Consider the following 219,545-nt stretch of genomic DNA (forward strand, 5'->3'; position numbering starts at 1 on the left):
CATTTGTTGTCATTTGTAATCATCAAAATTAAACGAAATAAACATTTGAAATATATGAGTTTGTATGTAATGTATGAATATAATATACAAGTTTCACTTTTTAAATGGAATTACTGAAATCAATCTACTTTTTCATGATATTCTAGTTTTATGACCAGCACCTGTATATGCACACATAGTACCAATACCACAAATGTGTCAGGCAATGGCATGCAGCTAAATATATGTGCATGTTGTGCATGTACTTTCTTGTCAACGAATAAGAAAAACAAAAAAATAGAAAAAAAAAGAAAGAATAGATGCTATTCTCAGTATTGGCAACACTACACTGAGTGGTAATGATAAATGTAAGGAAAAGTTTCCATAAGACAGCGACTGTCAAAACTTATGCTGCTCTCAAGTGTTAATTTTACATCTAATCAGATGTATTTGTGTCACGGGAAATACTTCCTGCTGTGCACATTAAAGATGTCAGCACCATTTTAAGTTTCCCCGTCCAACACAACTCTTGATTGTTGGCTGCACTTTCAAAGTTCTTTAGCCGTCAGTGTCCAGCGTAAAACTAATAATAGCTGACAGATAATATCAGCTGCAAAGTATTGCATTTATTCAGCTTCCCTCAGCCTGTTGCTCAGCTCAGCAGGGACAAAACCCCTCAGCCTCCTGCAGATATGAAAACAGGCTGATAGAGAAAATAAACTTGTATCTGAGCTAGACAAAGAATTCTCTTATTCACAATATAAAAACATTAAGAAGCATACATATAATTACAATCCGGCTATGAGAAAAACAGAAAGACTAATTTGTTTTGGTAAACTTGCAATTTGGAGGTGAATAATGATGTTCAAACTGTAGAGGTGTCTGCCTTACATTTTCTATATCCTGCTGATTCACACGTCTCATATATAATAAAAAAAAAAACGTGTGAAGGTTCAATTCTTTCTTTTTAAAAATACTGTTACCTGGGAATAGATCACCCAGTGGGCACATACCAGTTCAAAAAGTTTCAGATGTATTTTGGGAACAAGGCTATTTAAGACAAGACCTATAAAGTGACCTGTAGTACTTCAAATTTAATGTGAAATCTAACAGAATTTGTGCCACAATGTTTAGCAAAGGCAGAAACCTTGAATCCATTTTGTTGCACATGTGTGGAGCAGCACTCTGGGAAATCAGAGGAGACAGAAAACCCCAAGAGTCTGACACACTGCCAGCCTGAGTCGAAGACAGGTTGTCTGAACATGGCTACTGTACATCCAAATCAACACGGTGTCTCATATGTTGCCTGTCTCTCAGGAGATTCGCACATCCCTCTGGATACCACACATGTTCAGACGTTGTCACTGCAAATTGAACAAGCGTCCATGCCATTCTTATGTATTTGTTTTGAAATATTAAAGCTGGAGATTATCCAGGTTCCAGCATGTCCCAGATGCAAGACGTTGCCCTGTGGATCATAAATCTGTGCAACCTGATTTAATGATCAGCGATTTTAATCCCCTTCCATGTGTGCACAAAAGGTCTCACAATACCATTTTAAACTGCATGTTCTTTCTCAACAAACTAGCTTTCTCTCTGTACATATTTTTGATGGCTTGCTCAGATTAATACACTGTAAGGCTTGCTGGATTTTCTATTTTCCCTGAACTCAAGTGAAGAAAACAGACACTGAACCAGAGTGAATGATTACACAAGTAGTGTCAGTGCTTTAGCTCTTCCAGCCCCCAATGTTTTCACATCAGTTTTTATCCCTTAAACACTGGTTTATACCTTACTGCATGACTTATGGCAATTTTTTACATACATCATCATCATCATGTCCCTTAGCCTATTCCCACTGGGGCAGTACAAACATCATTCACCAGCAACCTCCACCTGCCCTCACCTGTTCTCAGCAAGACGGGTGAGGGCACAGAAAGGGAGTCTAATTCATGTATGGATTTCATCTGTCCATTGACAAGAGGGACGCCTCCTTTTACAGGTTCCTTCAGCTTTTTCTTGGAGGATCACGTTTGATAGAGTTGCCTTGGGCCTCACTACGTGGGCAAAACCACTTCAGTTTCTTCTTCTTGATCTGCGTTAGAAAGAAGTCATGCTCTCCAGTGAGGACATGCTACGTATGAATGTGACTGCAATTATATGACAGCTGAATTCAGATTCTCAGCAGACAGGTTGTATATATAGAAGTACCATCACTGTTTGGGGCTGCATAATGGAACAGCTGGTTAGCACTGTTACCTTGCAGCAAGAAGGTTGCAGGTTTGATTCCCTGCTGGGGCCTGTCTGCGTGGTGTTTGCATGTTCTCCCTGTGCATGTGTGGACTGGATGGATGGATGACTCTGTTCTTTAAATGCCACATATTCATATTTTCGGATGAACATAAGTGTTCCGTTAAAAATGAGGTTGTGGACAATGTGCATGCATCCCTGTCTCTTCTTCAGAAGAAAAACAATTCAAAGCCATATTTTTTTCATGGTTTATAGGCTGACATTTAGAGGGGTTCTTTGATCAGTGCTAATTTTGATTACATGACAAAGATATGTTATATTCTTGTTTAAGGAGGTAACAGATCTTCAAGCTAACAAATATCACCAGCTAGGAATTTTAAATCTAAATTAATAATTCTTCATTTATGACAGGGAACACGTGTGCATTTAATGAGTTTATTCACCCCTCAAAAAAGAAGGAACTCACCAATAAAAGACTAAATCATGCATGTATTTATTTAGTCAGCAGTTAAACATTGAGAGCTTCTCTGTATTATACTTTATGACTTTCTGTGTTGCCTTTGACTATTACATAATGACATTTCCACAGTAAATCTTTGCAGAAAAGTTGCAAATTTGTAAGCAGTAAAACAGAACTCAGCCATAATGCAGGAAATTATGCTTTAGGTTTGTGGAGGACTCCCATAATCCTCTCTAACTGTGTGTGTAACACTCAGATAGAACCTTCACCTGTCTGGGTTGGACTCTGTCTGCTTTGCCTCACATTTATCCAGTTTCATAACCATTTCTCTTTGTGCTGCCCCTCATTCTCTTTCTCTGCGTTGTCCCTGCCTCCTTTTTTGTGCTTCCTTTTACCTGCGTGAGTGCAACCTCTCTGCCTCCTTTCTATTATTCCCTTCTCTCCCCTGCTAATGCATCTCACTCTTTATTCAATTCCACTCCTTTACCAGCCACATATGAGGTAATAAGGTTTTGTCAGAAAAAAAACGCAGACATTTGTGGGCTGAAATGCATTGAGGCAGCACGTTGCCCAGACAGATGCCTGCAGTGTCTGCAGATGATTTAGCAACTCAGAGGTCACACAAAGGATATAGGAGTCATGAATATGTATAAAATATAATTTGCTTTCAAACAAGGGCTTGTCAGGCTAAATACCTCAGCTGAGTACAGATAAGAGTGCAGAAAGTAACAAGGACTTCTTTCCATCTCATTGCAGTCACTCAGATATATTCTGTGCATGCTAACTTTCCAGAAAAAAAAAAAAAAAAAAATTCAACCGCCATCGTCTTTCTGCTGATGTTACTGCTTTACAGTGTTCTTGTTCTCCATTCAGAGGCCAACAGTATTTGGACAAGAGGGCATGGATCAATTGTTCGAAATGTTCAAGGTAACTTTCAAATGTCTTACGTTTCTGTTTTTGAGCTGTAAGAAAAGGCTCCTTCTTCAGCAGTTTGACTTTGAATAACTTTAGGAGTGACGCAAAAGACAGATGTGGTAAAATAAAATAAAAAAAATCAGTTGGCAGTGCATGTTGTCAAAATGATTCATTTCAATCATGGCCTGAATGTTCGCAGAAGCCCGAAGGCACTTTTTAAATGTCTGCGGGTCGTTTCCTTGAAACGAACCCACCGTTGAGTCACGACGACGACCTTACACAGCATATAGACTCTGCAGTCCCAGTGTGCCAAAGAGGCAAGAGGAGAATATGATACATCAGGGACATTATAGTCCTGTGGCTGCAACTCTATCAACTTACAACACCATTAAACCAAGGACAAAGTGGGCATCCTCCTCAGTAAAGTTCATTCACAGATCATATAAATGGATATATGGTGTGTGTAATGGGGTTTGATAAGCCCTTTAAAATGATCATTGCTGGCCTACTGTGGCCTTGTTGGCATAATACTGGGTAGGACTGCGCAGACAAACTTTGATTTAACACCGGGTTTCAGTTTTGAAGTAAATAATAGATCATGTCACATGTAGTGTGTAAACTGTGGCTTCAGTCTTGAAAAAATAATCTTAAACCTTTTTATTACTGCTGTACCGGTGACAGTTGTTTAAAATACAATTAGGGCAAATATGAAATCTAAAATATTTTAAAGCATGTTAAGAATCCATCCATTTTCTTTACCCACTTCTCCTTTCCAGGTCGCGGGGAGCTGGTGCCCATCTCCAGCAGTCACTGTGCGAGAGGCGGGGGACACCCTGGACAGGTTGCAAGTCCATCACAGGGACACATAGAGACAAATGAGACAAACAACCTTTCCCCGCTCTCATTCACACCTAGGGACAATTTTTATAGTTACCAATTAAACTAACATGCATGTTTTTGGTCTGTGGGAGGAAACCGGAGTACCCGGAATAAAACCCACATGCGCACAGGGAGAACATGTAAACTCCACCCAGAAAGGCCGAGGTCAGGAAGCAGACCTGCAACCTTCTTGCTGGGAGGAGACAGCTCTATGTTAAGAATCCTCTAAGCAAATGTTGGGTAAAATAATAATGACACAAAAGAATCAGTTATCTTGATGAACACAAATGGTGCTTTTTTGTGTGAAATTTATTATGAATATCTTAATAACATAAAAGGTGAGGCGCTCCATCATCCAGGGAGTGCTATGTTTGAGCATCTGATTAGGATGCCTCTTGGACGCCTTTCTCTGGAGGTCACTAGGAGGAGACCACAGAGCAGACCCAGAAGATAATAGAGGGATTGTGTATCCCTCTGGCCTGGGAATGCTTTGAGATCTCCCAGGAGGAACTGGAGAGGGATGTCTGGGTTTCCCTCCTCAAACTGTGGCCTCCACGACCTAACTATGGCTAAGAGGTAAAAAATGGATGAATAGGTTGTTTCTTTTGTGTCGGTTCAACATTTGCGTGAGTGAAAAGTAAAGTAAAGTTAAGTTTAAAACTTAAGTAAATGTAGAAAGCATTGGGTGATATAGGAGATAAACTTGAATCCTCTGGTTAACTGCAGGCACAATTACACTAAAACTTTAATATGAACTTTTCCACCTTGTGATCCCTTCTGTCACGGCAGTTTCAAAATGCATTTTATGCATAGTCACTTTCATGTGCATGAAAAATAAAATAGATTTACTTTTTGTATTAACAAATTGCATTTTAGAATTTTTTTTCTGAAACTTGTGAGAGAATATGTTGAACTGAAAGGCAGTGATGCAAACAGTGTTTGCACCGCTATGACATCTTTTGAGACTGGAGTTGTTTTAAGACAGCAGCAATTCACTTTGGTCTTGGCCACCGTTGTACTAGCCTTTAGCTTGTCAGTCCTGTCATGATGCTACTTCTTTCCAAGCTGGAGCCATTCAAAGCCCCATCTGCAACAGGTACGCTATCAATTATTCATATTCTTCCTGCAGACTTTCAAAAGATTTGGACTATCCCTGTAAAGTTTGTTCTATCGCTCTTACAGTCCCAACATAATTGAAACTTGCTGTCAGACCACAAAGGAACATTGCAAGCAACACAACCCAGGGAAGTCTCGAAACCAGCAGCCTTTTGCTCAAATAAGAACTGGAAGTCTTTCAACTCATGACAAAATGTTGTGAAATCTCCCAAAGTGACTGCCACTCAGTGCTGACATGCAGGTGCCCAAACCTCCGCTTCATTTCTTTTCCCCCTCCTTTTGGGACGTTCAAACTTTTGCTTAAGTGTTTCCTAAACTTTTCCTGCCCACAGATGTCATCCTTTAAGAACTCCCCGACACAGAGATCTACCTAGACTGGAGAGGAGAGATGGGAGGAGAGCAGGAGGGATAAACTTTGAGAATACCAGAGCGAGGGGTGTACGGGAAGAATATAGAAGCAATATTTGAAATTATAATTTGGTTCTCTCCACTCATGGAGCAGTGTGGAGCCCGGTGCTCAGTGCCGCTTACAGTTTACTATTTGTTATTTTCTTCTCTGTCTCTGTCTTATTACAGGGCTCTTGTGATAAATCCTGAAGGTAAATCCTTTCCAAAGCTTCAAACGCTCCTCATAAAACTGTGAGTGTGTACATGTCATGCTGATGTGTATGAGTTGGATTTACACAATGTGCGCATGTACTATATTTATAATAAATTTGTGCCTGTGTGTGTGCTGCTGCAAACTCTCCGAGCCAAGTTTATTTTCTCCACACTATCACTAGGGGCTAGACAATTTTGATACAAGGCATACATTTTATTTGTTGGTTTAATTTTAGATTATGTGCGATGTTTGTGGGGGGTGGAGTGAATGATCCCTGACAAGTTGAAAACTACTTGTGGGGGGTGTTTTTTAACTGAGGAGGGGGAAAAAAAACTCCCTAAGTGGATTAAAAGCTTACGAAGGAGGAGAGAGGCAGGCAAAATTAATACATTTAAGAATCTGCCTGGCTTTGGCTTTCTCGTGCAGAGTTATTGGTTTGGGAAACAAATTTTGCCTCATTTTCCAACTTTTAAACCTTCTTTGGCTGTGGTGCGTCATACAGGAATATCTCAGATTTATGTCGAGGTGCTGCCCAGGGCTAAGTATTAACTGAAGCACATCTGTCACAGAGTAAGAAATCATGGGCCTTTCTGCAGAAAATGTGAAGAAAATGTCAAAGATGAAGCATAAGTAAAAGATGGAAGCAGAAAATGAAAGAAGACGCCTCCCCTGCATTACATCCCATTATCTTTAAGAGAGGTTCACTCTCATTCACACACACACACACACACACCTACCGTTACTTTGGTCGCCATGTTTCTGGAGCCGAACACAAAGATTGATGGGCTCTTTTTTAAATTCAAGGGGAGCTGCCTGGGGCATGTAGGGCACATGTTCTCTTTCTGCATCTCTGCCACATGCACACTCCAGCTCCAGCAGCTCCATTACCTAAATGGTGATACAGCAGGGTCGGTGTGGGGGGGAGCAGTTGGGGGAACAGGAAGACAGTGAGGAGCAAAACAAAGAGAAGTGGTCCCTGGCACATTTAAAATGAGGAAACGCAAGGTCAGCGCTAACCATTTTATTTCATGATCCTTTGGTCACTTTCGGAGGGTTTAATGATCCTTTCAGCACTTCAGGTCATCCATGTAAGTGGCTGACTTGTTGTACATGGAGCCAACGTGACCCTTCATCCTAAAGCGTTCAGGATGAGGGAGTACTATATGTGCAGTCAGTCTGCTGCAGCCTGCAGACATACTTTCAGCCTAACGATGAAAAGACTGTGTGAACATCTAGAGTCTGTACCTTACGTTTAAACTTTATAGCTTCTATTCTCATGTGAAACTTGTGTTATTTTCCTTTTAGTTTTATTGTTCCATTATTTTTCTGTGTTTTTATTTCCATACAGGAAACATCTTTGTGAAAACCTCCATGGCGTCTCCCACATATTAGTTTTAATTTTTTCCTGTGCTGATAAACTCTGACATTTACGTGTCAATAAAACCGTAAACAAACAAATAACATTCACTAAAACCTGCTTTGTCTCAGTTTATTTATTTTCCTGTTTTCAATGTGGGCAAATGAAACTGCAGAATAATAAGTATACAATTAGTAAAGAAAGACAATAGCAAAGGTTGCACAACTTTTTACCAGAATAGAAGGAAATAATTTGTAAATTTCTCAATTGAAAGATTACAAGAGTAAAACATTGCGTTCAGTCTGATTAGAAATACAGCTGCAAGCAGGAAAACGGGGGACAAGAAATTCAACAGGTCTGTTGTTGGCAGTTTAATCAAATAATTTAAAAAACATGGGTGCAATTACTCACAATTTTGCTGATTATAATGGTACACAAGTTATTGGTTTTATTGGCTGTAACAGATTGTTACAGTCAATAAAAGGCTGACATTTCCAGTGCTGCTGTCTGTAACTTTTAAAAAAAAACAGTCTATTTACAATGATGGAAGATATGTCTGAGTGAATTTCTACAGCAGTCCTTTGTGCTAATTTATAAAGATTCTGAAAAAAACTGGTCTGTAACAACTTCTATCACCTTTTTTTATAAAATGCAATTTAGAGAGAAATGTAATTTGATATTACTGAGTGTTAAATTTGGCATCATCTAAGGAGTCTAATTATCCCAATTAAATAAACAAAATCAGTCAGTTACAGTTTAAATAAAGGTAGCTCCCAACATGATCCAGTGGTGTCAGAGCTTTTAAGGTGTAGACATCTTATTTGTTAAAGAAAACTACAAAACAACTTTTCCCTTTGCCAGCCTGTCGTATAGTTTAAAAACACAAGAACAAGGATGAGGAGCAACAGAGGTGAGGGACCAAATGAGTCTCTGTCCAGATTTGTATGGAGACAGGCAGGTTAAAGTTCTGCAGGTGCCGTGTGATAATCCAAACCAAAATAAATCTGAGCTGACAGGCAAAACAACAGGGACTGCAGCAGGAGCAACGTTCATTAAAGCAGCACTGAGCTAAAAGCTTACTGTCATGAATGAGTTATACAGTCGTGTATATGAAACACGATCTAAGTGTATAAGGGAACTGTAAAATCCTCAAATATTATATGCAATTCAAACACTTTGACTATTTGCTTTGTTGTGAGCAACTTTTGTCAAAACGTCTTTTTTTTGTGCAGCACAAACCTACAAGAGATGAAGACATCAGTGAAGCCTAAAAACTATAAAAACCATCAGTGGCAGAATGTTAAAGAGCCAGGGACATGCAGAGAAAAATCCTCTCTCTTCAGGCTGCTGTTTGTTCCACAGGAAGTTGATTACTGTCCCATTGGCTACATAGCAGATCAATAGCTATCTGGAATCACATGTCTCCGAGCGTGTGTGTGTGTGTGCGTGACTAAATGAAATCCTGCTCGTGTGTGTAATAAAACGTGGTGGAGAAAGAAAGAGAGAGAGAGAGAGGGCATGTGTTACGGTTTGACTTTAGCCGTCACACCGCTCAGAGCCGTCCTTGCGTACCTGAGACAGACGGGAACATGAGTGACAGCAGGGAGGAGAGGGATTTGCGTTTGTGATCAGAGCTTTGACATCAGTGAATTTAATTAATGCAGGGGCCCGTTTTTTTTTGTGTCAGTGTGTGTGTTCCCCTTTTTGGCTGCCTGTGGGCAGAGTGCTGCCACTGTCAATAGTTTGTCCTTCATCAGGCGGCACAAGGTTGACCAATAACCACTGTACCACACACACACACGTTACCATTTCCTCTCTTTCTTCTTCTTATTCTCATTTGTCTCAATTTTTTACACATCTGAAAACCATTTCTTTCCACCCATTTTTTTTTTTTTTTTACACATTTGCAGCAGTTATTTCATTCCTTTTATGATATACTGTTATAATGACATCGCTCCATCTTGATTACAGGTTGTCAAAGTCCTCGCTGGACCCATAGTGGGCTCTCTGAATATCTATCTTAAAGCCTTCTGGCACCATTTACAGCCAGATCTGTCATTCAGTATTAGATATAATAAGTGCATTTTCAGTTTGAATGTTTCCCGCAGCAGCCATTTGCACAGTCTGTTCTTGTGATTGACTGATCATTATTTTAATGCTAGCATGAGTCATACCAAGGTCCTTTTGTAGTAAATGGGCTAAACTAATGGGGCAAAATGGGCTCACATTATACTCATTTTAAGTTTATTCACAAGTGACTGCAAAAATGGTCCAAATGTTTTAAGCAGCTGTTTGCAGATCCTTTTAAAGCTGTTTTGACGCACATAAACATCTATTTAGGGCATTGTTGCCTGTTGAGACAATACGATTTGCAGTAGTTCCATAAAATGACAATCTATTCATCCGTTTGGGTCAAGACCTCTTCTGTCAGATGGAAAACTAATCATTTAAGTGCCTCTCCTCCTCCTGATGCTCCCAAATGAACCTTATGTCTGCAAAAGATCAATAGTAGAGATGCATTAAGTAATATGACAACAACAGTATGGGACAACAACATATGCACTTTAATTTATATAAAAGAATCATTAATAGATTTCAAAAATAACTCTAGTGGAGTGTATGTGCTAAGCACACTGAATTTATGTCACTTTTCAACGACAACACACAGACATGAACAAATATCTTGTTTGTAACAAGAATCACATTCATCTCTGTGGTACTTCGCTGTCATAAATTGAAGTAAAGCAGCTAAAACTCCTTATCCTTGCTCTGAACTTGGTTGTATTTGTAAAATAAACAACACCAGCAAGTCAAAATCAAAATCTACAATGGACTGTTTCAAGAAATGTGTAAAAAAAAAAAAAAACAGCTTTCTTTCATGATTAAGCGCTTACAGTAATTTAACATGTCTAGATCTTCTAGGTTCATTACTTAGTTTTTCGTTACTAGGGCTGGGTCTGATTCATTATTACCTGCTACAATGAAAAGTGGGCGATCATGCAATTGTCTGTGTGGTTGGAAGTCTGTTAGCAAAATGTCTCATTAACCAGGACACAGACTTTAATGAAACTTTCAGATAATAATCACTGAATGTTTGTCTACAACTGATTAAGCTTGTTAGTCAGTTCCATTAATGATGGCTGCCTGGGCTAAGCAACCTCAGCAAACACAGAAATGGCTAACTCAGTGAACTATTTGGATATTGAGCTAAAATTTGTTGTAGTAGTACTTGAGAGTCATTCCCGACACATACTCTGAGTATTAACAGATCACCCAGTATATTTGTTTCATATTTTGACATACAAAGTGTTGAGTGTTATGCATTCCTTCAAGAACTGTTACTTTTTATTTTTTCAAGAAACAGCCACTCATCCAGTTATTTTAAAGTGTTTAGTTATACATTCAACCTAAAACCAATATATTTTTGTTACAAGAGATTAATTCAGCTATGTGCCTTGGCTCTTTATTGAGTGTATATAGAACTTTAATGAACAACAACAAAACCAGCATACAGGACAACATCCCCCCCAAAAAAAATTCACTATACTTTTTGGAAAATGCAGAAAACTGTCCTAAACAAGAACAGCAAGATTTCTAACTGCCAGCAATATAGTTGACAAGACCAATAATTGCTTAAGGGGTTGTTTTAATGAGTTTTATTATTGGGTGCTGATTATGCAATGTTTATTTAAAGACAGCAATAGATATGAATAATAGAAAAATCAAATTCAAAAATCCTTTCTAACTTTAAGACTAAATCAGATCATTTATTCAACTGCTTTTCTGTTCAGAGAATCATAAATTTCAATAACGTGTGCCAAAACATTTGCATGCCACCATGAAAATCCACTGAATCAGAGCTCAGGCATTTTGCAGCTGCGACTCTCAGAAATCCACGGTTGACATCAAGAACCGATGTGTGGAAATTGTGAATGGCGGTGGAGCGTGGTCCTTATTTAAAATCTTGCCTTGGACAGAGGAAGCCCCCTGAGGGGCCACAGGTGAGAGGTTCTGCTCTTTGATGGTCTGCATGAAAGCAGCTTCAAAGTAGCCTAGTGAAAAAAAAAATATATAAAAAGGGGTGAAACTCTTTAGCGGCGTGCTGCCAAAACGCTCCCCTCAGTGGCTGAAAATTGATAAAGAGAAACTGTGACAAGTGAGTTTACTTTAAGAAAGAAACAAAAAAGTTAAGCGGCGACAACACAGATTAAAAGAAAAAAACCCTGGAATTAAATGCCTAGCATTTCATGAAGGAATGCATGTCGCCCGCCGCCTTTCATGCTAGAGTTTAAGATCGTCTTATGATGAGGAGGGATGGTATGGACTTATAGCCATTTTGGTCAAATTTGTAAAATATATTAAGCGGGATCTAATGCGATATAGCAGATGTGTTCGCTCTTGGAGTATGTGTTGAAGATGACTCTTAGCTACTGTCAAACCAAATTTAGCTAAATTTAGCTGATTAAGAGCTAGTTTTGCATTTGATAAGGTTGATTCACTGTGATGGCCATCTTGAACTGGGTTGACTCCAATACTAAATGAGTTGTAGATTCACTAAAATCTGTCCCGTGGTTCACAAAATATTTTGCTAACTGATAGACAGCATTGATTCCTGATAGTTTCTGCTAAAGTTTTGAGCAAACATTTTTTTTATAATGCATAGTGCTTAGAGTAAGTACTGCGAATGACTCTTAGCTTCTACCACACCAAATTTTAGTTCAGTATCTGTAAAACTGTCTGAGGTATCGCCATTTTTGTGTTTTTAAGGTCAGTTCGCTGCGACATCCATCTTGAATTGGGTTGACTCTAAACGTTCATCAGTTGTAGATGGACACCCAATAATTACTTTCTGAAAATATCATTGTGGTTTGTGAGACATTTTGATAACAGACACCAGACAGACTCCAATAGTTAATGACAGCTTTAATTTGGTCGAATCCAAAAGATAATCAGTTAATGATTATTTTCTGAGAGTTTCATTAACACCCGTCCATTGGTTCATAAGATATTCTGCGAATGCTACAGATGTGAAATATGATAGTAGTAGGAGTTTTGTTAAAGAGTTTGCTCCCCTTGTAACCCTCCACCTGTTTTAGTGTCTTTCGGCTCATTGTTTTTGATTTACAGCTTTCCCATCTTTGCTGTTTTGGTATGCAGGCAGCTGCCCGCAACAGAAAAGCTGCTCTGGTGAATCATGGCATCAATCATCATCAGCGGCCCGCAGACAGACGAGGGGAGCAGCTATGACAGAAGTGTAACCTATGACAGCTTAGGGACCAGATGTTCCTGTGAGTGGTGGGTGTAAAGGAGAAAAAAGAAAAAGAAAAAGGAGCTTCAACAAGGATGGGTATCAGACTTTCATGAGTTAGTTGACCAAAGCGCACAATGCTGCATGAATGCTAATCTTATTCCGCTTGCTGGACGGAGTCCCATCAGTGCGCTCGTTTCCCCTTTACTGCAACTCGGCTGCTCGCGGTCAAGCAGGTCAGGTGGAATGTGAGCCGCTTTTATTCACATTAACCCACACGACATGACTGCGTGGAAGTTAGATGTGTGAAGGAGTAGTTACAAATCCAGGAGGTGTCTTTGTTTTTATCCACTGTGCCCTGCGTGGCGTGTAGGCTGCAGTCTACAGCCCCCTGCGGCCCTCAAAAGGCATAAATGTATTTTTAATAAGCACGCTTTAAATTCAGACTGCAGACCTGCAAAGATCAATGACATCTTACACAAAAAAGGGGAAACTTTTTTTTGTTGTTGTTGTTGTCAAAAATGATCACGTTGAATAACTTATTGTAAAATATTCACTCGGAAGTTGTTTTGAATAATTAAAACAAACACTTGACAACTTTGAATTATGCACGTGCAGCTCTGACACTAATCCAAACGGCCACCTCAAGGGCAGCATACAGTAAAAGGGCGTGGATGTGTCACGGCTGATAAAAGGCACCTGCACGCACACACACACACACTCATATGAGCGTTATTGCTGATGCCACCCAGCAGCCAAGTGTCCAGATTAATTACAGCGATTCCACGTGAGAACAGAGCAGCTGGCACGGGCCTTGACTGCTGCTCCTCCCCTCCACTCAGCTCCTCATCTCTCCTCCGTCTATCCTGGCAAACGCTTCGCTGCCGGAGTGCAGGAAACATTTTTAATCACTTCTTTTCTCTGCTCCTCTGAAAAATGACACTTTCATCCCAAGTTAAATTTTCCACTTTTTTTTTTTTTTTTTTTTAAGCACTTAGACCCGCCATTAAGAGTGCAAATTTGCAGCTTTTTATGCTGTTCTGATTCCGACAAGTTAGTTTTTCCTTTCCATTGCTTCATTTTGGCCCCGCTCCATTCTGACTCAGAGCCATTTGTATAGCAGATTATACTCAGACATGTTTAGATAGACTCTAATAATGTTTCTCACTTAACCCTAATGTGTTTTGAAGAGGTGCTTGTGTCGATTCAGTCCAGTGCCAGAAGTGCACTATTAGTCTGCTAATTTCATGAATGTGAAGAAAAAAAGAGCCCTTTAATTTCTTTATTAACAGCTCCTTTAACCCCTCAAGCTAATTTCTCTTTTCCCACTATCTGCAGTGATGATCTGGCTGCTAAAGACAACTTTTTGTGAGCAAAACAGCTAAACCTATTCACCGTTTTGCGGATGCAAAGTTGACTACAGTTTACATTCATTGCTATTAATTGCCTGGTATTCAGAAATCCCTTCAATTCTTGCCATGACAGGATCTTTTCAAACAACACAGGCTGTCCTATTTATCACCTGATTGTAATCCCTGTGATTGAAAACATCAAAAATTACATTCAAATTTTTGAGGTTCACATATTTGCCTTCTTGCAAATGCATAATAATTAATTACCAAGAATTAGTGTCATTATTTTTTGCCTAATTTCTTTAACTGTGTTTTCTTTTGTGGCACGTGTTCCAGTGCGGCCAGGGGATGTTTTATGCAATATTTGTACACAAATAAAGAACATTTGAAAGGCTTCACAAACTTCACAAGCACCATTTTACTTTTTTTTTGAATCTCATTAAAAAGCTCAAATAATTATTAAAAAAAAAACAACAACAAAAAACACATAGACCATAATTCCCAAAGGAAAAAAAAGCTGTAGCATCTTGATGCGCTGTTTTCTTATTTTCATATGTCGCCATAAAAGCTGCCAAAGTTACTCATTTAGTCATAAACAACTACAGGTGAGGATTACAATTAGCTATTTTAAGGATAGCAGCTAAATTCAATTGGGATAAATAGAGAACCAGTTCAATAAATTAGCTGGTAACTGAGGAAATGTTCCATTCGGCATCAAAAATGACTTTAAATGTTTGAGTTCTGGACCATGGGATCCAGAAAGTTAACTAAATGAAACAAAATGGTGGGCTATCTTCGTTCCAGATGTTATGAGAAAGGTCTCTTCTCGTCTCAAACTTTAAAAACAGATGCAGCAAAAAACAATATAACCCTTACATATCATGTGATGTGTTTACATCTGAGTTTTTACAGATGAAAAAGAAAAAAAAAAGTCTAGACGTTATGTGATGTAGGTTTACAGCAAAAGAGTTTCGCCACCTTTGCTCATCTCGCCACCAAGAGTTAGACTCAAAACCACCGCAAGTCACTGTGAAAAAGCAGCAAGACTTTATTCCGTTTGGCACACTAATCCTTTCAAGTTTGCCTCACAAGGGCAGACAAGATTAGCAACCTGTGGAAATAGATTAAAGTTAAACATAAAATGTAAGAAAAAGAGTGTTTGCCCTGAAAGTGTAGTTGTTTTGAAAGAAGCGCATGGAGCCTATCTACATGATCAGCTGCTGCTGAGAGGAAAAGCCCTCGGGTGTCACATGAAGCCAGCTGGAATCCTTTCTGTTTACGTCAATAAACTGCTATAGAGCCTACATATTTAAATGTTTAACGTTTAACATTGTTATGGACATTTATAGTTGACAGTGATTGTTATTAACCAGGAGAACAAACTCCTATGCACTAAGTTTATATTTGCTGAGCCCATTAATTCTCATTATTGTGTCCACAGCATACGTCCCTGCAGACGGTGGACTGCTGCTCGTTAGTCGGTGCCGAGTTTGAAACAAAGTCCTGAGGTCTGTTCCATAAAAATAAACCACCTTCAGATTTTGACTTCTGCCTTCAACTGATTGCTTATCTGATTTTGAGAAAAAGGCCAGAAAAGCAGGTTCGATCTATCAAGTTTTCAAATCCTTCTGCATATTTCCTCTAATTAGACAAAGAGACAAATTACAGCAATCTCAGGAGATGAATCTGCAGTCAGCACTTCAGCACAAATGCAAATCGTGCCAGGCTGGCTCCGTTTTGCTGCGAAGATTGTACTTTTTTTTTCTTTTCTCGTCGCTTGCCGACTGTGAAGAGTGTGTTTTTTCTTGGGCACAAATCAAAATGACTTAATATTAAATATGTGTGGTCGGGTGATGTTCAAGTTGAAACCTCTCAAGCAATGAAGATATGGATGCAACAGAACTCAGAAAAAAATGCTTGATTTAGCACCATAGACTCGGAATGATGTGTTATTGTTTCTTCCTGATTGTTATTCATAAGTAGCGTACACTTTGAAAATGAAGTTAGTTTAGTATCCTGAAAAGGACACTTTAACCATGACTGTTGTGAAGTTTTTTTAATTAAAAAAAAAAAAATCTCAGCACAGATGAGAAACAGAAATTCTAACAAAAATACTTGACTACCAATGCCACACCAGTAAGAGAAGGTAACTTTATAATTAAAAAACATCAGAAATAGAAAGGAGGAATATTTTGAGCATGATTACGGGGCCATCCACATGGTGGGAAACATGGGAAGGTTTTCTTGGGAATTCACGAAAGCTTTGTAATTGTTTCACTCTTGCGTTCATGAGGTTTTGCAGCTCCAAAATTGTATTTTTAATAAATTTTGAAATGTCACTTTTGCTTTGTAAAAATCTGAGGTTTTCTTGTTGAAAGCAACCTTTTTTTTAAATATCCATATTAGTGTGGACATTAAATCTACAAGCAGCGTGCTACAAACAGATCAGAACATACAAACCACTGACAGATTAAAAGGCATTAAAAATTCTGTATAATGCAACATATTCATACTGATGTGACCACATATCATAACATTTGTGAAGCTCTAACACACACCGTATGGCAGAGATCATCAACTATCAGATCCTGGGACATATCCGGACCATTAAAGAATCCCTGCCGGCTCGCAAAAGATTTGAATTATTAATAAGTTACCCGCGATCCGTTGAAGGAGTCGGCTATAACTCAGCTGAGAAAGTGTAAATGACGGCCATGCTTTGGCCAATCAGAGGGCTCGCTCACAGCTATGTAAGACACAGGGATGGACAAACATGCTGCTGAGTACTTAATCTTACTGAAAGTGAGTGAAAAGATAATGAACATGACACTTGTAGGTGTTAGGCTACATTAATACGTTCATAAAGGAGTAGGAATATTAGCGTCAGTGAGATGAGCAGTGATTAGCTGGGGTATGTTGCAGTTTACAGGGAGTTTTCTATATTTATGTTGAAATTGGTGCAGAGTGCACTGCAGATGTTTGAAATTTCTTCATGTTGGTGCCAAATGGAGCCAACACCAAGAGAAAGTAAAATAAACCACATCTTTAAACAATACACTGCTTTTGTTGCTTTCTATTTGTGTTAATACTGTCAAATTCATTACTCTTATATTACTTTTTTGTATTTATTTGATCAAACATTTTGACCAAAAATGTCTCAATTTAAAACTAAATCAGAAACTAATTTCACATCTTTTGGGAGATAAAAAAAGCTATGCCATCTATGTGGGACAATAGAAATTTAAATAAATGAAATTTAAAGGCCATATTTACCAGAATCATGGTTTGTGTTTGTCGGGTCCCTGGATGGTCATGGATCCTACCTTATCGTTACAGCTCTATATAAAAGTAGAGACCTCTTTACCAAAGCACTATGTTCTGACCCACGAGACGTGCTACCAACCTGGTCAATGAAAAAGGAGTGACGGACAATAGAAAATGAGATGGCAGCGGTGTTTAACCTAAAAATGTACCGTTTCAGCATCTGCCTCGGCTTGGAAGGTCTCATCTCTGCTCGCTAACCCAACACGTTTCCAGCTCTGAGTTTTACAACTTCACCATTAATCTGGACCCTATCAGTCTTATTCTTGGTGATAAAGCAGATAAAATGATTCACAAAATGCTCAACAGTAAAACGCACAGAGCGGTTTTATTTAATACTATACATTATGGTACTATTTTTCTTTTTAAATCTCAAAGCAGAACTTGTGGGTATAATGATGTGATGATCTGACCTAAATGCAGATTTAATAACCAGAAAATACCCGGTAACTCGTCTTCCTTAAGCAGTCGCACAGAACATTAAGGAGGCAGAGTTTGTTTGTCCAAACATGAAACGAGGAAGTAATCTGAATAAAACTCTTGTGAAACTCCTCTCTGGGAAAATATGCAAACTAGCATGTGTGCATTTTAATTAACTCGCAACTAGTTGAAGGTCCCACATTAGTGCTTGCGTTCTCATTAGCTCATGCGTTAGCCTCCAGAGCCACCCACATCATTGGTCTTTGTCAGATTTTAAAGTGCAATTCCGATCATTTGTAGATTTCTCTAAACCTTCCCCACAGACTACAAGCTTGGTTCAAACATTTACACTTTAACACAAAAAACAACAAAACCATTCATTAATAGATTTGACTGTGGACGTTTTCTTTACACTTTTTTTCTACCTCCTTACAGACTTAAACGTCTGAGCTAATTACAGTCAAATTATCTTTTCTGTCAGGCACTTCTCCATAACCGTGTGTCTAATCTGCAGAAACCTGCTGCTTCTTCCTCACCGTGTGTTCCTGTGCAGCAGCTCCTCTTTATTCTGAGAAACGATATGCTAATCCCTTTGAAAAACAAAGTGTCTGTGTGTGCGCACACACCTTGTGTCTGACACCACCACATGCGTGTCTGTCATTACAGAAAGTGAGAAAGTTCGCGTGTCATTTATATGCAATATTTTCTGCTGAGCCCTCTGTGTGATAAATGGAAGAAACTAATTGCCTGATAATAGTGAAGAAAAATGAAACAGTCTCTGCTGGAGCTTCGTGACACAGATTCTTCTCTTGTCATTTTTCATGAATATATTTCTGGGAGAAATCTACTTTGTTAATTCTATAGATGAAAAGAGCTTGATGCCTTTGTGTTGAAATAATTAAGCATTTAGAGACTTGTTTGCGTTTAAATGGTGTCTGTTTGCTTCTGCAGGTCATCCTATTTGTTTGTGAGTCAGCCAAAGCATATTTTAGATTATTTGCCAATTTGCCATTTGCCATATCAGCATCTAATAAATCTATTCATCTTAAGTAATCAACAAACTCATTGTAAGTACAGAAAGCTATCTGGAAGCCTCTTTGAGCACTAAAATCACTCTCTGTAAGGAGATTTATTATATAATGGTTGCAAAATACTAAAAGCAAAAAATGACCCTATTTTATTTTTTATTTAGAATGCATAAATTGGTGTTTATTTTAAGTGCATCACCAAACAGTGCATTTATTTCTGATTAATTAGGACAAAGAAACAACCATTAGTGATGGTAATTTTTATAAATACCCACAAAAAATGCAAGCAAATGGTATTAATTTGGTACAGAAATGACTAAAATTTTGGTGATTTATTCCCACTGATTGCCTTTGTGTTGTGTGAAAAACTCTGCACAAGTTAACAAGTTACTTCCTACTGCTCTAATTTGAATTTTTTCATGAGCAGGGCAATGAGATTATTGCCATAAATCTTATACTTATACATTGTTTTTGCTTTAATGGCTAAGCCAACACATTAACTGGTGTTTTATTGCACATGTAAGAGATGGATAGTTAAAGCTTGTGGTTATATGAAATATTGCGATTCCATATTTGTTTTCAAACTGAATGTGGTTCAAACAGATTCTTTTTTTTTACCTTGAATATACGAGATGAACTGAAACCAGTTGAAAGTTAAAGTGTAGTGCTAAAACCCCTGAAAACTAAAGATATGTGCACAGATCTTTAGAGAAAAGCTCTGAACAACCAAGTCATTATTTAAGTGGCAAATTACTGAATGTGTGCAGTTTTATAAATATCTTGGGAAGATTGTTGACAGTAAATTAAACATTGCAGCTTCTTGTGAAGCTGTGTGCAAAATGGGTCAGTTTACACGGTTTAAGAAAACCTATAAAACCTTCACATCTATCAAACCGTAATAACCATGTTTTGCCAGGAAAAATAGACAGATTTCAAAACAAATATTTATTTGGTTTGCTAAGTATCTCCTTAAATCAGTTTAGTTTTCCACAATTTACTGAATTTTTTTCTGTCTCACACTTTTTGTAGGAGTTAAAGAGTATGTCTTCTGTAAACCTTCCACATTTTTCTGAAAACTTTCCAAATGCAGCAACTATTTTTAAGTAATATTTAGAACTACCAGTTACTTTAGTATTGTTCCCGGTGGCTCACTGCTTCTGGCAAACCTAAATGGAGAGAAGCTATTTTCACATCATTACCGGCACTTTTTATTTTCCAGCTCTGACGATTTAGCAGTATTTTTTGAAAAAGACAAAACAAAACAAAACAAAACAACCCAAAAAAACCCTGATGCTTGTTTTGTTTAGATTTACTGCGGGGCCTCTAATTTCTCTCTGCCACTTTGCATCATTTATCTTCTTTATCTGGTAAGCTGTATGAAAGGCTTTGTATGTTGCAAGGTCTTACATTCGTTTTTAAAATCTTTTTAGGCTCACTTTTCTACACACAAAGTCTATTTTAATCATGCACTCCATTCACCAAAAGTTGTTTTGAGCAGTTTAAATCCATCTTTCCTCGCGGCCCTGGCTCCCCTTTGTCCTCCAGCTGTTTCAGGAGCTATTTACATAAAATTTGCATTATTCATAGACACCTATTTCGACTAGCTGGAAGTGTGGCCGCAGGTTCACCTTATGCCAATCGGAATAAGACCAAATGAATAATGCAAATGTTCTTATTTACCATGAATAATGGCTGCATGAGGAGATGTAAGAGCCCAGAATAGGAACCTGATTCGGAATGAAGAAGAGGAATAACCTGCCGCTGTTTGCTTGAGACTTCAGTGTGATGTTTAAAGATGATGTTTTACAGAGAGGCATTTGGGAAACATACTGTACCTGTAGGTTTGTAGTCTTTTTTAATAATCTTGGCTGACAGTCAGACCTATTTGAACAACAGTATACACTGACCTGTATACCACCTTTAAAAAGAGCCTCATTGCATGTTTGACCATGGTTGCCACCTAAAAAACATTCAATCCCAGAGAGGCAATTGCAGAATTTCAAGTAACTTGGATGCACATAGAGGAAGCTTTGGGGAATTCTAGTACTCAGACATAAACTGGTTTCACAACAGGATAAAACCCAAACTGAGTGATGTGGACTACACACAGTCCACTGCAGCAAGGAGTGTTCAGACCTTTACAAAGAGGAAACTAAACAAGCACATTACGAGAACATGGTGCAGCACAGAAGAGCCGGCTGTCCATCTGAAAGATGAGGGACCATCGTTTTTTCGGACAGTAATGTGAACAGGTAAGGCAAATAGTGTTAGACTGTGAGCAATAGAGGAAAGCATTTATGTTAAATTGGAAAAGCAGCATTAAAAAGGCGGTGGCTTGGCTCTTCTCCCCTGGTGCTTTTTAAACCGTTTATACTTTAAAACACGTGACCACAACACTTCACATGTTGGTTGAGGTCAACAACTCAGTTTGTGATGACCTACAGGACGAGTGGGTCAACGACTCTTAAGGGACTTTAACAACTCTCCAAGTATAATTGTTCCACTCGTTATGACTTATAAGTCTGAAACGTCCATCGGTGGGAACTCAAGAAGCATTTGTAATAAAAGGGTAAACTCTTCAAAATAAGTACTTTAGTTACACTCAAAGATGTGGGCTTACCAAGACCTGGATAAGTATTTATCTACACTAACAATAAGAACGAAAAAATAGAATTTGATCAGATAGTAGTTTGGGCTAAAATGCACAAAAAGTTGTATGTTTTGCATCCATTATTCATTTTCTTTGTGACTGGACTGGAAAAACACACAGAAAAGACTATATCCTAAAGAAAAAGTCTTTTTTTCCCCGTCTCAGTGATTAAAGCAGCCTCTTCCTTTGACCCAAAGTGTCATCCAGTTTTTCTACAGCAGAGATTCTTGTATATTTGGTCAACGGAGCTGAGGGGAATATTAGATTTGAAAGTGATAAAAAACAGTTTTATGTTACTTGTAATTTTCTATTTAGTTGCTGATGCTCACTAAAGTATATTACAGTTTTCATGCAGCTACAGTTGAATACTCACAATGTTGCACTTCTTTACAACAAGGAATCTTACAAAGAAAGATAAAAAAAGAGTCAGTCCATGCATTTTGTTACTTTACAGTATTTTTTTCATCCCGTCATGTAATAACATTAGGTAGATTACTTTCATAATGAAGACTAAACGATTATCAGTGTCAAACCATCAGTCAGTTTGATGCAATACCTGTGAGAAAAATAAAACAGTCCATCAAATCTTTATATGAGAAAATAAAGGTCCGTTTTGAATATTGGAAACCATATGACTTGAGTCTTAATTTAGGGTTCTTACTAAAGCTAAATACTTGTTCCTTCAAAGAATATTTTAAATCCTCTTTATTCTAGCCTTCTACAAGTCAATTAGTCACCTCCAGCTTATCCAAAATGCTGCTGTGAGGCTTTTATCTTTTTTTAGCAGGCATAACACCAATCACACCCACAGCTGCCTCCCTCAGAGTTAGTTTGGCCAACGTGTTCAAGACTTCTTGTTTCAAACTCTTGCTGAGGTCCGTTGCAGTTTGCTCATTAAATTCGATCTGACTTGCTTAACTGTGACTCTATAACGTAATATCCTCAATATATAATTGTTCACAACACCGCCATAAATATAAGGGATAACAATGTACCCTACATATTTAAAGCTTCAGAGTCAGAAAGAGTTTCTGCCTTTTCGACATCAGAATCTGTGGGAGAAAAATATTTTTATCTGCAAGAGTCTTTACTGCTGGCAGTATCTTGACTCTAAATCCACCTCAGTTTGCCTGGCCTTTGATGAGATTGAGAACTATTTGTTTTTGTCATCTGCATGCAGACACACTTGTTTACAGTTGCCGGCGCTGGGAGAGAGTATTTGGGAATCTCAAAGCGAGCGAAGCTGCACTAACAGCTGTTGTTTGGGCATCTTTTCACTGCTCAGAAAACTGGAAAAAGAAAAAGAAAAAAAAAAATAGTCTCAGTCGTTTTTCACCCAAATAGTGAGAAAGTAATGACGAATGTTTTTAATACCTCTCAATACGGGAGTGATCGAAGATTTGCTGGAGCTGAAACAGAAAAGTCATCTCTTGTCCGTTTTAAATGAAAAATAACGAGAGCAATAAATGCCAAACAGAGTTATTGTTTTCCAATTTAAACATTTCCAATAAGAAGCATTTCTCAGCCTCGTTTTTTTGACCTATTTCGTTTGTGCAGCTTGTACATTTAGTGCAGGTGTTCTTTTTTTGGGTAAAAAACCTGACAACAGAGACTGCAGCACGGGGGCACTGCTAAACACTGAAAGACAAAGTGCTGTAATCTCCTCTGGGATAACTGAGAGACTTTAATTATTCATAGATTAATAGACTGTAAAAATGTGTGTGTCCCTAGATGACCACTTTGTGTTTTATAACTCTAACCAGCTATTTTTCTTCAGCCGCACGCCGGAAAATATTCTTTTTATGAGAAGATTTATTGGCTGCCACGTAAACTTCCACAAGATTTTTTGCATTAATATTCATTTCATGTCTTTTATATCTACAAAAGAGCTGGACTTGACTGAAGACAGAGATCTGAAAATCAGGAAAAGAAACATCATTAGGCTCCTTATGTACTAAAACTGCACCCAAACACTCCAAAGGTGAAACAAAGAATGTTTGGCAGCTTCATCTTAAGATGCTTATCAAAGAGTTTAACCGTGGAACAGCTGACATTTTATATTTGATTCTTGCGTCAAGGTTCTTTAATGTGAGAAGGGTGGTGAAAGTTTCCCTTGCTGCAGAAAAATGGGAGACAACTTTAAGCTTTTAAAGACGTTTTTGTTTTTAGCATTTTTAGCACACTTTATTTTTTGACAGAAACGAAACAATCGTTTAACGAAAGTCTGGGCACATCAGAAGATTGTCCACATAAGTTTTGCTGACGCATATTGAAGGCCTTTCATTCTTTGAAGGGATGCATATTTCCGTCATGAGATTTTTGGACTATCGTGTTGAGAAGTGGCAGAGTCGTAGCTGTTCTAGTCAAACCTTGAAAATAACTTTCTGCACAATCTCATGCAATATTGTGAAACGTAAGGCTTGGAGCAGGTGTTGGGTATGGCTCTCAGCTACTACTACACCATATTTTAGCTCAATATGTACACTACTGACTGACATATAGTCATTTTTGTGTTGGCTAATGTTGATTACCTGTTGTGGCCATCTTGAACTAAACTGACTCCAAGGAATAATCAGTTGTAGATGTGCAGTCAATCATTGCTTTCAGAAAGTTTCAATAAAATCCATCCTGTGGTTCCTGAGATATTTTGCTAACAGACAAACAGGATTAACTCCAACAGTTAATGCCAAAGTTTTAAGCTAAGACCTTGTACAGTAAGTAACACTTAGAGTATGTGTTGTGACTCATCTACTACCACACCATATTTTAGCTAAATATTTGTTAAATTAACTGAATTATAAACATTTTCGAATTCATTAAGGTCAGTTGGCTGTGGCGGCCATCTTAAACTGGGTTTATCATCAGATAATTTTTTTCCCCTAAAGATTTCATGGCTTCAAATACTGTGGCTGGTTTAGTGGGAAAATTTTGAACAAAGATTTGTTGCAATCTGTTAGTGCTCAAAATATGAGTTGGGGATCAGTCTCAGCTGCTACCACACTGAAATCTAGATCAATATATGCAAAACTGACCAAATTATAACAGTATTTGTTTCTGAAGGTCAGTTGGATTTGGTAGCCATCTTAAATTGTGTTGGCTCCATAAGTTAATCAGATGTAGATGTAAGTTTAATGATTAATTTCTGAGGTTTGCTTTACATTTTGGTGACACAAACACATCCACACACACACACACGCTCATTAATTTGTTAAGACTCAAAATGCCAGAAGCGATTAAGTGGCTGCCTAACTCTGAAAAGTAAAAAAATAATAATACCCACAGTGGAGAAGCATATATAGATGTGGTGTCACACAAGGAACTGTGCAGTTAAAGTGAGAAAGACCTTGAACATTTTGCAGGGTTCTCAGACAAATAAATCAAAGTTTCAGTTTGATTCCATGAAAACGTCCAACTCCACACTGTTGATGTTCTGTTTTATACACTTTTATAAATATGGCGTGCTCAGAAAAAAAAAAAAATCATCAGAAGAAAATCTTTCCACCATTGTTATTACAAAAATCTGCACCAGAAGCTTAAAAAGAATGACACATTTTACAAATTGAGTCCAGTGGACTGTTGAATAACTTTGTGCTGGTGATAATAGCTCAATAAGTTATCATATTTACAAAAATCCCTGAATTGTGAAGTCAAGAAAAAGCTGAAACAAGCTTTTATTAAATGCCTGAAAGTGAAGCAGCAACTGTTTTCCATTTTCTGTTTCGATGACAGAAAAGATAATGAAAAATTTTTGTAGCAAAAACATAAAAAGCATCTTAATCCATCTTCTTGCAAATCAAAGTTCTCTTCAGTCATGCATTTCATAAATAAAATTTACCCGTAAATGGATGCTTTGACTAGAAGGGCTGACTTTTTTTTCTTCGAGGCAGATGTTGCAGTGGTTGGCAATCTTCATCACAGGCATCATTATGGCAGTCAGCGCAGAAGTCCTCAGTGCATACTAATTCATTGTATCGCCGCACGGCTCGCTCTCAAAGTAAATACCAGGTGCTGATGAGACTATAACACCTCACTGTAATGAATCAGTCATCAGATCTGAGGACTACACGTTTGAGCTGAAAGACATAAAAACAGACACAAGAATCAGCTGAGTTTGCAGCTCACGCATGACTTTTTCACCCATTTCTGATGATCCGGCTTCCCTATCTGTGTAGTCTCTATAGTAGTCTTATAAATGTCAAACTAATTTTACAGAGATATACGATAAAATAATTGATGCATTAAACCATAGGATAAACCTAAACTTGCAATTTCTACAAAAAAGGCGAAGTGATTGCTGAAATTGATGAATAAGCTAAAACGGAGTCGTTAACGTTATAATGAGCAGAAGAAACACAAAACAAAAGAACAAATGGTAAAAGCAGCCACAACACAACTGAAAGATAAAAGCAGCAGAACGGTAGCTAAGATTAGCTGAACAGATGCTAACATGAGCAAAACTGTAGCTTAAAGGAGCAATACAGACGCTAAAGTTAAATTTAGGAGAACAAATGCTAAAACTGCAATCAGCAAAATATTAGCTAAAAATTAGCAAGACTTTAGCTAAAAGCTAAAAGGTGCAGACTGGTTGCTAAAAGCCAAAAGCAAAAGAACAGCTATAACACAAATAAATTAACTCAATTTTATTTTTATATTTGAAAAAAAAAACCCACTATATGTGTTTTTCAAACAATAGTGAAACCCAACAAGCTTAACAAAGCAATACAAAGACATAAAACAATAGTTTCAAAATATTAGGAAGTAAATATCATTAAATTCTATGTTTTTTGGAGTGTTTTCAGGTTTATCTTTTTTTGTGAAATAAATCTAAGTAATCAAGTAGATCATTTAAACATTACTGTACACTCTGTTTGGGAAGTCCTTTCGACAATTTTTTTGTTGTAAGGAGAACAGAATGCTTTCCTCTTGGCAGAAAAAAATAAAGTGCAGCTTTTAAAAGCAGTCAGTGTTTTCACATGGGAGTTTTTCATCCATTGAAGAGCTACACGCTGTCTCTATTCACCGACTCTCCTCGTTTCTACTGAGAGATGAAATAAACCAGGACGGATGATCAGTCTGCCCACTCTGTTTGCATAAAACACCAAATTATCTCGCATAACTACATTAAAGCGCGGTACATTTGTTTGTTCAGGGCAATTATTTTTTTTCAGCAGAAACCATTATATCGTCACAAACACACTTTCAGGCCCATCTGAAATCAGCATCTCCCGAGCCTGTCAGCCCAGTTTGAAGAGCTAATGATGAGTAAGTTTAAGGATTCTGCACAGCTGCCTCGCATCGATCTGCCGAGACTCTTAAAGGATAGAAATGGTTTACGGTCTCATGACGCCGTTAACATTTTCTTTTACAAACAATTACCACGGGGCTATTGGTGTCTCTGAAATGATAATGTAAGGTCAACAATTAAGTGAGGCAAGGATCAAAATTCACAGCCTCAAGTAGCAGAATTAATAGCAGATTTTGAAATTTAAATTTACTGTTGCCCTAAGGTTTTACAGTACTGTATGTTGTACAGTAGCTGTAGCTTTCTTTCAGGCCTGTTTAACTGTGTTTTACTGATTGTGATTACCATAGAATCATTTGGTATTGCATTTTTTTTAAAACTAATAACAAAACTGGATGTCAGGAAAAGGTGAAGCTCTGCCCAGAGGACTTGCATTTTCTTTTATTTGTCTAGCCAAAATACAGTGCTTTAACAAGTTTTCATTTTTGCCTAGGGGCTTGCCGGCAGGTATATATAACATTAACATAGTTTTTACAAAGATGCAAAAGAAGAAGAAGAAGAAGAAAAGATACTGGTACACCAGGGACCAACTAAAAACAAGTATAAGCAATCTTTACTGACCAAGAACACTGACGTGCATTTGCAGTCCTGACAGTTAAATATGGAGCTCATTGTTGAGCTGTATGGGAATTATAAATACTGAAGCACTGCATGACAAGAAGACCTAAAGCTTAGCAGGAGGGAAATAAATGAAGAATGGGTCAAAGTACACAAAAAAGCCCCTCCAGCAAAGAGCATGTATGTATAAAAAAACTGTTCTTAAAGGAGGATCAAACATAAATATGAGTTTTACTGATAAAGGCTGTGTTAAATTTAAGGTCTAGCATTCCTTGAAGGGAAGTAAATCACCCACCACCTTTAATTGCTTAAACTAAAGTGATCTCATAATTAGAAAGGATGGATTGATAGCCGTCATGGTCCAACCTTGTATCACAAGCAATCACGTGAGAACTTGCGAGATGTGACAGCGTTCCCTTTGAGCTACTACCACATCAAAATTCAATTCAATATCTGTAGAACTGACTGAGTTAGACAGTTTTTTTGTTAACTAAGGCCAATTGTGAATGAGTTTTAGATGTACAGCCATTGAAATTTGTGAAAATCCATCTAGTGGCTCATGAGCTATTTTGCTACCAGATCGACAGCGCTGACTAACAGTTAATTTTGAAACTTTAGGAAAAAAACGCTGTGCAATGTGTAATATGATTAGTAATTACTTTCTATCACTTGTCTCTAAACTCAGAACGCACTGTTGCAAATTAAAAGTGTGGGTGCATGTCAGCTAATTTAAGTCAATTTTCTGGGAATGATCTGACCAACTTAGCATGAAATTTGGCAAGTTGTTACAATTTCAAATGAGCCAGTTTGACAGAAAAAAAAAAAAGTGAAACAAATTTTTACACTTTCTGACATCTATCCCAACTTTTTAATAAGATAATGAGAGCTTAGCAGAGATGAAACCTGTTTTCAATTAGTTTTATTTTCTAACATTTGCAAATTTGTGAGCTCTCTTTGATGTCTATCTGTCTTATAATTATGAGCCTCTTGTTTATTCTGTGTAAGAAAAGCTGTGAGGATTTATTAACACTTTGAGCTTGATTTCTAAGGTTTTATCAACGGCAGTATCAACAAGACAAAAAGCAAAAAAAAAAAAAAAGTGACAAAAATGCCATTTTCTTTTTTTTAGTTGAAAACCCTGCTCCCATCTGATAAGAATGTTTAACTGTAGCAATGTGAGTAAATTTACACAGCAGATCTCACCTTACAGTGATTTTCAGCCTGAGGTCAAAGTTCAGTGATGTTCGATGATTTCATCTTTTGCCTCTGAGCCAGCTGCTTATTGTTTGCCATCAGCACTCTGGTCATGCTCGGCACAGTTCACTGCTCCTCATACAGACGTCTTGTGCAGCTCAGTCCTGTGTGACCTCAGACTGGCTGATGTTATTCACTCCCCCCCCGCCCTTCACCCTCACACTCAGTCTGGTTGATCCAACTCTTAATTGGTTTCTCAATATGTGTCGATTACCTTCTTATCTTCACTCCACTGAATTTAGGGCCTAGCACGCCTTGAAGGAATGCATAGTGCCTGCTGCCTCGTGAAGTCGAGAAAGCTGTCACAGATCTGTGTTTTCATGGGACAAAGCTGAAAAACAGCGACAAATCACGCTAATCTTTGAGCATTCAAGAGGTTCTGTCCTAAAAAACAAAAAAAAATTAAAGGCCTGGCATTTCTTGAAGGAATGCACATCACCTGCTGCATTTCATGCCAAACGTTTATATTATCATCCGTCATGATTTTAGGCAGGGATTTAGCCCACATGCAGAACACACTCAGGAGCCAGGAGATAGGAGTATAAAGATTTATTGAATGCAGTGAATAGTAAACTGGAAGCCAGGAACAAAGATACTGGAGCAGCAACTGTGATGGGGAGGTGGAGGATTAGTTGGTGGTCTGTTGATCTTATTAGCAGCAGTAATGCTTACTGGAAGTTTGATGATGACTTTCCTGGAGGAGTCCAATGTACACGTCTGAGTCCTGTTGTGGTGGAGTCCAGTTGGGTCTGAGATCCGGTGGTGTTGGAGGGTGAGCAGGGTTTGGTCAGGGAAGGCACTTGGTCTATGTAGATCAAAAAAATCTCTGAACTATGGAAACCTGGAAACAAAACAAGACTGGATGAAGCAAAGTCCATGAAGTTTAGTAGGTCTAGAGGGTACTCACATACCAAACAGGTAAACACTCTGACAGTGAAGTGTTGGCTGCAGAGTCCTTTTAAGCCTCCCTTGATGAGCTGATTATTGGAACCACCTGCTGGTAGCTCCTCCTGATGACAGGCGCCCTCTGCTGGATCTCAGGTGGAAATAGCAGGCAAAAACAAAAACTCCAGACTCCTGACATCATCATGTTATGTTGAGATATGATCGAGTTAGTTTTGGTCTAAACTTATAAAATAAACGTCATGATCTCATTCAATATTGTGAGATGTCACTGTCAGAGTGGGTGAAATGAATGAATGACTCTCAGCCACGACCACATCCAGTTTTAGCTCAATATCTTTAAAACTGACTGAGTTGTAGCCATTTTTGTGTTTGCTAAGGTCGATGAGCTGTGGTGTCCATCCTGAAATGGACTGAAGGTTACTCAGTTGTAGATGTACATCTAATGGTTACTTTGTGGAAGTTTCATTAAAAAACTTTCACTGGTTCAGAAGATATTTTGCGAATAAAAAAATAGGGTTTACTCCAACAGGTAAAAATAAAGTTTTAATCAATGGACTGGAACAGTAGTGCTTGGAATATGTGTTGTGATTGACTTTTAGCTACCATATCAGATTTTAGCACAATACTTGCAGATTTGACAGAGTTATAGCCATTTATGTGTGGTTTTCTATGGTTGGTAGGCTTTGGCAGCCACCTTGAATTGGACTGACTCCAAAAGTTAACCAGTTGTTGGTTTAGATCAATCTCTGCAAGTTTCATTAAAATTCATCGAGCGTTTCATGAGATGTTTTGGAAACAGACAGACGCGGGCAAAAACATGAATGTCCGCCTTCACCTTTCTGCGGCGGATCTGCTGGCGTTTGTGTGAGTGGGTGTCTGGTTGCATGTGAAACAGAAACTTCAAAAGCATCTCACAGCAAATGGTTGAGAGCCATCATGGTAGAAGATGTTTTTTCTTCTTCTTCTGCTGCTGCTGCTGTCAACATCGTGGACTCTGAGGGTAAAACAGCAGGAGAGCCCAGAGGAAGCACTTTAATTAGACAGGCAGAGATTTTCAGTTTGCATAGACACACATGCAGGCAGGAACAAACACACACACACACACACATGCATTTTCATGAGCTCATCATAAATGTTGTCACTTCAGTGGAGCAGATGAATCCTCATGCTTCTTGATTATTGCAGACTTACAGATCTAAATACTCAGACTTTCATCTCTTTTTCTGAATTAAGAACTTTTCCCTTGTCTCAGATATAAAACAACTTTTGATTTGACAGTTGGTGCACAAAGGTAACTTTCATGGGCCATTGCTATTTCTGCAAATGTCCAAATAAGCAAAAAAATGAAGAGTGGCTGAAATTTTTTTTACTTGGCTGTTGGAATTTTTGCATGTTGGTATTATTAATCTAGTGCTGTCACTTCCATAAAACCAGTCGTGCATGCCAACATATAGTGAACGAATCTCTCAAAAATGCATCAATCAGTTTTTAAACCTGTTTGGTTCAGTTCAGGGTCATCGAGGAGCTCGATTTGCTCCCAGCTGTCATCAGGTGAAAGGCGGGGTAGGGCCTGGGCAGGTCGCCAGTCAATCACTGGGCCAACACAAGGACACACATGACCGACATGCACCCCTCCACCACCACACACACACACACCCTCTGGTAATCATAATGCACTTTTTGCAGCTGTAAGAATTTCACTTCTCGTTTTAGAATTTAGAAAATTTTGTTTTTTTCATTCAGTATCAGTGAATCAAAGATTTTCAGGTCAGGGGTACTGTATTTTTATTTTTTAGAAAGTAAAATATTCCACATATGCCTCAACTAGGAATCTACTAAACCTTTAGACACTGTTTTTTTTAAGTTTTTACTTACAAGTTTAAGCTTACAGCCTAATCTTCTCCTGTTCATTATTAACAATCATCATAGAGGGCATCTGTGTCTGTCCGTGTGTGTGAGTGTTAGGCTGTAGTGTTAGCTAAATATCTCATAAATTAGTGAACAAACTGTAGTGAAATTCACAGAAAGTAGTCCCTGAATATAAATCTTGAAAAATAAATCACTGATTTTGCAGTTGCAGTGAACATAACTGTTTAGTTCTCTAAAAACAAAAAAACTAGATGTGCAGAATTTGCTGTAAAGGTCTCTTCTCGAGGAGGTGATGCAGAGTCTGTTGCTGTTCTGGCTGCCAGCTCTCACTCATCTGGCAGAACCTGAACTGCCTCTGTGTCACATAGATTCCTTTGCTTCTCTTAAATTTATGCGACAACATAAGGAAATGACTTCTTGCATTTTGGTGAAAATCAAACCCACTGTCACTATTCTCCAAAACAAACATCTCACATCTGCCAGCCTGTTACAGTGTTTTCACTGCTGCAAGACAACTCTACTGTGATTTTAAAGGTCTGGTGCATATATGCTCTACATGGGTCTCTAAGAAATCATTTTCTTTCTGGTTTATTTCTTAGAATTCCTGTTTTGTGATTTTATGATATAGCTGGTGAGTAAATATGAATGTTTTTATTCTTATGTAAGAAATAGGAAGCAGTACAGGAAAGCAAGGATTTATTTTCATGTTGCATTTTTCTTCCTGAGCCTGCATTCACTAATTCATTTACACATGTAAATTAGCTTTGCTATTGTGACAGTGTGGAAACCTAAATAACATTATGGTTTCATTACAATATTGCTCCATATTTATCTCCTGTGATCGCCTACAATTTGTTTATGTATCTGCTGCATCTTTTGCTGACTTAGGCAACTCGTGTGACTCTATCCTCTGAGAGAAAATAGCAACTCGACCTTCTGGTCTTTTTTTTTTTTCTTTTTTCTTTGTTTTTTAAACTGGACTGAACCTCTAACTTATATTTATTTTTTGTCCGCACAGCTTCAGACCAGAGCTGAAATGGATGTCTTATGAATGTTTTATGTGTAAGTAACTATTAATTTATGAATGCAAAATAACTAATAAACTCTCCATATTTAAATAAGACTACACCATTACATGTATTTATGGTATTCAGGGTAGTCACCGGGATAAAGTGCATTGAGAAGTGTGGTTGTTTCCATTTTCTTCCTTGCTTTTTTCAATTAGCCTGTCCCGCAAAGTGTAAACGCCCCGTGCAACAGTTGCATGTAAGCGTGCCCTTCCGTGTTTACCTAAATTGACAAGTGAAAAAAAAAAAACTGCTTGGAAGTGAGAAGCAGAGAGGAGCAGGTCACACGCAGGACATGTGCAGCACGCTCCCGAATATGATGCACAATAGTAGAGATAAGAGAAAATGAAATATAGGTGGATATTCTCCATATACTTGGATTACACCACGCATATTTTTTAACTTATCCAAATGCAGCTTGAAGGAAACCATAGCTTCTGATAAATGTCTCAAAACTTTCTTACTGATAAAAACATACATACACAAAACTACATTAAAGGCCTAGCATTCCTTGCAAAGAGCTTATCTCCTACTGCCTTTTATGCCAGAGTTTCAGACCAAGATCACGTTATGATGAAAAATAACAGAGATGATGTGTGATTACATGCGATATTGGGAGACCTTCTGTTATCAGCTAGTGCTTGGAGTATGTGTTGTGAATGACTTTCACCTGTTATGACAACAAATTTTGCCTCAATATTTGTAAAATCCACTAAGTTATTGTTATTTTGAAGTTGGTTAGTTGTGGAAGCCATCTTGAATTGGATTGATGCACAAGGTTAATCAGTTGTAGATATACATCCAGTGATGAATATCTGAGAGTTTAATAAAAATCTATTTGGTGGTTCATGGTATATTTTGCTAATGCTACAGAAAAACAAACACACATAATTGCCTTTGGCAGCCAGCAATGATTAAAGCACAAGTGGTATTTTTTTCTTTTATCAGTTACACTTTAAAAAAACTCTGACTTGTTTTTGTTTTCAGCCTAATTATTTGGTAATTGGCCTCACCTCAGCCTGATTAGTTGTACTTAATCTCTGTTCCATTTATTATTATCTCTCCATTCCTGCTATTTGCGCTTTTGGTTTAATCAAATTGTTCCTCCCCTCGCTGATAAATACTCCCTGACAGACTGTTTTCAGTTCTCACACAGCGGTGAAAAAAAGAGGCGTAATGAAGAGTGGAGAGACGCTCAGACACCTGAGATTACTTCTGCTGGCCAGCTCAGTACATCTTTAATTAGAGGACAGAAAGAATGTTTTCATGTATAATTAATTAAAGAAGTAGAGGCTTCCTCATTCATTCATTCAGAGAAAAGGCTGGATGTTATCCCTTGGACATTAAATTTCTGTGACAGATGTTTCACAAGGTTTCCTGGGCTTTTGGTGCAGCTAGTAAATATCTAAATAACAGATGGACCTCCAGGCAAAGACTTACTGTTCTGTGTGCCACATAATGGCAAATAAATAAAAAAAAAGCTGATTAAAATCTAACGCCTTAAACAGTGCCGCTTATTATATTCAATATAAAGTTACGTCTTTTCTTTGCACATTTTACTGACTGTAGATGTCTACATTTAGTGAAAATGTTGGGGAGGAGGAGGAAAAAGTAACGATTCTGCTGGTTTTACTCATATGGAGAGCAAAAGCTAAGCTGTAGGGACAGAGTATGAGACAGTGGCTGGTTTAAAGAGGGTGACTACAGTTCAACAGGGACCTCTGCAGAGCGCAGACTTAAACTATCAAAAAAGGAACAGTTTAAGTCTAAGATCATCTTAAGTTGAGAAATGACAGAGTTCTGTTTTGGACTTTGAAAAACATATCAGGCGTTGTCACAGCCACAGTGGGTTGTGAATGACTCAGTTTTGCTCAATATTTATATATTATAATATATTATATACTATTTTTATGCTGGTTGATGTTGATTAGCTGTGGCAGCCATCTTGAACTGGATTGATCACTTGAATGTAGGACAGGGGTGAGAAGGTGTGAGCACGTTACACCAGAACTGGCCTCACTCCACAGTTGCAGGATAGATTTTTACGATTCTATCGCTGTTTTTTAAAGGTCTACGTGGACAGGCTCTGGATTATTTGAAGGATCTATATTAGATTACCATACTCCAGCAGGAGGACTCTAGTCCAGTAATCAGAGGCTTTTGGATGTCCCACAGACCAAACTCAGGAGCAGAGGTGATCACAGTTTTACAGTGGCTGGTCCCACTCTGTGGAACAACTTACTGATTCATGTAAGGATTTCTCAGACCTTAAAAATTTTAAATGTCTGCTGAAAACTCACCATTTTCACTGGCATTTGAGTCTAGTAGAGCTTGACATGTAGTTTTTTTTGTGTTTGTCTTGTGGTTTAAATGAAATGTTACCTTTTTATCGTTTTACTTTTCTTTTTAGATTGTTTTACTGACTTTTATTCTATCTGTTTTGTTTTCGTGTTACTGAAATGACATGTTTTTATCATTTTTGGTATTTTTTGTGCAGCACTCGGGTCAAGCTTGTTTGGTTTTTAAATGTGCTTTATAAATAAACCGACAATGACACTGACTCCCAAACTTTATCGGCTGTAGGTGTACATCCAATGATTGCTTTCTGAAAGTTTCATTAAAAAGTGAAGTGGTTCATGAGATATTTTGGTAACGGACTAACAGGGTCGACACCAGCAGCTAAAGAGCTTATCCCAGAAGTCAAAGGGTGAGAAGTGGGGTAAACACAGATCATCTGTCCATCACTGGGCCAACATGGAGATCCGTGAGACAAACAACCGAACACGTACACTCATTCCTTAGGTTCAAATGTGAAAGTGTTATTGATTAAAGTGGGGCTTTAGCACAACTCAGCGTCCCTAGTCCTCCAGAACAGTAACGGCACGCGCCAACATATCTGAACTCAAAGGATCCGAACTGAAGGCTGTTTCTTTTGTGTTAGTCTTGTCTGCGCTTTTTGATAATAAAATAGGGTTTCTGAACAATACAGGCTTATAGCTTTGGCTGCAGAAATGTTGTGTCCTGAATCCTGTGGAAGGTTTGCATAGAAAACGTCTCGGGCTGTATAAAATAAGAAAAACAAGCATGGGCTGCCCGATAAGAAAAAGTAGACACTCTAATAATGTTTTTTTATTTTTTGTGTGTGTAGTATCTTACAATCCCTCTGGTTTTAGCTCTAGTGGAAAAAAATATTGGTTTTGTTCAATGCAGTTATTTAGTGAAGGAATCAGATGCAAAATCTTGCATAAAAACAGAATGCCAAAACATCTCATCAGCTTTTTCCTGGTTTAAACCAGTGAAGATTTCACAATGATAATATAAGACTGGGTTTTATATAACATAGATTGCAAACTGATCTTTTAACCCAGTTGTCAATTTTAGGCTGCAAAGCAAATGGTTCTCTAAAAAAAATGTAATAACAGACTAATTCTGTATTACCTCTAGTCTGGTCCCGAGTAAATACAGAGTGTTGTGTGAGGCTTTGCTTGACAAAATGTACAACAACATAAAAAAAGAAAGCTATTTGACCACACAGAAGCAAGAAGAATATTGGGAGCAGCTGAGAGCTCCGCGAAAATAGGCTGAGGTTGGATGAGTGATTGAAATAATTTCTTACCACCAAATATTCTGAAATAGTCCTCTTTCTGAGGCCCATAAATGACAATGATGCAATGAATGGCTGAGCAAAATGAGATATGTGACTGGCATTACATCCAAGAGCACTTTGTGCAAGAGGTAAATAAATCGGGAGCTCGCTGGAGCAGCAGTGGGTGCCGAATTTTGCACAGTGCAGCTTGTTTTTACTGTGTTCTGCATAGAAATGGCTGTTTAGAATAATCAGCATTTCAGTTTGGACATCGTGGCTTTTGCAGCCCTGAAGGAGAGAACATTAAACTCCTTGTTTTACAGTCGTACAGCAGGTCTTATCCCACTGATGAAACTCTACAAACGAGATCCTTCTTTCTGTCCATAAAGTGTCTCTCATTCTGTTAAGAAAACTGATGGTTTTATTCTCAGAGGGTTTACTGTAAATTCTTTGTGCTACAATGTAAGAAGATAAAATGATGTTAGAAAATAAAATCACAATGAAGGGCTTGAACTGAGATTAGCTTCTTACTGAATATCAAACACCACGAGGCAAAAACGTTCACAAGCAGAACTATGCATATACTAAAGAACAGAAAGTAACTAGTAATCAAATAGTAGCACGAACATATTTGATATGTTTGAACCAATGCAGTTTGTGAACTTTTTTCAAAGTAAAAAGTAATCAGTATTTCTTTAATTCTTCATATTCATTTAGAAATCATGGCAGTAGTTACACAGAAATTAAGCTCAATAGTGTGTTGAATGGAAAAGGTCATTAAAATGGAGTTAAAACTTAATCAGGCTACGTGTAAAATCAAAGGAGAAATGTCAAATAAAACGACATGCTGTTCTTTCGGCTGCTCTCTTCTGCAGGGGTTGCCACAGCAAAACAGTACCGGCCCCCACTGCACCTATGACTATACCATTTTATTAAAGTATGAACACAAAACATGTTTTTAAAAGAACATTTAGAACGGGTCTAGATAGTATATTCTTGTACTTACCCAAAATTATTTGAATCAGTTCTTTAATTCTTTTATTCTTTTAGAACAGTATTTTCTTGTGGGGGTGGAACAGCGGTTTGCGTTTTCTCCTTGTGCACACGTGGGCTTTCTCCTGGAACGCCAGTTTCCTCCCACAGATCAAAAAACATGCATATTAGGTGACCTTTTAATTCAAGCACTGAAGCTTTGAATAAGATCTGCCATTCTGCCAACATCTTCTGTCGTACACAAACTCTCAGTTAACGTCCATTCTGTTTGTTAGAAATGCTGGAGAACCTTTGGTTGATTTCCTGCTGTCTTCCTGATTTATAAATTGGAAGCTTAATGCAAACACATATCAGTGACTTACCAGCTATCAGCATGGCTGCTGGCTTTTTATTTTACCTTTTATAACCAACCAAATCAACAGCATTAACACAAACATTGTGTTGCACTTTTCTTTTGCTCTTTGACATCAGTTATAGAAGATAATAGTAATCTACTACAGATCTCACACAACAGACTGAGAAACAACTTTTTCCTAAGGACTGTGGTCCCTATTACACCTCTCTAATTCAGAAACTCTTTCAGCCTGCAATATGACAATGCATAGCCAGTATGCTTCTATTATTTCTATTATTTGCCTTGTTTTATCTATTTTTTCATTTCTGCTGTACATGGGAAATTGATACCAGAATCTTGTTGCACAAAAGTGTAATGAAAATAAACTTACCTTATCTTACTCAAGCAACATAAGTTTAACTTCTGTTTTTTTAGGCTTTCAAGCACATGCTAAACTCACGCCCCCTCCCTTTACACATGCACAAATCTCAGTCTTGACATATGATGTCATATTTCACCTAAATTGCACTCCCTCAATGCAGAATTTCAGATCAAGAATGCATCCTTCAGTAGTTAGATTCAATTCCCCTTTGAGCTTTAAATATTTGTATGTTTGTCTTTTTGTTTTTCTGTGAAAGATTCAGTGCCCCTCAGTATGTTTGACACCAGAGATATTCTGCCATGTTTTGTAAATGTGGCTTTTCAGCAGCTCCTTGCAGAAGAGAATTTATTTATTCTCTGCTACCGTCCCAAGGCAGTTAAGTCAGGGGCCAGCTTGACCAGTCAATATGTTTTCGCTATTTTTCACTTGTTTGAGAGTTGCAGTGTGTCTGCCAAGCTTCTTCAGAGTGGGAGTCATCTTTTCATACGTTATTTGGTGCAATATGTGTGCATTTTTGTTCTCATGTGACCCCTCAACTGAACAAGAATGATTTTGACAGATTAAAAAAAAAACCCGTATTGATAAATTGACAAATTTAAATGTTGCAGTTCTGACCCGCTAGAGTAACCCTTTAAGTAGCCCATCAGTCATAAAAATAAAGGGAATATGAATAAATGACTAAGTATGACAGTGTGTTCTCTTTTGGCTTTATTAAAAGTTGACTGAAGACATGAAATAAAGCAAGGATTTGGATTTTTTTTAAATTGCTAAAAAAATTAAACAACATTTAAATGAAAGACACTAAAATGTATTTTATGAAAAGTAAACTTTTTCTGCATTAGTTCGTACCAGCTGTAAAAAGGTCATGTGTGTTCTGACTGTGCTGCAGTAACTTTTCCAGCCACAGAGGGCAGCACTGAGCCAAAGAGCAACACGATGACGTCAAATACGTCACCGTAACTCAACAAAGGTAGATCTAGATGTGAAGATTTTTACTTTTTTTCGCTCATTATTGCATTAACTGATAATTAATACATCCTTGTTTTTACATCGGCCGAGCGTTGCTATTTATTTATTTATTTGTTTGTTTGTTTACTGGAAGATGGCTGAAACGCTCATTTTGGTGAGTTTTCAAACCCATCAATCGAGGAGTGACTGAACCAGGTAACCTTAATTTTTTTTATTTGTAGATAATTTATGTTACTTCCAAACCACATAAATTCACAATATTGTATCCAGATAGGCAGTATAATACTGTCAAAACATATAGTTTGATTACTTATTTGTTCATTATTTTTTAAAGAACATATTAACTTTGCGAACTCAATGTCAGCCAATTAAGGGCAATTTAACTTCAAAGACGTTCTGAGAATAGTCAATTTCGTGTTCTTTACCGCCTGTTTATTAGTTACATAATACTTCTTTAAAAAGTATTTACAATATTTGTTTTAAATGTAAGTAATTGATGGATATCAACATGAAATACTAATTTTAGCAATTAAAAAAACATAAAAGTGTTCATCTTAGCTTTTGGATTTTGGCTACCAAAGACTTAGCATAATAATAATAATAATAATAATAATAATAATAATAACAATAATAATAATAATAATAAAAGGTTTTATTTAAAAGCGCCTTTTTGAAACTCTTGAATGTGGTTGACTTTACAGTTAATCAGTTGTAGATGTAAATCTAATGACTATTTTCTGAGAGTTTCATTGAAATCCATCCAGTAGTTCATAAGGTATTTTGCTAACAGACACAGTTGACTTTAATAGGTAATGACAAAGTTTCAAAGACAAATCTCATACCATCAGTTAGTGCTCAAAGTATGTTTTGTGTAAGGCTCTCAGGTACCACCACACCAAATCTTACCTCAGTATCTGTAAAACTGTATGGGTTGTAGTTATGTTTGGGTTTCATAGGGTCTCTTTGCTGTGGCGGCCATCTTTATTAGGGTTGACTCAAAGTAATAATTGGTTATAGATGTGCATTCAATAATTACTTTGTGATAGTTTCATTAAAATCTGTCCAGGAGTTTATGAGGTATTTTGCTAACATTACAAACACACACGCACACACAGACACGGGCAAGTAATTTCCTTTCCTCTTTGGTGGAGGACAAGAAATATGTGATTAGGGCAAAATAATTCATAAATAGTATAAAAACATCTGTGTTATTTCAGTGTGAATGGTATCTGTGGGTGTTAAATCAATACCCGGTGTCAGGTGTGAAGTCAGTTTAGAAGTTCTTATATAGGTAAAGGGTTCAAGTCTTTGGTTTGAATAGACTCACATTTTAAAAGCATCAACCTCTCTTATGAAATACATTTCCCACAGGGCAGCGTGGGGTCATTACTTACATTCTCTAGTTTTGTTCAGTGTGCTTAGGTTTATTTTAAAATAACACCACAATCGAATAGTTGCATGACTCCCCGGCTCGACCTTCTTTTTAAACTTTAAACACATCTGATTCCAAAAACAAAACATGGTGCTGATGATTAAAAACTGGAGGTTTCATGAACCAGCAGGTGACATCATGACGGCTTCTGCTCACTCCAGTCGTGCCAGTGGGTTAGTTCATTGCCTTTTGTACATGTGAGTCATATCATCTTCAGTCATTATCTTGCCTTTGCCTCAGGCTGTCATTTTTTAAATGAAATTTTAATTTATTTGCTGTGAAAATAACAGTGTTCACCCAGCTGTTTTCATAAAAATGATTGAAGACTATTACAATTATGATGCAACACGATCATAATTGTGTTAATTATACAATTAATTTTTTAGTTATGACTGACATACTTGTAACCTATTCTTCTGCTACTTTTATGTAATTCAAATGATTTTCCTCTTGTGTTTTTGGCTTCAGTGAACTTACCTTCTTATTACATTGTTTTTCCCCAGGAGGCGCAGTGCAGCTTTATGCTAGAATTTGATGTAAATTTATTATTAAAGTTAATGACTGCTAAATCATGCAAATGGAAGTGGCATTTGCTTTTGCTCAACAGGCATAAAGTAAAATTTGATGGGTTACTTCCGGAGAAAACGGTTTTTTAATGGCTGCGGTGAGAAGATCTGCTGCCTCCGTTATGGAGTATGAGCCGTTTACCCGTTTGGGTCCACCACAAACCCAAATGTTACCTTCTCTTGACGTTAGTGTTTGTCTTTGAGATGACAAAGCGGTGGTCACTGAATGGTTTAAATAGAAATGAAAAATGGTGAATATAAATGAAAAACTATGAATATAAATGGAAAATGATGAATCATGCTTTCTGCTTCACTGTTGTCAACCCAGCTGAACATGTGTGGAAGATATGTGAGTCATATCTAGACAGATCTTTGCACCATCAATTTCAGGGAATACCTTTTGGAAAAAAGCACAGTGCAGAACTTTAAGTGAATTTAAAAGCAATGATGAAGTGCATGGAAGTTTTTCAGAGTTTGTGTTAATTTGTCTGAATTTCGTTTGACATGAATAAAACATGAGAAACAATTTTATAGTGAAATAGTCCAACGTTTGTTACTTTTATGAGGTCATTCGTTAGCTTTTACTGTGTGAAAAAAGGCTGCTTTTTATCACCCGCTGCCAAAGTTGAAAGGACAATAATGTTTTTGCTGGTATCTGTGTGTGTGTGTGTGTGTGTGTGTGTGTGTGTGTGTGTGTGTGTGCTAGTTTGCCTGTCTTTTAGCAAAGTATCTCATGAACCACAGGACAGATCTGAATGGAAATCTCAGAAAGTAAGCATCAGATGTACATCTATAACCTCTTAAAGTTGACTTCAGTCAAGATGGCTGCCACGGTCGAGTCACCTTTGGAATCACAAAAGTGACCACAAATCAGCCGGTTTTAATGATACTGAGCTAAAATTTGGAATGATAGTAGCTGAGACCCATCCCTAACTGTTACTCCGAGGACTAACTTTGTCTCTACCTTTTGGTGTCAATTTATTAGCAAAATAGCTCATAAACTACAGGACAGATTTTAATGAAACATACAGAAGGTAATCATTAGATGTGCATCTACAGCTGATTCATTTTTGGCATCAGCACAATTCAAGATGGCTGCCACAACTAATTGACATTGACCAACACAAAAAGAGCTACAATTTAGTCAAATGTACAGATACTCAGCTAAGGTCTGTTATAGTGGAAGCGGAGTGTCATCCTTATGCCCAACGAGGTCTCGCAGTGTTGCATAAGATCATGCATGTTTTTTTTTAATATGGTTTGACCAACTCTGTTCTCTTTCATTAGAAAATTATCTTAGTTTAAAAATCTGGCATGGAAAGTGGCGAGTGAAATGCATTCCTTCAAGGAATACTAGGCTTTTAATTGTTACTGTAATTATGCTGTTAATATGATTTGTTTTTAATCTAGAATAAATAATTCGCATCCAGTAGTATAGGACTGACATTTTTCTTTGTTTTTTTCTCAGCAAAATTTCCTAGAGTTCAAGGCAAACGCATTATAAAGTATTTGCAAAAATAATCTTGATGTTGACAGAAAATAAAAGTTATTAGCCACAGCCTTGGTCACATGTATTGGTCTTATTGTATTTCTCCCCTGTTTCTAGCTGACGTTGCTGCCTGCTGAAATCCTGGAGCGAATTCACAGCCCAGCTTTATGTTCTGTGCTGGAAAAAAAAAAAAAAAAAGTAATTCCGACTGTCTGAGCAACACGGCCACTAGAGGCTGCACAAGCAAAGACACATATTTATAGATCAATACTGAGAGAGAGAAAGCCAGAGGAATCAATTGAGAAACAGGGAAAAGAAGATGGTGAGATAGCATGCAGTTCAGCTCTGCAAAAAAAAAAAAAAAAAAAAAAAGAGTGACAGAGTGAAGGGATAGCAGGAGCGAGCATCCGAGTGACTGGCAGCAGAGCGAGAGCATCTCATTTTGAGGGAGAGAGGGAGGGAAAGGAGAGAAAGTGGAGCGCCACGCTGCCCATCCTCATATTTCCCTCTGCAGCTGTGTGAGACAGTGAGAGTGCTGGAGAAGAGAGAGAGCACGTTCGAGCCCGGTGGAAGCAGCGGGGACACATTCCACTTGGCAGAGAGATCCATGCACTTACGTGGAGCCACACGGGAAGCTTGAGCAGCCCCGCAGAAAGTGCGTGCACCACCACAGAGAGATTTAATAGAACAAGAGGGAAGAAGACTGCCCGAGTCCAATCAGAAGCTTTCAGCTGGCTTCCCGGAGCAGGTGAGTTAACTTGTGCTTGTGTGGAGCGGAGTCTGATGTTCGGCACATGTGTCCTGCTTGTGACAAGTGTGTGTGAGTCTTATATCTGCGCTCATGCACACTTGCACGTTTATATGCCTCTGAGTTTGGGATGCCTGGGTCCTGCATTTGCCTCATTTTTAATTTGTGCATCACTTGCCAGACGCCGTGCATTGTTGTCACCCAACCAGGTGATTAACTAGAGAACCCCAGCATCAATCAAGCTGTTATCACGCTGAGCAGAGAAGATCACAACAATAGTTGCTTAACGACCCTCTCTTGTTGGTTTGTGTGTGATTATGTTGTGTGTCTATGTGATTGGAGTGGCTGTCAAAGCTTTCTTTTTTTTTTTTTTTTTTTTTATCAAACCAGGTAAAAAGTGCCTGAACACAAGCCACTTACTCACTTTAGTAAGGGTCATTAGAAAAGCTTGCTTTGAGAAAATGTTTTGCAGTATTTGATGCCAGTTAGTCATTATGTTGTGTGTCTATGTGATTGGAGTGGCTGTCAAAAGCTTTTTTTTTTTTTTTTTTTTTTTTATCAAACCAGGTAAAAAGTGCCTGAACACAAGCCACTTACTCACTTTAGTAAGGGTCATTAGAAAAGCTTGCTTTGAGAAAATGTTTTGCAGTATTTGATGCCAGTTAGTCACTTTTTTCATTGAAAAGATATTCATTCAAAGCCGCTGTTCACCCTTTGATGGACATTTTATTTTGTAGGTGCAAGATAAGTCCTACATAGTTGCTGATTGTATTTGTTAATTATATGGTACAAGAATTTACCCTGTTTATCAAAAACATGCTGACTGTGACAAGGAAGAAATAGTAAGTTTTTGCCTCTATTATTATCAGAAAAAACAGATTTTGCCTGCATACAGATTTAAATAATCCTTAAAAACTTAAGCGGAGATCAGCAATACTATTTTCGTAAAGCTAGATGCAATGCTGTTATGAGGTGTCCTCTTCTAATGAATAGGTTTAAACATAAAAAAAGAAAAAGTTAATTCTGTTTACCCAACCATCTGTCAAATGTCTCTTGTGCTGCTCCGTTTCTTAACAGTTGTTATAAAACTGGACTATTGTTTCCAGAAAGTAATTAACTGTCTTTCCTGCTCACATAATTTAGTGTGTGTCAGCTACACTGACTCTGTGACATTTAGAGAGTTGGTCTATATGTACATAACGTTGACTTGGGGTTGGAAATACCATGCTCTGCTCAATATATCCCACCATCCATCTGTGTGTGTGTGTGTGTGTCTCCATTCCTCTTTCAGTCTCTGTTCCTCTCCCTTTTCTCACCCTCCCAAACCTTGTGTTATGCTGTGAAGGTTATTGCCATATATCGAAATGGTTTAATTTGTCAAAGTCCGACAGACATATTGTCTATGGTCAGAACAGTAGGACAAGTTGGGAGATTCGATTCAGTTAGATAAAAGCACAACATTGAAAGTGGAGGGAGGAGATGAACGCCGTGCTGGAGCTGACCAGAGAAGGACAGACTGACTGAGAGGAAAGGAACAAATAGGAACAGAGGCAAAGAGAAAACTATCATTTAATGTAAACACAGAGGCTAAAAGGTTGATTTCCGAGGTTCTTTTCAATGACTCTGTCTTGGTTGAGGTTATCTGTTTCTGGATTCATCATTTCTCACACAAAGCTTTGCTCTCCCTGTCTCTCCCATGTGGGACCAGTGCCATTAAGCTGAGACACCAAAATGTGAGAGATCACTCTGCTTCTTTCCCCGCTTTTCTTTTCATGTTTGCACTGGGCTCTTTTTCTGTCCTCTCTTTACCTTCTGCTTGTTCTTCATCTGTTCATTATTCACTCTGTCATTCGTTGCCACACATAGATTTAATTAAGGAGGAGTCATCTGTATATATTAAAATTCATATGTGAAAACTGGTGCCCACATACTGTAACCTCTCTACCTTACAGGATAAAGAATAAGATTTCATAGAAATTCTGTTGCTGAAGCTCAAATTAAAAACAGATTATAATACATTGGTGTAGTAGAAAACTTAGCTTGACTTTATGCCAGATTCATATAAACAATATGCTGGTGACATTTTACTAAGTAGAACAAATGCAAAACCATACAAATGTTTGCACGTTCATCGCTCCCACACTCTAGTTTGCATTTGTTGAGGGTCCGTTTGGATTAGAGGCTGTGTTTAGTCGTTAAATTGCAAATGGCTTCTATAAATTGCCGAAGGAGCAGGTGGTATTTGTTAAAAATTCCTCTCACTCCCTCCTTGTCAAGGCTATCTTCACCATTTTTCTTTCTCTGTTCCCAGCTCATTCACATTTATCTGGGTGCCAATGGGCAGCCGAACAAGACTGCAATTGTCTGTGTTGTAATTAATTATTTACATAATACTTTATTTTGATGGGAATTCTATTTTCCCCTGCGCCAATGGTAATTGTAATCACTGGGCTACCGTCATTACTTATGGTTAGAAAGACAATAAAATGTGGACATAACCAGCTCCTATTATCGACCGTTTCGTTCATCAGATAATCCGCAGATTTAAACACAGGAGTTGAGAAAAAAAAAACAGAGTCACCAATATGTAACTATTTCTCAGTTGTAATTTAAGCAGTAATATTTACTATATAACACATGTCAGGTTTTTTTTGTTAATTTACCAAAAGCATTAGTGCTGCGGGAACAGGAACCTGGAACTGGTTATATTAACACAAAAACATTTCTTGCAGTATTTTAAGGTAATCAGCCTTTTTTTGTGGTTCATGTTTGTGAGAATCCCATCAGTAGCCTCCTTCACTATTATGCCTGCTTTTGTGAGGAATGCTTTGATATATGTTGTCAAGGTAGAGGCGCAAGAAACAGTCATCTGTCTGAACAAATGTGAACTTTCACTTTTCTGTCTTTTTCATTCAGCTCATTTGTTCTCTGCTGCTTGTCTTTTCTCCTTCGCTAACCGTTATGAGATTAGTGGGGGCTTTTACTTTTTGACTCTCTGATAATCCGGCTCATGCGAGATGTGCATGTGGATGTCTAACAAATTTTCACGCCATATTATTGTGCTCATCACCATATCATTGCAGTATTTGTCAGTGTTTTGTGAAATAATTTAATCATCTTTGCCTAGGATTTTATGTACGCCATCAGTTTGCTAGTTGGTTACCTGTAAAATGATAGCGATTTGAGTGAGCTTTTTTGTGTGGTAGTGGAATAAAAAACATGCACTCTAAAGCCGCTTGTAATGCTCACAATATCTTGAAGGTCTCGATTAGCCTCTTTTTCTATGTGTCATGATCACTACACATGAACGGGCTCAACTGAACCTGTTCGTGCACGGTTTTGTTTGACATGCGTGCATTCTTTGTTGTTCAAAATAATGCTGACGACAAGATAGATGACGGTTGATTTTTGTGCCCTAATCTAGACCGGAGGCTTTAGAATCTATTCAGATCTACTTTTGGCTGTACAGAGGTGTTTCTTTTCTTTGACAAACACATTTTTTTGCACATAAACACAGGGTTGCTGAGGGCTCACATATCCGATAGCAACAAACTTTTGTGTTGCTCAGCAAGCCACTTATTGATTTAAAGTTAATTACCAGCAGTTATGTTCCTCATAAGTGGAAAAAGCTTTCACTACAAATGAGAAACTTCAATCTAAATGTTTTATGCCCTGCTCATTGCAAACAAGGGATTCAGTGGCGCAAGAGTTCCCATTTTTTGTCAACTTAAATCCTTCAAAACATTTTGCAGCCAGGTTCATCCTGAAAAACAAACAGGCTTTTTTTTGGCATGTAGAAATGTCTGATATATGAATGAAAACGGTGAGTGATATGCGATTTGCGAGGGTCATGATCATGTCCTTGCCTCCAGTCCACCAGGGAAGGCGTTGTGATGGAGCTGTGTAAAAAGGAGCTGCAGTCAATAAAAGTGCAAAAGATGTGGAAAAGACGTGCCGAAAAGAAAACCCTGAAAGAAGAATGCACCAAACATAAATACAACAAAGAGCAGGATGAAGAGAGTTTGATCGGATTGGGTTCAGGATACAAATTTTGCAATATCAAGTCAGTCTTAAGAGAAAGAAGGCGTTGGGAGAAGCCACTGTTTCTCTGCAGCAACCATGAGAGCAAAACGGACTCAATCACAAGGAGCTACTTCTGTAAGTGCTTTACAATAATGACAAGAGAGAAACCTGTCTGCATGAAAGCCGTTGCTGCCAGATAAAAATGAGACAAGTCAGGTGTTTGTGACCCTGTACCACTCACAAATGCCTTAGTGTTTAAAGGAGAGACCATATTTAATCCTTAACATTTAATCGGGTGAAGAAAGTGATCACTTCATAATTCAGTTATCTTTTAGTTTCATCTAGTCGAGCAGGAGTACTTTTATACACACGGCACACTGTCAACATATGAAAACATCATGCTCTTCTTAAATACTGCAGCCATCTTTGTACACCACTGCCTGATGAAAGCACAGTAAGTGGAGAAAAGGTTCAAAAGTTTAGCATGAGTCAGTACTCAGCCTGAGAAGATCCAACTGCTGTCCTCAATGATAACAGGTCATACTAACACACTTTATCCTCCCTGCCCGTGCGCTAAGTGGTCCTGCAACTAGTCTATTCATCTGCTCCATCAAGATTCACTCTCAGGTCATCTGCCTATAAAATCTGCGCCTTCTTGGTTCTTTGTGCAGTCTTAAAGCTTCAATTTGTGGATCTTATTCAGTAAAGACTCAGATCTTTTTTATCTTGTCTTGTCTCTGAAACCTTGATACTACTTTACATATACATTGTACAGTTTGGATATTTGATAATATAGTATGAAATATGATTAATAGGCTTCTAGTGGTGTCATCATAGTTTTTTTTCACAAGTTTTGGTGTTTATTGTCATCAAGAAACATTTATCTGTTGGTCAAATTTCAAAGTTAAGATTTTTCAAGAGTGCTGCTTTTTTCTGGAAGGAATTCCACAATATTTGACTTTTCAATATGAGCTAAAATCTCTTTTTTTTGCACATATTATAGGATAAAAATATATGGGATGAGTCTGTACACCTCAATACAAAGTTTTGCACCTTCATAAAGCAGAGATATTTTACAAAACCATTCGATCCTTGAACGGTTTAAGTGGATTTAGTTTGGAGTCCGAAAGTGTTCCCAGAAATAAGGATCTGATCAGAGTTCTCACTTCCAAATTGATTGTGCTCTCAGAATATTTATAATAAAGAATGTTGAAGGTGTTCTAATAAACAGACATGACAATACAAGATTAAGCTTCCCATCTTTTCACTGTTGCTCTCTCAGCCGTGCAGCACTTTAAAGAGGACCGATTCACTAACAGGTGATGAGATGATGGTACCAATTATGCCCATCTTATCAAGACACTTGTCTGACTGACTGTGCTGTTTTAGAGAGAAGGCAGTCTGTGAGCATCTCTTCAAATAAAACAACAAACAGAATATAGACAGACGGGCTGATAGAACAGCAAGTTTGCAGTATTTGCTGGAGGGGGAGGCCTGATCGAGCGAGATGTTGTAAATTTCCCAAATGCAGCTGGTGAACAGTTTAGAGTGACAGTGCTGAGTGTGGTTAAAGCACGAATCGATTTAAGGACAGCCAAGGCAGCAGCTCTATGCTATATTCTGGAACACCAACGTCGGACATTTTATAACTCAAACTATTTTGACGCCTTCTGATTTAACCACTCAATTGACTGTGCTGTTAAACTTGTTGGAAGTGCTTCGGAAAAAATTGCATTGTATAGCCCAAAGGATTTATAGAAGCAGGACAGAAGCAAGGATTGGTTTTTAAAGGCTCGTGGTAGTTTTTGTTTTACTGTGTGTTAAACAGCGAGTGAAGAGAGCGAAAATGGCAAAGCTGATAGGATCATAAAATGTGGGGAGAAATGTGAACTGCCCACTTGAAATAATGTGCGCAAGATGGAGAGCTTTACAGTCGAATGGAGTGGAGATCTTTTCCCTCTTCTTCACATTCTGTACCTGAAAGGTGAGTTTCCCCACTTGGGACGACACAGCTGAACTGATAAGCTTCTGATTTATATTAAAGAGACACGCTTACCTTGGTCTTTACTTTCAGTCTGTGAAATCGCAGACACATAAACTGCTTCTTTTTCTGCTGTGCTCCATACAAGGATCCGCAGAGTTCAGAGTTCAACCGAGTGTTCTTGTTGGGTAAATTTGCTGTTTCCAAGATCTATGGGAAGTGGTGTTGGATTATGAATTACCTTCTGCAGCCAGCATGTGCCATATCGTTTTTATTTTTTTATATTTTCTTTACAAGTGCCTGACTTATAAATCTTGTTGGAATATGCTTGAGCGGCTTTATTTTTATCCTTGCGTCTTCCAGTTCTCCCCAGCATTTCGAGTAGCTGGGGAGGCCACGTTAATGATCCTCATTAGCCAAACTGCTTGAATCCAAACTGGAATTCTTCCACTTCAACTGCTACTTAGCAGTTGGTGTTTTTCTCCCTCCCCTGTCTGTCTTTCTCACTCTTCTTCTCTGTGTCACTTTCTTTCTTCACGTCCCCTCTCCTTGTGCGGTCAGCATCATCGCTTTCTCCTTCATCATCTCCCTCTTTGTCTCTCGCTGTTCTCCTTCTTCCTATCTCACCTTGTGTACAGGAAAATAATCTTTAAAGGTCCTCCATCTCTTTCAACCTTTTCTTCAAACCTATTTTTAAAGATATTTACCACCCCGTGTGGTCCCGGTTTGAGTTAGCTATAAGCACATTGTGCAGCATGCATATCCTGAGAGAGAAGGAGGTGTTCTAAATGACCTCTGGTACTAGTTGCTTTCGCTCCCGTACTGTGAAGTAAAAAGCTTAAAGTTCAGGTGTGAGCCCCCTCCAGGCAGCCTGTGAAGGATGTTCAGATATACTAACATTGCAGCTCAAGAGACACTTTTAGCTGAAGGGTAAAAAAAAAAAAAATGGCTATGTTTGTACAGTAAATGTGCTGCAGGAAGAAGCAGATTATTGATACTGCTGTTTGCTGCCTGTGCATGTACAGTTAAACATTGACTTATTATCGACAGCTGCCCAAAGGCAAAAGGCAGACGATCATGTTTTTCCCTGTGATCATTTGTCTGTTGTATTAGCAAAACATCTCATGAGCCACTGGACACATTTTAATGAAATAAACCTTATTCAATCTGGCCACCACAGCTATTCAACCCTAGCAAACACAAAAATGGCTATAACTGAGTCAATTTTACAGATACTGAGCTAAATTGGGTCTGGGTGTCATTGAGAGTCATCTCCAACGTATGTTCTGAGTGATAACTGATTGCTTGAGATCTTGTAATATTTTATGAGACTGTCATGGCCCTGAGATTTTTTGTGTTTTTAGATTTGAGATACTTGTTATTGTGTTTAGCTCTTTGATCACACATTGTTTTAATTTGAGATTCCTTGTGTTTATTGTGTTTTTTTTGGTTTCCCTTTCTGTATTACTTGTATTATTTCCTCCGTCAGTCCTACTTCCAGCACCTCATTACTCACCTGTCCTTCATTTGGTAATCAGCCCAGCTGCATTCATTTGTTCCTCATTCCTCCCAGTACTTATACTCCTTACATTTACTCATTGTCAGATTCTACTGTTTGTTCCCTGGTTTACCAATTTGGGTTTCCATGTTGCATGTTTTGTGATCGCTCCTTATAGTGTTGCTGTTTTCTGGGTATTTGTGCTGCCTTTTATTTATTTTTTATTAAAGATTTTAGTTTTTACTGAGTTTCTCTGCCTCAGTGTCCACACTTTGGGTCTTTACACTGCCTCCAGTCGTGACAGCGATTGTGCTTGACATTTTTTTTCAAGGTTTGATAAAAAACATCTATATGATGTTATTTCTCAACATAAGTGCAAAACTCTGCTGTGGAAGCCAGTGGGAAATATGCCATCTTTCAAAGAATTCTAGACTTTTTAATTAAAAGAAAAAAAAAACTTTTTAATGTGCTGCTTTTATGTAAGTCATACTGTTAAACTAAGGGGAAAAAATGTCCCCTAAAATCTGACCTGAATACATGAATTATTCTGTTCTGCAGGTTTGTGTCTTCTGTGGAGTGCTGAATTAGCATTTTTAGAGGTGTTACTAATTGCAGTATCCATATCAAAGAAATAAATGGTTAAATAATTAGATTTTTGATAGATATTATGCCAGTTGTTTAGCATTTGACTCTGAGTTGCCATTTACACAAAGTCAGTCTATGCACCTCGTCTGAAATACTTAATCTGAAAGGAAGAGTTTTAGACAAAAAAATATAAAGATTTGTACGGACTAACTCCAGATTATAACCATAAATATATCTATATTTACTAATATTTTTGCTTAGATCTTCTCTCGTTTCCTCCAAATTATCTTGTCAAAATGGCAATCTGAACACAAACTGCTAATAAACTGTCAAGCCAAGGTAAAAATATCTTCCAAACTTATCGTGGAAGAAAACCTGGCATTTTATTTTCAGCGAGTGAGGCAGAGGCAAAGTCTGGATGGAGTGAGTAAAGATGTCTTTTTGATGTTTCAAGTACATCATCCAGTTTGTCAGCGTGCAGAGAGGAGAGAAGAGCATACATAGTGTGGAAAGCCCTGCAGCCAAAGATCCTTTTAAATCTTTTGGGGAATGTCCAGCTTGAGTATAAAAATTCGTTTGAGAAGTTTGTTTTTTTTAAAGCTTCCTAAGCAAACTGTAGCTGGGCTACGGAGTTTGAATATTTTACTTTCAGAGCTGTCAAAAGGTATTAGTTTAACAGCTAAGTTTAAAAGTCAACAGTAGTCTGATAAATGAAGGGGTTGTTTGCATGAACCTGTTTTTTCAATGAGACTGTGACATTTATGACGCAGTTCTGCAGTTTGTTTACACAACAGCAGCAGTTGGATTCTCTGACACTGAAATTTTTTGTACACAGGTGTCAGAGTGGAACTTTACGGACACTCCGGTTTGCATTTCAAAGAAATCCACAACATATGAAATTGCACATGCGCATCACAGACGGCTGCAGAAATTTGCTGTTCTGCCCATGCATGCCCATGTAACCGTTTACGTGCTCCAGACTGCATGCCCATCTCGTTTAAAGCTAGGTATCAATGTTGCCAGATATACGATAACTACTGTTTTTAAATAATAGTTTTAGGGTCAAGTCCCTCTTTTAGATGAACTTTTGTTGATTTTTTTCTTTATTTCTTCAGAACAACAATAGATTTGTATGAAAAGACCTTTGGAAAGAAAATAAGGCTCCCACCCACCAGTTTCACCACCTTCATACGCCATTTAATTGCACGCGTGATTAAAAACTAAAACAGCCATTTGTCTCTGTGAACTATCCAACTGTCTGGCATTTAGTAGAATGGTGTCATTACCTTAATATTCTCCATAGCTCAGAGGAAGAGCTATTCTCATTCTTAGTGCACTCTGAGCAGTTATTACTGCTTCACTTGTTCACATATTTTCTTGAAAGATTATATTTTCCACCTAAAATGCAAAACACAGCTGTTTTAGGTTGGTATGCACATAGTCTCTTTTATAATTGGTGTGACAGGGCAGAAGTTTTTCTACATACAAGAGTTCAGCAAAGCATCTAGTGGTGTCTCTGTTGTTACAATTAACCAATCTAAACTCACTGTGTGAAGAGTTTACCAAGTGTTGAGCATAAAAGGCAGAGATTTCTGAAAGATTTCAAAAAGAATTTTATCGGGATTATTATTTTTTTTTTTATGTTTTGTAGTTCAGAGTTTGACATATGACGATGACTCACACATGACGGGTTAGGTACAGACAAATCAATGACCTGGTTTTGCAGAAATCTATGCAGCGTTTTGTTACACTTGAATAAACAACCCCTGCATTTCAAAAATAGACGGACCTTTATTCTAACTTTGGTGGCAGCTGGTGATTTTTTTTTCAATTGGTGCTGACTGAAGCTTCTTATGGAAAGACCAAAATATTAATAATAATAATAAACTGGCTGTGCAAAAAAGCTTATTATATTTCTATATCATGTCAGAGTCACACATGGGAAGGAACACTCACACATTGCAGTATTTGTCACAGGTTGAAGCAGAAACCATGCTGTGCAAAGTGATGGTGGCACACAGTCAGTATCAATGCAGGTAGTTATTTTTTGCTACTAATTAACTCCTTTCACTTTTAAATGAGAAAGTAGGCTGTCATTCTCACAAACTTTCTAATTTTCTTCATTTTCAACTTGCATTTTTTTTTATAACAGTAAATCTTACAGTTATCTTAAAATAAATCTTTAAATAATTTTGTTAGAGAAAAATACAGTTACTTGGCAAAGTAAGGTAAATGAGGGTATTTGGAACAACATCAACAAAAAAAATATCAGGACATTTCTATTTTCTTCGTTCAGAATCATCATGTTTTTAATTTTTTTTTTAAATAAACAAAAGTTTGAATTTGAACATGTTTTCCGTACATTCATGTTCTTTGTGATGCGTAAGCTAAAAAAACAAGTTTTGATATATTAATTTGTGAGATAAAATAAGTGCTGTGAGATTAAAGTATATTATTTTTAACTTTAGAAGCTGGCAGTCATCTCCTGTTGTGCTTTATGCTAAGCTAAGTTAATCATCTCCTCAGGCTTGCAGTTCAACTTCTTATCCAGCTCCCTGCATGAAGGCAGACCAACTATTTCAGACTTTAAACGAAAGATCAAACTAAAACTTGAGACTGTAGAAATGTTTAATTAATCTTAAACTGTATTCAAAGTGAGAAATTCTTAAGTTTCTCTTATTAATGCCAACTTATGTGTCTCCTGAGGTTGGACAGCAATTTTTTTTAATGGTTTAAAATGGGCATGTAGAAACCATGTCAGAAAGCAGAGCAGCAATTATAAAGCTCTGAACTGTTCCTGATGCTGAATAAATGTGCTGTGGGGACATTTACTGTAGATTCATGAAAATTCACGAAGGTACTTTGTTTGTTTTCATCTTAAACATCAGCATTGAATTTTTACCTATATGATGTTTCAGCCCCAGATCTGTATCTTAAAAGTAGCAACAAAACTCAAGTAAATTCAGTAGCTTGACACTAATTTCCACATAGTTAAAGACAATAATAATCTGCTAACCACTTCAGGATGCACAATTCCTACATTTATGTTGTATCAAAGTTACTTTGAGTGAAGTGGAAAAATAAGCATCATTTTAACAATTTAAAGCAGTTATAGGAGGACAAAATACTGAAGACATGGCAAAACCATTTCAAAACATTCTAATCCTGATAATTTAAGCACAAAGTTCAGCAGACTCCACTTATTAAGGTCCTAATCTTCAGACACTAATTCAGAGAGGATGTATCAGTGTACTAAAATGTATGTGTAGCTTTTTTTTAACTCCTTTTCCCCTCAAAAACAATTATGGTGAGTGGTGGTAGTCAAATACCTGTGCATGAATAGCTGAGGCCAGAGCCCCCACAATGCAGTGCCAGTTTTCCTCTTACTTCTACATCTCTGGAGCAATTAAATAGTTGTAGCCTTAATTATAGTGGTGATATTCGAACACTAAATGCTAGAAACCAGATGACTTCCTGACAACTACAGGGTCACAAGGCAGTATGTACTGCTGTGCCTCTGATTAAATTCACCCAATAATTAAGCAGACATCATTGATTCCCTGTGGAGAAACGAAGTGAGTGTGTGTGTGAGAGTGACTCTCCAGTGCTTCCTGTAGCCCCTGCAGCGTTGGGCCAGTCAGATATGTGTAATTTGGGAAATGAGCAGAAGTCAATTCCACTTAAACAGACAGTGGTGGTTGGACACATCGATGTTCCATGGGTTGTTGCCTCCCATCATTTTCCTCCTCTCTGACTTCCTCCGTGTAATCACCACAGCCATCGAAGGGCATGGGAATGCATGTCGCACATTATGATTCAGTTAGAGTTTATTTTAGCGTGTAAGAAGTTAAAACAAAACTTTGAAATAAAAGGCAGTCAGTATAAGATGTGTTTGTGTGAACCAGACAGTGCATTTAGTGTCTTTAGGCACTAAAACTAGTACAAAAAGGCATTTGTTAATAAATGTAGAGACTGGATAAGTTATTGTGAATTTAATAATGCTCACATTGGTCCCTGTCAGTTTTTTTGTCAGTGTTCTGCACGTTTCTGTTGCCAAACATTATCCACACCACTCATTACTGTCACACACATCAGAGAGCAGCAAAAGATGTTTTCGCTCATGGTAGTAGTTATGCTGCCAGGGATCCCAGAGTTTGCACATGTGTCAGTTCAAGTCAGTTTCCTTGCAAAGAGTAACTGTAAAATCGATAGCAGGAAAACAAATATATGTGGCAGATTGCCCCAGTCGTGAATTACTGTCAAGTTGCTCCTCAAACTGCCCAAGCAGCCGCGGAGTGGAAAATAGTTGTTCTTGACATTTAGGCCCACATTAAATGTGGAGAGCTTAAAGACTGGCATTTTGTGCAGTAAGTGCACAAAATGCCAGTCATTTAAAATTAAACCATTAAAGGTCCAAAGAAAATTTAATGGTTTAATTATCAGTACAAATTAAGAGCAACTGGTTGAAACTATTTAGATTCTTGCTGAACATTTTTTATCCACCTATTATTTCTTTATATTTTGCTTCCAAGAGACCAGATTTATTTATTTTAATTCTTTTAAAACTGTATCAAGCAAACATTTTCCTGTTTTTCTGAAGTTCTTGCAAAGTTCCTTTAGACTTTGGCTCCTTTTTTTAAACTTATTTCCCTGGTCATTTATCAGACAGATTTGTATTGGTTAAGCTTTCTAACTATGACCCACGAATCATTCAAGCTTAAATAAGACAACTAAACTCACAGGAAGAATCAATGTTGTGTTTACTTAAGACAGCTTAGCAACAATCCAATTTAAAAGTAAAATCTCACTGAGCTGTAACTGCTGGAGAGTAATTGGTGACTCAAAATTGTGAGAAAATAGGCAAATTTCCTGTTGCAGTCTGACTGAATTCTGATTGTTTGCAACCAGCAATCCACTTGGCTGCATTTTGAGCGACCGATTTCTGAAAAATCATGATCTTTTTTAATGTGTACAGCTTGCAAAATTGTATTCAATGCTGTATACATTAATTTTATTCCCCACAATGTACCTGTCTTGGTCTGCTTTATACCCACCTTGGCAGCCACCCCCATGTTTATGATATAATCTACTGAAGTGCACTTATAAAATGAAAACAGGCAGATTTCAATAACTTTTGATCATCAGCGTGGATTTTAGATCTGGACTTTAGCTTCAGATGTTTTTTTTATTTTTTTTATCAGCTCTAGCACTCTTGAGATAGGTTGGAGATGCCTGCAGCAACAGTGAAAAGGTTCGAGATAACAAATATGTACTATTACAAATGAAAATTTGTCAAATGTTTTTTTTTTTTTTTTTTTCACATGTTCAAAAATAAATAAAAAAAACACTAAAAACAACCTACAAGAGATTATTTTTTTCAGCTGATTCATCTACTGCATGTCGTAAAGCTTAAAGAAAAACAAAAATGTTACGGCACCAAAGGCAGAGGACGTGATTTTAAACATTCATGAACATCAGTTTGAGTTGTCTCGATAATGGCTCTGCCTCTGTTGACTTTGCCAATAATCAAAACCAAGTGAGCTGAAAAATCTTGCTACAGCAGCAAAATTCCAAGCAGGTATGGCCGCACTGTCCTGGGAGTGCTGATAGTGGGATGGCCGGCTTGGTTTGAATAATACACATTTGCTGGCTACTGGAGGCTAATCTTGGTTTGCTTTAAGCTCTTTTTTTGAAAAACCTTGCTGAGAACTAGGAGACAATTGGAGTGTGGTTTGATGTTTTTTTTAGTTTGTAGTACTTGTTGATTTATTGACTTGGATGTAGGTCTCATGTGATGTGTAAATTTATTAATGTGTTTTGTAATGATTGCTGCTTGTCTTTTGGCAATTTTAAGAGTATTAGTCCTGGCTGAATTGAGATGTAGAAAAAACATTTTTTCTTCACATTTCTGTATAGTTTAATGGTCTTACAATTTTGTTTTGGAGAAAAGTGCTTCATTTACTAACACACATAGAGCAGTGAAAATTAAAAAAAAAAAAAACAGAGATGAATGTTTGAATGTTGTTTTTTTGCCTAGAAACTTCACAACTACTCATGTGGAGTTGATGCTGTATTGAATTAGAGTATTTTTCCAGGTAAAATGACTGATCTATCTTTCAGTGGTAGCCACTAAAGTGTGAACACATTCTTTCTGTGCTCTGCCATACTTATAAAAGGCCATTGATTGCTTGGTTGAATTGTAAGGACACTCTTTTGTTTGTGATAATGATTTATTAGTAAAAGTCAGTTAGTAAATGTCTGGCAATGGTAATATTTCTCATTATAAAAACTGTCCGCCCAGAGAGACTGCACACAATGAGCTATTCTTCTCTCATCCTTGCTCCCAGGATGTTTGTTGGTCCGTCACACTTTCATATTTTTCCCCTTCTTTTCTTTCTTTGTGACATTTACCAGTTTTTTTCCCCCTACATGCCAAAACTGGAAAAGATCTTTCTTCTAATCAGGCTTGTTGGACACTGTTCAGAACAGCTCACCGAAAACTGTGTCACAGGTTTGTTATGGTTGGGATGACAAGCGATGCACAATTACAAAATAAATTAAAAGCCTAAAGCTTTCTTTGAAAGAATACATATTGCCCTCCCCATTTCAGGCGAGATATTTAAACAAAAATGATCTTAAGATGAGAAGAGATGGAATTATAGCCACTTTGGTCAAACCTTGTAATTGACGTTATACTTATTCTTATTGTGAGATGTGAGAGCCCTTAAAGAATGTGTTGAGGATGACTCTCAGCTACTACCACATCAGAGTTTAGCTCAGTATTTATAAAACTAACTGAATTATAGTCATTTTCTGTCCACTAAGATTGCTTAGCTGTGGGGCAATCTTTAATTTGGGTGGCTTCCAAAGTTAATCACATGTAGATGTTCATCTACCGTTTACTTTCTATGAGTTTCACTAAAATCTGTGTAATGGTTCATGAGATATTGTGCTAACAGAGAAACAGGGTTCACACCCACATTCTTGTTTTAAGCAAAAATATTGTGCAGTGCTCAAAGCACTTGTTCATTCTCAGTTACTACCTCAGGCATGTTTTTAGCTTGATATCTGTAAAATTTGTTAAATCCATTTTATGTTTAATATGCTGTGGTGGACATCTTGATCTGGGTAGACTTCAAATGTTAATCAGTTGTAGATGCTCAACCAGTGATTACCTTTTCAGAATTTCATTAAAAAAAACACCCATTGCTTCAGAGGATATTTGGCTAATGCTAATGCAGTGGGCAATTAAAAATGTGTTTTTTATTGATTTGTTGTATTATAAATAAAATAACTATCAAAGCACATTTTATTTATGCATTTTCAGTTTTTTAGAGTCCACACTTGGCAAATGTAATTCATGAGACACAAAAACGGAAACACACACTTGTCTATAAAGTCTCACAGATAATCATGAACCCCAGAGTGAAACCCAGGCCAGGAGATTAAACAAACTGTTTGCAGATCTTCCAGATTGGACTGCGTCAAATGGAGAAGGTCCAAGAGCACAGTTGACTCAATGTTTCTAAAACGAACGAAGCTTGAAATCATCAACGACGTTCCACAACTAGTTTGAAAAGTCATCAGATTGCATAATTTTTAGTTTTACAATCACAGCACAAGGAAAAAATACTTCTAAATGAACGTACAAAGTCATTTTTAAGTTAATTGCAGCCATTTTCTAAATTTCTTTCAAATATCCAACCACAGATAATGTTTAATGTTTAATATTCAAGTCATAAAACGGTATAGTTTAGTAAATTGGATTTGAAACATTCCTGAATATCTTCAACTTTAAACCCTGCCAAGTTCTTTCCCACAAGATCAAACTCTTCTCTAACACTGTCAAATGTTGACTCCAACTTTCAGTAAAACATTCTCACATTGACCTTTTTGTAGGTGAAATGAAGTGGAAGGAATAGCGTTAAATATAATTTCTGCATCACATTTTTTTCAAATGCTAGAGGATTTTTAAACTACCTGCTTGTAAACAAAAAAAAAAGGTAAAAAGTTCAAATATATAATATTCAAAACTGGGGGAAGGTGCAAGCTAAAACAAAAACACATGATTTTTGAATTCATATTTCAGACAACTGAATGCTTTTAAAATTGCGTTAAATTAGTTCTTCACATCAAATTGGATTTTTTTTTGTTGAAAGAAATTTTCAGTTGCAACAAAACAGCTTAAACATATCTGTTTTTCTAACAGTTTTTGCTTTGTTAACATAAAATTTACCCTGCAACCTCTACAGAGTTGATTATCAGTGACCCAGTATAAATGCTTATATTTATCCAAGAGCAATTTTTTTTCCCCTCCTTCACTAAATGAAAAATGCAACATCAACTGGAGATAAACAGCAAAAAAGAAAAAGGTTTTTTTTCTCCAGATAAGACAGAACCACCACACCAAACATGCTCTGCCATTTTTCTGTTTTTTCTCACTTTTGTATTCTTTCATTTTGATGAATTTATGATTGGGAGAGGATGCACACGAAAACAAAACAAAGAATGAAACAAAATCATGGAGCACTGTATGGTGTGGAAGAGAAATACTCCCTTCCAAACATTGGGACAAGGCGGGTAATTATCTGGTTCATTTCTAATTAGCAACATGAGCAGTGTAGGGAACGTAGCAGATTATAGAGAGCTGCTATTGTTGGCTGGATGGATTTTATGTTTTGCTGCGTGTTGCTGTTGAGATAGGCCCTGTGCCTGGAACCAGCAGTGGTTTTACATAAGCAGCACCATCCCTGGTCAATCTGGGGGATGGATTGCCAGAGAAATGAAAAATAGATGGGTGTTTTGTTGGCACAGAGAAGTGCTATTCTTAGAGAGGGGTGAACAACACACCAAAGGGGTCTGAAAGCTTTACTGCGGTCAGTTTACCTGCTTGATACATTAGTGCAGACCACCTGATGTCTAAGGCTTACAGCAAATGCAAAAAAATCCTTGCTATAACACAAAAACAACACACTGTTGAGTTTTTCATATTGGAGTAGTGTTTAATTTTTGACAGACAAATCCGAAGATACAACATTCCCAACATTATTTGACCATGTCATGCAGCACTGGCCTTTAAATATGTTTTCAGAAGTGGACCGAATATTCCTGTTTCTTACAGCCTGCCCTCACATTTGAAACCCAGACTACTCCAGCAGGTTGCCACAGGCGAGTGCGAGATGAGGGCATGGAGGCAAGAAGCCATGAAACAAATTGGATAAATGTTATTTCTGGAGGAATGTTTAAATGGGATGCAGGAATCTTATTGAGCCAGCCATGCTTGAAATTGGGTGAAATCACACACTATCAGAAAATGGGAGATTCCACACTCACCTTTTGTGAAATCAGGTGCTCGTGCTTTTGTCTTTTGTGCCGTTTTTTGTAGGGTTTGAGGTCGTTTGATCTTTGATAGATGAACAGGCAGATCTTTTATTTTCTACCATGATTGTAAATACAGCTATTAAACCGGTGCAATCATAGATTATTAAAACCCACAGCAGTGTAGAGGCCTTAGCCGCATGGAAAACCTGGACGTCAACAATAAGTGTAAATGAGCAGGAACCTGCTGTTTGAACTTTTATTGGTAGCAAAACCTTTTTGTTGCAATCCCCCATAGGGCAGAATTGTGTTAGACTACCTCTTTAGAGACAATTTGGATTTATTTGTTTGTTTAAGGCAACAAAGTCGAGCACTCAGAGATGCCATCCAGAAAATTGCTCACTTTGTTCTTGAGGGGGTCCTAAACTTGATTTTAGACCTTGTTTCACATTTTCCTTTATATTAAGCATTCAGACAGGAGGCCTCAGGTTAACTTTAGAGTTAAAATGTGGCTTGCCAACTGGAAAAGCTATAAACCAAAACAAAATTACGCAACTACTTTGTCATGCGTTCTTAGTTTTGTTTCTTTTTACAAAACTAGGAATTTCTTTTAATATGCTTATCTTTATTTTTGATCTCCAGTGTAGTATGTTTTAAATTATCATAAGGCAGTCGTGGATTAAGAGGTGTTTCTCTGTTCTGTATCTTTTTTAACTTGCACGTGCTTGCTCCACCCCTGACCCGTCAGTTCAAAGCTGTAATTCACACATCTTTGTTTATCTTTAATCATTGCCTTTTCCCTGTGATTCCCAATACCTTTTCTTTTTCGCTTTTCCCTCACTCTCAAAATCTAGTTTTTTTATGTCTCTGCCAAAGTGTAGTCATAATAATTACTTTGTGGTATTTTCAGTTTTAGAAATTCGTTTAAACACTTGATTATATACTACACCAGTACTCCATATGCTACAACAGAGCAGGTTTTTAGTTGTTTTATGCCCACTGTCTGCACAGCTCTGGGGATCTCGTGAAGGCTATATTACACGTTAGCTGATAGCCATTACATTTATCAGGGCTTTTACCTTTAGGCAGGAAAGCTTTCTTTATTGAAGAACAAAAGAAAATAAAATTGACTGTGATCCCATTATGTGAGGTAATGGAAAAAATCGGGAAAAAAAGGTAATTACTTTGAACTGTAAAAGTGTTAGACTAAAAACAAGTTAAAATAAAATTAAATACATCATTTCCTCATGTTTTGCTTTAAACTAGCTTGTTTAAACACAACCTTAAACAACTTGTACAAACCGGTGACTGTAAATACTATGCCCTTGGTTTTGCTGTTAAAAACTTGGGAATAGTTACAGACTCAGTCCTAATTGTTTATAAAGCCTTTTTGTCCGCAATGAATCCTAAATTTCCTGCCTTCCTTTCTCTCCCCACTTCTCTCGTGCCTTTCATCACACCGAGTATCACAATGAGTTCTCTGCCCAGACAGCCTGGCAGTCGGACTCGTCCAGCTACCATCCAACAACCCGAGACGCCTCCTCCAGACAACCAAAGTTATTTGGTTCCACTTTTCGCAGAGACCAATTGCGTCATTCAGCAATTGTGTGCTTTTTTTTAATTTCATGGCTTTGTTCGACCAACGTACCTCTTGTGCTGTCACTTGCAGACCTGGGGAGGGAGTTCACGCAGTTCAATCCTTTCCGTCTCGCTCTTTTCTAGTTGACTCTTTCCCTTCTTCCCCGGTCTTTCTTTCTCAGACACACACACTGTATTTCTCACCAGAGACTCGGTTGTCCAGCACCAGACATAATTCAAAAACAGACAAGAACTCCTTGTTCACTGTTCCATATAAGTCAATTACTCTGTCTGTATTTATGTGTGAGCTCACACATATATTTTTTTATTTATTCACTTTTTTTTATTTTGGGGTGGGGGAATTGTCACTCTTTGTGAAAGTGTGTAAATGTGCCAGAATGATGGGCAGTGTGGTGAATGTGTTATTCCTGCCTGTGCTAACTAACAAATCATCAGTGTCCTAATTTTTATGTTGCTTACAGGCTTGTTTCCAGTCTATAGACAAATTTGACAGTGATCAATAAGCTACTGTCTCTGTGTGGGTAATAGTGTGTTTGTGTTTTGCTGTGTTTGCATGCGCGGATGTGTCCGTGTGTTTGTGGATCATTAAGCTCCTCTGGGGATGACACAGCTCTGTTTTCATTTGGCAGACATCAGGGAACAGGGTAGTCATGTCATCGAAACAACTGAGTCTTCTCATGATAGATAATCGAAACGTACTGCAGAGCCTGTTAGGCAGCGTGACATTACATGGCAGCTCTCTGAAGTGGGCTGACAGGTTTCTTTTCTTTTTCGGGTTCTCGCTGGAACGGTAATGATGAATCATTAATTAGCTCAGCTTTTTTGTTGAGCACTTTGTTTAAGCCTTCATAATGTCTTCTCCTCTGTGACGTTTTCCTCTTAATCGAAGTCATTCTCAGGCATTTTTCTTTTTGGGGATTTCACCTCACCCCAGCTCAAATCTTTGTGTACCTGAGAAGAAATGTATTTCAATAATATATTTATCCCAAAGTCTTTTTTTAAAATCAGATATAGGAGCTGATGAGCAAGCAGTTTTAGCAGCAGCAGAGGTAACTAACATTTAACTACTTTTATTTTGGATAACACAGAAAGTGAAAAATGTAGATCTGTCATTTTGGTGTAATGAAATGTTTTATGGTTAGCAATTCTGCAGTTCATCATGTAAATTAAGAATGTGTGTTTAGACGTCACAAATCTAATTTAAATTTGAGTTTTCTCTATAAATGATGGATTGAGGAAAAAGGAACAAAATTAACTGAAACGTACAAAGAAGATACAGTTACAAAATAAGACAAAATAAGACAGGATAACAAGTTATCGAGCATAAGAACATGAAAACTCTGAAAGAAATTAACACAACACATCTAAAGTAAAATAAAATTATATCAGTAAAGCCAAAACTAATTTAAATAAATTGGCTCATTTTAGTCGAACATGATAAACAAACAAGACAGGATCCAAACCAGAACAGAAAAAAAAACATGTTTTGTTTGCAAAGAAAACAAACAAAAAAAAGCTTTAATAAATGCATTTAACACCTTTAGAATACGTATATGAAGAGGTTGCATAAACTTACTGCAGTGCACATACTGTTAAATCATAAAATCAAGAGTTATTGTAGCTTTATTTTCTTAGATATATGCAAATTGTACAAAGATAAAATTAGTTCTGCAGCTTCACATGATAAGTTGGACTGAAGTCCAAAACAAGAAAGAAAGGGCAAATCCCCTCTGTCATTAATCAGGACTGCAGCTTTGGGTATCACTTTAAATAATTGTGCTACAACAGTTTCTTCTGCCTTTTAAAGTTTAGTTTCATAATTTTAAAACAAAGCTCCCTATTTTATGATGAAATAAACATATACACTTTTATCCATCCATCCACCCATCTATTTTCTTTACCTGCATTTCCATTCAGGATCACGGGGAGCTGGTGTCTAACTCCAGCAGTCATTGTTTGAGAGGTGGAGTACACCCTGGACAGGTCGCATGTTATACGCTTTTATGCTATAACATTATCATAATCAACAGTATCATAATTCTGATAAGGCTACTGATTAAATAAAATTGTTATTTTATCAAATATCTAAATTGCAACCTGAAAATTACAAAAAACATGCTGCATATTTTAGGTATGGATGTGCATCTTTTATTCCTTATTTCTTTAAATATCTAAAGAAGTACTTTAAACCAAAGCTTGTTGTAGAATCTCTGGTTAACTCAAACACTTGCTTTCCCTAAAGACAGGATCTGTCAAACATTAAATGTAATTATTTGAAGCATCTTATCAAAGAAATGAGCAACTATGACAGATAACTTCATCAGTGACTGTCCTGCAGGTTAAGGCTGTGATGCCAGTTCATAATTTAGAGCGGAAAGCTGCAAAAACTGGAGATTTCTAAGTCTAGAAAACATGTAAGAAATCTTTAAATAGCTGGAAATAGAACTTGTAAATGTTATGTAAAATGATTTTTATATAACATTACAGCAGAAAAAAAGGAATATGTGTGGCAGATTGCTCCAGTCGTGAATTAATGTCAAGTTGGTCCTCAAACTGCCCAAGCAGCTGAAGAGTGGAAAATAGTTGTTCTGATTACAGAAATGTTAAAGTAATTTACCCATAATAATTTAGAGAGGATGTAAATGTACAAATGTACAAATCTGACAAAAGAGCATGCCCCTCTCCTTTTCTTTATTAGAGTAAATGGGATTCATTCTTTTTGTTCAACTTTTCCTTTAAGCCAAGGATTTTTAATTATTCCACAACTAAATATTTTCATTTATTATTTTTGTTATTGAAAAATGTATAGCAATAAACCATGCCCAGGGATTTTCTACAAAAAGCAATTACACTTTGTTGTCAAAATTATTCATTTGCATTGAGAAAAAAGGACCTTTCGTACAAATGTGAGCAGCGTTTCATCTACTTGACAAAGCAAACACAAACCAGAATTCACCCTCCACTTATTCCCTTCTTAGAGCCAAAACAGCGTGAACGTAGTGAGACAGTCAGATTCAGAAATAACCTAATCAGCAGAGTTTAGTCGAGCAGCAGGTCCCCCGGCTCAGACACATGGGCAGGTGGCTGTCTGACAGTCATTGGCATTCTCTCCAGCAAATTGTGTGACTCAGATCAACTCAGCAGTATACCTCAGGGAGCAGGATTAAGCTGGGTTAGCTAAGGGCAAAACACCCTTTCCTTGTTGAGAGAAAGTCACACTTTTATTGACACATGCCTAACCAACTCCAGATTTATGCTGCACACTTTGCATATCACACGAGACAGAGCTGGCTTCTGCTGTCCTGGTTGTCATTGCAGGGTGGGGATTGATGTATGCTGTTGTAGGCAAACAACCGCGTCTGCATTTTACCCTTTTCTTTTAAATGTTGACAACAATGTGTCTCCTCACCTGCTTGTAGGAAAAAAAAAACCTGTTCTTTAGCTCTGAAAATCTGTTTTATTTTGTTATCAGAATATTAATTGAAAAAATAAATAAAGTAGCACAGCTTCAATTTTCTCTTTCTCATTTCTTATTATTTTGAAAAATGGGCTCTTGTAGAGAAGCTGTGCTTTGGCCAAAACATCCAAAAGCTTATTATGTGAATGCATTCATATAGTAATGTCCATCTTTACTAATCCACCAATTCATTTCAATAAGTCAAGTTCCGGTTTAATTAACCCTGAATATTATTTTTCTCCTGTACTACATTACTCATGCTTAGTTGATATATTTTTGAATTTATGGCACATGGGTTTAAATACCACTAAAAAATAGCAAATTTTAATTTGTTGTGTTAAAAAACTATTTAAATTGTTTGGTATAATTTTATTCATAAATGTTTGCCCATTCCCTTTGAGTTAAAGCGCTAATTTACACTTCTATTAATGCTTGCATGTAGATATTTATGTTTAAACTTTTTCCATTCTTGACACTGACCTAATGAACAAAAGGCAAATGACAGAACCTGTTAACACGATCAGAATGAGGGAATTGATAATTAAAAATGTTCAGAGATGCAAAGGCTCAAAAGTGAGATAGAGCTCTAAATGTCAGGACTCGTTCAAAGAGAAGAGAGAGGCAAACACAGAGAGAGAGAGAGACTTTCTGACCCTGGTTCGTCCCCTATTGATAGTGTTGCCATGGGAACGGGTGTCAGAGCTCAGATGAAGGGCGATGGAGGTTGAAAAGTGTGCGTGCGTGTGTGTGTGTGTGTGTGAATGACAGTGACTGGTCAGTCAGGGTATTTGTCATCGACAGTGTGAACAAAACTCAGTACATAAATCAAAAGTGCATCAGGTTTTCCCACATATGTTACAGAAGCAGGTCAGCAAGTATGTTAACAACTGAACGTGTATCTGTATTTATTGATTTCCAAATTGATTATTGATTTCCATTTCAAAATACAAAATGAAAACTAAAGCGAGAGGTGCCTGGACTCAGCAGTGAGTTGGATTTGCTTGAACAACTGTAAAGGCTAACTTAGCATCATTTTATTTGTTTTAAATGACAGCTTCTAAACAGACGATACAATTAAGTAATGTTAAGTTTAAAATTGAAAATGATTTTTTAAATTTTAAATTTGCTAATAGAGACTTCTTGAATCCTCTGTAGACTGAAATGTTTATAAATTTACAGGTGCATTAACAGATACAACGAGTTAAGTAAATATATGGACCAGGAGGAATGCTCCCTTTGGGTCAGGGATGAGTTTCTGCCTATAGCAAAGGAGTTAAGTAGTTGGAAGCCTTGTTCACAAATGATGTTAGGATGGAGCAGCAGATGGATCCACAAAAAGAGGTTTTCTCCACAGTAATGAGGGTATTGCTCCAGTTTGTTGTGGTGAAGAAGGAACTGGGCCAAAAGCCAAAGTTCTCGATTCACTGTTTTGTCTACTTTCCAACCCTCACCTATGGCCACGAGGTATAGATCATGACCAAAAAAATGACATCCCACATACAAGCTGCTGAAATGAGCTTCCTCTCTAGGGTGGCCAGGCTCAGCCTCAGAAATAAGGTGTGGAGCTCAGGGTAGAAAGGAGCTGAACGGAGTCAGCTGAGGTGGCTCAGGCACCTGATCAGGATGCCTCCTGGGCGCCTCCCACTGGAGGTTTGTAGGCACATCCCATCGAGAAAAAGCAAAATGAACTTTTTTTAATTTAATTTTGAACCATGCTTCAGAAAAAAAAGATGAAAAAAGAGACACTCATAAATTAAAAAAATAAAAGGCACTGGTGCAGAAATGTTAGCCAAATCATTGTCAATTCATCTCAACAGATCTAACTGGATGTTTCTTAAGCCTAAGCTCTGTGACACCAACTGTGTCTCTGGTTCTGTTTCTCCTGCCTTCTGTCTCTCCTGAGGCTGAGACTGAAGCTGGGAAGAAACTTCACTGCACACTGGTTTTTGTTGCAGGTCCAAGGAGAGGCAATTTAGTTTACCCCGTGGTCGTAAACTGTATCACAAGAGGAAGGTTAAGTGAAAAGGTTGAAGCACATGAAGAAGAACACAGCTTAGTGAGCAAGACTGCAGTTAGGAGTTAGCTTACTGCCGTTGAACCGTCTGTATAAAACTCAAAACTTCACAAATGTAGAAAATTTACAAGTACTAGAACGTAAACTTAGACAAAGTAGTCTGAGTTTCACTTTCTGAGCCAGCAATACTTAAAAGTCAAAACCTGACAAAGATAGCTTTTTTTTAAAAAAAAGATTGAATCAATGAACTGAACATTTCAGTAAAGAATCTGAATCCACCGGTGAAATAAGCTCTAACATAATGTCAAATAGTGAAGAAACTTCAGCAGTATACTCTTTGTACTGAAAGCCTTTTTTACATTTGCTGAACACATGTCTGAATGGTTCAGACCAGAAAATGTCTGCTTTACTAGATAGAGACGCTCACACTTGCTGATGAGTTATTCACATGTATCTGATTCACAGCAGCATGCCGTTACTCAGCCTCTACATTCTATATTTTCACATGTTTCTGCTTGATGGATTTATTTTTGTTAAATAAATAATGGCATTTGTTGTTATTCAACCAGAGTGGTCTATTTTCAAGACTTTATAAGGAACTACATCTGTAGTGGTAAAACCTTGTATTTAAAGAAGGCTTTGCTTTTTCAGCTATGAATGTACATGTAGGGTTAACTCAATAAAAAAGCAGTTTTTGCTCTGAGGAGCTTGGCCTGACCCCTTTATGACTCTTTGGATGATGGTGTCAGCCTCCAGTGAAACATGGTTGCTCTGAAAACTGCATCTTCGTGTTTAACAGGTAAATCATCCCACCTGAGCAGTACCGATTTGTAATTCTGCCTGATGGTGGTGTTTAATATGAAGACGGAAGCCAAAAATTGGTGTGTTTGTCTGTGTGGGCGCAGCCGCGAGTGTTTGTGTGAAGTTTTATTACCTTTTAGGATAAGGGAGTTTAAATCTCTGAGCCTGGAGCTTTGTGACAATGAGTTCAGTTCGGGTTTGTTACTGGTGATAAAATGTGTATGTTTGGCTTTGAAAGAGCAGAGTGAATCACACTAATGTGCAAGCAACATTTAACAAGAAGCTTTATTACAGTGGTTGTAAAATCTATTAAACCGATGTGCCACCTGGCTATTTTTGTCACCTGCTGTTTGCCTGATATGAGGAATAGGCTAGATATTCTCCATCCATCTAGGCTTTATGAGCTCAGCAGCTCTGAGGTCTCAAATAAGTTCACATGCTCAGAAATGCACAGATAATGTATGCTGTGAAAAGACATTTACATTTCAATCATAATTGAAGAACAGTCGTTATTATTTAGTCCTCCTCCTGTTTTATTGCCTCCGTTCTATGAATTTATGAACATTAGAGACATACTGGTGATTATTTTGCTGTGTTGGAAAATGCATCACAGCCCCGCTTTATGCCAGTGCAGATGAGTTGGTGCAAAAGGGCAGAAAATGAGCTCATTCAGTGGGCTACAGTTCTCATTTTGGAAAGCTACAATCCGTTCCTTTCGGTGCCCGCCAGACCCTTCTGTACTGCCAAGCAGCTGAATGTTTTGCGGAGTCATGGGCAGAATGGCAGGGCTTCGTTGGAGGGGGTGAAGCCAAGTCTTTTCAACCCCAGCCAAAAGCTGCAACCATAATAAAGTTAGGCCTTGATCATGTTGTTGTGATCTACAAAGCCCACTACAGAGAGACAGAGGGAAGAACGTAGGCAGACAACTCATCTCCATCTCCCCACCTCTGCATCTCTCTCTTCATTCTTTCATTTTGCTGGCACTATTTCCACCTTTTTCTGTACTTTTCCATCTCACTGCCTTTTTGCACTCTTTTGTATCCCTCTATTGTACAGTATCTCTTAGCAAACTATCTTGGAAACAGTTTTCCAGCCTTTCCTCGTGGGTAACCACTCACAAACTCTATCTCTTGCTCAAGTACTCACAGCCCTAATATATATATATATGAGCAAATTCATCCCCTGACAGGCCAAAAAGTCTGGCCTATGTGTTCAGTCCAAAAGGGGCCACTTCATTACTTTGACTTGCTAGCGGGAACAACAAATGAGTATAAGCTAACAATATGTGTGGATTTAGACATAGACACATTATATAGCTGCACAAGAAGATTCATAAACCCAAATCTCAACATGAACTATTTGGGGAAAGACGTGCTTTAATTTATGGGAGTACCTGCAAAAGCACCTGTAAAGGGATAAAATCTCATGTGGGGTGGACTTCCAATAACAAAAAGGACTTTGCACCGAATAAAATCTATAAAAATTGCTCAGAGTTGAGCTGGAAAGTGAACTGAAGCAAACTCATTCACACAGTTAGGTCTTATTATAACTGAATCCTCACTGTTTCAGTCTTTGGTGTCCGACTTACTGAACCAGTGAATTGTAAATTGCCCGAAAGCAGTGAAATGCTTGACAGTTTGTCAATATATGGAGGTTTTATTCTAACAGTTTGCCATATTAGAAAGATTTTGACCCTCAGGACAAGAAATGTTTGTTATTATGGTGGTTTTGTTCATAAAAAGAAAAAAGATTTACTGTCTACAAAATAAACAACATCTGCTCTTTCCTTTTAAATAAGAAACTCTTGTAATGCAACTTTGAAATGGGCCAAGCTGTGTTAAAATATATTGCAGTCAGTCTGTGGCTGGAGGGTGAATATAAGTCCCTACATGCATGCCAAACATTGGGTTTAAATGAGATAAGTTTATTAAATTTCAACTACACTTTTAGTGTTCATGTGGGATTTTTTTTAGCATTGTTAGAAAATACAGTAAATTGAGTCTCACCTGTTGCAACTTTTTAAATAAACTCAGTTTAATGGAAGAGAGTTTATTAAGCCAAGATTGTTCAACAACATATATTTGTTCGTAACCTTTCCATAGAACCCAGCCCCCCATCAGAAGATCTGAACTATTCCTTTAAAGTATTAGAACTTACCACATGATTGTTGTACATGTATTCCTGAATAGACTACCGAGTTCAGCACGGCAGAGATGTGAGTAATATGGAAATAACTGAAAGGAGTGCTGTGATTGAAAAAAAAACAAAACAAAACAAAAAAAACAGTGGCAATATGTACAGTGAGCCCCACCTGACAGATTTGTGATTTTTTTTTTATGAGCAATAATTGTTAATCAAAGAATGACATTTTACTTAAACGTCTGACTCGGTAACTCAGCTTTGTGAGCATTACTGTTCATCAAATCAGAGTGTTGAATTGCAGAGTCCCTCTGTCAGTGCTACATATTTATCAGTGACTGGTGTTGCTTCACTGATTATAAATTCCTCTAATGCATCAGATTGTGCATGAATATATTTTCTTGTGGCTGAATTACGACTCTGCTATAAACCTGTGCTACATTTCTGTATTTTCTTATTTATTTATTTGCGTTGCTAAAATAAATCTCTGGCGATGGCTAAATAAACCTGAATCTCTCTCTCTCTGTTTAGTGGCCTCTTGAATAATGGGGTTTGAGAGCACCTATTAAACTAGTAAGCGTTAAAAGCAGAGGCGGAAAATTTGTTCTTTTCACTAGTTTCTAGGGCCTGAGATAACAGCAAATTGTTCCACCAATATTCATAATTTTATTGGTAAACGGAAAAATCGAATAAGAGTCTCTGTTTCATGTTGCTGAATGTTAGATAGAAAGTTTATAATATGCAAACCTCTGGGATTTGAGCTGTATTTTAACAGGTTTATTTAGCCACAGTCTTAAATATTCTAGCCCAAAACAAACAAATCTCATAAATCTGTGTCTGAGTCATATAAAAAGAAAGGTTGGAGTGTTGTCATAATATTTCATTTTTACTTGGATAGTGTGGAGGATTAAATTACAGTACAGAGTAAGTTGTTTTCATGTACTTTTGCAGCAGGTGTACTGCAAACAGATAAAAATGCACGTTAAAAAAAACACAAAACTCTTTTTTGTTAACGATACAAAGAAGACTATTTAGCTGCTTGCATCCTATAAAAGACAATGAACAAGGAAGAAATAATACCAGATGGATCAGAGAGATACATCGTAGACAGACTGTGAAACTGTGAAAATAAAAGTTATAATTTCCTACCAAAGAACCTAGAATAACTGATGTAAGTTAATACTCTTTAAAGTGTTTGTGTCACGTGTGAAATACTCCCCTTGTTGTTGTTTTTTTTTTACTTTGTTGCAACAGAAAATAGACTACATAAAACCAAGTAACTCTACAGTATGTCTCACTTGAAACATGTCACAATTGTAAATTTCTGCCACCACAATTTATGCTGTTTTATCCAAAAACTGTGTGCTTTGCACACTAATATGTAATGTTATAGTGATATGACACAATGTGGGAAAACTGTGACTGTAAGCATTTCTGGAGGCTTGTCTGAATGAAGAGTAAGGAACATCAAGGGAAAAAGTGTTCGGTGTGTAAAAGACTTTATGCCATCACTTTAAACTGTTTGATCAAACTACCAGCGCAAGCTTTTACGTGGAAAAAAAGCTGTTTTTAACAGAAAATATTTTGTTGATGAAAACTGTTTTCTCAGGTTTGTACAGAACGTTTCGCTTTATTCTGATTGTTTATAAAGTGGAATGAGTTTACTGTCAGCTCTGTGTGGTTTGTTTCTCATAATTCTTCACAGAGGAGTTTCTGATGCAAGACAGCCATGATGAACTGACATGTGCAGTGCAAAGTGACTTTGTCACCTTATTAATTGGTACTGCGTCACGCTGTCACTGTGCTCATCTTCTTCTATTTCAGTCTCCTCTCTGGACTTTCTTTTGGATTGGCTCCATTTATCTTGGGGTGTATTCCCAGCAGGTTGTCTCCTCTAAACTGTTGTGAATCATTTTAAGCATTTCAAGTGTGTTTTTTTTATTAGATCATTTCTAGACATGCAGCAGACTGCACTTCTGTAGATAAGGGTTAGCTTTTCGACCACTTTTAGAACTGTATCACACCATCCCAGTGTTTCCTTGCGACAGCAACACTTTAGTTTTCATGTCATTCATGTCACTTTGTATAAGATGGGTTTGATAACATGTTGGTCTCAATCTCTGTCAAACTACATATATTTTTTAAAGCATGTCAGATTGTCGGCTTGATGTTTGGTGAGACGTAGTGAAGAAGAAGACAACAAAGACACACCATTAGTTTGTGTCTTCTATGTGTGCTCCTGTTTTATTTTAAAAATACAGCTCAGCAAGGTTTCATCTTCATCTTTTTGCCTCACTTGTTTTTTTAGCACAGTTCATTTTCTTCTAAGATTTATTTTATAATGACATCTTTTGACATGTTGGGCTCCCCGGTCTATTCTGCATGATTTCATATCACGCTGTGATAGTTTGGCTTGTAAATGCTTTTGCTGCAGGATATTGCTGGTTTCCAAAGCACAAAATTAACCATTAGTGGGTGTGTCTTAAAGTGCATCCAATGATTGTCAAATTTAGCCTAATCAAAAACAAACACAATGCTCTCACATCAATGTTCATATTAATCAACAAGATACCCACATTGTGAGCACACATCATGAAGTAAAATAAAAAAAACAACTGCAAATCTTCATCTTTTCTTATGTCTTCCTGGTTGTCATTTTTAACTTATGCCTTAAAAAAGCTTTGGTTATTAAAATGTCAACCACCAAACTGTGGACAAATTTGACTTTTAAGAACCTAATAGAAGGTCCTAAAAGTCCTATACAATAATCAAATTACTAAAATTTAGTTTGACATGAATGTTTATTTTCCTACTACTCAAGAAATGCCTTATTCTTTGAAGTCAGCAACAGTTTAAGTTAAAGGAGATAAAAACAAGACAGGAATGACAGAAGGGTTATTTCATATGAGAAAGATGCACCAATTCAGGGAGAGCAAACAAATGAAGAAAGAAAACTAGGTTAGGTCAATATTTTACCAAAGGCTTATGATTTCATCCATTGGATTATCTCAGAACATGACACCCATCTGTGGAAACAAACAAAATGGTGCTTAATATCCGACTCTGTTGCACTCTTCGGTTTAAGGTGATAAACTCTTGATCTTTGAGATTTATCATCTCTTTATCAATGCCATCTCAAAGCACAGTGGTGTGTTGGTGTTTACTCTAAATTTCCCCGTGTAGTAATTTCTTAGGGGCTTTAAATTGCTTTCCTACACACTCCCCTTTGCCTCCACCTCCCACCCTCTGCTATACATTTTCCAACTTCCCTGCATCCTACTGATTAATTACAAGGTCAGTATAAACAAAAAAAAGAGCAGTTGTTCCCATGTTCTTCTGTATCATTGGCTAAGGCTGTGTTCATACTTGGGCCGTTCATTTATCACCACTCGACCCTGGTGTGACTGGAGCCATTGGGTGCCCTGGTGAGGGCGAGTCCAATTAGTATAATGGACTTATGTACTGATGCTTTTCTTAGCGCTCTCAATAATGCAGTCATTTATATGCTGATTTACCATTTTTCAGCGTTGCACGCAGTTGGACGCAACTCATAAATCCAAAAAGTGCCTCTGCAGGGCATAACTCATCAAGGACATGTTTTGTCTAAAATCAAAACAACACCTAGGGTTTTCACATTAAAGATTCAGCCCAAGTGAACTGTGGTGGCCTTGTGCATAATGACAAGTTCAGCATCAGTTGGGGGGGAGATTGCTTGTCTCAGCAGTATCATTAGCCAAATTCACAAATTATCATTATTGTGAATCTTCAGCAGGAGTCTGAAGCAGTAGATAAAATGCAGACAGTGAGAAGGATTGATACCTTGTTCTCTTAAACTGGCTAAAGTAATCTAGTAAAAGCAGCAGATTAGCAGTATTATGGGTTCTGAACCTGACTAGTAGTGTGTGTGGGGACACTGGAAAACAACCATTTCTAAGGCCTGTTGTCAAAGAAAATAAACTCAAATAGCTTTTGAAGCTCACTACAAGACTCTTATTTATCTTTAAAGAAAGCTTGTTCTTTGATGTTATTATTGATATCTCTAATTGGCTTAATCATTTTAAATTAAATATTCGGAGCAGAGAAATATAATATGTATGCTATAGCAGTCAGAAGGCTGCAGACATTCTCACAATAAACACCTTGATTTTACTTTCTTCTTCTCTTTTTATACTGCTGATACAATATGCTGTTTATCTCAGTTTTTCAGAGATGAATCCTCTCACACTTTGGTTTCAGTCAGTACGCATAGCAATATACTAAAGGGTAAATATACACTGTACTATGCTGTACATTTTATGAACAACTATATTCTTAATAATTTGACCAAAAAAGTTGCATTCATTTACTTATTAAAGCTGATGACAAAGTAAATAGTTTTGCAGCTCACAGTTATTTACTCATAGTAAATACCATTACAGAAAAACAACAACAACAAAAAACCATGAACTTAGAAGTGGAAAACACACTTTCACATGTTTAAACATATAAAACACATGAGAAATATTTTGTTTTGGAAAATTTTCAATATGTTTTGATCACATGTTCTGACCACATGTGAAAAATAGTAAATCAATGTGGTTTTTATGTAAGGGTAGGCAGACTTCCCTTGCTGAAAATGTCAGAATGAAATAAAATATAGAGAAAATACAGGCCCACAGTCTTTAAATGACTCGCAATTGTTCCACCACACCAGTTACCTCAAGAAACAGCTGATTGCTCCTGAGAGAAGCTATCTTCCAAACAACCAGCAAAGCCACAAACATCCTTCTATATGGCTGCTGAATGGCTTTTAGCTGTGACAACAGTGAGTCATGTTGTCTTTTAAAAAGGTTTCTGTGGATGTTCATAGAACCCTCAAGTGTGTTTTTCTTCACTTAATTAAGTATGATAGGCTTTTATCTGAGAAAAAGTTCCCTTTTTTCCTAATTGGCTTTAAAAATACTTTGATTTTAACATTGGGTCCAATCCACTGATTTGATAGGCTGAAATAGATGGTGATGAACAGATGGCTCATCCATTTCCTTGCAAAGTATCTATTTCAACAACCCTACAATTTTCCAAATAGCTTAAACAATGGTTTCATGTGGTCTTGTGGGAAAAGAAAACAGTCTTTTGTGTCATGTTACTGATCTGACACTACTTCTCAAACAGAGAATAGGGTTCGTAATGGATAGCTGGAAGCTCAGTTTGACCACCCAAGTGTAATGATGTTGGATTATTATTTTAGGCCAACTTATTTTTATGCAAATTTATCTTTTTAGCCTCTTTTACAAAAACAGGATTACATAATGTAAGTGTGGTAAATAAGGACAAAAAAATGGATTACCCAGAGGCTACATAAATGAAGTAGGACAATTGTTTATCTAGACCAAGGTCAATCTTATGTCTTGAGAATTGTTCAGTGTTTTTAGTGCGAACCTTTGCGTGCGTGTGTTTTCACATGCATAAGGGTGTCGACAAACACAGTTGTATTGTACTCGTTCTGTATTGTTAACCTTCAGTAATCAAGCGTGCAGAGACAATGAAAACTCATGCACACATGGGTATAGAAAGATGGAGGGACGTGGGACCTGCACAAGGTCAGTGTCACTGAGCCATGACAAAGATCCAGTGTTGTAAATAATGAGAGCTCTGACCTTTCACAGGAGCAAGATGAGCCATTTATCAGCTCCCCCAACCCACTGTTCAATGTCTTCATCTTGGCTCTGTAATAGTGAGTGCAAGCAATAAATGAGCAATAATGGCTGTATTTATTACATTATTTTATCATGTGTGATGCTTATCATGAATAGGAAACCCCACCAACAACCACTCTGTGTACTCCATGTTTTATTTTTAAACAATAGCTTTAGTGTTGCTAAAGTCAGCCATTTTGGCTTGGTCACACTTGAATAACGTTCTTTAACCCCAACTAGGATCTTTAAAAAGCATTATTCATGTATTTATGCACACACAGCACTTTCTAAGATATATTTACACTTTATTGTGTTCTCAGTGTCACACCAGTAAGCATATTAGAGGCAACAGGGAATTCAGTGTCTTGCCCAAGGACATCTTGACTCATGTAAGGGCGGGACATCAAATGCCCCCTATCTTCTGGTTGGAGCTTCACCACTCCCTCAAAGAAAAAACCCAATCTGAAAAGAACTTATTTCACCAGGCTCCAAATGTATCTATTGTAGCCAATCCACAGTAGTGTTGCTGTGATGGTGTTACTGTAAACTGGCATTTACTGATGGGTTAAGCTTTAAAGATAATCAACAGTAGTGGATTTTAAAAGGTAGACTTTCTTGCAATCCATTTCCAGAGCAATCAGTCCTATTTTCCTTCCAGAAAAAAGTGACTAATAGTGTGATTCCCTCGACAATGGGTTGTTAAAAGCAACATCACACCTTTTTGCTTGTTGCAAGAATGTTGTCTTTTTAACAGGTTTGTAGTATTGAACTGAATAAAGAATGCATCTGTTTGTTTTGCTTGTTTGAATGCAGCAGCCCAAGACCTCTTTAAAGAATCTTCTTTGAACCATATTTTGTCACTGTATCAGCTTGAAGGTCAATGTGCTTGTTGAAAGTCAATGAATCCTCATTTTTAAGGTACAAAGTGTCAAAATCTAGCACTCATAATTCCTTTCATAAGAGTGTGACAGTATTATTGACATACGACTAAGTTTCTTCCTATGTTCTTCTCATGTGCTGAATAAATTCAAGTAAAAATGTTACCTGAGCAACACTAGTTTTGATTACATTAGTGCAATGAAAATCTATAATTTTAGTGGCCCCTTTAGAGAGTTGGGATCCACAGTTTTAGCTCTATTAGTACATATCACTTTGGAGTTGTAAAATACAATGCACAGCTCCGCCTGCTGTGTGTACTGTTCTCTGTACACCATCCATTTAGCAGACTCAGTTTTATTTGTTATTTAGGTGGTTTTGTCTGTAGGTGCTGAGCTGGCGAGTGTGTTTGTTTGTTTGCTTGTTTTTCTGAACTATTGGTTTTATGGAAGAAAGGTAATTTACTTTTACCTCTGACCTTTAATGTCTTTATTTAATGTTGGGTACCTTTCTTTTGGGTACCTTCTAAAAAAAACGGATACATTTTTTTGTCACCCTTCAGTGGGATTGTGTTAATAAAGGGTGATAACAAATGTAAACAAAGATATAAAAGAAGGAAATGCATAAAGTAAATGTAGACACACATTGAGGTTTTGTTGTTGCCAAAAAATAAATAAGTAAATATGATGTTGGAAATAAAAACTGCTCAGTGCACACAATTAAACAGCATGACTAAATTCAGCTTGGCTCTTTCTGAGTCCTTACAATGTATTTACCTCTAAAAGCTATTTAGAAAATTAAAAGCCCTCTCTGCATCCAGCAACACACTTTCCACCAAGTCCTTCATGGCTTGTTGTTGCATTACTTTAGTGGCATCTTTATTTAATGGTGAATAAAAGGGAGAGAGAAGATGAATGGCAAAACGGAGATATTTTATGCAACACAGCTGAGACCTGCACTTATTTTAAAGCATCAGTAATATTATGGCCTGTGTTTGTGCCAGCAAAACACAGCAGTAGGTCTCTGAAGGCTTTCCATTAAATTGATGGGTAAGACATATCTCTCCTGTATTACTCATCGATAAAGACATTGCTCTCTGGGAAACCGACAAGAGAATGGCCTAATAAAAATACGCCATAAGTAAAGTTTACAGCCTTATAATAAATCCCAATAATTTCATTATAAATGTCCTCATAAGATCTAAAACATTTGATTACATACCACATATTACATATAAGGGGTTAAAGTAATAAAAATTAAAGAATAAAACTGAAGGTCATAGAAATGCATGCAAATTAACAAATGACTGCACTGTTATGAAATTGAAATAAATCAAAAAAATGTATTATTAATAATAATAAATTACTAAGTAATTTGATTATTTAATGTTGATTTCAATGAAAATATCAAATTTTATCATATTTAATTTTTGACAGGCAGTGCATTGATTTTTTTTTGGTAAAGTTTCCAAATCTGTAATCAGTTGGTATTACTTCTTGATATATTTTTTAGTTTGCAGACTTTTCATGACTTTATTACTGTATAACGATATTTAGGAATTGAATTATTTTTAATGATAAAGTTATTTCCATCCTCATTGCGTTTTTTTTAACCTTCTGTAACTAGTTTCTCACGTACTAGTTGCTAATGGAAGTGGAATGTGTTTTTTGAAAGAACAAAACAGTTTCTCTTTTTAACCAGTATGTTTTTTTTTTCTTTCCCTAAAGCTGCAAGAAAAGGCAATTACAATAAAACTTTATAAAGACAAGTACATCTTCTAAAAATACATTTCTCCAACCTATTGCAAGTTGATTTTATTTTTAGATATAGTACAATGTTCACATTTATGACTGGAAACCTTTTTCCAGGTTAGTTTTTTTTAATGAACTAATGAATGATTTGTTGATCACTGTGTTTCAGTTTGTAGAAGAATAACTATGCTTTAAAAATCTGAAGTTGTAAAAATTTGTTCCCCTCAGCTGAAGAACCGTTACTCACAGATTCTGAATATCATTGGTGTTTATGAGCTGTGTGTTGTGCTTAGCTTTAGTTTTGGTTTGAATGGGGAAACAGAAGCAAACACAACACCAAATGTGAAACATGGGATAAGGAATCGTCTACAAATTGCAACATTTGTCTATAATTGTTAATATCTTATGTCTTGGTTTTAGTTTTCCAGAGTTGCTTTAGATTATAACATTGCAACAGTTTTCTTTTGAAGGGCTTAGGCTGTTTTTTTTTATTTTTCCACTATATTGTATTATTTTTTTATCTGGCAGTGTCTAGAAATGGAGCATTATATGAACTTTACACTTGACATAGCCTTTTTATAATCTGCTTGTCGAGGACCTTTTCACTGTGACCTTGACATTTCCTGTGTTGTTAATAGGTTCTGCTTGATCGGTCTTACTGCATGAGTGTTGCTGTAAGCAGAATCTGTGAAATATTATTAATTTTAATAATGTTCCAGCTAGAGCATGCATATAATGTGCACAAATGTGCATATATATTGTGTATAGTGTAAAGTGGTAAATAAGTAACTAAATAAACAAATGGTGGTTCATGAAGTTGGTGTTGTCATTTTGGCTTTGATTAGTTAGCTTGTTAGAAAAGTTTGTAGTTTATTTATATTATAGACTAACTGTTTCTGCCAACAACATAAAAATGTGTGAAACAACTCCATTAACTTCCATTGTCCAAAATTAAAGCTAAATGTCCTTTTTACACGAGCTGCCAGGTTGTATTTTTAGAGAGGGCGCTAGGGCTGTAAGGCTGCACCCTTGATACAAAAGTACAAAATTATAATTACATTTACACTGTAAATCACAGTGTAACGTGACACTTTTTTTAAAGCCTGAAATAACTAATTAAAACTAACTGTAATAAAAAAATGCACATTAATATTCATAAGGTAAGAACTACGTGAATAAACAAAAATCAACACCTGTAAAAAATAAATAGATAAATAAATAGCCAGAATGTATTTTTATTTTTTAGTCAGGCAAATGTCGCATTTGTTTTACATGTTTGTGGAGACGTGTATTTAAACAACAAATTTAAATAGCTTCCAGTCAGAAGTCTACAGTAGATGTGTACCTCTATACTGTTTTTGATTTGTACTACACTGCAGCCAGTGATAGTCAGAACCACAAGCCTATGTAAGCATTTTTGTTATCTGAAGCTTAAAGGTTTAGGAATCACTCATCTAGTAAAACTACTTCATCCATTTCCTAAGGAAATTTTAAATTGATCAGCGTGGTACTCTTGAGCTCCACCAGTCAGTATGTTCAGTGTGGGTTCACTGAATCAGATCCCCCGATCGACTGGGAACTGGCAGGACTCTAAAAGAGTTTGGAGAGGCTTGAGGGAAACTGCGAACATCTGTATTCCTTCAGACCAAAAAAGGTGTAGAGGTTTTGTAATGTGATGCCAACAGATGAAGGTGTCCTCCCACCACTCCTGGTTTATTTATGCCACTTGCTGTTTAGTCATTTTTGCTGGTATTTTGGCCCTTCCACCAACCATCTGCTTCATTCCTTGTTTTGGATATACAAGTTTGTCTACAATGTTTGTGTTTTCATCACTTCCTCTGCATCTTTTGGTCTCAATTTTCCATATATACTGTATGTTTGTATATATATCTGTTCTGATTGCTTTATTTCTACTTTCTGCTCTTTTTCTACTTTCTGCTCTTTTTCTACCATTTTGTCTTAAAAAAAGAAGAAGAAATGTTCTAACTTTTTAGCTGCATAATTTGCCCAGCACACATACTTGCAGGCGCATACCCTGAAAATGTTGAATTAATTCCTTCACTGTCCTTGCTCGCTGTTGGTGGTCTTTTATCTCTGGAGGTTGTGAAAAGGTGACTAGATGACTTCCTATCATTAAAACCTCATCATCTAAGATGACACAGTCTACTGTTATTGACTTTCACTTTCCCCCACAAAGGCTGTGCCCATAAAATCTTACTGGCAGATGACTGTTCAACCGTGATTTCATTAAAGGATTCTTACACAGATGAACCTATATATGCACAGATGAATACAGAATAATACATACCCCTGCATAAAATCTAAGAACTTTCGCAGCCATTTTATTGCATAATCTTTTTTTGTTCTCTAAAAATGCACATTAGTGGATGATGAGTTCCCTAATATTAAGGGAGAACAAAGCAGAGATGGCAAAAGAAAAACACATGTCGGACTGGATCATTTTAGTGGAAGCAATGTCCGTTCATTCCTGAACAGAAGCATCCCTAAAGGTCACATCAATAATTTTCCTGTGTCTCCAGCTGGTCATTAATCATTTGGCAGTACGTCTGTCATCATACGGGGCTAATGAGATCTACATAGATTATTTTTTCCCTCAGCCAAGAGGACAACCCAGCTGAGGTGGAAAAGAAATAGTGTTTTCATTGATTTGTTTTTGCTTCCACAGGATCACCGTGTGACCCGAGTCCATGTTGTGCTGCTTCTTTTCTCTTTGGTGGGGGGTTTTGGGTTTGATACATGTGGCTGCTTTGATGGAACTTTTCAAGTCATATAGCATGAGTTTTGTAAGCCAGGGTGACAATATAGTGCCCCAATGTAACTAAAACTTGCTGTTAAATCTGCTCAAAAATGCACTTTTATTTTCTAGATTTTAATCTTGATCAACTTAATAAATGAAGAAACTGCCTGGCAAAAACGACTAGAAGTGAACTAAATTTTGTAACATTCTGTAGAACTGTGCATTGTTCCAGCACGGACCTTGATATTGGCAATAAAAATAACCTACTATTACCATGTCAATGAAAATTGCCCCTAACGCAGGCAGCGGAAAAGCTTCAGGTCATCTAATAGTTGGCTTCCAAGATAAGAGCATGGCGCTAAAGTGAAGTAACAATGTCTTTGATTGAAATTGCATGTTGCAACTTTTTCTGACCAAATGACTGATTGCATCATACATTTTGAGTGTTTTTTTCCCCCACATGATTTGCTCACACTATTTATGGCAAAGCTTTAATAACAAAAGCCAATTTCTGCTCAAAAATGCCAGAAATGTTTCTTTGTCGTTTCTTGAAATTAGTAACTTGTGATGGAGGTTTTTTGAAACACATGATTATTGAAATACCATACTTCTTAATAAACTTTTAAGTCAATAAATCTACAGTTTCAATCAAAGAAACTCATTACTCATTCAAAATAATCATCAAAAAAGTGCTAACGTATATTTAAATTTATTGTGCATGTAGTATCATTCAAAACGCCTGAAGGAAAGAACGATACAGAGGAGAAGGTGACTCACACTTTATCAAAGAGAAATGTAAAGGCTCCAAAGTTTTATACAAGTTGCCCTTCAGTACATTTAAATCAACATTTAACAGAGCTTGTTGATATTTTAGTTCAATAAAGTCAATATTTGGATACCTCTTTATTTTTGAGTATTTTTCTTGATTTGGTTCCAAAGTTTTAAAATTTTGAAATGATTAATGTTCTGAATGTTTTCACTCAGGAAGATTTAAAGTAATATCCTGTTTAATTTTGATTAATAATTATTATCGTTTCTGTGCTGATGGCATACTGCCACAAGGAGTAACATTAGGTGTTTTGTTTTAAAAGCTTATGCCAATATATTCCATGTGCCCTTTTAATATTCCATTCTTTTGGTCTGAAACTGCATTATTTAACTAGGGTTTAAAGTTGCAAGAAACATTTATGTCTCCGCAGGCTTGAACCTTGGTCTCTCACTTGGCTAATGTAAAACATTATTGGCAATTTTTTACTTTAAACTTTTCATTTTGCCTTTGGTCATTAAATGTATTTATAGTGTTGAATTTCTGAATTATTGTAAGGAATTGAAGCTTTCAGGTTGCGAAAAGCCTCCAAGCCATAATGCATTTTTTACCATGCTTCACGGAATATGTTTTTGTGTCTATACAATATGTTTTGATGATTTTTTTTTCTACACTCATGCAGTAAAATTGCACATTTTTATTTAATATTCAATAGAAAAGTGTAGCCGAAGTTTTACAAAAATAACCAGGTGGTCTTTTACAACCTTATTTTTAAATATGCCAATTTAATTCAAAAAATTCTTGGACAATTTTCTATGTGGCTTAAAGGCTGAGTTGTGAGTATTGACCAGGAATGAGACCAAAAATCTTGGCCTGACAAAAATTATGAGTTGCGCAAAGAAATTAATATAAAGTTCTGTGCAGCCTGTCACATCATAAACATAAATACACTCTTCTTGTTGCTGCAGTGCTTCTGTATATCTATCTAAAACACCAGAAACCTATTCAAAAACTCAAACAGCCCAGCTAGATATGTTTTCTAGGCAGCAATTCAACATTTGAGCTTGGAGTTGATAAGTGAGACAGCACCTCTGCAGTCATGGCAGGCTCAGCGTGACAGTGCATTTCATGTGAATATAAGTGTGTGTGTATGTCTCCATGTTGGACATTTTTGGGCATGTTTGTCAGGACACTAGGTAGATAAATGTGTCATTTGTTATGCTTTTCAGGCAAATCCAATATCTAGTTCCTGGTGCTGTGATTAATAAACTGTCACACCATCAAAATAGAAATTCTGTGTACACAAAGATTTACATGATGACTGTGTTTGTAATTTTGAGTTGTGACAAGTAATGCATTAGTCCACTATGTGACTTTTGTTTTATTGACCTGTTTGCATTCATTTCATGTTTCCTATGATCATAGTTAATGCATCAACATACTCAAGGCTTTTCTGTTAAATGAGTTCTAGGCCCTGTTTCCTTTCAAAGAGTTTCAGATTTTCCATTTCAGCTCTCCCCTTTTTTCCCCCACTACACTTTCATGTTGGCTCATTGTAGTCCTGGCCTAATCTTTCCTCTAACATGGAGAAATAAAAGCTTATTTTGATTCACAAACAGATCTTTGTGCAGAAGATGAATCAAATAGCTTTGAGTCATACTGTGCCAAGCAGGCCGTAACTTGCGTTTATTATCCAGACATCCATTTTCTGTACTCAATATACACTATATTGCCAAAAGTATTCACTCACCCATCCAAATCAGTGAATTTAGGTGTTCCAATCCCTTCCATAGCCACAGGTGTTTAAAATTAAACACCTAGGCATGCAGATTGCTTCTACAAACGTTTGTGAAATAATGGGTGAGTTTTAGGAGTTCAGTGAATCTGAGCATGGTACTATGATCGAATGCCAGCTGCTCAATAAGTCTACTAAATATTCAACAGTCAACTGTTAGTGGAAGCGATTGGGAACAACAGCAACTTAGCCATGAAGCGGTAGGTAAAATCACAGAGCGGGCTCAGTAGACGCTGAGGTTCATAGTGCACAGAGATACCCAACATTCTGCAGAGTCAATAGCTACAGACCTCCAAACTTCATGTGGCCTTCAGATCAGCACAAGAACAGAGTGTAGGGAGCTTTGTGGAATGGGTTTCCATGGCCAAGCAGCTACATGCTCCCAACTTTTTGTGAACAGTTTGTGGCCCCTTTCTGTTCGAACAGAACTGCACACCAGTGCACAAAGCAAGGTCCATAAAGATATGGATGAGCGAGTCTGGTGTTGGAGAACTTGACTGGCTTGCACAGAGTCCTGACCTCAACCCAATAAAACACCTTTGGGACGAATTAGAATAGAGACTGTGAGCCAAGCCTTCTCGTCTTACATCATCTAACCTCACAAATACTCTTCTGAAAGAATGTTAAAAAACTCCTATAAATGCACTCCTAAACCCATGGAAAGCCTTCCCAGAAGTGTTTAAGCTGCTATAGCTGCAAAGGGTGGGCCAACATCATATTAAACCCTGTGGATTAAAAATGCAATGTCACTCAAGTTCATATGCATGTGAAGGGAGATGAGCAAATACTTTTGGCAATATAGTGCATGTTGTTCAGGGTCGCGGGTGGAGCTTGAGCCTATCAGAGCAGTCAACAAGTGAAAAGCGTGGTACACCCCGGACAGTTCATCACAACGCCAACACAGAAACAAACAGCTCATCCACACCCACACTCAGTGCTTAGGTTATTTAGAATTGCAAATTTACCTTCACATGCATATTTTTGGACTGCAAACGCTTGGATTTCTTGGGAAGAAAAATGTATAGATGGGAAAAACAAGCAAACTGCTCACAGAAAGACTCCAATTGATGTTTGAACCATTTTGCTCTGGGGCAACATTGTTAACCACCCGTCCATTGTGGAGCTTTTGTCTTCATTATTCTACAAGAAAGAAGAGAAATAAAAGTTATCTTTCCATCTTAAGAAATAACTCCATAGAGGCAGCTCTTGGTTCAGTTTGGATAAGAAATAAGGGTTGATATTGCTTGACATTACAAAGCAAATAAAGATATATTCATCCATTTTATTTGCCTGTTCCTGTTCAGGGTCATGCAGAGCTGGTGCCTTTCTCCAGCGGTCATTGGGTGAAAGGCGGGGTACACTCTTGACAGGTTGCCAGTCCATCACAAGGACACAAATGATCAAGAAAAGAATGAGACCAACAATCATTCACACACCTAGTGACAGTTTAGAGACATGCATGTTAATGGATCTGTGGGAGGAAACTGGAGTACCTGGAAAAACCTACACATGCAAAGAAACCTGAGTGGTAGTTGAACCTGCAACCTTTGTTTGCTGAAAGGCAACAGTGTTAACCACTGTGCAACCATGAAAGGTATATACAGTACTTTATAAATTGTTTGGTTTTACAGAAGTATTTCATATTAAACATGATATATTCAGTTTTATTCACTGGAAACTTTTAAACAAGTAATCAACATAAATTTGAGGAACAAGGAACAGAAAAAAAGATCAAAAGCATCAGTAAAGTATTAAACATGTATGACTGTTTTTATTTTGTAAAAAATAAACAAAAAAGAACTTTTATATTTTGAAAATGTATCCTTTGTTTTCATGGTTTTAGATAACAGAAGCACTTGGTGTATTTTTTAAAAATGATCATAGTTTGTGTTAGATCATTTAAGGTTGTAACTCAGACATAACTGATTAGCTAAACAAGCAAACACATCTGGGGTTAGACTGAGGAACAGCACAATTTGTACACCTTGTTGATTTAAAATGTGACACTGATGTTGTCGCAGACTGGTGTGAGTTTTACAGGCTTTAGTGTGAAACTAGGGTGAAATAAAAAGTGAATACATGAAATGTTAAATGGTTTATTATCACTTGCATTTGTTAACAAACAGAATAAGTTAATTATAGACAATACAGTCAGAAGATCTGCCCCCATAAACATTTGTTTAAATCGTGTAGTGGACCTTTTAATCACTATTTATTGTCTGCAGTTGGAGGAAATGAAGAAAGTATAGAAGCTCATCTTCCCCAGCTCTCTGAGTGATGCCACAAAGTCACAACACGATTTATTCTCTTCCCCTTAGACATATCCAAGAATTATGCCTCATTTAAAAAAAAAAAGATTCCCTGGAGGTGTTTATTCATATTCTCCATATGATTGGAGCATCAATACTGAGGGTAAGTGAAGGTCAGTCTGACAGTTTAATGGGTTGGCAGGTCTGCCTTTCTTCCTGCTGTTGCTTCTTAAAGCTCCATATAGCTGTTATTTTTATTTATTTTTTCAAAATAGCTGATCTCATTCTGTCATGACAGACAGCCAGTTTAAAAGATAACAAATACAATCAAAGATGCATTAGTCTAAATGTGACCTCCTTTCTTTCATTCTGATTGGCTGTTGATTGTACAAAGTAGCTTTCCAAACTCCTAAAAGCTTTTCCTCGGAAGCTCTATATGTCCAAGTGTCTTGAAGATAGAAGTGATTTGAAACTACTCTCGTCTGTCAGTGTGACCTGTGTGTCACTGAATGTAAATAGATTAACGTGCTCTGTGAGATCTCAGTGAAATCAGAAACTGGCTTCAGAAAGCATTACGCCTCTAGCTGACAAGTTTTTCCAACTGTCAAAACCAGTAACAGTAAAAGAAAAAGAGCAAAGGCTTTACGATAGTTTCACATCTATTACCATCTATTACAAACACTAGAAATATCCACTGACTCATTCATAGCCTGGAAAACAAAACAGCACATCTTTGGACCTCGCTTTCTGAACTATTAGATGAATATTTTATATTTTTCCACAGCCATGTTTGATATTAATGAACTTTCAGTCTGTGCCTACGCTGCCTGCTTGCTAAGATGACATATCTGCCAGCCCACCTGTTATGAATATTTATAACCTGCAAGTGGACAAAGGTTAAAGAGGCACATTTTGCTGTTGGCGCATGTTCTGCTTCTCGGCTAGTCAAGCGGAGCTGCTGTCTGTCGTGCCGAAGTTGTGATCTGGTTTTTCTAAAAGATGGCGGTCTTTTCTGTGTTCCCCTCTTGGTTTGATCCTGGAATATTTAATCCTGTCAGCTTCTTGGGTTGGCGCAGTAGCTGACGACATAAGTGTGATTGCCGAAGTAATGGCTTGTTCAGCAGCTGAATGACCGGTGTGACCCCCACTACCTTTCCCACAAAAAGAGGAATTAGTGAATACATTAGAAAGAAAGAGAAAATATAAAAGCCTTTTTTTTTTACCATGACCTGCAATTTAAAGGTTGCTATAAGTCTTTTGTTGAGGTCTTAAATAGCAGCTTGTGAATAAATGTACAATGTACTTCTACCCTAAATGGTACCGAATGGCGTTTTAATCCTCTTTGTCTTTTTATTAACACCCCTACCCACATTCTTCTTTTTAACCCCTTTAAAACTGAACTGAAAGCCTACAGGAACACAAGGGTCATAAGTTTGGCTTTGCATGCTGAAACTATTTCACCCCATCAAGTGCAGAAAAGACAAGTGGAAGTACAAGTAAAATGGACTGTGTTTATATAGCACCTTTCTAGACTCATTGACCAGTCAGACTGCCTTTACACTAAAAGCCACATTCATCATTCTCACACACATTCTTGCTTCTTAGTATATACAGTCAATTACACTTTTTTTTTTTGCAAACACACATTGATCAACAGATCGGGACACTGTGGGGTTCAGTGTCTTGCCCGAGGACATGCAGAGTGGGGGAGTACAAATCAAACCTCCAGCCTTTCAAATCAGCAGACAACAGCACTTCCTCCTTACCCACAGCTGCCCAATGAGTAAATTATGTCATCGATTAAACTAACAGTCCTGTGTTTGGTGGCCTGACTTGTCTGAAAGCACACCAAGGCGGGCGTCATAAAGGCTGCTTTTAAGGCTAGTTGACACTAGTTCTCCTTGTCATCTTTTAGTAATAAGGGCCAGGCGCAGACCAGTGCAAGCATTTCACCCGCTGGTCAGAAGACAGACAGCCTCTTTGAATAAGACAAGTAGGGAATGAAGAGAAAAGATTGAGAGAAAGGAGGAGGGGGAAGCACAGTGCTGATAATGAATCTGGTGCCTAATTTATAAAAGGGAATAAAAAACAGAAGAGACTGAAGAACACCAAGGCAGAGAAAAGAGCTAAGTTTAGACAAAGAAATGAAGAAAGAAAGGAGGATTGTAAATGGAGACATGCAATCAGTACTTGTTCACTGCTTCTTTGGTACATATGACAGAGGCGGTTTTTGGGTCCTTTATAGAAAACGCACAGAGATGCTCTCTGTGAGCATCAATTGCTTCAAAATTATTTTAGAACCTTTTGAGAATTCAAATTTTGATGATCATTTAAATGAGACGTACTTTTTTTATTAAGTTAACTCAGTTTCCTAATATGTTTTAGTTAAAATACAACAGGATTAGATTACCAATGCTTTCTTATATCTTATTTTATGGGGCAAAGTGAGACATTGCATGCTGCATTTACCGTACCGACTTCTCTGCTAAAGAAAATGCAGCACAATGTAGAATTATATTTAGGAGGAAACAATAAAATAATACTGTTCATTTTTATTTTATTTTTTATTCTGAGTCATAATGTAAATCTGAATAATTCTCTAAAAATATATATATTTTCAAATTTAGAGGGTTGAAAACAGAATGACAGGGTTTTGCTTTTCCAAAATATTTAAGTTGGTAGTCTCTCAGAAATTTGTCTACTTTAAAGTGTTACTTATTGCAGCCACTCCTGTTGCTGACAAATTGTCTTGGAATAAATACACTGTGCTATTGTTTTGTACACCCATCTGCAAATCCAACTTCAGAACAAACTAAATATTACTACAATATAGCTTTTTACAATAATTTTTAACCTTTTTCAAAATGATGTTCTTTAAAATTGTTAGACTTAAAAAGGTCTATCTCTCCTTTTTTGTCTTCTCTTTTCCCCCATTTTCTCCTTCACTGAGAGGCTTTCTATTCACTGTAAGCCTTGCAGATGTGAGTTATAAATCAGTTAATCAATGGTACCGAAGTTAGTCCCTGAACAATATTGGAAGAAAATGGCTTGAATGAGCATCATTGAGTTGGCTTCACAAATCGTTATTTTCCTCAAGAGAGAGAGACTGACCTTGGAAGACAAAAACATTGTTATTTGTCATTAAACACAATTTGATGCTCATTCTAATGATGACAAGATACACAATGCTGTTTTTTTTCCCCGCCTGGCACGTTGTAAATAAATATGTGTGCATCATCTGAACGTCTACTCATGACCTTCACACTTCCCTTATTATGCAGAAATCAGAAGAGATGTGGCTTCTTTCTTTCCAACTCATTATAGTGTGACACAGCTTCACCATTCCAGAGGAGCGTCCCTGTTGAATCAGCTCTACAGAGGGAGGTTCCTGGCATCATTATATCATCAGGGACAAGAGGAAGCAAAGTTTGAAAATGTTACAAAAGAAGCTGTTTTAATTGAACCGTGAGATTTACTTGGCAAACTGGGTTTAAAGCTAGAGTAGGGACAGTGGGAAACAAAGGGGTGGTTGTAAGATGTACTCGGACAGGCTGGATAAGAGCCTGCTGAGGGGCAGGTGGGTGAATGAAGGTGGGTACTCAGCAGCTATTTTGTAATGAGGACAAAAAGCCAACTAAAAGTTTGTTGACAATTTATACAAAGTGCAATACTTTCAGCTTCTGTGACATTTTGGCAAAGTCTGGTCATTACCTAATTGTCATAGATTATAAATGATTATGTGCAAACTAATAAATTTCAATGAAATTAAATGAAATAATTACTAAACTTGTTGAAATGTATTAAACAATAGATATTTGCGACTGTGACATGATTTGTGTGGCTGTCAAGTTTTTGAGGTATGTCTTTAGCGTGTACTGTACTGACAAGGATATCAATGAAAGATCAAAAGCCAAACAACAGTGCTTTATAGCGACTTCGGCAGCTATCAGAGCCGCAGCACTGTATATGTACAAAGTGTGACACCCAAAGGATCTGCTGTCTTCTTCCAGTGACAGATTTGAATGCTGATGAGCAGTGAAGGAGGGAGGGGGGGCATCTTTTGGTTCCAGCTGCAGACATGTCACTGTTTTTCCATTTTCAAGAACTGCATTGGTGTTAAACATCAACGTCTCATCTTGTCTTCTTTCCATGTGTGATTTTTTTTTCTTTGTCTCACCTCCCACACTCTTCCTCCCCATCTCATTTTCTTGTTCTGTCAGTCACTCCCCCAAAGCCATCAGATGCCCCCAGGAATTAATGAGGAGGGGAAAGGAAAAGCACATTCATAAAGATTTTTTATCCATCACTTGGGGAAATCTTACATTGACTTACATTCATTTCCTTGATAATTATTCTAAGCTTAAGCATAACCACTACTCCCCTAATCAATATTCTGTCCTTGCCTTTTCTTCTCATCCAACCTATTCTTAAAAAAATGAAATATGCTAACATTATTATTATGGTACAATAACATTATGACCGCTTACATGGAAATTTAAAGACATTAATTGTCTATTTATGGTAAAACGGGCAATAGATGGAATTTATTGGGTAGCAGGTAATTATTTCCTGTTAAAGATGATGTGTTCAAATTCAAAAAAACACAAGAACTCAGACAGATGTGTGCAACTTTGACAAGGACTAAATTAGGATGGCAAAATAGTTGAACTTAAAATAGCTCTTGGGGGAAGTTCCAGGTCTGCATTGATCAGAACCCATCAAAACTGGTCCAACAAACTGAAAAGTGACAAATCAGTGACAAGGTCACAGAAGTCTAAGGCTTAATGATGCAAGTGGGAGCAACGGCTGGCCTGCAAAGTTCAGTCAAGTAGAATAATTACTGTAGCTCAGACTTCTAATAAAGTTGATGCTGGTTCTGACAGAAAATAGTCAAACATGCATTGCTTCAAAATTTGTTGCATAACTATGCTTACATTTACCTATGTCTGTCAAAAGCCCATTTAATGTGCATATGAGCATCAGAGTTGTGCCAGTGAACATTGAACAAAATATTCTGTGTGAAGTATCTCGTCTTGTCCTGTTTAGATTCACTTAGCATGAATAACACAAGTTAGCGCAAACACTTCTACCAGATTAGAAGCACTGCCAGATACTCCCTCTCAGACAAACACTCAGTCAAAAAAGGATTTTATAATTCATAATCGCCATCTGTAAATTCCAGTATTTGTCTTTCCCTCCCTGATGCTCTGCTTGGCAATAAACCATTTATGAATATCACTCAACAGCTGATGGCTCTTAGACTGATGAATCTACACATATGCAGGTGCCTGGCCACACATACAGAGGAAGCATTTTCTAATCATAGCTGTTATTGCAAAATAAATAATCTTCACATATCGTCATCTTTGCTTTTTCTGTTTGATGAGTTGTGCGGTTTCGTCCCACTGATTGTGTTAGCTAGGAATGCTTGCTTTTGTTCTCAATTTCATTCGAGCAAAACAGCTGCCTCTGTCAGTTCCAAAAATGTAAAAAGTGTCACTTACAGAAACACCGTAGCACAACAAGAATTGTATAGTTTTCTAAAATAATCAAACCCTGCCTTTTCATGTTTAGTTTGTTTCAGTTGTCATTGTTTAAGTCGTCAGTGGACACGGTTGCCTACTCCCTTTTGATGAGACTACAGTGTTAGAAAATTCAGTATTGAAAGCCTATAATTAAAATATCTGCATTTATTGTTTTCAAAACCTCTAAATGTTGGCAAGCTTTTGAGCTACAATACATTCCTTCTTGCTGACCTGAATGCAGATTATGTTTGTTCTTGCAAAAGCATTCATATATGTTACATACATTCAGCTCTCCTATAGCATGTATATTTGTATATGTAAAGTCACTTCACTGTACTTTTGCATGAAACTGCAAAATGACCCCAAGTTCAGTACAGCTGAAACCTCTCAGGAGGGTTGATAACAGCAAAAGCTGTGCCCTGAGTGTGTTTTCATGCACATGCCTACAGACAGCACAAAGGCGCACCTTAGACCTTTATTTAATAACCTCTTCAGCTCAGCTAAGACCTCATTGTAAGTCTGAGTGTTGGAACAGTAATACAAGATAATTAGCACTGTGACAAGAGCCAATGAGAGGAGTGCTTTAAAACAACAGGGCAGGTTAAATCATGCAACACTTTATCACATGCATGCACACAAACAAAACCTTCATCTGCTGCTTGTGTCAAGAGCCTGCATCAAGGGCTGGTTCAGACAAGTGTCCTTCATATCTTTTATAAATGCTAATGACTTCCTATACAAGCTTCTGCAGCGTGTTCTCACAATTGTTTACAAACAGTATTAATTCAATACATGCAGGAGTACTGAATTAGCAGCAGTTGGCTTCACTTGAAATCGCTCAGTACCAGTCACAGTGTCAAAATATTAATCTTCTTTTAATACTTATAGCTGTATTTTTGTTCTTGGTTTGGTGTTATTCCTAAGAATTTGGTGAGATCTGATTATTGGTGCACTTGTTGAGTCAAATTGATTATAAAATTAAGCATGTTTGAGTAATTTGCAAATTCCTTTTTGTATCTTCACAGCAGAAACGTGAGGACCAGCACCTCAAGGATCAACTCCAGCTTGTACTCTCACGGTGAGTTGCACCTTTAGATGCATGTTAACATCGTATGTTGTGTGTCTGTGTTTTAGTGCAGCAGTTACTAATTGTTTATTGATCAAGTATTTTGTTAATTATTTTTCTAATCAAGTTTAGGTATTAAATTATTACAGACATACAGTAACTTTTCAAAAGAATAATAAAAGTTTTTGAAAATTTAATAAATGAGTTTAAAAAATAAATAAATAAATGAAACAGGAGGTCTGAGCTAAAAAAAGTGATGAGTGAAAATAACCTTTTAGCCTGCTTACACGTTTCTGTTTTTATTTATTTATTTATTAGTTAGAATGGTCCCAGGCTTTATTTATGTCAAGCCATTTGCACATAGTGCAGTGTAAGTATGTTGTGTGATAGTAAAAATCAGTATGAGAGCTACAAAGTTGTGTATATTACAGCATCAAGTTAAGGAATTTATAAGGATTCTTTGTTATTCTGTAATTTTCTTTTGTTCTAACTTTTGTTTTTATGCTATCTTGCATAAATTTTCCTTTACCCCTCAATAAATTTTCCCTTCCCTGCTCTTTTTTGACAAGTGAGAAGTGCAAAAATGTATTTACAAATGAAAAACAACTACACGACACCTGAAACAAATAATAAGAAAAAAAAAATGGTTCTATTTGCTTTTCAATGCACATATCATCATTTTTGCTAGAGGCTGCGGCATACCCTCATTCAGCTTGGGATTTCTGTTTAAAGCTTTGTTACTCTTGTTGCATTTTTGCTTTTTCAGATGAGCCAAGTCCATTTGCTTCCAGTTTAAGTCCCTGTATACCACCTTCAGCAACACTGGCTCTGGAGGACACACTTAGGAAGCTGTTAGAATCTCTGTGTGCTATAAATCTCTCTGATTTAGAGACACCATGACTCTTTTTGCATTAGATTAACTGTGTAGCTGAGTCTGGTGAGGTAATACATTAACTTTCAACTTCTGCTGCAGTATACCTAATTGAAGCATTGGATCTATACGTGGTCTCCACAAATGGTGTTTGTTTGGTTTTCTCTTTGTCTTTCAACTCTGTTTCTTTATCACATGCTTCTTTAAGCAGTTTTTCAAAAATGTATCTCTAGTTCTTGTGATTGATAAAAACAGTTCCATATATCTAGGTAATGGGGGGAAAATTATCCAACACATATTAGCAAGTTAACTGCAATACTAAGAGGGAGCTTAAAATATGGATTTGAATCAAAGTTCATAAGCCTGGATGATCTTTGTTCAAGATTTCAGTGTTCATTGTAATATTTTTCTTTTGATACACCATACAGTTTAGGATGGGCCAGAACACGCTTTGCTTCCATTTTCTTGGTTACCACGGTGACAACTCTATGGTTTACGAGTGGCTGTCTGCAAACTAGAGACAGTGATGAAACCAGGGTCTTTCTGAGAACTCTTTAGATTTAAAAATGAAATTGCTCTTGCAGCCGCATAAAAAAAAAAGCTGAGAGCTCTACAAGAAAGGCCTGTTTGCCCTCTTACAAGGAAATAATGAAAGACAGCGGTACTCAGGAAAAACAGCTTTAGGGGGCACTCAGCAATATTCACTTTTACAAAGAAATAAACTCAAGATAGTTAAAACGGACAAAATTAAAGCGTTTTTTTGTAATGGAATAGTTGTACATTTCACACAACAAATTTAAACAAGAACCAAAGACTTTCTATGATGAGTGTTGCCTCAGTCATTTACATAAATTCTCACTATTTGTTGAGACTTGAGGGTGAAAACAAAATAAAAAAAATGGAAAGGAAAAAAACAACAACACAAAACTAATAAACTAGAAGCACTCGGAGAGCAAAAACTTCGGCCAAATCCATAATGATCGTAATCTGGATCTGAATATTTTGTCCAGAGAGATATTATCAGAAGCTTTTTTCATGATCTGGATGATAGCCAAAATGTAATAAATTGTTTCTTGTGACAACCCCAACATTTTCTGAAAATGTCATCAAAATCTGTTCATTAATTTTAAGTAATATGGCAAGCAAACAATCAAACCAACCAACACTATCGAAAACATAAACTCCTTGGCGAAAATAATGAGCCCTTAATTCAGACATTAGTGTCTATTCTATCATTTCTCAAATCCATCAGAGTTAAATGTACTCGAACGTATAGTTACTATTCAGACTAAGTTTTACAGTCTGTTTATGAACCTTTGATTTATAGAAAATTTATTCCTTTGGGTTTAAGCATCTCTGAAAAGAAAAATTGTAAATCTCCCTGTCTCCAGTCACTGACTTTCTAATAAAAATGGATTGAGTTGCAATTCAGGAGGGATTAAAAGCTGGACTAAATTTAAATTTTGCTCTCTCTCTATGAATGTCGCAGCCTCTGCTTCCACAAGAGATAATTGTGCACATCAGCAATCAAAAAACAAAACATTTTGTTACAAAAAAATTCATTGTCTTTCTTTAATTTATACTTGTTTTTTCTTTTAAATGTAGGAAAAATACATATAGATACAATTTTCATACCCTTATTGCTGATGTACAAATGGCACACGTGTGTGTTTTAACTCTAGAATGGTGAATAGGAGGCAGGCTGCATTGCATGTTTGCCTTTCTAATTGCTTCTCATAGGAACCCAGCCATTGATTGTTGCAAAGGCCCATCGATTTTTAAGTGGGACTCTGCACTATCTGACGTTCGTGCTAAATACCACGAGGTGAATGATGTCTGCTTGCCTGTCTGTGACCATAATTTGTCTTTTCACTTTGAGTTGTGTATCTGTCTGTCTGCACACATCATGTAACTGTATGTATATTTATGTGGATGTTTTAAATGAACATGAGGTGAAATAGCTGACAAAGAGGAAAGTTGCTGAATCCCTTTTTTTTGGCACAGGCAGCCTAATCGAGAAGCATTGATTTGGCCAGGGGAAACAGTGTGCTTACTTGCACATCAAGATAGCCAAAGGCTATTGGCAAAGTGTTTGTTCTTATTGGATGAAATCACATGAATTTCCTCCCTATGGTCTAAACAGATCACTAAGTCAGAAGGTCAGAAAGAGTGCCACAATTAATCATCTCGTTTTTTTCCCCAGTATTTCTTGTATTAAAATGTTGTTGATGATGTGACAGCTCAGTCGCAACATTAATTATGCATTAATTTTATGCAAATTGTTCAAAGATGATATGTCAGGTGATAATGCAAAGTCAGCATTAGAAAAAATAACTGATTTTGTTAATCTCAGTTTGAAAGATGGATTTTATGTTCAGAAGAACTCAAAATTACCTTACATTTTGAAATAACCTGTAGAATCTCAGTTTCATTTTGTTTTTTTATACTGTTTACAAAATTGCCATCTCTAAATATACATTTTCTCAGTGTGCTTCACTCTTGAAACAGTGAAAATGTTTTATTTATGTGAGGACTTCATAACAGCCATTTGTATGTTCAAAGGCAGTCTCAAACAGTCCAGATTTTGGTTCTATTTTCTAAATTCTCCACATAAAATTTGTAATATGAGTTTTTTTCCGCTGAGACTCCTAGCAGGCTGGAAGCTAACTGGTCTCTCAGTTTTACCTTCTGATCCCACAAAACATTTTGGCACTAACTGTGTAGTGGGCATGAAACACTCTCAGGTGTCAATCTTCGTCACTGGAAATACAAAACCCTTTGTACTGAGACTCAATTTAATGTTTGTTAGGGAAGTTCCAGAATTATATCACAAAAAAATGGCAATTTGTCTAACTTTGTTGTAAGGTTTGTGTGTTCACTCCTCTCACATTTATTGCAGCATCCTTCATCTTTTACCATGGTCTTAGGGTTTGTTGGCTGAGAAAATGTCCTGTTTTAATGGGATTTTGTCTGTCATTGTTCCCAGCTGCTGTGTCTTTGAAGAGTTTGAATAATGCAACACGCTGTCCTTAACTTCCATTTGAATACATGGAATCTGTCTGGTCAGCAGAGGGAAAGTGACACAAAGGCAAGCAGACTCTGAAAGACAAAAAGAAAAAGAATAACTGAAAGGCAAACTGAATGAGATTGAATAAGGGGCATGGAGAAAGTTTGTAAGAGAAATATGCACCAAAAAGGAAACGGCAACACCACAGAGGAAGATGAATATAAATGGCTATAAAGTTTTATTGCAGCAGAGAGGGGACCACACGGTGCAGCAGCTATTTCAGGCTTCCAGGGTGTATCTAATGTGATTTGCTTCAGTAATGAGAGACACGACCATCTGTAATTTTCTGTTAGTTTACTCTTTTTCTGTGTTGTGTACCTGCATCTCCATCCTGATTACTGAGAGGGTGTAGTTGAGTTTTTCCGCCCCCCAGTGTTCTGCATTGTACAAAGGCAGACTGTGATTAATGGGAATGATCTTCCGTTGTGGCAACAACAACAGTGGCTGGATCGACTGTACAGGTGAGAATAATGCTGTCACTAGACCGAACTGTTGAAAGATGAGGTACAATATGTTTTAGCTGAAATAACATTCAAACACTGATTAATAAAATTTATCTAGACTTTCAGCCTTCTATGGTGTCTGGTAGATCTTCACTGAATTTTATTGCAATGAACATCACAGCTGTCTGAGTTTTTTTTTTTTTTTTTAGCTGTCTGAGTTAAAGTGTTTCACTCACAGAAGTTCACCAAGGAGACTTAGCAGACTTTGAGCGGTCACCTTCACACTCATGTCCTCTGCCAGAGACCAGGGAGCTTAAGGGATCTATACAGTATTTTATCCATTCCCCCGACTCTGTCTGCTTTTCTGGACAGAGATCGCCTGCGTTAGTCTTAGAATATGCTGGAGCTGCTCTCACTCAGTTTGAGGGTCTCAGCCCCAAACACTCCAATCACCACTGCCATTTTTTTTAACTTCCACGTTTCGACCTTTATTTTTCATGCTCTCTTTTGTATTGAGTTGCTTTCTCTTGGGATCACTACATCTGCTGCCTTCTTCTAGAGTTTGTCATCCGCAGTATCTGGTTGGCTGACCAACCCAAAATCATCTGGATCTGGAAGTCCCACAGGATCTGAATTATTTCATTCTCCAACAGCTTTGGGTTTCTTTTTTGTTCAATTTTGACTTTATCTACAGTCTCAGGGTAGTAGAAGTTGGGTAAAACCTTCCATGCATTGTGAGACATGTTCTTGTCCTCTTTTCTTTCACTTCGGCCAAGCTACTAAACCAGCAAGTTATATGATTAGTGACAGAGTATATAATGTCTCAGACTTTGTTCTTGCCATTCATTTAGCTCTTCAGTATCTGCCTTCGTCATTGTAGGTATTTAGCTATAGGTGTCTTTCCATGAGGCCTAGTTATTGGTTCCCATTTCCTGTTGTCTTCTACTTTAGCTTTTAATAGTTTAAGCCCTTTACCTAATAATCTTCTTTGATATGATTCAGTTACATATACTCTGTCCTGATGACATTCTGACATTGTCACTCTAAACCCTGCTATAAATCTCAGCTGTTGTTTCACTTTGTCAGGTTGGTAGTTGAACCCAGAATGCAGGTGAACTCTGGAAGTCTTGAATGAGAACTAAGTTTATTAAACAAAAAGGCTGATGTAGCAGCAACCAAAACAACCACAGAAAACCACAAGGAGCTTGGAAACATGACAAGGCAAACAGGACTGCCGTAAGAACGGAGAATATATGTGGCACAAGAAGATTACAAACAGGGAACACCTGGACTGATTACAAGGGGAAACAGCTGAGTGGATGAGGCAGGATCTGAGAGTGGAAACTGAAAACCAGACACTGGGGAAACAGAAAAGTGACACATAAGAAACTAAACACGATCACAAAGGAATAAAATCTAAAAATGAACACAACTACCACAAAAACTGAGATTCTGACACACTTATTTTTTGTTATTTAGGAGTGGCTTAGACAATCCAACACAGAATCTAGGGTGTTTACTTGGCCTCCAAGCTCCCCAGATTCCAATCTCATGGGATCTGATGGCATCTATATGAAGTGAGCCCAATCCACAGAGATACCACTCCACTAGCTGCAGGACTCAAAGGATTTATAACTAGCATCCCAGTACCAGACAATCTGGGACACCACTATATGTTCTTAATTCATGCTCAGAATGTTCAGAGATGTTTTGGCAGCCATTAAACAGACTTCCTTCATATTAAACGGCTGGTCATACAATGATGCTACGACTAACCACGTAAGATGAAATGGAACCTGAAATACAAGTTTACAACACACGTTTCACAGTTAATTGAAACTATGACCTTTTTCTTGTTTCACCCAATGTGTTTCAGTTAGCTGGAGCAAATCATGCCCAGCTCACAGAAGTCTGCTGCAGAAGTCTTGTGCTTTTTATGCATCATAGTCTATATAAAAAAAAATAATCGTGGCATGTGAAACTTAGTTAAGATGTGGTTTAATATGAAACATCATTGACAGTTGCCCTAGTACTGGCTTCAAAACACCAGTAGACTCTCACTGAAAACAACTTTTCTTTTTCTGCATCTACTACCTGTCCTTTTTCTGGTTCTAGTGAGCTTCAGAACACCATTTTGAAGATCACTGGATCGTTATGAAACGGTGATGTCCATCCTCTGTTTAAAAACTAGAATATGGCTCGTGTTCATTTTCAGCTTACCTACAAATCTTATGCTGTAAATAATCAAATTATGATTTTAAGAAAAAAAAAATGTTTTTGCTGTAATCTGCAATAGTCACATTTTATTTATACGGATCAGTGTAATCTATATTACAATCTACCTGCTTTTAGTTCTTCTTTCCACTTTTTATCTTGACAGTGTAATAGAGAAATAATTTTCCCATTGGGATTTTCAGTTCAATACATTTTATAAAATACTGGGAGAGTACCCTTTAGATACAATATATTATTGGTTGTTATTCATAGAGTTGACTCTCTAGTCAGCTGGACAGATATAAAACCCGACATGGGGATCAGTGCAGTATTTTCACAATTATCAGATGGCCAGTAGATCAATATCGATCCTCTGATTTGACAAGTGCATATTGAGCTGCAAGGTTTGTTCCTTCAGTTTCTTGTTAAAGGAAATGTTTTTAGCTGTAATATATAAATATGCAATTCTCCTGAGGATTTTTGCACTTTGCAGTTGTCCAACATTAGTTTTAATCAATACTGACATCACCCATGAATTTATTTATGTTAACTTTTGGTTGGTATAAAGTCCCCCCTCCCAGTTTCTGTAATGCCTCTGGAGGTTACACATAAATACACAACTGATATTAAAAATGTTAGAAGAAGCCAAACATACTTTATATTAAACACCCTGAAATTGTGTTGGCACTGACTTGTACTGGAGTTTTGACTGACAGCATATTATTTACAGCTTTTTTGCATTTATATTCAGGCTTGCCTCTGCAATACAACTTTGCAGATGTGCAGTTTAAGCTCATCTCTCAAGCTGATCCCTTGATCTTCCAGATTGTTACTTCAGGAAGTTCTCTTTACTCCTACTTCCAAATTGCATTTTGGAAACTGCAAACTGCAGGATCAAAACACTCAGCTAAAAAAAACCTCATAATGACAGTTCTTTATTTCTTTCACAAGGACTAACAACTCAGTGGTTTGTAAAAAAGATGCTAAAAGAAAGGTCAAAATGCCTTTTGCAGCTCAGTAGGCTTTAGAAGAGATCATATTCTGGCAGAATCACAGCAGGTATACAGTAAATTTAGTTAAAAGAGGGGCCCTTTGGGCAAATTCTATGCACATGTCTATTTTTGCTTTCAATTCTACTTACTTTACAGCTTATTCATGTCCCTTTGAGAACATATACTGTCTTTCATCATCTTTAATTTCACAGCCTCGTTCACACTCTTTAATTCCTCCATCTTCATCTCAAACTACTGACATGAAGGTCTTTTCTCAGTTAAGCCTCATCAGTTTAGGCCTCTTTATCGTCCTTCAGTACCACTTTCTTCTCTGCCTTTCTTCTCATGCTACTCACTTCCTCTTTTTTTCTTCTAAGAAGACAAAGTCGAATGGCCCAATAGCTTTTAATTGCTGTGGTTTTTATGTGGTCTGCTGAGAAATAATAGCCACTCAGCACTTCTGTCCACAAGATAGATGCTGCCGATACTTCTCTGAGAGTTCCAGCATGGGAGCACACCCAGTGGCTCAAGGAAGTGCAGGTGAAGTAATAAAAAAATGGTTCATTGGGAGTGGGGGAGAAATCCCTCAGTGAATTTCATTTTCTTATTGGAAACAAGTCACTCAGGGTCATGCGTACACACAAGCACAGAAAGACAAATGTAAATCTATGTGGACACACAAACAAGCACTACAACACATGCACCAAACAAGCAGTGGTCTGAGAGGAGCAGCAGCTTGTTAGCAGCAAACATTGCTGTGACCGGTCCTGTAATGAAATCTGCTCTTGCTGTTGGACAGGCCGGCATATGGAAGCAGTCGCACAGTGACTCAGACTCGCATTAAAAATGGAACCTGCAGGAAATCAAAAGCATTGCTGGGATCCCTCTGGTGTTTGGCCCAGTTCTGGTGTCACAGGCTGAACACAAACCCCTTATTTTAAAAAAGCCAGGAAGATTTGACCAACATGCCTCTCTTCACTTATGTATACCATCTTAACACAGGAATATTTATTAAAACTGAGCCATAATAGTGTGTCACCAACTGATTTTTTAAAATTTAGTGTAAATCATTAAAGCACTTATTGCATGATCATGCAATTATAAAACAACAACAAAAAAACAACCAATCAAAAATAAAAAGAAACCCAACGATTTCAACAACTGCAATACTGTGTGTGTAATAAGTAATTATCCATTATTATAACCTGGTGCCTGTTAACACAGAGACAACAGAGTAATTCTCAGTTGGTACTGGACTAAGTTCTGTTTTCAAAAGATAAATTAAATATTTTTGCAAGGTAAATTAATAAAAAAAAATATTGCTTTGCTACTACAACACTGATTTAAAATATTTATGTGACATATGTAATGTTTATTAAAGATGACAAAAGATTTTGACTATATTCAGTTGAAAATGGCACATCAACATATTGGATGTTGATTTTTTTTTTAAAGATGTGCTTATTTTACAACAACATAATTCAAAATCCAGTCAACATTCACAGTTTTGGCAATCATGGTCAATTTGCTCTATTGTGTTTAAAAATAACAGGTAAATATGATGTTTAAATGAATCAGAAATGTTATATTGCCCACCTTTTGCTTTTCAGCAGCAGGCAATATTGTTTTTGCTTGTGTTTGTTTTGTATTTGTGTGTGTGTTTGCATGTTAGAGTATTCTGTATTTTGCCAGTCTGTTACCAAAATATGTCATGAATTATCAGCAGAATTTTAATGAAACTTGGAGAAAGTAATCATTGGATGTACAAGTACTTTTAAATTTAAGGTAGATGCCGCAGGTTGCACATTCCAAAAGTCTAGCTTTCAGGTCAGCTAACTTCTTTAACACATTGAAAGTTTAAATAAGAGCCAATCCACATTTACAGTCATTTACAAGATGTCTGTAAATGAGTCGTCTTTGTAAACGCAAGCACTGAACATGACAGGAGTACATGCCTTTAACAAAACTTGGGCTACTCTACACACAGAAGACATTACTGACATCCCGAAGGGAAATTAAGTATGGATCACAGTAAGTTATGCGATTACCTTGGAAGTGAACCATGTCAGAAGTTCACTGAAGAGTTTAATTGCTATCCATGTGATTGGATTTTGTTAGTCTCACCACATGATGGAAATTCAAAATCTGAGTCCATGAAAAAGCAATTACTTGCTTTACTGCTTAAGTGTTAAGAGGCTCTCATTATCTAGTTAAAACCCTTCACAATTTTAATTCAATGGAAGCTCTAATTTGCTTTATTTACTGTCACACTGTGCAGTTCATTTCTTCTTTGTGTGTGGAACGCATTTGGTTGGAGTTTTTGACACTTAAATTCAGTACTGTTAAAGGAAATTATAATTAACAGTAAGAAATGTCTTGCCACCAGTTAGTAAATTATAATGAAGAAAAAAAAACCAGGCAAAATGTACAGTAATTTACAAAAAGGTTAAGCCACACCTTCTGCCCAATTAAGCAAACAAGTTTTCACAATAAACTAGCTGTCCATTTTATCTGTGCACTTAAAAAAAAAAATCTGTATTTGTGCACAGTTCTGGTTCCTGTTGCTGCTCCCATAATTCAAAGAATGCCACTACAACCAGCCAGCATCAGATGTCGTTTACAGACCCTGCACAGACATTTTCTGGTGCACAGATTTATTTTTTATTTTTACACGTCTCCCACATTTTTCACATTGCACCTTGTGTGCGTATGTGTGTGCATGCGTATGTGTGTGTGTGTGTTTGAGTGCGTGTAGCAACAGACACTCACACTTGTATAGCAGGTTTGAGAGGCAGTGACAACAACACCTCTAGTAGCTGTTTCTATAAAAAAATGATCCTGGAGGAGGTTTCAGCACTGTTGTTTGTTCTACTTTCCATTTTCTTTCCATACAGCATTTATGCAGCTTCATTGGCCTGAAAAACTAAAACAGAAGTCCTCTTGCACATTCAAATTGGGGAAAGTAAAATATTTTGCATCAGCTTATTTTTAATATTACAATTTTCTTTTCAGTTATTTTAGTTTAGCTGCAAACAGTCAAAAAGACTAATTTAACTTTATTAGACTCATTGCTTTTGTTTTAAAACACAGCAAGTTTCAGTCTTTTAAAGGCTGCTTACTGTCCTCAATGTCTACGATGATGCATTGATTACCAGGCTTTTGGTCATTATTACTGGCATTTGGATAATTATTTATTGACTCAAGGTTTCATTGCTTATTGTAAAAATTCAATCAATCAATATTAAGAGCTGATAAATGTTTAAATAATTTAAGAATGCATTTCTAAACTACCTCCTTAAAAAAATAAAGAATGTGTGCAATATATGTTCAGAACTTGCAGACTGATGTAGTGACTCACACTGCTGGATGCAGACAATACTTTAGTGGTCAAGGGAAACATTTCGGCATCCAAAGCCCTCAGCTGGGGATGCTTAGCTAATTAGTCTAGGTTACCGTAGTGAACTGAGTAGGAGAAAACCATTTGTCCTAGTTGAGCAGGCAGCTCAGTAGTTATACTACTTGGAAAACAGCCCCTGGTGAGAATGACTTTCATGCCATTCCCCACTGACTGGATAATTTGCCACCTTATGTGTGTGCTGGACTTCTTCCTGGAGTAAGACTTCACATAGTGTAACCACAGTGAAGGAACATCTCCCTAAAAATAGAATAAATGTTATTTTTTTTCCTGCATGTGTGGATGATGAATGATGTTCTGGAGAGAACTGTGCTTCTATGGCCTTTGTGTCCGGAACCTCACACATAAAACAATGTCATCTGACAATGGTGTTCTTGTCATGTTATTTATCGTGCTTTTTTTTTTTTCCTGTCCTAGATAATGACAGTCTGTTTTAGTGTATTCAGCCTCTTAGAAGACTTATTGAACACATCATTAGAATGGAAAGACTGAGAAAGTGTGCTGAAGCTGATTGCTGTAGGGATGCTTCTGTAAGAGACTTGTTTTGTTGTGTAACATGCAGATCAATAGACTCAAAATAACAAATTATCTTGTATCAACTTATGTTCTCCAAGCTATCTGTCATTCTGTCTGTGTGTGTGCAGAGGCATGTGTGTGTGTATGGCTTGTTCATTTAACAGAGGCAACTAAAGGGAAGTTTAGTGTCATAACTAAACTACACAATGAATCTAGCAACAACCTTGATCTCTGATAAACAGATATCACTGGTATAAGCTGGCAGTAATGTGAAAGGTAACATTTGAAAGTAACTCAAAGAGAGGTAAATAACATACCTGACAGAGGAGACAAAGACTGACCTATTTGTTGTTTTCACAAAATCAGCTGGAATTAAAGGCATGATAATTTCTTGAAGGAATGCGTATCACTCTGTGCCTTTTATATCCAGTAACTAAGAAAATTTTATGATAAAAAATGACTGGTGTTAAAGCTGTTTTTGTAAAACCTTGTAAATAACTTTATCTCCTTTGAAATCGTGAGATCTTGCAATATGTTTTTGCGCTCAGAGTAGATGTTAATGATGAGTTCCAGCTACTACTACATAAACATTAGCACATTATCTGAGTAAGTTATAGCCCTTTTTTGTTGCCACAGTTACTACCACACCATGTTTTAGCCAGATATCTGTAAAAGTTAAAGTTTGCTGAGTTATTACCATGTTCATGTTTGCTGCAGTTGCTTTGCTGTGGTGCCCTTTTTAAATTAGATTAACTCCAAAAGTTACCAGTTTGTAGATGTACACCCGTCTGCAAGTTTTAGTAAAAATTATCCAGTGGCTCATTAATTATCTGGCTCATGCTACAGACAAACAAACACATGCACACACACAGACATAATTATTTGGATTTCAGTTCACTGCTAAATCTTTATGTTGATTTTTTTTTTGCATAAATAGTTGAAGTAGGTCAGGCTGGTAGCAACTACAAACTAAAAGGGTTTGCTATTTTTTCAGCAGCTGAACTCAAAATAGAGGTCTTGTCGTGACTATGATGTGACTAACACACTTAAGGCTGTATCAGTAAATTCTGTGTCCCACATAATGCGGAGCATTCATGCTGCAGTGGTGCAGCAAGTTAAACCTATCCATTATTAAGTGTATTAAAAACAATACTGTAAAAACTATGAATATAAAAATACACAGGTAGTTCACACAACACAGCAGTTTATCAAATATGTATTTATTCAACAAGTAACATAAAAAAAACTTGCAAAGACTTTTGAAAAAAATGAACACAAAGACAAAAGAACATTAGTCAACTAAAACTATCTGCTACTGTATTTCAAAAACATATCGGCTTCCAACAAAATTAAAACTAAAGCTGCACCAGCCATTCGATCAGTGACTGGAATCAGATGATTTTCAAATCAGCTAATTTATGCATTTTTTTACAAACATACAGTCAGAAATTTCTTTCAACAAATAATTTGAAATAAAATGTAGGCTATTAATTACATGTCAAAAAGAAATTTTGGCAGGTCATAGCTTTACAAAAATCAGAAATTGGTATTATTAAAGGAAATCAGTAATCTGTGCATCTCTACAGCCTTTTAACCATAATTATAAAAATAATATAGTTCTCAAATCATGTCATAGTTATTATTTTACCCTGTCACAAATCCATGATATAACTAAATAACACTACTAATATATGAAGCACCATTTAATATACTACTTTAACATTTATATTTACAACTCTGGAGAAATCACACACATTTGCTTTGCACTGCTGTTTTAAACATATCTAGTTAAATTCCTCATTGATTTAAATGCTAAAATACAGAAATCTGTATTCAAGCAGATGGTTGTTAAACATCTGACAAGGTTTCCAGGAATCAGTAACACACGCAGAGTTGATTCACTGGTTTTGCTTCAATGACTAAGGTAATAGAAAAACTTTTATCAAAGCTCCCTGTCCTTCGTGAAAAGGCAGATTTGCTTATTGGCAGTCAGAGCTATCTTTTGAGATTATTAGGAAGTCTATTACTCATAAGAAAAAGGATTTAGCTCAGATGCAGCACTCGCACAATAAAACACACATCTTTCTTTCTTTGGAACCATGCAATCAATTAGGGATTGGCCTTTTTTTAAATAGATTTGAAGTTATGTTGCAGAACTAATTCAAAAATGTCAAAATGTGCTTAAACATCAAAAACAAATGAATCACTTCCTTGACAGCATCTAAACTACAGAAATAACTGCATCATTTTAGTCTTTGGACAGTGGAAATGTAAGCCCAAGTACAAATCTCAGCTGCTAATAAGTTTGGTCAATTTATGGGTTTAAAAGTTGCTTAGACAAGTAACAACACAAATAATAACAAAAAAAAATTATTTTTATTTTTTATTTTTGTGTGTGTGTAATGCATGTTTTCTTTTATTTTTTTGCCCAGAACTAAAGCTTTTTACACCCTGGCAGACACTTCCAGTCTGTTTGTAGCTGGGAATAAAGCATTAGGTGAAACTGAAGGCTGAAATTTAACTTTAAGATTCCCTGAGATCCCTAGTGCTCATGAATCAAGATTTCATTGAAAACCTCATCAACTCCTGTTTTAATCACATGATTTCACATGAAGTGTTGCTGAATATTTTGTTTTAAGACATATTTAAAATGTCTTCTTTGTTGGATTTGACATCATTCTTATCTCATATGCATGGTTTCTAAGTTAAGCGTTTTCTTGCATTTATATGTCAATTTTCTGTGTCTGGGTTATGTTTTGGTTGCTTAACATAAAAACAAAACAGATACCTTCAGAATAATAAGTGCAGGAGCTTTAGGAAGTTAAAAGAGCAAATTAGTCAAGCGTTGAACTTTAGGGCTACAGGCTGATGTGTTCAGACATCTTTTCTGTCTACTGGTTGCTTTAGAAAAGAGATGGATGAATCTAATTTAGTAATGTCATGTCATAGTTTCTATGTTTGTACTTGCTCACTATACAGAGGGCCCTGTTTGTAGATCTGGGTTTGATTATCTTTCAGCAAACTTTAAAAGTGTTAGTTTCCCTCCTATCTTATTTTGCTTTTCTTTACTGTTAGTCACCCCTTAGCCTCTAAATATAAATTCTCTAATTGTCATTAATGTTAGAAAATATAATGATTGCTTTCCTTTTAGAGTCTTTAGTTAATCCAGTCTTCCAACAGAACACTTCAAAAGACCTGTGATATTTTTTTTCTCCACATTAAATCCAAAGAAACTCTCAGGCTTGTATCCCCTCGTGTCTGCATTAGTTCTAATGTTCTCACTGTAGTAAAATTCAATACCGAGCGATGGAGAGCTGCTTTGTTCCCATCTCTCACGCTCTTTTCTCGATCACAGTCATCCTTGAGAATATCCGCAGCCCGACCCGCTGCTCTAACCTCTGCATTCTGCTCTGACAAGGTTCATCTTTAAATATGGACGAGTGGTGTGTGCGCTTCTACTACAAAGACAGATGTGCACAGAGATACTGCAGGTTAGGTGAATCCATGTTAAACCTATAAAAATACAACTGATTACCAGTTGATGCAGGTAAAGTGAAGGAATAGACGAAACAGATCTTCACACCTTTCTTTTTTTAATGTTTTTTTTGGTTGTTTTTGGATCCATTCCAGGGGATCCCTGGTTTCACTAGATGGAGTCATTTTGGATACAGACCAACACTGATAGAAAGTTGAGAATCACATCAGCAAGGCTTTTCCACTTCTGCTGTGCTGACTAGACATGTTGTAGATTTGTAAAATTTTACCAGAGAAAACTGCAATAAATTGCTGCTTCCATTAAACAGTGGTAGGTAGACTCTTTCTTTACTGACCTTTGGGCTTTATTAATGGCTTTTGGTTCTGCATTACTGGCAGAGCAACAACAAAGAGACTTACTGAAAATATGTTTCAACATAAGACAACAATTCTGATTAAGTTTTATTAATATGCCAACAACTCCACCTCCACTTTATAGTTGTATTTGTATGACAGAAGCTATGGTTGTGCTTCGATTGCTGATGAGATGAAGGCAAAGGCAAAAACATCTACAGCATTTGTACGTGTCTGTGTGTACGGTGGTTGTTCTGCCGGTTGGAGTGTTATGTTGAACCCGTATGTTCCTGACCCCGTGTGGTGTTTTGATAACACCTTTTGTTATAAAACCATTGCAGGTTCAAATAGCAACCACTGGACTTACACAAAACAGCAGAGATTAAACAACAGCTCTGCAAACAGCATCTGGATCCAAGCACAGCTTCACCTGTCAGAACCAGACAGAGCAGCTGCTGCAACTGAGCCCACAGCCAGCAGCCCATCAGCCTCTTCAGATGAGAAATGGCCATCAAATGCATCATGCTAGGAATTACATTATCTCTCCTATCTGCATTATTGAAGGGGCCTCTAAACTGGCAATCTGTTCTGGCTGGACTTAATCAACATGTTAGTGGACGCTGACATAAATCTTATTTTGACTGCAATAAGAGGTAAAAAAAAAAGAAACAAATCTCACTGTGGGGAGTTTGATTTAGGAGAGAAAATCTTCCTCAAGTTAAACAAGTTAGCTGTTTGATAATATATTATCTTTTTGTAATGCAGCATATCGAGTTCCACCTATAACTTGGACTAAAATCAACTTTAGATTTTTCTTCTTTAGTCTATGTTTTTACACCTTTCTACTCAGGATTACAGCAACTTTCTACTTGCACTTGTAGTCTCTGGTTTTGTGCTGTGAAACTCATAATAATAAAAACAAAAACTTTTTTTTTTCCTGCTTCGCTTCTCCAAGCGATGGAACCCGTTTGATGACACGCTAAACGACTTTTATGTTCTGGTGGGAAAAGATGGTCTAGAACCAATTTTTCATTGGTATAAAAGGGGCAAAGGCAGGTTTTAGTGTGGCAGTTGATGAATGGTTGGTGGGAGGGAATCCATCTGCTGCATCAACAAACGGAAATGGAATCGTCCACTGGTAAAAAAAATAAAATAAAATAAAACAATGCTGAGATTCCTATAGGGTTCAAACACAATGTAGTAAAGTGTGCATGTCTTTGTGTTTGAGAGACCAACGGAGAGGGAATGTCTTTCAATCTGTTTCACAATTTTTGCTTGTTTCTTTTTCTACTCTCTCTCACTCTCTCTCTCTCTCTCTCTCTCTCTCTCACACACACACACACACAGGAGAATTCACTCGTGGCTGTGTGCCATCTTGCCTAAATACCAACTATCTATCATCCAAGATATTTCATACTTTTTCAATTCAATAAGCCAATATGATTTATGTAGTGGCTCGAGTGGCTTTGGTATGTTGAGATTTAGGACTGCAGACGGTATCATACATTCAGTTTTCTGTTCTATACTTTGGTGACCACAAGGAATCCCTGAAAAGTATATATTTTTGTTTAATCTTCCTTTCAATAAAGCACAGAAAATATTGCAAAGATTTATTGGTTAATACTTAAGCAGACATGTTTTTATGATACCAGGGAATTGGTGAACTTACCGCCTCCACTCAAATATTTGCCCACAAACTTTTGAAATTAATTTGTTAAATAAAATTTATTCTGTGTACACAATGATGCTTGTACATATTTATCTTACCTTGGATTCACTAAAAAGGGTAAAGTATATATATAATTTTTAACTAGTGCAAGTAGTGCGGGTAAATATTCAACCTGATATGAAGGATATGAAGCTCCAAACCTTTTGGAATATTGGATTGCGCTTCAGTTAGTGCAAATAAGTAAATAATTAAACATTTTCTTTCTTTATTTTTTTGCAATTTAAAACACTATGGATAAATCATACATTATTCATACATGTCAAAATAACAATCACTTTATTTACTTATTTAAACTTTTTACAGAATATAAAAGTAGCAAACTTAGTCATTATTATTTAAAAAGAAGCCACATGATAAATAGCAAATGCAGTGATTGTTTTGGAAAAAGGCTGCTACCCTTTATTTCTCACATAGTAAGAATAAAATCAATCAAATCTTTTAATTAAAATTTTGATTAAAGGAATGCATTTTGAATCAAATCATGATCACATTCAGTAAATGTGAAAATTAACTCGGTTCAGGATTCTTGCCAGATGCCATTCGAGAGAGTGTGTTTATTGTCAACTCTTGGTTTTTTCTTTTCTTTTTTTAAACCCACAGCTTACAAGAATGGATATAAAATAAGAACATATGGGAGATAAAAAAAGTTGGCAAACACCAACAGATTTGATTTGATTTACTCCCCCACAGATGTTGTATGAAGTAACCATAGTTTCTGCTCCTATTTTTGCCTCAAAACATCAGTATTTCCCACTCAGTACTGCGTTCTTCTCAACTTCCTATTTCCAACTTGCTTAGTTGGGTTCAAGTCACAGGAAAAGATTTTTTTTCTAATATGTGCATTCATTTCCATTGTGTTTTTATTTATGCATCTTTTTTCTTTTTTTTTTCTTTTTTGCGATAACAGCGTTTTTCAGTGGCTGCTGGCCCAGCAAGTAAACAGCGGTAGCATGATAAGATTTACATTCAAAAGCATCCCTCGGTGCTACTCTCACACCTACAAAAGGAGTCAAAGGAACTGTACCATCTGTAACTTTGTACTCTCACAGTAGGACGGCAAACAGAAAATATCTGTTAATGTGTGCGTGGTAATGCATTTGATTCTTAATTTTCTGTTTTAATATTAGTACTTTATTGAATAATGTGGCTTTGTGAAACACTTACCAGCACATCTACATTTGTAAATGTATTTTTAATGAGGTACACTTCATAATATTGTAAGTACATTTCCAAGTTGCCAGGACAATAAGCTTGTTGAGTACAAGTTCTAACAATCCTCTGTCATATTTCAGTTTGTTTATATGGAGCCGATTCCTAACAAAAGCCATTTTAGGCCACAAACAGCAAACAGGTGCATTTCAAGAAAATTAGATACAGTTTGGTTTAAAACTAATTTAAATCCAGTTACAATTAGTTCAGTTTAAACCATTTATTATACAATACAAAAATATAAAATAGATTGTAAAATTCCAGTTAGTATAAATAACTTGCCTAAAGAAACCAGCAGACTGTGTTGATTCTTCACTTTGATGCAGTCCCCCATACAAGAACAGGTCAGTGGGCGACAGTGGAGAGAAATGACACCCTTTTAACAGGAGGAAACCTTCAGCAGAACCAAGATGTGTGGCCATCTGCCTGAATCAGCTAGGTGTTGAGAAGACACAGGCAAACACAGAAGTATTGGGACAGGCGAAGTTTATGCAGAAAGAAAAACAAAGAGACAACATCGAGTTAATGGCAGCAATACTTGCAAATACATAAATGAGAGTAAGAGAGTAAAGACAGCAGAGTAACAAAAGGTGGTGAGCATGTTTGTCCTCCAGCAGACTAAGAGCATAGGATAGCATAGCTAAAGGATGGCTCCCAACAATAAGCTTTATCAGAGAATAAAGTTTTAAAGCCAGTCGTAAAAGTAGACAGGGTATCTCTATCCCAGACAAGAGACAAGTTTGATAAATGAGAGTTCTGCCTTTTACTTCTAGAAACTTTAAAAACCACAAGCAAACCTGCAGTCTGAGATCAAAGTTCTGTATTAAGGAAAAAAACACTCAGAGTAGGGGTTTGGGGAGGATTCTCAGCTACTCCAAAATTGAGCTCAACATCTGTAAAATTGATATAGTCAGCGTACAGTAATTAGTACTTCTTTATGTTGGACACATATTTAAAATAGCAACATTTTAAATAAAATTGTTAGTTATCTCTTGTTAACAGTATTATTTTTGTCATAACTTTGTTACTTACAATGCAGCTTGGACGTCAGACTGCTGCCTAGTAATTTCGGTGATATTGGCTGCAAATGTAGCTTTTATGCCCTATGTGTGACACCAGGCTGGTCTCAGCAGGTAATGACACATTATTCCAACTTGTTTAAATGCTTCCGTTTCATTGTTTCCCACCTTCATAAGTAATTTGTTTTTCTCATGGCCTTACTTGCTCTGTAAGTAGGGAGATTTCACTGAACATGCAATTTGCATTTACTTTCCACATTACAATGTGATCACAACATTTTTCTGTTTTTTGTATCGCATCTTTATTTCATATTAATGTATTTAATATACTTTCCTCTTTCGCTTCTCTCACTCTTTTGAGAAGTGCCCAGCAGCAGACTGTTGTTTAGGAAAATCTGTAATAAAGTTGATCTTTCTTCCCTGCCTTTCACCAAATGAGAAACAGAAAATAAACTGTGATATTAAATATTTTTTCTCAAAAGTTGATTGAGGTGGAGAGCAAAAAACAGAAAGATTATTAAATTCTTATTCACTGAGTTTCAAAATAAATGCTTTCAGTCATCAGCCTTCCTGAATGACTCTTGTCAATTTTGTGCTTCCAGTTTGTTATGCAGCAGTTTGTCTGCAGAAACAGTTTACAGGAGTCTGATGAGTTTGAATGAGGGTGCAGGTAATCATAGACTTTATGCTGCGAATGAAGTAGCTGATGTGTAATAAATACACTATGATAAACAACTATGTAAGCATTTTGAAACTGCAAGATGGTTTTGCATCTATCACGTTTTGTATGTTTAAAAAGCCAAATGCAGACCGACTTTTTTTGTTGATTTAATTTATTGTCTTTGTTGGAAGTAAGCCAAGTGACAATGTCACAGTTTTTACAAAATTAACAATTCCTTTGAGCTGAAGTCATCCCGGCCAACAAAGCATGTCATTTCTTACAAGAGGGTGGCTGAGAGAGACTCTGGTAAAAGCAGACGGGGCTTGGTTTTGTGTTTGCGTGGGTGCAAGTTTGTGTATTTGAGCGAGTGTGCCTCAGGAGGTGTGTTACAACAAAAATCCCCAGCAGCACACCAGATGAAGAAAACAAATGAGCACTTTTCCCATTTTCTTTGTTGAAAGAGAAGCCTCCATGTGCTCTTTTTCTATCTCAGCAGGGAAATGTTTACATGCATACACTTCTGTAAACCTCTCTGCAATGTGTGAGTTTTTTTCCCCCCTTTTTTGTTGTTTTTATATACCTGTGTATATTTGTCATTTTAAGATGGGGGGCCAATGGAGGCAGAGCTTGTTTGTGCTGTGAATAAAAATGCTGATTTATACAGCTAATTTACTATATAAGCACTGCCAATCTTAAAGAAACAGAAAAGGCTCAGACTATGAATTTACCTGTGTTTTGTGCGCTTCTCAGTTTATAGTGTGTGGGAGGTGCTAGAGGCTTTGTGACTCTACCTCCAAGCAATTTGAATTTCAAATTATTTCTAGAGTGCTCTACTTTTAAGTCTGGCAGACAGCAGTTCATACGTATAATTATTGTAATGTAAATGACTGTAAATCCAAATTTCCTGTCGTCTGGGCAGGTGCAGTCACAGAGAGAACCTGGGCACGAGAGAACAAAGTCCTTGCAGAAAAGGTACTGTGCATACACACACACAAGCATAAGCACACACCTACATGCTGGAACACATTAAGGGACATCCATATTTCCCCTCTGGCTACAGTGTTATGTTCAATTTAATAGTCTAATATTACTTAATGATTGCTCCATGTGCATTGGCTTATTGTGCATCCATCAACCTGAAGCACATCTAATCAGACAATTAACCCTCATCTTGCACTAATTTCCATGTATCTATTCATCACCATAACTGGCTCTCTAATGGGAACACAAATGGATTGTCAGTTAACTATCACATGCTAGTCATTCGCACACATACACACACAAACACACACAAACACACACAGTACATATTGTTTGTTTGGTAAGTGACCTAGAAATGTGAAAAGAACAAGTTCTACACATCATCATTGATCCAGTGCTGCTTTAAACCTACTTACAAGTAGTTTTTACCTACCTTACAAGTAAAAAAAAAACAACAAAATCAATGCTGATTTGGAAAAGACTCATCAGAAAAAAAAGAACTTTGGAACTTTATATATGTGAAAACACGTAAACAAAAACTAGAAAAAATCATGTGTTATCTGTTCACATAATCCAGTATGGTATATTTTATACTTCTTTTATAAGAGAGAAAATGTGTAGATGCAGCCAAAAAGTCTTGCAAAGTTGTACAGAGGTCCCTTGAACTTTCCAGACTCTGTCAGCTACCTGCACTTACAAGGCACTTTCTTTTCTCAGAATTAATCTTTAAACTCCTGTTATTGTGTTGTGACTATCAAAAAACATACTTTACAGTTTGTTTGACAATTTATTCAAAACCTTTTTGTAAGTATTACAGCATTTCCATTTTAATAATCAGAGCACAGGCGGTTCTTTTCTCTTTTTTTATCTAATGAGTTTCTGTAGTTGTGATCTGTCGGAGCCAAATAACACCTTTCACTTATTTTAATTTCAAATGATTATATTATTATAATTTAAAAAGCTAAGCAGAATGCTGCTGACGAGTGCATGATAAAAGTGTTGAAATCATCCATTCGTTTGTAGTTTTTGGTGCTTGTGTGTTTGTCAGAGCTTGCGGCAATAAAATCAACCACGACAGTCTTGTTTCTACATCCTTGTTCGTTTGTTACTGATCCCAGAGGATAAATCGCCAAATCAAACACTCTCTCAGACTTTCACCTTGAGCAGCACTGTGATCTCTCTCTATTTCTGTGAAGTTTCTCCTCTTTCTTGTCATTGTTGTTTGGACCAAAAAAGAAAGTCAGAGCATGGCTGAAGACCTATGTGTGTGTTTTTGTGCTTGATTTCTTGTTTTCTGATAATTATATTTTGAAAAGTGCACAGGATCACACCTGCATAGTTTTTTATACATGGAGAGTTTCAGACGTGTTTTGTGAGTTTTCTTTCTTTTAGTATAAAAGCTGAGCAGTCTTTTCAATATAGACCCTGGAGTTTATTCACTTGTTAAAAACTGGGGCACTTGTGTTGGACAGAGGTGCTTGTCTGAAACGTTTGCTTCTTTTACTTTGATAAATTGCAGGAATGTCTGTCCTTGTTTAATTTAATGGATGATACTTCTTGTAGAAAGCCTTGCCACTAAGCATTGATAAGTAAGTTTCAAACGCTGCCTCTGATTTGGGAGTGTGATTCACCGCTCTGCCTAATTACACGTGGGATAAACAGCTTGGCTATCCTCATCACTTGATTAAATTTTCAGCTGTGGGATCTGACAAAATAGGTACAAAAAACCTGTTGTGATTAAACACTGGACAAGGGAGATAATTCACACAGATTTCAATTTTGTGCAGTGATTATTGGGAGTGTAGCAAGTGTCCTGAGGATGAGTCTCTATTCACACAACTTCACAGTTTTTTTCATTTTTGTAGATAATGAAAATAAATCGTTTAGCTATATTAACAGGATTAGGATGGTGTGCTTGTGATTTGTAGTCTGTGTTTATTTTATAGACTTACTGGACAAATGGCATTGCTGTGCTCATATTAATCAGTTCTGTGTAACTGGAGTTCTTTGGTTTTTGTTGCATGTAAAAAAACAAGAACAATTGAACACCTTGCAGCAATTTACTATCACATTTGTTTTATGTGATTTAAAGGGAACATCTTTGTTTTCAAACATAAGGGTCCCTTTTATCTAAGCATTGCTGGTCTTATAGCTTCACAATATTAACACTAATGTGAAGAATTTAACTGCAGTTAACCATCATATGTGTATTTTATCTGAAGTGTATGTATCCAGACAACTTACTCTTTTGTCAGAAACTCGGATGTCTTATTTTGTCGATGGTTCGAGCCTAAATGTTTATATATTTATTTTAGACACGTTCAACCTGAACAGCTTGTGGAGTTAACTGGATTAGCAATACTGTCAAAGAGAAGACATTTTGTTGAAGATTAAGATGAGGAAAGAGGAAGAAGAGAAAGGCAAATAGTTGTTGATTTATAGCCACCCTTTCCACTGATTAAACTGTTTTATTACTCCTGCAGTCATTAAACAACAAACAACAATCCACCAACATCACCAGCTGTGATTCTGAATCCATTAATTCCCCATGGCCAAATGTAATAACGGTGCTGAAACATGGACTGGTTGCTCAGTCAGAACATGGCTGCACTGAAATTGTTATCATAACATGATAAAAAAAAAAATTCTTCTCCATATTGCATGAGTTGCAAACACATTATTTAGTAGATTCCTCCAACCATCCGTCAAATAATCTATAAAGGCAACTTCTTTTCAGCTGAATGTTTCAGTGTGTTTGTTTCTTGCTTGTTGTCTGAAAATGCAGGTAAAGTGACAGACATGCCAACAATGAGTCAGGCAGGGAATCACCATGTGGTGAAGCATGCAGAAGAAAATTATAATTAGCCAGTTTGTTCTGACTGAGGTGTCCGGATTGAGTTAAGCTGCATGTAATAACACATATGATGAGAAGGCAAACAGCAGGAAAAAAGCAGAGCACAAGAAAAACATAGACAAAAACTGAGTCAAAACAGCTGAAGAGAGGTCGGGCAGAGAAAGAAACAAGTTTGAGTAGAATGGAGACAAGAGGTGAGAGTGACGGCCCTGGAAGCCTTTGATCTCAGGTTTCTAATCGATGGGGATTATAGTCTGTGTGCCCGTGTCAGTCCTGATTATTGCAGCAGCACTAGGGGACAGTGGACATCTACACCAGCAGAAAAGAGACACGCAACTCCCGCTTCTAAGCTGAGCTTCTCTCTAATAAAAATCAACAGGGGAGCTTCTGATCAGAGGTCTGTACTGCTTTACAGGGCTGAGGAATCCAGTGTGAAGATTGATTTGCTTTTAGTATATGCAGTGGAGTTTGTGTCTGTGTCACACTCAAACATTGTCTTCAGATGCTGCACTGGTACAAAGAGTGAATCAAACAGCTACTGGTGCTGCGATGTGCAATTATTGTGTGAGTTCTCTATAACACAAAGAAAAAACAGTAAGCTACACAACACACATAGTGACATAAAATTCAACAATTTGGAGAGCCAAATTATTGCAAAAAAGCTATTTTTAAGACTTAGAATCTCAAATTATTTTTACTTCCATCTAAATTTCATTGTTTCTGTCTTGTGAATTGAGATTTTAGTGATGTTTCCTTGAGACATATTTGGAATCAGATGAATTTTACATCCTGTCTTTAACGTTTCTCCCTTTTCTGTCTTTCTACACAATACTGCACAACAGTTTATTCTTCATGGCATCACAATGCCAAGCCAAGAGGGAGAGCGCTTGGAAGCAACGTTTGTTCCAAAAAATTCTGCATTTTATTTATAGCCGCACTCTTAGTGTTGAAATTCTATTCTATTTCTGCTTTTTCTCTGTTACAACTCTGCAGCTGAAAACAGTCGGAGTAGTCCGTCACTGTGGCAGGCTCTCTGCTAACGAAGTGGACCTTTTGTATGTTCTCTACACCGGGCTATTCCTGGGACTGATATAACATCACAATCAGAAGTCCTGCTGCAGAGATGGAGCAAAGAGACGCCATTCAATCTGACCTCACATTTTCCTGTGCTAGAGTTTTATTTGCTTGTTTATTTAGTTATTTAGTTTGACTTTTTTTTATATTTCTGAGCTCATTCAACACCTGGTATCTTGATAGGCTTTCTTCCAAAAACATTTTCCAATAACACGTTATTAAAAATATTTGTTTTGAGAATAGTACAGCCTGTTCTTGAAAAACAATGTTCAGCTCATTGTCTAAACTAACCTGAAATCTGCATAAATTAAGTATTTTTTTCTGAAGGATTCAGTTTGATCACATCAAACAGATTGTTCCGATTGTCTTTCATGTCCTTAATGAAAAATAAAAAACAACGACAAAAAAACCAAAACTAAACAACTTGATAATCTTTTGTCAATTGTCTAGACTGAACTAAAAAAAGCAGTGGCTGCCTCAGGATCTGAACCTGTGCTTCGGCTCATAAGAGCTTTCAAGCTCTGATGAAGCCAGGCACCAGTCCAAGACATGCCTCAAAGGTAAAGAATAAAATTTCCGACTCTCATTTTATACTCAGCTAAGTCATGCAAAGGCCAGCTTTTGTATGAGCTCTTTGACAAGTACAGGACAAATCCACCTTAAAAAAAATCCAACTGTGATTTTAGTTCATGAATGGTGTAAATGTAAATTCAACATTTTCTTTAAAAAATCAGTGCTTCTAAAATCATTACCTATAAAAAAGGCTGACTAATCTGTCCTCTTCTGATTGGAATTAAAACATTTACAAGTCAGTTGACTTTTAGTTAGTAGTTTAACTCAACCAGAACCTCAGATTGAGGTCTTCATCTAATAAATTTATCCCTTTCTGTCTCAACTAAATATTAAAAATGGGTAGTCAGATCAAATGAAACTGCAGATTCCAACCTCCTCACAATGAGAAATGACAGTCCATTTTATATTTGCAGTTTCCTAAATGTTTTTTGTCATTTGCTTGTAGATTAAACTCTTTTTATCAGCATAGTTCAATAAATTATTGGATGATAAATTATTAAATTGGCATTTTCTACAATTAGTTCCACTGACCATTTTTCCTTTCCACTGAAAAATGTTTAGCAATATATTCCTAAGGACATTTTTCCATTTGGTTTTTACAAAAATATCCCCTTTTTGTTTTAGCTTTCCTCTGTACACTCATTGGTAAACATGAAAAAGGCAAACTAAAGATAAGGCATACAATAGGCATGAAGATTGCACATGGCTGATGGAATATATCAAAAAATATGATAAATTCAGTCCAAAAGAATAACCCTTTTTGAGCATGAATCATAACTATTATTGATCACAACAACATGTTGTTCTTTTCTTCTTTTCAAAGTGAACAATAGCTTTAGAAACAAGTTTTATTAAATTGGGATAGAGTCACGGGAGATATGACTCAGTGGTCATAATAAGGAAACATACCACCGTTGAGCTTTAAAGTAGCCGTGTATTTTAGTTCTCTACCATCGAGCTATTTATTTGGTAATTGAATACAATCCCTTCTGAGCCCTGGAAGCACTTCTTCCCTCACAGCTTTCTCATCGAAAAGACAGCTGCAACACAAGAACATGTCAATCGTTTTGATCCCTTGTAGTTTCTTTATCATCCCTGCACAGCTTATGGTATTTGTTTGTTATTGCATTTATGTGTCATTTCAGTCTTCTGAAAAGCACAGAAGCAAGAGAAAGAGACAGACAACAGATAGCACAGGTGGAAGCAGGATTATGTTGGAGTTTTTTTTTTTTCTCCCCTATTTATTGTATGTGAAAGGTACAGGAGAGAGTGTTGTCATTTCAGTCTCCAAAAGAGACAAAGGCCTTTGAAAGAGGAAGATGAAAGGAGAGGCTCATGAGGAAGAAAGAGAGAGGGACCAGCAGACCGGAGCTTGCGAGGTGACAGACAAGAGGTTTTTGAAGTTTTTTTTTTTTGTTTAAGGTCATGGCGAATCAAAATGATGTTGGAAGAGAAATGAATGTGGAGAGGAAATCAAGGCAGAGATCTATAAACAGACTCAGAACACAGGTATCGACGGGCTGTTTGATAATATAAATGCAGGTTTTATACAGAGAGGATACAATAAAAAGATGAGTAATACTGTCTAAACCTTTATAAATACAGTACTGTGGAGTCTCCAGCAAACCATGAAAGCCGAACGGTCTTGTAATTTTCAAAGTCATTTTGATTAATAGTTTCTTTCTGCATTTTTTTATATCAATTCCTTTTTGAACTTACAAATTGCCCAAACCAATACTGTTTGTAAGCAGGAAATTTTTTATAGCAGTAAGTTGACTTTCGATGACATTTATCAATGAAATGGTAAAAATATAATCATCTTTGTAATCATGTTGAGCAGTTTGACCTCTGTGACTGTTTTGTGGAAAACTGGTTCAATTGAGGAACTTTTATTTCCCCAAGCATCTAGAGTATTTATTGGCAAATTAACAGTATAAAAATGCTCTAAAGAAATAAGAACATATCCACCAAAATCTACTTCAGGGTAATCCATCAACTGAGAAACCATCTCGACAGAAACCAGATAAAAATAAATCAATATTCAAAGGAGGACTTTAGAGGGACTTTCAAGGAGAACTATTCAAAACTACCTTAAAACAAACTAAAAAAAAAAGGTGGTCATACCAAATATTGACATAAAAACTAACTCAGTTGAAATTATGTCTTGTATTTCCATTTTAGTGTCCATGCTTTAATAAATAGCTGCACTTTTCTCCCATTTTCCTTGCGAACTATAAATAAGTCAGGATTTGCTTCAGTCTTTTGAACACTAATGTGTGTAATCCACCTAGTACATTTAAAAAAGAATGAAAAACTAAGCTAAGCAGCAACAAAAAAAGAGTTCAGGAGTTTGAACTTGGACTTTGGTTGAGTTTACTGGCACCATCTAACATTTTTACTTTTTTTACCTTTTAGCCTTTATTTATTTTTTTGTCCTTCTGAAACGACCAGCAGGCAGCTCTGAAATATAAAATGAATTTGCTAAAAGCCATGCATTGTATCAGCGCAGAATAGAAGAGCAGTGGGTATTCGGCTGCAGCAGACAGTGAAAGAGCTTTTCAATTCCTCTCAATTCATAGCTGAGTGAACTCAAAAGGACTTAAGAATTTACCTTCACTCTTTAAATTTTTAACCATCCTTTTACAGCTTTTCTTCTGCCTTTTCTGCCTGCCTCACTCTGTACCTCATTTTTATTTTTATTAGTTTTTCTTTCTTTTTGGGAGGAAGGAAGTTCTTTTTTGGATATTTTTTCACACCCCTTTTCACAGCTTGTCTAGATCCTTTTTATGTATTTCTGCTTTCTTTCTATTTCTTTGCTAGTCTTTACAGACCTGTCTGTCTGAAAGACAAGTCTAGATCAAGGCAGAATGCAAAGTGGTGTCTGCATTGACTTTAAAAAAGTGAAAATATTACACACCTAAGCTGCTTTAAACATAAAGCAAATGTTTAACAACAAAGCATCAGGAAACTGAAATTCCTAAATGAAGAACCACACAAACTCAACATTGTATTCATACTGCATCAACACATAAAGCACAATTCTTAGACAAATGATTGTTCTAATTTGAACATTATATGTTTGTCATGTTCAATTGCCAAGTCATATAAAGTTGAATGCTGATTGAAGTCTAATGGCATAAGTTAGCTGCATTCAGAAAACTCAGCCAAGGTAAAAAAAGGTTCAAATTACTTTTACTATAAATACTGACAAGCAACTGATATTAGATGAAGTAGTACTTTATAAGAGTGAATATTGATGGAGCAGATGTAGCACCTGTGCTTGATCATTCGTAGAAATGGGACAACACATGGCCGGCTGCTGTCAATAAAGTTAAGTTGTTTTTTACATTCAAGATGGACTGAAAATAACCCACACCTGCAGCCGGTTTTATTGGTGGTAATGAAAAATCTGCACAGAACTTCTGAATTACTTCATGACAGTGAATTATTCTGAAAGGCCAAACTTGTGTAACCTGGGACTGATTACTTAGAAAAAGTACAAAGTGTAAAATCATTAATTAAAACGTTATACCACCTAGTATAAGTGTAAAAGTATGAATGAGGCCAGATCAGAAGATCACAGGTATGGCAGGAGCTGTATCATGTTTTCCTGAAACCGTCATAATTGAAGAGAAGTCCTTGGGACCTTGGGTTTATTTGACCCAAAGGCTATGAGAGGGTTAAATATTGCATTGATCAATAGCAAAATGATTGCTGTGTATTTTTGTTTTTCCTTTAATAGTACTGAATGTAGAGTTAAGTATAACAAGAAATTTTTATTCTGTATACAAATATTTTATTCAACATGGTGGTGCTGCGGAGGATAAATGTTCATATCTCATTTTATTTGTCAAAATAAGCTTCTAAGTAGAATTTCTTCAAGGCCCACCTTTGATCTGCTGCCCTTGGAGTTATTAATAATTAGCAGAAAACAATCCTGAACATCAGACAGTTTGAAATCCGATGTGTGTAACTGAATGTTATTCCTGTGGAGTGTTTGTTTACATGTTCAGAAGAGTGTAGTGTAGTGTGAAGCAGGTAGTTATCAGTGCCAAACAGTTGTAGAACTGAATCCAGCCCTTGGTTCTATCATTGTTCTAAAACAACCCAAATATAGGAGAAAAAAAAAAAGACTATTGCAGCTCTCGCTTGCAGGAGCAGCCAACGAACAGAGCCCAATGGCCCTGAAAGACAAGGCAATTTGGCCAGAGTGATGGGAATAATGAGAAAAGCATCGTAATGTTGCCAGAGTCCAATTTACAAGGTGCAAAGGGGAGAAAGAGATTGAGAGAAACTGAGATGCAGGGATGGAGAAGGAAAAAAAAGGCAATGCTTGAGATGAGAATGAGACTGTGTGAGCGATCACCCCTGCAAAAAGGCCTGATATTGGTTTTATGTTCATGCTGAGGTGGCTGCTCATTAACCTGTGCAAATGAAGGTTAGGGCTTTACTTCCATAGGGCAAGCAGTGGGGGGATAACAAGGCCTCTGCCACAAAAGAAAAAAAGAAAAGAAATACAGTAACTTGATGTGGGCAGGAAAAAAAACAAACAAAAAAAACCTTCTTCCTGTCTTCACGATGTGTGACTTTGAGTCTGAAATCAGCATCTCTGAAAAAAGATTTACTGTGCAAAGTGACCAAAAAAACCTCTTCAGGAATAGGGATAAAGAAAATCCTTTGAGGAAAAGGGAAAAAAATGAAAATCATGTCTGAAAGATAAAAAGGAGATGGCCAAAATGACAACTCCAGGATAATAAAAAATGAGAGCGGCAAATAACAGGACGGGGACGAGCTCAGAGCAAAGGTGATTTTCAGAAAAAAAAGATGAATAAAATCCTGAGGAAGCAGAAGTGTGGGTGGTACGGGAAAAAAACCCACTCCTTTCTTAGTGTGAAGCTGCAGAGGAGAGACAACGTATCAGCAGATGGATGTTTTTGTTACCCCTGGTATTGGTCCAGGCCTGAGATCGACATAAGCCTGCAGCATTTAAAACCCGAAGCAGCTCTTGACGCCTTGGTTTGCGCTGACTGCTCATGATCACAGTTGCCTCTCTCAGCAACTGCATCTCAGTGTCTCAGCAGCTGGGGATGCACCAGGGGCTACCGCTGCGGCTGGACTATCGAAGGCAATTGCCTCATGAACACTTTCACGGTCTTCCTCTTGACTCCCGTAAAGGGATAGTGACAGCCAACTGTTCCCAAGGCTGATTTATGTGTTCTTGTTGAGCCCCCTAGAGGGCCACAAAGAGGAGAAAGAGCATGTACACAGATTGAGACATATGTCTGCTGGGCAGACAGCAAACACTTAATCAGGAGGCAACAGTCTTAAAAAAAAGCTCTTGCAGCCATGGAATAAGAGCGGTACGCACAAAGAATGAGAGTTAATGAAGCTTTCCAGTGTGTTTTCCTTCCATAATCCAACGGGGATGTGAATCTCCTGTGGGCCCCTCGCTGCTAAAACACACAAATGCACACACCTACACACAGAAAGATCATGAGGCGTGTGTGGGAAGAGAGGAATTTAGTGGCTGCCTCTTGTTTTAAGATGCAGCAGGCTGAATAAGCTGTTTCTTTAACTGCCTTGAAACTGCCTCATTTTTTTCCTTTTTTATTTTAGCTTAATAAATAATTTTACTCAATCATTTTAGCCTCTGTCTTCTCTGTTTTTATTTTTTTAGGCATCAAGTTTTTCAGAGTATTTATGTATTTTTTTGCCTTTTCTATGGCTTTTCTTCAATATACAGTATATCCTCTCTTTCATAAATTCATTGTCAGACTTTCCACAAGTCACCTATCCTCTGTATTAAATTAGGTCTGTGTATGCATAATAAAAATAGCAGCACAGCATGTTTATGCAGCACATCAGAAAGTGCTCTGTCAGGTGTAAATGCACTCTGTGCCTTTTGAGAGGAAACCCATGGGAACAGAAATGTCCCCCCTCTCTATTGTGAATTCTGCCATCCACTCAGCTGAAGAGCTCGGAAGGACAATACATTCCCATAAGTTTTGGCACCTTTCACTCATCCGTGGCGAGGAACTGATAGTGGGTGGTGAGGTGCAGGGGAGAATCACTTGCAGCAGCTGGTAATACAGTCGTGGTAACAAGAAATCTGCCTTCTATTTGTAGCCACCTGCAAATTTGTCATGAACGATATTTGTCATGGCTGAAATGAAAACTACGGATAAGATGTTCAGTAACATGAAATTTGAAAGGGTGTTACTTTTTTTCTCCGTCTAAGAAGTTGAACCTTGAATAAAACAATCTTTTTTATATATGTTTTGTTAAGATAACTGACAGTTCCTTTTGCTTTTTTACTTGCTAGATTTGAATTATCCCTGCTTGCACAAAGCTCTTAATAACAGGAGCAGGATCCAGAAGAATTCCCATAGATGTGTCTTTGTTAAACATCATGCTACGTTCTCTGAGGTCTCTTTAGATTTTTCACTATAGCCATTAGCTTGGAGGTTGTCAAGTAATCTCACAATATTGATGACAAAAAGAGCAAAGAAGAAGTTTATGTCTCCTGTCCTCTATTTTTTATTTTTTGCTTCATGAATACATTTTTTTTTTCTTCATTACTTTGTACTTCCTGTGCAACTCAGCATATCAGTCTCTGATTTCTCCAGGGACATACACGGTTGTTGTTCTGGTTCCCATGCAACCCCAGAGCTGCTGAATAAAAGAAGTTAAAAAGATTTTTAAAAAGCACCAAAACAGAGCACACATCTCCAGAAAAATATGTTCAGCGATGGCACAGTTTCAGAAGTTAGTAGGAAAATGAAAATGTCATAAAAAACACAAAACAAAAGAAAACCAGCCAACTGGTCCTAAAAATATGTAAAAAATAGCTATAACCCTGTCAGTTTTACAGATACTGACCTACAATTTAGCATGTTAGTAGCAGTCAGAAAAAACATTCTGAGCACTAACAGATTACAACAAATCTTAGTTTAAAATTTTAACATTAACTATTTGGAGTTTACCAAAATAGCTCATGTACCACTGAACAGACATTAATGAAACCTTCAGGAAATAATCTTTGTATGTGTATCTACAACAGATTACCTACAGCTAATCAATATTAGCAAACACAAAAATGGTTATAACTCAGTCATTTTTAGATACTGAGCTAAAATCTGATGTGGTAGTAGCTGAGAACTGTCCGCAACACATTCTCTGAGCCAGACATGTTGCAATATTCCACGAGATTGAACAGGTTGTTATTTTCAAGGTTTGATCAAAAGATTCAGAAATACCAAGACTTTGATTAATTAAAAACACTTTTAACAGGAGAAAGTTGCATGTGAGATAAGAATTAGTCATCTTTTTTAAAGCTGGGAAAAAAAAATAGTCTTACAGAAAGGTCCTGATACAGCATACTGTCATTCAGTGAGGCTAACAAGTTCATGTTAACTATTTCTGTAAGCTCCAGGGACCAAAGGACTGTGGCTGCTAAATTACTGCACGACTCAATCTGTTAACAACGTGAATGACTATGTTCATCATGAAGTGGAAGCAACAAGTTAATATTTGACTGAATCTGTATCAGATGTGTGATTTGAGCAGAGCTGTCAGATGGGAGACTCGGGGAGTTGGTACCATGCAGTCAGCTGCAGATTTGTCTGAATAAAGGAGAAACATGAAAGGTAAAGGTCTCACTGAGTCATGATTCGAGAAACGCAACAGTAACATCTAATGGGGGATCATCCCTTTCACTACAATATTAGAAACTGCATTACTATCCTGATAAAGTGAACATAAAATCAGATTCGAAATGATCACTTTTACACTAAAAGCACCAGGAAGCAAGTCCTGCTCACTCCACCACCTGATGTTATTATTGCAGATACTATGAGGCGTTTATGGAGCTTTTGTTAAAGATAACATGTAATTTAAATGAAATATAACAAATAAAAAACTGAATCGGAACCCAGTCATTAGATTGGCTTGATCAAACCACAACCTGGTAAATTACTGTAATCTCAGTGACAAGTGAAATTGCATTGCCTGCCAGACTTTTCCTCTCATCACGTCTAAGTGCTCTGGATGTTTGGATTCGCATACTAAAATTTCAAAAAAACATTACGTTTTAAAAAGAAATACTGGTTCTAACTTCCCACCATGATGTCAGTTTAGCATCAGTTTACCTGCTGCTACAAGCCAATCTGCTAACAGCCTGTGTGGAAATTAGCCACCAAAAATCTGTCTAAATAGCCACACTTACATTTCTAAGTCATTTCCCCTGAGCTCAACTGTCTGCTCAGATTTCAGATCTGCAAATTATACTAGAAAGGGTGCAGCTGATCTCAAATAATCTGTACAGGAGGTTCATCTTTATACAAAAGTGCTCTTTAAATGTACTGTACAGACATTTCTTTTCTGCAGAGATTTTATGGAAACGAGACATAACCTTGTTTACAGTCAATTATTTCTTTTCTGAGCAGTGGCAGATGTGTTATCCCAATCAGCTGTGGTATGAGCAACATGTGAACTGCTTTCTGGGATACACTTAGTAAATCAGTGCTACTGTTTTATCAGTTAATGTGTTATTAAGACAAAATCCTATGCGTAATATACATCTTATTTTGTTTTAGGGGTTTTCTTTTTCCCAAACAATTTATCATCCATGGTCAGTCAAAGAATGTTGACATCCACTGCATCACGACAGCATGGAGCTCCATCCGTCGCTATTTTTGTTCTTTTCATAGCTGATTTTGTGAGCCTGAGGAGGATTTGACTGAGGCCTGCAGGAACCGAGAACACCCAGTAATTAGCACCTTGTCAATCACACTTAAAGACCATCCTACAGCCTGTCCTGCTTTGAATTCAAGATGATTGGAAATAGGGACAGAGTTTACAAAGGGAACAGAAGTTTGCCATCATAACAATTTGATTTCTTGAAGTTCTAAATTTTTGTACAAGTGAACGTAAAAATAAAAACAAAGAATAACTACAATATGAGGTGATGTTTTGTGGAAATGATCATGAAAGAGAGTTTATTACATGTAACAAACTAAAGAAACTGCATTTGGAGGCTAGATTGGTTTGAAGGTGGGGCATGAATGTTTGACGATGCACAAATTTGTTAACTCACTTTACTTAAAAGCATTTTTTGTTTGTTTTTTATCACATTTTGACTGGTTTTATGCAAAAAACTATTAGAAATACAGTATTACATGCATTATTATCTGTAGGTCAACACTCCATCAGCAAATGACTGAAGAAACAATGAACGCATGAACAGTTTCTATATTGTAGGGCTGTAACACTAAAATAATAAACCATAAAATATGAGTTCATAATAGAAGTAAAAATATTTATTGAGGGCACAGCTCAGTTTAGTTGTCATTATAGTTTTTACTGTGAAACTAACTACAGCTGCCAGTATTTTACCGTAAATTCCATGTTTTCACATAGTCGTCGATAATTTTCTTTTTATGGCCATCTCACTGTGCTGATAACAAAATCAAAAAAAAAAGAGACAAGATGCTAATCATTTTTTAAACAGTTTAGCTTCAGACTCTTCTGTATGTAATTAAGGGTATTTATACATACCTCGTGACAAATAATTGGATTAAAATTGAGTTTTTTTCCTCTTTTCATCTCTCATAAATCAACACTGCAGATGAAATATTTTGACAAAGTCAGTCAAGCTCACTTCAAAAATAAAGAAAAAACACTGAAAAAGAAGTCAAAGTAAGAAAGGGAAAATCGAAATGAAATTAGTTTTAAAATCAAACTTTAAAGACCTTATTTCTTATGATTCATTTTCCAGTTTTTTGGTCTTTGTTAATGTGTTCTTTTATGTTAACTTAATATTTCACGTCTTCCTTTGTGACACCGCATAGATTCCCTGATGCTTTTTGTTCTGAAATGAACAGGCAGTTTTATTTCAACCTTGCAGGGGGCAAACCCATTCAATTTCTTCCCAGAAAATTACAGAGCAATATATAAAGTTACAGCATTGTTTCACAGCCTTGTCAGCGCCATTAAATTTATACATCTCTACGTGTGCAGAATATTCAGCCTTGATTAAGGTGAAGAAGCAAACACATGAAGACGTTCATGTGCAGCCAAATAACTTCTATTTCTTGTTGTTTTCTTTCTCTTTTGCCATCAGGGCTAAATTGAAAGTCTGCATGAAGATGGAATTAATTTCCGTCTGTGGCAGTGGGCTAATGTCATTTCTGCTTCAAGTGTTTTTATTTATTTATCTTTTCTTTTTTATTGTTTTCACACATGCCACCTAACATTTTCACAGTATATTTTAGATGTAGAAACTCTATTATGTGACTGTGCTTTGAGATTGTGCGGATCAGTGCACTTTGTTGAATGTAGGTTCATATGCTTGTCTAAATGAATCTTGGAATAGATGGATAAAGCCAGATTTTTGTGCCTGAAGCATCTTGATTTTTTTTGTCTGAATGTGAGCATTTGTCCCTAGTTGAACTTCTGTAGAAAACTTTGTTTTACTGCTTGTGCGCATCATGACCCCAGATCTAAAGCCTGAACTTTTACCTTTGAAACTCTTTGAAATTTTTAGCACTGCTGTGCGAAGCGTTTTTTTGGGGGGTATGTCATAAAAATGGAAAATAAATTGTGTAAGGTCAAGCCTAATATATGAACACAGCTGATAAATCCAATTTCTTTTTGCGTTTAGTAGCAGATTTTTTTTTTGTTACCACAGGGGAAATGTACATTAATCAACATCACCATAAATGTGTGTCAGCGAAGTTTAGTAAAAGCCTAATTTTCATTTTGGTCAGATGTTAGAGCAGTCATTAAATCACAATAAAATCAAAACAGGTCAAACGAGGAAGCCAGAAACATAAAATTGCTTACAAATTAACATCAGCATATTGAATATGTCAGCCTGTTTAGTTATGCAAACAATGCAGAAAAACAAGAAACTCTGTTGAACATAGTTGGAAAAAAATAATTCTGTATCTTTCAAGTGTATCCATCATTTCTGCATCAGTAGATGGACTTTAGATGTACATTTAGAGGTAACAATGTTCGGCGTATTGGTTGGTTGGCACCAACCATGAAAGTCTGAATCAAATATATCACACAATGTGTAGCTCTCTGAGTATGTGTGGGAATAATGGTCTGCTATTATCAGGCCAAAGTTTAGCTTAACATCTGTAATATTAACTTAGTTATAGCCATTTTTGTGTTTGCTAAAGTTGATTAGCTGTGGTGGCCATCTTCACTGGAAAAGTTATTAATTTGTAGATATACATCCAATAATTACTTTCTGAGAGTTTAATTACCGCAAGTTTTTATCACTGGCTCATGAGATATTTTTTAAGGCTACAATACAGACAGACAAACACATTCTCACACATATGAGTAAAAACATTTTTGCCTTCACCTTCAGCAGCAGGTGGTTAAAGACAAAAAAGGTAGGACAAATATATTGTTGTTAAGAAAAGTGAACATTTAGCTGAAGTATGAAACAAATCACTATGAATTGATCTCTAGATCTCCTTTTTGCCATGATTACCACAAGAAGTGAATGAAACACTTAAAATGAGCACCTTGTGATGAAAGTCTCTCCTCAGAGTCACTATCTGCTAAAGCTGGGCGAAGAGAGGATGCCTTGACTAATGGCTGTGAACAGGATGGTTCCAGTTGGCTTTGTCCATCTCACCACATTATTTTCATGCTCCTCGTTTTGTTTGAATTCACCAGTTAAATGACTACTGTTGTGTCAGCAGCAGCTGCACGCTTGAGGGGACGTTTTAAAGTGGGACATTTTTCATCTCTTTAGCAGAGAGCGAAGGGCATCGGTTGGGAGTCATTTTCAGCGAGGCCAAAGTCATCTGTAAAAACATTACATTCACCATCTAAAGTGAAGCGTGTTGTGGATTGTAACTTATGAGCAGTTGTCTTTCTCTCACTTTTAAAGGTTACTGTGTGTATCAAATTTGTTCATGTGAGCGTTTCATCAGCCCACACTCAATTGCTCTTGCAAAAATTTCATGTAGCACTGCAAGTACAAAAGAATTTAAACAAAATTTTCTTTTTGTGTTAGCAGGAAGTCTGAGACATTGATTGCACTTTAATTAAAACCAATGAAAACATTTAATTTCTTTTATGGAGTTTACTTAAAAGGATGCCTGGCTTATACACTGTGAAGCTTTCTGTTTCTCATTTATGTGCAAATACACTGATGTTTCAACATTTCTAACTGAAATGACCCAAAAATAAAAAATAAAAAGCCAGAGTCAATGAGGTGAGATAAGAAGGCTTCCATCTACATCTGACAAAGAGGGACCAGCTGAGTGCAGCAACAATAGCCGCAGATGCGATGGTGAGATAAAAAAAAAGATTCTTGAATAAAGACAACACAAAGCCATCTTATCCAACTCCTGAGCACACATAAACAAACATACATGGAAATCCTGAAAAATTTATTCAAACACACAAACACAATTATCTGTCCAAATACTTGCACAACACAACATGCTCTGTAGGTAATGTTTGTTGTGACAAAATCTTATAAATTCTAAAATGCCTATTTCAAAATTAAAATCTAACTCTATGCTGTCATCTCGAAATTTAAATGTGAGTTTGCCGGAAAGGTTCACTTTTTCTTCTATGTGGGTTTTCATTTCACCATTTCCCTGCTCTCATTTTCCCAGTGAACAGAGAGCGGATTACAGTAGCATCATTCAAACCATGTCTCTGCTGAAATCCATCAGCCTCAGCCCTGTGTAATATTTCTGCATTGCTCTCAAGTGACAGAATCAAATATTTGGTATTGCACAGTGAAATCCCTTCAAAGATTCGTAGCCGAGTGCTTAATAATAATTTTCATTTCATTTTTTCCTTTCTAAAGCCAATTATTTTACATCAGATCAAAAGCTTTTATTTATTATTTACAAAGGATAAGCTTTATGTAGTGGGACTTTGCACTCACACACACAGTACTCAAAGTACAAAAGTGTTTCTTTACAGACACACAACGACCATTGTATCATGGGTTTTGTCTTTTATGCTAACTTAATTATGTTTTGCCTCTGTGTTTTTGTTCTTGTCATTCCATGCAGGTGTAAGCAGACAATAGTGGGGTGGTTTGTTGCCGGCATGCCACTGGGAAAGCAGTTTTACTGGGCCACTGAGCCCACAACAAGCTGGATCCTGGCTTTGGCTTTGATTCTTACTCTACAGGTAAAAACTGATCAGGCACAATAACTCTGAGTAGCACTCTCAAATGTTTTTTTTTCTCAATTAATTTCAGTTACCTGCTTTTGGCATTCACAATTTTCTTTAACTGAATGTACAGATTCACGGGCTATGTAGTTTTTTTTTTTTTTTTTGGAAAGTAGATGATTTCTGTTACAAATCTGAATGTATAGCAGTTTTCTGTAGTTTCATCTGTATTTCTTTGTGACTTTCCATTTAAACAGAATGTGCAATTAGTTTTCACATTTTAAATTCACTCCAGATGTTTGAGAAACAATGACTGGTTTTATGTCATGCTGTTCTTTGCTGTGACAAAAACTGTACAATGTAACTGTTATGAGCTGAGTCATTACAGTAAGAAAGTTTATTTTTACCACAACAGGTTGGTGTTTGACTAATGTTTAATAGTTTAATGTTTAATAGTTTTATTAACCTTGTTCAAGGAGTATTAATTCTTCTTCAAAAAAGGCATGAAATAAACAAGATAATAATACCCAAAGACTTACAATTAAGTTTCCAAAATAAAGGTGAAATATTAAATACAAGTAGCAAAACATAATACAACTTGGTACATACCCAGTAAGTACAGGGTAACAACTCACTTCATGATATGTGCCTGGTATGTACTAGGTAAGTATCTGAATGTGCCTGTTATGTACTAAATATATATCTGATATGTATGAGGTACCCATTATGTAGCAGGTAATATGTATTGCTATCTAAATTCAATTTTAGTTTAAAAAAAAACAGAAACCAAAAGTTTGAATACATATAAAAATGATATAAAGTGATAAAATGATGGTGAAAAACTATTAGCATATTTTGAGATAAATAGGAGAGGGACTGACCAGCTTATTCTAATTGCACATTTGCAAATCTAGCAGCATGATGGTGTGGAATGCATTAGTGCTCATAGCCCGGGTAAGTGGTACTCTGAAGGCACCGATAATTGTAGATAATTTGTACAAGACTTGGAGCAACATTTGTTGCCATCCAGATGCTGCCCTTTTCACATTCTGCATGTATTTCTACTACACAGCTCCATAGGACACAAGGTTTGTGTAAAATTGCCCTGTCTCCTGCCAAGATTTCTTAGTGATATGGAGGACTGTCAGTAAATGTAGACTTTAAATGACTTGCAAGATTTTCTAAGCCAGATGTCTCTATCTTTTTCTCATCGGATGAGCTATATAAACTAAATTGTGTTGAGTTGTATGTGCATCTTTCATCTATTTGTTTAATGCTGTTCAGTTGAATTTTATGAAGACAAGGAATTATGGATTTTTATCCCTAAAATGCTGCAGAACCGGTGTGATTAACAAATGAAATTAATAAACTAGGTTGTTAGTTTATTAGTATTAATATTCAAAGTTCTATAATAAAAAGACAACATATACCAAATATGCTGAACTGTCAGTACAGTCTTTTAGAAATTACCCATCTTTTCTCATGCAAACCCCATCTTCCCAGTGTTGCAACGACTGGAAACATTCTTCATTTGTTGTAAATTATTGTCATCTTGTTTCTTTTTCTTTGTCCCCCAAGGATTTTTCCTCTCTCTTTCTTCCATCATTTTGTAAATGCGCAGTCACATAAAGGACAAAAACAAGCCGAATCCCCTGAGTCCAAACCACGCACAGTGTTTGTTGTTTCATATCGTCTCTCGCTCCAGGGTGCCGCTCACGCTGCTCAATCAGGCGACAACAAGCTGGTTCGAACCACCAGAGTGAGGAGGCAAACCCCAGGGGGGGATCAGCCACCCTCTGCTTCGTCACTCAACCAGACCCTGCGGGAGCAACCTCTGGTCTTTAACCATGTCTACAACATAAATGTACCCTTGGAGTCTCTGTGCTCAGTTGACCTGGACTCCTCTGCATCACCAGAATCAGGTGACAACAAAGATTCTGATTAAATCAATACTGCAGTCAAAACTCTTGTCAGGGGCTTTACTTATGGCTCTGATTGCAGGTATGCAAGAGTGTTGTGTATATAAACTCTCTATTCATTTTATAGATTCTCATGCTGAGTTGGGATCCAGGCCTTCAGTGGAGGGTCCAGTGGATCCAAATGGACCAACAGAGTACACTGAGCAGACAATGGATGCTGAAAGCCAGGTGGATTTTTGATCAGTATAATTATTATCAACAAAGACTAGAAACAGTAAATTTCAGGTCCGATGTTGTTTTCAAAGTCATAGTTGGCAGTTGGCTAGTTGGCACTAAAATCTGTTACTGTGTGAGGGGTAAAGATGTGAAATCCGCAAGTGTTTGAGGGAAGTGTTCGATCTTAATCAAACATGTTTGAATTTCTGAAGGTAAATCTGAACGCAGTCAAACAGTGTGAATTGATGACCGACCCGACTGCAAACACATGTTGACAACAGCTAATTAAAAATAGAGGGTTGGACACAGGAAGAAGAGCAGATAGCTGTGCAGGCAACAGCAGCAGTGAGCTGATTGTCATCCATGTTTGTCTACCCTTTAAACTGTCGCCTTTGCAAGAGTTTGCACAAAGGTTTGATGCGTTCAGTAGCCTGCGATCCCTCATCAGGTGCAGTTTAAGCGTGTGATCCCTAGTTTGTTTGTCATACAAACATCTGCTGAAACCAGTCTGGCAATATGTAGTCCATGTCTTTTCAAAATCTGTAAAGACTTTGAAAGTTGTGTGGTGTGTTCCCAGCTGTTTTTCAGATCGTATGTAGATAGTGTCAAACAACTGTTTAACTCTCTGCAACTCATTATTTTAGCTAGCTATTACACTTTATTTGCAGCAGGAAAGTGTTGACAAAATCTTTATGAATCTGTTCAGCGTCAAGCAGCTGACACAAGATTAGCAAGTAGCTGGTAATCAGAGTGTATCATTCATTGGCCAAATAGGCTCATTTTTCCTTCAGAATATAGTTAGGAGCAAAAACACAGCCAAAAGTAAATGAATTCCTAATGGGAATTTATCAGGCTGCTGTCAACAAGACTCTAAATGCATGATAATTTTGCTACAAATCTGTTGGATGTATAAATAAGCACCTTTTGAGGTGATTATCCCAAAAAAAATGGAAAAAAAAATCTCCTTTTTTGTCATAATCATGTCATTTCTTTAGGCTAAATTAGTTATAAGGCCAACTGTTTTCCTCGTTTAGGTAACATTTACTCATCGTATCAACATCCCAAAAGCAGCTTGCGGTTGTCCAGGAATAAACACAATCCAGCAGCTCATAACCAGAGTAGAGATGCTGGAGAGAGAGGTGTCCATGCTCAGAGCTCAGTGTGCATCTGGATGCTGCGGCGAGGGCTCTGCCATGGGTGAGTTCTGTCTAACACTAACAACAAAGCATATAAATAAGCACTTTTTGCTTATGTTATCCACTTTTCCTCCAGCTTTTGTTCTGAACGATTTATTGAAAAAGCACCAAGTGCTTTGAGGCAAAGATGTATAAATTCACAGGAGAAAAACACTAAAAACAGGTTGTTTTGACATGATGTGAAGAAATGGGTGTTATAAGTAAACTGGGCAAAAAACAGGAGACAGACAGCACCAGATTATTGATTCCAGAGGGGAGGCTGTTTTTTTTTTTTTGTTATCTGCGGCACTGTAGAGAAAGGGTGTGGAAGAATCTTTGATAGCCTGGCTATTATAATATGAGAGGACTGGAGTGGACAGAGCTACAGAATAAATTATGGTTAAAGTATCTGTTCCAGTGGCATCACCCATTTCAAATATTCTCTGAAAACTCTTAATCTTTATTGGGAGAAAATTATTTTTCTCCAGCAGACATGATCAGAATCAGTAAGAGGAGAATATGCTCGGTTGAGGAGGCTGGAGAGAGAAACAAAACTCTCTAAATGAAGGTTCTGACAAATATTTCTCCAGTAAAGAATGTTAGAGCATGTCAACAAGAAAAAAAAAATCAAACCTTCACTTTATATTTTATTTATTGCATACAGTTTTGTAAATACTGTTTTTTTTTCACATGCATTGAGATGGTAATGTGCGGTGAATGAACTTTATGATAAAAATGTCAACACATAAGGAAAATTATATAACCCAAAATGTCAAATCCTTCAATACATTTTTATTACTGAATCAAATGTAGTATTGTCATGTCTTATACATCGTGTCTGCCTTTTTCTGCAGGTCGGCTGGACTTTGTCCCAGGATGCAGCGGCCATGGAAGCTTCAATTTTGATCTGTGTGGCTGCATCTGTGAGGAAGGCTGGACTGGCAAAAACTGCTCGGATCCCCGCTGCCCGAATGACTGCTCCGGTCAGGGCGTGTGTATCGAAGGGGAGTGTATGTGTGACCGTGACTTTGGAGGTGACAACTGTTCGGAGCCCCGATGCCCCTCAGACTGCTCAGGCCGTGGCTTGTGTATCGACGGGGAGTGCGTGTGCGAAGAGTCCTTCACAGGCGAAGACTGCATGGTTGGAAGGTGTCTCAATGACTGCTCGGATCAGGGGTTATGCATCAACGGGTCGTGCCAGTGCCGACCTGGCTATGTGGGAGAAGACTGCTCATTGGTGTACTGCGCCAACAACTGCAGCAAGAAGGGGGTCTGCAAGGAGGGTTTCTGTGTCTGCCAGGATGGGTTTGCTGGAGATGACTGCAACTCTGGTAAGCTAGTACTTTCTCAGTTTGATTTGCAAGTAAAAATATAGTTATGTAAACATGATCATTAAAACAGTCGAAAAAAGCTTCGGCAATATGCACGCAGTATATGACGTTTTAAAAAATGTCCAAATGTCTTTTAATGCTTTCTATGTAAAGCTTCAAGGAAAATTGACGTTCAGTTTACATTCGTACAAAAAAATCCTACACATGCAACATTACTGCCCCTGCACACAACACCCCCACCCACCCCCACCCCACACACACACAAACATACATCATTAAAATCTATCTTTGGAACATGTTAGGCCAGCACTCACTGACATTCTGCGCTGGGCTTGTTGCACATACAGTATCTGCTTGCCATGTTGTTTAGGGGTTACAGTTCTGTTCATTGTTAAATAACTTTAATCATTAAAAGTTAAAACATGTCAATTAGAGTTTTCTAAAAGTAAAAAAAAATATGTTAAATAAAAAACACAAATCAGAACTAAGCAGGAAATGTTTAGCCTTTTTCACTTGACATGACAAAAATTATTTGTCAACTAGAATGTTGACAAATAATTTGTTTGTCTTGATAATTAATTGACAGTGCTTGTTATAAACTTTAAGGCCTAAAATTTCTGGAATCAGCGCAGTGAATATTTTGAAGTTATGTTTCATGAAGTGTGATGATTACAGTGGGTTAAATGATTTATCAGAAAGGAAAAGAGTAACAATAAATGTAACCATGTGTCATGCTTGAATATAAGGTAGATTCCAGTGGTGAGAAAAAAAGAAGTGGGGGGGAAAAACTCTTAGCTTCAATATTCTTCATATGCTCATAAGCCTGAAAAATAAACTTGTCTGAGCTTCACATACAAGTGGCTGGGGGTGCACGACTTGGTGGACAGCAGAAGGTCTAACAGGATTCATTTGTCAAAAGTCACATTCATCCGGGGAGCAAACTGTCACATTAGCTGCAGCTGAGACAGTTTCGGAGCTGTGCGCGCCTTTGTTCAAAGCCAGCTCTCCATGCCAAAATATCACATCCTCTTCTGCCATTTGAGGCACCTGTCAACAAAGTGACGGATGGGGACAGACAGAGGAGCGAGCGATAAAAAGTCAGCGATGGAAAATTGGATCACTGAGGCTGATTCTTCCGCTGTGCCCTCCCATTTAATATCTATACCAAGTGAGAGAGATGAATTGCTTATTTCTTTGTAATTAGCTGGTGGTTGCAGGGGGGAGTTTGCTGAATGCAAAACGAGAAGTTCAATTACCAGAGGCATGCCGGGTGACAGGCTTAAGTGTTTCATGTTATCAGAAGCTGAAGAAAACGGCATACATTTTTGCTTCAATTATGATGGCTTATATTCTCCCACCATGAAAAATAATAGAGACCGTTGAATTTAAATTGGATATTTTAGTCATGGGGGGTGAAATAGCATGTATATCTTTACATAAAAATACTGACATTTCCATCTACAAAGCAGATAACTTGTATTGAAAAGGGATATTGAGTCCTTATTGCAGAGGTATTCTGTGGTCATTTCCATGATATGCAGTGAGAACGGCATCACTGACAGCAAAATAATATATGGGTGTCTGTTATATCACTCTAATTTATTGCTTTTTTTGAGCAGTGTACCATCAATTACATTCTTGGATTTATGAGTTACTAACATTTTTTTTACATACATCAGGTGTTTCAGTTAAGCCAATTGTATATTGTACCTTTATTTTTTACAAATAATTGTAAAAAATGCTTAATTATATTCTTATTCTAAATCTATGTTTGCAAGAGACACTGTATGACCTCATCATTGCACAAGTGAACATTTATTCTAATAACTGTCTTTACTTAAAATCACATGTTAATTTTTTTTAACATATGTATTTGTATTATTAGCCAGTAGACCTAAAACAATTATTCAAGCCTTTGTCTGAGCATTTAACCCTACAATGCACCAATGACTCTTTACATTTTTTGAGCATTTTTTCCACTTTAGCTCAGTGTGAGAGTCTATGAGTGTTTTACCCCTCTCCTTGTGCTCTGGTTCAGGTTTATTCGTGCCTCTGCACTCATAAACTTTAGGAATATATCATATGAATGAATGAAAAAAAAAAACTTTGTTGATTTTAATTACAGCACAAAGAAAAGCTTTCACAACAAACATAAAATTATGCTGGCACCCAAGCAAAGAATGCATAACATTTACAAAAACATGAACAGTTACAGTAATTTTTACTGAAATTACAACAAAAACCCTTCTGCATGAATTTTCTGCTCTAAAAACTAATTGATTCTCAGCATTCTTGTTTGACAAAGCAAATCCAAGCGCACACTTTGGAAAGCCCTTTGTTTTTTACTCTTCATTGTGCAACTGGCAAACAAATTTTAGTAAGAAACATTGCAAGTTGTGTAAAAATGGCACCAAAAATCCCAAATGGAAAGCTTTATTATTTTTAAAAAGCACCTTGTTAGTCTCTCCGCTGGCAATCTCATAAGACAGATTTTTTTTATTCATTTATTTTTTTTTAATCAGAAGAAAAATTTGGTTCAGACCTAAATAAAGACGCAGGAGGTTTTTTAGTGGCCAGATTTGATGTAGTGTAGTTTATTTTTTAACTGGAGAATTATAAACACCAGCACTTCTACAGCAATAACAACATGGTTGAAGACTCTCAATACTGAAAACTGCTTCTGCGAACATTAGCAATCCAGTTAGACTGCATTGAAGCTTCAAGTCTTTGTGAGGTTAATACAAATTTTTATCAAGATCTCATTTTACCAGCGCCTTGTGCTCTGTTGGTGTCTGTTGATCATTGTTCACTGAGTTCTAACAGGGTCATCTCACTCACTCCGTGTTTTTGCGAGTGGACATCAGCCAGAATTCTGTTGGCCCGACATACAGTAGAAAAGCCTCTGCTCCAGTTTTTTCAACATTGATCAAACTTCTGTCTTGAGTTTGAAGAATGCGTACTTCAGTAGAACAGAAGTTAAAATATCTATCTTGAAAACAGGTGAAGAATGTGCAGGATAGTCCCTCACTATATGCATTCTGCGGCCATGATTCTAATTTTTAGCGATGGCTGTTAGGAAAGTGTGAAAGTTTGAAATTTAAATATTGACTTTGAACACTTTCAAGTTTTTCTGTGGACTGAACGGATGTTCAAACTTTGAATGAAAAAAAAATAGAGCCCCAGTGTAGCCACTTAAAATGAAGAAACTGAATAAATAAACACAAAATATTTGCCTCACTTCGCTGACTCCACAAACAAACAGCAAAAAAGTTATTTTTCAGGCCCAAGGTTTTAGTTAGTTCATAAAAACGAATACAGCCTGGAGATTCATTAGCCTTCTGATGAAGAACTGACCTCTGTTGTGAGTTTGAGTTTCGCTAATAAAGGTCTTGGTTCAAATTATGCTGCTGTATCTGCCTGTAATAACAAGCTGATTAGACCTAATGAGACTCACAGACTTCAGGTGAGATTCACAAATAACCTTCAGCAAGTTGCTCCTTTTGAAACAAAGCACATGAGGAATGCATTCTTGATTAATTAGTTTGTTTTATTGTTCACAAAGACTAAAACCTTGAGCACTGAAGATAGAATGAAACATGATATAAACAGGGTACTTTTTAACTTCTCATTTGTGTAGAGGATCATTTTTACACAAGTAGCTGGTTTCTGATACCTATTTGCATGCCTCAAAAGTTTAATTTTTTTATTCTACTTTTTTACTTTGTAGGTTAAGTTTATTTCATCATCCATTTTTGCATTCATGCAAGCACAATGAGAATCTCTACCAAATTAAGATTTCACTTTGAGCGTTGCTGACAGATTTCCTCGTCTCACTCATTCTGTCCTTTACTTTCAACTGGAGTTATGTTTTTAAGTCAATCACCATTTAGCCTCCAGACTGACTTTATCTCATCGCTCTTCTTCTATCCTGACGATTACCTCTGCTTCCCTTTGTTTGTGATTTCCTCCTGATACCCATCAAAGTTGAGTTGAACTGATGAAATAAATCTAGCTGAGAATGCTGGAGGAGTTGTCCCCACTGCTTTGAAATGAACAAGCTGCTACGCAGCATGTGCCCATCTGTCAGGCGCATGAGAAAGTAGCTGAAATAGCTACTAAAGTGTCCAAAAGTTCCCAGAGGAGAACTCGGCACTGTGCTGTTGTGTCCTGTATCACAGGGGTGAGAGGTTGTTTATCACACCATTACACTCACTGCTCCTGTACTCATGTTTGTCTCTCTCATTCTGCCTCACCCTTGTTGTCTTTATCTCTCACTTGATCATCTTTCAGTGTTAATTATTCACTCTCGTCACGCACGTCTTTCCTCTTCTCCTGTTCTCCTCCCGTCTCCTCAGAGCCTCTACCGCTCAGACGGTTTGTAGCGCCTGTCTCACGCTCTCCTCCCATATGTCCTTCACTTGTCTCCCCTCCTCCCCTTTGTTCTTTGTGGCAGGAGGAGCCGTAAACACTCCTGTTTATGGCTCCACATTTAGATTCAAAACCACATCTCGGGTTTATGGCTTAAAAATCTCCACTTCAGCCTTCTTTCACTAAAAGCAGATCCTGCTTACCTGAGGGAGCGCACACTCACAAAAAAAGAGGCCCTGTATGTTGTCTGAAGTGCCTTTAATTATGACAGGTATAGACTTTGTTTTGTTAAAGGCTACCTGACTGTGTGCTCTCCCTGATGCAGAAGTCATCTTGAGAGAATCCAGATTAACATGGATAAGATTTGGTTTTTGCTTTGCTTTGCTTAGTGAGCAATTATAACCTTGCAAGTAAGCTGCAGCACGTTAAAGTAGAACACAAATGTTTTGATGTTTTGATTGATCTTAGTTTCAAGTATTGCGACCCACTTTTGGCGAACTTTTTAAATTCAATTAAATATGACGGTAATTCAAATCACATTTGCCCACCGACCTTGAAACATATCCATCAGTCATTTTTTTGAAGCAGTTTTTAATATATATTTATATTGCATCAGTCTTTTGAGAGTTATTTGACTGCTCAGTGCAGTCATTAGCACCATTAAAAAATCTCTGTTTCCCAAGCATCAGGCTCATTATGACTAAACAATTAGGAAAACTGGGTGCAGAGAATGGTGATATTATTTAAAAGAATAAAGGCCTTATGTTCTTTAAACTAATGCATGTCATTGGCTGTCTTTTATGCCAGAGTTTTAAATTAAAATCATTTTATGTTGAGAAGAGACACAATTATAGCCATTTTGGTCAAACCCTGTAAATGACGTTATGCATAAGCTCATGCAATATTGTGAGATCATGCAAGATGGGATTAAGCTCAGAGTATGTGTTGCAAATGATGTCATCTACACATCAAATATATAAAATTAACTAAGTTGTAGCCATTTTTATGTTTGCCATTTTGAAAGGAATTGAAGAGTTTCATCTAATGATGAATTTGTCCACTGTACCACTGATATCCTGAAATATGTACCTGGAAACAAACTAGAAAATTCCACAGTTTTTTGCACTAGATAGTGAAACTCTCCTTGCTTTTGGCACCATATTTAATGAATGCACTTTTTGATTTTATTGTTTCAACTGTGGAACAAATCCAGGGGATAATAAAATCCTATCGTATCCTTTTGCTCCTCATTGGAAATATCTGCACCACACAGATAAGTAAAACGAGTCTGACTCAGCGTGCAGTTTCTCTAAGAAATGCTTTTACTCAGATGACAGATAAAAAAAAAACCACATAAAAACACGAACTTGTAAACATACCGATAGTTAAGAACTTATGTAATCAGCTTACATACTGCAGAACAAACAACATAAAGCTTCTTCTCAATTACCATAGTTGTGAAGTGTCTTTATTGCATTCTAACGAATACTGTGATATATATATATATATATATATATATATATATATATATATATATATATATATAGGGTGGTTAATCTTTCTAAAAGTTTGAACAAACTTGATATGACATCCTCATTATTCAGCGAACCCTCTCCGACCACAACAAACAAATCATGTTCCCAGCAGTTATTTGATTATCTTACTCACTTTTCAATACAAGAGGGAAGCTGCTGGCAGAATATGGTTCTCATGAAAAACATACATTTACATGCTGCTTACTTCATCCATAAAGTCTTCTCCTTAAGTATAGTCTTTGTTTTTCAGAGTGGTTTTGTACATCTGTACGATGTGATATTGTGGTATAACATGGAAATTGATTCCAGTTCCCTCATCAGTTACTGAAATATCTGCCCTGTACCTCAACAGATGGGCTGCAAACTGCCTTTTAATCTTGATATTTGATTTGTGACAACATTTTCATGAACCTTTGGCAAACAGGTGGCTGATGCTTACTGTTGAATTGTTAGCAATAGCAAAATCATCAAGTGAGTCCACAGTTTTGAGGTTGAAACAATCTGAAACAATCTTACATCCCCACCTCTCCTTTTGGTTGTTTTTATTTTGTTCACGAGCCGACATAATAGTACTTTAACATTCTTTCGTACATCAACAGTGGCACCAGCCATGAACTTGAATGTGCGAGGGGTAACGGATCAAACCATTGACCTGGAGTGGGAGGGGTCGGTTGTGGTGACCGATTTCTTGGTGACCTACACTCCAAGCAGCACTGGTGGTAAGTATGAATATGAGATTAACTTTTAAAACAAGGGACATAACAGTTCTCGGTCTTATTGTTTCATAGCGTCTTAAAAGACAAAAAAGTGCGCTCTCGTATCAGATTTTGTGTCTTTTTTTCTTATCTCTCTGTCAGGTGTGCAGTTAGAGATAAGACTTCCAGGCAATACAACCTCATGCACTATCTCACGGCTGGAAGGAGGCATGGAGTACAACATCAATGTGTTTGCTGTCATCAACAACACGATCAGCATTCCTGCCAGTATCACTGTTTGGACCTGTAAGTGTTGTTCCTTTCTTGTTTGCTGTACGGCTTCACTTGAGAGGCTCCGGGATGTTACACACATTCATGCTAGGTTCAGGACTTCATATACCATTTATCATCTTTTCATCTTTAAGATAGTCATGTAAAACAAACAAGCAAACAAAAAATATTACCAGATGTAATTTAAAGTTGGAAAAGAACATAACCTGCTCCTTTGTGCCGTCTGGCAGTGATTTTAACCTGTAACAACTGCTTAGTGTCTCACATACACACACACACACACATATAATGGCAGGTGTTAATGTCAAGCCGTTGGATCAGACAGGGAAACACGTCAGTTGTTTTCATGCTTACAAAGGGTACAGACTTATCAAACCTCTAAGTAAGTAAGAACCTATTCATTATTTCAGCCGATGTGTGGTTGCACAAACATATTTCCATTAGTGCCACCGTGGATGGTGAAATCAGCCTCCATTTCACAGATAAGTGAATTTCATTTCAGTGATGGTAGAATTTTGTGTAATAAAGTCAATTCAGGGCAATTAAACTTTATGGAACCATTTTTCAGTGAGTATATGATTTATTTGGTTGTCTTTGTGAAATAAAATTATAAAACAGAGAATTTGATTATCTGGAAAGATGTTTAGGAACATGAGGAAGCGATTTTAGCAATTCGCAGAATCCGAGTAGGCCTGTGAGTTAGGGTTACTTAGTTTTACTACATGAATTAATGTAACTTCTTTTGATAACCACCAGTAAGACTGTTGCAATATGCTTGGGTTACATCACAATCCATGACATTCTTGTTGTTACATTTTAAATCTGCTTTTAATCCCAATATTTTTTATTCAATTCAACCCTATAATGCAGCAGCAACCTCATTTACAGATCTTTGATCCTCTGACTATTATAACATCATACTCAGATGCAAATGGGTGACAACAGACAAAAACAAATAATGGCTAAAGTCAAAAAACAACTAAATGACAAAGATTGACACAGTATATTGGTGCTCATATAAGCCAGACTCCCAATGAATCAGAACAGTGTTCAGTGATTGTGTGGGTGTGTTTGTCTTGGATTCCATGGAAACAGAGGATAAATAAGATTTTGCAAATACTATAGTAATTAACAAAGTAACTTGTGTTGAGTTCTGATTTTTAAAATAACCCTAACCCTAACCCCCAAATAATGTTGTTAGTGCCTCATCATTCATATTCATAAATTATGGAAATCAAAGTGAAATGTGGCAGAACAGATAGGAATAAAATGTGGAAGAAAAATAGTTTTAGATGGAATTATGATTTATGGGCTGTGTGAGTCACTGAAGAACAACAACATGTGTCTGGCAACATTTCCAGATCTCTCCAATCCAGATGGTTTAGTCTTCAAATCCATCACAGAGACATCAGTGGAGGTCCAGTGGAAACCGTTCTACTATTCCTTTGATGGATGGGAGATCAGCTTCATCCCCAAGGTAGAGCAAAGCTGTGTGGACGCTCAAGGGTGTTGTGCTGTTGCACACATACATACATATGTCAGGCACATTTCTTAGGGTTACCTCACTTTTGCTCTGAAGACCATAATTCAAATCCAGTAATTACAAACATCTGTAACCAAATTAAGATCATGTTTTTTTAACCATTTTAACCAAGTTTAGAACAATATGTTAATCTTTTTTTTTTGGTTTTGCACCAAATTAGCATCAGACTCTTAAATTTAACACTGATATCAATAATACCACACTATTTTAAATATTTCGGCCTGTCTGTATAAACAAAGGCTTTGTAAAAATTTATAATATGTTTATTGTATAATTTTATCAGTTATAAAAAGTAGAAGTTACATACATACAAGTTGCTTTTTTTCCTATTAGTAAATAATAAACACACACACACACACACACACACACACATGATAAACTTGATACTTGTTTTTGTAAATACTTTATTTAAAAATCCCATTTTAAATCTCAGTCTCTAACTTCTGTTTGTATAAAATCAGGACAAATGTTTATTTATTTGATGCATAAAGTGTGTCTCAGAGGATTGCTCAACTGAAACCCCAAATCAGATTTTTTAAAACGTGTATTGTCTTAAGCTTATTGGCTATTAGATGGATAAGCCGTTAAACTTCAACCATATCAAGGTCAGATTCAAAGCCAAAAGCAAAACCTTTCTCTTTCTAACACCTGCTGTACAGTTCAAACTCTAATCTCCCCTCTCACAGTAATTGGTTTTCTCCTTTAAGGTGTTCTCAAGAAACATATCTGATGGTCTGATGGGACACTGTGACTCAAATTTGATGCTGAGATGCTTTATTTGTGTTTATTTTTTCAATCTTTTTAAAAAAGTTGCCTAATTAATTTTATTGACCTAAGCCCTCCTGTGTTTTTTCTCTTTCCAATCCCCAACACTTTGCCACTGACGCTCTTCTTCTAGCGTCTGTCCTCTCCAACCTTTCCAACTAATCTCTTGATTAAACTTTCTGTGCACCACCTCTTTCTTGATATCTGTAACTCTCGGACTACCCTCCATTCTTTTCATTTTCCTCTAAATGCTCTCTCCTCAATCTTCTCTCACGTTCTCCCTCTCTCCCCTACCACGGGGGAAATCATATTAAGACTTGGCAGTCCCACCCCCCGTGGATTTAAACCAGCAGAAGGGATTGTGAATTTTGACAATCTCCTAATGGAAGGAGGCATTAAAGCTTTGGCTTGTGTGAACAAATGCAAAATTTGCTAAAGAGGAAACAGTGCGGTAGGAGAGAGCGGAGACGTTTGAGACCTCTCAATAATGTTGTTCGAAGCAGTAACAGCAAACTGTATGCAAATCATAAAAAATATACTGCTGCTGTTTTACAGCACACATAAACACCAAGGCCATGTATGTGTTGGAAACAATCACAGCATTTTCAGCATTCAGAATATTATCAAATTTATGATTTTCCTCTAGAAAGAAACAATACTTTTTCTCTATTTCACCTTTTTTAATTTAAAGTCACTAAAATAGAAACATAATGTTGGCTTTCTACTGGATTACTTGAAGCATGCAGTTAAAGCTTAAAGGTCAGGACGCTCAATGAGGAAGGGCAAATTTACATTTTTTTTATTTTCTTCAAGTATTTATACTTGTAGAAACTGTAAGTTCAGGCCTAAATCTGGTCAGATGGTTCCCTGTACAGTTGTGGATTTGTGCATTACTCTGAGTGGGTTCTACCTTCATTCTTGCAGCCTATTAGAAGCTTTTTGCTGGGCTAAGAAAGTGGAGGTGGATTCTCCATGGTTTGGCTCACAGCAGTTGCGACTGACATTTAAAAGTGGGCAGATACTCCACCAAGTCCGAGAACCTCTCTCACAATCTAAAAAAAAACGTATTTGCGTTTTTCTTTTACCTTTCCTCGACCTCTTCAGTTAGACCTCCAGATTGTCAGCATGATAGCTTTTGCATTAAATTGCTGTCAAGCAAAAAGACAAACCAGCTGCACTGAAACAGAAATGTTTGATGTACTTCAGATTGAACTGTCAGCTGTTTGTTTTATGAAATACCCATCTTCTAAATGAAAACTGTAAAGTCTCAACAGCATTAAGAGCAATTTGAACTGTTCAAAAACGTACACATTTGAAGGTTTTTTGACTACTTTTCAGCACATCAATAACCATTTCCACCTTGAAGTTTACACACATTCATCATGGAAGTGATTGATGTTACAAACCTTCAATAAATTCTTTTAAATTCTTCTTTTGAATAGTGATTGGTTGATGATCATAAAAGGGAAAATATAGTAATTTAGCTCATTATCTTATTATGGGGATTTTTGAAATCACCCTTTGTCCTCTTGTATGCATAAATTCTAACCAAAATATCTATTTCTCCTAACCACCTGTTCGGGATTATTTGTTGGCTGCAGCTGCTAGCTTCATAATAGGGGTTTGTTTGATAGCACTAACAGGATTGACCAACGCACTGTGGGAACAATGAAAAGGGATGCTCCAAGAATCTCTGTGCAGATCTGAAAGAGACAATAGCAGTTTTTTTTAACTCTCCCCCCATCCACTTTCAGACAGTTTAAGATTCCAAGATTATCTGTCCAAGGAAGTTATTGGAAAAAATAACACAAAGGGCGGTCATGAAGTAAAATCTGATCATCATCATTGTTGTTTAGATTCAGAAACTTGATAGTGAACTTTTGAGCAAATAAATTGTCAGGATAAACAATAAAAGTTACACTGTTCAGATTAAAAATTCAAAAGATAGAAAAGGTAAAAAATGGAAAATGTTAAAAATATATATGCTAATGAAATCTGCTAAAGAAGACAGAAAGCAACATACACACACACATATTAACTTTTGTTGAGACGCTATATTTTTTTCTACTGTGAACAAAGGTGTTTTTTCTATGAACATGTTCCAGCTGCATAATTTTGCTAACAAACTGTTTGCTGTTTTATGATTACAAACCTACACCTAAGATCTAGCATAGAAAAAAAATGCAAATACTAAACATTCAAATCAACCTTTTCAGCACTGAGAATGCTGAAGGTTGTGGTCATTTATTTTGTTTATGGCTTCTATTAGTCAAGGGTTTGTGCCTTTTTTTGTACTATAGAGATTGAATATAAATTTTTGATGGGAGATTATAGTTATTTATTACTCCCCAGCTGGGTAATTGAGTCGAGGTGATTAAATTACTACTAGAATTAAAAATATATTCATAGAAAGTAACAAGCTGTTGTGTGCTTTGAATTGACAAAAACCATCAAAGTGCAGCTGGTTTGGGTTCTCAGACCTGCAGTAGGTAAAAAACATCTGTCTGTCAGCAGGAAGTGCATTTGCAACTCTGGCTTTTTGAGAACAGCTGGTTATAGCTGGGGCTGTGTATTGATGAGTGACAGGTCTTTGGAAATGCAAAGTGCTGCCTCTGCAGAACATGGCCTTAGAAATATTACTGTTGCACACTCATTTCTGCAAGGTAATATGGTTTGGGAATTTAATGTGCAAAATCTTTTTAGGTTTTCATTTCACAAATGGCAAAAGCGGGCTCTGGCATACTGTATGTTCCAGAAAATTTACTGCATAGCTCAACATTCTTTGTAAGAATATATGATTTTTTTTTAATCTGTCAAATTGTATCTATGTGGTTTGTGTTGCAGTTGCTGATATTAATTGAAATGATATGTACACCATGTGTTTCATATGTTGTTGTTTTTTTGTCACATTACATTTGTCTCTGTTTATTCAAAGGACAATGATGGAGGCATGACTGCTCAGCTGCCCAGCACTATCACTTCATTTATACAAACTGGCTTGAGGCCGGGAGAGGAGTACACAGTCAACCTGGTGGCACTCAGAGACCAGGGTCGAAGCCAGCCGGTCACAGCTACATTCACAACATGTACGTATGTTTAAGTAAGAGCTGAAAACTACCCATAGGAAACATTTTTGTTTGAACAATTTGCCAGAGCGTTGATTGGTGGGTGCTATCATTTGCTTATTATTCTGTGCAGGAGCAGGTTGCATTCTTAATGAAACATCAAATAATCACGAGGTTAATAGTAACAAACATTGATAGAAATACTCAAAACCTCACAGATGATTCAGAGAATTGTGTGCATCTAACTCGCAGAGTTCTGCCATTTAAAATTAAAATGTCACACATAAAGTAGGCCCAGTCTGCAATTAGGTTGAAACTTAGGTGACATGTTGAGCAGGATCACAGACAAAAGTAGACACTTTATTATTCATATATAACAGGGCTAGTCAACGAAATTTGTTCAAGAGCCCACACTTTTTGAAGCAGGAAAAGCAAGGGCCCGACTTTGATTAGTTAGCTGATAATTACGACCAGCCCTTCTTGGGCTCTTTTATCTTTCAAGGCGCCAAATACTTTTTTGCTACTTAGATATTAATTTATTTACTTATTCAACGTTTTTCTTTAATGTTTTCTTGTAAATCAGTGTACATAAACAATAAATACAAAAACAAAATAATATAATTATTGTAATAAATGCAATGCACAATTATTAAAAAATAATAATTAGCATGAGTATTGATTTAGACAACATTGTTGTCTGAAGGAAAGCATCAAGGTTTGTTTGTTTCCACTTGATGGTAGATACATGAGGCAAAGACATGTAGCAATTATTTTAACAATTAACACATCTGCAGATTACTCTGGCTCCAAATGCAAAACAGCTTCACAGAACACTAACTTTACTACAGTGGCTGATGCTGCTGCTCAGCTCATTGATGCTAATATCATTAGCTTTAGCCACACTCATTTAAACTTATTCGTTTAGCCTGGCAGCTACTGGTGCAACATTTCATTATTTTCTTACAGCCACTCTCCAGCTCAGGAGTTCGTTTCTCACTACACAGGGCTCAGGAGGCAGTGAGCATTATTGGGTTGGGAGTATCTCTTAAGGACATCTGAGCTATCCATTAAAGCCCAGTTAAAGTTGGATTAAATTTTGTTTCATGTGAAAAAAAAAAAGTTCTGTAGATGTCTAAATTTAGTTACGGATATTGAGTAGATATTTTTATCTAGTAGAGATTGGCTTGAAAATAAGTATGCTATAAGTGAAAATGAAAGCTCACTCATTTTAGTTCTCACATCCTGCTGAACTTAACAACCATATTATATTTTACCACTCAGCTGCAAGTCATGTTTCAGCGTCTGAGTTGGGCCTGATCAGGTCCTGTGAGTGAGCACTCTGATTGGCTAAGGCACTGCTGTCTTTACCTCTTTCTGAACAGCGCTACAACTGATTCCTTTATGAAATTGTGCATAATAATTTAATAATTCACAACCCAAATGGAATGAGCTGTATATGGCCCAGGGGCCTGCTTTAAAATTACTGATGTACACCAATGTTATGCAATCCCCCACTTGCTCATATAGTGATGTAATAAAGGACATTAATGTTTTATTTTAAAGCAGTTATATGTGTGTGTGTGTGTATTGCATCCTTCTTTCTTATTGGTAGGGGTACAACTTAGATATGTATATTATTACTAACAATGTAGATGAATAGTACAGCACTGTCATTTTCAATGTTAAGATATCTGTTGATAAAATCCAGAGGGATTTTTATTAAAGTTCCTTGTTTTATCCAACCAATGTTCCAAAAATTGAGACCGCCACTGTAAAAAACAAACATTTGTTAGACAATGGCAATGTGTTTTGGGCATTTTCTTTTATTTCAAGCAGTCAAGACAAAATGTAGCCACTCTGAAGACATGGCACTCACTCTGTAAAAAAGACAGCGTGTAGTGTTTGTTTTGCCACATTTATGTCTGGTACAAACTTAACTAAGATATTTGCCCCACTCCTCATCCAGCTAACATCAGGGAGACAGGTGTAATAGATCCAATTCAAATCTCACCCATAACAATTCAGACTCTGACGTCTGCAGTCAAAACACTATCAATTTCTTGTCAAGTCCTTGTCGTTTTTTGGGGGTTGTAATTAGGTATCGATTAATAATTCATGTCAGCTTCTCATTAATTTTTCATAGTGGCTCACTGCATGACACCTTATTGGATAAAGAAAGAGGAAAAGACAAATTTGAAGTTACTAAAATATTTATAACAGAGATTTATCCTTCCTTGGAGGTGGAGGGAGCACCGTGAGGAGTCGGGAGCACAGCTGATGTGGGAGCTGGTTCTCAGCAATTGCCTTCCTCAGGATGTTTTCTAGGACGAGACCCAGGGGGGCAATTTCTAATACATCAAGGATCAGAGTGGACCTGCAAAATGTCATGAATGAGTTCGAAACCTATTTAGATCCCAAAAGCTTGGAGGCTGTAAATAAGAATAAGAGCACTACTCTTAAATCACTCAGATTGTGAGATTTGCCTCCGATGAGTCAAACCTTGAGCCAGAGATAGTGAATAATTGTGCCATCAAAGCAATGTGTGGTGCTTCTCAGATTAAAACATGTGTACTGAGCTGTCTGCTGTGGGCTGCAATATTAGTAGCTCCCACAGGATCATATTACGTTTAACAATATTATCGTGCACACTTAAGAAAGCAGTTTTACCCATTTAAAGAATATAAACTCTACATTAAAGTAATTTTTTTCTCACATTGAGCCTCATTTAACAAAAGTTAAATCAATCAAGAAAGACATTAATTTAGTTTCAAAAGACCTTTGTTCTTCTTGTGACCTGTTAAGCAACAGAATACAAACTGTAGCTTCTGCGCCATTACCAGACTAATATTATAAAGTGCGAATTAACAGTCTCTAATATGCCATTACTTTGACTGAAATGTTTTTTTACCTTCTGCATTGATGCTCTAACAACAAGACTGCGCTGAGAAATGAACTGTAAATCCCACATCTGTCAAACAATTGTTTCTCTCATCACACCTGTTGTGCATTTAGCTCTTTACACCCAGTAAGTGTCGTTTCTCAACAATCACTGTGGAAGCCTGAATCATAGCCTATGATTTACACCTTTCACAGATAAGGTTTACTGTCTCAGCGTCTGTCAGCTTTAATAATTGTAACATGGATGGTAGTCAGAATCTGCATCTATCCCTGTGAAAGCCTAAGGCTTTCAGAGTTAATATAAGCAGTTGAGATTTAGAATTTTGAAAAGTATAACTGAAACATGTTGAAACCAAATGGTTGCGTCAAATTTGGTTACAGCACACTTATTTCTGCCTTGGTTTTGTCTGAGTTTATCTTAATGTTTTTAATTTTATGCTGATTTTGCATTCTTGGTATCACACAAATTAAACTTGAAAAGTAGAAAATCCTTAAAAAAAACAAATGTCACATTGTTATTATTTAATTATTATTTATTCACAATTAAACTTTTCAAAGGCTCAACACTGCATCAACCATTCTTTTTCTTTTTTTTTTTTCATCTGCTCCCTTTATGGGTTGCCACAGGAGTTCATCTGCCTCCATCACACCTTCTCTAGCATCCTCCTCTGTCACACCAACAAATCAAGTTAATATAGAAGAATGTCTTGCATATCCTCCTTCTATACATCCACGAACCTTCCTTGTGGTCTTCCTCTTTTCCTCCTACCTGGCAGCTCCATATTCAACAGTCTTTGTCCAAAGTATCCACTATTCCTCCTCTGCACATGTCCAAACCCTGTCATCCTTTTCTTTTTAACTGTGTCAGTTCTGAGCACTAGGAGCAATTCAAATCACTCAAAACATACAACTTGACTGAATAACAAAATAAATGGGTTGCTCTTCAGCTAATTGAATTTAGGTTTCAACTTGTTAAGTCACAAACATACTAAACAGAGGTCTAAACTTACAACTTATAGACTTGTAACTGCAATACCCATCTTTTACCATAAACAAACATTATAAAAATGATATTTTGGTATCAAACAAACAAAAAAGCAATGTCATTAATGTCAAATAAGGTTGAGTCATAGTCAAGAAAGTAGAGTTCCAGTACATGGCAGGGCTGGCAGAGAGAAAACTGTCACTACTCAGCTTGACAACAAATTGCTTGTTACTTTCTGTTTTGCAGTGATTGATGGTCCGACACAGCTGATTGTGCGAGACATATCAGACACGGTAGCTTTTGTGGAATGGACACCGCCAAAAGCAAAGATTGATAAGATTGTATTGCATTATGGCCTAGCTGGAGGAGATGGGCCACGGACCACCTTTCGCCTCCAGCCCACACTTACCCAGTACTCTCTTCAGGTGTGTGTGAGTTTGTGGGATTCATTATGTGCAGAGGGCACAGATTTTATCGTACTGTCACATAATGGAGCTCTCCTGCAATCGACAGACAGAGGGAAAAATAAAATAAAACTGTTCTTGCTAAGGTACATTTTATCCTTGAGTTGTGCTAAATCTTTGTGTTTTCTTGCGATGCTCATTAAATGATCTAATCTCAGAGTTTCCCTGCCGTCTGTGCCTGGAGATAAAACAAAAACAAAACAGAAGTGGGGGGGGGGGGAAAATACACGCAGAGCCTAAACAGACTGAACTGTCCGTGTTTTCTTCTTTTTAAAAGGTTCTGCGCCCTGGCTCTCGCTACGAGGTGTCGGTGAGTGGAGTGAGGAAGGGAAATGAGAGCGGATCTGTTTCCACTGAATTTACAACTGGTGAGGTCTGACAGCAAGCAGATGTGGTGATGATCTGTGTGATCTTTTGCTTGCCTCTGAGGATACAACTGTAATAGCACTTTGTCTAATGCATGCAAGCTTGTTTATTTGCACTGGAGAAAAAAAGGGTCTGAATGTCTTTTCAAGGTAATTGTTGTTTTGCTAAAGGTTGAGCAGATTAGAGTAATTTATACATATATATGAAAAAAAGGACTTCTGATTTGTTTTGAGTGCATAACTTAACCATCATTTGCAGCTACATTTACTGTCAAACATATGCATGCAACATCTACTTATTTATTAAATGATCTTTGTTTGCGTTTGTAAATGAAGTAAAAGCTGCACAAAGTGGTCACAAATGCAATTGGAAACATTAAAGTGGAAGTTAATTGTCTCACATAAACCCTGAATTGTAGGAAATGGCAGTTCATCTTGATTTGTATCTATTTGTGCTGCTTTTAAACTGCTGATTTTTTTTACTTGCTCACAATTCCTGAGAATTGGTCTCTGTGTTCCCAACATTGTCAGCTTTATCGTTCTTCTCAGAGATCGATGCCCCCAAGAACTTACAACTTGTGTCCAAGACCTCCACTACCCTCGAGCTTGAATGGGATAACAGTGAGGCTGAGGTAAAGAGACATGGAAGAGAGTTAATTCATTTATCGCAGATTGCTTTCAGCCACTTTGAGAGATTGATGAGTGGGGTATTCATCGCAGGACAAGGGAGTGCAGTCACCTTAGTGTCTGTTTTGTGTTCTCCTTTGATTATCTTTTGCCTTTGTTTCTAAAATTATCTGTATTTGGATTTGTACTGGGTGATAAAACTATTCGATTTTAGTCCAGTTTTTGTCGGATAAATTTTATTTTGATAACATTTTGATCAATAAACACCCTCAGCACAAAGCCAGTGAGTCCACAGTTTTGGTCAGCGCATTCAAACACATGCCCATTTCTTACAGTAAAGCATTATTTATCGTGGGGATAAAATCTGAGAGGAATTACAGTGGAGAATGAATGAGCCAAGAAACACAAAACCAGGGATTAGATCGAGCATGAATATGCATCATCCTCCAAAACAATCGAGGAAGGTTCTTCGACAAAAAAGGTTACTCTTCTCAGTGATATGGAAGTGATCAGTATACTGTGAAAACAAATAAAAATACAATTCCTCACAAAATGTTTATCCTTGGGTGGGCTGCTCATGCACATATGATGACCCATTCTTGTAATAGTGTTGCTTTTTTATTTAAAATAATTGACATCTTTTAAATCTGTGAAATGGTGTGCAGTGCAATGAATCAGTTCTGCTCTCTCTCTCTCTCTCTCTCTCTCTCTCTCTCTCTCTCTCATACACACACATACACCCCAGCACACACATATAATCACATTACATTATCTGCTCCCCTTAACATAACGACAGTTAAGTGTAAGAAAAAGGAAGGAAGTCCCATGGCGCACACTGTTGCCACCTGAGGGCTGTTGTCACAACAGACATATTTTAATGGAAACCTCCTTTGTGAAAATATGTCAGCTCATTTTAATGGGATTACTCACTTATGTTTTAGTATTTATCCTCACTGGATTCAATAAATGTAGCTGACCATCTGGAACTAACTCATGGGTTTTGCAGGCTTTCAGTGCAACATTTGTTTCCTCTAATATTACTAAGCATAGTGTAAGTTTATAATTTTTTTTATGTTTATAGAAAAAAGATCTTGCCTGCACTTAATCCCCCATGACAATAGGTTCCACTAAATACTTGCAATAAAATTGCTTTTTTTATTGTCTTCTGTTTTTCCTTCTTATAAACTTCCCATCATTACTTGGCAGGTGGGCTGTTAGTTTTTTTTGTTTTGTTTTTACATCTTAGTAAATGACAATTTCATCTTGTAGACAAACACAGCATTGAGTGCAAAGGGCTACTAAGGGTTTTTTTTTCCTAAAAAACTAAATATAATTAGTTTTACTCAGTAATGTCAATATTTGCTGGACTCAGTAGCAAGCTTAATTGGTCTGTATTCATATTTGCTAAAAAAAAACAACCTCTTCTGAGACAAAATATAATATTAATGGTGTAAAAAAATGCATTACATGCAAATTTAGTTGAAGATAAAGCTTTTCTGCAGGTGAGATCACGTTTATGAGACAAGCCTTCCAATAAATGATAAACTAGAGGAGACAGATGTCAAACAGGTTAGATGGCAGGGTTGCATTTAAAGCCAAAACGTAAAGCTGTATTTAACATATTGATTAATTTTTAGTACCTACGAATTAGCTTGAGTGTTTCTGAGAATACCTAAATAAAAATAGACTAAAAAGTGTTGCAATAATGATCCAAAACAAGAATCAAATTTCACTTACTTCAGTGTGCAAAATACATATTTTTGTTTTTTTCCACTTTACAACTAAATTAAATAATATGTATGATGTATTAACAAGTGGATCAGAGTATTTAGTTAAACTTTTAAGTATGTATTAGTCAACAATAATCCCCCACTTGCTCTTCATCTCCATCATGGAATAATATGTCTAGTACAACTAAGCTGCTCAATAATGTTTATGTTTTAATCAACATTTTTATTAAATAAGCAAGAAATTTCAAAATCTAACAAAGTAATGCCTTCTTATGTTAGCTGATAGAGGAATATTCACTATGTGAGCAACTCCAGCTGAAAAGGAAATATACATTGTTTTCCAAATGTTCCTTTCTGTTTTGCTTTTGTAAAGGTTTTTATGGGTGTGTTTGAATGTAGGTGGAGAGCTACCAGGTGGTGTACAGCACTTTAGCTGGAGATCAGTATGATAAAGTCATTGTACCACGCAATGAGGGCGCCACCACTAAAACTACCCTCACAGGTAAGCAAGAGGTCTTAAGTGCTTTTCTTTATTCCCGTCATGTGCAGTTTTTCTTGAATTATTTATCATGAACATCTGTAGAGCTCTTACTCTCAGTGTGTGTGTGTGTGTGGTTTTTTTTTTTTTGATGCCTTCAGTGTTATCACAGCGCATATATATCTAACATGAGCTGAAGAAGCTGGAAACTTTCTGTTTTACATGGCAGGATTATCTCCAGAGCTAACATTTGCTTGACGGGCTACTGATTGTATCTGTGAAAAGGCTTGTTGTCCTGAGGCCATATTGGAAGACTGTCAGAAAGATGGGTCAGTTGGGATGTTTTTTTTTTTTCCTGAAAGGCCATGGTGCTCCAAAGGGCAAGTCTTGCATGAGAATAGAAGCAAAAGGTCCTTGTGTTATTCTGTCAGGCTTCTCAAATCAATACTCTCTCTACTTTCCTTCTCCATCACTCTCATTTTCTCTCTCCATGACCCCCTCCCTCTAATAATCTGTCATCCACCCTCTTTATTTTTCATTGCTCATCTCTTCATCTTTATTTCCGCAGTGCAAGAAGCTGAAACATATTCAATAGATTTTAATCTCATCCGTTATGGAGTTGAGAGAGAGAGAGAGAGAGAGAGAGAGAGAGAGAGAGAGAAAAAGCTGATTTCTTTGAAAATGTTCTTGTAAATCACCACTGTACAGTTAATAGGGGTGTTGTGAAAATCTTCATCTAATTGACATGCCCTGCATGTTAGTAGGGAAATGTGAACCAGCCCTCCATAGTCTGATGTATTGCTTGGTAAATTGCTGGTTCTCTCTCTGTCTCTGTGCATCAGATCTGCTGCCGGGCACAGAGTACGGCATCGGTATCTCCGCCATGAAGGATAGCAATCAGAGCACACCAGCCACGATGAACGCCAGGACAGGTGAGACGACTGTATGGCTTTATGCCACAGCAGAAAGCCAGCAAACGTTCCCTTTGCATACACAGTAAGAGCATGAGGTGATTATCTGAAAACTTGTTATGGAAATCTCAGCAATAAAGCTCGTAGCTCAGCCCATTTGTTTTAAGTAAATCAATGTTCATTCTGTGGGTCAGTGCTCCTGTTCCAAAAGCTCTTTTAGAAAATGAAGCAAATTTGATTTTGGCGAGACTTGTGTCGTTTTTATGGAGGTGTTTGACTGTTTTGTTTTATCACCTTGGGTCAAGGTTCTCATTACAACATTTTAAATCTGTAATCAAGACTGCCATTTAGCTAAAAGCCTTTTCTCTTTCTTTGTCTTCAATAGATTTTTTATTTTTTTTTTAGTTTGGCTGAAAGGAATAATTGGGATGTGTTGAAATGTAACCTCTTTGAAATGTCAGTGTGTAGAAGTGTGTCTCTAATCTTTCCCATCAAGTTCTGTGTGAATTCTCTCTCTCCTGGATTTGCATTTATTTTGGTAGCTGAAGGCTTTTTTTTTCAGTGGGGAAGATATGCATCCATTTAGCTCACAGATTGTTCTGCACTTTCACCACGTGCTCTTGTTTTGAACTTTGAAATGTGCCACATCTATCAAAGCCTTTTCTTTAAAGGTTATAAAGATTCTTATGAATCTCTGGTACACAGCTGGACACATGTTACAAAAAGTCTGGAGTTGCTGCATTTAAATAACTGCATTTAAGTTTTAAGTTTTTGTTTGACTTCTTTTTCATCATAAAAAACTTATGAGGGTGCTTTAAATGTTCTAAGCAGAAGATTAACTCAGAATTAACCTCCTAAAGTTATTTGGAGAAGTAGAAGATCCTTTTTAAAATAAACATCTTGGAAACATAGTGTTTTTTATCAGTAATGTTTTTTTGTTCTTGTTGTTCTTTCACAGCAGCACCAAACTGTAACCATTGAATGATAAATTAGATTAAAATACAGAACTTGTATAATTGTATGCAAATGAGCACTTGTAAAAAAAACATTTGATATTCTCCTTACCTGAAAAACAAGATTGCAAAACCTGTTAGACTTATTTCTTGTTAGTCAAAGAAACCAAGCAGCCGGGGTGACATTGTTTGAAGGCCTGCCAAAATGAAATCCAACATTACTGGAATACTTTTTGGGACCAAAAAGAACAGTATCAAACTTATCAATGAATGTCAGGCAATGTTTGGCCCTCCAGGATTTAATAATTAAATGACAGAGTGTGAAATTAATGAAGCTGCTGGAGTTCATGGGTTTTATTTGCATGTACTATACACCTGTGTAAAAATACTGTAAAGTACAGTATTATCTTAAATATGGTTGCAGCTTGATGAATGTTGCTTCTCTTAATAGAGTCGAGTTTGATAACTAAGTAAACAAAAATGCAAGGAGAAACCTGCGTTAAAAAAAAAGGCCTTAGCTTTCTCTTTCTCTTTTTAAACTAAGCCTAATATCTGTAAAACTGATAGAATTTTAGCCTTTTTAGTGTTTAATAAAAGTGCTTTAAGCTGGTGGTCATCTTGAATTGAATTGATTCCAAAGGGTAATGAGTTGTAGATGTACATCCAGTGATTACTTTCTGAAAGTTTGATTTAAGTCTGATCAAGGATTTATTAGATAATTTGCTGATGGTACAGACAAATGAACATGTACACACACCTACACGGGCATAAGAATAGCTGTTGGTGGTGACAGGATTTGTATGCCTGGGGTGCTTTAAAATAATAATTAGGATTTTCTTGAAATGGTGTTCTGTGGAGCCATCGGTAACCTGGGTTTTACCTGCAGCAGAAATCGTTTTAGAGTATAAGACAGAAGTTCTTTCAGGGAAGTTGAGCAAATGGCTCTTCAGAGCAAGGGCGAGACCAGAAATGGTCCGTGTGAAACTTGTATTGCAGATCAGAGCATTTTCAGCCTAACTGATCAGAGAAACTGATGCAAAAGTATTACATTGTAAAAACAAAAAAGCTTTTATAGCAGTTTTATTGATTTATGTTTAATTAAATTTAAACCACTTACTTTTTCCATCACATTGTCTGCCCAGTTACGCTTAACATGCTGCACTTTCTTTGCAATGCATGTTTCACAGAGACTTTACTGGTAACGGACCACCGACAACTCAGTCATCAGTTTAATTAAATAACCATGGAGTTGTTTTACGTAGCAGAAATATACTTTCAACTGGCCTTGCTCATTCTAGCTATTAGCTCATCTCCTCCCAAGAGATAATATCTGCTTTATGTTCCAAACTGATAGTACTCTGAGCAACTTCTACTGCAGGTAAGATATTGATTACTGATAAAAACAAAACTTCAACAATTCTAACTATTACTTTTGTTTTGGGCTATTGTTTTAAAAATTTTCCTGAAAATGTTTCATAGCACTTGTGCATTTAGTGAAATCTGTTTTTCCTTCTTCTACTGTAGGTCTAGATGTACCCCTGGATCTAACTGTGACGGCCTCGACTGAGGAATCCATCACTCTGGCTTGGGGTGTGGTGCAGGGTCCGATCGACCACTACAGGGTCACCTACACATCTTCCTCTGGCATCACAACTGAGGTAATACATACAACAAATAATCTGTTTTTGTTTTTTTTAGTAAAATGTATGAATTATGTGCAATTTTCTGTTTCCATTTAGATCTTACAAGGCTCTAAACTGTTTTATTAAGTGATATTCCAGTGCACAGTTCTCCTTAATCTGCATTTTATTCTCTCTGTTTCAGCTGACAGTGCCCAAAGATGTAACCACCACCACGCTGACAGATCTTGAGCCGGGAACTGAGTACACCATCACTGTAGCAGCAAGAAGAGGGAGACAGCAGAGCACAGCGGCAACCATAGACGCCTTCACAGGTAGAAATAAAAAGGTGTTAGTTTTACATCAAGACAAGCTTAAATAAACAACTAAAACACATCTCTAAATGGTGCAAAAATAGCATTTCAGTTGAATGGGAGTGGGATGAGATCGTTCTTTTGATAAACAAAGCAGTTTGCTGTGTGCCTTTTTTTTATTACAGTTGCACAAAAACTTTTCTAAACAGTATCACTTTAAGCCACTCAGTCATCAGGAAGCGCTGAAATAAATGAATTCCCGTGTGCCTCTGCACAGATAAAGACATGAAAGATCAGCCAATTACGGCAGAAAGCAAGAGACAGTTCTAAAAACAGTGTTGCATAATCGAGTAAATGGTGAATATAATGAACTAAAGTGTGGCAGCAGGGAAGGTGAGTCACACGCAAAGAAAACAGGGGACCTTAAAAGACTTTGAAGAAGCAATTAGGAGAAGTAAATTATTCAAGTAAGCTAATGAGCTTCTTACAAGTGTTTCTTTTTTTTTGCACTTCTGTTTTGCATCTAAATCTTTTTTGTGTTTGTTTCTTCTAAAATATGTTCAGTGCCACATTTTCACAGTCATGCTTTCACACTCAACAGTCTCTGATTACCTAAAGTTATTTATTTCCTTTCAGTCACAGTTTAGGTGTTTTTTTGGGGGTTTTTTTCCAGTCATGTCTATCCATTTGACAACATGTCAGAGCACCCATCAATCCTCTTAACTTTGTAAGCTTTTGTTATTTTTGCAAAAGGCTTGATGTGACTTTTAGTTACACAAAGGATGATGTCCAAATGATGGACATGCGCTTACCTGCTGTCAATTTTGTCATTTTTTTTCTCACCACGGCTGTCATTATCATCATCATCATTCCTTTTCTTCTCCTCTGCAACCGTCGTAGCAGTTGTCATCATCACATCACCATCATCATCATCATCATCTTTCTCTTTTGTTCACTATGGCTCCTTCAGTAACTCAGCTTTAACCATCTGCAGAGAGAGACGAGAACAGACTAAAATGACAGATCAAGGGAGTAGCTAGAAAAATATTGAATCGTGTGCAATCTTCCTCTCCACTGTGTCACATTGACAGCAACTGTCTGTTTGCATACAGGTCCATTTGTGAGAGTAGAATCAATAAATTATTGGTTGCAGATTTTCTTTTTTTAACATCTTTCTATTTAAAAGACAGGTGAGAGATTTACAGAGGGTTTTTTTTTTAATCATATAGAAAGCAAGGTCAGCTAACCAAGCATGACCAGTCTTATTCTCACATCGTCTATTTTTAATACAGTGGCTTTTTTAACAACAAGAACATAAACATGGGTGCACAGCAATAAATAAAGATCTGAGATGTATATATGTTTATCCTATGTCTGATTGGCAACTTGTACTTCTGAACCTCTTGTACTAATTGAGCCTGATTTTTTATATATTTTTTGGCAGAATTAACCTAATTAACCAAATTAACCTTTTACTGCAGTGTAAGAAAAAGGCAATATCTCCTCTAAGGAGGGACTGCTTGCATCATGTTAAGACGGACCTACAGTGTACAGAATTTACCAATCAAGCTCTTTAAAGTGGGATTCAGATTGTCTTGCAAAGGATGCCCTGTTTGACCATAGTTCTGTGAATTTATAATGTTGTAAACAAAGTAAAATAGGTGTTTTTTTTTCTTTCTATATGCCTCATTAACCAGGTCTATCCACTACTCTGTTGTAGGTGGGTCAGGGTGGTGCCAGTGTCAGGTTAAGCCTTTTCTCCCTGAGGAAATGAGAATGTTAAATAAGTAGGTGTTTGCTCTTCCCAGGATAAAAGTGAAAAACTGGAAGGCTATTTTTATGTGTGATATATTATTATTATTTTACATATTTCTGTACAGAACAGTTTGAATTTTGGACAGTCTCAGAATATATGCCAATAATTCACTTTCTAATTTCCACAAAGTCTTCAGCACTTTGGATCATTCCCCTCAAAGTGTGCTTTCTGTTCTGTGTTGTATATATATATATATATATATATATATATATATATATATATATATATATATATATATATGCCAAAAAAGTGAATTAGTGCCTTTCCACTAGAATTTATAGTAATCTTTTCATTCCTATTTTGAACTCTGACTACTGCCTTGATTTCCCATCTGTCTTTTTACAGATGTGGATAAATTCATTTCTTCCGTTGAAGAAAAAAAAACCGACAATGGTTTTATTAAAATAACTTGAGAGTGACAGAAGTAAAAAGAAAAAAATGACTGCAAATCAAGTAATGAAAAAAAAAGACTGCTTATGAATTGTGGCTCCAGAAAAATATTTTAAATAAAACAAAACTGGCTTTGACAGACAGGATGTCACCCTTAAGATTTTGCTGTGCAACCTTTTAAGGCAATCATTGGAATCAAGTGATTGCAAGTGACGCAAACAGAAATAAGAGTGATAAATCACTTTCATGAAGTTTAACAATGGCTTATCTTCTTTGTTTATATACAGTTCAAACCTAGTTCATGAGAAACAACCTTTTCCCACACAAGTAAAAATCACAAACGTCTTCTTGCGTCTGTGTATCAGTGCACTGAAAATATTAATCATCACATACAGTACATTGCTTCTGTGTGGTCACTGTTGCTTCGTCTCATTTCTAAATTATTAATTCTACAAATGGCTTTCTGTCATGTTGATCAAAGACCTTCATCATAACCAATAGCATCACATTGCAGTGGCTCATTCCTTTTGCAATATTTAACATGTAATTAAAGTAAAACCACACTTTTCTCTTATAAAAAAGTAGTGGGTCCCTTTCTGTATCCCATTTTCTACGCCTGCTGCACACAAGGGCACTAAAGCATAATATTGTGTGCTACAAAAAGGCGCCTTTGTGGTACTGTTTTTGCTGATTACTTAGCAGTAGTACACGACGACAGCTTGTGAACGATGTAAGAGTTCACAGAGAAGAATAGAGAAGCAGCACTGTGTAAACAATGCAGGTTTCATATGATGATTGATTACGAAAGGACCTTTACAGCTTGTGTTTAAACTGGATGAATCAGTAAAGGAGAAGTCAAAGGTGCCATATTTTTTCTTGCAGTTTATACGAAGACGCATTGCTAATCAAATTAAATTCCTCTTGCATTTGTTGCTGTGTCAGCTTCTGCACTGGTTCCTTTTTCATTACATCACCTCTCATCCAGGTCACGAATAAAAGCAACCGCATCTGCCATCAATACGTCTTTTCCTCTTTTATTTTTCTTACAAACAGTCCCATCCCATCTTCATCTTAATGCCAGACAATCTCATTAGTTTCCACTTTTCATGACTAATTAAATCATTACTGCCACATGTTGGTGGTACACTTTGGCTTAAGGCTGTACTTAAGGCTGATTTTCTCAGCTCTAACATAAACAGCCTATCTTGGAGTGCTTTTATCCCTCATTGCACAACTTGTCTGTCATCTTCATACATCCACCAACTTTCTCCTTCACTGCAGGATTTTTATCCATCCTTGAAAGCTGTCTGGTGATTTCTAAACCCCCCCATTCCCTCCAGGAATCCGATCCGTGAGCCACCTCTACGTGTCAGAGGTGACTTCAGACTCAGTATTAGTGGCGTGGACCGCCCCAGCACCACCCGCTGACCTCTTCATTCTGAGCTACAGCTCTGCAGATGGGACTGACACCTCTAAGGTGACGCTGGATGGCTCCAAGACGAGGTCACTGGTCCAGGGCCTGCTGCCATCCACTCACTACACTGTCAGTCTAATCACAATACAGGGGGATGTTACCTCTGAGCCCATTACAGCATCACTCACGACAGGTGAGCGGCTTGAATTCACAGGGAAGTGCTTTAAAATAAATGAAAACACATCAACCTAAATGCTTGTAGCCTTGTATGAGCTTTGTTGAAACAATTATTGCTTGGGAAAATCAATACAGCGTGTTAATAGGCACCATGGGAGTTCTGTGAGCGTTAAATGAGATCATGCTCAAAGCAACATGGAATCAGTGGGTTTTCTTGGTAACTTGTAAAGTGTTTTGTACAGAAAATGTCAGGTCAATAAAAAATGAGGGAAAAATTACCAACAAAAGGGCAATGTCATGTATTTAACTTACTTGTTCTTGAGCCAGTAAATCCCACTATTGCTGCAAATATGAAAGGGTTACACAATTCCCCATACTGGAACTGATGGAACTGGGTGCACCTGAATTCTAAGCTGAGTTGAGCAAAAAAGAAGGAATCAGGGGAAAATTATTATTATGAAAAGTGGTGAATATGGTTAAGTATAAAAAGGGTAGTAGTGATTTTTTTTGTTTGTTTCTTTGTGTTATCAGATGACTGAAGTTTGCCACAAATAAAATCTGAGTGAATAAACCAGGCTGAGTAAGGATCCAGTGTTTGTTCTGATTCTGACTAATAAGCCATTGTTGGTTCTGAATTCAAATTTAAAATTGTATTACCAGAAAGCCTTTTTTTGAGAAACTTCTGATGGATGATGTTGTTTAAAAGAGAAGGCTGCTGTTTGACAGCTCAATATTGTATGATTAAAAAAGCCCTGATTTTTACTTTTCCATGTAGCCTCTAATTGAAATATATTTACTTTTTTATTTTGTTCCAAAATTTGATTTTATTTTTCTGAATTTGTTCCTTCCTTAACTTGTTGATGTATTTTTAACTTCTAGAATATTCCTGAGCTAATTCCCAGATGATTTTTTCCCCATTTCATTTGATCTGGTATATGGTGAGACAGAAAAAAAACCTCAAGTGGGATATTTACACTTGGGAAGAGAAATAATGAGAATAAGGTCAACAATGTAACCTTTTGTGATCAACTATGAGTTAAAAAGTATAGAAAGAAATCCTCTTTTTTTCTGAAAGGCAAGAAAAGGAAAATCTATTTATGAAGGACCTTTAAGACAATTAGAGGAAATGAAATAATAAAGATGTTAACTTGTGCCAGAAATACAGATTACTGTGCCAGCTTTAAAACAGACAGCACTTCAGCAGCTTAGAGCTTCTTTTCCTGCTCTCCCTTTAGATTAACCCAGAAACAAGAAGCAGATTTTAATGGGGGAAACTGATTGTGAATTTTGAGACAGTACCTCCTGCGCTTCTTTTTGTACTGTAGTAATTTTGCTGTCCCGCTTTGATCATCCTTGTTTGACTGTGAGTGTTTGTGAGGAACTGCACTCCGGCTTTCTTTTTGCAATTTGCTTCAAGCATTACGTTTGAATCATTTGCTACATTTTAAATGTGCTTTCCTCTACATTTTAGCTACAGTACTTACAGGCGATTTGGCTTAGCTGACAGTCATTTTGCCACAATAGTCAGTTCAAACGGTGCTTTGATGTAAGCTTACACACTGCAAATGTTACTGTGATCAACCTGAGGGACATAGTGAATAATCACATTTTTCTGATAGAGCTGTTAATTTGTCTCTTTTTCCATTTTATTCTTCCTGGATATCAAAGCAGTCATATTTGGGGAACATACATCAATGAAAAACAAGTGAAGATTCCCCTATTTTTCCCTTTTTCAAAGCTTTTTTCAGCCTTTTTTCACCTTTGACTTAATAAGTTTCCTACTTTTTTATTAGTAGCTGTGAACTTGTAATAAGCTTAAATGTTTGCTCGAATTATTTTCACTGAAGCCTTCCCACAGCTGCCGAAATTGTCTCAGGAGCTACAAACAAACTGTCGGCAGGAGGATCTCTGCTGTGCAAACTTTGCTCAGTCTCAATGTCAACGTGGTTCATTATATTAATTTATTCAGGAAAACTCCTAGAGATTTTTGTGACAATATCAAAATTTACCTTGCGTTACATTGCTTGAGTCAATGAATAGTTCTGTGTTAAATCATCACAGAAATAAGATTAAATGTTTACCAAGTAAAAATTGGTGACATACTTTAGCACCATGTACATAACTTCCTGAAAGTGCTTCATAGTTTAACTCCCAGTGTGCTCCAAATGGACTTTTGGGACTGGAGCAATGACAACGAGGCTGTCCATTCGCCTGCGTTGTTCATTGTAGAAAGTTTCAACCTGACAGAATTGCATCTTTACCCATGTTTCCCTCTTCTAGGCATGGACCCGCCAAAAGAATTAATAGTGTCAGATGTGACTGAGGATGCAGTGACCATCTCTTGGATCAAACCTCTCGCTCCATTTGAATACTACAAGCTCTCCTACCAGTCAGCCAGAGGTAGAACACATTACACCACAGTACAAACTGCAAATTGTGCCCTAACTGTTTTTTAATATCATGACATTTTTATATTAACTTACACAAATCTCAATGCTGTTTCTAGTTACAGTTAAATGACTGTGACATTTGCTCTCATATATAAGATACATTTTATATTAGAGCATACTGTTACAGTGCTGTGTCATAGCTAATTAATCACAACCTTTTATCAGTCGACTTTAATTGAATTTTAAATTAAATTTCTGCACCGAACAACCGTTCACTCCTTGAAGTATAACACAGAGCCGCTGGCTACATGGTACACCATGTATGTAATGTACGATGGGAGTGGTGCCTAATGTTCTGACGTCTGCGGCTTCTCCTACAGGTCGGGTGGACAGTGAGATGATTGACAGCGATGTGACAAACTACACGCTGTCCAGCTTGTTCCCTGCCACCGAGTATGAGATCTGCATCAGTGCTGTCAGAGGGAGTCAGGAGAGCAGAGTTGTCACCACGTCTGTGTTCACAGGTAGGAGTTAACAACAATACACATAACAAACAGCCACAATAGCTTATATATTTGACTGAATTGGTACTTAGTTTTATTTATCCGACTTTCTGTCACAGCTGATCCTTTTGTTTAAAGGTGATGTTGTTTCTTTACTAATTACAAAAACAGAGATAGATTTGTTTCACCACATTTTCATGAGGGTAAAATAAAGTTTTTGTTATTTTTAATCTTTTTCTCATTTATGCAAGTAGCCCCGGAAAAATGTGGGCATGACTTGCCAGAAAAGTTGGGTTTCTTATTTGTTTTTCCAACAAATTGGAAAGAATATCAACAGGGCAGGGCAGTTATGGGCCATATATAACAATTATTGTAAAACAATTGAATTATACAGGTATCCCTTAAAGGAGGGGAAAAATGAACAATGTCAGAAGAAGTAAAAACAAATCAAAACCTGATGACAAAAAAAAAACAAAACCCAAGGCTCCTCTAAAAAGCTAGTTGTTTTTTTTCAAATAAAATTGTTTTTGACAAATAAATTCCCAAGTTCACAATATTTCCACTGTGGGTGCATATTACAACTGAATTATTTATTTTTCTGCCCAAATAAAAAAATCGCAGAAAACTCATGTTAATTTTTCTGTTTTCTTTTCTTCACCTTTTTGTTTAAAAAGCTTCATTTTAGTTACTGTTTCTGAAGCTCTATTTCATAAAAGCCACCCGTTGGTCAGAAAATTTATCAAAAATTGCTGAGTGCAAGACAGAATTTTATTCTTTTAGCTGCACCAAATTGGTCTGTTGGTGGATAAAAAAACTGTTTTTGAGGAGCTGTATTAAAAAAGAAAAAGCTCAGACTACAAACACTGAGGAACAGTGCTTTCAGTTGGGACGAATAGGTAATATTTTTTTGTGTGCTTTGGTTTTGCAACTGCAAAACTGTTAACACTTAAAATTGTGACATGTTAAAATTCAGTACATGAGAGACTAAAACCAGATAACTGTTCACATCTTTGCTTGATCATTAACTAAGACAACATGACTTTCTAATTTGGGACTCTTTGACTATAAGGTTTTCTCAGCTATAAATACTTGCGCTATACTTGCTGAAATAAATGAGGAGTTCCATCTCTGCCACACAGTCAGACCATTTGTTCTACTCACACCTGTGCAAAGGGCTCCCATGTACACGCTTGCAGAAACACGTCACATAAAATCGAAATATACAGCCGACTTTGCAGGAGGTTTGGTCTTTCCTGCTGCAACAGATGAAACTGTCCACGCCATGATTCTGTAATTGGTTACCACCTCCCAGCTCCATCTCACTTTGTGCCATCACTCTTGCTGCTTTCCTCTGTTACTTACCTCTTTATCCATTTGACTCACTTCGATCTTTCACTATGCCTGTCTGTCTTTGTCTTTCAGTTTGCTTTTTTTGTTTCTTCCCCCATCTCTCTGCTGTTGCTCCCAATCACCTCTGTCTCTCTTTTTGCTTCCTTTTTTATATAAAATATATCAATTAATTGCTCTTAAATGTGGCACTTAATCATAATTTAGGAGATAGTAAAGCTTTGGTTTTCTTCATCTTTCACACACACAGTTGGAGATAACGTTCATCTTTTCAAAAAGAAATCAGGTAACCTGACATTAACACACACTGCCTATGCTGTATGTATAATTTGTGAGTGTTCAATGAAGGAAAAAAGCCAGAATAAAAAGCCGAGCCCACCTCTCTACCTCTCCATTGTGCTATCTGCTCCTTCTTCCAACAATCCCAGCGTACTTATGACAAACAGAGCCGTCTGAGCTGTAATAGCCTAAAAAGAACATAAGTCCCAAGTCAAGATTGTTAGGAATGGTAAATAACATTTTCCTCACACAGCACAATGTACAACCAGGGACACTTTAATACAGCTTTCAACAACAATACATAAAAGGGATTGGGAAGTGTAATCCAACATTGCCTGGCCAAGGATGTAATGACTTGAGTAAGACCACAGTTGCTACATACCTCACTTCCATAATCAATTATCCTAAGAGGGGCTGAAAAAGCAGCAAGCCATTTTTCATTTTGCCAACACAGCAGGTACTGTTAATCTAAAATGAATCTGGCAGGGCTGACACTGAATGGACTGTGTGAGGCTCTGTTCAAGGGCTAATGACTGTGCTCATTAGGAAAGTGTCAGGACCTCTCACTCTTCCCAAAACAGGAGTTGGCTGAAATTCTTCTTTTCTACCAAGTGTCTCAAAGATATGTGGATATGTCAATTAATTTGGAAGCAAACTTTTAAATTAATGCCTTGTTTCACACACAAAAAAAAGTCACACTCACTGTCAGAAACTCAACATATATAACCAGTAATTAAAATAAATTATTAATGATTGCCACCAAAGGCAAAAATATTTTATTATCCAGTGGACAGATTTTAATGTCACTTTTACAAAGTATTGATTGAGTATAATTACTGCTCCTAAAACTATTCCTACTACTTTTTTATTTATGAAGCACTTAAAAAAACAGCTGCAACAAAGTGATGTACATGCAAAATAAAAATAAAAAAACAATATAGCAACAACCAAAAAATATAAAATATAAAAAGTGAAAAATAACAATAAAACCAGTAAAAACAATAAAACAGAAGTAAAATGAACAAAAGCAAGTGTTAAAAATGTATTTTTAGAAGAGTTTTAAAATTTGATAGTCTTGAAGCAGCAAAAAGACACCCTGTACCTTCTGAACCTCCGGTTAGACTTCAGCACCTCCAGGAGCAGCTGATCAGCTGGGCCGACCTGAGGCACTGAGCAGGAGTGTACAGGTGAAGCAGCTCAGAGAGGAAGGACGGGGCAAGACCATTTGAACTTTTAAGAACAAATGAAAGAATCTTAAAATGAACTCTAAAATGCACGGGGTGCAGAGTGGGGGTGATGTGGTCCCTCTTACAAATCCTAGTTAGAAGCTGAGCAGCAGCATTCTGGACTAACTGGAGATGTTTGAGGGAGGACCAGAAATTGCTCATTCTGAAAACCCAGAAAATTTAAATTAGAATAAAATAATTTGAACTACCACAACCAGGAAAAAAGAAGCAGGTAACAAAAATAAATGGATGGATGGATAATTTAAAAAATACTTCAAATGATAGTTTTGTCAGTGTCACAAAAACCTCATGATAATTAAACACATTTAGAAGGTACCTTAACATACTATTGGGGTAATAATAATTAACTGTTAATCTACATACTGATTAAGCCCTCAAACAATCTTTCAGGATTAGTTTCCAAGTGCACCAACTAAAAACTAATCTTCATAGAGAAATTGATTGTAATTATTGGTTACGTTTCACTTCTCAAATTATTGAATTAGCAACCATTTTACTCAAACACAATATTTCTTCTATGCATAATTCCTAATCAGCAGGTTTTCGCTGCAGCTCCACACACTTCAGCTCTCACGCTGTAGGAACACCGCTGCTACAGCAGGTACAAATATTTGTGTTTGAGCAGCATGACACGACAAACAGCCACAGGTATAGTTCTGATATTACATGTGTAGAGAATGTTTACACAGTGGGAAGTCACTTCATCTTGATTTTTTTATACCAAGGAGATGAGATACAGATATGAACATGGAGTAACATATCTGTGAGGGTATGTCAAGATTTTCAATCAAGTTTTTTTTTTTCAAATTTGAAAGCATGCTTGTGTGTTTTTACACTAAGATTATTTGATATGTACTACTCTCCCCCAAAACTTCATACTAAAAAGTTCCTCTTTACTTGTTTTTATTTGCTGCTTCACCTTAAAAAGTCACATCACTGTCTCTTCATAACTGTGCTCATATTTCTTTACAGATTAAAACTTCAGATAATTTCTGGTCATTATTTTGTTTTTGTTCATTTTAATTTTGTTTTACTGATACAAACTCAATTAAAAACAAATTCCATTTAAAGTATTTTGCAGCAAAATACTTTCTTTTTTTTGATGTCTAATTCATTGTAATTCTTTACATTCTTTAGATTACATTACATTGGGGATATAAATGTTCTGTTTTGCATGTTGGATTTAATGAGCCTAAACCTTACCAGCCAGTGTCTAGTTACTGCTAGAATACTTGGGAATTTATACATACATTTAGGTTCTTTTATTTTCCTTCAATGTATAACATGTAGAGCAAACGTGTTATATGAGCATACAATGTCAAATAATCATGATTTAAGATCATCACGTTGATTGTAGTCTTTTTTTTTTTACAAAAAAAATAAGCAGATTTTTATACATTATCAATAAAGAACCAATTAAATGGTATTTATTACAAAGTCTAGTCATAAATTTATCAATCATCCTAACACTGAACGAAATTTGGATCTAAATAGCACAAGTCTAATATTACATTTACTAAGTTTACTGGTTTTCATTATTTATGTTTGCAAGTTGTCTATTTAACAATGATCTGGAGGGGACAGTGTGACATGAAACAGGAAGACCTACAAGGAGAGTGACTTTAGTGTCATGAGGTTTTTGTATCACACAAATCCATCAGTGAGCACAGAAAATCCTGGAGTAGAAGTTTTGTGAACGTACAAAAGAAGCCTGAGAGTGAGCACAATGATTCAAAAAGTGCGGTGGAAAATATCTGAGAGCAAAAGCAAGAAATCCGTCTTTGAAATGATAGGTTCTTGATTAAAGTTTGCAGTAAAACACCTTGATATGTTGCTCAGTGCCGTTGACTAACTGAAGTATCTGCTGCTGTTTGGTTTGTGTAAAAGCCTCCGTCGAATCATAAACCAAACTGACCTCATGGCCAGCACAGCAGCGCGCTCCTGGAGTGCATTGTTTAGCAACACTGAAACATACTTTTTTTAGTGTTTCAGAATGATTTAGACATTTAAAAGCAAACTAATCAGCTTAAAGACACACTGAAGAAGGAGAACTTTGATCCCAACAAATAAGATCTCTAAAATATTCCAGTGGTATTCTCACTGTCACTGTCTGTCATTCAAACAAGCTTTTTAGTCAGTTGTGGGTGCCAAAGTCCATTGTGCTGGATTTTAACCATTCTCAGTGTACCAGCAGCTCAAGCAAGCAGACATGGAATATCTGATTTAATCTAAAATATTCTATGCATATTTAGATCTAATCAACATGTTATTTTAATGCCAACAGTAACGGTTTTTGTAATAGTTTCATACACGGGTATATTTACAGGGTGTATCTTCTTTTGTGAAGCTTTCAGCTCAAGCAGAGGTTATAGGCTGATCTTGCAAATGTCAGCATGACTCAGGAGAAAGTTGTCTAAATCCCTGCACTGCAGAGTCTTAATATCACACCTAATAAATAATACAAAGGTGCATGTAAGAGTTGTTTATTTAACTTGTTGTTTGCTTCTCATGAACATTATTTATAATAATCTAAACTAAGTGTGCGTAATAGAGGTAGACTGATTAATTGGTCATTTGAGTAATAAGGCCAATTATTGCAACTTTTAAATAATTGGCATCAGCCAAGCTTGAGCATACTAAAAGCTGACTAACAAGAAAGCACAGCTATTGCCTGCACAGTATTGTTACACCTGACATTACACTCATATGTCAATAAAACAGCCCCTTTCTAACATTGATTTTATCTCTCTAAACTTCAAAACCAAGCATCCAGATTTCATTTCTTTGTTCCTGAACTTAACAAACTTGTATTTCGCCATCTCAAGTAAAACCCTTCGGACCTAAGTCTAAAAGGCTTTATATCTGATGTTGACTAAAGGCTTTCTTTTCATCATCCAGGAAGTTGAAATAAACATGCTACAGTCTGGCAGAAAGTGTGTTTGGGCTTGGAAGCTGAGAAAAGACACATCACTTCAGGGGTGGATCACGCAACAAAATGCTATTTGTTAATTCAATTTACTATGTTATTGTGATTATCTTGTTTTCATAATCATAAAAAAGCAAAACACATAAGTGAATGTTTTATTCATGGCTGAATCTGTGATTCACCGATCCAATCAGGAGATGGTCAGTGATAATTGGATTATCACAGGCCTGGATGAAAGAGGATGATCGGTTTATTTGATTGCGTTTTTGCCATCTTTGCTCCATCTCTGTTGTTATCAAATGAACTCAGGAAGCCTCCATCAGATTTTCTTACATCTTTTTGCAATTAGGTTAATGATTTCAATCCGATTTGTCCGCCTATTGCTACAGTAGGACAGACACTAATTCACTTCGGTGTGCTAATGAGGGCAGTTCTTTTTCACTTTGATGAGGGCATTATTAATCACCTGATCTGGGCGGAAACTCTGGATCTCATACAGAGTTCTGTGATCTCCCGCCATGCTTTCTGTGCCAAAATAACATGCCTGAAGGGCAATTGGGGTTGAAAAACTGAGGTTAAAGGTATAATTAAATTGAAACTCAATTTTGGCATGTCCAGCAGACTGAGAGTGAAATTAGACAAAGGGTGAGGAAACAGTTGGCTAAGGAGAGTATCTGAGCCTGTCTATAGGGTATTTGACTTTCAAAAATCATTCCTTTGCTGAGGATTTACTGAATCTTGAATAGAATGTGTATTAGGAAATTTGTTATGCTATGCAAAGAGGAGTAAGCCTGAAAATAATTTCTGTTTATTTGAGTGTTTAATTGAGAACTATTTTGATTGCTTATATATGCATATTTTTAGGGAGAAATGTCAAACCTTCTTTGGTTTCAGGTACAATATTGTTGCATTTTGCATAAACAAACATGTTGACTTATTTAAATAATAACTTTAGTTAATATGTCTTTATTTGTCACCTCTTTAGAAAACCCTATTTTTCTTATTGCACTCAGCTTGTGTTTTGTGTGTGTGTTAAAATGATAGCAATGGATATGCCTGCTGAGCTGACAGCCCTCAACATCACTCCACAAGGAGCCTTGCTGAGGTGGAATCCCCCCCTGTCCATCGTGGATAACTACGTGCTGACTGTCACACATAACCAGCGTGAGTTATCAATCATTAACCTTCAGTCACTCGTTGTTTCATCAGTGAATTCGCTGCCATTAAAGGACAATTTTTATGCTGTTTTAGTCACCTGGGTGACTCATTTACACTCCTGTTTCTGTAATACTTTAAGTTCACTTGAAGCTGGTGGCTGTTAACCTTAACTTAAGTATGTTTTAGTTGTTCAGTATAACACTTAATTTTATCCTCATTCATCTTAAACATGCTTAAAAAGTTGTCAGGAAAAGAGGCATTCCTCATCAACATACAGGGTGATCGAACACAACACCTTGTCCTGAGCGGTTCAGAAAAAATCTGCGTTACTCAGCAGCTGGAGAGAATGTGTAAAATGACACCTGGCTGACTGGACTGTAACCAGATCGCCTCAGATACAGAAACAGCATGTGTATGCGAAACACATATTTGGGAGCCAGCCCGAACAAGGATTTTGAGAAGTGTAATGTAAGATTTGGACAAATTCCCATGAATGTTAATGTAGTCATCCCAGGTCAATAAATAAAGACTCTGCTGAGTATTGAACTGCATTATAAATAGGATTTATATTGACAAAAACACCCACATAAAATCCAAACCGTTCTGTGTAAAAGCAGAATCATGTTATAGATCTATCTATCTATCTATCTATCTATCTATCTATCTATCTATCTATCTATCTATCTATCTATCTATCTATCTATCTATCTATCTATCTATCTATCTATCACCTTATTTTTTATATATTTTGCTTAAAAGGAACCAGACTTTCTTGTAATTTTCAAGTGGTTTTGGTCAGTAGTTTTTCAGACATATTTAAAGATGTTTCAAAGATTTTCACTCTTTCTCTGCCCATTTCCTGTACCTGATCATGACATACTGTGCTGTGTGTGCTTAAAATGTGGAGGTGGACAAGTGGAGGAAAAAGAAATGAAGTGTCAGACTTAAAAATCTATCTTCAGCAGATAAGCAGTATCTGAAAGTCTTTTCTAAAAGAAATAGAAACAAAGCCATCAAAGATCTGACAGAGAACCCAGGACATGAATCCTCCTTCAAATGATCATCTATTGTACAGCAAGTTTTCAGCTAATAGTTTTTTTGAGAATCACATTGTTTGTGCTATAGTACTGTTTTATGTCTGTCAAACTAAGTTGTCTTTGGAGTTTTTTTTTAAATGATTTAGCTAAAGAAATGGAAACACAACTGTGTGTTTGTGACAGGCTCCTGTAACAAAGTGCCCAAAGAGTCAGTTTGAAATTGGCTCTTTGCTAACTTATCTATTATGTGTGAACACTAAACTGGTTCATCCCATGAGTTTAGGAGCCTTAAATGATTCATAGGTTAAAGTTAAGTGACAAATAAACCAACATTCTCCCCTAGAATGGTCATGTTCTTCACTGGAAATGAGTGAAAATGCAGCCAAAGTCCAAACAAGTTTTTTGCAAAACCTTCAGAAAGACCAAAAAAATATTGATCAAGAACAATTTGAAAATATCACAAGTAAAATTTATTTGGAGGCAAAATACATTAAAAACAAGCGGTTGACTGAAAACCTTTGCTCTGAATTTTATTTTTATGTATTTTATGCTGTGATAAGTATGTACGTTTTGGGTATATTTTATGTCTGTTTTCCAGTGACAGCAGATACGTTCCTGGTGGAAGGCAACAAACAGGAGCACCAGCTTTCCAATCTCAAGCCAAGCACAACCTACTCTGTATCCCTGTATGCCACCAAAGGACCCCTCACAAGCGGCACTGTCATCACCAACATTCAAACGCGTAGGTATTCCTTTTACCCACCTCGCCTCTCCGCAGTGGGGAACCCAGCGTCTCGGTGGTTAGCACTGTCAAATCCCAGCAGGGCACTCATCTGAGCCTGACTTAATCCTTTCTGTGTGGAATTCAGATGTTCACACTGTGTTTGTACTAATCTGTTTTTTTCCAAGTGCACAGTTGAATTTACATAAAAAGTGTGTGTCAGTGAGGACCCTTGGTGTTGTTTATGATCATTGCTTCAAATATGATTACCTGTGTAGTGCATAAACATAACCCTGACCCGCATGTTGTAAAGTTTTACTCTATAATCACGTTCAACCACAAAAACAACAATTACATTTCAGGGATTATTCTAATCTAATTAATGTCTATAAAATTAGTGATGCTTTGCATTTACGAGTTCAGTGTTCCCCAATTGCAACTCCATTCTGTACACTAAACCACAAATGGCAGTGGATTTGCTTTACTGCTGAGATGTTGACTAATTAAGATACACATTAACCTTTTGATTGCTTTACTTGCATCTGTATCAGCATCTTTCTTAAAAGAAAGGTTAGGGATAAGGTAATTGTTCCAGTTTGCAGCATTACAAACTTTTGTTCATAAGTTCTTCAAAGAAATAATAAGAAAAACAGTCAGCACAGGAGTTTATTTTCCCCAAGGAGCACCAGGGCCCTGTCCTGCACTGCAGCAGAGATGCATTACTCAAAATGGAAACAAGCTCTGACAATGTACAGGAACATAGCTGTAGGAACTTTAAAACATTAATGAGGTCCAGAAAAGTAAAGTTTATGTCTAAACATGCAAGTGGTTCACCTATAGTTTCTTATATGGGTTTCAATGTCTGTGGTGCCTCTAACGTTTAAACAGACAGTCTAGTTGTGTTATGTAATGTATTTCAGCCACTCAGGTGAAGACAAACAGAACAAAACAAAACAAACAAAAAAGCAACAACATTTTAAGCCTGTTTAGTATTACCCATCCAGCAGGACATTATTGTGATGGATAGTGTGAACAAAAACAACAAGGCTATTGTTCTGATTTGAGTATTATGTCACATTCAATCAAGAAAATATTTGAGTGTTGCCTTCCCTGAGTGGAGCAGACTGTTTTTTTTTCTTAAGACATAATTATAAAAAAAAATAAAAATAAATAAATTGAAAAGCAGAATTAGACCATATGTCTACATAAAAAGGATTACCAGAGCCTTTTTTAACTTGTACCTTTTTATGAGTATTGATTTTTAATACCCATTTAAGAACTTTGCTGTTAAAGGTCATAGACATATTAGAAGAGATGAACCAGCGATGCATTCACGATCCTATTTCTACAGAAACTGAACGAGCATGCTGAGAAAATATCAACTTTATACAATCTCTGCCTTTGTGTTTTATTAGTTCTTCCTTCTCATAAAGAAACTGAAAGATAACATCTGGAAAGGGCGTGTTTTTCTCCCGGTTAATGTGATGTCTTTACCAACATCTGTGCAAATGCCAACGATAGATGTCAAAGTTAAAAGGTCAGCGAAAGTTGTGGCTTTAGAACTTTCTCTCCTAGGAATAGATGGCATTTCCACAAAACAGCAGAGAGTGGCGAGACTATGAGAAAAAAGGATGAATCTCATCCTTTCAGTCGTATTTTTTGGTAGCGCTGAGGTTCTTTGTAGATCCCCGAGCCTCTTAACCACAGCTGAGAGTGGTTTTGTTGTCTGGCCTCCATGCCTCAAGAGCTCAACAGTGAGTAAGACAGCATGCCTCACATTTAAGCTCTAAGGGTGGAAAATAACGGATTTTGCTGCAGGTGTCTCTAAAGGCCTGAAGCCTGGCGAACCGGGACTTTTTCCTTCTGATGTTTCTGAGCCCGCCTGTTGAGAGGTGCTTGGTATGGTGATAAAGCAGTAGAAATCCTTGCTTTAGGCAACTTCACACTGTCCTCATAAATAGCAGTTCACCAAATATTAAGTCCTGCTGCTACAAAACCGTAAACTTCATTTTTTCAGCGATGCATTTTCGACAATTTATCATATTTTTAAGAAGTAACAGCTTCAAAAAACCAGTGCTATTATTTATAGTGTCCACAGAATATTTTCAGGCTGCTTTGGTTTTTGACTGTATGTTTTGTTTTAAACAAACAAAAACAAAATACTCATACTTTAGTTTATATATCAGTAGTGATCCTACCAATAGTCCTGCTATGCCTCTATAGCCTGCCTGCATTACAGTCAGAGGTGAAAATCAAGCCATGAGTTTGACATAATTGTCTATTGAGTGTTGAGGTTAGGAATATTAGGAATACTATTCTGGAGCTTGGAGTTCCAAAAGCCTCCATTGTAAGATTGTTTAAGCTGCTAACAGAGGTTCTAGTTCTGTCTGCTTTGCTAAACTGAGTTATCGGGTACAAAGGGTCTTGGTCAGGAAGGCAGAGTGGAAATCAAGGTTCCCAATAAATTAGATCCACAGTTCCTTTGTGAATTCAAGGGAGGCAGTGGTGGAGCACTCCACTAATCAGGTCTCAAAAGTAGAGCAGCCAGAAAGGGGCCATTCTTTATTGGAAGACACACAACCAGCTGGAAATTTGCCTAAAATGACCTGAGTAATTAATGATAAAACTATTTGCCTTTCTGAAAGAAAAAACAAAACAAAAAACATTTTTTAACGATCTAGCCAATAAACATCAAATTTTAAATTTAATTTCTTCAGCTAAACGTGAAGCCAAGAATCATCGTTTTCTGGGATATATTTCTGCAAAATAAACTAGGAACAAGAGAGAAAAATAACAAATCAAAGTTAACCTAAATGGGAAAAGTTTAAACAATGCTAACTTTTGTGTTTTAAAATGTAAAACTCAGATTTAACGTTAAAAAAATAAATAAATCTGTCATTTCATGATGCAGACAACACAGGTATATTCATCTAATAAGTCATATAAAATAATATTAAATTATTATGTCTCTAGGTTGGCTTAGGTAATATTTGCTTTAAAATGTTGGAAAAAAAAATATTCAAACTAAAACTAAAATGATGAATACTTTAATCTTTCTGGAGGATTGTGATTGTTTTCATTTGAGACAAACTGGCAGGTCACAGGTGCCATTTTGATTAAGTGAGGCACAAACATGTAATAAAGCCAGATTTGCAAGTACTGTATGTCTTCATTATTTTGAAGCCTTGGCAGCTGACAAATTTATCACTTATCTGGTAATCCAATGTGAACACTGAACCGATAAAACAAGTTTTCTTTATTAATCTTTGATTTGAGCTGTCTTGACAGCAAGCTAAAGTGCAAATAAAAGGTGTGTTTCAACGGAAGAAGAAGTGAGTTGTTTGAATTGACTTCATGCAAAGTTTGATTTGTTGCAAAACAAATAGTTCTTTTAGTTTCTTATTTATTCCTTGAAGGAGACACTGAGATTGTCAGAGCGCACTGAGTGTGTTTGCTCTAGCAGCCGGTGGGACTTAAAGATAATAACAGTGTTTATTTGACTATCATGTTGCCATTGAGATTCATCCAGATCACATTCCGTTACCTTTGATTTTATGTCATTAAAATAAATGAATCTCATACATCACCCAGACATCAGCATTCACTTGCAAACAGACACCGAGATATGACTTCAAAAACAATCGCTTCCTCCATCTTTTCTTGGTGCAACAAATTGCTGCGCACGGAGCGCTTCCCATCTGCTGCTCTATGATTGTGTTTATTTTTCTCCTCTCGAATTGTTTGTGCGTGTTAATGAATCATTAGATGTTGCCAAACCAATTCATCTCAATTTCTTTGTTCAAACCTCCTCATCTGAAAAGAGGATGTCAGATCTGCCAGGAGCGGCACTGACACCTGCTCACCTGCTCGCTGTGCAAAGGTTTAATTGGAGGAGAGTAAAAGAGGCAAAGACAAGGTGACAGACTTTTACGGGCGAATGGAGAGAAAGGAAGAATGAAGATGGCTGTCCACATAATCCACCATCTGTGTTCATGCAGACAAGCATTTGATGAGAACAGAAGATAAATATATTTACTCTTGGGCACATTTACTCAGTCTGGAAGCCTGTTACATGTGAATATAAAGGTAGAGGTGGACAGAGGAAATGGGAAAACAAAAAACACAGTACATAAAGGAGAGAAGTGGAGGATAGAAACCCTAAGTGGATACTGGATGCAAACTGACTAAATGAGGAGTACAAAGCTGCAAAAAATAAGATGAAGAGCATGTCAAAACTGTCAGACTTTAGTGCAATCTGCAGGTGCTGCTTTTATCTGAAAGCCTCTCACTCTGATACACCTTTTGTTTGTTTCTTTCTCACTCAATCTCCCTGTTCTAGTCTTGATTTGTCTTTTACTGCCGAGTCAGAAATAAATAATAATAAAAAAAAATGCTCCCTGCATCTGTGAGCAGGTTATCATCGCAGGTTCATGCTTTTAATTAAAGAGCTGTCATTGATCGCTCCAAACACACCCGAGGATTTAACTCGGCAAATTGAGGGGAGTGAGTGTTGTGAAGTTTCTTTTGTATTTGCAGTGTTTAATGAGCCCGCCGAGTCCTCTAGTTGAGTTAAATCTTCAAGTTATTTAAAAAAAAAAACATATTTGTGCTACAAAATACTGAATGGAGGAGATCCAAAGTGAAAGCTCAGGCAGTGAATCAGATCAAGAGACAACGATGTGGTTGATATCTTCATTCCATATTCACCGCAAGGTGTTTGGATCTCACAGCACACAAAGTGCAGCACTTTTTTCTTGTTGTTTCAGTGCCCCTGCCTTCCTCACACACTGAGCAGTTTTGGCTGACTGGCTGATGATGTGCCCCAGAGTCATGATGTAACTCCAGGAAACAGATTTTCTGAATAAAGGGTCATTTACTTTTTTCATGCTCTAAAATGAGGTTATAGCACACCATTGCTTCTGTTGCCATGTTGGTAGATCAGATAACAAATGAAAAAAAGGTGATGTAAGGTGGAGAAATGGAGGTAGGTCTCCTCTTTTTGTGTTTAAAACATCAACAAAAGAACTATAATCAAATCTTGTTCCGAGCTGTGCAGGAAGTCAGAATATACATGAATGATGTGATGTAACGTGCAGTAAAACTTGGGTGGGCTTGCTGATCAAGAGTTTGAATGCTTGTGAGGCTGTGACACATTTCTGACTAAACATGGAAAAGTGCCCTACTGCTGTTTTTACTTGGTCCTGTGGGGATTTAGGATAACTGATGAGGAAATTTTACCTGTCTCGGGAAAATACCCTGCAGCGTTTGTGCAAGAAAAATGTTAGTTATTTTTGCCACCTCGTTGCTTTCTTTCCTGTTGTAATTGCTTTAGAAATAAAGATGACAAGTTCTTTTTGCAAAATAATACTATTGTTCTCTATTTATTGCTTATATGTCACTGGTCATAAAGCAATGAGTAAGATTAAGAATAATATTTAACTTTTACCTGTTTATAAATCTAAAATGTCTAAGTTATTGTTAGAATGATAATTTGAGCTGTAACTTATTCTTAGTCAGGTTGGGTAGGTTTTTTTTCAGTAAAATAGTTTTTAATGTGCATAGTTTGAGATAGTATAAAACCATGCACTGCACTTTGTCTTTTCATTTTATTGATTAAAAAAGAAAATATCAAACTATTTCCTTTTTTTCTTTCCTATCCACCAGTCAGGACGTCAAATTTATGTGTTCTTGTCCAAGAAAGGAATTTCAAATGCCAGGAGTGTTGCTTTTTTTGTTTAAAAATCAAACCGCAACAAACGTAACTGAAACATCAGATAATGTGGTCCAAGTTTTTTTATTTTTTTATTTTTTTATTTTTTTTATGATTACAGGGGTGCCACATGGCTTATTGGCATGTATGATGGCTCTCAGAGATTCTAAATGCAGTCACAATATGGCAGTTTTTACTGCATTTGTTTTTGTTTTAACCCATGCCCAATTAAACAATCATGCACGCAGAAATCTGAAACAACAATGAATAAAACTTTTTTTTGAGTTGAGGTTAAAATAAGTATGCCAAAAGTTAAGAACTGCACAATGCACATATATGAATACAAATACGCTGAGAACAATTAGCATTTCTCCTGCCATCCGAGAAGAGCTAGCATAATATTTCCTTCCCTCTGTTTTTGGCAGCCATGGATGCACCTGTGAACCTGACAGCCAGTGAGGTGAACCACCACAGCGCTCTCATTTCCTGGCAACCGCCAGTCACTGAGATTGACAACTACATGCTCACCTACAAGACACCTGATGGCAGTCGTAAAGTAAGTAACACAATCTCTGATATTCCTCAAGCTGCAGTAGCTATAGTTTATATGGTCATGTTTGTTAACATCTGCATGTAAAATTTGCGCCAACATTTTAGGGACTCTGCAGCAAACAACAACAGCATACTAACAAAGATCTGCAGATATCGAAGGACATATCAAAACAACAGCTTGTAGCTTGTATTTGCATTAAGAACACAATATACTTATTTATATAGCGCTCCAATAAAGAATAAAAATGCAAAGTCACAACTTTGATATTGTGGCACTTCAGAATTCAGAGTTAGTCTTTCAGTCTTGTAATCCCCTAAAGCATTGACAGACACTCACGCACAGATTGTTACACACACAAGGGAGCCACACAGTGAAATTGCCTGTCCAGCAGAGGTATTACTTTAATGAGCCTCAGTAGACATTGTTTATTTTGATTGAGGGTTTTGATGTGGCAGAGTAATGGTAATGAAGTACATTAGTAAGAGCTGTGTGCTCCGAATACTCACACTGAGTCCCACGCTGATGGAGTGATCATCCACCACAGGTCTCTCTTGCACACTCAAATACACATTAACACTTTGACCTTGTAATTGTGGCCTTGATGTGTGGTTGACCATCGGGTGTCACTAATGCACAATAAATGCACCAGTAACTCCTCAAATCATCACTTTTTTTTAAATCACTTTAATTTGTAAAGCAATTAGAATTGCATGTCTTGTCTGCCTCTTTGTCCCTGCAGGTTAATTGTTTTGAACAAACATAATTGTTTTATTGAATATACAATATTACCATCAAGTTTTCATTCACTTCATTTGAATTTTTTTATATAATTTTTTTTTGTTGTTCAAACATCCTCTATTGTATTTTTGTATTATATTAGACATAACAGTACAATACACGTGTAGGGTTCAAATAAGTGTTAAAATAAAATTATTTATCTCAGGTTTTTTGATTTCATGATGGTCCCAATTTGCGTTTACTGGTACAAACACTACCAATCACAGGTTTTAGAGAACATAATAAGTCAAAATATGTGTTGCATGTGTATTAAATAATGACACATTGTTGATTATCAAAAAACAGACCCAACTTTTGCAAGCAGTTGTGATTTTATAAAGTTCAAAAACACTAAAGGGCACATGAGCAATTGGAGAAATAATATGCTGTTTGCATTAAAACAGTATTTTTTAAAATTTCTATAATGTACTTGAGTGGGGGGAGGGGGGTGGGGGGGTCATTCTGGGAACAAAACTACGAAGCTAGTTGATTAAAAACCGATTCCAAGATCCTTTATTTGTATATTTTAATAACATTTATGATTTAATAAAGACATGGGTATACAGGCAGACAACAAATCAGCTTACTTCTTTGTTAAAGTCTTCTGATTTAACTGCTCTGTTGTTAATCCTTGATTCAGGAAGCAAATACCTATTGCAGTCATGTGTGTGACTGTGTTAAAATAAAAACAATTGGATGCAGATTGCTGGAGAGATGTTTCTCTTACCTCAAACAGTTTTTAGCTGAAAACAGACACTGACTGCCAACAGTGTAATAAAAATAATGACATATCATCATGTTGCTCACAGATTTGGTATTAATTGGTGACAGTTGGTTAGATCTGATTTCATTATGTTATTCAACCAGAAGCATCTCTCACGTTCTGACTAAAACTGAGATGCTGCTAACTGAATATTTTAGGCACTGCTCTTTGGAAATAAATTAAATAAAAACTGTGTGCATTTACAGCTTTTTATTAGCCAAAACCAATTAATTAATTAATTATAATATCAGCCTCTATGTCGGCTGTAGAACCTCCCTGCAGATGGACTCACTTTGCAGGTATAATTTAATAAGCTGAATTAAAACTCAGTCAGTTTAATTTTTAACACAAATGTTTAATTGTTTTTCTTTTCCCATCAGTGCTCAGTCTGCTAGCTTGAAGGGAAGTAGAAGACAGATTCAAACTTTAAGAGACTGAAAGAGAAATAGGTGTTTCCCATTTTTTCTTAAAAAAAACTCATTTTCTTCAGCCACCCTAGAAAAAAAAAGAAAACAATTTGGAAAATTCCTCAAATATGAATTAATTTTCTTTTGCCAGTGTATTAAAATCACTGTTTACCGCCATGAGCTGTCTGAACAACAAGAACTGCATTTTGAATTCCCAGTGTTCAACAACACATCACATTGCTGATTCACAGAATCACTCTGATAACAACATCCACAGATTAAAGTGCTTGTGTGATTTTCCTCTCGCCTGTGCTCGAGTCTGCCTTGGTTGAAAATTATCTGCTCACACACAGCATCGGTGAGCCCTACAGCTGCTCAGCCAGCTTCTCCTCTTACCGAGATAATAGACTTTAATAATTTACACAAATTAGTTGTAAGATTAAGTTCTTATCTGACTGGCATTTACTGAGGAGTTTGTAAAAATTCATGTACAACTGTTGGATCCTTGTGCGCCCGAAATGATAAAGATCTCACACAAGGACGACTACACATCCGGCAAACATTCAAACACTTAGCCACACATTCGCAATCAATATAAAGGGTACAAAGGTACGTATTAGCCTTGATAGGACGGGGCCGTTCGATTGCAATAAATATCTTGACCCTGAAAGCCCATCGGGAGAATGTCAGCTCCTTTGAGACAGAGCGAGACATCGTTTACAGGCTGTTCTCTGCATAATTCACACAGACACATTGCCTGCAAGTGTGTGTGTGTGATTTCCCCCCTCCCCCCAAACTGGCTGAATATTTCATATCTGTTTTTATATTTAATGTGTATCCAGGCTAAACTGTACTGTACAAATTCAGATGCAGATACAAGTTGCTGTATGAGAACACGTCTCACTTAATTTGTGGCACATCTTAAGCAGGGATGTCACTTGAAACACTCTTGTCAGACATTTAGGATACTTAGAACAAGCTCAGTGAAAGGGAGTGTCGAAATGCATTGTAGTGCCACGACTTTTCCACTAAAAATAGAAAATATTTGTTTCCTGATTGCTTGCAGCTTCTCTGCTTGGCTGTCCGAGAAGTCTTTTTATCTTGTTTGCTTCATCTGCTGTTTCTGGCATCCCCTCCTTCCTGCCAACACTTGCACATCCCTTTTTATATCTTCTTCCTTTTACACTACTACTTTGTTTTATCTATTTTATTTTATTCTCGTTTTTGCGTTTTCTACGTGAAAGCACGCGAAACAAGATCTGCTCCATCGCAGGAGGAGGTGAAGTCAAAAGAAATGCAGAAATTTATCTCTCCTTTAAATTCCACAAAACACTGCGCCTGTTTGTCTTGCCACAAGAATATTTTATTATTCCACCAAAACGCAAACCATCATGTGTTTCCTAAAGGAGAACGGCTTGAAGGTCTTTTTGTTCCCGTAGTTCTTTCTTTTCTTTTTTTTTAATTCACAAGCTGAGTTCAGTGTTTTATCAGTATCTTGCAGGGATTCTAATAGAATTCATTTTTACCCTGAGGTTTGTTCTGAATGCACATATAATTAATAGTTTTATAAAGAAGAATGTTTTATTTTTTTATGTGTTCATGAGTTTCATGTGCCTGTCTATGCACCAGGAGCTGATCCTCGATGCAGAGGACACTTGGGTCCGATTAGAGGGATTGGCTGAGACGACAGAGTACTCCGTGAAGCTTCAGGCTGCAAGAGGACTAGATACCAGCGCTGTGGTTTCCACTACTTTTACTACAGGTACAGGATTCAGTCTTAGAAAGCAGTTTATGAGGGGTGAGTGATGGGGTAAGTATTGTTAGCCCAAGAGATTCTCTTCTCTTCTAGATGCTGTATTAAAGTCAACACAAAACAAAAATACATGATATTCAGTCCCTCAAGACAAGTAATTTCCATTTCTGCCTGTAGCCCTGCACGTTTTGTGTGTGTATGTGTTGGGGGGGGATCCTCAAGCTAAATAAACAGTGAACTTATGTACAATTACTACAAATAGAAATTGCATCCTCTTTCAGTTCTAAGGCTTTGTGTAACTGAACATGTTAATTATTTATTTCATGTGCAGACAGCTTTCAAGGGTTGTTTAAGTTGGAGTTTCCTGATTTCATATTTATTGTAAGGACTTCCCTTTTTTTCCCCTTCGCAGTGGCACAGCATTTTGATCGAGTTGGGTCTTGACCATTGCAGCACATTGATTCTTTTCTTTCCAGTCATTCTGTTGTAGATTTACTTGTGTTTGGATTGTTGTTCTGCTGCATGAACCAGTGTAGCTGTAGCTGTCAGACAGATAAACCTACGTTTGACTATAGAATACCCTGATACATATAAGATGGTTCTTCAAGATGGTTTCAGGGTTGTATTTGGAAATATTGAATATTTAACACACACACACACACACATATATATATAAATTATGTTTTACACAACCTCATGTATTGTTGTTGTTTTCTCAAAAAGCAAAAAAAAAGAGAAAAAACTGCAGAAAAAGAAGCCAATTAAATGTGTTGTGACTTGTTGTCTCCAGGGAGTCGTCTGTTTGCAACACCTCAGAACTGTGCCCAACACCTGTTGAACGGAGAGACTCTGAGTGGCGTCTACACAATTTACATCAATAGGGACCCAAACCATGGTGTGCAGGTGTACTGTGACATGACCACAGATGAAGGAGGCTGGATTGTAAGTCATCCAGAAGATAACACATTTTTTAGCCCATTTGTTATTCGAGAAAACTTGCATGGCAGAAACGAAATATTACATGGTGATTTTAAAAACAGCATGTAAGCCATTTTGGTTAGAACATCTAATATGTTTTTTTTTAATTGATTTGTCATTCATCATTTTGGCGTCTAGGTATTCCAGCGTCGTCAAAATGGCCTGACAGATTTCTCCAGGAAGTGGAGTGACTATCGTGTTGGATTTGGAAATCTGGAGGATGAGTTTTGGCTTGGTAGGTTTCCTACTCTGAGATAATGAAGGTGGAAAAAAAATCTATTCTTTAGACCTGAATGGACAGGTGCTATGACAGGTTTTTAGTGTCCAATAAAACAACATCATTTGTCGGACTAGAATTTACAGTTCGGGTCAGGTTAGCTGCTCCCTTATTTCTGGATCTCACTCTGCCCAATAGGTTTCAGCTGCTGTTTGTGGCTGGTATTGAGCTGTGACATGCCACCTATTTTGTTCAATCTATTTTTCACTTTTCTGAAGACAGCATCACTTTTTTGTCACTTCACACCATCCCCACGACTGAGGTGAATGTAATACGTGCAATCAATAAAAGTTCATAGCTCTTACTTGAGACGCCAATTTTACACAGAGGAAAGAAAGGAAAGATGCAGGTAGTAAAACTTTTTTTTTTCTGAGAATTTTTTATTATTTGTATAAAAGACAGAAAGGTGTGCAGCTAAACCTATTTTCTTTTATTTCTCTCATTTTATCTTTCTGCACTTGACTTTGCAAAGTCTATGTGATTCATTACTAGATTCCCTGAAAACTCATCTCTCCCTGAAATGACTTGGTAATTGTTTATAGCGTTGCTCTGATCTAAAGACAAGGCAACAGGGCACCTTCATTGTTTTGATAGACAGCTGAATTTATTTTTTTCCCTCTCAGCCCCCCCAGATCTCATTATGACACAATAATTATATTCATTAGAAAATGTGCAAATGAATCATGTTTCCTAACAGGCCACTTTTGCTATTGTTTAGGTGCAGATGATTAAAAGAAAATACTGTATGAACATGTCATCAAATGACATCTAAGATCTATGAGGTTTTTTTATTACTTGAAAAATAAATCACATAATAGCATTGGGTTTATGACTATTAATTTACGTCATCAACACGTGTTTCCAAAGACAACTGTTAGACGTTTTAATTCAAAAGAAATGTTAAACTGCTGGCATCAATCAATGATTTATTTATCTTTGTTTGTCAAAGACAAAATTAGATTCCTCACAAAAGCACAAACTCACTGAAGATGAGAGGAGCTCAGCTTCTTTTCCCCTTTTTTTAAGGCATCAAGTGCATACAACAAAACGCAGAGTGACAAGAAAGCTTTTCTACATTGTGACACCTGAAGGCATACTGGCAGAGCTTTAGTAGATTTGTAGTTTCACTACATTACAGCCTAAAGAGCCCTGCTGATATGTAGCTCACTGTGTCCAGCATTTTATCTGACCTCTTTCCACTACGGCAGAATCAGCCATAATCTGCCCTTTCACCTCCTCTGAACTCACAGCATAGAGTACTTTCATCTCCAGGCCCTTGCTTTACTTTTTAGGTGCCTCCCAGGCTGCACTCTCTCTCGGTTTCATGTTTTTTTTTTCTCTTTGCCTGTGCTTTAACGTTATCCTTTCAGCGCATAAAAGCAGCTTAATTTAACCTCGGGGTGTGGAGCATCAAGAGCTGCCCCAAAGTGCAAGATTACAGAGACAACATCCCAGCGTGGAACATTGTAGTTTCAACATACAGCGTAGAATGCTGTGGCAGCAGTATAGCAGTGTCCTGTATGACAAAAAGTCTGCTGGCTTGTGCTCAAAATAGTCAAATCAAAATGATAGGAATAATATTATTTCTGTGAAAACTGGCAACTGTTCTGAGTATTTTAGTGGTGAAAAAATATTTTTGTAAAAAAAAAACATGTTGGAGACAAAATAGTTTTTTAAATGGTTGTATAATCTTACAGTCACAGGTAGCGGTTGGTATGTTCTTGGAAAGACACAAAAGCAGTCACATAGGAGGTAGAGACTCAGCAAGAAAAAAATAACAAAAACAAAAAAAACAACAACAACACAAACAGGGAAGCCAAACAGTAAGATGGTTGGAGACAGACAATCTGACAAAGACAGAGAAGGAACGAGAATACATGCTTTATATAAAGCAAAAATCAGGTTACTAACACAAATGGGAACTTGTTTTGTGCCTGAAAAAGAAAAAAAAAGTTACCCACGAGTGCTAATCAAGCTAAAATCAAATACTGGCAACTGTTATTCCCAAACATTAGAATGACAGGCCAGAACATTTGAAAATGGCTGCAATGGCAAAAATACAAGTTTACAACTCTGCTGCTGATGGAACGGAAGTTTGTTCTGGGCACAAAATGTTCAAACTGCAGCCAAAAGCAAAATAAAAACAAGAGATTATTGAAACTCTAAACCAAAGCTGCCATTGTGGGAGAAATATTAGGTTATTCATGTTGAAACTGGAGTTTGACACTGGGAACCATTTTTATGGGAACCTATCGATTTGCTGTAAATACAAGGTAATGCTAAATATTTACATGAAAAAGATTTAAATTTAAACTCTTAGCATATCTAGGAGTCTTCCATTTTCACAAGCAAATTAAAGTGATTTTCAGTCAAACGCTGTAATAAAAACTTCACGTATCAAACCTTCAGTCAGCCAGGATTAGGCATTTTTTTAAAATGATTGTAATTATCCTTAGACATAAGTTCTTTTGACTTGTAGAACATAATTGTAAGTAACTGTTGCTGGTTTTACTGAGGTGAGAGTTCACAGTATCACAGCACTGAATTAGTCTTTTTATTATTCACGGTGCACGAGGCGACCTTAGCATTTATCATCCATTAAAATGAGTAAATGGTGAAGTCCTACAGAGGGTCAATGCAGCTCAACTGTGTGTGACCGTCACTCTTCTTTCAAGTGATTAGATCACTGTTGAAGCCTTGGGGAACCATTGCATTGAACACTCAGCTAATTACCACCTCTGCACACGGAATAACAATTTACTGCTCAATAGGAACCATAAACGCTGATATTAAATCCACTCAAACTGAAAAGAAGAAACACTTAGCTGTCCACCAGTAAAGACTATCTTGATTATCTGTTGCAGTTTGAGGAGGACCGTTTTTAATGCTCCTCTTTGTCTGTTCTTCTTCCTGACTGACCTCTGCTGAACACAGTGTCAATTTGATGGTGTAATTAAAGAGAAACTCGGCTGACTGGGAGCCATCTGTAATCATCCCATTCTTTTTCTCTTTTTTAAAATTTTTTTTTTAATCCCCACCTTTATTGTTTCTACATTATGTGCGAGTGAAAGCCCAGTAATAAAATGTGATATAATAGCACGACAGCTTAGTGGTGTGTCAAAATATATTTCCAATGGCTCCAGTTAAGAATAAAGCTGTAAAAGAACTGTAAAAATGATGTGTGGTGCATTAATTGCTGATAATACTGTGATGTTATACAGTGGAAATTAGAAGTGACTGAATGTTAAACACAATTTTATTACAACAATTGCTTTTCCCCTGCCACCCTAAGTGCCTCTGGGTTGTAACATAGATTTTATCTGCTTCCTATTGACTTACTGTATTACAGCAGACTTCGTTTCCCTACCTTCCTACTTCTTATCAGTTAAGACTTAAAGAGTTTTTTTTTTTTTTCCCTCCCTCAAATCATTTTCAAGGTTCGTTCAGCAAAAGTGAACACGTGACACATCTGCTGGAGGTTAACCAGAGAGGAAGGCTCTTTTCCAAATGGGATTTTGTTGTAATCTGATAGCAAAGGCAGTTCCAATCGTTCAGGTTGGTGTGGGGCCTTATCGCATGTCGGGGCTCAAACAAGCCTCGTATCTGCTGCCTTTGAGATAGCAAGTGAAGCCACATTATCTCAGAAAGTTGCAACATGTGGTATTTGCAGGAGGGCAGGTGACAACACTGTCCACCACTCAACAGTGTCAATCATACACACCAGCTGACAAAGATGTCTGACATAGCACTTATCAGGATCCAACCTATTAACCCAGAAAACTGGAGGTGAGAATAAACTGTCAGAGAGAAACATTTAGGAGCAGGAGGCTAAGTTTTCCTCAAGTTACAGCCAGGAAAATAACTAACTGTAAATCTTGACAGTAGAGATTTGATGATGTTTTACTTTGTATGCAATTGTTGGGAATTTACACTGTTGCTGCATTGTATCCAAACTTTAAAGAAATCCATTCACAACAAGTGAATGCATATCATATTTGGTTTTAAATGACCCAAACAAGGAGGCCAAATCTTTTCCAGTGATGGAGTGATTGCAGCTTTCATCAGGAGAGAAATACAGTCAGTACAACCTATTTATTGGCTATAACTAATATTGTGTTTGTCCGCAGGTCTTGACAACATCCAGAAGATTGCAGCTCAAGGCCGCTATGAGCTGAGAATTGACATGAAGGATGGACCGGAATCAGTCTATGCTAATTATGACAAGTTCTCTATCGGAGATGCACGAAACCTCTACAAGCTCAGGATAGGAGAGTACAATGGCACTGCTGGTATGAGGCTGAATACATAAGGAGCATTTACATCATGTAGACCTTTAAAACTGACAGCTTCTTAGCATCTGAAAGTTAATTTTATGTGAAAACTACCTCCCATACCATCCCTGCAACTTTCTCCTCTTTTCGTCAGTCTCTTCATACCAGCCTAACAACTCCTCCACATTTCTACTGTATCTTTTCACATATCTCTCAGCCTGTCAACACGAGCATGGGCCAGAATTACCTGTTCTTTTTCTGTATTTATAATTGCACTTCTTTCTCCAACTCTCCTCTGGCTAATTTCTGTGATTATTCACTTCAGTCGTGCTGGTAATTAATTCTCTCCATCTCAATCTCCTCTGATTGCAGGTGATTCTCTCAGCTACCATCAGGGCCGGCCCTTTTCTACGAAAGACAGAGACAATGACATCGCTGTCACAAACTGTGCCTTGTCTTACAAAGGAGCCTGGTGGTATAAGAACTGCCATCGGGCCAATCTGAACGGCAAATACGGCGAGTCCAGACACAGCCAGGTAGGTCCTCCCTTTTACAAAGTCAAAGTTCTTTTTACATCTTTTATATTCAAATTAAAGTCCAGCTGATCTTTGAGTATAAGGCAAAGTTGGACATATACAATAGTACTTATTTTATAAGAACAAGTTGTCAGCTAGTTAGAAAAACTCACAGTTCAATACATGCCTAAACCAGAGTTTTGCCCAGAATAAAAAAAAGAGTCCTGCAGAAGTGGCCACAGCAGGCAAAGCAGTTTTTTCAAGCAAATATGCTTTCTGTTTCAGAACGTATTTACATCCTCGCCATTATATTTCATGTATACTCTAAAGAAATTTTAACAAAAAGCCAGTTCAGTTTAGTGAAAGGCATGGGAGTACTTAATTAATGAGAATTTTTGGCACACTTCATTACTTTTTCTCTCCCCTGGGTCACTGCCCTGCTTGCATTTTGAAGCTTTTAGATTTACACATTGGACCAACAGGAAAAAATAAAAATACCAGCTATATCAACAATCAGGACGAAGGATGGAAAGTATTAGGCTGTGAGCCATAGCAAATTGTGAAGATTCATAATAAATATGAATATTAAATGTGAACATTTTAAAGACCTGACACAAATTCATAAATCACGTTATCTTTTGTCTTATTATTATTAGAACTCATTATGGCATTATGGACACTAAGGGAAGTCATGTTGGTTGTTTGTATAGACAGTATAATGCAGTTCAATAATCAGTGATATCCAACTGACTATCGTGCGCAAACTTATTGTTTTTCTTGTGCAGGTATTAACATTTTTTCTACTTATCAGTTGAAACAGCCTCATATTTCTTTTTGAATCTATTGAGATTCTAGGTCCATAGGTTATAGCACAAGAGGCAACATGAAACAGAGTAAACCACACCAAAAATTGTTGCCTAAAGCTGGAACTCATTTTGTTTAGACAAACTGCTCTACTAAGAATGTGATGTCAGACTGTGAGCCAGCTGCTGACCAGCTTTCTTTGAGGCGATGCTAAACCAGCCTCTGGGCGGCAGTTTGGAAAATGTGTTATATGGTGACAATGAATGGAAATTCTGGACTACAAACAAAAAGTTTTATGCAGCTCAGAAACAGTGGAACAAAACGCCTTCCCAATACATGGATGTTGGGTGATATTGGACTTTCTATCACTCCAAGCCGTATGCATATTCTGACAACTCTTTCTTTTTTTACTTTGGGATCACATGGACCATGTTTCAGTGGAGATGGTAATTTCAGTGGTAACTTCTGACAGTAATTTAAGATCAGTTTCTTTTTATGTTGGTAGTAGTTGTAAAAAGGATTTTTAGCCTTTCTATTTTCTATTGGCAAATTGAATGAACACACTCTTGAACTGAATGTCCTCATTTGATAAGGTTGACATTTTGAAAGTGTATTTTGGTATTTACAAAATTGACATAAAAGGGCACCATTATAACACCCTGATTAAAGGTTAAAACCTCTCAAATTGAAAGGTTAATAATTAGTAAATTAAATCAAACGAAACTTACTAAGAGTCTCCATCCTTTCACTGAGTGCCCTGATTGGCCTGATAAGGAGCATAAAAGCAACAAAACAACAAAAAACTGCTCTACAACTCATCTAATTTCAGTTCAACTTACAGAAGAAAATATGGTTTGATATCAAAAAAATTAGAGACATGCTCCAATTGTCACACACACAGAATTTAGTTTATTTGAACTCTCCCTTATGGTTGTCCATAATTGAAGATAAGGTTTATGTGACAGAAAAACACTCATATACAGGTACCCCAGTATCAAACTTAAATGGGTATCTATATATTTTTTTCTTTTTTCTTTAAAACTGGAACGACAGGAGCACTGAGAGCTTTTAACTCGAGCATGATGTGCAGCTTTTTCTCACCTTCATGCTGAAATGGCTCTAGAAAGCCAGTGATGTGTTTTGTGAAGCTAAGACCAGGCTGAGTCACAAAGGCTTTAAAGCATCACTGCTTTTCTCACTCCACTCCCTGCCTTTCTCGGTCGTTTGATGACTTAAACTAAGAACAGGTGGGAACAGAGATAGACAGGCGTACATACATGAGTGTAAAGCGGCAGGATGGGAGGATAAAGAGGGTGATGTGGATTTGCAGGGCTGGAGTGTGGCTATAATTAGATTAAGGTTGTTATTGTGTTAGCTGGTAAATTGCATTTTTGGCTCTCCTACTCGGAGTTCTTCTCTCAACTGAAATCAAACTCGTTCTACTGAAATTATAACATTTTCCTCCTCAGGCTTGGTCTATAATAAGTTCTGTTATTTTCTCTGATGTCTATGTTTTCCTAAGAAATTCAAAAAAACTGGAGCGGCGTCTAAAAATCACACTTTCACTCTTACAGGGTATCAACTGGTACCACTGGAAAGGTCATGAATTCTCCATTCCCTTTGTGGAGATGAAGACGAGGCCATTTAACTTTCGTAGCATCAGCAGCAAGAGAAGACGATCTGCCCCTGAATAAACAAACCGCCCCAGCCCAGGACGAAGTCGGAGATTGACAGAGTTTGGATGATGTTTGATGTTAAGTTTGTGTCTGTGGGCCTCACTGATGACAAAGGCAGGCTGGAATGAAACATTGCCAACGCTTGTTAGCGAGGCTGCAAAAAGCAAACATAAATAAAGGTACTAATATTTTCCTAAAATCTGTGAAAGAAAAAAATTAATTCATACACTACCAAGTTGCTATCATAATTAAGAATGTAATTAGAAAATAGCATCTGAACTCTGCTGATCTCTCCACCTGGCAGGTGAGAGCTGTCTTTTTCTGCTGTACTTCTACCCAAATGATAGAAGACAATGTATGTAATTTATTAACTGCTCTGAATGACAATGGTTCAGTTTGCTGTAAAAAACAAAGAAAAGACCAAAGGGAAGGCAAATCAAGAAGCTTTGGGATTTGCCTTTCCTCTGAATGCCTGGAAATGTGCTTAGAAATGTCCTCGAGTGTGGGAGTTAGTGCTATTTTAGCCATTACAACTTTACACTTTTAACTCAAAAACATACTGTATATGCCCTTAAACCTCTTAACTGTAATATATCTATATTTTTATAACTAATATTGTGACAGAGTCCATTTATTCAATATGATTTGATGCCTTGATTTTTGAGCCTTGATTGAGTTAACCTAAATATGATGATAAACACTGGACTTGGATTAAAACTAACCTTAAAAAAAGAAAAACTGAAGATCCAGAATTGTCATTTAAAAAGCAGTTCACCAGCAACAGCTTCATTGCCTTCTGCTTTATTTGTGTTCTGTCTACTGCTGACTTTTTTGTGTTAGTTACATATTTAGGCAGAGTGAAAATAATAATGTTATTGGTAGCTACACTGAAACAGTATTTGTCCTGACAGTGGGAGCGCAGCTAGGCTATTGTTCTTTCAATTGAGTGAATTTGTATTGTTGTTCATGGGCATTAAATAATCACTGGATTTCATTTTTCAATTAAATGACACTTAACATTTGAACCCTGTCATAAATGTGGGGATTGCTTGCAGAGATGGTGCTGATAGATGTGACATTTTACCAAAGATCTGCATAAAAAAAGGACTCGCTGATTGAAAAGAGGGCCAATATATTTCATCAAGTCACAACAACAGCTTTTTTGTCTATCAATAGACAGTAGTTCCACATTTCAGGACGTTTCCTAGTAATCACATCCCCCAGGCTGTATTTTTTTTGAACTGTGATCACTAAGACACTGTGCAGACAGTGAGGGTGAGCGCAGTGCAGAGTTTAGCCTGGCTTCACTTCTACTGCTCGCTGAAAAGAAATCACCACAGAAAGCAGAACAGAAAGTGGAGCGAAGCCAAAGTCTTCTATTCACCATTTAAGCTTCTCAGTGAAATGAAACAATCAACTAAAACTGCTGGGAATGTATTTGTTTTATACTGAGGAGGGCGTTAATCTGCAGCATTCAGGGTCAATCGACTGCAGTTTTCTGGAAATGGTTTTAGTTTCCAAGACAAAGCATGCACAACTAAAAGAAAACAAATTATATTGTCCAATTTAATTCGTGGAACTGCTGTCACCATCACTGCAAGCAATATTTGGTTTTATGCATTAAATAATCACTTTTTCTTCTTTGATCAGCTGTAAAGCATATTCTTCTATGCTTCTGTTTAATTTTTCCATTAAATTAATTTTACTGTGTATATTTTTTTTCTTGACTTGAAATAATAGTAACTCTGCCCTCTATGACTACTAATATACTCATGTAGATATGACATTTAAATGTCTTTTGTTGTGTTACCCCTTTAGATTCAAAATAATTCTGAATGCCCTGTTAGCATTTCCCTTTTAAACACTGTATTTTTAACTACTGCTGTGCTAACGGTGGGATGGAGTGTACTGCATGTCGATTCAAATGCAACCAAGAGCCTGAAGGTCAGTAAGAAATGTCCTGAGAGTTCATTCAGTTTCACTTGTGTTTCTGTTTTTGTTGCCAATCTGGGAGAAAGTTGCTCTTTAAATGGTTTATGAAAGTAGTAGGTAGGAGATGTTCCTGGTCGATAATTTGTGTTTTGTCGTCAAAGTATTTCAGAATTATGCAATAAATTTCCCATAGTGATTTAGAGTAGAGTATTCTCTGTGCATTATTTTATTAACTATCTAGATGACGTTTTGGTCAGAAGGTCAGAAGCTGTGCAGAAAAGAAACAGTCTCATTTGTGTTGTGGGAAGTTCTCTCATTCCACACAATAAGGTGCTTTGAAATCCTACAAAGAAAGCTGTTTTATTTACATTTATCTTACTTTTTTCAAAAATATTAATTTTCCTTGCATTACATTGATTTAAAATCTCTATTACATGGGATTACCACTACATTGCACTGCACATGTAATAAATAAATTTAGTAATTATACTTTTTTTTGCTTTTAGGTAATAATTCAGAATTGTGGTTAAATCTGTTTTGTTTTGGACACATACCTCAGATGATGTTAAAAAGTGGCGCCTCAAATATGTATAATGTGACTTTTCTCTTCTTAGCATCAATTAAGACATGGAGGTTTAGTTTCTTGGAAGGAAGAAAAGATGATGTTCAACTGGCTGTATTTTGTCTGTATTTTTTTTCCTAAATGTAAAATTTTATCTGTTTAATGTACTGTATAACATTGTTTTAAAAAGTCTTTACCCTGACATTTAGACTAAGACTGAGCCTCAGTAACCAGAACACGTTTGAACTCTTTGTTTGTACAGAAAACTTGTTTCATTAAACTATTCTTTATTTCACACTTTTTGTGACTGCAGCCACAAAAGGGCGAGTATGTCATTAACGATTAAAACAACAATTGAATATATGGTTTTATGTTCACAGTTTGATTAGCTGAGAATCTGTGACTGCGGTCATCTGAGATCTTGCTGGCGTAGAAATGTAAATGTTGATAAAATGTTGATCTTGACTGTTCGAAATGCTTGTATAAGCTGAAACGAATGATTGATTGTTGGATAACCTTGGATATTACTGTCAAATTTAGCTCTAGTTTAACTTAAACCTGTACTATATAGTTCCTTTTTTATTAAATTTTCTACATATTAATAAAATATTGAAAATTAATGAAATATTGGATCCCTGTTTCTTTTGTAAGTGAGTGTTGAAGGACCCCCTTCCACCCCTTCCACACACACACACACATAAACATACATATATATATATATATATATATATATATATATATATATATATATATATATATATATATATATATAACATGTGAGGAGATAGAAGCCACTGTCACCAAGACACAAAAACTCCTCACGTTAAGTCCAGCACCCTGAGACTGTACACTAAGAGAAAGGAGGGAAGCAGAGGACTAGTGAGCATCAGAGGCACTATACAGGATGAAACAACCAAGATCCTGGAGTACATCAGGAAGAAAGTCCTCAATGATGATCTGCTAAGTGAACGTCTCAGGCAACAGAAACCCAACGTGGAAGTGGAGAAAGAGGAACCATCATGGAAGGACAAGCCGCATCATGGCATGTACCACTGGCAGATTGAGGAAGTGGCTGATATCAACAAATCCTACAAGTGGCTGGAAAGGGCCGGACTGAAGGACAGCACAGCACAGAGGCACTAATCATGGCAGCACAAGAGCAATAGAGACCGGGGTCTATCATACTGGACAGGACCCAAGATGCAGGCTGTGTAAAGATGCCCTAGCATGAAGTGAGAGTGGAACAGCCCATGTGAAACAAATAGGGCAAGACGGGAGTTTACACATATATATAAAAAATGTCGCCATATTTCTATCTCTAACTCCCATGGGTTAGAGCACTGGGATCTTTTTCCCTTTCAGAATAGAGGTATCTAAACTTTGAACTGTGTAAAATAGACCAAAATAGACAAAGAACATTATGTCCAAAAGTTTATGTCCACAGATAGAAATGTAACAATTCTGCACAACATATTGTAACACAAGAGGACATCAACACCTTCAGTCTACGACAAGATTTTTTTCTTCTTTTTTTATTCTTGAAATATTTTTTTTAATCTTGAAACATAAACGAATTAATTAGTAAACAAGAATGTTTAATTGTCTTTAATACTGCACAAATTGCATATATTTTCCTTTAACTGGCTAATTCTTCATTGGTTTTTATAGTTTCATTAACAAGGAAGCACTTTAGCATTTTACAGTTGTCTTTTAATTTATTACAGAAGACCACATATCTACAGAGATTTGAAAGTATATTTGAACAATAGTTACATAGTGAAACTGATCTTCAGTTAAATTCGAGGGAAAAAGCATGTGGTTTGGAGCAGTTTGGTTATTTATTCTGCATCCTGCATGTATTTAATAATGGAGCAGGAAATTATTATCTTCTCAGCTCTGCATTTATTCAACCCTTATTAAGCTAATTTTCTAACTCATTTACTCTAGCTGAAAATTATACATTACGGGTGTGAATATTCAAAGCCCAGTAAGTTGGAAAATGTGTTCTCATGCTGGAAAATTATAAACAACCTTTGAAATACACACACACACTCACAAGTTACACAGATTTCACCCTGTGGTTCTCACAAACCTTTAATTCAGCAAATTTACATTCATTGTTTCACCATGGTTCTAATTATCCACTAATTATTCATTCAGGTGTCTGGTCAGCAAAAACAACTTGGTAAATAATGAGGCTGTGTGAAGTTTGTGAATATATTACAGTCAGACACAAAGAAATAAGCAACACAGCAATTGTTGAACAGTGGAGGTCACAAAGATGAGCTGATCAGACTTCCACAAAGTTCACAACATGAGCTAACTTTATTTTCTAGCTTGGAAAAGTTTTTTGTCAGCTTAGTGGAATTTGAGTTTGATCGTTTGATATGGCTGTTTCATTACTTTTGATTTTACAGTTTCCTCTAATTTGCTGCAGATCTTTATTAATTGCAGCAGTTTAGGGCCAGATCTCCTTCGTGTTACCCTTCCTCCTTCTCATTGGCCCTTCTTTAACGTCACATGGGAAAGTGATTAAGATATTCTACTAGGAAATGGGACATCCTCAAGAAGCCAGTTCACCATCACTTGTTGCCACTGTGCCTCAGCATAAAGATTAATCTAGCTTGCAACAAATTTCAGCAAACAATGTCAATGTGTTTTGTTGCATTCAGCAGGTGGTGTGAGCTCACATTTCAAACTGTTCTGACTTGTTGCTTTTTTTTTTATCTGTTCATGTTGATACAGAAAGCCTTTTTTTGTTGGTTTTATTATTTGCTCATATGTAATCATCTGCATCTGCACAGAAATCTGAATCTTCCAGGCTAAAACAGATATCTTTTCATTTTAGAACAAATCACTGATCTCACCTTCATTACATGTGGACATTGTTTCTTGTGAAAGCAAAGTAAAAGTAAAGGTAAAGCACTAAAGCTGCATAACTCCATCTTTTTTGTTCTTGCTGTTTCATTTTATGTGGATAAAAGAAAGCACCTCTTCTTGAAATTAAGGAAAAGTTTTATTCTACTAAAGACAGTGATTGAAAATTTAAAGTTGAAATCATACGAAACAGAAGCATGAATGTTGAAATATTAAATAATATTTTGTCTAAGTGTATGAAACTCATAACTACCATATTTAAATTGCTACCATTTAAAATTTTGTACTATGTGACAAAATGGATTGGTAATTTTATTGGTAATATTTTTTCTATTTCAACAGCCATAAATATTATGGCTGTTGAAATAGATTGTACCATGAAATGCTAAAATCATTTACGAAGAGCTTCATATTAAAACGTAGGTGTACATTATTTGGATAAAATGGGCTTTTACTCTGGTTGGAATCTAATTGTGCACTCCCCGATTAGATATATAGGCTGACTTTTTGTAGTTTCCTGAAGTAAAACAGGCACATATTTCTGCCGTACATCACAGTATGCATATTTCATTTTTAACACATGCTTATAATTTTTTTTTGTATATTAAATGCTGTTTGTGGACTTTGTTAGTGTAAAATAATCAAGAAATAGGCTTTCAGACATCAGACTTTAGGTTAAATGTTAATGTAGTAAGAGGCCAGGTGAGAACAACAGGAAAGCACCTTTTTGCTACGTTATCGTCAGCTGAGTTCTAAGTATATTCATGATGCTATTTCACTATTCAAACAATAGGTACTTTTTAAATAGGGGTACAGGTGTACTTATATGTATAAAAAGATCCTAACATTTGACCAACCATTTAAATTTTGTCCACCTATTTAAAGTCAAGTTGAGACCAAAATGTGTGACTCCTTAATTCACTGCTGTCCTTAGTTTTCCTGTGGATCTTTATGTAAAAATCTTGGCATTACTCAGAGGAAGTTTGTTTTGGCACTAAGATCATAGGTTTTGTGCAAATGCTGAAATTAAATTTATCTTCAGATGGCCTGCATGCTATTCAGATGCAGACATGTGTTCAAATAACTTAGGATAAATTGAAACCAGCACATCAGCGTTCTAACTCAGCTAAATGAAAACATCTCCTTCCTCCTTCATTCATGTTTGTTATTCAGTCCATCTGATTATGAAAAAGTGTTGTTGAGAGTGTAAGCTCTTAACAACTTTGTTAGTCTATGTTAGTTTTCATTGGACATTATTATAAATCATACCAGCTAAAAAGAAAGCTCACTTATATAAAAATCTAATAACTTAATTAATTTGCCTAATTGGAAAGTCAGCACTACAGTACTACTTTCAGAAAATTTGATTTTTGCATAGGTTTACGAACAAATAGCTTAAGCACTGCAGGGTTAAATGATGAGGACTCATCTAATTCTTTTTTCTAAACCATCCTCTTCTTCCTGTTTCTGCCTTTTCTTTCTTTCTCCTCTTTCCATCCGTCTTGTAATAACTTCACAACTCTCCACAGAATTGAACACAGAGCAGGTGATGGTGTGAAGCTGGTGGAAAGCATAGTTGTGAGCGGTCTACAGCCTCCCGTGCACTCCAAGAGTTTTTTTTACATCTCACTGAGCCCAGAAAGTTAACAGGCACTGGCAGGCATCTGAATAAGAGGGAAGTGTAACCCAGATCACCCAGTTAGATTCTCTGCGAGATGGAGTTGTAAACACTGGGGCATAATTGGGCAGCCGGCCGAAGAACAGCTTGATGCTCATTGGGCATTTATTGATGCTCAGAGCACCATGAGCTGGAATGGGAAAGGTTGAACAGACAGGGCCTCACATAAATCACAGATACAAGGAAGACATGAAAACAACCTCAGTGAAGCTGAATGTGAGGTAAGAGCTGCTATTCCAACTGAACACCACACTTTGTCTATGCTATTTATTCTGTTTTATTTTATTTTTTTACCCCAGAGAGGTATTATATGCATGTGCCCTTGTTTTACTTGCTGTATGTCAAATGGAAATGTGATACTGCCTGAATTTTCAACTTTCAGCCTACTTGAACACTGGAAGCTAAAATGTGAAATGATGTTTTGTTTCTTACAAACTGTTTAATGTAACTGCTTTTCTTTATGATTGCTCACATTGACTGACAACTAGTTTCCCAGTTATCCATTCACAAGCTAAAACCTAAAGCCACCAGACTCTGGCCTCTTCTAGATGAACCAGCATGTAATCGTGGATTTGAGCTGACATACTTCATACAATATAGTGAGGTTATGACTCAAAGGTCAGACTAACAGCTGGGCTTCTAAGTAATCATTAAAAATAATAATAAAAAAAAGAAAAATTACAGTGCTCAAAAAGTTTAGTTTTGAGTTGATTTTAGAAAGATGAGCCACACTTCCTTCTGTTAAAGCGTGTGTGATTTTTTTCCGCCAGTTATTCTTAATATCCTCTTCTCATCCTTTAAGAATTACAGCAGTATGAATTAGACTCATGCATCTGTGTGTAGTAGCTCAATGTTTTAATGGGTTGTTCTCTGTACTAACAAAAAATACAGCTGCATGGAACTCAGATTAATAAAACACAGCAATTACACAGTCATTGTTGATGTACACCCCATTAGTTTCATTCAATACTTCATAGACTATCCTACGTTTTTAGGCTAAAAAGGTAAATTTTGAATTTCTAATATCCCATTTATCATTTTTTGACTCCTCACACTCCTTAGGTGCCAACTGGAAATGATCCCAGCCACCTCAGCTGGTTTCTGCAGTTAAGTTTAATCTAAAAGTGATGCATCAGTATTAGCTGTCCAACTATTTTATAACACAAGTACCTGCATATAAATATACATATACATCATATGAGCAACTGCTCTAGATTAATAGATATAGCTACACAACTTGAATGATCTTTTTGTTTACTGTTGTTGCTGTATTGAGTTATGTACTTTTTCCTTTTTTATTTTAGGCCAACCAGGAAACAGAGTTTGATTTTCTTTTGTATTTTGCCAGAAGAGATCTTTAAAGCCTCCTGTCCTGGTTGAACTACGTCCTCAGGAGCCTTTCAGATGTGAAAGCAAAAACATGTGAAAGTGTCACTCAGGGCTACGGTGACCTGAGAGATGAGCTCTGGAGAAACTTTGTTCTGCACTTTAACACATCATCAGCAGGAAAAAAAAAACAGCTCCACATGGGCATGACTCCTGGTAGGAGAGTGGCTTCAAAAGACATCTGAGCAGCATGTGTGTTGGTGTGCATGGGAATATTTTGCTTTCTGGCAATTATTTGTCTTAACTCAGTACACATTCAGTTTAAATTCTACAGATATAAAATCAGGCTGTTTTGGCATGTGTGTAACCTTTTTTATTGCTTTTTAATTTGTTAAAAGCTAAAAATAGATAACTTAGTTCAGAATATCTTTTTTTTAAAGAAAATAATTGCTCAAACTGCAACGCAATCAAAGTCTTACTCAGGATCTGATATTCTTTTAATTTATGCTGCAGAAACATGCGCACATGATATGTTTTTTTTCTTTAGTGAAAATGTTCACAAATTTATTAACTCATCAACCAGTTGTACTTATTAACGACTTTAATATGAGCAATTGATGATAACAAGTAGAAGAAACATCAAGTACCCGAATTGTAGATGTACCTCCAATGATTACCTTCTGCAAATTAAACTTGTCCATTGGTTCATTAGATAGTTTGGTGAAAGTCAGGTACCCAAATACACACAGGTGCAAAAATGCTTAATTTGTCATTTTTACAAAATGTCAGGGTCAAATTGAAAAAGTCTAATTTATAACACAAACCATACAAAACAAGGAAGTGTGTTGGTGCTAAAATTGAACACACAGAGTCATGTTACAGGATGTGCTTTTCTTAAAACTGTCTGACATTTTTTTTTAGTTCTCAGAAATGAGCTGAAGTCTGACTGTAAAAGATAATGACGCAGCTGTTATTGTGGTTCGTTCATCTGCTGAGAACTTTTTGTCCACTTCCTGAATGTCTCCATGATACACATGAAGTTCAGCAGTTCAAATACTTATTTAAAGGCCATGCCAAGTGTCACAACAGAAATGAACTTCGGACAGTTGAAAGATGAGTCTAGGTCAGAGGTCATAAAGGAAGGGGGTCCCTTTATCCTGCAACAGTCTGTCTGTGTTTGTCTTCTTTAAAAATCCTTATGACTTGTTTCTAGTTCTAATAACCATTTTTTGTAACCTAATACTCAAATATACAAAACAACTACAACCCTTTGAGTGACTCCTTTATTCCCACAGTGTCCTACTTTGCTTTTTTTCTAGCCGGAGATTTTGAGACAAAAAATTAAATAAATAACATTTTAAAAAAAAGAGGAACTCAGAAAGTCCCTAATGATTCAAACTGAGCCTTTTGGGGGAGAAAAATTCCTTGGCAAAAGGGTGAAGTATATTTATTTTTGCATCAGAGTAAGACTAACTATTCTTTCTTTCTTGCCAGCTAAGACAGAAATGTTTGACACAAAGTCAAGTCCAAAAAAAGCATTTTGTGTCATTTGAGAGCTATGCTGGGATTATTGCATCATTGTAAGTTAAAATAGTGAGCTGACTTAATGTGCAGTGAGAGGCCCTTGTAAAAAGCCATTAGTTTACATGCCAACCAAGAGCATTTCACTGATGGTTTATAAAAGAGCAAGAAGCAATTCCTTATATAGCCTGGTTGTGTTTTTCTCCATCATGCTCTTTACCTGAATGTGCCCAAACATTTTCCAGAACTGAGTCACAGTTCAGTTCTGCCTCTGAAGGGACTTGTTTTATTAGCAAGCTTATCCTGGATGCTTGGCAGACCCCACTACAATCACACTTTAGTCATTTTTCATTAGAGCTCACATTCAAGAACTCGCAGCGGGCTGGCTTCATGTTTCAGTGTACAGTATGTTGTGTCAGAGACAGAAGGTCGCTGTGATCGGTAACTCCCTTTTACACAGTCCAGTAATTCCATGAGCCTTTATTTAACGCTGCTGGTATAATGTCACAGCCACTCTTCTTTGCTATCACAATTGTCTGACCGGTGATCCAACATAAGCTCGGTGGTCTTTCCTGCAATTTGTTCTGCCGCAGACCCAAGCAGGATAAAAAGGGAGGCATTATTTGAGCTTTTCCCTCGTAGGTGAGCTCCACTGTAGAAAACCAGATGGCAGCAGCAGCCATTACAGCGGAGGGTCAGTACTGTATAAATTGAGAGTAAGGTTTCTGCAGAGGAAATGGGACATATGTGAGGGTCAGTGCAGAATAAGTTGAACTTAAGGTGTCCTTGGAGGGAATAGACAGTATAATGGAGCGCTTATTAGATAAGAAATCAAGGAAAGGGCAAAAAGGGCAAAAATCCCTCATGATACATTTATCCAGTAACTACTACTCATTTGTATTGAGACAGCTTCTGCAGGCTGGTGCATAACATCCAACTCTTCTTCCAGATTGGTAGAAATGAGTTGACTCATGCAGCAAATTAGTATCAAACATAAAAAAAAAATTAAATACTCCAAAATAATGATAATGTTCCTTGACAGAATGTATATCGCCCCCCACTTTGCATACCAAAATTACAAAGATCTTGCTAGTAAAATGTGTTGGAGATCACTGTCAGGTACTACCACACCAAATTTTAGCTCATTATTTGTCTTGAATCAGGCTGACTTCAAATCACTTGCAGATGTACAGTGATTACTTTCTAAAGGTTTTATTTAAATTTTACTACTGGTAAGATATTTTGCTAACAGTCAAACAACCCCACACACACAAACACATGATTACCTGCTCTTCATTGCTGCAGGTGCTAAATATTCAAGCATTTCTGTGAGCCTAAAAGTGTGCAAGTAGATGTCTTGAAAACAGCATTTGAAAGAAGCAATCAGAAGCAGCAGCGAATGGAAAATATAAGCAAATCATTTTCATATAAACTATCCTAAAAAAAGGAAAAAAAAATAGATTTCCTTCAAGGGAAAAGCTGCCTCTCTGAGGCCATTAATCAACTCTTTCTAAAGGTGACTGAACCTCAGCAATAGCTGGGCTACATTTTCACCGTGTGGGCAGTGACCGCCCCGCCAGTCTGAGCTGGCACTGTGCATAAATGTGTTTGTGAACAGAACAGAGAGTTTCTATTTGCCTAAGAACAGCTAGACACACCTACAGGACGTGGCGAGGCTTGTCTTCTTAGATTTAACATGCCCTGTAGACATACCGCAACTTCTGTCAGTCACATGATCCAAAACAGAAAGGGGTGTGTCTTTTGTTTATTAATTTTATTAGTTTAATTATCAGACAAGGCAAACAGTGACAACCAAAACAAACAGTGTCATGCAAAAGTGTAGAGGTTTAATATTAGCTAATGTAGTATTCTTTCACACCAATATGTTATTTTTGAGAAAGAGTTGCTTTATAAGCCTGAAAATTGATAAAACACTGGTTTGGCTGGCCAGTAGCCTAGTCTGGACAAAACATTTTGTCTTTTTCTCTATACTGTGTGCTCTATGACTGAAGTCACAGCTTATCAGGTACTATTGATAACTATTTCATGGAACATTGTTTCAAAAATGACTAGATAATTCCTTTAAGCTCTTTTTGAGTTCACTTACCCTCGAATCATACACTGTGTGATTAGATAAACAACATATGTGTCAATGCACTTCAACCAAAGTTCCCTTCAAAGGAGACTTATTTCCAGCTTGAATAAAGATCTTACTTTGCTTGACTGAACTAAGAGAGCATTGACCACAGTGCCACAGGCGTTGTGACAGAACGGCAGCATTTTCACGAGTGCGCACTTCATATGACAACCTTCTTTCATGTGTTGCTTTTATCCAATTTGTTCATCCGATACTATCTACAACCCTGATGCAGTTTTCATTTCTTCTTTTTTACAATCTCACGGGACTCTGGGATGGGTGGATTGCTGTTTTGTGTCATTGTGCAACTTGTCTCCACCTTTCCTGTAACATGCTGGTGCTATTGCGAGGTTTTTGGATTAGTAAAACAGTAAAGGAAGTTCAACTGTTTTGCAACACATTTATTTAAAAACTCCTCTCCCTGTAGTATCCCATTTTCTTGCTTAGGTTACCCAAAATATCTGCCCCTCTGAGTGACGTAGTTCAGTACATGTGGTGTGTGAGTGAAAAAAAAAAGAAAAGCAACCACAAGAATCTAGTGCGCCATGCAGGAAACATAAGCAAAGACAGAGGGCCCATTCTTACAGAAAGTGGGCAGGGTGCTGTGACGCTGTGACCAAAACACACACACACACTCAGAGGAGGAGGAGGAGGAGGAGGACGGAAAACAGTTAGAGAGGGAAACAGGAACAGAAATAGAAGACTTGTCAAGATGTCTGAGTGAGGGGTACCCGAACAAAGCAGAACAGAGCAGAAGCCAGATGCCAAAACACAAAGAACAGAAGTATAAGCAGCTGACTGGATTAGACAGGAGGGGAGAAGTGACCTGCTGCTACAGAAGCGCCTGCGGGGTAAGGTGCCGCTTTCAGAGAGAGATCTTGAGTGCCAGTAAATACTATGAAATGGTTCTAAGTGGTTTATATAAGCGGGTGATGTATTTGTGGAGGGATTTCAGGCTACAGTGACACTTCTGTAACAAGACTCCTTTTTTTTAAAAAAACAAACAAACTTGTTTTGGCTGTGGTCAGATTTGACGGGATGTTTGACAAGTTGCAACAATGAGCTGATGAGTTTCTTCCTGCCTTTGAGTGCTTCAGAATGTCAACAACAATCTTACATGAATCATCTCAATGAAATGCCAATTTATACGCAGAAAAATACTTTATTTATTTAAAGCGTTAACATTTTAGAACACCTTATTGATTCACTAAAATGATTTTTAGTCTTATTTTTAGACCTTCCTTCAGTTTTTACTTTAGGGAAGTCCTCTGTTTTGCTCATTTCAACAAGTTAGGATCAAGTTGACACAAGTCTGAAATGTAATGAGTTTGTGCTCTTACTCTAGATAACTGTGAAACTGAATAACTACCAAAACACAACATCTGCCCTCTGTGGTCTATGACAGCTATGTTTTTTTTTTTTGTCAAAGAAAAAAAAACTATTTGTGGGTAACATAAGTTGAGACAAATATCTCAAATCTTTCTATTTCATAGATGGTGAGAGATCTGCTGCTTACTTTGCGCTTGAGGCAAATCATTAAAGATTCCTGCCATGCCTTCTGTCACAACTTTCGTCTTTTAGGTCACACATGCTCCTTAAAAAGCAGCAGGGGCCAATTCAGTGCAATCAAAACATTCTTCTCAGCCCCTTCCTGGCTTTGTGTGTCCCAGAAATGGGCCTTTCCTGTACAGGATTGGCTCAAGGAAAGCCCAGTGTCATGAGAACATGAAGAGGGCAGAGTGAGAGAGAGTTGTAGAATGGCATCTCCTTGGAATTATTGGAAGGGAGGATACAGTTTATATAAAGCCGGTCTTTTAAAAACAACATGTAGCTCCATCACGTCACAAGTCAGCCTTGTTTGAGACTTGTGTGCCTTAATGATAGTTCCTTCAGATGATCTCAAACTAAAGCAAAATGTCTGTTGAGAAAAAGATTTGGTAAAATAATAATGGGAATCAATCACATTTGAACAGAGTGTGAACATGTTTATTTGTCTTTGACAAAAAGTATTACTAGGGGATCAGATCACAACATCCTATTTGTATCTTTTTTCCTGTTTGTGTGAACACTCACACTCACCAAGATAACCTACAGAGATTGCATTATTTCAGACTGGAGTCATTTGGTGACTTATCCATTCCAGTTGATGACTTTACACTGATTCACTGCTGACTGGCCCTCTTATCCAGCCAGGTTTAACCTCTTGCAGCTCCTCTCCTGCAGGCTTATTGTTCAGTGACTCTGGCTTGTAATGTTGACAGGGCTTTCATAATGTGAGGAGGATCCAGGGCTGCGCCTCCACAAGGCTCATCACAACAGTATGTACAGGCAGCCAGCAACACTGAACAATTACTGCAGGCTGTAACACCTCAGTGTACACCCCAGTGTGATATATATAGTCAGGTTTCTGTCCCAATTCAGCATTTTTTCTTATGTGTAGGTTGTTGGATAACCTCATACACCATGATGGAGGACTCATACACACAGTGTGAATAAAAAAAAAAAAAAAGAACACGTTTGCCGTGTCAAACGCCCTGAATCAAAGTACCATTTTGGTTTTGGTACTGATTTTTTTTTTTTTACAAATGACATTGTTAGATTATTAATACAGGAACAACCTAAGCCACATGTTAATTTAGGTGTGAAACCACCTGTGTGTGAACTTTATATTCAGGTTTACATTTAGCAGACAAAGCCGAGGGGTGAGATCATTAACGGAGAGCAAAGGTTGAAAGAATAAAGTTGTAAAACATTAATCAGGTTGTGGAATTTTCACTTTTTGTTCACTAACTTTGAATTATAGAAAATTATTGGATCATTTTAACTTTTACTAAAATAGAACTATGTGATTTAGCTATTTAAGGAGGAAAATCATGGACAGGTGAATGTATCTCTAAAAGGTCTGATATGTAAACATAACTGCAAAAGTTTTGTCCGAATTCAGGAGTCAGAAAGGTTGGGCGCTTCTATTTTAAAGAGCAACTGTTTGTTGGATGTTTAAGCTTGATATAAAAGACATCTTAAAAGTTACTTAAGTTCTCACTTTAATGCAAAAAAAGTGTAACATTTCCTTTTGAAGTACTTAAGACAAATAGTTGAGTTGGTTGCTTTTCGTCGACCACACACATCTGTGGTTTAAATGTGCATAAAGTTAAGTAGGTGAAATGGGCGAATACACTTGTAATAATAATTGTCTTTAAAACAAACCCTGAACAAAAGTATTTAAGTCATTAAAGGAGATTTTTATTACCTTAGATCTGTTCTATTTTAACTGATGAGATTTCTTTGGCCTCTGACTTTCACGATTCAGACTCTTCGAGTGAACTGCTTCCTGTTGAGCAAAAGAGCAGGAGGGAAGTTAGAGTCTCTGCGGGTAAACTTATTTCACACATGAGTTGCAACGTGTGGCGACAGCCACATCAAATCTATTTGCTCTCCATTTGCAGGTGTATCTTCTGTCTGTCTGTAAGAAGCAACCAAACGTGAGATAAAAATCTTTTCTCCTTTCTGCAGCTCGAATGCAGAGAGCATCTAATGCTGAAAGCTACACAGCCACTTGAGTTAAATGGTGTTTAGAGCCATTTAGAAAAAAAAGGGAAAATGGTTGTTCCCTTAGGGCTTCAGACTTAATCAAACAGTTTGTGCTTTCATTATAAAAAGAAGCAGTTTACTTTTATTTGAACTGGTTTTATCTGCACTTCACCAGCAGAAAGTGTCTCATTCAGAGGTGTATAACAAAAGGTTAAACAGAGCAGAAGAAAATAATACAGATATTTTTAAGTACTCAAGCCAGATTCCATCAATTTGAAGCCATTAACTGAATAGATTCAGGTAAATCTCCTTCAGGAGGTCTCACTCTGGCCTTTGGCTGTCACTTTTCTTGTTTTTCCTGACACTCTGTCACAATCTCCATCTCAGCGGGACTCTTAGAAAGATTGGCTCCCTCTCTCTCTGTCTCGCCTTTGCTCAGACACAATCTCCCTTCATTTCTTTCTCGATTTGCCTGTGTTCCTCAGCGGGACTCTTGGAGAGATCTGCCCTGAATCCGGAATGACTCCTCTACAATATTAATGAAAAAAAAGCTAAAATACTAAATTCTAAGCTGACACAGACAAAGAGGAGGGAGAGAAAATAGTAAAGACAGAAGGATGGGCAGGGAAAGCCAAGGAGGGAGGAAGACGAACTGAAACCACATTTCTGTCAGTTAATTTTTTTGTTTTCTTTTATTTTGTTCACAGCTACACCAATTCGGGAACTCGACAAAACCGAAACAAAAGAGCAAGAGGAGACTCAAGGAAACAATTAGTGGAATGTGGACCTGCCTCAACAAACACGACTCAAGATCAAATCAGAGCGTCTGGGTCTTTTCAAGGAAAACTTCCCCACAAATAAGTGTGAGCATTTGGTCTTTTAGACAATAAATTGAACACTTCTGAACAGCAAGCATCCATGAAGTTAACTTCCAGTGTTTCTGTTTAACAGAAACCCCACAAGCCTGAACAAATCCATCAGATAGAGCTGTGCCTCAGGGTAACTATCTCACCTGGGATCTTCAGGAGTTTAAACAGCAAACGTGAAGCTCAGTGTCAAGTCGCTAAAATTCTCTGACCTGACAAATGATGGACTGATATGTTTATAATTTAAGCAGAGAGTTAAATGTATCATCAGTTAACTTTTAAACTTTAAAAAGGATTCAAACAAACACCCCTGGCCTTTCCATCTCTCTAAAGGAGCCATTCAAACTTTATGATAGTTTCACAAAGTGCCAGATCTCTGCAGCCTAAAGTCATGGAGGGAAAGTTTGACAACTTCCAGGATTTTTTCACCCAGCTTTGGAGTTTTGTTGTGGATAAACATAACCAGGGGGCGTACAACACAATCTGCCTGGCTGTCCTGCTAACGCTGCCCCTGCTGGTCTTCCTAACCGCTGTGGTGGTGTGCTGCCACTGCTGCTGCTGTCGCCATGCCAACCGCTGCTGCTGCTGCTGCTGCTGCTGTGGAGACGCCTCAAGGTCAGAAACCAAGAAGAAAAAGAACTCAAATGGCGAAGACTTGTGGATCTCTGTAAAGACGGGCCCCATGACTCCGGACAGGGTTGCACTGACCACGGTGTGAGAGTCCATTGTGGGTTCGAAAACTGCTGACTCTGGGCCAGTTTGAACACAGGTGCTGATTGGATGTCAAAAAGGTGCAACTGTGTTGGACTGAAAGCCTAAAGACATTGCTCAGAATAATAAGAAGGACTTTTAAATTGTAATAAGCACAGACATGACTGAGATCTCTTACCTGTCACTTTGTATTCATAAGATGTGTGTAGCAGTTTTATGACAATGTTTACACATTTTTATGAGCTTTTTTTTAGTGTGTGGTACATAAAGAAAAAAATATGCAAGTCGAAGCATAGATATAACTGCGAGTGTGTTTCTGGAGGGGTGTCTGTGTGTGTGTGTGTGTGTGTGTGTCTGTGTGTGAGGCAGAGAGCTGCAGAGTTATTGAGAGCACTTTGTTCTTAGAGCTCTTATGTGAAATTCAGTGCATCTGTATTTGGGAGTGGGAGCAAGTCTAAGCTCTGCCAAAAGTGTTCAAATAGCTGTATTAGCACCTCTTTACATTCAGAGTGCAGTGCGCTTTTTTTTAAAAAACAAAAAAAGCACTGCCATCCAAAAGGCTGAACTGACTGCCTACAGAAAATAAAGTCTTCATTTAGATATTTTGTTTTCCCGCTTGTTTAATAAGACTCAGCCTTGTTGGCAGGAGAGAGAGTTCACCTACTTTTGCTTTATGCAGAGGGTTGCACCATTTAGGTCAGATGAGCCTTAAAGGCACAATTCATATTGCAGAAGCAGGAACAAATAAATTGCAGCGCTTTATTAGACACCACCTACTGCATGTAGTGTGTAATACTATGTTTATGGACCTGTTTTTTGTTTTCATTTTCCAGAAAAGTAAAACTATTCCTTCTTTCAAAATGAAAGGTGTCAAGCAAATTGCTTTTGACTTAACAAAAAAAAAACAAAAAAAAAAAACCAAGGTTCCTTAGTTCAGGCACATGCAACTTAAGAAAAGACATGATGGTTGACCCTGCTGCAAATAAAGAAAACATCAGTATCAATTTGACATCACGTTTCTGTGCAACACTTTCATACAGAAGGTTAAAATACAAACACAAGAAGTTCAGAAGATGATAGGAAATAGCATTCTTTGAAGGAATGCATATTGCCCACCACCTTTCATGAAAGAGTTTTAGAATAAGATCATCTTATGATGAGGAATGATGAAACTATTGAAGGTTTTGGTCAAATCTTGCAAATGATGCTATGACCTATTCACAGCAAACGTGGTTGAAATCACTTTTATCATGCTTCTAAATCTTCAAAATGATCCCTCAAAGGCCAAAACTGCAGTTTTCACCTCAACTAATTTAATATCATTAATCCCAAGCTGTGAAAAGACTGAATACAAACATAGTATAATTGATTTACAATAAACAAAGACTATTAAAATCCCATGTCCTAAAGAATAAACAGTGTGACAAGTCCTTGTAGCTGATTGGCTCTTCTAGCTTTGATCATCCAATCGAACCTTCATTTAATTCATCATGTGATATGTCACTCTTACCTAGTTTGATGTTTAATGACTGAGTCTTTTGTCTTATCAAAACATTTTGTGATTAATTATTAGAGGCGTCACATAAATAATGTTTGCAAACAATTAAATTCAGCTGAACAAAGAGCACAATCATTTATTTAAACTTTGAGGCTCTTCAGTTATTCACATCCTTCAAAATTATGTTGCACACAGACTTAAAAATGATTAAAATTATTAACTTATATACTCAGTTGTTTAAGATAAAGTTTTTTTTTAAATAATGGTTTTGCTGGAAGTGTTTTCCCTTTTTCATTACTTTGTTAAGCTTATGATTTCTCAAAGCCCAATTAAGCAGAAGCATCTCTGCAGCGACGTCATCTTTATGCATTAGCTTTTTCTGCTAAGTTGATCTAGTTGCTTGAATGCTGCAGGGAAAACAGGCCCCACTCATTTCATTACTGCTCAGACAGATACATCCCCACACAGAGATCAGGGATGTCTCCTCTGCTTTGGGTGTGTGGTAAAAAAAGCAAACATTTTCTGTAGTTAAAGGCCTAGCATTCTTTAACCCACCACTTTTCTTGCCAGACTTTCAAACTAAGATTGTTTTGTGACAAGAAAAGACAGAGTTATAGCAGTTTTGGTTAAATCTTAAAAATAACATGAAGCACAATCTCAAACAGTTAGTTCTGAAAGTATGTATTGTGAACAACTCTCAGCTACTACCACATCAAAGTTTAGCTGAATATCTGTAAAACTGACTGTGTTATAGCCATTTTCGTGTTGGATCTTCAATTGGATTCACTCCTCAAACAAATTAGTTATATATACATTCATTGCTAATTTTCACCAAAATCCGCCCAGTGGTTCATGAAATATTTTGCTGACAGATAAAAGCAGGGTTGACACCAAAGGGTAATGCCAAATTTTTAAGCAATGATGTCACAACTGTGTAGTGCTCAGCGTATTAGTTGGGAATGACTCAGCCACTACAACATCAAGCTTATCCCAATATTTGTTAAAATGGTTGAGTTGTAGCTAGTTTGCTGTTAAAGAACACACTGTAGTAGTCATCTTAAAGAGTTATAGTTAAGGTTAGGGTTACTCTACAAGGTAATCAGTTGTAGATCTGCATCCGGTGATTACTTTCTGAGATTTTCACAAAAATTTGTCCAGTGGTTCATGAGATAGTTTGCTTACAAGCAGAGAGGGATGGCGCCAAAAGTTTCTAAGCTTTAAAAGAATCTGTCCAGAGGTTCTTGAGATATTTTGCTAATGCTAAATACAATGAATACACATACAAATGGGCAAAAACATTATTGCTTTTGGCAGTGGATGATAAAAACAAAAGCCTTGATAGCACGCACGGAGACGTACTCTGACACAGAGATGTTGGTGTTCTTGCCAGAGAGGAATAAAAAATAAAAAATGTGACAGTTTTGGTCGTCTGTATACATTATGACATCCTTACTGTGGAAGACTTTAACAGCAAACTCATAATGATACCAGACAAGCTGCTCCTTTTGTCTCATCTGTCACACTGTTCCCTTAATGCAACCGACTGAAGTCTGAAAAGCAGAGGCAGGAAGTTGCAGGGGAATTCATATGTGACAGGATGCAAAACCCAAGCAGCAGATTAGAGTGTAACTGTTGAAGGTGTGAAAACATGTTTTTATTTAAAGACAGATCCGATTTATTTATTTATTTATTGTTGCTTTTGGCATACTTTCAATCATCTAATTAGCTTAATTACAGGGCAACTGCAAGAAAACTGGAGTTTTATGTCTAATTAGTGCACTCAATCATTCAAATAGTTAATCCTAATAACTGTTTTTTTTAATTCAGTCTATCTAATTTGCCTCCCAGATGCATTAAAATACCAGATGACCATGAGTAGCTGCTGCTAATTGTCAGTTTTCACAACCATCAGCAGCACTGCTGACCCCGTGAGTAAAATGTTTAATAAGCTTGCTGAGTTCTGACTCACCTCTTTTTGAACATGTCTAATCTTCCATAAAAATTAGTTGCAAATGTGTGTGTGTACATATATATATATATGAATATATATGCATGTGTGTGCGTTTAGATCTTTCTTTCTTAGCTTTCTGTGATCAGAGCAGCGAATTCCCACTCCTAGATACTCCTATATAGTTTCTCTGTACAAAGAGAAAGTTTGTTTTATCCCACCCACTAATGCATTATGTTATTTATTTTTATTTTCTACACAGTAAAAAAATGCTGAGTTTGATTTTGCTTTAATTATGTGCTTGGCTGAGTTCTGTTGGTTGCTCTGCATGCATAATTTTTCCAGGCTTACTTGTTGTCAAAGCACGCAAAGCTCAATGTGACAGATGATAGGTAGAGGAGTAATGTTTTAAGCTTTGCAGAACTGTTTTTTTTTTACTATATTTCTATTTCACTCGAAGGTAACGATGCATTCAAGTTTTGACATAAAGTCTTTCCGCTTGCGTGCATTTTGACATCTCCATACTGACTGTTGGGAGAGTATGCTCACAAAATGTAGGATCCACTGACTCCATGTGCATATCAATGAAAACAAAGCTTATGATCATTTTTACAAAGTGTCAACATATCAGACTTGCTGAGACCACAATAAATGACTAACTGTGTATTATGAGGATTATAGAAACGGGGGCTACTAGTGTATCTAAAAAGAACCAGATCTGTGCAGTGGTGCACAGTTTTAATATACATTTTTAAAACATTTTACTGAGGACAATAAATAAGGATGGAGAGGTGTATTTAGTTAAAAATGTGCATCCTAACAAAACTAAAACAGCTGATTTGATCTCATGAGTTCTCTCTTTTGTAACCTGGGTGAGATGATGGATTAACACAAACCAAATGATTGTACTGAGTATTTTTAAGCATTTCCATTTATTACTCTGAAGTCAGAAGCTTTCCATATTGAAATGAATTCAATATGGAAATCTACTTGGCAACTGTCTTCAAACCACTATTTTCTGGGTTGAGACATGCTACTATCTATTATGAACATTATTCAGTACAATTTCAGGATACAATAGGATATTTCAGGATGATAAGTGCAATAAAAAAAAAGATGCTGCTGATATAGGTAGTCTAAAAGCAGAAGTCTAAGCAGCTGAAAACTTTAGGCTTCATACACTGAGGGAGTAAACAACAATGAAGGAAGCAGGTGGGAACATTAGAAACTATAGGAGCAGGTGGGAAGGTAGAAAGCAAGACAGAAAACAAAATGGGGAATCTTCACAAATTAACATAACAAGTTTACAAAACAAACACGACAATTGCATCTACAAACCATGACAGAAGAAATAAGCGAGACAGTGTGTCAAGCCAAACCTTTCTGCTTTTAACAATTATTACTGTACTGATACAGTAGTCTGAAATTATCCAAATTATTCCACATAAAAGCTCAGAATTATCAGTTAAGGAACTGTATTAAAGTCATAAGTCTAGAGTGACAGTCACAAATGAGCAAATTGGTTGGGTGAGTAGGATTTTATTAATGCTCTGAGTTAATATGGAAGAAGTTAAAGAAAAAAAAAAACACATTAGGCAGGTGTTGAATGGCCATCTGTTATCTTGGAAAGACCACACACAAACTGTCTAGAAATAGAAAAAAAAACAATTTGTTGCCTTGGGTGTTTTGACTAAGTAGGTAAATTCTTCTTGGCATTCTTCTTTCTTCTCCAAGAAGGTGATGATTTGAGTTTAAGTCACTTAAAGTAAGGGCATTATATAGTCACTTTACACTCTTGTGAATTTTCTGTTAAGTACCACTTCCTCCTCCTAAACTGACCAGCTGCCACTAATTTATAGACCTATTTCATAGCACAGACTTTGACTTGAAAGAGTCAAAGGACCTGCATCTTAATGACTGCATTTTCAACTGAAAATATCTGCTGTGAGTTAAGCCAATTATGCCTTTGGTGGTTATTTGGTTTGAAGGGAACATTTTGACTGAATTAATAAGAGAAGAAACCTCCCAACAAACAACAAAAATAAATAAAAATATGCAGAGAGGCATTAGGCATCATCTTGAAACAACAGTTAGAGCAAAGGTTAATTCAAGTTGTTTTGTTGACACACAAAAACACATGGCAGGATAACAGCAAAATCATGCACTTTTACTTTGATATGCAGTGTTCCCCTGGACTCCATAACAGCTGTGTTGCTTACAATTTTGGACTAGCTCCAAACTTTTTTTTCTCCCACTTTCACATTAATCATTTAGACCTAAAAAATTATAAATAGGCCTTGGATTATAAAAAAAAAGTCCAAAGTGATTTCCTATATAAACATGTTTAAAAATACTGCAATCCCTGAGAAAAACTAATAATACTATGTCACAGTTAAACTTGACAATATCATTGCCTGTTTCTGATCAAGTTCTGAACAATGAATTTGAAATGAAATTGGAGAAACTTGGTTAAACAGATTAAATATTTTGGTAATTATATTAGCGTTAATATATAGTGTAATATATAGAATGTAACAGTGCAGTATTATTTAACCTATTAAGGTCAATCCATTGCAGAGTATGAAATTAAACATAAACAAATGCTATCCTAAACACCATCAAATGGTGTAGTTTGAAAAGGTTTAGTCCAGTAGTTTTCCTGATTGAATACAATTCTAAAATGCAGGTCCACACTCAATGTAAACAAAGCACTGAACTGATTATGCAATAAACCATGTGGAAGCTTGAGTCACATGATTGACCTACAATAGGTTGGTTGTAGTCTGAATGAGTAACGTTTAACGTTTGACCTATTTTTAGTCACTTTGGCTTTTTCTGGAGGTAAACAAACACACATGGTAGTTGGCACCTGATCACACATTTTCCGTATGATTTTTTTAAATTTAGGAACACATTAACTATCGATGAGATGAATATTCTGCAGATTTTGTTATTTGTTCAGCCTTCAGGACTTTGCAATGAGTGCTTTTAATAATGTGTGTTGATAATTGTCTTTTTACAACTGTAATTTATGAATAAGCCAATGAAATAGGAGCAGTGTTTTACTATCTAAATTACACAAAACGTCTGTTGTAAAATCACAATGGTTTTGATATGAGTCAGACAAGTAATAATTTCTTTTCTTTTTTAATTAATTTTCTGTCTTTTTCAGTTTTTCTGCCTTTCTATACTCCCTCTATCCTCCTTTACACAAACACCCCCTTGTTTCAGAACCAAAGTCTAACATGGAAAAAACACATCACACCGCCCCTGTGGGAAGTGTCAACCTGAGTGGCGCTGGCAGACATACAGCATGTGCGTGTCAGCAAACTCATTCTGCACTCTGTACATACGCACATACGTGACCGACAAACAGACAGACGGAAGAGAGGAGGGAGGGAGGCCAAACTGTTTTTCTTTTCTACTTTCTGTTTATCCTGGCACAGAACAAAGCACTTGCCTCTCAAAGCAACAGTATAAACCAATCTCCTTAAAGTAATTTGCAGTCACTGTGGCTGAAACAGCCTCTTGCATCACTGAGCTTTTGTGAGACGTTTCATTCCCAAGTGAAAATAAAGTACCTCACTAGAAAAATTTGCTGCCACTTTTTATTTGACAGTCTCCTCAAACTCTATTTGATTTTGACAAATAAACAGTCAGCGACGTTATCTTTTCACCTCTTTGTTTGGTCTTTTGGAATGGAATCACACTCCTGAAACGTACCTGAATAAGTTACATTCAGATCTATTTATCATGAAATGGTGTGGTGTGCGTTTTTATTCTTTCTGTACACTTGTAGTTGCTGTAAAAATGCTGTGTAAAAATAGTTCCTGCTCAGACAGTGAGTGTGCTCGAGCTGTCTGTAGGTGATGAGATAGAGAATTGGGAAACTTGTTTCGAGACCAGACAGTGAACAGTCATCAGTTCCTGCGAGGACAGTTACTTATCTGACTATGAGGCAATCGATGTAGTTTAGAAACTGCAATGATAAAATAAGAAAATCAGCTGAATCGAAAATCAGATAATCTTCTGCCTTACAATGTAGGTTGGACAATTAAACTAGCCCACTAGAATTGTGTGAACCTTAACTAATGCTTTTGTTAAAAAGCAGAAGAAAAAAAAATGGTTCATTGTAGCTCCTTGATAAAATCATTTGATTTTCTAACTTTTGTTTTACTTAAAAACCTGAAACCTGCCAGCAACTTTATACCCTATCTTTTAAAATATTTATTATTGCACAAATTAAAAACATTTCTGAAGACTTCAGGATATTAATAGTCTGTTAGGATGGAAAATTTTACAAAACCATTCCTGAAAAGTGAATTCCAACAACACACAATCAGGAGAGAAACCAGGAGAAAGCCACTGCCCAAGGAGACCTAAATCATATTGTTGCTGCTTTTATTTATCTACTTTAATCATCTGTGTGGGAATCCATTCTTATAACTCATGCAATATTTATGCAAACAAAAAAATGAGCACATTTTAAAAGGATTAACAAAAACTCCTCATAGCTCTTTCATATTTTATTAGGCAGAGGAAGAAATACCAATACTCTGTGCACAGACAAGTTTGCACACTTTACATTCAGACAAGCTCAGAAAAAAGAAAACACCATGGTCACTCATTATACTAGCAGCTCAAGGAAGTGGATTGACATTGTGCATCTAATTACCAGAATAAAAAGTTACAGTGGTGATCAAGGAACATGACATCTTCTCAGTAATTGTCATGTTAATGTATCTAATTTGCAGTTTCTATTAGAATCAGTGGAGCAAAATATGAAAATATAATTGGTATTTTTGCTTTGAAATCATTTTCATTAATGCTTTCATAGTTTTGTCCTGGACACCACCGCATGTACAGAGATGACAAGGTTAGTCCATTTATTCCCCTTTTTTCAAGAGTACATCCACCAAACTAGTACCTTTGTCTGGTGATGCTGATGGCCCACACATGGCTTATCTGTCGAGACAGATGAGGTTTGCCTGAGTTTCTGCTAAATTTAAAATTTATAAAGAAAAGAGCTTCAGAAAAGAACTACAAATATTTTAATTAGTTTCTCCTGGCACAAATCTTGAACCATTTGCCCACATATTCTCCTACTGCTCAAATCAAATCAAATCAAATTTATTTATAAAGCACATTTAAAAACAACTGTTGTTGACCAAAGTGCTGCACACATAAACATTCAATACAAACATACAAAAATACAATAACATTACAATTCTCACAATGTATTAAAAGCCAGTGAATATAAATGTGTTTTAAGAAGAGATTTAAAAACACCAAGTGTTGAAGCCTGTCTAAT

The 219,545-nt window shown here is 36.8% G+C and overlaps 2 protein-coding genes across 4 annotated transcripts; both read left to right on the plus strand.

The window, feature by feature from the left end:
• The first annotated feature begins 42,653 nt into the window (after positions 1 to 42,653).
• Positions 42,654 to 196,766, plus strand: tnr (tenascin R (restrictin, janusin)). Of its 3 annotated transcripts, none has more exons than XM_017422513.3 (31): positions 42,654 to 43,031; positions 92,867 to 92,919; positions 113,791 to 113,843; positions 131,409 to 131,529; positions 133,217 to 133,433; positions 133,558 to 133,658; positions 134,681 to 134,843; positions 135,676 to 136,152; positions 142,655 to 142,774; positions 142,913 to 143,056; positions 144,403 to 144,518; positions 148,285 to 148,435; positions 152,544 to 152,722; positions 153,039 to 153,129; positions 153,658 to 153,758; positions 155,883 to 155,985; positions 156,804 to 156,893; positions 159,350 to 159,483; positions 159,650 to 159,779; positions 163,305 to 163,571; positions 165,836 to 165,955; positions 166,326 to 166,469; positions 173,292 to 173,411; positions 175,041 to 175,184; positions 181,299 to 181,429; positions 185,003 to 185,135; positions 185,917 to 186,068; positions 186,243 to 186,339; positions 190,509 to 190,670; positions 191,025 to 191,188; positions 193,546 to 196,766. In XM_017422513.3, the coding sequence occupies exons 4-31, from the start codon at positions 131,446 to 131,448 to the stop codon at positions 193,663 to 193,665; spliced, it is 4,155 nt and encodes a 1,384-aa protein (XP_017278002.1). In that variant the 5' UTR covers positions 42,654 to 43,031; positions 92,867 to 92,919; positions 113,791 to 113,843; positions 131,409 to 131,445; the 3' UTR covers positions 193,666 to 196,766. The 3 variants fall into 3 exon arrangements, with proteins under 3 accessions (XP_017278002.1, XP_017278003.1, XP_017278004.1); XM_017422514.3 differs by having other exon boundaries at positions 153,676 to 153,758; XM_017422515.3 differs by lacking the exon at positions 163,305 to 163,571.
• A 9,568-nt stretch (positions 196,767 to 206,334) lies between these two features.
• On the plus strand, positions 206,335 to 211,760 carry LOC108239566 (uncharacterized protein KIAA0040). The gene is made up of 2 exons (XM_017422353.3): positions 206,335 to 206,531; positions 209,919 to 211,760. Exon 2 carries the CDS (start codon positions 210,427 to 210,429, stop codon positions 210,793 to 210,795), a length of 369 nt encoding a protein of 122 aa, XP_017277842.1. The 5' UTR covers positions 206,335 to 206,531; positions 209,919 to 210,426; the 3' UTR covers positions 210,796 to 211,760.
• The last annotated feature ends 7,785 nt before the right edge of the window (positions 211,761 to 219,545 follow it).

Source organism: Kryptolebias marmoratus, linkage group LG20, assembly GCF_001649575.2.
Source record: "Kryptolebias marmoratus isolate JLee-2015 linkage group LG20, ASM164957v2, whole genome shotgun sequence".
NCBI classification, from domain to species: domain Eukaryota; kingdom Metazoa; phylum Chordata; class Actinopteri; order Cyprinodontiformes; family Rivulidae; genus Kryptolebias; species Kryptolebias marmoratus.

Bases quoted from the DNA above. Each gene is read 5' to 3' on its own strand.
- tnr (XM_017422513.3), top strand. From the start codon at position 131,446: ATGCCACTGGGAAAGCAGTTTTACTGGGCCACTGAGCCCACAACAAGC. The intron at 143,057-144,402 runs GTAAGTGTTGTT...CAACATTTCCAG, and splicing joins CAGTATCACTGTTTGGACCT to ATCTCTCCAATCCAGATGGT. The intron at 155,986-156,803 runs GTAAGCAAGAGG...TCTGTGCATCAG, and splicing joins CACTAAAACTACCCTCACAG to ATCTGCTGCCGGGCACAGAG.
- LOC108239566 (XM_017422353.3), top strand. From the start codon at position 210,427: ATGATAGTTTCACAAAGTGCCAGATCTCTGCAGCCTAAAGTCATGGAG.